This window comes from Rattus rattus, chromosome 18, assembly GCF_011064425.1.
Source record: "Rattus rattus isolate New Zealand chromosome 18, Rrattus_CSIRO_v1, whole genome shotgun sequence".
NCBI lineage: Eukaryota > Metazoa > Chordata > Mammalia > Rodentia > Muridae > Rattus > Rattus rattus.
Window position 1 is genome coordinate 28,383,063 of NC_046171.1, and position 282,736 is coordinate 28,665,798.

General features: G+C 44.1%; 6 protein-coding genes, 1 non-coding gene and 3 pseudogenes across 8 annotated transcripts; 3 read left to right on the plus strand and 7 right to left on the minus strand.

Moving 5' to 3' along the window:
- Positions 1-7,432: 7,432 nt before the first annotated feature.
- On the minus strand, positions 7,433-31,482 carry Kifbp (kinesin family binding protein). The gene is made up of 7 exons (XM_032888673.1): positions 31,013-31,482; positions 27,683-27,781; positions 22,500-22,579; positions 21,766-21,949; positions 15,956-16,040; positions 13,643-13,758; positions 7,433-8,846 (listed from the first exon to the last, which is right to left on the minus strand). The coding sequence occupies exons 1-7, from the start codon at positions 31,424-31,426 to the stop codon at positions 7,971-7,973; spliced, it is 1,854 nt and encodes a 617-aa protein (XP_032744564.1). The 5' UTR covers positions 31,427-31,482; the 3' UTR covers positions 7,433-7,970.
- A 1,583-nt stretch (positions 31,483-33,065) lies between these two features.
- Positions 33,066-52,099, minus strand: Ddx21 (DExD-box helicase 21). The gene is made up of 15 exons (XM_032888539.1): positions 51,926-52,099; positions 49,141-49,578; positions 47,938-48,013; positions 46,826-47,004; positions 45,872-45,989; positions 44,747-44,932; positions 43,551-43,696; positions 42,719-42,868; positions 41,736-41,897; positions 40,779-40,898; positions 39,992-40,065; positions 38,790-38,949; positions 37,513-37,647; positions 35,730-35,774; positions 33,066-35,326 (listed from the first exon to the last, which is right to left on the minus strand). Exons 1-15 carry the CDS (start codon positions 52,010-52,012, stop codon positions 35,048-35,050), a joined length of 2,355 nt encoding a protein of 784 aa, XP_032744430.1. The 5' UTR covers positions 52,013-52,099; the 3' UTR covers positions 33,066-35,047.
- Positions 52,100-59,298: 7,199 nt separating this feature from the next.
- Positions 59,299-90,129, minus strand: Ddx50 (DExD-box helicase 50). Of its 2 annotated transcripts, XM_032888341.1 has the most exons (15): positions 89,582-90,128; positions 85,499-85,786; positions 81,093-81,168; positions 80,574-80,752; positions 78,557-78,674; positions 78,256-78,441; positions 77,668-77,813; positions 73,544-73,693; positions 67,594-67,755; positions 66,262-66,381; positions 65,455-65,528; positions 65,073-65,232; positions 62,851-62,985; positions 60,995-61,039; positions 59,299-59,800 (listed from the first exon to the last, which is right to left on the minus strand). In XM_032888341.1, the coding sequence occupies exons 1-15, from the start codon at positions 89,666-89,668 to the stop codon at positions 59,522-59,524; spliced, it is 2,205 nt and encodes a 734-aa protein (XP_032744232.1). In that variant the 5' UTR covers positions 89,669-90,128; the 3' UTR covers positions 59,299-59,521. The 2 variants fall into 2 exon arrangements, with proteins under 2 accessions (XP_032744232.1, XP_032744233.1); XM_032888342.1 differs by lacking the exon at positions 73,544-73,693 and having other exon boundaries at positions 89,582-90,129.
- Positions 90,130-96,734: 6,605 nt separating this feature from the next.
- Stox1 (storkhead box 1) lies at positions 96,735-158,017 on the minus strand. Its single transcript, XM_032888830.1, is given in 5 exon segments — positions 96,735-97,179; positions 102,387-103,041; positions 103,044-104,744; positions 106,316-106,468; positions 157,717-158,017. Coding segments are annotated over 5 exon segments (2,955 nt in total). The 3' UTR covers positions 96,735-97,034.
- A 13,052-nt stretch (positions 158,018-171,069) lies between these two features.
- LOC116887160 lies at positions 171,070-171,789 on the minus strand (annotated as a pseudogene).
- Positions 171,790-175,492: 3,703 nt separating this feature from the next.
- On the minus strand, positions 175,493-216,761 carry Ccar1 (cell division cycle and apoptosis regulator 1). The gene is made up of 23 exons (XM_032889281.1): positions 216,609-216,761; positions 211,724-211,887; positions 210,674-210,718; positions 209,701-209,733; positions 207,088-207,281; positions 204,142-204,256; positions 203,832-204,024; positions 199,546-199,675; positions 198,724-198,885; positions 195,129-195,354; positions 194,203-194,316; positions 193,536-193,702; positions 192,602-192,812; positions 191,719-191,802; positions 188,762-188,947; positions 185,520-185,711; positions 183,275-183,514; positions 182,382-182,493; positions 181,496-181,578; positions 181,075-181,221; positions 178,093-178,402; positions 176,684-176,889; positions 175,493-176,358 (listed from the first exon to the last, which is right to left on the minus strand). The coding sequence occupies exons 1-23, from the start codon at positions 216,679-216,681 to the stop codon at positions 176,299-176,301; spliced, it is 3,447 nt and encodes a 1,148-aa protein (XP_032745172.1). The 5' UTR covers positions 216,682-216,761; the 3' UTR covers positions 175,493-176,298.
- Positions 193,829-193,893, minus strand: LOC116887745. Its single transcript, XR_004386251.1, has one exon. It is a non-coding gene; the product is annotated as a small nucleolar RNA SNORD98 (small nucleolar RNA).
- A 12,789-nt stretch (positions 216,762-229,550) lies between the features above and the next one.
- LOC116887666 lies at positions 229,551-263,001 on the plus strand (annotated as a pseudogene).
- A 1,215-nt stretch (positions 263,002-264,216) lies between these two features.
- On the plus strand, positions 264,217-280,269 carry Rsph4a (radial spoke head component 4A). Its single transcript, XM_032888541.1, has 6 exons — positions 264,217-265,038; positions 267,450-267,684; positions 272,532-273,269; positions 277,197-277,332; positions 278,036-278,153; positions 279,981-280,269. Exons 1-6 carry the CDS (start codon positions 264,356-264,358, stop codon positions 280,204-280,206), a joined length of 2,136 nt encoding a protein of 711 aa, XP_032744432.1. The 5' UTR covers positions 264,217-264,355; the 3' UTR covers positions 280,207-280,269.
- LOC116887563 lies at positions 274,816-276,794 on the plus strand (annotated as a pseudogene).
- Positions 280,270-282,736: the final 2,467 nt, after the last annotated feature.

Sequence of the window (282,736 nt, forward strand, 5' to 3'; positions counted from 1 at the left end):
CCCTGTGTTCCTCTCTTTAATGACACCCAGCTTAATCGTTTGAGGGAAATGGGCCTGGCTGTGCTGCCGCTCCACGACACAATGTTTGGGTTTTGTTTTGTTTTGTTTTGAGATATCAGGGGATTCCTCAGCATCTTGGACATTCCAGTCAAGTTACCGCTAAGTTACAGCCTCAGTCTCAGAATAACGTTGCTCCAACAGCTGGCACCAGAGCCTAGGCAGAACACTGCACGAGGTTCACCATCTTAGACATCAATTTTGGCTTTGGCCTTGGTTACAGCTTGTGCTTCATAATGGTTTGGAGGGCTCACCACATCCTAGGTGCTCAGGAGTACTTGACACAGTCTGCCCTGGGCGAGCTTTATCACTGTTGGGCAGCAGAATCTAATGGTGATTCTTTCTCTACAGCGTGGCAACTGTGTCAGTAGCAGCCACTGGTGGCTCCTTTCCTCCAGGCTGGACATGAGCCTGGCCCCTTGTTCACCGCGGCTCTCCATTCGCTCAGAAGACACGGTCGCCCTTGAGCTCCATCTTGAGGACATTGTCGGTACTGCACTTGCTAAAGGGCGCTGGAAAGACCAACTCCATCCTACTCTACGGGGAGTTCCTCCGGGTCAGAACTCACTAGAGTGTGGGAAATCCAAGAGGATCTGCTCCACTTCAAGCACGTCGAGTTCTTGTTGTTGTTGGTTTTTTTTTTTTCGGAGCTGGGGACCGAACCCAGGGCCTTGCACTTGCTAGGCAAGCGCTCTACCACTGAGCTAAATCCCCAACCCATCGAGTTCTTAACAGTCAGGTTTTACCTGCCGTCAATAGTTCGTGCCACCGCTAGGGCGACCATTGGCATTTTCCACTGGGGTCCTCAAGGCATGCTGCTTGTGTGCTGTGTTTCTAAATAACCCGTTTTCCCCGTTTTCCCTTTCCTTGCCTCCCTTGGGGCAGTCTAGAATATTCTTCAGGACTCTTTAGGGAGTGTCTACTTGTCACCTGGGAAACCTTCCCTTCCCAGACCCAGGGCTGTGGTGGAGTCACCAGAATCCCCTCAGGACAACTGTAGCTGCTAGGTGACAGAAGGCTGCTGGGGATATTTGATCTGTCCCTCTGTCCCCAGGGTAGGGTCCCTTTGGGAACCAAAAGTGCAGGAGTTTCTGGTTCCAGGTCCCTGTCTATGAATGTGCTAGCTTCCTTCTCGGCCCTTTACCTGCTCTCCCACTCTCCCTTTTTTATATTTTTTTTTATGTTATAAGTACACTGTAGCTGTCTTCAGACACACTAGAAGAGGGCATCAGATCCCATTACAGATGGTTGTAAGCCACCATGTGGTTGCTGGGAATTGAACTCAGGACTCTGGAAGAGCAGCCAGCTCTTTTTTTTTTTTTTTTTAAAGATTTATTTATTTTTATGTATTTATTTATTTATTATATATGAGTACACTGTTGCTGTCTTCAGACACACCAGAAGAGGCATCGGATCCCATTACAGATGGTTGTGAGCCACCATGTGGTTGCTGGGAATTGAACTCAGGACCTCTGGAAGAGCAGTCAGTGCTCTTAACCACTGAGCCATCTCTCCAGCCCCATGACCAGTGTTTTAATCATGTCTATCTCATGTTCTATGTTTCTTATGAGCACTTTTTATGTTGGGGAAATTTTCTTTCTTTTCTTTTTTTCCTGGCATTTGCTCCATAGACTAAGCCATCAAACTCAGAGATCCACCAGCCTCTGCCTCCCCAGTGGTAGAATTAAAGGCACATACCCCCACCGCCTGGTGGATATTTTCTTCTAATACTTTGTTAAAAATATTTTCTGCAGCCAGGCAGGATGATGCCATGCCTTTAATCCAAGCACTTGGGAGGTAGAGACGGGTGGCTCTCTTGAGTTCCAGGCTAGCATGGTGTGGGCTTGTTGAAGTAGGTGTGGCTTTGTTGGGGAAGTGTGTCACTGGGGGTGAGAGACAGAGGCAGAGACAGATCTCAGAGATCAGCTGGCCTCTGCCTCCCAAGTGCTGGAATCAAAGGTGTACACCACCATTGCCCCAGCCCATCTCAGGTCTCACATAGCCCAGGCTGGCCCTGACTTCTCTATGAAGCTGTGGCTGACCCTGACCTTCTGCATTTCCTGCCTTTACTTCCCAAGTGCTGGCATTACAGGTGTAAGCCATCGCAGCCTGGCATGGTGGTGTACCCTGCAGCTGAGCTATGGTCTCAGTTTCAAACGCCTTTCACACCTTATCAGAGGGTGCTCTGGAGGGTGCCTGCCTGTTTCTGGAAGCACCCGAGGAATTAAGAATGACCTTTAAAACAAGTAAGCAAATTTCAAGTCAGAACATTCAAGCATAGCCTTTAGATTTGTTGGGCATGTCTTGCTGAATTTACATGCCAAAAGTCTATTATTTTTATACATGATTGATTGTATGTGTATGGGAGAGATGTGTGTGAAGGTCAGACTGCAACTTGCAGGAGTCGGTCCCAGGACTGGACTCAAATCCACGTTCTACCCACTGAGCCATCTAGACAGTCTAAGACGTTGGATTTTCTTAACTAAGAAGAGTGGGGCTTTGGAATTATCCTTTTCTTTTTTTAAGATTTACTTAGTTTTGGGGTTGGGGATTTAGCTCAGTGGTAGAGCGCTTGCCTAGGAAGCGCAAGGCCCTGGGTTCGATCCCCAGCTCCGAAAAAAAAAAAAGAAAAAAAAAAAAAAAAGATTTACTTAGTTTTATTTTATGTCCATTAGTGTTTTGGCCTTAATGCACATCTATGCGAGAGTCAGATCTCCTGGAACTGGAACTAGAGACAATTCTGAGCTGCCATGCGGTTGCTGGGAATTGAACCCAGGACCTTTGGAAGAGCAGTCAGTGCTCTTAACTGTTGAGCCACCCCTCCAGCCCCTATTTGAGACTCTGAGATCTCTTCAAAGAGCACAATTCAGGCTACTTTCTGACAAGTCACTTCCACTTATGTGTAAGTGGGAAGAAGAAGTTAGATTTTATTTTTAAAGTTTTTTTTTTAACTTATTTTATTTATGTGACTACATTGTAGCTGTCTTCAGACACATCAGAAGAGGGCATCAGATCCCATTACAGATGGTTGTGAGCCACCATGTGGTTGCTGGGAATTGAACTCAGGGCCTCTAGAAGAGCAGTCAGTGCTCTTAACTGCTGAGCCATCTCTCCAGCCCAGAAGTTAGGTTTTTATGCACACCATATTAAGAAGGAAATGAGTGACTGCTGGAGTGGCGTTTGCACCTCTTGAGTTACCATAGAGAAGTATGGCAGGCCCTTAACATAGCCCCCTCCCCCAGCTCCGAGCACATGGAGGTGGAGGGCATTACTTGGGCTTTCACTGCTAAGACTGCCCACTGTTGGGTCACCTTCTGAGCCTCTGCAGAACAGCTGTTGGGTGACCAAATCAGCTCACTGATCATGGCAAGTCTGCCGATACCAGCAAAGATGAAGACACTCAGGGACCCCAAGTGACGTCGGCATTCAGAAGGAAGCCAGTCAGAGCTCTGCCCTGATACAGCTGGTGAGGCCGGCTGCAGGCCACAGCCCCCCAGCAGCTCACCACACCCAGCGGGCACCCCAGGTTTTCTTTTTTTTCTTTTTTTCGGAGCTGGGGACCGACACCTCAGGTTTTCTTAACCGTATTTTCGAGCCCCATTTTTACATAGAACATCATTATACAACCTTGTCATTTCCTGGAGATAAACATTTAATGTTGGGCTTTGACCTTTCTGAGAAGGGAAGACCAGACAGAAGAGCCTGGCTGGATTATAAAGTTAAGAGCAAGCTGTCCGTGCAGCCGAAGGTGACCTTGAGCTCCGGTTCCCCTTTCTCAACCTCTCAAGTGCTGGGATATAGGCATGTGCCCCAACACTAGGTCTGTGTAGTGCTGGGAATTGAATCTGGGACCTTGTGCACAGTAGGACCTCCACCCCCAGCCCAGTTTTGGGTTACTTTTTTGAAACTGTATTACCATCCTAGCTTTTTTTTCCCCCAAAATCTACTAATAGGGTCTGGAGGATCAGTACAATAGACATTGGGCTTAAGGCACGGCAGGTCCTAGTATGTCAAAATGATGATGAAAAATTATTTTAGCTGTGTGTGGTGGCACACACCTTTAATCCCGGCAGAGGCAGAGGCGCAGAGGCAGGCACATCTCTGTGAGTTCAAGGCCAGCCAGGGCTATAGAGAACCTGTCAAACAATCAAATCCAACCAAACAACCAAACAACAAAACACGGGGGCTGGAGAGACATCTCAGCCATTAAGGGCTAAAAACAAACAAAAAGAGAAAAACAAACGTGCCCCCATATGTACTGGGTGATCTAAAAATACTATTGTTGCTGCCTGTGCCCTGGGCAGCTCTCAGTCCAACCCTACCTGCCCTTGATGGTTGGGAAGGAGTTGGCGCAGAGCCAAGGACACAGCCCCCAGGAGCAGGTGGGAAATCCTGCAGCAGGCTCCTCTGAGCGCTGCCGCAGTCTCCTTTAATACCCTCCATCCATATCCCATTGGTCCCAGGAAAGCATCTCTTCCTAACAGCAGTTCCTGATTGGCTCGCATTGCTGGCATCAGCAATCCTTGGTCTCTCAGGCAGTCCTCAATTAGGTCCTCCTGCAGGAGATGCTTTTGCAGCTGCATGGCCCCCAGTGATCATTTAGAGGCAGCCCTGCTGTTCCTGCTCCAGACTGTCACCCAAAGACTTGAGGGTTCCGTTTTCTCAACTCATGGTTAGAAACTGTTCCCAAGAAACGAAAAAAGGACACTCTCTCAAAATGGCTATGGAAAGACTGCAACATGTAACGTCTACCTAGAAACGAAATGGTAACCGAAAAATCCTCTTCATGTGGTTATAATTGAATATGGTTTGGATAATGTGGAATTTCAGATCAATTTCCCCCTCCTCCTCATGTCAACCTGACTTAGTGGCTTGCGAAGAGTTTTTCTCAAGGTCCGTCCTCACGGAATTGGTAGGACCAATAGCTTAGTTTTGTAAGAGACCTGTGGCTCAAACAGGTCTGCCACTCACTGACTGCTCCATTTCGATAGCACCTGTTTCAAACCTCATGAACACAAGCTCTCTGCTGTCCTCTGTAACACCATGTGTGTGTCAAGGGGCTTCGAGGGCAGACCATGGGAGAAGGGCTCTCCAGGGAAGCAGCCAGCCTTCAGGAGGCGTGTGTCAGGAGAATACAGGATGAGATCTCTACTGCCAACCAGAGCCAAAGTGTCCCAGTGTGAAAAGTCACAGAGGGATGAGGATGCAGACCAGTGTTCAGGTCACTGCCTCAACTACTTGGCCTTTTACCCTTTGAAATCAAGGTAACACTGCTCCGAAAGAAGAGAGCATAGACAAAAGACACCGAGTCCCCCAAATGACCACATCAAGGAAGGCTTGGGGTGTGTGTGTGTGTGTGTGTGTGTGTACACACTCGTGTGCTGGGTGGAGACATGGCTCAGCAGTTAACAGCATTGGCTGCTCTTGCAAAGGACCCTTTGTTTCCTAGAACCCGCGAGGTGGCTCACAACCATTTCTAACTTCAGTTCCAGGGAGTCTGACACTCTCCTCTGAAATCCAAGGACACTGTACACAGGCGGTGCATATACACACATGAAAATCACCTGTACCCCTCAACATCGGTAAAAAGTGAGGCTTGGGACAGGGAGGTGCGTTTCGTTCTGTTCTCTTAGGAGTGGATTCCCTGTCACATTCTCTGTCCTCAAGGAGCTGCTGGGCCCTCTTCAGCTCCTTTGAGCTTCCTCCACTCCCTTTTAAGGAAGGTCTCATGTTATTTACGAGCTGGAGAGATGGCTCGGTGGTTAAGAGAATTAACTGCTCTTCCAGAGGTCCTGAGTTCAATTCCCAGCAACTACATGGTGACTCACAACCATCTGTGATGAGATCTGATGCCCTCTTCTGGTGTGTCTGTGGACGGTCACAGTGTACTCACATACATTAATACATTAAATAAATAAATCTAAAAAAAAAAAAAGGAAAAGAAAGCTATTTATTAATCAGTGGTTATTTCATCTCAGGCTTAAAGTCCTCAACTCAACATGTCCTAAGCAGAACTCTTGCTTCTAACCCACAGGCCCCTAAAACACACTCCACCCATGCACTTCCTCCTCCTTACTGTGGTTCTTGATTCTTCCCCTTCAACACCTTTAGCATGGCCCGTGGCTTCTGCTTCAGAACCAGAAGCTGACCTTCCCTACCCCATCACCCTAGTCCAAGCTGCCTTGACTCTGACTTGAATCGACTGTTATCAAGTCATCCCCCTGCAGCAGCTACTGTCCCTGCTCCTCAGTCTTCCAGACATGGCCTCATATGGCCCTCACGTTCAGTGGGTAGCTAAAATAGACCTCACATGTCAGTTCCCCCTGCTTCCTTAGTAGCAAGAGCACAGGGAAGGAGCGCCGTGCCTAGTTTCTGTGGTGCTAGGACTGAAGTCAGGCCTCTGGGCATGCTGGGCAAGCACCTATCAACTGGGCTATGTTCCCAGCCCACAGGAGCTGGTTTCCTAAAAACTCTAATCAGAGCCACCTGGTGGTGGCGTGTGCCTTCAATCCCAGCACTTGGGAGGGAGAAGCAGGCAGATCTCTGTGAATTCAACACCAGCTGGTCTATAGTTGTAAAGACAGCCAGGGCTCCACAGAGAAACACTGTCTCAAAAAACAATTAAACAAATCTAAACAGAGTGGCCAGTCGTCTTGCTAAAACTCTAGGAACCATGAGCCTAGAATAAACTGTGAACTGCCCCTAACCTGCAAAGCTTCCTCCACCTGAGGTCTGGGGTAGAGCAGGTTGGCCTTGAACTCAGAGATTCCATTCACCTGCCTCTGCCTCCCAAACACTGCAATTAAAGGGCTGTGCCACCGCTCCCAGCAAGGTTTGCTTTTCGCTATTTCCTCACTGTGCAGCCTTATTAGAGAAATATTCTCTGAGGATGGGGACTGAGAAACGGGAGGAGTACAGGAGAGGGTCACAGGATCAGTGCGATTCAAATGCCAAAGTGAAATCAACGATGACTACTTAACATATACTAATAAAAACATTAAAATATTGTTCTCTAGCTCAGAATAAGGCAATACCTTTAAAGTGTCAAAAATAAGACCAATTTTTATAAGAAAACAGGTTGGAGAGATGGCTCAATGGCTAAGAACCAGCTCCTCTTCCAGAGGACCAGGGCTTGGTCCCCAGTGCCCACATGGCAGTCACAGCTGCCTGTACCTCCAGTGCCAGGGACTCTGATGCCCTCTTCTGGCCCCAAAGTCACTGCAGGCACATGATCCACAGGCTAGCACTTGGTGAACACACACTCACACACACACACTCACGCACCACTCACACACTCACACACACACACACACACACTCACACACACACACACACACATCCTGTTTTACAAGAAAAAGGGGGGTAAAGCACTTGCTAGTTGAAACAAGTGAATTTATTATGTGCAAGCTCTTCAGTCCTGTAATCAAGATATGACATTTTGCGACATTATTAACTTAAATTTTTAGTATTTTCAAAAGGGAAAGATTTATTTTGGAGTTTAAGGAAGTAAGTACTTACAAAGAATGACAATAGGAAGTGACTTTCTCAAGCTCACCACAGTGACAGGTTCTTCTACCAGGTACACTACCCAGCGTCATTCCTCGTAGGGAACCTAACAAGGACTTAACATGTAGAAATCAAGGCAGGAGGTGTTTGTACTTAAACAGGAAAACAAGCGATTGAAAATGCAAAAAACACCTGTCACGTTAGCAAGGCGACTTACATAATTAGGTATAAATTATTAACTTATGGTGGTTAAGGTCCTAGCACAGACTCGGGTACCTGACTGCTTCTGGAGCTCAGAGTGCCTCCCTCTGGCCCTGGCACGAAGGTGACTGTGGGGCTGGCCTTGTTTGCTATGGGGGGACAGGAGTGGCTTCAGGCTGCATGTTTCCTTTCCTCTGGACCAAGGCTTAAGTCAGGGCCATCTTGGCTCTGAACCTCTCCATTTTTGTTGGGAGAAGACTGACCATCTCTTTACTAAGTTCTAGCTCAACTTCTATTTCCTGGGCAGCCTCGGGGTGAGTTTCACAGTAATCAACAATAAATTTGTAATGTTCCAAAGATGTTGCCAGATTCTCTAGCTCTTTCTTGGGATCTGCAGTGATGATTTTGCCATACAGACGAGCTACCCGGAATTTAGCTAGCATGGCAGGGCGGAGAACGTCCTCCCCGATGTGCTCAGGAAAGACTTTGTTTGGGTCTCTCAGGGAGTCTAGGAAGAGCTGGTAGTACTTGAGCGCGGACTGATTCAAGCTATTTATTTTTTTCACAGTGTGTGAGTCGGGCTCCCTGAGCTTGTCAGCAATAGCGACTTTCAAATCCATCATGTCATAGTAAGCGTGAGCAATTTCAAACTGAATCTGCCTGTTGACCAACAGGTAGTACTGTGGATTCAAGTCCACAATCAGGGGCTCTAGCATGGCTATTCTGCGCTTGTGCATCTTGCATCGCCTCTCCATGTCAGCCTCAAAGAAGGCGAGCACCTTGAACAGAGCGCTGTGGTCTTGGACAACTTCGATATGGTCAGTAACATACCCATCAATCTGGAAGAACTCCTTTGCCTCATACACATAGTGTTGACCCAGCAGGAAGAGTTCCCTGGCTTCTTCAAAATCTAAGGGTCTCAAGTATCTCACTTTCTCCTCCACCGCAGAGATGGCGTCGCGCAGCTCACCAGTTCCAAACTGTACAGCCCTTTTCCTGACACTCTCCTCTTCATCCAGCTCCTTCCTCCGTAAAGCCCTGAGCTCCGACTGCTTGTCAAGATCCAGCTCCCCTATGTTGTCCTAATGAAAAGGAGACACCACAGTGAAGCAGGACACTCACCTCAGGGACACACCTGTAATCCCCGCATGCAGGAGGCAGAGGCAGGAGGACTGCAGAATGGAGACCAGTCTGGGCTAACCAGAAACAGCATGTTTCAAAGCGGGCAGCAGACACACAGCAAGGCCCAGTCTCAAAGAACAAAGAGTTGGGGGCTGGAGAGAGAGACGGCTCTTTTGCAGAAGACCCAGGTTCAGTTCATAGCACTTAGGCTCACAACCATCTCTAAATCCCAGAGGATCCGATGCCCTCTTTTTAACTTGCTTGGGCACCAGGCACACAGATAATATATAGATATGAAAGGCTCCTCCAATACATAAAATAAAGTAAATCTTAAAATACAACAACAAAAGCTCAGGAGGCAGAGGCAGGCAGATCTCCCCAGGTGGCCGGCTCACATGTGTAATTCCAGTTCTCACAGCTAAGCCATCACAGGAGGGCGGCAAGGCTGAGGCGAGTGGGACTCAGTGAGTTCCAGGCCAGCATATACTATATGGTGGTACCTGCTACCAATCCTGACGACCTGAGATGGTTCCCCAGGACCCACATGGTAGAAGAAGTGAACAGTGTCCTTCAGGTTGTATACACTTACACACTAAAGAAATAAATCAACTAAAGTAAATATATATAAAAGTTAAAAAGTAATGAGAGTGCATCATGGCTGAAGACGGTTATGACCTTTGCACATCCTAGTGAGTGTTCGCTAAGGAACCACACCACAGGCCACGAGATCTGAAACCTCCCCCAAAGATTTATTTATTTTTACGTGTGTGTGTGTGTGTGTGTGTGTGTGTGTGTGTGTGTGTGTGTGTGTGTATGGGGCAATATGAATGCCACGTGTCCAGTGCCCAGGGAGCCCCAGGTTGGCTTTAACTCACAGCCTGAGTGCCAGGATTCTACCCGCGTGCCACTCAGCTGGCACCAGACACCTTCAGTCCTTTTCCCTCTTCTCCTCTCCTTACTGCACCCACACTCTCCTAAGTCTCTTGGGGCAAGGGCTCCTGTAGGCTAAGCTGGCCTTAACTTGACGCAAAGCCAAGGAAGGCCCTGAATTCCTGGTGCGTCTGCCTTTGAGAGCTGGGTTCACAGGCCTGCACCACCACACCTTATTTATGCAGTGCTGGGGATTGAACCCACGGCTCTGTCATGCTACGTAGGTACACAATCATCTGAGCCACTTCTCCAGCCCACAGAATGTCCTATCTTTATGTTCCTTTTCCAAAATGATCTTTTCTCAAATTTAGGCTTCTGGGTTTATTATTTTTACAGCTTTATAGTTCTATATTATTTATAATTATAAGTATTATAGTTTCATGTACATGGAGAAAAAAGAAAAGCGCAAAAATAGAAAACTTGGGGTTGGGGATTTAGCTCAGTGGTAGAGCGCTTGCCTAGCAAGCACAAGGCCCTGGGTTCGGTCCCCAGCTCCGAAAAAAAGAAAAGAAAAAAAAAAATAGAAAACTTTATTTTCTATTTTTAAATAGGTAATTTTTTTTAATATTCCTTCTTGGTGGCTAGAAATTAGGGTCCCATGTAGATTAGTAAGAATGATGAAGCTATAGTTAACATTTAATAAGGACTCAGTATATTTCATTTTAAAAATGAGATTTATTTATGTATGTGTATGTACATGCCTGGCACATGTGAGGACAACTTGTAGGAGCTGGCACTCTCCTTTTACTGTAATGCAGGTTGAGGATCAAACTCCGGTCCTCATGACCTGGTGGCGTGCTCCTTACCTGCTGAGCCAGCTCTCTAGTCCTGCTTAGACACCCAGGAGCTTCCTGAGGCCTCTGTATAGGTCAGCTTCCTAACAACAGGACTAGGCAGGCACTATCATCTGTGTTGCTTGTGAGAAAACTTTGGCAAAGAGATTTTTAAGAAAAGGACCAAAAACACAGAGCTACAAAATTACAGAACACCTACTGCTGCATTGCCCTGTCTGCACCTCACTGCTGCACTGGCCCTGTCTGCACCTCACTGCTGCACTGGCCCTGTCTGCACCTCACTGCTGCACTGGCCCTGTCTGCACCTCACTGCTGCACTGCCCTGTTTGTACCTCACTGCTGCACTGGCCGTGTCTGCACCTCACTGTTGCACTGGCTGTGTCTGCACCTCACTGTTGCACTGGCTGTGTCTGCACCTCACTGCTGCACTGCCTTGTCTGCACCTCACTGCTGCACTGCCCTGTCTGCACCTCACTGCTGCACTGCCCTGTCTGCACCTCACTGCTGCACTGCCCTGTCTGCACCTCACTGCTGCACTGCCCTGTCTGCACCTCACTGCTGCATTGGCCCTGTCTGCACCTCACTGCTGCACTGCCCTGTTTGTACGTCACTGCGCGCATGGCCGTGTCTGCACCTCACTGCTGCACTGGCCCCTGTCTGCACCTCACTGCTGCACCGCCCTGTCTGTTCACCTCACTGCTGCACTGCCCTGTCTGCACCTCACTGCTGCACTGCCCTGTCTGCACCTCACTGCTGCACTGCTGTGTCTGCATCTCACTGCTGCACTGGCCGTGTCTGCACCTCACTGCTGCACTGCCTTGTCTGCACCTCACTGCTGCACTGGCCGTGTCTGCACCTCACTGCTGCACTGCCCTGTCTGCACCTCACTGCTGCACTGCCGTGTCTGTACCTCACTGCTGCACTGCCCTGTCTGCACCTCACTGCTGCACTGGCCCTGTCTGCACCTCACTGCTGCACTGCTGTGTCTGCATCTCACTGCTGCACTGGCCGTGTCTGCACCTCACTGCTGCACTGCCCTGTCTGCACTGCCCTGTCTGCACCTCACTGCTGCACTGGCGGTGTCTGCACCTCACTGCTGCACTGGCCGTGTCTGCACCTCACTGCTGCACTGCCCTGTCTGCACCTCACTGCTGCACTGCCCTGTCTGCACCTCACTGCTGCACTGGGCCTGTCTGCACCTCACTGCTGCACTGGCCCTGTCTGCACCTCACTGCTGCACTGGCCGTGTCTGCACCTCACTGCTGCACTGGCCGTGTCTGCACCTCACTGCTGCACTGGCTGTCTGAACCTTTAAGATTTTGTCAGTCCAAAGACAATACTGCACGCAAAGACATAAAAATGAGTGAGAACTCCTTCCTGCCTCAAGGACCTGATGTCTAACACTAATTAGGGCCGTGTGTGCTGCACTGGCTGTCTGAACCTTTAAGATTTTGTCAGTCCAAAGACAATACTGCACGCAAAGACATAAAAATGAGTGAGAACTCCTTCCTGCCTCAAGGACCTGATGTCTAACACTAATTAGGGCCGTGTGTGGTGGTCCGTTCTGTGATCCTAGCACTAGAAGGACTGGGGTTGGAGGTGTGCTACAGATCTGAGCCAGGATGGACCACCATGGTAGCAGGGCTAGAGAGAGAGCCGGTCTCCAGGCAGGAGCACATCACAAGCTCGGGAATGACTAAAAGATGAGAGTACTAAGAAGAGGGGCTCATGTGCTCTCTTAGTTACTGAGGTCATTTTAAAGGGGTGTGCCAGCACACCAAATCCCATCTTTCTTTCTTCCTTTCTTTTTAAAATTATTTTATGTGCATAGATAGCTGTGTACCAGGTTGGTACCTGGTATCTGCAAAGGCCAGAAGACCATGTGGGATCCCATGGAACTGAGATCCATTTGGTTGTAAGCCACTGTGTGAATGTTGGGAACTGAACCCCAGTCCTCTGGAAGAGTAGCCAATGCTTGTAACCACTAGCAATCTCTTAAGCTGGTGAGTTTTTTTTGTTTGTTTGGCTTTTGTTTTGCTTTGTCTTTTAGAGACAGGGTTTCTCTGTGTAGCCCTGGCCATTCTGGAACTTGCTCTGTAGATCAGGCTGGCCTCGAACTCACAGAGATCATCTTGCTCTGCCCTCTGAGTATTGGCATGTGCTACCATGCCCAGCTTACAAAACATAATTTAAATGACTTAAGAGCATGAAGTTCAAGGAACAAGATAGTATCTGTGAAGAATTAAAAAACTGTTCATTCGGGGTTGGGGATTTAGCTCAGTGGTAGAGAGCTTGCCTAGCAAGCGCAAGGCCCTGGGTTCAGTCCCCAGCTCCAAAAAAAAGAAAAAAGAAAAAAAAACAAAAACAAAAACAAAAAACCCCTGTTCATTCACCAATTGGTTTTAAAAATAACCACTATTTCCTAGGACAATTATGTAACAATCAGGATATGATGCTGACCCCCTGCCCCACATCCTCACAGCCTAGCTGAAGAAGGTGTTCCAGAACGAGGTGGTATTTTGTATGGCCCTTACCTGGTGTAGTGCACACTCATTATCCCAGTATCCTGGAGACTGAGGGAGGAGGATGGACTGGCTTAGACTACAGATAGACTGTTACAATGAAAACATACCAGTAGGAGAGAGAGTTCCATCAGGAGAGTCCCAGTCACAAGCATGAGGACCCCACTCGGATGCCAGGACCTATAAAAAGTGCTGAGCACGGCACTAAGTACTTAAACCCAAGTGCTGGTGAGGCAGACACAAGTGCATCCTGTGCGCTTGCTAGGCTTGCCTGCCCAACCTAATCACCTAGCCCCAGGTCCAATGAGAGAGACTGTCCTGTGTTTCACAGGCAGATATACACACGCACCCAGACAGACAGACAGACAGACAGACACACACACACACACACACACACACACACACACACACACACACACACACACACACACGTAAAACTCAAAAACAAGACACACAGTGGGCCTGGTGAGCCAGCCCCACTGAAGCTGCAGGCCATTTCCACGTGCGTACCTGCATGGAGAGCTGCGCGTTCTGCATCAGAGTCAAGCAGTACTTGATCCAGCATCTTGCTATCTCCCCTTTCCTTTGATGGTAAAGCTCCGGCATGTCTCCTTCAACTTCAGGAGCTAAAACCACACAGGGACTGTAGGTCACGGTCAAGTCTGCACTGTGCACTCTCCCCTGCTCTCAGCTTTTCCTGTCTACACAGCAGCAGAACCTTGCTAAGCACTGACCTATCCAGGCCCTGGCCATGAGGCACTTGGTGCCGGGCGGCTGCAGATGTTCCCTGGTTTTCTTATATCTCATCTGCAGGTAAAAACTGTCACAATGTATAGTTCACTTTCAGAAGCTTTTCTTCATATATTATGAAGAAAATAAGATTCATATATATTCTTCATCAATGTCTAAGCTTTACTTTTAATACACTATTACACACAATCACATAGCTACTTCCTGTTTTAGTCATTCTTCCAGCAGAGGGGAGATGCTATTTCTAATTCTTCCTATAATGAACAATGTCTAGGCTACAGACCTCTGCATATACATCTGTCTAGAATCTGGACTGATCTCTAGAAATGGAACTTACTAGGTCAAACAGTTTATACAATTTAAACTAATTTAAATAAAAGCTGCCAGACTATTCTGACAGACACCTTATCCACAGTGCTCTGTGGAGAGCCATGGCCACTGTCATTTCTCCCTGTCTCCCACAGCTCCCGCCTCTGTGCACACACAAGGCCTCACTTCAATCCTTAGCATCTCATGCACGCCGAGAAGCAACTAAATCGTCTAAGAAAGACGGTGTGAGAAGACAGCCTTATGTAAACCCCAAGGGATAGGAAGCGTGTGCAATAACCAGCCCCTGTTCTTCAAAGCATTATGGGATGAAAGAGAGGAAGGCGGAGGGAGTGCCTCTGATGACAGAAGACTAAAGAGCGAGCTGAAGGCAGCACACAGCCTTGAGCTGTGTAATCGAGCACTAAAGAAACATCGCAACAAAGGACGCTTTTTTAGAGGACAACTGATGAGACCAAAACATGCAGGATGGCTTGCTGTTACACGTCCTGAACCTGCTAACTATCGTGTGTGTGTGTGTGTGTGTGTGTGTGTGTGTGTGTGTGTGTGTGTGTGTGTGTGTGAGAGAGAGAGAGAGAGAGAGAGAGAGAGAGAGAGAGAGAGAGAGAGAGAGAGAGAGAGAGAAGAACGAGAGAGAGAGAGAGAGCGACTGACTTAGTATATTGTTTAGGTTGACCTGAAACTTGAAACATAGTCCAGGCTAGCCTAAAATTGTGGCATTCCTCCTGCCTCAGCCTCTGGGGTGCTGAAATTCCAGACACGAACCATTATGCCTAGCTGAAGATATTCTCATTCTCAGGAAAACATGCATTGAAGTGTTACAGTTGTAAAAAGGCCTAATGTATAAAACCTCCTCTCAACTAGGTCAAAAAGAAAAATGGGTACAAATTCACAAACAGTGGAGCCAGGCAGTAGTGGCGCTAGCCTTTACTTCAGCACTCGGGAGGCAGAAGCAGGAGAGTTCAGGCTAGCCTGGTCTACAGAGTGAGTTCCAGGACAGCCAGGGCTACACAGAGAGACCCTGTCTTTTTTTAAAGATTTATCTATCTACTGTCTTCAGACACCAGAAGAGGGCATCGGACCCCATTACAGATGGTTGTGAGCCACCATGTGGTTGCTGGGATTTGAACTCGGAACCTCTGGAAGAGCAGTCAGTGCTCTTAACCGCTGAGCCATCTCTCCAGCCCAAGAGAAACTATCTTTAAAAAACCAAACCAAACCAAGACAAAACAACAAAAATCCCAAACAAACAAATGAAAAACAGCAGTGGATTTTGGGGAAGCTGTGTGGTAATTGTATTCTTACAGCTTTTCTAAAGCTTAAATCAGTTTAAGATTTGAGGGCTGGAGAGACAGCTTTGTGGTTAAGAGCTTTTGCTGCTTTTTCAGAGGTCCCTGCTTCTGTTTGCAGCATTCACACTGTAGCTCACAGCCATCTCTAACTTCAGTACCATAGAATGAGAACCCCCATCTGACCTCTGTAGGCACCACGCACATGTGTGGCACACATACATACAAGCAGACAGAACACTCACACACATAAAATAAAATAAACCAATGTAAAAAAAGTTAACAATTCTGTCTCAGAATTCCAGACAGGCTTTTAACTACATAGTACTCTGCGTATGGTGCATAGCTGTAACTGTGGTCGTTAGGAAGCTAAGACAGGAGGATCGTGAGTTCAAGGCCAACACAGGCAAATCATCTTAGTGAGAAACTCTCTAATGAAACATACATGCAAACTTACTGTCTTCTGAGGCTGTGATTTTTCCAGTTTGACCAAAAATAACATTAGCAGCTGACAGACAATGTCTGGCTTCCATAAAACAGAGCTGTTGGGAAAATAAGCAAGACCAAATGTAACTATAACAAAGCCTTATTTACAACTAGCAGTATCTGTCTATTAACATGGAGAAAGCTATGCTCTCAGAAAAGTTCCCCACTAAAGGGGGCCTGCCGAGTTGCGATGGAGAACAGACTCAGGGCCTCCTGCACTGCATCCTCGCACACCCCCAGCCTCCCCCTAAATAGCACAGTCCATTCAAGGCCATTTACATGTCAGAGAACTGTGGACTCAGTTGAGGATTAGAAATTTTTCTATTTCTACCACTCAGAGACAAAAACCAGGAAGAGAATCCTATCTTACTCACTAGACTGTCTTCTAAAACCTTTGGAGGAGACAAGAGAATGAGGCTTCCCATCTTGTTTTTAAGTCAACAGATTTCTACAGATAAACTTTCTAGAACTACTTTGCCAATACTTGTGAAGAACTTATGATTCAAATCTGAGTCCAGGATGTCTTAAACACTTCAAGAACATCTCTGTCAACCCCAAACACTTGTCATCTGTCATGACTATCAGGCTCTCCCCACAGATGGACGCTGCTCTCGTTAGAGAGAATGTCTGCTTTGCATTAGTGAGTTGAAAGACTAATATGTCTCCTCTACACTGAACTCAGAGTTATCACTGAGAACCATGGGTACCATGGGCATCAACAGGCCAGCAGCAGCCACACCGCCAAATGTTGGCATGAAATCCACCTGAAGTAACATTACTTGGCTCTATACAGGATCTTAGCCATCATTACCACTTTGACTCTGTCCAGACTGTCTCTCTATGATCAGCCACTGCTAAAGACAGAGTGCCTTGTGCCCTTGGGGAAGCTGGTTACTTGGCATTTGCCACGCAGCCAAACGGAAACAGATGGCGATAGTAACAATACGAACATCACTTTGGAACATGGCTCCAAGCTCTCCTTTTGTAACAGAACCTAGCTGATTATGATGTGGGAAAACCCAAAGGGTATGGGGGGTTCATGAAAATGACCACACGCTCCACAAAAGTAATGCTTAGCAACTTCAAAGTCACATGTTCAGGATACAGACATTTCCGTACTATGACTATCCATGGAGTTTTAGGCGTTAATTAAAATTGTACTGAACAAGGACATTTACAGTCGATAAATAAAACAAACAAGGAGGCCCCGACGGGTGGAGGGAGGGGCAGCCAAGGGGCTTCTTGAGGACGACCATGATAAAGTGGGGTACAGGAGCTTGGCGAGACTCAGTGATAAAGTGGGGGTACAGGAGCTTGGCGAGACTCAGTGATAAAGTGGGGTACAGGAGCTTGGCGAGACTCAGTGATAAAGTGGGGTACAGGAGCTTGGCGAGACTCAGTGATAAAGTGGGGGTACAGGAGCTTGGCGTGACTCAGTGATAAAGTGGGGTACAGGAGCTTGGCGAGACTCAGTGATAAAGTGGGGGTCCGGACGCTTGGCGTGACACAGTGAAAAAGTGGGGTACAGGATCTAGGCGTGACGCAGTGATAAAGTGGGGTACAGGAGCTTGATAAAGGGGGTACAGACTCAGTGATAAAGTGGGGTACAGGAGCTTGAGACTCAGTGATAAAGGGGGGTACAGGAGCTTGGCGAGACTCAGTGATAAAGTGGGGGTACAGGGCTTGGCGAGACTCAGTGATAAAGTGGGGGTACAGGAGCTTGGCGAGACTCAGTGATAAAGTGGGGGTACAGGAGCTTGGCGAGACTCAGTGATAAAGTGGGGGTACAGGAGCTTGGCGTGACTCAGTGATAAAGTGGGGGTACAGGAGCTTGGCGAGACTCAGTGATAAAGTGGGGTACAGGAGCTTGGCGAGACTCAGTGATAAAGTGGGGTACAGGAGCTTGGCGAGACTCAGTGATAAAGTGGGGTACAGGAGCTTGGCGAGACTCAGTGATAAAGTGGGGGTACAGGAGCTTGGCGATAAAAAGTGGGGGGTACAGGAGCTTGGCGTGACTCAGTGATAAAGTGGGGGTACAGGAGCTTGGCGAGACTCAGTGATAAAGTGGGGTACAGGAGCTTGGCGAGACTCAGTGATAAAGTGGGGGTACAGGAGCTTGGCGTGACTCAGTGATAAAGTGGGGTACAGGAGCTTGGCGTGACTCAGTGATAAAGTGGGGTACAGGAGCTTGGCGTGACTCAGTGATAAAGTGGGGGGTACAGGAGCTTGGCGTGACTCAGTGATAAAGTGGGGGTACAGGAGCTTGGCACAGGAGCTAAAGTGGGGGTACAGGCTTGTGACTCAGTGATAAAGTGGGGGTACAGGAGCTTGGCGAGACTCAGTGATAAAGTGGGGTACAGGAGCTTGGCGAGACTCAGTGATAAAGTGGGGTACAGGAGCTTGGCGTGGCTCAGTGATAAAGTGGGGTACAGGAGCTTGGCGTGACTCAGTGATAAAGTGGGGTACAGGAGCTTGGCGTGACTCAGTGATAAAGTGGGGTACAGGAGCTTGGCGTGACTCAGTGATAAAGTGGGGTACAGGAGCTTGGCGAGACTCAGTGATAAAGTGGGGGTACAGGAGCTTGGCGTGACTCAGTGATAAAGTGGGGTACAGGAGCTTGGCGTGACTCAGTGATAAAGTGGGGTACAGGAGCTTGGCGAGACTCAGTGATAAAGTGGGGTACAGGAGCTTGGCGTGACTCAGTGATAAAGTGGGGTACAGGAGCTTGGCGACTCAGTGATAAAAGTGGGGGGCACAGGAGCTTGGCGTGACTCAGTGATAAAGTGGGGGGCAGACAGGAGCTTGGGGGTACGGAGACTCAGTGATAAAGTGGGGTACAGGAGCTTGGCGAGGGTAAGTGATAAAGTGGGGTAAAGGGGCTTGGGGGGACTCAGTTATAAAGTGGGGGTACAGGAGCTTGGCGAGACTCAGTGATAAAGTGGGGTACAGGAGCTTGGCGTGACTCAGTGATAAAGTGGGGTACAGGAGCTTGGCGTGACTCAGTGATAAAGTGGGGTACAGGAGCTTGGCGTGACTCAGTGATAAAGTGGGGAGCTTGGCGTGGCTCAGATAAAGTGGGGTAGGAGCTTGGCGTGACTCAGTGATAAAGTGGGGTACAGGAGCTTGGCGTGACTCAGTGATAAAGTGGGGGTACAGGAGCTTGGCGTGACTCAGTGATAAAGTGGGGTACAGGAGCTTGGCGACTCAGTGATAAAGTGGGGTACAGGAGCTTGGCGTGACTCAGTGATAAAGTGGGGTACAGGAGCTTGGCGTGACTCAGTGATAAAGTGGGGGGCACAGGAGCTTGGCGTGACTCAGTGATAAAGTGGGGGTACAGGGCTTGGCGTGACTCAGTGATAAAGTGGGGTACAGGGCTTGGCGAGACTCAGTGATAAAGTGGGGTACAGGAGCTTGGCGTGACTCAGTGATAAAGTGGGGGGCTTGGCGTGACTCAGGATAAGCTTGGCGTGACTCAGTGATAAAGTGGGGCACAGGAGCTTGGCGTGACTCAGTGATAAAGTGGGGCTTGGGGCGTGACAGGAGCTTGGGAGCTTGTGACTCAGTGATAAAGTGGGGTACAGGAGCTTGGCGTGACTCAGTGATAAAGTGGGGTACAGGAGCTTGGCGTGACTCAGTGATAAAGTGGGGTACAGGAGCTTGGCGTGACTCAGTGATAAAGTGGGGTACAGGAGCTTGGCGGGACTCAGTGATAAAGTGGGGTACAGGAGCTTGGCATGACTCAGTGATAAAGTGGGGGTATAGGAGCTTGGCGAGACTCAGTGATAAAGACAGGAGCTTGGCGTGAAAATAAAAGTGGGGTACAGGAGCTTGGCGTGACTCAGTGATAAAGTGGGGTACAGGAGCTTGGCGTGACTCAGTGATAAAGTGGGGACTCAGTGATAAAGGGGGTAGGAGCTTGGCGTGACTCAGTGATAAAGTGGGGTACAGGAGCTTGGCGAGACTCAGTGATAAAGTGGGGTACAGGAGCTTGGCGTGACTCAGTGATAAAGTGGGGGTACAGGAGCTTGGCGAGACTCAGTGATAAAGGTGGGGTACAGGAGCTTGGCGAGACTCAGTGATAAAGTGGGGTACAGGAGCTTGGCGTGACTCAGTGATAAAGTGGGGTACAGGAGCTTGGCGTGGCTCAGTGATAAAGTGGGGTACAGGAGCTTGGCGTGACTCAGTGATAAAGTGGGGTACAGGAGCTTGGCGTGACTCAGTGATAAAGTGGGGTACAGGAGCTTGGCGAGACTCAATGATAAAGTGGGGTACAGGAGCTTGGCGAGACTCAGTGATAAAGTGGGGGGTACAGGAGCTTGGCAGACTCAGTGATAAAGTGGGGTACAGGAGCTCAATGGTGGGGTACAGACTCAGTGATAAAGTGGGTACAGGAGCTTGGGAGACTCAGTGATAAAGTGGGGTACAGGAGCTTGGCGTGACTCAGTGATAAAGTGGGGTACAGGAGCTTGGCATGACTCAGTGATAAAGTGGGGGTATAGGAGCTTGGCGAGACTCAGTGATAAAGTGGGGTACAGGAGCTTGGCGTGACTCAATGCAGAGAACCCAACTCCTGGGAGCAATGCCTCAGCCAGTGCTGCCCTCCCTCTCTCTAACAGTTTTTGTGAGTGATCTCTGGGGGACGACACTTTACACACAGGGCACACTTACAGACCCAACTAACAGAGGCTTAGTGCAGGCTACCCAGGGGTGAGAGAGGAATGCTCTGCTGAGGGATGAGAATTACCAAATGTCAGAGCTTTAGGAATCGGAGTTGCACTGCTGGGCATGGTGGCACATGCCTTTAGTCACAGTACTTGGGAGGCAGAGGCAGACAGACAGACCTCTTGGAGTTCAAGGCCACTCTGGTCTACAGATAACCAGTTTGGCTAGCCAGGGCTACACAGTGGCCCTGCCCCTCCACCACACACACACACACACACACACACACACACACACACACACCACACGCCTTTGCACCCTTTGCCTTTGCACACCACACGACACGCACACGCACACGCCTTTACACGCACACACACACACACGCACACACACAGAAAAACACAAAGGATTTTAGTATTAGAGATTAAAGTTCTGGAAAAGAAATGGATGTGCTCGAACTACAACACAATGCTAAGTGATTTGGATAAGCAGCTATGATGCTCTCTTTGTCCCTGTGGGACGGTTCAGAAGTCTGTCATAGAACCTGAACTCTACAACTCAGCACACACTGTAACATGAAAACTGATTATTAGAGAGCAAATTCTGTAAAGTAACCGAAACTCATCACATGCTTTTATCAAAGCCCACATTTAACTGTCAGCTTCCTCAGACAAACTCTCATAGTTGTAAGATTAGCATTACAGGAAGATAAAATTTTATCTACAGCAAGATAAAAATCTGCAATTGAAGGCCAGACATCCCAGAAGTGAAGTGGTCGTGTGCTGACACGGAACAGCTCTTAGGGAACCTGTCCTCTGAGGGGCTAGCAATGTGCAGGGCCACGACAGAAATCAGCACTTAAAAGATTCAAATGGAGGGGGAGAGGAAAGGTTATAACCAAAATACTGCATCACATTCTCGAATGATAAACAAAGCCATTATATCTTTTAAGGATTCCAAGCACTCATGCATCAAAGCATCCCAGCACTGTTTTGCTGAAGCAGCTGACTGCATTCTCCATTCAGCTTTAAGCAACGAAACACCAGCCATGTCCTGACAGCAGTGTTGGCCATGGCTTCACGCACCATTGAGGCTTCAGGAGAACTGCTGTGCAGAACTGACCTTATTGATGTAGAACTGTGACAGGGTAGCGGCGTTGATGGCCCACTCCATGGGATGGTAGGCATTGTGTTCAAGCTGGCGCTTTAGCGTGCTGTGGCAATAATGAGCAGCCTTCTCGAACATTTCCATGTGCTGATAGACTTGAGCCAGGTAATACAGGTTATGAGTATAAACCTTCTCAAATCTGTGAAGGGAAAACATTGGCATCTGCATAACGACTTACAGAACATTTCCTATGTATTTGAGTTGCACATGGCCCTTAGACCTGACAAACAAGGAAACTGAGGCTCAGAGTTGAACAAGTCATGTAACTTGTAAGCGACAAGTGGAGGTTTTATGCACATAAGAGTCCACATGTATCCTGGAGGAGCACTGGGAAGCAGCAGGTGCCATTTGTACATTCTTTTTTATTTACTTATTTTATTTTAATTTTTTGAATTTGCATCAAACCTGTTTATCTTTAAAGTTTTAAATAATTATTTAATGTATTGTGTGCTTATATGTGTGAATGCCACGTGTATATAGATGCCAGCAGAAGCCAGTGACAGCATGATCCCCTGGAGTCAGAGCTACAGACAGTTGTGAGCCACCGTGTGGGTGCTGGGATTGAACCTGGGTCGTCTGCAAGAGCAGCTGGTGCTCTTAACCTCTGAGCCATCTCCTCAGCCCCAAGTGTGTTTTCTTGAGCAAGCACTAGTGAGACTGAGGTGCTCCTGTGCTCTCTGAAGACTGACCTTTTCGATCTCTCTTGTTCAGTAAGTTTCTCTTCTTCAGGCAGAAAATGCTCAGTCGGGTCAAGAGGCGGGCTCCCGATCTGTGGTTAAAGAACATAGACAGCTCTTTATAACTTTAACGCAGACATCGAGCGCTCTCTTCTGGAGGGACTGGAGAAGTGTCCTTTGTCTTCGTCAGAGTCGGCGTCACTGTAGGACTCTGCAACTCAGGCTGGCCTCAAATTCATGGTCCTCTTTCCTGGAACTACAGGCAGGCAGTTGCTTGCCTTCTCTCTCTCTTTCTCTCTCTCTCTCTCTCTCTCTCTCTCTCTCTCTCTCTCTCTCTCTCTCTCTCTGAAAGGGTCTCAGGGCTGGAGAGATGACTACTTGGGTTCAGAGCACTGGCTGCCTTTCCAAGGAACCCAGGTCAATTCCCAGGACCCACAGGGTAGCTCCTCACAATTGTTCCTAACTCCAATTCCAGGGGACCTAGCATCCTTGCACAAATGCAGGCAAAACATCAATGCACATAAAAATAAATGAATAAACAAGTAAATAAATCAACATTTAAAAAGATAGGCTCTCACTCTACAGCTCAAGCTAGCCTAGAACTCCTCACTATGTAGTCTAGGGGAGCCTCAAATTCCCGTCAATACTACTGTCTCAGTATGAGACATCAGACCTGACTTTAGTTGAATAATTAAGTTTGTATACTGCTTTGTCTACTAAAAAGGCTCTATTAAAAACCTACATAAACCAGGCATTGGTGGTGCATGCTTTTAATTCCAGCACTTGGGAGGCAGATCTCTGTGAGTTCAAGACTAGCCTGGTCTACAGCTAAGATACACAAAAAAGCTCTATCTCAAAAAAACAAAAAACAAAAAAAACAAAAAAAAAAAAAAAAACCAAAAAACAAAACCTACATAATTTTGGAGGAAGAAATGATGTAATTTGAATCTCAAAATGAAACAAAAAACCATCTAAAATAGACTCACAAACAACACCTTATTGGTAAGCCTGACCACCTGAGTTTGATCCTTAGAGCCCACGTAGTAGAAAAAGAACCAGGCTGGAGAGATGGCTCAGTGGTTAAGAGCGCTGACAACTCTTCCAGAGGTCATGAGTTCAATTCCCAGCCACATGGTGGCTCACAACCATCTGTAATGAGATCTGATGCCCTCTTCTGGTGTGTCTAAAGGCAGCTACAGTGTACTCATATATAATAAATAAATAAATCTTAAAAAAAAAAAAGACCCAACCACACATGTTCAATGTAGTGCACACACAAGTAAATGAAATAAAACAGAAAATTTACAAAAGCATAAAATAGTGATTTGTATTTTCTTGGTAACACCAATGAAAGTCAATTCAGGGAAATAAGGAAAGTGTTTGTTTTGTTTTATTTTATTTTTCGAAATAGAGTTTCTCTGTGTAGCCTGTCTGTCCTGGAACTCACTCTGTAGATCAGGCTGGCCTCAAACTCAGAGAAGCATAAAGCCTAGTCTATTTCTTGAGCTTCACCTCAGGCGCCCATCCTTGCATTAATTGAATTCATCAAGTTCCCAAGAACAGTAACTTTCTACACAGAATGTGACCTTACACTCACTCTGACCTATCAGAATGTCAGGTGCTGTTTGGGTTCTATTATGGTTTGTTTTGTTGTTTGTTTGAGATTATAACTGCATCATTTCTCCCTTCTCTTTCTTCTCTCCAAAATTATGTAGGTTTGTTGTTTGTTTGTTTTGAGACAGGATTTTAAACATAAGATTTGAGCTTCGGCTGCCAACCTGACACAGCAGTCATCTGAGAGGCTGGATCAGCTCGGTCTGTGGGTGATTACTGATTACTAAGAGATAATAGATCCCTTGGCCGTGGTCCTGAACTACGTAAGAAGCTGACTGAACAAGCAGGCAAAGGGCATTTTTCTATGGCAGCCTGCTCCTGCTTGACGTCCTGCCGACTGCCTTGGTGATGGACTAAAAGACCTTTGCAGCCCTCAGTCTCTCTTGGTCAGAGAGTTTCATCGCAGCAACTTGACACAACACAACTGCAACCTGAGAGTAAAAACTCAAGTTGGGAAGCAGAGCCAAGGCTAACAGCACCCAGGTAGGTGCCCTTGACTCTGCCGCCATCCAGAAGGTGACTCAGTGGAAGGTGACTCAGTGGCCCTTCCAGCTAACAGGGATTAAGCAACGTACCGTTTCATATGTCAGTTATTCTGCTTTTATTTTTAAAAAGTCATTTCATGTGCATTGATGTCTGTGCCCCACCTTTGTGGATGGTGCCTGAGGAGACCAGAAGAGGGTGTCAGACTCCATAGAACTTAAGAGCAGTTGTGAGCCACCAAGTACATGCAGGGAATTGAACTCGGGTCCTCTGAAGAGTTGATCGTACTCTTCACCGCTGAGCCACCTCTGCAGCTCCCTGTTTTGTTTTGTTTTTGAGACAGGAACAGGTTCTCATGTGACCCAGGTAGGTCTAAACCCATCTACCTGGCTGAGAATGAGGATGACCTGACTTGCTGCCTCACGGTGTGCACTACTGTGCACACTTCACTGCTAAGAGATGCCACACCCACATCGCCCTGACTGGATGGGAGCCATAACTAAGCATAAGTTAGAGCTGCGTGTAATGCTGCCACAGACACAACAGTTCTGAGAAAGGAGGGCAGACAGGGACAGAGGCAGGATCTCTCCAAACTCAAGGCCAGCCTGGTCTACACCACATGGTTCCAGGCTAGCAAGAGCTACACAGCGAGCCTCTGACTCAATAAATAAAGTCTCTAACTTGGAGATACTTCCGAGAAAAGAGATTCTTAGGGGTGTAGGTGTGGTAAAGGCCTAGAAAACGTCCCACTCAGGGGTTCTGAAGTCTAGGCTGATGTGATTCTGTCTGTTCCAATCTATCCTCCAGGGAAGGAGCCTCGTGATCGTATTTTCAGCACACTCTGCATGCTGCACAGGGCCTGGTGCGCAGTGTGAACCACATCCACGAATGGCACTGGCCAAGCAGACAGCAGTGTACAGGACATGTGTCCCACTGACAACACATCACTGTTTCTTCAATGCCAGCATTTGGATACACCTCTACAGGAACGCAGTCTAAGCAGGCCTACTAACAAAGCAGTAGAGTACGTCACTTAAAATGTGGGTCTAGTAGGGGAAGGTGGCCGGGCTTACAAACGCAGCACTTGCAGCAGAGGCAGGAAGCTCAGAAGTTTGAGGTCATTCTCCTTCTTAGTCACAGTGAGTTCAAGACCAGCCTGGGTCAACATCAGAACCTGTCTCAAATCCACAACTACAATAACAGGGTATGGCATAGGCTGAGTCCCATATTCTACTCTTTACTCTGGGTAAGTCAATTAATTTCTGGTTCTCTATAAACTAGTTTACTACTTTATCAAGCTGTGGTTAAATGAGTTGTTACTGCTAAACCACTGGTCTAGTGTCTGTAGGTGCCCTACATACTGTCTGTGAGATAACGCACTGCCGACGTCTAAGACTTTCTCTCTCAGGCAGGAGAGGTGCCTCACTCACCATTCCCAAGGTGGAGACAGGAGGATCATGAGTTTGAGGCCAATTCTGGCTACACAGTGAGACCTGTCTCAAACAAAAACAGTTAGCATGTTACACTGGGTTTTAAGGCCAGTAACTGCAGCAGTGATAGTCCACAGAGAAATACTGCGCACGACTAGTTCCTTCCTGGAGAAGGGGACAGGTGGTAGCTGGGTGATCTGTTGTCCTGACGACTGTGACCCCTGAAGTGAGAATTACCATCTAAGTTCAGTAGAGCCTCTGAACTGGCCAGCCCTTCCTGAGCAGCACCTCATGGGGAGATCAGAAGCCACGGTGGGTTGTGTGCTTATGCTCAACTGCATAAGCTGCACTTCAGACATGGCTGAAGCCCAACAGGAAGAACATACCCTGAAGCGGGGCTCTCAGAACAGGGTCCTGATGCAGGGTTCTCTACACACGGCGCCCTGAAGCGGGGCTCTCAGAACAGGGTCCTGATGCAGGGTTCTCTACACACGGCGCCCTGAAGTGGGGTCTCAGAACACAGTAACCACAACAGCAGCATAAATGTTACCTTGCAAAAAGCAAGCTCTCAGGCCCAACCCAGAACTACCGCAGAAAAGCCAGAAGCAGGTCTGCTGCGGCCTTGGGCTCGGTTTAAGGCAGTCTAGCTGTGTCTGGCTGTGTCCGGCAGTGTCGTGAGCTCAAGCTCCTCCTCCCTCAAGTCTCCAAGTTGCTGGGATTACAGGAGCCGACATAGCCTACTGAGGCTTAACAAATCCTTTGGGTGACTGATATCCCAGTGCAGCCACAAAGATCTCAGGTGAGTTGCCCAGGTAGCTGCTTTCCCTCAAAGCACTGCTGTCGTTAGTGAAAACAAAATAAAATCCATAAATGTAAAATAAAATCTATAGCCACAATATGAAAAATAAAATCTGTAGCCAACATACCAAAGATGGCTGAGACAGCTCTGTGCTTAGCAGCACTGGACACTTCTGCAGAGGATCTGGCTGGGTTTGGATCCCAGCACCCAAAGAGTGGCTTTCAAACTGTCTGCAACCAGTTGCAAGGAATCTGATGCCCTCTTCTGCCCTCCAAGGGCACCAGGCAAGCACACAGTACACAGATATACAGGCAGCAAACACTCATACACACAAAAGGACTAACTGTAAAATAAATTCATACAAAAGTATCCAAAGGATATACTTGGATAACAGAATATTTCCTTTATGATTTTTATGATTATATTAAGACTATCTTTGCCATTATATTGTACAGGAGGGTTAGTTTTAAGGAGCTGTCTTCAATATGCAGTAATTTCAGACAGCTCTAAAGAGAAATTCCTGGGTATATTGAAAAGTCTGATCAATATCATGAATAAGATCCTGTGTGTGCAGGCATGTGTGCATGTGTGTGTGTTCCTCAGAAGCAACACCTTCTTTTGTTTTGTCTCTCATTGCCTCGGGACTTGCTGAGTTGACTAGGCTGGCCAGCTCCAGAGCTCCACTGTCCCCAGCACCGGCATTTCAAGTATGCACCACATCACCCAGCTCCTTGAAATGGCTCCTGGGGGTCAAATTCAGGTCTTCATGCTCGCACGGCAAGCATGCTATAAAGGAGTCCACCTCCACAGCCCATCAATTCTTGACTAGTTTCAATCCAAATTTACGTTTTTATCTGCACATAACATACCTCTTTCATGTACTGATTGTACAGTGCTTCTGATGACTCCAGGTAGGTCCGGGCAGTTTCGATCTCTTCCCTTTCAGACCATAAGATGCCCAGGTTATTCTGGAAATCAAAGAAAGGAAAAATGATAACTGGATGCATCCAATGAGAACAAGTCATAGCGTCAAAGTCAGGGTTTCCTGATGAAATGGCAGTGGGCTTTTGTTAACGTGGCCCTCTGTTTTCTCCACATTGCTTCCTGCCTGGGGGCTGTCGGCTCTGTCATGTTACTATAGACACAGTCCACGCGGCCAGGCCAATCTGGCTGCACTAAACCTGAAACAGACCATCGTCCCTTCAGTGCTTATGTATGTCAGGAACTTTGGTCCCAGCTACACACGCTGCCTGAGATGGACCTAGAAATGAACGCCAGGATGATGGCATCCTCATATCTCATCAGACTCAGGAGACTCTTTAAAATTCTATCATTCTTGATGCTGTTGGTATTAATGTTAAATTTCTAAAACTATTATAACTATATATGACTTATGTATAGAAATACTACTATATACTTTATGAAGTGTGTGTGTGTGTGTGCGTGTGCGTGTGTGTATGCATCTTTTAGGTTTGTTTTGAAGCAAGGCTTCACTACATAGCCCTGCCTGTTCTTGACTCTTGCTGTATAGACCAGGCTGGCCTGGAACTCACAGAGATCTGCCTCAGTTTCCTCGGTGCTGTGATTAAAGGAGTGTGCCTTAAGTATAACATTGATCTTATATTTACTTTTCTTGTTTGTTGAACTGACCTCTAAGGTATACAATTACTACATATGTAAATAATGCTATGTAATTATTTTTAAGTTTTAGTTATTATTTTATGTGCATGGGTATTTTGCCTACATGTGTGTCTGCACAACACATGTGTGCAGTACCTGTGGAGGCCAAAGACAGTGTGGGACTTGCTGGAGTTACAGATGGCTATGAGCCTTCATATGGGTGCTGGGAATCCAACCCTTAACCTCTGGAAGAGCATCCAGTGCTCTTAACCACTGAGCCATCTCTCCAGTCCCACCATGAGATACTCTTATTTTAGGTAAGATGTCAAACATGTATCTTTTTTTTTTTTTCTTTTCTTTTTTTTTTTTAGGAGCTGGGGACCGAACCCAAGGCCTTGGGCTTGCTAGGCAAGCGCTCTACCACTGAGCTAAATCCCCAGCCCCCTCAAACATGTATCTTAAAATGCAGATACCCTTTCAAAAATACATATCCATTTATCTTGTATGTACATATGTGTGTCTATACTGAGATGTGCATATGGAATATTATACATGGGAGTCCATTCTCTCAACACGTCGGTCCTGGAAGTGAAACTCAAGTTGTCAGGGCTAGTAAAAAGTGCCTTTACCCCAAGCCACTTCTCCAAGACCTCAAAAGGTTTTAAACTAAAAACAAAAGAAACAAACAAACAAAAAAAAACAACCCTGATTTTTCTGTTGCTATGCCAAAATACCCTGGCAAAAACAACTTTTAAAATAAGGATTTATGGTTGGGGATTTAGCTCAGTGGTAGAGCGCTTGCCTAGGAAGCACAAGGCCCTGGGTTCGGGTCCCCAGCTCCGAAAAAAAACCCAAAAAAAAAAAAAAAAAAAAAAAAAGGATTTATTTGAGCTCACAGTTTGGAGAGATAGTTTATCATGTTGTGGAAGGCACGGAACCAGGAGCATAATGTGGCTTGTGTCATTGAATCCACAGTCAGTAGAGGGAAATGCCGGCACTTGCTGGCATTATCCAAGGGATTCGCCCACCGGCATTCAGAGTTAATCTCTTCAGAAACACCTCCCCACCCCTTACATGGCAAAAGGGGCATCTCTTATTTGATTCCAAATCCAGACAACATGGGCTTAAAGCTTATGCTTATTTAGGAATCGATGAAATGGGTCACGTTGATTTTTTTTTCCATTTTGGTTTTGGAAACAAAGTTTTTCCCTGTGTAACCCTGGCTGTCTTGAAACTCATTTATAGATCAGACTGGCCTCAGACCCAGAGAGATCCTCCTGCCTCTGCATCCCAAGTTCTGGGATTAAAGGTGTGTGCCCCCATCAGGCTGAAGTGTTGCTTCAACTGCACCTCTCACTCACTTCTTTAGCTCACAAACAAACATAAAATATCACTGTCTGGGCCTCGCACTGGAGCTGTAAGCAGTGAGCAAAATGGACAGGCGGTGCTTGTTAGTATTTGGCTTTTAATTTTTTTGAGCCATAATAAAAGAACATGGCATACAGTTTTCTTCTAAGTTTTGAGACTTTCCTGAAAGGCCTACTGATCCAACAATCAATCTTAATAAATATTCCCTGGTTCGAATATATAGACTACAGGATGAGACCCTCTATAGGCCTAAGAGAGTAACCCGGCACAAAGGAGTCAGACGTTACTTGTATTTTTTTTCCCATAGGGTATAGATGAAATCCGGAGTGCCAGGTCAATGCTGTACCTCTGAGCTACACAGAAGGGCCTGGAAAAACTCTACCGTTTGAATTTTGAAATGTTATGTTCTCCAAAGCAGAAAGTCACACTTGCTTCTTATAAAAATGTGAAGGTCGGAAGGAGAGATCAGTTTGGACCAATGAGAGTCCCAGTGACCTATTCCTATAATCTCAGCAGGTAGGCTGAGATAGGAGGATCATGGGTTGAAGCCAGCCTGAGCTATAAGACTGTCTGAAAAGAAAAGGGGAAGGGGGTCCTAGCACTCAGGAAATGAAGACAAGAAGAAGTTAAGCATTAGAGACACGAAACCTTGTCTAAACACAAACAACAAAAAATAATAACGTTATTACAAGGTCTTAAGACACACTCTGAGGAAAAGGTAGGAATCCCTTGCTGAGCAAACCAGAGTGTAGTAAAGAATAAAGTTTTAAGAGTTTGGGCATTAAAAAAAAAAAAAACTTAAAATCGGATTATTCTTGCGATCCCTTGTCGTGTCCATTCCATTTGAATCACGTTGGATTATTTCTTCGCAGAATGAAACTAAGCTGGTCATGGCATTGGGAAGCGCAGATTCGGATGCTTATGTTCTGCCCAGGACTACGGAAAGTAGCAAGTGAGGCTGGAGTAGGCGGCGAGAATTCAGAGGGAGTTGGCAGGCAGATGGTGGGTAGGCGTTATGATAAATTAAAAGGGACTAAGCTTCACTCAGAAGCCCAGGCTAGCCAAGAACTCAAAGCAATCCTCCTGCTGCAGCCTCCGGAGTGCTGGGATTACAGGTCGGGTGTCGTGCGATGCTGGGGACTGAACCAACTGAGACACATGCGCAGCCAGGAGGAGTTTTTGGGCGCAGAGCTCCCGCCTCAGCATCTCACCTGCGCCTGGATGAAGAGAGACACACAGCCGAGCGACAGGCGGTAGGGGCGCAGCAGCGACAGGCACCTGACCAGATGCTCCTCTCCGGCAGACAGTTCCTCAGTGTCGATGTGGTTCACGCCAAGGTGGAACTCCACCACCGCGAGGCGCAGCGCTCGCTGCGCTCCCGGGCCCTCGGCGTCCCGTGGCTCGCCCGCGCCCAAGGCCTGGTCCACCGGCCCATCGTCCGCAGCCCGCTCGTCGTCGTCCTCCGGCGCCGGGCCCAGCAGCGCGCGCACCTCCTCCAACAGCGCGCGCGCACCGTACTTGGACTTGTACGGCTCCTTCTCCGGGTTTTTGTGCAGCTCCACCCGCGACAGAGCCAGCGCAGCCTGGAACTTCTCGCGGATCTCTGGCCCCGGAGCGCTCGCCATCGCGGCCTGACCTGACGGCCGCCTCCTAGCCTGTGGACCGTCGGCTACTGAAGGCCTCCGCGTTGCGACACTTCACTTACGACACGTCGTCGTGACTGTGGAGCAGCCAATGGGAGGGCGTGCTGGTCGCCACAACAGCCGTCGTCGGGGAAACGAAGCTGTCAGGGAGTACAGAGCCTTCCGCTACTACCCGGGTGCAGTATGGCTTCTCCCGCTCCATCCCAAAATGTAGTTTATATAAAATGTTCAGAATCAGAAAGATTCGTAGCGGCAAGGTACTTACCCATCGTAGACTCAGTCCCTACTTAAATGAAATCCAGGATATTGTTAATACTAACATCTCTCGTTAATTCCTCAGTTGAGATAGGCAGGAATCTTTCACCATTAACGTATTAGGCTATCAGAGTTAAAACTTCTATTTGTAGGAAACGTGTACCATGCAGTGCATGTACAAGTCAGAGGATAGGGTCTCAGGGATCAAACTCGGGGCCTCAGGAGGACAGAGGGTAGTCTCAGCGATCGAATTCAGGTCCTCAGGCTCAGCCTCCCAACTTTTTACCCGCTTGAGCCATTTCACACCACCATCCCCCACCACCAAACCCCTGAAAATTTTACAAAGGCTCTGAGATACGCATGGTACCAATTATCTGTAGGCTCACTCCCGGCCCATTGTTGATATGTATTGTAATGCTAAATTCTGTAGCCCGTGAGTGACTTCTCATGTTTATCAGCTTTTGTTGTGCAAACCTTTTTCCTTAATTTAAAACTATCGGCTAAATAAAAAGGGCTACAGACAATTCTGGAGGGATTAGATGTTGGTAGGTTTCCAGTTACTTGGTTGAGCATTGGAGAGGGGTAGAACAAGGAGAGAAAGAGCCAGGAGAGGTGTACCATGAGCACAAGGCCAGGAGAAACAGCAATTACTTGGGGAACACTGCTAAGGAGGTAGCCCCAGAGGTTATCCCCCCAGTAATTGTCAAAAGCCAAGTAAAATAATGATAGCCTGAATTTCATTTGTTTGTAAGCTATTTAGGGATAAGTTTTAAATTAGTTGTACCACAAGACTACACAGTTCCAAGACAGCCAGAGCTACATAGAAAAACCCATCTTGAAAACAAGCTTATTAAGTGTAAAATTATTTTAAGTTTTAAAATGTATTTATGTACATATAGAAAGGTAAACAGGGTGTTAGAGAGCAATTCACAAAAATGAATGGATAACTCAAATGAACTTGTGGGGGCTGTAGAGATGGCTCAGAGGTTAAGAGCACTGACTGCTCTTCCAGAGGTCCTGAGTTCAATTCCCAGCAACCACATGGTGGCTCATGACCATCTGTAATGGGATCTGATGTCCTCTTCTGGCGTCTGAAGACAGTAATAGTATATTCACATAAAATAAAAAATTGCCTACTGAAATGTTAACGTAGGATTGCTTTTATTTTCATAAGGATTTAGCCAAGGCTATCCTCCCTTCTAACCTGATCCTCCTGCTTCTACCTTGTACCCAATGCAATATACACAGGAGGCAGCCATACCAAGCTACAACCCGAGCCCCAATTTTTACTAGATTTGTATATTTACCAGTCAGTTATAAACAAGTAAAGTTTTTTTCCATAAAGTAAAAGCTACCAAAAACTAAATATAAAGCATTAGTATCTTTATTATGGCATAATGCAGTACTTTATACAGTAATTCATTTTAATGTAAAAACATTTTATGTACAATTTCAGAGAAACAACTATATAGACAGCTGGAACATAAAAACAGGTAATTCCAAAGTCCAGAGTTACTTGATAAACTGGAAAATATTTTCTCTGTAGAAAATAGTAAAAATGATAACATTTCCCACTAAGCCCATTTAAGCCAAATAAGAGCTGAATTATACATAAATATTGTTTAGATTGTGTGATGCAAAAGAAACTTCTCTTCCTTTATTTGAAAAGCCATATTTTATTTAAATTGTGTCAACTGAAATTCTTTCCTTCTTTCCCTTCACTGTTTGGTTTTCTGCAGATCATTTTTTCTATAGGGTAACCCATTAATTCAAAATTCAAAAGGTTTTAGTTTTAGCCTGTCCTCTTGGAAGTAGAGCCACCATGTCCTTTTACCATCTTGAAATGGCGAATTCTTATCCAATAGTGAAATGTTTCATTAAATCATGCCCATATTTATTACAAGCCAGAGAGATGTATTTATTACATCAACAAAGAAAAAAATCACAAAGAATCCCTAGCAGAGGATGAGCCATCTGGTCAGAGTTCAAGGGGAAAACTGAACTTAAATAGAGAAAAGGGCACTGCTTCAGTGACAGCAGCTGACTGGGTATCGGAGCCCTTTGATGCTGTTCTCTAAGGCCAGCGGGAGGTAAGGACTGTACTAAAATGAAGGCAACAACTGAGTTTATAAAACAAAAACCAGAGCACGTGGTTCTGACTTCCTTCCAGTCTACTCTAGGACTCCTGTACAGACTCTAGTAGGGCTAGAGGACCCCACCACTCCAGCTTCTGTGCGAGGTGGGGGTTTCCCAGATGAAGAACACTGAGCAGTAGGCAGGAGCCACGCTTCCGTTCCCTCAAAGCAACAACTTAAAACGACACAGCTTGTCACAGCCGGATTCTCTGAGCCAGAGAAGCAGCTCGTCAGGAACAGATCTTACAATAGATCAAACTAGTCACTGTGCCCTTTAAAAGATCGCACACTAGTAGGTGCTGTCCCTTCGGGAGCCCCGCCTCAGGAAGTGCTCGCCATTCAAAGCATGCTTTTCCACCTCCTTACTTGTCAAGATGAAAGACATCTTTGTGGCTTTTTTGAAGCCTTCCTCAGCAACACCAACTGAGCCCCACCCTCCCTGTATGACTCCTTGGTAAATCAATCTTCCAAATGTGGGGTAGAAGCAATTACACGCCGTTTATCCAGTCTCATTAACTAAGAAAAAGTCTAGACACTGGGCCTGAACTTTAGACATGGCTCCTATGAAAATGTACTCCAATATACACTGTCTGGAGAACTCACGGGAACACAAGTCACCCAGTGAGAAACAGTAGTGAGGACACTACAGAGTGAACCCATGCTGCCTGCGCTCTAGAGCGGCTACAAACTGTTCTATCAGCTAAGTCTGAGATGGCTTCTGCAAAGCACTGCTCAGGTCAAACCTTGCCAGACATAAACACAGCAACTGTTTGTGAGGGGAACAAGAGGCCAAGGAATGCAAAAATAATCCACCCTGGCTCGCACGGTCCCCCAGAGACTGAGGCACCCCTGGGAAACTTTCTTTGTAGGATGAGTAGGAAACATGTACAGGGGGCCAGAGATACAGTTGTAGGGAGGGCATGTGCGAGGGTCTGAGCTTAGGCCCCAGTGCGCACACACAGAACACAGAGATAGGCAGATCGGAGGCTGGTTTTACTTTGTAAATCTAGGAAGTATGTTGAAAAATGAAGCAATGCATTCCCATCCCTTTCCAAAATGCAGACAGTTTAGGATGGGTAGTTGGACAGCTCAGAAGCCTGTCTCTGTAAGAAATGGGCTGAGAATTGATCAAAAAGGAAGCACTGGGGGCTTTGACAGCAGGACGGGCCCTGAGGTCCACAGTGGGGTGGGAACAAGTTCCTCTGGCCTCTACTCACTGACCAAATGCTTTACTAAAACTCCGCTTCTGGCCTTTGTTTGGGGACCTGTTACTTTTGTTGCCACCTCCTGGTCGTTGTCCTCTGAAGTTTCTACTTCCTCCTCGCTGTCCCTGTCCCCGGAAGTTCCTGCTTCCACCCCTCTGTCCTCTGAAAGAGCCACGGCTGCCATCCCGCTGGCCCCTGCCGCCTCGGTATCCTTCTGGGGGTCCTTCCAGCTCCGGCTGCTCGGTGGCCACAGTGAGCTGCCAGCGTCTCGAATCGTGCCACTTCTCCTGTGGGTGCAAGGTTTGTTCCATGATTTTTTGTAAATGGAAATTTGGTAAAGCTATAAGAAAAACTAATTGTTATGTTGTTAACCAAGTGTTTAAAAAGCTGCTAGTCCCAAAGCCATGTGGCTAGTGTGGGGACAAGTCTCATGGAGATCAGTCCCCACTCTATATTCTGAGTTTGCTGCAGCTGTCTGAGGCACACGCTCAGGCCAGCCCCAGAAATCACAGGGGAGGGCCCTGCAAAGAGCAGCAGGGCAGATGCTGGGCCCAGCTCCTGGAAGGAGCAAGGCGGGCTGGGCAGCAGGGCCACAACAGCACAGGAGACTTCTCTGCGGCCCACACTGTCACTCTGCTTTCAGAATGAATACTGTACGGTCTACAATCAGTAAAACCAAAAAGAAAATACCTTTATTTCTGTGACTGCTTCAGTGCGGACATCAAAACAAACTCCCTAAAAACCAAAGGAGGAAGAGTTAATCCAACCCACACACTGATACCTCAAAATACAAAGAGGAGCTCCTGACAGCAGCAGCAGGAGGGGAGGATCTGCAGCTGCCTGAGCAGGTGTTCTTGGCTCGCGCACTGTGCTACCCCAGAGTCAAGATGACACAACGAAAAAGCAGATTAAATATCTTCCCCTGCGGATTCATAATTTTCATAATCATGAGTTTTTCTTAAGTCAGCTTTCTGTGAGAATACTAGGGAAGGGATACAGTTTACACTGTCAGATCTTTGATGATAAGAACTTTCCATAGCAATTGGAGAAGGCACCAACAGTACGGAGTTACTCCTGTACCGGAGGTTTGACCTGAACTTTCCCACCCATGATTTATGCAGCCACAGCCTAAGCGTCAGTCAGATGCTAAGGGACTCTGGCATTTGACACTTCTCCATGCATGGACAACTCTAGAACACTGGGGCATTCAGGTGTCTAGAGAAGTGTTGCCCGAGTAGGTCACAGGCTTGAGGACGTCCATTGTAAGCAATCACACCAGGGTGATGCCCCAAGAACTCCGCCATACAGGTTGAGGACTAGGAAGCTGCACTGAGAGTCTGAGCTCAGGCTTAAAGGACAGTGGAGTGGAAGACGCTGTAAGTAGCTGTGGTTGTTTGAATATGATTGCTCCATGGGAAGTGGCACTATTAGGAGGGATGGCCATGTTGGACAAAGTGTCTTTGAGGTCTCCTAATGCTCAAGCTCCTCCCAGTGCAGAAGAAGACTCTCCTCCTGGCTGCTACACAAGTTAACTTCCTCCTGGCTGCCTTTGGATCAAGATTTAGAACTCTCGGCTCCTCCAGCACCAAGTCTGCCCGCACACTGCACAGTTCCCACCATGAAGATAATGGACTGTAAGCAGCCCCAATTAAATGTTCATCTTTATATGAAAGTTGCATTGGTCATGGTGTCTTTTCACAGCAATGAAAGCCTATTGACAGTAACCAAGGTCAGCTTCCACTGGGAGTAAGGTACAGAGTGTTTGGATTCCTGCACTACAGGGTGCTACAGAGTGGCTGACACAAGTTTACCCTCAGCTTCTGGAAGATGGTTCATGGTTTCCCTGATCAGGCATTACCCACCCCACAAACACCTTTACCTAATACTAGGCTCTGGGTTTTCCATGTGCATCCATGTGTACACGTGTGTCTGTGTGATCATATCTCCAATAATACTTATCTGACTTTTTTATTCTCATTTTCCCATAAAGTTAGTGATACCTTAATATTTTAGGTGCTAAGTAACTTTAAGTTTCCAGGCTGGAGAGATGGCTCAGAGGTTAACAGCACTGCCTGCTCTTCCAGAGGTCCTGAGTTCAATTCCCAGCAACCACATGGTGGCTCATGACCATCTGTAATGGGATCTGATGTCCTCTTCTGGTGTGTCTGAAAACAGCTACAGTGTACTCATAGATAATAAATAAATAAATCTTTAAAAAAAAAAAAAAGTAGCCTTTAAGTTTCAAACATGAACTCAAAATCTCGAAGTGACGTAAGCTACTTTATGGTGATGGCAGGGAAGCAGCTGGGTGCTGGGGTCAGGCACTGTGTGCAGCTTAGGCTGGGGACAGCACTGAGGACGACTGTGAAGAGGGAGGGGATGCATCACCCCACCAAGCAGGGAGAGGACACACCCCGGTCACCCGGCTAGCCTCCTGTGCTAGCCTCCTGAGGTCCCGGAGGCTGGCACTCACCAGTTTTCCTTTGAGGAAGACCATCCCCTTCACTTTGGCATCGATGCTCTCGCCCAGCTGCTCCTTAAGTTCTTTCCAGGCATAACTAATGTTGGGCATCTCAACAGAACACCGCAGGATCATGGTCACAAAGCCCTTAGGGGAGAAAGGCGCAGAAACTTGGAAACCAATCGGCACCATAAGCTCTGCTCTGGGTGGGGAGGGAAGGCTTTCCAGAGAATCTCTCCCCGAGAGCTCACCTCCCAGCCACAGTGCTGGGGCAGTCCTAGAAGACTGTTGGGAGTACCAATGTCAGCACCCAGTCCTTAGCTTTCTAAAGGATCTGCACTGGAGGGGACTGGTTGAGCACAGGGAAGTGATCGCCATTGTACTTCTTATGCCACATGGGGCTACAATCAATAGGCACATGGAATTCAATGTGTCAAAGGAATTCACCACTGCAGCCTTCAAGTCAGTGCATTTTAACTCAGTTTTATCACTTGTTTTCTTTGTTTGTTTGAGACAGGCTTTCTCTGTGTAGCCCTGCCTGTTCCACTAGGCTGGCCTCGAACTCACAGAAATCCATAATCTCCAGCCTCCTGAGTGCTGGGATTATCGGCGGGCACGACCTCACTCAGCTATAATTTTAGCATACTTTAATTCTCTTATTTGTCTGTGTAGAGGCCAGGGATCAGGTTCAGAAATCTGTTCTCGGGCTGGACAGATGGCTTAGTGTTTAAGAGCACTGACTGCTCTTCCCGAGGTCCTGCGTTCAATTCCCAGCAGCCACATGGTGGCTCACAACCATCTGGAATAGGATCTGATGTCCTCTTCTGGTGTGTCTGAAGACAGCAACAGTGTACTTATATACATAAAATAAATCTTTAAGCAAAACAAAAACAAAAAAAACAAAAAAAACAAACAACAACAACAACAACAACAACAACAAAAAAGAAATCTGTTCTGTCCCCCACTGTGCGGTCCCTGGAGATCAGGTGTGGGTGGCTTTAAGGCTTGGCGGCAGGTTTTTTACCTGCTGAGTTTCACTGACCCTTCATTTAAAAATAAAAAAAAAAATTGAAGTAAACTATTACCCATAGTAGTCAGTGTTGTTTCTCCTTCCAATCTACCCCTGGGAAACACTCATCTATTCTGCCCCATTGACTTTGTTTTTAATTAGGAAAATGGCAAAACACAGCCAGTGCCTTCCTACCTAGAGAAGGGGGAAGTCAATCAGGAAGTTCAAATGAACTCTTCTAGTTTTGCTTAATCCGCTTTATAAAGTGCCCAAACCTTACCGCTTGTGAGTTGATTAGGGAGCGCTGGTCCACCGATGTGGCCCCTGAGATGTGGGCCAGAGCTGCGGCCAGGGCCTCTACCGCTCCCTTCTCCTCGATCAGCTTCTCAGCTGACTGCTTGAAATGGCCAATAGCAGTGGGAGGCACAGAATCCAAGAGCCTGTGTGTGAGAGGGAACTTGTTAGAGGCTAAGACGAAGAACACCTCAGTAACAAAAGAAATGAGCTTAGGAATGGGCATCAGCACACTAGGGTATGAAGAGGTCCCGGGTTCAATTCCTAGCACTTCGTAAGCTAGAGGCGATGCCACATTCCCAGCACTGAGGAGGTGGAGGCAGGAGGGCCTGAAGTTCAAGGCCTTCTACTAGCATGAGTTCCAGTACTCTCGGGATACCGGACACGATCGCTCCATAGTGCCTTCATTGTGCCCTGTGGGACAGGACTTTACCACATCTGCCTGGAACCTGCCACGCAGAGCAGGATGGCTATCCTCCTGCTGGGATTCCAGACACGTGTCACCATGCCCGGCCCACATTTGGCCTTTAAATGAGAGAATATAAAGTATTTAACTCAAAGAAAACAGTGATCACTAGTAAGACTGTGCTACTTCTAGAAGCAGACAAAAGCACAGCCAGTTTCGCTCTGCATTTTTCCAAAGTGCTCCACATCAGGTCTCAGAACACTGTACTTGCTGGAGGCTGGCCATGGTCTCAGCCGCAACAAATCAGCATGTCGCTATGCCAGGTCAGGTGAGCTGTACTGGCAACGGCTGACATCCCACATGATATCTCTTCCCACTACTGGAATGGCCTCTCCTTCCTGGTCACCAAGCCCATATTTCCTGAACTAGTTAATTAGTTCTTCACAGTACCCCATCTCAGGGCTCTTATGGAAAATGTGCTACGATAAAATCAACTTAAAAATGCGGTTTGGGAAGGCTCTCAAGCTCTCCTAGCACTTCCTTTGCCTGTGGACCCCCTTCGAACTATGTGCTTCAGTAGAAACCAACTTCCTACCAAATCCAGGGTCATCTCCATGTGGCTGCTGGGAATTGAACTCAGGACCTCTGGAAGAGCAGCCAGTGCCCTTAACCTGACCCATCTCCCCAGTCCCGTATTAACTCCTCATAAGCACTAAAACAAGACACATTGAAGGCTCAAGAAGCAGCACCAAAACAGACCATGGTGGTGGTAAAGACCGTACCTGATTGCGTCTTTGCTGGAGGCTTTTATTATTTCTGTTGCAGAAGGAACACCTATCCGTTTAAATTTAATTCCCTACAAGAAAATAAACCAGGATTTCATGTAAAAGATTATTGTTTCTACTGAGGTTAAGTAACTTATTTCTTAAATCTACCAAATAAACCACGTTACTCCGTGCCGTGTTTCCCAGATTAATAGTTCTAAGGAGTTTTGTCCTAGGCTGAGCCTCGGTGTGAGGCTTTTACCTCCTTAGACTGAGGCTATGGGATTGGGGACAGAATTAATTCTACAGGTGAACGCCCATCTCCCAGCTCTCATCAGGGACAGCGCTGTACCACTGCCGCTGTAGACAACGGCCTGTGCATATGTCTCTAACCCCCACTTTCTATTGTATGGGGCAGGCTTAGGTGAAGTCAAGGCCCTGCTCCTAGAGGAAGGACTATCTGCAGAATTATCACTTCTGTGAGGAAATTTAGTCTCTCCTCCCCCTTTACAGACAGTCTCAAAGACACAGTGATCCTCCTGCCTCAACCTCTCAAGTGTTGTAGCTACATGCACCACACACCAGGTCCCTTTATACTTCCAATGCTTTCTACCCTTCTCTCTCTAACCTCCTGTAGTATTTCTGGTCATATTCACAGAACTACCTGAGAACTCTTTCACATGTACAGAATGTAAGTTAGTCGGCGCCTGCTACCACGGACCAGCACAGAGCTGCCATGATTCCAAGGCTGACTTTGCCCTCAGAGCTTAGCACATGTTGAATATGAGTTCGGAGATCACTTTACCGCTTTCTGCTCCACTTGTGCTAACTGGTACTCTTCTTTGTGCTGATAAAAGCAGATGCAAACCCCTGTTCTTCCAGCTCTGCCTGTCCGCCCCGAACGATGAATGTAAGACTCCACATCCTGTGGAAACCAAGCACGTGAGTGACATGATGATTAGGCAGCCTGTGCAGAGCTCAGTGACACGACCTGTCAAAGAGTGGTCCCTGTCCCGTGTGCAAACATCCCAGGGTTATGTGCACTTCCAAGCTTCAGGTGGCTGCGGGTGCAACATTAACTCCATACACTCAGTGAGAATGTTCCTATTTACAACAGGACACGGAACCAGCCTGCATGTCCAAAAGAAGAATGGAGAAGGAAAATGGGCACAGTACAAACTGTGAGATGATGAAATCTGTGGGAACATAGAGAAGCCAATGCCCAAGACAAACACTGAATGCTCAGCCCAACTTGTAATGTCCCCCTCTTTCAATCCATCCACCCACCCATCTAAACTGTGGGTACAATTCAGAAAATCAGAAAGAGCGGGGAGGTCTGAGAGCACAGAACTGTGAAGGTGGAGAGGAAATATTAGGATAGAAGGCAGGAAACAGAAACAGAAAGCATGGAGAGGTGACAGACATCTAAACGCATACATCTGAGCCTCATCACTGCAAGACACAATCTAAAACAAGGCACCAACAGCTATCACATTCCTTTCTGCAAGCCTTCAAGAGCCACATAAAAAACCAGAAAATAAAATAAAAAGCCAGACAAGGTAGCAGATAGTTGGCCTGGAACTGTCTATGTATATTACTCAAACTGTCAAACTCAGTTCTGGAAGGAAAGGTATATGTCACCGTGACTGATAATCTACAAAAACTGCGTAAGTCAACGAAGTGACTTTTAGAAACCCAAAGAAACAAAAGCAGTACCTCGTTTTGTTATTAAAAGACAAAGAAAACACAACAGCAAACATACCTTTGGTGGACAGCTCTGAACAACCAGGTCAACCTCAGGGATGTCTAACCCACGGGCAGCAACATTGGTTGCCACCAAAACTCCAAAATTGCCATTTCGGAAACCTTTCAGGGTGATTTCCCTTTGCTTCTGTGGAATGTCGCCATGTAAGGACTGGGCATCCTGTCAAAGGAATAAATGGACCTCAGACTTCTAGATGTAACATGACACTCTCCAACAGTCCTCAAGGCTCAGTTTGGGAATACTGGAAACATCACAAACTGAAAAGCAGATGCCCCCTTTAAAAAAAGATTTATTTATTTTATGTATGTGAATCCACTGTATCTGTCCTCAGACACACCAGAAGAGGGCATCAGATCTTATTACAGATGGTTGTGAGCCACCATGTGGCTGCTGGGAATTGAACTCAGGACCTCTGGAAGAGCAGTCAGTGAGCCTAACCACTGAGCCATCTCTCCAGTCTAGCCTTTTTTTTTTTTTTAATTTATTTCTATTATACAGGAGTGCTGTCTGCATATATACCTGCAGGCCAGAAGAGGACATCAAATCTCACTATAGGTGGCTGTGTAAGAGCCACCACACGGTTGCAGGGAACCCAAGACCTCTGAAAAAGCAAACTACTGTTAACCACTGAGCTATCTTTCCAAACCTTTCTTTTTTTACAAAGATTTATTTTATGAAGAGCAGATGTCTTCTTATACATGTTTCTTCCAACTGTTTGCAACCCTCAGCTGTTACATCAAGCATTTCTAACTCCACTCTTCGAGGTTGAGAATATGATCCAAAGGAGACTACACCAGTACCCGTGAACCACAACCCGTGAGGCAGGACTGCTGCTGGATTACACAAACCCTGACCAGCAGAAACTCTTCTCCTATCTAACACACCCTGAAGTCACTGGGTAACTGCAAACCAGGATGAAAGCAGAGTGCAGAGTACAGCCTCACTGAAGACCAGGCTGCTCAGGCACAAGAAGGACCAACCTGCTTTATGCACGTGTTCTGCGACAGCTCCTGGGCATCCTTCTTGGTTTCGCAGAAGATGATTGTGCGCCCTTGGTGACCACTGTACACTCGGATCACATCCCCAATCACCGCTGCCCTCTCTGTCCAGTGACACTTAATCGCCAGGTGCTTAAGAGAAGAGACAACACTTAATAAAGCCCTGGTGGACATCACAGCTCCCCTCTCAACACTTCTGTCTATTGCTTGGTACTGAAGTAAATGCAGGCCTTACAGGGCTGTCTGCTGCCACCACTGCTTAGAGGGAAAAAGAAACTAAATAAAAGTCAGGAGCAACATGGTCTATCTCCAGGTCTCTTGCCTTTTTCCAAAAGCATCTGGCTCTTTGCATTGTAATGTAATCAGAAAACACTATTTCCTAGACTCCTACAGGGAACCAAATACCGGACAAGGTAGGCCTGCCTGTGTGTGCTACGCCCCTTCGTCCACTTAAAGTGCAATGACTGTGTCCAGGCCCGCTCTCGGGTGAAATGAATTCATCTAGGTACCGGAGCCTAAGATGAACCAGATTCAAGGTGATGCACCAGACTGCTCTGCTGCCTACCAGTGGCTAAAGTCTAATGCAATCAGTTTGTTCATTCAAACACAGGGTTCCAGGACTCTGAAATCAGCCTGCTAATGGTGAAACCCAGAAAGACAGACACCATGCATAGAAGAGATGTCACTTGGTTCTGCATAGGGACTTAGTATTTATCTGGAAAAAGAGCTTGTATTTGCTATTGTTGAAACTATCAGACAGGAAACAATGATTGACAATTCCATACTAATTCCGGCAACTAAATGAATCATTTACCTCCACAGTTATGGCTGCTTTCTGAGTCTTTTTACCAATCAGGTCCATCCGTTCATATGTAGGTTTTGTGTATTTCTTAGCAACATTAAATACCCAATGAGGGCAAGTTGCAGAGAAAAGCAATGTTTGGGGGTTGTCTTCAGAATCTTGGGGGAAAAAGAAGTCAGTGTGAATAATCCAAGCAAGCCGGCCCACACAGCACTCCACCTCACCCGGCGTCTCGCAACACAGCGCCGTGACCACTAACCGCTGCAGCCGTGCATCGAAGACACAAAAACAAAAAGACCCAACCCCCACTCCCCAAACTTCATCTGTCCTTGTGAAGGATTCCCCCATAACCCAAGTCTGTGCAGTCAGTTTTGTTTCAGCCTTTGCCCTCTCTTTCACAGGAAATCTATCCCACGAAGGAGGCCCACCAACTTTGGACAACCAGCCTCCAAAGTCCAGGAACCAACATGGATCGCTAACTCAACAGCCAGCAAGAAAACCCACGGCAGTTTGGTACTTAGTAACCCAGAACGAGGGCTAGGCGTACAATCTAGTGAGACTTGAGCTTGATCCTCAGCCCCTAACCCTAACCCTCAATGTATCTGCTCGTCTGGACTTAGGCGCACTACTGTTCTCAGAAGCCCCAAAGCGCATAAGCTGACAGAATCAGTTCGGTGCTCTTTGCAGCTGAATCCGTAGCTCTACTCATGAAGACCTGTGTTACAGAACCAATTCCAGGTATGCAGAATTCTAACTGAGCCAGAATCCACTATAAAGTAGAGGTGAGAAAATGATGTAGGTGGTAGAATAAATCACTTGACAAAGTTTTACTATCTAACAGTTGATTTTTACTTAACACATACAAACCAGGAATACACGGAAAGCTGTTAGAAACAGTGTATCAAGCTGGCAGAATGTGAAATTATTATTTTATTCTCCCAAGCCTTCACCAATTACATAACAATCTTTTAATTCTACATTTTAGCCAGGCACACGCCTTTAATCCTAGTACTCTCTGAGTTCAAGGTCAGCCTTGAACAGATTGAATTCCAGGACAACCAGGGCTACACAGAGAAACCCTGTCTCAAAACCCAAAAGTAAATAAATATTCCAAGTTTTTCTGAGCGTCCTTAATTATCTCCTAGTAGAAAATCTCACCATGAACCTTCCCTAGGTCCCCTCCATCAGTCCCTAAATTTCAGGCTTACCTTTCTTGTATGCCACACATAAAATTTCTTCCACTTGATCAGCAAAGCCCATATCCAACATCTGATCAACTTCATCCAGGACAACATGTTTAAGTTTGGTGAGATCTAGCTTGCCATTCTGCAAGTGGTCTTTAATACGACCTGGGGTCCCGACCAGGATGTCAATCCCACTCCGCATTCGCTCGACTGCAAAAATCACACAAGAGACGCCTCATTTAGGTTACCTTCACCAAGCTGGGAGAATCCAGTGGAGGCTCATGTGCTCCTGTGAGCATGTCTGGGCCAGCGTGCTAACACAGTAGGAGAATGATCTACTGGGAAATAGTGGTGCAAGAATGACTTCCTGTTTGGCTGGCAGAAAATGTCAAGACTTCACAGACCTTAAGTGATGCTCTTAAAGAACCAGAATCATTCTTTTGTTTTGAGACAGAACATCAGTATGTAGTCTGGAGTACTGCTCAACCCAGCCCTCTTCCCTGCTGTCACTCATACGTGACTGGATGTAAAAATGAGAAGGCATAGAAGGGTGACTACTCTAGGGAGCTCTAGAAGCAGTGGGACTGTGGTGCCCACCCACCGAGCCTGACATGAGGGCAATCTGGAGGCTTTGACTGCTGCCGCTGTAGTCTATGGTCTACACTAGGCACCCTAGTTATTTACTACAACCTTCACAAAGAGGAAAATGAAGCAACTTGGACATCTAATTAGTATGGGATCAGTCAAGATTCAAACATAGGCCTTCCAAAGTCAGTGAGGATGGAAACCAGACTCATTGTGTATGGATGTTTGATTCTCCTTTCCAAGAGAGCAGCATCCTGACTAGGGAGGACTAGGATAGGAAGAAGGGACTATAGCCCAAGCTGATGCTTGTGAAAAAAGGGCCACCTACAGCAAGAAACGCACATGTAGAAGGGTGAGACGGGCACCCTGGGTCTGTCCTCTTGGTCATCAGATAAATACTGAACACCCTAAGACTTACTAACCTAGAATCACCTAGGACCCTTCTCCTCGCCATCCTTCAACAACAGGCAAGAGACCCCAAAATATGACCCCAAAATATACCCAGGACACTTCAAGTTGAGAAGGCACCCACAACACCCTCCTCCAGCATTTGAATGTACTTACTTTGACCACCATAGGGAGTTCCACCATAAAAACAGGCTACTGAGAGCTTTTTGGTGATGTCACTGAAGTCTTTGCTCACTTGATTTGCTAATTCTCGTGTAGGTGCAAGGACTAGCACCTGAAAGAGAAGCACAGGATTTCTAAGTACTGCGTCGTAATTGTCTCTCAGCCACTCCAGAATTCACAATGCTCGACTCATCCAACCATCCTGCTAAATACGGAAAAAGCCACCATGTGCTGTGTGGTAAATCACACACTACATGCCAGGAGCGAATACCGTCTTCCCCCAGGCAGTGTTTTAAGACCTGTGAGCAAAGCAATCAGAAGTAGGTGTGTACATGCCGCTGCTCCAGAGACTAGTGCAGAACCTCCAAGAAAAGAACCCAGAGGAGCTACCCCCAACATTAGCTGTCATTTTTCCCTGATGCCTTAGGCGACTCGAAGTACTTTCTATTTTTCATTCAGAATTAATGCTCAACAACCTTTGAGGCAGACATTAAAGAGGAAATGCTGGAGTCCAAGGGCCCGATGGAGACCACGCTTGGACTCGAACCGCAGCAGGCAGGCTCTTTACTCACTGGGCACATCTGGGTAACAGCAGAAACAGTGACAGAACCAGGCGTGGGAGGGCAAACCTTTACACTGCAGCACGAGAGGCAGAGGCAAGCCTGTCTCTGTGAGCTAGGTACCAGCCAAGCCTAGAGACCATGACAAAACAAACAAATACCCAGGACCCCGTCTGCGAGCTCTGAGAACCTCCAACACCTTAAAGGAAATATGAACATTAGTAAGTATGGATGACTGCAGCCATGCGGCACATTACAGGACAAAGACAGAGTTGATGGCCAGCCGTCTGAAAGACTCACCCCAGTCTACTCAGATACACAGGGTGAGACAAGGACCTCAGAGGTTCTGGGAGCTGTCCCTGAGCCTGTGATGCACTGTGACAGTTACCTGAGGAGCTCGGCCTCTCTTCCTCTCTTGCAGCCCACCTTGAAGTTTCTCAATCAAAGGGATGGCAAAGGAGAAGGTCTTCCCGGTTCCTGTGCGTGCCTGGGCGATTAAGTCCTTCCCACTGTACACATGGTGGAATGTCTTGGCTTGTATAGGGAAGAGGAAGTTCACCCCACGAGCTGCGAACGAATGATTGTGTTACCTTTGTTTTATTTTCAGCGTTAGGGATCAAATCTTGAGGCTTTGTTAAAATAACAACCCCAACTGAAACACAATCATTCTTGCGGTCCTGCAGAATTAGGGGATTCTAACCTTATTTATTTATTTATTTATTTATTTATTTATTTATTTAGTGTATATGAGTACACTGTAGCTGTCTTCAGACACACCAGAAGAGGGCATCGGATCTCATTACAGATGGTTATGAGCCACCCTGTGGTTGATGGGAACTGAACTCAGGACCTGTGGAAAAGCAGTCAGTGCTCTTAACCGCTGAGCCATCTCTCCAGCCCGTTTCTACCTTTTCACAAACATCTACCTATGAAATCAGCGTCAATATATTCCTAGTAGAAGTCTTCCTAGAAGAATCCACTAGACTGGAAATTACTTCTAATAACTTTCTATTGTAACTTAAATAGTGTGATTGTTACTTTTGATCAAATCTCACCCACAAGCTCATCTCAACTTTAAAAACGGAGACTCGATGTTCAACACCGCGCTGGGGTTGCATCTGATGCTGGGGAGAGCATCTGAACTACTCAGTAGAACAGACAGAACAAAGGACCCAACACCCTGAGAGGCTAACCTCAGGTGCAAGAGGAGAATTAGGGCATTCTACCTTACTTATTTATTTATTCGGTGTGCAGAGGTCTCTCTCTCTCTCTCTGTCTCTCTCTGTCTCTCTCTCTCACACACACACACAGAAGGGGGGGAGGTGACAGAGAAAGGGGGGGGAAGGAGGGTGGGCGCCAGTCACCACACTTGTGAATGACCCCAGACAGCACAACCCCAGAGGTAAGGCACAGGTCTCCTCCACTGTAGCACAGGTGCCGGCAGGAAGAAGCAAGGTCTCCATGTACCGTTAGAGAGAGTCATGACGCTCCGGACCTCACCTTTGAGAAGTTTGACAGTCTCTTCTGATATGGGAAAATTAGAGAAGGCTCCTTCTTTCTGCTCCACGGGTATTTCCTATCAAAGCAAAAGACCACAGAAATCAGCAATTCACATACCAGTAAATGCAGAAAGCCCTCTGGAGAAAGAAAAAAGCCATTTTCAAACAGCTCTAACACTTGCTGTCTAAACCTGAAGAACTCAATTTGATCAGCAGAACCCACAGAGAACTGACTCTACAAGTTGTCCAACCTACACACACACGCACGCACGCACGCACGCACACGCACGCACGCACGCACGCACGCACGCACGCACACCACCCCATGGTACATGCATCAGCCTTCCACAAAAAACTGGCATTAAAAAAGATTTATTTAGGGGTTGGGATTTAGCTCAGCGGTGAGCGCTTGCCTAGGAAGTGCAAGGTCCTGGGTTCGGTCCCCAGCTCTGAAAAAAAAACCAAAAAAAAAAAAAAAAAAAAAAAAAAGGTTATTTAGGGGTTGGGGATTTAGCTCAGTGGTAGGCGCTTGCCTAGGAAGCATAAGGCCCTGGGTTTGGTCCCCAGCTCCGGGAAAAAAAAAAAAAGGGACCTGAGAGATCAATCTTGATTAAGATTATACTTACACAGCTAAGTGTGGTGGCACATGCATTTAATCGCAACACTCCCTGAGGGAGATGGCTCTCTGTGAGTTACAGGCCAACCTGGTCTACATAATGAATTCCAAAATAACCAGGGCTATGTATAGTGACCCTGTCTCAAAAACCAAACCAAAAGAGAGGACGGGATTCAATTCCATGCGCAACTCCAGAGGCTGCTGACTCACAGGCAACGGAAGTACACATATGTGATATACATGCAGAGGCAGGCCAACGATATACACAAGACGTAACATATAAAAATCAACGAGAGAGAGAGAGAGAGAGAGAGAGAGAGACTCTCTCAAATGTTTGGAGATGTGGCTCAGCAGTAAAGCACTTGTTCTTGCACAGGTCTAGGTTTGACCCCCAGAATGCACGTGGAGGTTCACAACCATCCATAACTCCCGTTTCAGCAGATCCAAAGGGCACCAGGTACAAACACATCCAAGTAAAACACCCAAACACACAAAAATAATAAAATAAACCTAGAAAAACTAACAAGCCCAGTGCTCGGCACTTAGGCCCCACAGTGAGGAAGGAACGCATGCCCTGCACACAGACACCTGGCCCACCTTTTTCTGTCTAGCTCTCCTCTCCGGGGCGTCGGGGGAGTTGGGAGTCTGGCTTGGGATGGGAGGCCCATTCTTCAGCCGGGACTCTTCTCTCCCATCTCCGTTTGCTTCCTTCCCTTTCTTTGTCTTTTTGGGCTTAGGAGCGTCTGCCTCTTCCTCAGAAGGCTCCTCGGCTTTCACTTCTTTGGTTTTCGCAGAGGGCGCTTTCTTCTCTAGGGGCTCCTTTTTCTTCTTGGAGGTTTTGCTTTTAGAAGCAGGGTCGTCTTGAGGCTCCTCCTCCTGCTTCTTGGCCTTCTTGGACTTAGGGGGACCCACATCATCCTCAGAAGGCCCTTTCTTTTTAACTGCTTTCGCTTTGGAGGAAGCGGCCTCTTCCACTCCTTCTGTTGCCTCGTCAGTCTTAGATTTTGGCTTCTCTTTTCTAGTTTTCTAAAAATTTATAAAAGACACAGCAAAAACCGCAATGATGTATAAAGCTGCTGTACTGTGTAAGGCCCATCAATTCTGGATTACCACAGGACTACTTACAGTTGTGAAAAACACAGCTTTAGGCATTTCAACGCTGTAGAAGTTAAAAACCAACCCTGAAGTTAGAGACGTACAGTGCATGTGTGCAATCCCTTTAAAAGGAGACCATGGATTTGAAATGGAACAAAGTGGAAATTACATGGAAGGGAGGGGTGATGATGTAATTAGAATCACATCATTAGAGAGACAAGGTGTGGCTCTGGCGATCCTGGGCCACTCTGCAGGCCAGGCTGCTGTTGAACTCATGGAGATCTGACTGCCTCTGCCTCCTAAGATTAAAGTCATATGCTACTGCGCCTGGCTTAATGTAATTTTAATTAAAAAAATAAAGGGGTTGGGGATTTAGCTCAGTGTAGAGCGCTTGCCTAACAAGCACAAGGCCCTGGGTTCGGTCCCCAGCTCCGAAAAAAAAAAATAAAAATAAAAAAGTCTCACAGTATGCTTTTAATACCACTTCTTAGATAAATGGAAATAAGTATATACCAATAGTCATTAGCATGGGGGAATAAAAGAGTTCTTCAAACTAAGTCAGGTTGTATTGGCCAACCATTATAAAACTAGTATTTTAGAGAGATTCCCCCAAGGCTCTAAACTACATACTCCAAAAAGTGGTTCAAGAGGCAAGATTCTTACTGTGCCATCATAAGGGCTTGACAGGAAGCTCTAGCACCCACAGGGAAAAAAATGGATGTGGTGGCACATGCTTGTCACCCCAGCTGGTGGGGCTGGAGTAAGGAGCTAGCCAGACTAGGTGAATCAAAGGGCTCCAGATTCGGAGAGAAACCTTGTCACTCCATGCTGGGGAAGGGGTGAGTCACACCTTTAATCCCAGCACTCAGGAGTTTGAGGCCTGCCTGGTCTACAGAGAGTTCCAGAGTAACCAGGGTTATGCAGAAGGTTAGGGTCTTAGTGAGGTGGGGTAGCTAACACTGCCCTCTAACTAGCCGTATGGGCAAGCACATCCATCCCCATACAGGAGCACACACTCTAACAGTTAACAAGCACTGTCCAAAGATTTGTGTGTCCTCATTTGACTGCAAAAGCAGTTTTCTTTTCCCTCCTAAATTTCTATATGGTTATTATTTTTTTTTCCGGAGCTGAGGACTGAACCCAGTTTGTATTTCACTGTGAATTCACATAGACACTATATGAAACAAACAAAAACTTCACCCAATCTACCATTCTCATATGTGAAACTTTATTTGGACTTTATTTAAACGTACAACTCTTCAGTCGTGGAAAACTTGTAGTGATTACTAGCCACCTACTAAACTCTAGTAGTGACCCAGGCAAAAAGCGTAAGACCAAATTGCAATGGACTAAGCTATCAAATCATGGTCCAAGGCAGTGTTTCTTTCTCAACTTTCCAAATAGCTCATGTTTTAGTGACCCCCCCCCCAGCCATAAAATTATCTCGTTGTTACTTCAAAGTTTGCTACCGTTATGAATCATAATGTAAATCTAATATGCAGAATATCTGACAGGGTGAGAACCGCTGGGCTAAGGGATAGAGCTGCCACTCAGTGGCACAGCACCTGCCAACACGTGAGCGGCCCAAGATTTGGTCCCCGGTACTATAAGACACATCTTAAAAATAATGGATCATGGACAATCTCTACGCCCTGTGAACATCTATCTGTTACATATGTGAAAAATAGAAAGTCGAGTTTGGAACATAAACTCGTGGTCAGGTTCCCTCTTGACTTCAGCATCCCCCTGCAGAACACGCGGACGCAAAAGGGGAACGCTGTGCTGCTCACTGTGGTTTCCACCTAATCCAAATAATACTGCTGTTTCTTGAAAAGGCTCCTACCTTAAAAGCCCCGGAGACAGAAAAAAAACCTCAACTAAGTCGTACTACATAGGAGTTCCGGGATAATTTTCGTCTCCTCTTAATTAGATCATTAGAGACTGTCACAAGTTAAGTCTTTTCATGAAAGGATTTAAGAAAAGACAAGGAGATTCAACAGTGCTCACGCAGATCATTTTACTGATAATGATCATCACTTAGCCCATCTCGTTTTCAGCTTTTTTTTTTTTAAAAGGGGGAATCGTGTCTGTGTGTCACAGCAGATGCGGACCATGTGCGCAAGTTTCAGACTTTGCTGTCTCCAGCTCCAGTCCCCACTGTGACGCGATCGGCAATCCCCTTCCGCACTCTCAAGCCTGGCCAGCCGGCACAGCGTGTCAGAGGGTCGGCCACGCGCACCCGGTCCAGCCCGACCCAGCTCAGGGCCCCCAGGCTCACCTTCTCGCTTGGCTTCTGCAGCGTTTCCATACTCTCCTCGGCCCCTTCTGACTCCGACTTGGACGCACTGCGGAGTTTTCCCGGCATTATTCAGCAGGAGCTGCTCAGGCCTACCGGCTTCCACAACCGCGTGCAAAGGAAAGAGAGCGACAGAGAAACCTGACCGCCTCCCAGCCCGGCCTCGCTCGTCACTTCCGGAGCGGAGTGCATCCGGCGGAAGTAGCGTACCCCGGTGTGGCTGCGATTCGCATGGCTTTGGATGGGATCCGTTTGTGCGGCGTGGAGGAGAGAACCGGCTAGATTTGGTTAACGACCTTGAATCTGACCCTGCTTCTCCACTTCCCAAGTCTGGAATTACCAGCCGGCAACATTTTTCCACGAAAAGTCGTGCGATATGTACGCCACCTGTGGGAAAACTGATGGGAGGTGACAGCTAAACCCAGGTGCCTGGTGAGCACTGGAATTCAGGGACCAGCGAGATACCTTGGTCCTGGTGACCTGAATTTGAAAACAGAATCTACTATGCAGCCTACTACTTGTTTTTAAGCGCACCCGTGCAATGACACTCAAGACATCCATATGCATGCCGCACAACAATCTGAGCAATTTAAAAGAACCAGAATTGGCAGGGCGTATAGGGTGCACACTGCTAATCTCAGCACTCAAGAGCAAGAGGTAGAAGTCTGGCCCTTTATTCATGTGTGCACTTGATAAACTTCCTGAGCATTCTCCTGAGCATAGTGACAGGATTCTAATAAGCCCTGTTTGTCCTCAAGCACTATAAACCAAAGTTTCTCAATCCCTGGGTCGCTACTCAGTTGGGGTTCAACGACCCTTTTACCCTTGGTCACATATCAAATATTTACATTAAGATTCAATAGCGAAATTACAGTTACGAAGTAGCAACAAACTTTTATGATTAATTAATAACAGGGCCTTGAGACTTGGAATGGGTTCTCAAAGATTCTTAAATTGGACAGTTTATTACTTCCATTAGATAAGGGAAAGTGGCCAATTGAATGTGACAATGTTAGTTTTGAGGTGCATCCCTGACTGCTCTTGAACTCAAAGAGATCTACCTATGCTGGGATTAGAAATTTGCACCACCACACTGGTAATAAGTTTTTGAGCTTCTTCTGAAGAGCCAGTGATTCAAGGAATGAGAGACAGTTAATCATAGTAGTTTAAAAAAATGAGAGTGGAACCGATTTTCTTTATGTGGGCTCTGACTATAGAACTCAGTTCTTCAAGCTTGCATCATGAAGTAGCATGCACCATCTCACAGACTCTAAGAAAATGTTCCTAAATAGATCTATTTTAATGTTATGCTAATTTGGGGGAGACAGCAGAGTATAGTAGAAGAAATTCATTCGGCATTCAAATCTTGAACACTGCTGCTTTGGACTTTGGGTCTGAGGTGAACTTCAGAAGGCTGGAAATGCAAAATGCTCAAGGAAAAAAAATGTGTGTGTGTGTGTGTGTGTGTGTGTGTGTGTGTGTGTGTGTATTGGCTTGGAACGCAGAGATCCACCTTCATCTACTTCCCCAAGTGCTGGGATTAAGGTTGTGTTTCAGACAGAAGCTATTATTTTGGTTAAAAGCCACTACTGATGGGAAAGGTAACCTTTAGCAGGTAGATCATTGAAATGCATCTTGCCAGGATTTACCTACATGCATATCAGTTTGCTCCACGAACCCTTTCAATAGCTGATCCAAACAAGGCCCAGAAAGCCCTCCAGTGACTCACCACTGTCTTCCTCAGGGAAGATCACAGCATTAAGAGCTACGTATAGTTCAGAACACTTAGACAATGTTAGTTTTAGCTGTGCTGTGCTTTTACCTGGTTTTACATGTATGTTTGAGTCTATGTGGTTGTGCACATGCCTTCTGCTATCCTTGGATACCAGAGAGGACATTTGCCTTGGGGCTGGGTCTTAAGCTGAGCCATCTCTCCAGTCTCTGCCTAGTGAAGCTCTACTATGTCTCTTGCTGTCTGAACTTGCTAGTCACTGCTGCCATGAGTTTGGACTTACATATCCTATTATTTCACTAGATTCTGAGTTCTGGAAAGGAGAAACCAGGCACTGCTCATTCACCAAAAATTGCTCAGAACACTGTGGACATAGCATAATGTGATGTGAACGTACTAGTAGTGTAATAGAGATTTGAATATGAAATTAGAGTTCACAATCACAAAGGGGCAGACCCATTAACCCTCAGTGGTGACAAGTCAGCAACCTCTTCCTCACAGGAATCCCAGAGGTTATGTAATGCTTTACCAAGTTGAACAGCAGCTGCTGAAAGGAGCTAAATTATGGGAAGAAAACCTACTGAATTTAAACTGTGTGCCACAAAGATGCTTTGACATCAGGGAGGGTGTTACAATAGGGCCAAGGAAAGCTGACAGGCAGTGGAACCAGCCCAAAGACAAGGCTGCTGCTGCTGAGTTCCAGCTATGTCAGTAACAAGGAGGAAAGGAGTTGGAGATCTGATGAGCACTTTGACATTGGACATGGAGACACTGCTTGGAGTTTGACCAGCTGGCTTCCCGTCTTGCTTTGGTCCAGGTATTTCCTCACTATGACATTTTTGAATAGTGGATACCCTGTGATGTTGGAGGTATGTGATCTGCTTTTTGATTTTGACTTTATTGATTACAGTTAAGTGATTGGATGAGTTTATGGGGACTTTTGAAGTTAGACTATGGCTAGGTAGGGCTCCCTCTCATGTTTGAACAAACCTATGGGGGTCAGGGAGTGGAATGTGGTGGTTTGAATATTCTTTTTTTTTTTTTTTTTTTTTTTCCCCACACCCTGGTTTGAATATTCTTGACCCGGAGGTGGCACTATGAGGTGGGGTCTTGTTGGAGGAAATGTGTTACTGTGGTGGTGGAGCTTTGAAATCCTCCTCTTAGCCACCTGGGAGACTGTCTCCTGGTGGTCTTCAGATCAAGATGCCTAACTCTCAACTCCTGCACCATATCTGCCTGAATTCTGCCATGCTTCCTGACATTATACTGAACTGAACCTCAGAACCGGCAAGCCAGTTGCTAATTAGACGTTGCCCTTTACAAGAGTTGTCTTGGTCCTGGTGTCTCTTCCAAGCTAAAAGAGCATGTATTCCTAGTCCTATCCCTATGGTGTTTAGTCAATCTTCTTGGTTAGCTACCTGGTCTTTCACTGTCCACAAACGTGGCAGTTACTTCCCAGTCCATCAACCTCAATTAAGCACGTTTATTCCCAAACAGTCCACATATCAGAGTTTTCTACGTGTTCCACTTAGTTTTATAGTGGTCTCACCATAAAACTTTGGCTGGCCTGGAATTTACTATGCCTAGCTTCAAACTCAGAGACCCATTACCTCTTCCTTATTCATCCATTAAAGGTATTCAGGAATATGCCTGGTCTATTCCCCTACTTATTTTTTAATTCATATTCTTTTAAAAACAATGTGTATATGAGTATGTGTACATATGCGTGCATGTGCGTGTGTGTGCGTGCGCGCGGCCAAGCGCATACACAGAAGATAAGAGGGGTATCAGATCACCTGAAACGAGAGTTAAGGCAGTTGTGGGCGGCTTGATATAGGTGCTGGGAATGGAACGGTAGTCCTCTGCAAGAACACTGTGCTCTTAACCACTGAGCCATCTCTCTAGCCGTACCCTTTTTAGATCTCAAATCTCTCTGGCTCTCACAGGCTTTCAGTTCTCTGCCCCGTTACAGTGTATTCATTCTCTCCTCAGTCTACATGACACAGACATTAATTGATCAGCATGTGTGATTTGTTAATCTTCTCATCTCTCAGAGAGGAACCCACCTGTGGTCAGTCATCAGCTTCCGTCTTCACTCCCACACAGAGTTAGAACTGTGGCTGAGGGAAACCATCACTTCATTCTTCACAAACACTGCAAATCTAACCTCGGCCTTTTTGTGATTTTTCAAGACAGGGCTTTTTTGTATGGCCCTGGCTGTCCTGGAACTCACTCTGCAGACAAAGCTGTCGTGGAACACAGAGATCCACCTGCCTATGGCTCCTGGGTGCTACCACCACCCGGCTAACCTCTACTTTTTACCTCAACAACCACCCTCGAATACATTATTTATTTTCCTGACAAGATACAGAAGGGCACTGCTCCCATCTACCTAAAGCTAAACGCCATAGTTCTGTACTTCTTACACTTGTGTTTTCATAGGGATCCTGTTCCATTCAGTTTCCACAGTGCTCTCCTTTCTGATTTTCTAGTACTTCAACACATACCCCCTCTGGATCATCCTCCTGCACAAAAGCCCTCATTTTCTATTCATAACTTTAGTTTCTTCTCCCCATCCAGTCAAATCTCTAGAAAGAGCTCATGGTGGCTACATGTCTAACTTGAGTCTTACGATGGGCTTTTTTTTTTGGAGCTGAGGACCGAAACCAGGACCTCGTGCTTGCTAGGCAAGTGCTCTACCAGAGCTAAATCCCCAACCCCACGATGGCCTTTTAAAACTCTAGAATTACACCCGCTGGAATTAAAAGTGTATGCCACCCTGCCCACTATTTCTACTCTGGCCTCCTTTTCCTGCTTAGTACTAAATGGCTTCTACTCTAAATACTCTCACCGGGGTTGGGGATTTAGCTCAGCGGTAGAGCACTTGCCTAGCAAGCGCAAGGCCCTGGGTTCGGTCCCCAGCTCCGAAAAAACAAAAAACAAAAACAAAAACTAAATACTCTCATGGTCGTTCTTTATGTCAGAAAACCTCCCTCTTGTCAAATCTAGTGACAAGCTCAGACTTGTTTCCTTATTCCCTATGAAAGGCTGCCATTCCTAGCTTTCTGCCCTCTTGTTCCTCAATGTTGCAGTCAATTGGGATTCCCTTCACTTTATGTATGAAATATATCCGTATACCTCTTGGTTCCTTCCTTAATCTTGACTCTTAAAATGCTCTCCTTGCATAACTGTATTTATGTTGACTACAACTCTATTATTCCCAAATCTGTATCTCTGTAGGAAATCTCAGGCTTCAGAGCTATGATCCCAACTGTCCACTGTTTATCTCCTGGACTCTCATGGGACTTATTCAGTGTTAAAGTATACCCAACACTCAGGTGTAATGGCACCCCTTTAATAGCAGCAGTGGGAGGCAGAGGCAGGCAGATCTCTAGAGTTCAAGGCCAATCTGGTCTGCATAGTGAGTTCTAGGACAGCCAGAACCATGTGAGATCTAATCTTTAAAAAGAGCACACTTGTCGTGCACAAACACACACACACACACACACACACACACACACACACACACACACACACACACACACACACACACACACACAGCCCTGAATTAATCATGTCTCTACTCCTTCCCAGAGATCTTTGCTTCCTTGCCTCAGTGTCTGTCTTGGTGTTGTTTTTCGAGATGGGGTTCTGGTGTATAACCCAGGCTGTCCTCAGAGACCACCTGCCTCTGCCTCATGAGTGTCAGTATCCTAAAGACAAAAATCTTGGTTTCCTGCTTCCTTTCATCTTCCTAACAATTCTATCTCCTAAACCCTTCTGTAATACACCATGCTCCTTGTTTCTTCCCCAGGCTGGGGACCAACCCAGGGCCTTGTGCTTGCTAGGCAAGTGCTCTACCACTGAGCTAAATCCCAACCGTGTTCCTTGTTTCTTGAGACAGAGTCTCATCACCTTTGACTAGCTTAGAACTCACTATACAGCTCTGGCTGACCAAATTCAGAGAAACTGACTTGGCTTTGCCTCCTGAGTGCCAGGATTAAAAGCATGGACCATGCTAGCTTACCCATATTTCTAATATCCACCAATGCAATTTTGTGTTGTAGTTAAGAAACTAGTCTTTTGTGGGCTTAAATCTCCATTCCACTACATATCAAGCTATGATTTTGGATCTCTCAAAGTGCACTGGTTCTCATCACATAAAATATTACTAATCAGCTTGGTTCACCAGCTTCTCTCTACATTGAATTATTTTTACAACTTGACTTTTTCTTTCAGTGTTAAGAATTAAGCCCTTTCCTTGATAAGCTAGGCAAACACTCCACCACTCAGCTACATGCCAAACCCCCACACGCTCTTCCAAAGTCTCTTGGCCTTCAGTCTGGCCCTCCTCCAACATAAGAAGCCAGCAATCTTTTTGAAATACAAACCTAATCATGCTACTCCTCAGGGCTGGAGAGAAGGCCCAGCAGTTAAGGCACTGGCTGCTCTTTAAGAAGACCTATACAGCAGCTGCACAAGCACCTGTAACTCTAGTTGCAGGGGATCCAACACCTTTAATAGTACCAGGCATACACATAGTACACAGACATACATACAGACCAAACACACATACATACATTAAAAAAGCCCTAATTGGGAGTTGGGGGTCCTCAAGAGATACCTCAGTGGTTAAAAGCTGCTCTTCCAGAGATCCTCAGTTCAATTCCCAGGCAACCACATGGTGGCTCAGAACAATGGGATCTGATGCCTCTTCTGGTGTATCTGAACAGAGTGACAATGTACTGACATACATTAAATCAATAAATATTTAAAAAAAGAAAAATTAAAAACCCCCATTGTATGATTTCTGACCTGTTAAAAACCGTTGTTAGAACCGATGTTCTTCCCATTGTCCTTAGTAAAAATGAAACTTCTTAACAATAAAGATAAAGTTTTTAAGACTGGACATTCAAGACTTGACTCAATCTTGCTCTTGCCCTTAACCTACACAGGCAAACCAGACTGAGTTTTCAGACACACTCTGAGTTCCTGTATATGTTGTTCTTTCTGCCTACAAGCCCTCATCCTTCCAAAATCATCAGGCCTATGGTAATTTGTGCAAGTCTGAGGTCAGTCTAGGCTACATAAAGTCTCAAAAACAAAACAACAAAACAAAACAAAACAAAACAAACAAACAAAAAACCCCTAAAAAACAAGCAAATCACAAAACTGAATTCCTCTCCCTACAATAGGCCCACCCCAGCCCTCTGCATTCCACACCAGCTGTGTCTCAGTCTTTATCCTCTCATGCCTATTACATCTGGGTGATTGCAGACAGTGAGTTGTATAAAATTACGGACTGTGCCCTGTTTATATAAACGTGTGCTCCAGTGATTACCAAAGAGTAGTTATACAACATTCAATAAATGATTGATAAGTAAAGGAGAGTACACTGCTTGCACACCAACCTACCTAAATCTGTCTATAAAGTTAAACTGGTAAACTTCACCAAACAAGTCACCAGTTACCAGCCCTTAATGTGGAAAGGGTTTTGTCCTCCATCACATGAAAGAATGGCCTAATAAGCTACACTTTGTGGATTCTAGGAAACCTTAAAGTTATCTTGACTGCCACACCTTAGACATTTTTAAAAATTACATTGAGAAAACTTAACACAGAATGGAAACAGACAATAAAAGGGCTTTTTTTTAATTCAAAGGTATAGCCAGATAAGTAGATTTGTTTAGAACCATTCTTGTGAAATACTTTTTAAAAAAATACGACCAACTTCTTTGCAAATTACAGACAAATACCTCAACTATGATGATCTAATTTTTGGTGAATAATATACATGATTAGACAGAAATAGGCAAGCTCACACTGGAAGATTAACTATCAAACACTCAGTCAAAATTCCGTTTATGGCCCCCACTTCTTGATCGATTTCTGTTCCCACTTCGTCTTCTACCGTCTTGCCGACTTCCTGAACGACTCCCCTGTCGACTCTGTCTACCTGATCGGCCACCAGATCGACCACCAGATCGGCCTGAACGGCCTGACCTGCCACCAGACCAGCCGCTCCTCTGTCTGGGATTAGAAGATGTGTTTCCATCATAATATTCTTCAATTTCAGGTAACTTGGCTGGCACTGAGAGTATCCAGTCTGAATCATGCCACTCTGCCTGTTAAAGCAATATACCAGATTAACAGAAACATACAATAACCCCACAAATGAGCTCAAAGTATCCGAACAATGAACTCCAGAAAACAGGCAAAACTGTAACATGTTCAAATTTTAACCTTAAAGAAACTTTCTGTGGATTCTCAGTCCTCGGGCTAAGATCAAGTGTAGAGACATCCTTAAAACCATTCCGAGATTCTCAGTGTCTACTCAGGTGTTTTCTAAAAGACAGCGTCCTCTTTCTCAAGACAAAACAATGTGTGAAACAGACCACTAATAAGCAGAAGTATTTTGAGCAACTACATCAACAGAACCAGAAGCAAAAAGACATGTGGCCGATGCAGAAACATTTGAGATCAAGGACTGTTTAGGCTGCTACAGAGTTACTTCAAGGCCAGTGTAGACAAGTTAGTGAGACCCTGTCACTAAATATAGAGGAAAAACAGGACCTGTGAATCTGCACAGCATTCATAAGGGCAAGAGCTCAATTCTCAATTTAAATAAAATAGGCTTGGGGCTGGAGAGATGGCTCAGTGGTTAAGAACTGATTGCTCTTCCAGGGGTCCTGAGTTCTATTCCCGGCAACCACATGGTGGCTCACAACCATCTGTAATGAGATCTGATACCCTCTTCTGGTGTATGTGAAGACACCTACATACAGTGTTATTTATATAGAATAAGTTAAAAAAAAAAAAGACTGAAGTGACAAAATGCCTGGAGTTTGTCTGTAAACCCAGGCAATGGACAATAAAGAGATGAAACAGAATTGTGCACACAATTATCAATTGGTGAGGCTGGTAATGCATGTGTGGCAACTTATACAATTTTTAAAAGAGTTTCTTTATACATGAGAGCGATTTGCCTACATGTATGTCTGTACCACATGGGTGCAGATTCAGAGGTGGTCAGAAGGCATCAGATCTCTGGTTTGTGAATCTTCATGTGTGGGCTAAGAATAGAACCTGGTACTCTATAAGTAGCAAGGTCTTAACCACTGAGCCATCTCTCCAGCCCCCAATTAACCTTTACATTTGAAATTACCTATAATACATTTTTAATAATGTGTCAGGCAATATTTCATGTTAAAGACTTCCTTAATTGATTTAGGGATGACAAATGACACTGTGTCTGTTTTTTCCAAAACTATTTTAAAGAAACATACTCAGCAACTTATTAGGTAAAAAATTTTAAATACCTGTAATCTTTCTGATTCACTTGTAGGAACATCAAAGCAAACACCCTAAAATGAAAATAAAGAGTTTTATTTAGAGATGAGTTAGATACTAATTAATATCTGTTGAATTCTGTTCTTAAAAAATATGTATTCCATAACTTTATAGGATCAAACAGGCAACAAGCATAGATAATTTATAGTACTTAATGTAGTTTCTAATCTGAGATAGAACTAAATATCACTAGTAAGACTCTTAAGTACCTTCACAATATTTTCTAGAAGAGTTTTTATAGACACTATAATTGTCTTGAGAGGCAGGCTGTGAGTTTTGAAACCTACCTGGTATACCCAGTGAGTTCCAGGGCAGCCAACTACATAGAAAAACCCTGCCTTAAATGTTCCCCCACTCCATCCTCACAAAAAGAAAGAAAATGGCTCTTTTAGTTGGGTGGTGGTGAAAAACACCTTTAACCCCAACAATCAGAGGCAGGTGTTTCAGGACAGCCCCGGGTGCAAAAAGAAACCCTGTCTCGGAAAGAGAACAAAAACAATCGAAATGAAAATGGTCTTGCTGATTTCTTTAAAATATTAGTGAGAATCTGGGAACAAAGGTCTGTGAAATGGTCCTTGCTTATGATTCGCAAGTCAAAGGGTATACTGCAAAAGACTACGATTCCAAAAGTTAAAATTGGGATAAGAAAGTTTTCCTCTCACAGAGCTGGGAGATAATAATTTCTAATAAACAATCTGGGTGACAGCTTTTAAGCTAGAACAAATCTATGTAGTAATTTCAAAGAAATGACCTTAGATTTTTCTCAAAACATTAAAGAAAATCTATTTTTTAAAGATTTGAGATTATATATAAGTACACTGTAGCTGTCCTCAGACACACCAAAGAGGGCATCAGATCCCATTACAGATGGTTGTTAGCCACCATGTGGTTGCTAGGAATTGAACTCAGGACCTCTGGAAGAGCAGTCTGTACTCTTAACCACAGAGCCATCTCTCCAGCAAAAGAACTCTTAATCACTAAGTTTTAAGATGGGTGTGGTAGCCCACACCTTTAATCCCAAAACTCAGAAAGCAAAAGGCAGGTGTATCTGTGTGGGCCAGCCTGATCTACACAGTGAGTTCGTTCCATGACAGTCATGGCTATGTAAAAAGAGCCCGTGCTAAAAAAGTAAAAGCAAAGAAACAAAAAAGCTTTAACAAGTTCATTTTCCAGTAAGTTACTCAGGAACATGTTTGTTACCTCAGAAGTAGAATGAAAATAAGCGAGAGCTCAAGGCTGGTCTGGACAATAATGAAATATTGTCTCACAGAAAAAGACTGTATCATTAATCTCATTAACAACCAATAGCAGAGAACAATAAATAATCTGTATTTCCAAGAGCTGTTCAAACGTTACACACATAAATTATTCTTAAAGAATAAACACATACAGTAAGTATACTATAGCAAGAACTTAGATTACTTAAGTCTTAGACAAGGGTCATCTACTTGCAATCGCAATATTCATAAAATGATTCAAGGCCAGCCTGGGTTACATAGGAATACCTTGCCTCAAAGTAATAGCAACAAAAACTTAAGTATTAGTCAAAACAGAATGATCTAAAGCTCTGAAGGAATATATAATTTATATAACCCCCAAATTTATAAGTAGAAACAATCCAACACTGAGATAAAAATAGTATTACTCTCCCATAAAGAAGGGGAGGGAACAGATCTTTGAAGTCTTATCATGGGGTTGGGGATTTAGCTCAGTGGGAGAGCACTTTCCTAACAAACGCAAAGCCCTGGGTTTAGACCCCAGATCCAAAAAAAAAAAAAAAAAAAAGAAAAAAAAATGAAGTCTTATCATAAACATGTAATCCTACCATATTTCCTTTCAGGAGGCACATTCTGGTTACTTGAGATACAGCATTACTACTGAGCTTTCTATTAAGTTCCTTCCAAGCACAGCTGACATCCTGTATTTCTTCTGGGCTTTCCAGAGTCATGGTCACAAACCCCTTTAGAAATAAAAGTCCTATTAGATTTGGGAGAAAATCAGCAGCGGGACAATGAAGTTCGACTCTATAGTCCCTTCTGAACCAACTACACAGTTCCCAGGCAATACTTGTGTGGTATTTGTGTGCCAACATGTAACATGGCCACTGAAAACTAACTTCTCTAAAACTGTGCTAGGAGACTGTTTACCTATCACTGAAATAACCATGTTCTGTACATGCTCTTACAGATCACAGAGACTATGTTCTACACATTAGACAGAATTAGATCAGAACATCACGAGAAGAGGTGGGAAGAATAGTGAAGAAATAAGGAAATGTTAAAAAGCCAGTTACTAAGCAATGAAAAAAAGACATCAAAATCTTAAACTTTTGGAGGACTATCACATAAAAAGTGACTGCCTCCTACAGTTTACCAAAAGCCATGCCTGGAAATAGAGATTCTATGACAAACAGACCTTTCTCTTCTGGATATAGTTCTCTTGTAGGAAGTTGGGGTGAGATAGTGAGAATTCATAAGACATAAAGTGGAGCATTAGGAAGAACAACACAGAAGAACTGGGGATATTAAAAAAAGTGGAGGGGACCAGAGTGATGAGGAAAGATTTCTCTGATATGGTGATATCTGCAGAGACAAAAATACAGGAGGAAGCCAAAGTTCAGAAGAAAGGGGCTGAGAAAATGGGTAAGCATGAAGGTCTTTTGGGTAAATGAAGGTGGGTCAAATAGATCCAGATAACTGGAGAAGTCAACAGTGATTAAGAAATGAAGTCACCACAAGGCCCTGGGTTCGGTCCCCAGCTCCGAAAAAAAGAAAAGAAATGAAGTCACACGAGTAGCAAACAGAACACGCTGCAGGACATGCATTATAGGTCCTTCATGGTAAAGATCAGGCAGAGCTAGAGAGACAGCTCAGTGGTTATAGAGCACTGGTTGCTTTTCCATATGACCCTGGTTCAATTCCCAGCCTGTATAAGGTAGCAGTCCCAGGGGATCTGCTGCCCTCCTTTGGCTTCTTAAGGCATTGCATGCATAAAGTCCACATATAAACTTTCAGACAAAAACTTAAGACATTAAAAAAAAAAATTGTAGTTTAATCAGTAAGAGAAATTTCAAGTCATTAGTACCATGTTCCCAAGATATTTAATTAGAAGTTAAATGACCTATCTACTAAAAGGTTCTTGGTCAGGCTGGCCTCCGACTTGTAGCAGTTTTTTTTTACCTTCCCACTTAACAACTTCGTACTAGCCATTCAATGCCTACCTCTGTATTTGACCTAACAGTCTTTCAACAATCCAGTAAAGAGAAAACAAAACAGAAAACAAACAAACAAAAAAAACCCAAACAAACTCCACAATCTCAGCAGACCAATAGCTTCTATGAATCTAAAAGCTAAGGCTGTCACCATGTATCATCAAAAATCTAAGAGATTTCCCCAACTGGCTGTAACCTGCCCACCTGATGTCCCTAAGAATGTATGTAGGCAAATTTTCTGATTTATGACTTTCTTCTATGACTGTGAAAGTAAATATAACCAGTTCTGTGGTGGCACATATCCTTCTTGTCAAACTAAATCCAAATTCATGGTAAACGACACAAAGCTCAAAAATAACTACTTCATATTCCCTTTGGAGGGAGAGCCATGCTTTGTATGAACAGAAGCAAATCCATAGATATGATTAATATGGAACCACCTTTTGTTAGCAGATTAGACTGTGATACAGTGATTAGTAGAATGTCATTATTTTTAGAAAATACAAGTTGAAATATTTATTTAAGAATAAATAATATCTTTGTTTCAACTTTCAAATAGTTGACAGAAGGATGAATATAAAATGTTACAGAATAATAACAGCTATTGAATTAGTGTGGATGGTGTTTATTTTACTAGTCTTTCTCCCTGTTGTTTAGACTGCAGGCATGTACATCAGATGAAAAGAGGAAGACTTTTTTTGACAGAAAAAGGAAAGTAAGAGCAACACCACTCCCCCAATATACTGAAGAAATTCGTTTCAGTGATGTACCATGTAACTGCTACAGCTAAGTTTTAACCGTATCTAGCCAAATATCACTTCTCCACACTTTTCTACCTTATCAGAGGTGATCAAAGATCGGGGTTCAAAGCTTGATGCACCAGAAATGTGAGCTAAGGCTGCAGCCAATGCATCCACTGCCCCCTTCTCTTCTATCAGTCTTTGAGCTGATGGTCGGAAAAAATCAACAGCAGCATAAGAAACAGAAGCCAGAGACCTATGGTTTAAAAAGAGTAAATTTCTTGGTCAGGACAGAGGGGAAAAGGTAAAGGCAAAATCAAGAACGGGAAAAGAAAGAGTAACAGTTTTATATAATAATGTAACTAAATGTCTTCTGGTAAAATCTGTGACTAAAACTTTCTCACATTTGGTCTAGGAGAGCTTACAGATGAAAGCCTACTATAGAAGAGAAATTACTCAGCAAGGTCAGAAAGCATACCTGATGGCATCCATGCTTTTAGATTTAACTAAATCCATTGTAGAAGGAACACCTACACGTTTAAAAGTAATTCCCTGAAAATGAAAGAATTATATTAAAGAAAAAGGAAGTCGTCATAGTTAATTTCTAAATTAATATAGTTTGTTGAATTTCCATTTGTTGGACTTAAAAGATTTCCAAGCCCTAGCAGATGAAAAAAAAAATGCTTTTTCTAACAAATCATCTATCATCAATTCCAAAAGACAAAACAAAAAACTTTTAAAAATTGTCCCTTAGTTAAATCACGGAACTTCACTTGCAAAGCAAAGCTGACTCAAAGAGAGAAAAAGACGTCACTTCAACCGGGCAACATTCTTTCTCACCACTTTCATTTCATAAAATATATTAGTATATAATAATCAAAAGGTAGTTGGTAAAATGTGAAAAACTACAAGAAAGTACAGACCATACAAATGTATTTTTTAATAAAACTGGCTATTGTATTATCAACCTATCTAAAACAGTAATGCTAACTAAATCGTGAGTTACCCACTTACAGTGCTTAGCTGATATGGAAACCACTAACGCACTTTCAACTTTAGCATCAAGGGAGAAATTCAAAGAAAAAAGGAGCAGTCAGGTCTTCTGGCTTCACAATAAAAGCTGTATGAAGCAAAGTCTTGCAACTAATATAAATAGGCTGTCCAGACGCTTGACAGTGAAATGCAGCTTAAGCTGAGAATGATAGGAAGTTTACTGTGAGAACAATAAACTCTCTTCTAAGGTACCACTTAGATAACAAGTCAGAAACAGTTTCACTTTACTTACTGCTTTCTGTTCCACATATCTCAGTTGACCTCTTTCCCTTGGTTGATAAAAACATACACAAATTCCTGTCCGGCCAGCTCTACCTGTGCGTCCAGAGCGATGGATATAGGATTCAACATCCTATGAAAACAAAAAGAAACTTTATTTCATAAACTTGACAAGCAAATCAAGCCATAATGGTGCACACCTGTAATCAGTACTGAGGAAGCTGAAGCAAGAGGATTAACACAGACTATGGTCATCTAAGGTGAGACCTTGTCAAAAACACCAAAAAAGCCAGGAGTGCTTTTAATCCCAGCACTCGGGAGGCAGAGGCAGGGAGATCTCTGAGTTCAACCAGGGCTACACAAAGAAACCCTATTTAAAAACAAAACAATCAATCAGAACACACCAAACAAACAAGCAAACAAACAAACCAAACCAAAGAGTTAGGCCTGGTAGTGCAGCTGTAGGATTCCTGTACTTAGAAGGCTGCTGAGGCACCAAGTTCAAGGACAACGTGGGTTAAAAAGACTTTCAGGCCTCCATTTCTCAAAAAAAGCAAAAATACATTCAATCTTTCTATACTTTACAATATCACAAGTAATTTATATGCTAAAATTCAAATAAATAAAATGCTATTATCTGAGACATAAACAAGGACAACAACAGACATGCTAAAAAGAGAAGGAAATCTCACAGGGCCTTAAACCCTAGACAAGAAACTACAGACAATGAAGGAATGGAATGTTAAGAGCAAGAGAAACAGTTTATCTCAGGGAAGAGCCCCCCAGTTGGTTCTCTAGTACCAAGAGGTCAGTCCTAATGTAAGGATTTGTATTTATGTATTCAGGAGAGAGAGAGAGAGAGAGAGAGAGAGAGAGAGAGAGAGAGAGAGAGAGAGAGAGAGAGACACACAAAAAAAAAAAAGAGGTTTTGAATTTGGGAAAGCAAGCAGAGGATTTAGGGAAGATTGGAAGAAGGGAAGAGGAGAAAATTACAAGACTATTTTAATTTAAAAAGCTATTTATTCATATACACTAGAGTCCAGTATATGAAACTTTGAACTTTCCTAATGAGATGGACATGTTGTGGCCATCGTTGATTGCCCTGGGATTCAGTATGCATCGCTGGCTAGCCTGGACTATGTCTTTCAGCCTTTGTCTCTTGAGTGCTGTAAACAATAAAGCTACTATTTACAAGGGAAGCACATCTGAGCCAATGTAATACCATCCTAACAAGACATGTTAAGAACAACAACAAATAAAAGACAAATGTTTGTTTGACATCTCAAGCAATACTTTGTAAATAAAACAGCCATTTATAAAAACCGATCTAAATCCTGTGTCTTACCTGTGGAGGAGAACTCTGAATCACAAGATCAACTTCAGGAATGTCCAAGCCACGAGCAGCCACATTGGTTGCCACCAAAACTTTAAAACTACCTTCTCTGAAGCCTTTCAAGGTAATTTCTCTTTGTGACTGTGCAATATCTCCATGCAAACACTGTGCATTCTGTTTGAAAAATGGAAAAAAATTAAATGTATGGATCATACCTGAAACTGAATATCCCAACATCATTCAGTCTGTACTCTTTCCTTGTGTTTTTTCCCCAACTTTAATAACAATGTATTTTAAAAATCTTTTTTAAAAAGACTTATTTGACTTTATTTTATGTGCATTGGTGTTGTGCCTGCATGTATGTTTACATCAGAGTGTCAGATCTAGGAGTCACGAACAGTTGTGAGCTGCCATGTGGTTGCTGGGATTTGAATCAAGCTCCTCTGAAGAGCAGTCAGTGCCCTAACTGTTGAGCCATCTCTCCAGCTCCAGTATGAGGTGTTTAAAGCAAGCAAGCAAATAAACAAACAAACAAACAGGGCTAGAGAAATGGTTAAGCAGAAAAGACACTTGCCACCAAGACTGCCAGCCTGCGCTAAATCCCTAGACCCACGTGGTAGAAGGGAGAGAACGGAATCCTGTAAACTGTCCTTTTTCCTCCACACTCACACGTGCATGTGTCCATGTGCTCGTACACTATACGTAAGTAAACTAAAACATTCAAAACACCCCAGAAAATATAATATACGCAATATGTAAATCTTACTTATTATCAGCCTCCTAAAAATAACTGCTGGTCATTGAAGGGTAAACAACTCCTACTGTACCCACAGTGCCAGCGCTGGAATCCTGTCATCCTACTCGAGTACTGCCAAGAAATTAACAAAAGGTTCCATCACTGAGCTACATGCTACACTGAAAATTGTCTTGTTCCTCTTTTTTATAGACAGTCTGTTGACTGATCTAGTCTCAAACTCATCATCCCGATGCTTTAGCGTCTTAAATGCAGAGATTATAAGAACCATCAAGCCCAGGTTTTCTGTTGGTTTGGGTTAATAAACATTTTAACAAGGCATGGCGGTGCATGCCTTTAGTTCTAGTACTTAGGAAGCAGAGTCAGGTGGATCTCTGTGAGTTTGAGGTCAACCTGGACTACAAAGTGAGTTCCAGAACAACCAGAGCTACACACGAACCCTCTCAAATCACACGAAAAGTAAGTTTTAATATTTTTAAAGATTTGTGTATATCAGTGTTTTTCCTGCATTAATGCCTGTATATCACGTTTTACACCCTCAAAAGTCAGAAGGGTATTAAAGTGGAGTTACAGATTGTCAGTCCCCATGTGAGGACTCGGACTCAAACTCAGGTCCTCTGGAAGAACAGCAGCCCATGTTCTGAACAGCTGTGCCCTCTCTCCAGCCCTAGGAGTTTTCTTTTTTTTTTAAACAGAATGAAGCCAGGCTGGTACTGAATTTGCTACATTCCTACATGTAGCTTCTCAACACTGGGATTATAGGTTTGCTCCCATAACTGGCTGGGACTTTTTTTTTCTTTTAAAAATAAATACAGGGGGCCAGGGTTCTGGTAAACACTTTTAATCCTAACACTCCAGGGCTGAGGCAGGCAGATCTCTATGGATGCCAAAAGCTCAGTAGTCGGCTAGTCTAGGTTCTTTTTGAAGCACAGAGGATCATGCCCGTGCACACACACAGGCAGAGAGATAGACAGGAGAGATGTCTCAGTAGTTAGGACACCTGCTCTTCTTGCAGAAGACCCAGGTCAGTGCCCAGGGCCTACACAGTGGCTCATAACTATAACTGTGATATCTATGCCCACTTCCGGCTTCTGTGGTTACTGCATGCATGTGGTACACATACATACATACCTACAGGTAAAAACACTCATACTCACAAAATGAACATGAATCTTTTACTTAAAACAAAATACAGGGGTTGGGGGATTTAGCTCAGCGGTAGAGCACTTGCCCAGCAAGCGCAAGGCCCTGGGTTCGGTTCCCAGCTCCGAAAAAAAAAAAACAAAAAAAAAAAAAAAAACCAAAAAAAAAAAAAAAAGCCAAAATACAGCCAGGTGGTGGTGATACACGCCTTTCCAGAACTGAGGAAGCAGAGGCAGCCTGTTCTCGGGAGTGAGTTTCACGACATCCAGGGCTACAGAGAAGCCATATTTCAGAAGAAAACAAAAACAAATACACACATACCCTCTGTCACACAATTCATTAAATAATACCTGCTACAAATTTGTGTCTATAAAAGTAGCATATGGGGACTGGAGAGATGGCTCAGTGGTTAAGAGCACTGACTGCTCTTCCAGAGGTCCTGAGTTCAATTCCCAGCAACAACATGGTGGCTCACAACCATCTGTAATGGGATCCGATGCCCTCTTCTGGTGTGTCTGAAGACAGCGACTATGTATTCATATAAATAAGTAACTCTTTAAAAAAAGTAGCATACTATACATGCTCTGCTTTGCAATCTAATTTATAAATTTAATACAATACAGTCATTTTTCATATTGGTAAGTGGAGCTCCATTGACTTTTTTAAACTGCCAAGTGTTTTCCTATGAATACAAAAACTTATTTTTAGCAGTATCTTACCGATGAACATCTATGTTGTACACACATTTTCACATAAACAATGTTATAAGAAACCTTTCACAGAACATCTTTGCTCATTTATGTGTATTTTAGTAGGATACTTACATAGAAATTGAATTTCTAGGTTAAATATAATGGAATAAATATTTGAAAGTGTTCCATACTTGGAATATGGTAAAGGCCTTAGATTCAATATCCAGAAAAAGAAAACTTTTGAAGTCTTATATTTATGTGTATGGATGTTTTGCCTGTATGTATACTTGTACACAACATGTGCATAGTGCCTATGGGGACTAGAAGGGGGGAATCTTTAAATCCCCTGAATTGGAGTTACAACAGTTCTTAGCTACCGTAAGTGAGGAGAACAGGGCCTGGTCCTCTTCAAGAGTAGTCTGTACTCTTTTTCCAGCCCCCTGCATTTAAGTGCTATTGCCAAACTATTATAAAAACTATTGTACTCACTTAACCTTTCAAAGTTCTGTATTTATTTCATCATACTCTAACCAACAATGCCAGTATGTTCTTGCTAATCAGTATTATACCCCAAACATTAATCTACTTTTCTATAATTTCTGACATTTGTTTTAATGTTCATGGTTGTTTTGCCCACATGTATGCATATGTACCACATGTGTAAATGGTATTCAAGAAGGCAACAGGTTCCCTGAACTCAGTTACAGACGGCTGTGAACTGCCACATGAGTAAGAATAGAAACCAGGCCCTCTGAAAGAGAAGTCAGTTGTTCTTAACTCCTACGATGTCTCTCCAACTCTCTGTTTCTGAGATTTTTATTATGCTAAACCCACTTATGCTATACTGATATCTGTGCTAGAAATTCTCTTCTAATTTTGAACAAACACACGGGGGGAGACACACACAGGCACACACAGGCACATACAGGCACACACAGACACACACACACACACACACACACACACACACACACACACAGAGGTATTTTGCCTGCAGGGATGGCTGTGTACCTCATGCGTGCCCAGTGGCCAGAAAAGGGTGTCAGAGTCCCTGGAACTGGAAATACAGACAGACAGCTGTTAAGAAAGCAACTGACATTAAGGAAACATGGCTAAGGAGTTTGGGTGAAAACTCTTTATGCATAAATGCTACCTAGGAAATAAACTAAAAAATATGTAGTTAAGAGATTTGAGACTGGAAGAAAACAAGTGAACATCATCCTGGAACAACGGACTGAGTGTAAGGAGAACAGTATCATGAACAAACTTCCATGGAGGAGGAGGAAGCCCCTGAAGTCAGTATGGTAGCTTTAATCCAGATACTTGGGAGCCTACGGCTGCCATGGTGTACACACCCTTACCTTGTTTGTTCAAGAGTTTCTCTGTGTAGCCTGGCTGTTCTGGAACTCAACTCTGTAGACCAGGCTGGCCTCAAACTCAGAGATCCACCTGCCTCTGCCTCCTAAGCATGTCACCATGCCTGGCCTACTTACTCACATATCTTTCTAAAAAGTGTTTTTATTTTATGTGTACATCTAAGTGCCTGCATGTGTGTGTACACCATGTGCATGCCTGATGCTTTTGGAAGCAGGGGATAGATTACCTGACACTGGTGTCACAGACAGTTGTGACCCACTATGAGTTCTGGGAACAAAGCTCATGTCCTCTGCAAAAATCAGCAAATGACCTTAACCACTAAACTGCCTCTCCAGTCCCACAAAACAAAATCTTTATCTGACAGTAAGAGAAAGCTGAAAAGATGATGTTGGCAAACCAAGCAGCTTTGTAGGTGCAAACAGCTGGTGCTAGAGAGCAGCGGAGAATCGGGATTTCTTATGAACTAGAATCAGAAAGACAAGACTTAGTCCTGGCAAAGAGGCAAAGGTGAAATAGTCTCAATTTGAAATTGCTTTTTACTAAAAAACAGAAACTGTCCATTCTTTTTCAGAAGATGAAGCTCAGTAGTTCCATATTTATAGACATATTGGGTCTTGATTTGTAAATTATTAATACAGAAAAAACTACATGCTAATGAAATCTGTTACATATGGGCAGGCTGGGATTTTTTTTTTTTTTTTGGTTCCATGAATAGCACTGGTTACATGAAACAACCACTTCCTGTAGTTGTTTCTTTTATCAGAGAAGAGTATGACATCATGTACATGTCCTCTAAAATGTTGGGGAAATTTTCCAGTCATTACTAAGTCAGAGTTACTTTTAGTTGGTATACAGAATGACTATTTGGAGGTTTAATTTGTGAGTGTATAAATAAAATACTTAGGCAATATTTCTGTTTGTTGGTTGATTGCTTGATTTTTTTTCTCAATCATTTTTTAATAGTTATTCAGTTATTTTGTGTATATGGGAGTGTACAGGCCATGGAGTGCAACCCTGTGGAGATCAGAATACAACTTGATGGCCTTTAATTCAGAGATTTTGACATGTTAACCACACCCACCCATAATTCATTCTTGTAACACATGTTTAAAATATTATTGATTCTTACCAACTAAAACTGATTCTGTCAACTTTTATATTTTCTACATCATATTCTAAATGTCTTGTAAAAGGGATGGCTCACTGGGTAAGAGCATAAGCCCAGGGATTAAGTTCAACGTCAAAGAGCAATGTGAAAGGCCAGGTGTGACTGACTGTGCTCAGACGTATAATACCAGTGTTGGGGGAGTATGGTGCGGACAGGTGACAGCGATCATTGAGGGATGATGCTAACTAGCTTAGCAATTAATAGACCTGTCTCAAGTGACTAAGGCGGAAAATGATGGAGCAGGATATCTGATTTCCTCCTCTGGCCTCTTTGGGCCTATGCATACATGCTTATATGTACATACACACAAAAATAGCATCTTAAATTTTTGCTAATGAAAACTGACAGAATTCCCTAATATTATTATATACATTTTATGGTGATTACTTTAAAGATTATTTTACTTTAATGCTATGTATGTGTGTCTGTGTCTAGGCATATAAAGATGAGTAGTACAGCTGCCCAAAGAGGACCCCCTGGAACTGGAGCTACAGGTTGTGAGCTTCTTTATGTGGGTGCTGGGAGTTGAACTTGGGTCCTCTGGAAGCAGTATGTACATTTAGCAGGGGAGGGATCTCTGCAGCACCTTACTATGACTTTCAGATTTCTTGGGGCTAGCTCAGTGCCTAACACACAGAGAGCCCTGGTTTGATTGTTAGCAGAAGGGAAAAACCTATTGTGACTTAGTATAGGAGAAAAAATTTTGCTACAATGTCAGTCTAAATTCCTCTATTTGGAAGATTGTCAGTGTTGGTCTACAAAGAGCAACGTGCATCTTTGCCCAGTGATACATCTCCATTATCTAGGAAAAGCCTACAAAAAGCTTACCTGCTTTATGTGTGGATTCATGGCCATCTCAGTAACATTCTTCTTAGTCTCACAGAAGATAATAGCTCTCCCTTCAGATCCACTGTAGACCTGAAGGACATCTCCAATAACTGCTGGTCTCTGGGACCAGTGGCACTGGATAGCCAAATGCTTCAAGAAAAGAAAAGGCAAAATATGTATTTTATCAAAAGTGATCTTTTAAAGAACCCGAGGATGCAAGCTCAGCTGGCAGTGTGTGTGGCTAGCATAGATTTAGTCCTGAGTCAGATCCCAGCTCTGCATAACCCAGGACTGGTGACACACATCTGGCCAATAATCTCAAGGCTAGCACAGTCTATGAGTGAAACTCAGTTCCAAACAGACAGAGGGGTTAGGGGTGTAACTGGATGGTAGACCACTTCATTAACATGCACAAGCTCTGGGGCCAATCCCTAGAGGCTGGAGAAAATGAAAATAATTATTGTTTATATTTACCCAAGGAACAAAGTATCATGTTGTGTGTATTTACAATTATATGAATATCCATAACAGTTCTAGTGACAAAGATTAGCTGTTGCCAGGTACAACTAGGAGAAAGCAGAATGGGGAATGATTCACTAAGTTCCAAGAGCTGCCTCTTGGGATAAGGAGACAGAATTGTGCTTATGGATCCTAAATATAATACTAAATGATACTGAATTATACATAAGACCGGGCCCTGAAGTCAATCTCAGCACCAAAAACTAAAGTAAAATAAACTCAAGATGGACATATATGTAATACAATAAATACAGCATTAAGCTAGGTGTAGCCCAGCCTTCGGCTGCTGTCTGGCCTTTAGGAGACTGAGACTGTTGAGCTCATCCCAGGGTACATAGCCAGATCCAACCTTAAAAGAAGATTGGGGGGCGGGACAGGGGAGGGGCTGCAATTCAAGTGGAAGCAGAAAGATCGGTTCAAGGCAATCTTTAACTACATCTAAGTTCCAAGTCCCGGTTTTAAACAAACAAACAAACAAACAAACAAACAAACAATGAAAATAAAGTATTAACAGGATCTACATGCTAGGTCCATACACATTTAAGTATACTCACTATAAAACTCAACCTGTCTGAATGCTTATCAACCTCACAAATAAAATGTAGAGAAGGTTAAACTGCACTCTCCTTTGTCACTCAGCTTATCCTCCATTTATGTAGTGTATATGTTTGCACATGAGCACAAGCCACAGCGTATATGGAGAGAACAAGACAGAAACTTGTGAAGTCAGTTCTCTCTCTACCATGCAGGTCCCAAGAATCAAATCCAGGTCATCATCAGGTTGGCTGCAAGCACCATTTTTACCCACTGGACCAGCTCACTGGTCCTCTTATATGGGTATATATAGTTTTATTTATTTGTAAGATTTATCTACTTTTATTTTATGCATGTGGATGTTTTGCCTGTCTATATGTCTGCACACCAAATGCACACAGTACAAAAGAACTCTAAGTGATCTCTCCAGTCCTCTCTCCCTGCTTTTGTTTTTGTTAGGGCTATTGTCTTACTAAGTAGCCCAGGATGTCCTGGAACTGGCTACTCAAATCTGTCTATCTATGCCTCCCCCAGCCCCCTGCCTCTCATCACCAATAATCGAATTAAAGGTATATACCACCAAGCCTGGCATTAAATATATATAAATGTGATATGGCAATTATAGACTACCTGCAAGCAAATTAAAAAGGATAAAGACTAAGATTTGTTTATAACACCTATAACAAAAATCTTGTTCTTCCTCTACTTCAAAAAAAAAAAAAAAAAAGAAAAGAAAGAAAGAAAAAGAAAAGAAAAAGAAAAAGAACAGAGAAAGACAATCTGAATCACACCAAACCCGCAATTTAACCAACATGTGAAGTAACATGGCAGGGACACACTTAAGACTTTAAGATAAATCACCATTTTTTTTTTAAAACAAAAAGTACAAAGCGGGGAGGGGAAGCACGCCAACAGTTCAAAATCAAGAAGTAAGGTAGGATGACAAGTCATGGACCAGCCTAGGCTACACATCAAGACACTGACCTAAAAACAAACAGCTGGGCCGGAAGTGGTGGCATACTCTTTTACTTGGTCTACAAACCAAGTTCCAGGACAGCCAGGACTACACAGAGAAATCCTATCTTGAAAAACCAAACCAACAACAAACAGCTGGGTGTGGTGGTACACACCTTCAAAACCAGCACTAGGGAGGCAGAGGTAGGCAACCTGATTCAAAGCCAGCCTGGTCTACAAAGGAGGTTCCAGACCAGACCAAGGCTAAGGTGAGATGCTTTCTCAAAAACAAAACAGGGCTGTGGAGATATCTCAGTAGTTAAAAAAGCATATTGTTCTACCAAAAGACCCTTGGTTTAGTTCCCATCTAGCTCCAAGTCTAGAAGATTTAATGCCTCAGAAGCAAGCAAAAATTTATACAAATAAAAGGTCAATCTCAGTGTTGTTGCAAGCATGCCTGTTATCTCATGATGTAGGAGGTGAACTCAGGGTTGGGTAAGAGGATGTGACTTAGTTGGGAGAGTGCTTATCTAGTGTGCATGAAGCCCTGGGTTCAATTCCCAGTGCTATAGACAACTAGTGTAGCAGCACTGGCCTATAATTCCAACACTTGGGAGATAAAGGCAGCAGGATCAGGAGTTAAAGGTCACCTTCTGTTAGCAAATGAGTTTGCAGCCAGCCTTAGCTGTGTGATAACGTAAAGATGGTTAGTAATACTTGAGATGCAGGAGTGAAAAATAGGAGGGGGATAAAACTGGTTAAAGCCTAGAAAATAGTTTATGTGTTATGCCATTCAATCTCTGAATATGTTTGCAAATGTCTTAAATTGTTCTTCACTGGTACATTTTACATTCTCATTGTAAAACCACTAACATTACAAGATACACAAACCTTCCGCTGACTATCTAGCACTGCACTGCCCCCATTTCAAGAAATAATCATGTTGGTATACATATGATTCTATATGCAGCATTCTCTAATTCGTCGTTTGCGGTGCTGGAACTGAACCCATCTGACTTGGTTTATCACTTAGATCAATTACTGTCCTGTACTCTGGGCTATCTACTGTTCTAGCCATCTGTTTGCCTATCGATGGACAAAGTGATGTAGCATATACCTTATCGTCACGAGAACTGCACACAGCACCTCTAATTCTTTCTTATACACATTCTCCATTTTCATCTCATGACATCACATTATCAAGCTTTCTCTCAGGGTTCTTCTGACATCTGTTTAGAAAAGCCTTCCCTGGCAACTGTCTCAGGGAAGCCCACACCCATCCTCCAGTATGTCCTACTTTCTTCTTGAGCACCTCCTTCCTTCTCCTGCTACACTGTAGCTAACTAACTCAATACCTCTCAAGGGTTTGTTTTAATTACACTGTGTGTGTGTATGTGTGTGTGTGTGTGTTTGCACACCACAGTGTACGTGTGGTGGTCAGGACAATTTGCAGAAGTCAGTTCTGTCTTTTCATTATATAGGTCTTGACTCAGGTCATCAGGCTTGGTCCTTTATCCACTCTTTACCCACTGAATCATCTCACGGATTCCAGTAATAAATACTCTTTTTCCATTAATAAGAACGGTCTTCTGTTGCATTATTTTCTTCCTTCTCTCCTTTTTTATGTGTTACGGTTTTTCAGACAACTCTTCAGACTTGTCACACTGTAATTCTGGCTAACTTGTACCTCACTACATAGCCTCTGCTGACTTCAACTTAATGGGATCCTCCTGGTTCAGCCTCCTGTGCATACACCATCATACCTGGCCTCTAGAGCAATAAACACTCCTGGAATGTTTCCACAGCGGCTTTTTCATCAGGCCTTCCTTGCTATACATTCACGACACTCCTATTCATTCTACCTGTTTCTCAGTTTCAAACTATACAGAACCTTTTTTTTCCCCTTTGAGAGTTGGGAATTGAACCTACAGCCTCATAAATGCTAAGCAAGTACAGACCATTAAGGCATGGTCTGCGGCAGTACAGTATCTCTTACTAAGGGCAGGAAAAGAGGTAAGGCTTGAAGAGGTACCTCAAACTTGAGTTTAGCTTTATCAAATTTCAAAAGTAAACACCAATTAAAAAGCTAAAATCTACATGCTGGCAAAGCTACTTACTTCCACAGTGGTTGCAGCTTTTTGAGTCATTTTTCCAACAAGGTCAACCTGTTCATATCTGGATTTCATGTATTTTTTTGCAACTTTGTATACCCACTGTGGGCAAGTTGCAGAAAAAAGTAAGGTCTGAGGATTGTCTTCTGAATCTTAAACAAACAAAAAGAATTCAAATGTTTTCTTATGTCCCATGATGCAGCCAGCTTTTAAAAATCACCCCAAGCTTCAAAACAAAACAAAAAAAAAAATGAAAAATTATAAACTTGGGGCAAGTTTTTAACATACAAACTTCAATGCAGCTATTAAACTTCCAACAAAAAGAAAACTGAACTAGGAAGAAAAGTAAGAACTTAAAGAACAGTAACCCAAGAAATGGCTAAGATGAGTTAGTAAATCTACATGGAAGATTACAGAATCATCAAAAGAAGATTCAGAATATGCTCTATACTTTCTTTTTTAAAGAAAGGAATCCAAGTAACTTTAATTTTGTTAGAATACCAGGAGACGAGGTGAAAATTTATGAAATGAATTCACAAGCTTTCAAAAAAAAAAAAAAGCAGCTGCTAATACGCCTTTTCAACTAGGACATACCAGTTTTATAGGATTCATGAATAATATCTTCAACTTGTTCAGCAAAACCTAAATCTAACATTTGATCTACTTCATCAAGTACAACATGGCGAAGCTTTGAAAGATCCAAACGGCCGCTTTGCAGATGGTCTTTGATACGTCCTGGGGTCCCAACAAGGATGTCAATACCATTCCGAATTTGATTAACTGTAAGGAAAGAAACACCAGGAATACGTTAAAAGCAAATGTATGCTTTTACATTATTTCTTTAGATTTTAAAATTAGTCAGTTCAACTTTGGACTATTGTATATATTTACTCACTCTGGCTTTGATATGATGTTCCACCATAAAAACACGCCACATTGAGTTTTCTAGTTATATCTTTGAAATCTTTGGCTACTTGATTTGCCAATTCCCTTGTTGGAGCCAAAACGAGTACCTGAGCAAGAAGTTTAAAAAGAAAGACACATCTTTTCTAAAGACTGACATAACCAACCTGAAGGGACATTTCTGTAGTGGCCGCATTTAGCACAAGAATCTCAACACTAACTTCATAAGCTCTTAAAGACAGAGCTGGGGGCACTGCTAATGACAAAACAATCATCTAGCATGCAGAAACTGTTTTATCCCTAGCCCTAGGGTTTGGGGGGCAGAGAAAACAAATAAAAACAACAAGAAAGGTTTATATTTACTACAACATTTTATCAGACTTCCAAAGACACTTTTCTGGGTTGGAGATAGTTCAGTTAGCATGCATGGTAATGTATTCTTACAATGGTGGAGGCAAAAGGATTGTCTTCAAATATATAGTGAAGTCAAGTCCTGCCTGGGCTAACATGAGACCTATCTCAAAAAACAAAATATGAAAGAGAGAGCATTTAATGAGGGTCCCAAGCCTCTTAAGATAATTTGTTTCCTTTGTTTCTCTCTATTCCTCCCCTTCTCTCTATATTACTCCCCTAAAATAGTGTGAGAGAGAGAGAGAGAGAGAGAGAGAGAGAGAGAGAGAGAGAGAGAGAGAGAATGTGCACATTATCTTCTGACTGTCTAGCTCCGCTACTCAAATGTAAGGTCCATGAATACATAAGTTTCTGACGGGCACGTCACCATATTCCCTGGTGCAGTGAGCAAGTACAGAACAAGCATGCAAAACACATCTGTCAGAGTAAAGACAGTTCATACACTGAGTGCTTGTGCACTTTATGAAGTAGTAAATTTGACCGGTGAATTAGTGAATTTTCTCTTGAAAAACAGATGAGGTGGCATTAGTATCCCAATTTCATCACAGACATGGAACTTGAGTCACAGTGACTCAAGTTGTAAGCCTTGCCTAAGAACCAGTAGCTAGAATTGGTGGAGCCATGATCTCAGAAACAGCTTCTAACAGACTAAGGCGGGTGCAGCTATTTCCCATCTGCATTACCTGCAATTGTGTAAAGACTATTGCATTACCTGCAAATTTCAACCAAGAAAAACGATTTATCCCGTGAGCCAATACAGCCAACCTGATGTGGAACAGTGGATCCTAAGCCAGTTTGATGTCACGCTACTCATACACATGTGAATCTGCTCTCATAGTGTAACATGAGGAATATTTAAAAGCACAAACATACCTGTTCAAGTCATTATGATGACTTTTCTTCTTCACTGTTATAAACCTTAAAGTGCACACAGGTTCTAAAAATGTCAAATTTTAGACTAGAATTTTACTAGTTCCCTCTTGATTTTTACTATTTATAAGTTAAGACATATTTCTAGTACCTAATAACAGGATATCACTGATGTAATATAGTCAACCTGTGAAATAATACTAAATATTTACTGAATCGCCAAGTGAATACCTCATTAGAAAACTCATTATTAAAAAGCAAAGGTCAAGGATGAGGAGAAAAGTTACCAAATATACTAAATATAAATACTTCTATAACGTAAAATGACTTCATAATACAAAGTTATGGAAGACATCTAAACATCCAGAGATACTAAATTTGTGCTTATTAACTAATCTTCTTTAGCTTTGCTTAAAATTTTCCTATCTGAAAAACAATCTTTTACTTTAGGAATCAAAATTTGACCTCATGAAAAAGGAGCAATGACTGTGTAAGGGAAAGGATATAGCTGACTTTGAGCCTAGTTTAATCCTTTCAGGGTCTGGCATACAGCTCAGTGGGAAAGCATGAGCTCAGCATGCAGAAGGTCCTGGGTTGGATCCCAGCACCAAAAAAAAAAAAAAAAAAAACCAAACCCAAAAAAATCAAAAACCAAACCCAAAAGATTACTATTGTTCCTGTCCCTCTTCATTGATTTTAGGAGCTTTTACTCCCTTAATAACCGTTACCTTTGGTGAGCGGCTTTTTTTAATTGTTTCTTGATTTCTTTGGAGCCTTTCAATCAAGGGTATGGCAAAAGAGAATGTCTTTCCTGTTCCTGTCCGGGCTTGAGCAATTAAGTCTTTTCCTTCATAGACAGGGCCAAAGGTTTTAACTTGAATAGGAAAGAGATATGTTACCCCTCGACCTGTAAAATGAGATTTCATTACAATTTGTGACTAGCATTAGGAGAAAATAAATTCATTTGAAAATGACAGTCCTTATTCCTCCATGACTGCCTATGGCCACCCTACTTAGTAACATTTACAGTTATTCCTACCCCAAACAGGAATTAGAATGAAACTGGTCTAATTTGACAAACACATATAATTCTTTTAGTTAAAACAAATCAGAACGAAGAAAAGAATGATGTAGAAATAACTGCAATTAAAAAGAGGGACTATTTATCTTTGTACTCTCCTTTTTGTCAGAAAAGGCACCAAAGTTGTATAAAATTAGAAGCACATTTTTCATGAAACTTACAGTACCTTTCAGAAGCTTTATGGTCTCCTCAGAAATGGAGAAATTAGAGAAGGCTCCCTCCTTTTGCTCACGTGTTAGAGTCTGTCAAAATGAAACCAAAATTCTAAATACTATAGTTCACATTACTTTTTAATCATTTTGAGGGGCAAAGAGAAGGCTTCTCAGTCTGTGTCTCGTATAGCCTGGGCTACTCTCAAACACGCTATGCAGCAAAGGATGGTCCTCAATTCTGATTGCCTACACCTCTGGACTACTGTGATCACAGCTGTACCTGACTAAGTATTTCTATAAGTAGCAAACTTAATTTTTTTTATGTACACACACACACACACACACACACACACACACACACACACACACACACACACACACACACACACACCCTCTCACTCACTCACTCACTCATGGCTGTTCTGGAATTTGCCAGGGTAGCCTCAAACTCTATAGCGATCACATGCCTCTGCTTCCCAAGTATCAGAATTAAAAACATATACCACCATGCCCAATCCCATAAAATAGCTTCAAAATAGATATTCATCCTTTAGTGTCTTTGAGGCCAGAAAGGGCATCAGGTCTCCTAGACTCACAGAACTTGAGTAGTAGGCAGTTGTGAACTGACCAGTGTGGGTGCTGAAAACTGAACATGGGTCCTCTAGTAGCAGCATGTACTCTTGACCACAAAGCCATTTTTCTACTCTCCCAAACTCACCCCAACCCCAAGGCAGGGTCTCACTCTGTAGACCATGAACTCACAGATCAACCTGCATCTACCTCCTGGGTACTGAAATCATGCCACCACACCTGGCTAGTCCCACCCCCCTTTTTTCCTTTTTGATTTTTTGATGGAATCTGCTAGATGTCTCTATGATCTTATTCAAATGATCTTGCAAAACCAGGAAAAGCTATTTCCACTATTGATGCATATCATATTACTGGTCATATGTGTGTGTGTGTGTGTACATAGACACATGTTTGTATAATTTTAATTCTGTTTTGTTTTTGTTCTTTGAGACAAGATCTCTCTACATAGCCCTGGCTGGTGTGGAACTCACTTGAGGACCAGGCTGGCTTCAAACTCAGAGATCCAGCTGCCTCTGCCTTTCCATTGCAGAGATTAAAGGCATATGCTACCAACCTCTGGCTATAATTTGAATTTTTGGAACCTTTAGTTATTCCCTATTTGTACAAGAGTAATGGACTAAATTTAAATACATAAGTTCCTAAAATAAAATTGTCCTCAAGTTTCAATTTGAAAATAACCACCAAAAAACCAAAAAAAAACAAGAAAAAAAAAACCAAAAAAACCCCACCACCACCACCACCACCACAAAAAAAAAAAAAAAAAAAAAAAAATCTACGTGATTGTGACTATAGAAACTAGTAAGTTATGTTCTAAGTAATAAAACTGGGATCTAGGGCCCTTTTAAGGCATTCATAGAGTACACATACAGGTAGGCCAGACACTCACACATATAAAAATTTTTAAAAAATTTGCTAGTGGCACATACCTTTAATCTTAGCACTTGGGAGGCAGAGGCAGGTGGATCTCTTTGAATTTGAGGCTAATCCCGGGTCTGCAAAATGAGTGCCAAGACTGTTCCACTAAGAAACCCTGTCCCTAAAAATAAAAATTTTAAAAAAGATCCTTTTAAAAATTGGAAAAATATTACATAAATTGTTTTATAATTTCACTTAGCAAAATACACTATCTTTCTAACATTCTTGTGTACTCTTGGAATAGCTGTGTTCTACTGCATAGACAGCATATTTAACTAAGAGCTCATTACTAGAATGTAGGGTATTTAGACTTTTTGCTATGATCATTATTATACTTAATTTATGTAGCTTTGTACAAGCATAATCATACCCTTAGCATAAATTACTAAAAGCAAAATTTCTGAAATCTAGTATGATCAGAGCAAAATAACCAAGGCTTGAAATACAGCTAAGCACTTAACAAATTCTGCTCTGGCAAAGGACCTCAGTTTAGTTTGAAGTTCCATGCTAGGTGGCTCACAATACCTTTAACTACAGGTATTGCTCTGAAGACCCTCTTCTGGCTTCCCTGGACACCAACACCCATGTGGCATGCATATGCATACACACACACACACACACACACACACACACACACACACACACACACACACACACACACAAATAACAGTTTAGTCTTTTTTTTTTTTTTTTTTTTCTTTTTTTTTTAGGGGCTGGGGATTAAACCCAGGACCTTGCGCCTCCTAGGCAAGGGCTCTACCACTGAGCCAAATCCCCAACCCCGAACAGTTTAGTCTTAATACACTGCCTTAGGCAAATTTCAAGAAACCCAGGAGCAAAATATTTTCTACTAGCAAAACAGATTTGTAGGCCCTTACTAAATTCAATTAACATTTGTGCTTCTTGGCAAATAAATTTACAAGTAGAAAAACACAGGACATCAATACAAAGAGTCTTTCTACAATCATCCATGGTTCTCACTGACCTGATTATCCCAGGGTTTGATCCCTAATGTGGACTTAAATTACTAGCTATTATCAGATCTGAAGATTATATGGTTTTATCAAAGAAAGAATCCAGGCACAATAGTGCCTGCCTTTAATACTCAGGAAAGCATAGGCTGAGTTCCCAGCATCCATGTGGCAGGTCAGAACTCTAGTTCCAGGAGTTCTTACACCCTTTTCTGGCCTCAATACGCATCAAAAATGCACATATCTACATTCAAACAAAACATTCATACACTTAAGAGGGAAAAAAAGTTGTTTTAAAAAGAAAGTATTCTGGGCTGGAGAGATGGCTCAATGGTTAAGAGCATTGACTGCTCTTCCAGAGGTCCTGAGTTCAATTCCCAGCAACCACATGGTGGCTCACAACCATCTGTAATGGGATCCAATGACCTCTTCTGGTGTGTCTGAAGACAGCTACAGTGTGCTCATATACATAAAATAAATAAATAAATCTTAAAAAAAAAGAGGAAAGTATTCTAAAAGATACAGCAGATATAAACCCAGCACAACTGGGCAAGGTGGCACTTGGTCTCAAGAAATAAAACCAAAAAAAAAAAAAAAAAAAAAAAAAAAAAAAAAAAAACAAAAAAAAAAAAACCTCCATGGTGATATGAACCTGTAACCTCAGCACTGGGAAGACAGTGATAAGAAGGTAAAGACTCGGGCTGGAGAGATGGCTCAGTGGTTAAGAGCACTGACTGGTCTTCCAGAGGTCCTGAGATTCAAGTCCCAGCAACCACATGGTGGCTCACAACCATCTGTAATGGGATCCAATGACCTCTTCTGGTGTGTCTGAAGACAGCTACAGTGTGCTCATATACATAAAATAAATAAATAAATCTTAAAAAAAAGAGGAAAGTATTCTAAAAGATACAGCAGATATAAACGCAGCACAACTGGGCAAGGTGGCAACTCAAGAAATAAAACCAAAGGGGTTGGGGATTTGGTTCAGGTAGAGCGCTGGCCTCACTTTCCCCAGTCTCAAAAAAAAAAAAAAAAGAAAAAAATTAAAAAAAAAAAAAAAAAAACAAAAAAAAACAAAAACAAAAAACCGGGGTTGGGGATTTAGCTCAGTGGTAGAGTGCTTGCCTAGGAAGCACAAGGCCCTGGGTTCGGTCCCCAGCTCTGAAAAAAAAGAACCAAAAAAAAAAAAAAAAACCTCTCCATGGTGATATGAACCTGTAACCTCAGCACTGGGAAGACAGTGATAAGAAGGTAAAGACTCGGGCTGGAGAGATGGCTCAGTGGTTAAGAGCACTGACTGGTCTTCCAGAGGTCCTGAGATTCAAGTCCCAGCAACCACATGGTGGCTCACAACCATCTGTAATGGAACTTGATGCCCTCTTCTGGTGTGTCTGAAGACAATGACAATGTACCATGTACTTACATAAAACAAATAAATAAATCTTAAAAAAAAAAGGGGGGGGGGCAAAGACTCAGCTGTCTGGGAAGTCTGAGACTAGCCTGGGCTACTATAATGAGACCCCATCTCAAACAAATGAATAAACACAACTACAGTAGGTCTTGGAGTAGAGTCTACTTATATCCCAAAATTTAATATCCAGAGAAATTCTATCTCAAAAAAGATAAGATAAAAGAGCTGGGGTAGTAGCAAGTTGGTTCAGTGAAAGGTAGCTGCTGCCAAGCTTACTGTGAGTTACTACATGGCAGAAGGGAAAACGACTCCTGCAAGTTATACTCTGACCTCTACACACAAAGAAAATGTTTATTAAGAAAAAGACAGCATAATGAGAGAAACAAGGGCCAAAGGGAAAGGCTCAGGTTTCAGCCATACGGGCCCTATGGTTCAAATAAGAACACTAGCCACTAAGCAGAGACTAGCACATAATCAAATCCAATGAACTCACAGATCAAAGACACCACATGCAACACAGTATGCCACGTACCTCATCTGCTTTATCACTTGACTTGTGAGAGTTTTCTGAGGATGACACTCGCTTAGACCTTTTCTCATACTCATCCACATCTCCATTTGGCAGGTCTTTTCTTCTTGACTTATGAGATGGGGAAAATTCATCTGAAAATCTAAGTCCTTCTTTGGTGTCTCCATTTAGCTTCTCTCTCGTTTTAGCTTTTTTGGGCTTGGGAGCATCCAGGTCATCTGTAACACCATTTTCTCTTGTTTCTGTTCTCTCCTCTGATTCAGAATGGTGCCTTGACTTCCTTCTATCACTCTGTAGACAAAAAGAAACAGTGACAAGCTCTCCTTCTAAGATCTCAAAGAAGCTCAAATATGACTCCCCAACCAGCTAAGCTCAACCTACAGTTACACCCAACACTCTACCTGCAAGAAATCCAGACTGGTTAGTAATGCCGAAGTCTGCATCTTACCTGCTTCTATTTTTCAAGATTCAGTCTCTAGAACATTTCTAAGCCCATCTGAATATTTTTAGGACAGTAAATAGTTCCTCCTCAGGAAAAAAACAAAGCCTCAAAATTATAAATAAAAATACAAATTAAAACTTCTAACATCTCCAAAAGGGTAAAAAATGTATTGAGTACCTACCCATTATTGTGTAATGTTTTCGTCTTATCTTGTTTTAATCTTCATAACAACCCTATCAGGGAAGTACAGGTCCATAATCCCTTATCCGAAATTCCGAAATCCATAAAGCTCTGAAAACCGAAAGTGTTTTTGTAACTTATATGGAGATAGAACCTTATCTGACCTGAATTCACTTGATGCAAATTTAACTACAACCAATGTGAAGCAACTTACTGTCTTTACTCATCCCGTTTAGTACGACCATCCATGTTACACTGAAGCTGCAGGTCCCCAACCCTTCTAGCACTTTCCAGCCTATGAGATTTAAATGCATCTAGCTCCAATGATTTTGGATAAGGGATGGTGAACCTGTATTATCTTTGCCATTTTAAGATGAAGAAACAGAATTGGTTCTAAAGGCTATTCTGCAGGTGGAAGTGGAAGGGATGGAATGCAGCCCTGTCTGACCTGAAAGTCTATGTTCTTTTCACAACATGTGTCTTCCTTGAATTATTTGTTCTGTTTCGAGACAAGGGCTCATGTAGCGCAGAGTGGCCTGAAACACCTGATCTGCCTGCCTCCACCTCCAAGTGCATGAATACTAGTTAGTAGACATAGCTCTCCTTGAAAACAACTGATAGCTTAAGGAAAATCAAAAGTCATTCATGCAAACCAATTGCTATACTTCCATGAAGGACTATTGCACTGAAAATAAGCTGTGTTTAACACAACAACAAAAAGTCAAACACCAATGCACTATTCTGTAACTTCAATTTTAAAATGCAAAAGTATTATAAAGATGGCCCAGCAGTTAAGAGCATTGGCTTCTCTTCCTAAGTACTCAGGTTCTAACCCAGCACCCACATGGTAGCTCTAGGGGATATGACAGCTTCTTGTGGTCTCAGAGGACATGGTACACACACTCACTCACACACACACACACTCTGTCTCTCTCTCTCTTACACACACACACACACACACACACACACACACACACACACACACACACATAGGCAAAATACCCATGCACATGAAAAGTTTTAGTTTTTAAAATACCAAACTGGAGACAAGTTGGTTTTTTATTTAGACCACAAAAAATGATTTGAAAACTTGGTCCTTTAGAATCACTTGGTCAAATAAATCACTTGCCTCAGGGCTATCTAGTAAATTAGACAGCAGTACTTCATTTCACTAAAAACTACAAGCACCAAAGTTCCAAGTTTCACAATGCTGGAACAATTTTTGAAGTTCTTTAGCATAAATTTTTCATTCATAAATAGTATGGAATATGTAAAAATGTCTTTTAAAATATACTACATCATTTGATCTTTACTTAACTGCACTAGCCCACAGCTCCCTAAAGTAGTATAAGTCCTAAAGAAAAACAAGATTATAGAGTCATTCATGCACTTTGGATTGCTTCAGGGCCCTGCACTTTAGGGAGAAGATAGAGCAAGTCAATGTCACACCTCTGTGTGCAAACACTGTATCATCCTAGAGTGCTAAGAACTAACATTACTCCCTACTAGAGCTCAAGTCTGACAGCCTCCTGTTTCCTGAGCTCTGTTCCGCCTATCTCTTAGCTCTCAACCTTATTGAGTATATTCTTCTCACCCTTATGTAGAAGCTCAAGACTGTGTCAACACACATTTCTGGACTCTCATTTTCATGCTTTCTCTAAGAACCTGAATTCCCTATCTCAACATATCCACTCTAGAATTATTTTCATCTCAATGCCAGTGTTAGCCTATTCTATTTCTGCTATTTGGTTTTCCATTCCATTTCCAAATGTCTATTTCTCTGTCATGAAGAGCAATTAACAAGTATAATATTTCTGGAGAATTTACAATGTGAAAGCTACCATCATGTAAGAACATAGTGAAATGTAGGGATACACACGAATCTTTGGAAACTATTTTAGGACATATAAAGAAAAGCTAACTTTACAAGGAGCACATAAAAATACCAATCACAAAGATAACAGTGGAACAAGCCCTCGAAGGCAAATGAGATTACTGCACACTGGTATGGTTAGAAAAAATCATTACTTAGACCTTGTCAGAAGCAGGATTTAAGTGTGAAAGGAAAAGTGAGTTTCTAAAGATGAACTAAAATTAAAGTAACTGCTAGGAGATTACAGTTATAATCTACCCTAGAAGCCTACAGTAGTAAAATTCGGGGCTTGAATTCAAAGGGGCAAAGAGCTTCAGCTTGGGAAGATGAAAAGGTTCTTAGAGATCATGGTGGCCATGACAGCACAATCCTATCACATTTAACGACACTTTAAGTTATACACTTAAAAATGGTATTAAAAAAAAAAACAAACGTTAGGCTATAGTGGAGTTTAAACCCCAGCACTGAAAATCAGAACTCTCAAAAAGTAAATTCCAAATTTAGTACATTCTACAAAACCAGACAAAGGAATTAGGAATAGAGTCCAACGCTGGGCATTTGTCAGGCATGCCAGTGGCCCCACTTCATGGGAAGGTGGCATAAAAGGGAAGGAAGGGATCATAGGTGGCTATAATTTAAAATTTACCTTGGTGGTAAGTCCTAGGGGTGTTCCCTCATCTCTAGAGCTCTACAGAGTAAACCTTTTATGAAATGTCATCTTTCCCACAGTCATTTTCATCCTCCTCAGCTCTTTTTTTCCTCCAGGTCAAATGTCTCCAGTAAAAGTTTTACCTGTGCATTTTTCTTAGCACCTTAAGATCCTCTATTTTTCTGGGCTTTTTGTTTTTTTCTTCCTTTTTTTATTTTTCAGACGGAGGTGGGGATAGAGCCTCTAAAAATTCCTCTACAGGCTCCTGGTGGGCAGGGACCATTTTGCATACTTAATTAGTTTAAGCTCCTTGGAACTCAGCAAAGAGTCTGGCACAATTAGCCTCAATAAATACCTGTGGATTGAAAATACTGACAGTAAGGGCTATTCATAATACAACCCCCAAGAACTCCATCACAGCCAAACCCTGGTAAGCCTGGCTGTGTGACACTATTCCTTAAGCCTCTATTACCCAATCATGGAGGATTGTAACCCTAGGATAGCCTTTCCCGAGACTGCTGCAGACACGACACCGCGACAGAGAAGCAACACATAGGCAAAGCCATCATCTTTCTGTCAACTCTTCGAAGGCCCTGGAAAACCAAATGAAGGGACTCGCCGCCGAAGAAAGGGAAAATGAGCAGATTCCACGGCGATGGGAGCTCAAGTCTGCCCATCTCTTGGGAGAGATCCAGGCGCAAAGGCCGACGTCCGGCTGAAGTGCCACGGAAGCCGGGCCGAAGCCTAGGTCTGTTCTCCTCCAGGTCCGGGAGTGTGGCGATGGGGATGGTCCCTGGGACCTCGGAGGGCCGAGCACGGCGAGGGGAAGCTGTCCCTCGGAAGCTCGCGCCCGGTCCTGACAGGTCGTCCCCTTCAGAGACCGCTCCCCTCCCCGCCCAGGCCAGCGCAGCCCGAGGGAGGCGCGGCCCAGCCGCAGCGCACCTTTTGCCGCTCCTTCCTCTGGCTCTCGGACTCTTCCAAGGGTGCCTCGAGCTCCATGATGTCTCCCCAGAGGAGTTTCCCGGGCATTACTGGCCGCCGCCACCTCCCGCCGGGTGCGGTGGCCACGACCACCTACGGCCACCGATAGCGTGAAAGGAAGCGGGGGCTGGGCGGCCGCCGGCCAGGACCGTGCGTCACTTCCGGGCCACGCACCTCACGGCGGGAGCAAAGCAGCCCGAACTCTCCGGGAGGAAACTCTCCTAGAAAGTCGCAGCCTCCCTCGGCCAATGAAAACGTGACTGGCCCCGATGGGCCCGCCCGTGCTCTGAAATGACAGGCTTCCCCAATGCACGGGCCAATCTCCAGGAAGGACGCTCGCGCCCCGGCGCTGCACGAAGAATTCCAAGTGCCCCCTCCCCCACTCGGAACACCTCCTTTCCCAGCATGCCCTGCAGCGCTCGAGCAGCCCCCTCACAGGCGGCGGGGAAAGAGGGGCTGACGCGCGACGCAGCGGCTCGTGGGCAAGCACGAGCTGAGGCCGGCGGGAGCGCCACGCGCCGTCCAGCCATTCGCCGCCGGAAACTGCAGCCCTTGGCCCCGCCCCCCGCAGTGGGTGGAGCGTTAGCTCGTAACGGCTTCCCACTGAGACCCGTGCCCTGGCTTTAACGTTGAGGCTTCCTGGGGTCCGCAGGCTTGAGTGGGTCTGAAGCAGAGGGTCCGCCTCAGGGACGTTAGCCTCTTAAGCAAGCGTCAAGTGATGGCTCCATTTTAGTTCTCACGCATCCCAGAAGAAACAAAGCCCACCCGAGAGGGGAATTTGTCTAAAGTCAGTAGCGCATGCAAAACTTGAAAATTGATCAGAATCCGCGATGGGCACACCAGCCTCAGAACTGTAATTTCCCAGAGTTGCAAGGCGATTGCTCGCTCCTGTGAAACAGAATAGGGAAAAACCAAAGGAGTTCAAGATAAGGAAAGCAAGTCCAATGTGTCCAGATTACCTGCTTGTAATAAGTACCGACTTAGACGAAAGATACCAGTGTCAGCAAATGGACTTCTTGGTCTTGGTGACCAAGATTCGATCCCCTGTACCTCACAGACCAGGCAAGCCTGCTACCAATTGAACAACAATCCCAGTCCTCAAACCTGTTTATCATGCTCTCTTCAGTCGGATCAGCTATCTCATTGCTGAGGGAAGATGACCCCAAACCCGAGAAATAGGTGCAGAGGCACTCTTGCAAACCACATATCTAGTACAGCAGTCTTGTAATCTGGGCCTCGAACACGAGCTTTAGCAAAATTACATAGGGCTACATGTCCTGAGTTCTAGGATTACACTTGAATTACCAGAATCACAATATTAAGTTTGTGGTAGCTTCTGGACTTCTGTGTAAATGGCTGGCTTAACATCGATGACTTTGTCTGAATGTAGTTTTATCATTCAGTTCTATAACACCGGATGTTATAGAATGATGGGAGACAAAGGGCTTTTTCCACAGGCTGGATGAATAGTTATGGGTCTCTACCACTAAATCTTTGCAAATCTAAATCTCAATAGCTTTTCTAAATCCTGCTTGCTCCTTGCTACACCCAGTTCTGCAGTGATACACTATGACCCACAACGGAATATGCTAAGCATAAAAAAACAGTTGATAGGGTGAAGAATGCCACAGACTTGGGGATAAAGGGAACATGTTATCTTATGGTTGAAGGTCACACAAATGAAGTAAAATTTTACCTCCTTAGGATCCTAATTTTTGGCATGTTTTTTCCTCATGCCAAACCTCACAGCAAACCTGAAAAGGACTAGATTCTGTACTCAAGTGACTGCTTCCCAAATGGTCATCTGTGACAGCAAATGTGGCCTTTCTAAGTCCTAACGGCCTGAACCAATTCTCTGATCTAGCCAGGCGGAGGAGAGTGGAGACGTAGGCAGGAGTAACTTGCCAAGGAGTGGAGGACTTAACTAGGAAGCGTGGGGACAGGGACTATAATTTTAATTTAAAACTCAAAAAAGATTTATGTCTGCTTGTGAGATTTAGAACCAAGAGGAATTAAAGGAACACTTATTTTTCTCATTGCTGGGAGAAAATAACCGGAGAAGGGACTTAAGCATTTTATTTTGGGTCATAGCTGGAGGCTACAGTCTATGAGGGCAGGCAAGTCGTGGCAACGGGCTTACCTACGAGGCAGCCGGTCACATATCATCTACTAGAAACAGATGAATGATGGTACTCACCCAGCCTTTCTTCATTTAGTCTGGCAGTTAGGGTGGGTCTTCCCACTTGAATTAACCAGATAAAGACGCTCCCTCACACGCTCCCTCACAGACTGCCCAGACATTTTCCTCTTAGGTGATTCTAGATCCTGTCCAGTTAACTATCAGTATAAACCACCATCATGAACACTGATTCTAAATTCAGTCACCAGTTCATGGGATCAAGTGATCTCCCTGCTCCTTCCTCCCTAGTACCTGCAACTATAGGCACGGACCGTGGCACCTAGTTTCAAATACAGCAATCAGAATGTCTTTATTTCCCAAATATGTTTTTCTTTTTTTAAATTTAGTTTAGCTAGAGCTTCACCATCTGGCCCTAGCTGACCTGGAACATGCTACGTAGAAGCAACCTGATTTCCAACTCCCAGAGCTGTGCTTGCTTCTGCCCCCCACTAGGGCTAAGACTGAAGAAAGACATGTGCCACAATACCCAGTTTTATGTTTGGTTTACATTATTTTGTGTGTGGAAGTTCTCTTCTCACAATGTGTGTCCTCGGGATCAAACTCACTGTCACGCTCAGTGGTAGAAGTCCTTACCAGTGGAGTCCTCTTGCTGACCCTATTTTCCAAATAAGTTAAAAAGAGTTCTTAATAATACCCTGAAACGTTAGATATTGTATTATTTTTCTGCTATTCTTATCAAAGTTTCTATTTTTAAAATTCCCTTGTCTTCAATATTAGATTATTAAATTCTGAGTTTTAAGATATAAAAATTAAGATGTAAAATCAAGGCACTATTTCTAAACTTGCCTTTCTGGTTATTTCCAAATAGTTCATTTCTTCAGATCATAGAAAGTGGAAGGCAAAGAGCTATCGAGAGCCATCTAGCACTTTTGAAGGCGAATGTGAAACTTTTACGGCAAAACATGAAGCATTTTGATATGGGGGAAAAAGGGGAAGGCATTTATAAATTGGTGGAGACGGTGGGGACAGAGATTGCATGTTGAGTATGCTGAGGAAAACAGAATGAGAGGGGAGAGGTCATATGACCGTAACCACTTTTCCTTTAAAAACCATTGTTAGCCAAGCCGGGACACTTAAGCAGGAAAACTGGATTAGCAAACACAACATCACTAAGTACAGCAACGAGGTCCAGCAGTACTCACACTGATTGGAAGATGAATGAGTGCTGCTGCTGCTTTTGGCTTTTCCAGACAGGTCTCAAGTTGCCCAGGCTGACCTTGAACTCACTATGAAGCTGAAGTTTACCCTAAAATCCCTACCTGTGCCTTTGCCTTCTCTGCTGGAATTAAACCTGTGTGCCACCATGCCTAGCTCCACTGTGTGTTTAGTAAATAGTTGAGTGTTTTTATATACGGGGGTATGGGAGGCACTGTGGCAGCAAGAAGAGGCCATCGGATCCCTTGGTAAATCACTGTAGTTCTCTGCAAGGGCAGTACACGTTTCTGATCATTGAGTGTGTTCGTGTGCTGGAGGTCTGTGTGCACCCGCTGTAGTGTGTCCATGAAGATAGGACAACTCTGTCGAGAACCCAATGACACAGTCTTAAAATCATTGAGAAGGCCCTAAGTTTACAATCACCAAACATATAAGTAACAAAATTACTAATATGTAATAAAACTCCATTGATTTTTTCTTTAAAAATTACCTTTATTATGTATACAGAGAGGTCAGAGGACAATGCTCAGTAAGTTCTTTCCTTCTATTCAAGTCATCAGGCTTAGGCCCTGCTTAACCCACTGACTATTCTATAAAAAAAATCTGTTACTATAAAAGAAAGAAGACAGTAAGAAATGAGACACTTGACAGTGTTTAGTGGTGTGTTTGTGCGACCAGAGACCAGTATTTGGGAGTTGGTTCTCTCCTACGTAGGTCCCAGGGATTGAGCTCAGGTCGCCAGGCTTGTCAGTCAGTGCCCAGTGCCTTTAGCCACTAAGCCATTTCACTGGTCCCTTATTTTTGATACTATAAACTACCTAATGTCAAAAAATCACAAAACCTTTTCAACATCTGGCCTCCACTTAGCCATCTTACTTCCCAAAAGCCAATGTCAACGAAGCAAACATCAACACTTAAAAAAAAAAGTCCTGGAATCAGGTGACTCGAATGGCCTCTGTCTTGTGAATCCCGCCTTGGCAACAGACGATGCATTTGACAATTTTTCAAATGAATTTTCTCAATGTACTATGCAATGACGGCTCAGTAGGTGTGAGTCTGGGGTGGTAATTACGTGATATTTTTCAAGTTTCTCTTACCTACCATCACAGGGCACCATTCAGGTACATTGGCAATGGAAAAAGGAAATTGTTTGAACATATTTATTACTTGGTACAGATCTATTTAGTGTGTCTTAATGGCATTAAAAGAGCCATTTCTTTTTACAGTGACATTGTCATGGGCACCAAGAAAAACAGTTGAGGTATAACTGGAGTACCAGTGCCAAAGCTTGGCAGTTTGATGAATTTCCTTCCCGTTGAGACAGGACCTCATGTAGCCCAGGCTGACCTCATGTAACCCAGGCTGGCCTCGACCTTGGCATAGCAAAGGATGACCTTGAACTTCTAGGCCTCCTGTCTCCCACTTCCGGAGGGGGAAGACCTCAAGGCAGGTGTTGCCCACCCATTCATGCAGTGCCGGGAACTGAACCCAGGACCTCACGTATGCTAGGCAAGCACTCATCCATTTGAGCTACGTCCCACCTCCCCCGAATTTCTTTCCATTTTTCAGTTTCGTCAATTCACTTGGCTGTAGTCCAGCAAGACAAACTGATTAAAAATATCATCTTTCCCCCACCCCACCCCCTGGGACCTTATATCTGCTACACTCTCTGCCATAGATCAACAGACTTGATATCAGTAAAGGATTTTGTTGCTATTAAATATGCTGCTATCCTTTTACAACAGAATCCGAGTTTGACTTTTTTTTTTTTTTTAAATGTTTTCTGAGGAAATAGCCATTTAAAAAAACATTCATTTTCCACGGTGTTTTCCCTCCGGCATAATCCCTAACACACACCCAATTTGGCAGCACATATTTTTCTTGTACAATGGCTTTAAAAACTAGAATCGTTGAAAATGTGACAAGTTCTCTACAAATTAAACAGAATGTCTTACTACTACAGAGCAAAAAAAAAAAAAAAACACTCAGACATCTGCCAACTTTTCACTTGAGGGAGTTTTTTCCTTTCTGGATGTGAGATTATTAGTAAATATGGCTGAAGAAATGGGCAGAGTAGGAGACTCAGCATGGCAGAGGCCAGCCGCTTGCCTAGGGGGCCACGACAGGGATATATGTGACTGCACGGCCATCAGGGACGACTTGCTTCTCAGTTACCACATCTTCAAATTCATCTGAGATGTGGTGGCTGAGGGACTGGGGCCACAGGCTCAGGCCCCTGCTCCTCCTCCTCCAACTTGATTTGACCGAATGGGATGAGCTGGCCATTGTATTCTCTGGCTTCCCAAAGGCCACATACATACCTGCCTAGACCTTAATTCGGGGGACAGCATCAAATCAGAAGCATGAATAGTCACCAGAAAATTGTAGTGAGATTTATTTATTTATTTATTTATTTGTGCCTGGTCCTTGTTGCGAGTCAGCTGGCCCTTTAAGAATGCTTAACTGTTAGAAGTGCTTGACCCTATGGCCTTTGGCATTGGGTTGCCTCTTGGATTTCTGGGAACCAGATAGGTTATTGAAAGGCCAGCAGAGGCTGAAAAAGTGAATTGGGTTAGCAGAGAGAAGGGAGTTGGTGCAGAAGTTGAGCTGGGAGAAGCTGAGCTGAGCAGACAGGCTAGAACAATACTTACGGCTTAGAGCTTCTGGTGTTGGGAAACTGGGAGACAGAACTATTTAATAAGCAGACAGTTGGGGAACTAAGAGAGGAAGGGTTGGGAGGAAATGTTTGAAGGGGCTGACCTGGAGTTGAGAACCGGTTACTGAAAATAGCTAGCCATTTTTCAGAAAATTGTCTCAAATACTTCTAAAAGCGACACATACAAGCAACGGGCTCCATACATTTCCAAGATGGCAGCTGTCAGTAGTCACTGAGCACAAGGTCCCGTGCTGTAGAGAGCTTGGATGCAAGGAGGAACCTCAGGTGTACCGACACGGGAGTTTCATATATCCTTAGTCAATCCCATGTGGAGCTATTTGTTTATGCCCGGGGCTGGTTGCAAAGGATGCTGGACTCCAACACCCAGGGGATGGGTTCTACCAGAAAGTAGGCAACACAGCCTAGCAATTCTTTCTGATAATACTTTAATTTTCAAGTATCTATCCTGCCCTTGAAACACATGCTTGTTGTCTGAGTTTTGTGTGGAATCCTTAACCGGAGAACTCTGTTCCTGTGGTTAATGGGAACAGCTAGTGGGTAGTAAATCAGCATTATATGTATTAGAGAAACTGATCAAGGGGAATTGAAATTACTGACAGTGAGAAAAGGAGCAACAATTTTGTGTGTGTGTGTTTTAAGATTTATGTATATGAGTATTCTGTCTGCCCAGAAGAGGGCATCAGATCCATTATTGATGGTTGTAAGTCACCTTGTGGTTACTGGGAATTTGAACTCAGAACCTCTGGAAAAGCAGGCAGTGCTCTTAACTACTGAACCATCTCTCCAGCCTTCATGTTTTGTTTTGTTTTTTTTTCTCCTTTTTTCTTTTTTTCAAGGCTGGGGACCAAACCCAGGGCCTAGCAAGCGCTCTACCACTGAGCTAAATACTCAACCCCTTGTTTTTTTTTTTTTTTAAAGATTTATTTATTATATGTGAGTACACTATAGCTGTCTTCAGACACACCAGAAGAGGGCATCGGATCCCATTACAGATGGTTGTGAGCCACCATGTGGTTGCTGGGATTTGAACTCAGGACCTTTAGGATAGCAGTCAGTGATCTTAACTACTGAACCATCTCTCCAGCCCTCATGTTTTGTATTGGAAACTAAGTTTCTAGTAAAAGGCACTAGGACTTGCTTTTAAAATGGTAAAAAGGGGAAGGAGTAATTAGAATACAATATGGTGAGGTTAATAACAGCATATACGCATGGCTTCCAAGGACTCTCACATATCCAAGTTTTAGGAATCAGTTAAAATTTTAATCCTGACACGGTGGCTTATGTCTATAATCCTAGCATACCAGAAACAGGGGATTGCTGTGGAGCTCCAGGCCAGCCTGAACTACAGTGTAAAATAAAACCACATCTCAAAACGTTTTACGTTAGACATTTATAGCTGGGGTTAGTCGCAACAAGGAATTCGATGCAAGTTTTTGGCTCTTCTGAACGCTTTCCCCAGTCTGAAGAAAATTCTGTCTTTTAAATCCATCCAACATGGCTGAATTAGTAGACACCAGGCTCTGCGTCCTAAAGACAAGGAAAAGGATGGAATTACTGCCTTCAGAAGGGTCTGGAATGCCACTGAGGACGCTGTTCTCATTTGCTATACTAGCACTAAGGCCTTAACAAACCTAAAGCAACCTTTCAGAGACTTAGTCTGTGTTTACGGGAGCTCGCGCTAGCCAGAATCAACTACCTCCCTAACAGAATGTTATCCACATCTTTTTTTTTATTATTGATTTATTTTATGAGTCCACTGTCACTGTCTTCAGACACCAGAAGAGGGCATCAGATCTCATTACAGATGGTTGTCAGCCACCAGGTAGTTGTTGGGAATTGAACTCAGGACCTCTGGAAGAGCAGTCAGTGCTCTTAACCACTGAGCCATCTCTCCAGCCCCCCGTATTTATATCTTCTATAACTTGTGTTTTGAAGTCACTGGAAAGGAAAATCAATTCCTTTTATATTGATAATATCCTTGTCCTGGGAACTCTGAGCTACGTCCTCACCTAAGCACATCTGTCTTGCTAGCATGTACCCCACCAGTAAGCTCCACCCTCACCTGCACCAGTAATTTGATGTTGGGTTTTGGGTCTGGTGTTTGTTTTTGTGATACTAGGGATTGAACTCTGTCTCATGCATTCCAGGCAAGTCCACTGCCCTCGAGAACCTTACCCACCTCCCTAGCTCACCCCTCACTCTGAACGCACACCTTTGACAGCCGTGAAGAATGCAGAATCGAGCGTTCTTCCGGTCAGCCCGTCTGCATTCATTTTGTCTGAAGTTTTCTCTGAATGAGGTACCAACTATGTTCTGCTCATCTGGTCCTGATACGAACCATCAGAACCACAAGATAGAGTTGATGTTCAAATGCTATTTCCCTTCTCTTAAATATCTGCCTCGAGAGAGAACCATATTACACTTTAAAAAAAAACAACTTGGGACTGAAGAAATAGCTCTCTTCTCTTTCAAGGGGACCCATGTCAGGCAGCTCACAGATACCTGTAACTTCCTCTCGAAGTGGATCTGAGGCCTCTGGTCTCTGATAGCCCCTGCTCTCATGTGTGCACGCGCGCGCGCACACACACACACACACACACACACACACACACACACAATATACATAATTAAAAGTGTTTAAAAATATATCCATCTTAAGCAAGAAGTTAGGCCAACTAGAGAGCTAAGCGTTTACAAGCACGTCCTATGCACTAAGACCTGAGTTTGATATCCAGAACCCACATAAAAAAGCCTAAGCAAGAGACTGTACATGGCAGATGCCTAGGGTAAGATGGGAGGTAGCGACAGAATTGGTCAGAAGCTTGGGACTGAGAGAAGGGGCAGAAACAGGGGGACCATACCTCACGGTTGAAGGAAAGAATGTGACTCCCCAAAAGTAGTTTTCTTATTTCCACATGAACACGGGACACGCATATATGGACGCACATGCACACGGGGCAAAGTAATTGAAAGAAATAACTTCTATATGGCATCGGATAGAGCAGTAGTCCTCAACTCTCCTAATGCTGTGACCCTCTGATACAGTTCCTCGCGATGTGTTGAGCCCCCAGCCATAAAATATTTTTTGCTGCTACTTCATAACTGTAACTTTGCTACTGTTATGAATTATAATGTAAATGTGTGTTTTTCCGGCGGTCTTAGACAACCCCTGTGAAAGGCATTTGACAGTCCTGTCCCCAAGGGGGGGGTCTCGACCCACAGGTTGAGAACCAATGAGATAGACGGATCAGCTTGTTAAGAGCACTGGCCCCAGCTGGGTGATGCTGCTGGAGGCAGATCTCCAAGTTTGAAGGCAGTGTGGTCTCCAGTGAGTTCCAGGGCTGCCCAGAAAAACCTTGTCTTGAAAAAAACAAAAACCAAAAAAAGCACTGGCTCCCCTTGCAGAGGACCTGATTTTGGTTCTAGCACCCACAGGACAGCTCACAACCATTTATTATTTAAGGGGATCTGATGGTCTCTTGTGGCTTCTTCGGGCACCAGGCACACATTGTGGCACACAGACATATATACAATGAAGCATCCACGTGTATAATTTTCCCCTTAATTAAAAAAAAGAGGAAACCAGAACAAGAAAAACTCTTTAAAAATTAAAAATAGTCAGGTGTGGTGGCTCACACCTTAATCCCAGCACACTGGAGGCAAAGTTTGAGGCCAGCTTGGTCTACAGAGTGAATCCCAGGACAGACTGAGCTGCAGAGTTGATTCCCAATCAATCAATCAATCAATCAGCAAGCAAGCAAATAAAAATGAAAAGTTTCGAGATAGCCAGGTGCTGCTCTGGCTCAAGCTAGAAATCTCAGCACTGAGGTAGTTACTGAGCGGGGCACGGTCGTTACTGAGGGAGCGTGGTCATTACTGGGGGGCGTGGTCGTTACTGAGGGCGTGGTCGTTACTGAGGGGCGTGGTCGTTACTGGGGGCGTGGTCGTTACTGAGGGGCGTGGTCGTTACTGAGGGGTGTGGTGCTCGTGTGGCAGAACAAAAAAAACAAAAATCTGGTGAAAACAACTTAGGGGAGAAAGTACTGTGTCAGAGGTCAAGGGCACAGACCTTCAAGTGGAGGTCATCCCCTGGTGACAGTCGAGAAGATCATGCTCAGCTTACTCTTTTTTTATGGTGCTGCCCACACAGTTGGGATGGGCTTTCCTATCTCAATTCACCTCATCTGGCTAATGTCTCCTAGGTGATAATGTCTCCTAGGTGATAACCATCACACTCTGAGCTACACAGAAGAATCTGGAGTTCAAGGCAGCTTGGATACAAAGAAGTCTCTCAAATATTGAAACAGCGCCTCACCCCACCTCGCCCCTCCCCCCTAAAAAAGATCTTGGAAGAGTAAAGCAAGAAAGTCACAAGTTGGAAACTAGCCTGGTCTACATAGTAAGACCTTGTCTCAAAATCGAAAGGCAGGGAGGGTCCGGAGAGCTGCCTCAGCAGCTCAGAGCTCATGTTGCTCCAGTATGGGTGCGGGTTCCGTCCCAAGCAATCTCACTGGGTGGCTCTATCGCCTGCAACATCAGCTCCAGGGGATCTGCACATGGATGTACCCATGTTGTGCACACAGACAAAAAAAAAAAATAATAATCTGACAAAACAAAGAACCAAACTCCAACATTGTTGTGATAATAGCTGCAGGATAAGCCGTGATAAATTGGGCAGAAAAGGACACAGGGCTGCGAATGACTCCTTAGAACATTTATGTCCCTGGGTGGGCGTTTTGTATGCACACTTTTTGCACTCCAAAGGAGGGCATGAGATCCTGTGGCGATGCAGTTATAGACAATTGTAAGCTGTAATTATAATATATAATACATAATTAGAATATAGTAATTGTAATTATAGATAATTGTAGGTGGTGGGAATTGAACCTGGGGCCTCTGAAGAGCAGCCAGTACTCTTACCTACTAAGCCATCTCTCTAGCCCAGTATTCTTGTTAAAAACCTTGTGTTTATGCTGAGGGGTGGTGCCACATGCCTCTCAGTAAAAAGGAGGCAGAGGCAGTCAGATCTCTGAGTTCAAGAGCAAGTTCTACAGAGCAAGTTCCAAGACAGCCAGGGCTACACAGAGAAGCCCTGTCTCAAAAATAAATAATAAAAATACATCTTAAGAAAACAAAAGACAATAGTAGAATCATTAGTTTTAAAAATCCTTTGTGGGGATAGGAAGATTGCTCAGTGGGTAGGCACTTGTTACCAAGCTTGATAACCTGAGGTTCTAAGCCCAGGAACTACAAAGTGGAAGGAGAGAAGCAACTCCTTCAAGTTGACCTGTAACCCCCACATTTTGTTGTAGCACACACAGTTATTTACAATGTTTTAATATTTAGTTTTTGTGCAGTTGGGGGGGGGAGTGTTGAACCCAGGCTGGCTTTGAACATGCTATGTAGCCAAGGGCAATCTTGAACTCCTATTTCCCCTTCTCAAGTGCAGGAATTAGATTGATGCTACCAGGTCCCATCTATGTGGGAATCAAGCCCAGGGGCCTTGCAAATGCTAGGCAAGTGCTCTACCAGCTGGGCTACAACCCCGAATACTAAATAGCTTAAGTCCATATTACATTTATCATATGAGCAATGTTATTTAAGCAAGCTGAGTGAGGGAGAAGCGGTCACGTTCTTTTCTTAACATATAATGATCCAGTGACTGATGAGAAACCCTACATTTCTTAAGTTCTGAAAGTGCCTTGTTCTTAGTATCTCTTTTCTAGTTTTAAAAATAACTCCTGAGCTGGAGAGATGGCTCAGTGGTTAAGAGCACTGACTGCTCTTCCAGAGGTCCTGAGTTCAAATCCCAGCAACCACATGGTGGCTCACAACCATCTGTAATGGGATCTGATGCCCTCTTCTGGTGTGTCTGAAGACAGCTGCAGTATACTCATATAAATAAAAATAAATCTTTAAAAAAGTAATTCCCAGGAAAAATTTGGTTTCAATTAAAAAGGAACTCTATAGAGTTAGTTTTCTTTATGATGATGTAACCCCTGTGGGTCAACCAGCCTCCTGGTCCGGCTCCACTCTAGGCTAGCTGGGCAACACTAAGTTGATAGGAAGAGGAGGAGGAATAGAGGAAGAGGAGGAAGAGGCAGAGGAGGACACTGGGAGACAGAGACAGGCAGTTCTTTAAGAGTTCAAGGCCAGCCTGGTCTACAAAGTGAGTTCCAGGACAGCCAGGGCTACATAGAGAGACCCTGTCCCAAAAAAGAAAAGAAAAGAAAACAAAACAAAACAAAAAGTTGGGTAGTTTGAGAACAAGAGGAATTGTGGGAAGGAGGGTGGGCATAATCAAAACACACTATGTGGGGCTGGAGAGATGCTTCAAGAGCACTGGGTGCTCCTGCAGGGAACCTGAGTTCGGCTCTCAGCCCCTCCAGGGTGGCTTACAACCAAAACTTCATTTCTACAGGGTCTGATGCACTTGTTCAGTCCTCAGTGGGCCACAAGCGCGCATGCAACACAAGCACAAATATACACCCAGGCACAACATCATACACACACAAATAAACCTTAAGATATATATTGTCTGAAATTCTCAAAGAAAATTATTTTTTTAAAAGTGACCTCCGTCCTACCACACGCTACCCCATTGTAATTTGATAAGATTTGCTCTCCCAACGCCGTTGGAATTGTTACACTTTTATTTCTGGATTCCCTCACTGGGGTGGCTCCACACCAACTCCTGATGAGTCGCCGACACATCACCCCCTCCGCACCCTTACCTGGGGGAATCAATCCCACTGTCTCTCGCCATGCTGTAATTCTCCGTGCCTTCCAGGTGCGTGTGTTCTCGTTGTGGTTCCTGAGCCAACGCTGGCACGTGTGAGATCTTGACAGGTTGTAACCTGTCTGTGAAATGCTCTTTCATGTCCTGACTTGGAAGGCTCTGTCTCCAGACAGCTGGATTCTTTCCCCTATCACCAGGAGAATCTTGCAGGATCTCAACCGGGAGACTGGCTTCCCTTACAATAGAACGCTCAAGTAAACTTTGGCCAGCAGCTGCTGGGGTCTGGACATGGGCAACAACGGGCTCTCCTTCGTAGTTGAAACCCGGAGGAATCTCTGAATCTAGGCCAGGGTTGTCAGCGAGATCAGGGTTTGGGCTTTCCCTGGCATTTGAAAACAACCCTGTGGCCTTGTACCAGTGATTCCTTTCAATCCCTAGGGGCTCAAGCCTATGGGTTTTGCTATTACAGTCAGTCAGAGATCTTCCAGTCATGGTTGGTCTTCCCAAATGATTCCACGCGTCTCCAGCGGCAAAGGAGTACTGGGTGTATCCAGGCAGTGTGTGACAGAAATCATCTGTCTCAGAGAAGTCATCATCCTCTAAACACAGAGAACTGCAGCCCCCATCATCCCCAGCCCCGGGGTCACTTGACTCAAGGCCACCTCGTCCTGCTCACTGTCAGAAAGCCCCTCGTCTTCCATATTCACAATCTCCGCCTCTGGGATTTGAAACGCCTTCCTACTTAGTTTTTCTGAGTCGCCATCTTGTCTTTCATGAGTCCTCAAACAGTTTGCACCAACCGGGCAATCTAAGAGGCCGAGGTTTTGGAACTGGTGTACTGTCTTATCCACTGTCTTATCCTCTGCATACACAGAGGAGTCTGGGTCTAAAGAGCTACGTTGTGCAGGCAGGACCTGCTTTTCCTTGGTCCCTAAGAACATGTCACAGTCAGACCAACTTTTCCTCACGACTTCAGGGAGGACCTTGTTTTCCTCGTGATACACAGCAGCTCGCAGCGTACTTTCCCTGAAGGAACAGCACCGAGAGTGGCTTGGCAAAACTCTATGTGGAGGATAATTTCCTGGGCCACCTCTGAAATCGTCGCTGACTGGATGGATAGGAGCCTTCGCCACATGCGTGGTTTCTGCTTCCAGTTTATCACGGCAATGTTCCAGACATGGAGGTTGGGCTTCACCATCAAAGACTCTGGAAGGACCGGAAAAGCCTGCCCTCCAGAAAGGCTTTTCCTCTGGCCCGATGCAACTAGGTTTGTGGGTCTTCTGAACGATGTACCCCTTGGATGCGGGGTGCCCTCGGAGATGCATGCCCTGAAACGGATTGTTGATCTGCTTTTTATAAATCAAGTGGGAACCTAGCACAGCTGGATTCCTACCATGCAAGTGACGAACTCGTTCACCGGGGCTCTTTGTGCCCGCAGCAGGCTGGGCTGCAGGGACCTTGGGGTTCTTTTCCTTTTCCTGTTCAGGGCTTCCAGGCTCAAGCTCACGTGTCCGGCTCCATGCTTTCTGTCTACCCTTATGAGAACAGCTCCGCTTGTGGGGCTTGGCTGCCTGGCCCTGCCTTCTCCGGGTTGCCTCTTTCGAGGAATACTTAGGCCTGCTTGGCAGTACATCCGTTGACGTGCCCTGGCTGTTATATTTTTTCTGTTCTTCATATTTTTGCATTAGGGCGGTGTGCCTGGTTAAGTTGTCAACAGTCAGTACAGGGTTAATCCTTTTGATTATTGCATGTTCCACGTCTCGGGGAATGTTGTTGGAGCTGTCCTTGTCTCGGACAGGCCACTCTTCGGGTGGGAACTGTGCAGAGAAACTGTGATACCCCGCCTTGGGCTTCTCTTTTCTAGATAAGCTGCGCCACAAGAAACCAAAACCAAATCTTTTGCCTTTGTCCTTGGTGTACGATGATGGTTTGGGGCTCACACAGATGTGGGTGCCTTCAGATGCGGAAACTACCTGATTCTTAGTCAAGACTGTGGGCTCCTCAAGACCGTTCTGTCTTTTTCTAGAGACTTCTGCAGTAGTCATTAGGTCCTTAGAGCCATGCTTGCTTGTATCAGGGTAACACTGGCATGATGGGCAGTGGGAAACAGCCTCGTTCTCCTGGGTAGGCTCTGCATAGCAATCCACGCTTACCAGATAGGTCCCGGATGTGGACCCTGAGCACCCTTCATCTGACAGGAGGGCTCTCTTATTTCCTTGCATGGGCGTATTTGTGATGAAGTACGTGCTTGGGGTGACTATGAAGTAGCCTTCTCCAGTGTGGTAAATCTTCCTCTGTTGAATTAGAGTCCCCAGTGTGCTGTAGAGAATGTCTGGGGAGGGAACAGCAATACCTAAAAATAAATAAATAAATAAATAAATAAATAAATAAATAAATAAATAAATAAATAAATAAATAAATATAAAAGTGAAATCAGAAATTCAGAATGAGTGCTATTTGATTAATAAACTTGGGGCTGATTGGATACAATACACACAATTAAAATGCTGGTCAGATGGCCCATCAGGTGCAGACAGGCCATGTATACAGGCCTGACAGCCTGAGTCCGAAGCTCAATCTTACAAAGTGTCAGGATTCCCAAGAGTGGTCCTCTGACCTCTGCATGTGAGCTGTGACACATACATGCCTGAACACACACACACACACACACACACACACACACACACACACACATTTTTAGAAAGAGTTGAGTATGGTGACATATCTGTAATCCCAGTGCTGGGGAGGAGGACACAGGAGAATCGTTGAAATTTCAAGGCCACCCTGCACTAATCTTGAGAATTGGGCCAGCCTGAGCTACAGTGAGACCCTATAAGCAAAACCAAACAACCCCAGGAGAAATGTGTAATTAAACTACAGAATACTATGTATGAGTTGGTTCCCATAAAGACACACCCTAGGTGAATGGCTAAGCAGAGAAAACAGGAGCTTGACTATCACTGGATAGAAATCAACTTAAAAAGTGAAGACACAGCAGGAAAGCGACGCCCAGTAGGTGTGAAGCCCTGGGTTCCACCACTGGAACCAAAAAACAAAACAAAAACAGCAAAAACCTACACATGGAGGAAGCATTCTTGATGAACAAACATGGAGATAGAAGCCTACAAGAGTCATACAACACGCGGAAGGAACCCTTACGTCATAAAGGGTGAAGTAAACTCCACTCACAGATGAGGTTTGTGAGAGCAGGACTAAGAGCTTCAAACACCAGTGGTCCCATTACTGGGACACCATCACGGAGAAGTGGGAGGTGGGAGAGGGAGACAAACTTCCCTCTTCCATCATCCCTCACTCTGGAATCTGATTACAGCATAGGATTTACATATGAAAAGAGCCATCCGGAAAGCAGAAGACCTTTAGGAAATGTTGGTGCTGAGCCTGCGGAGACGAGACGACTGGTCAGATCCTGCTGAGCCCGAGGACCCGAGTTCAAAAGATCCACACGGAGAGAGCCTGACTCTTCCAGTGAATTGTCCTCTGACCTCACAGGTGCACTGCCATGGCATACATGAGTCAGCACACACACACACACACACACACACACACACACACACACACACACACACACACACACATGTAGCTTTTAAAGTGTTGATGTCGAGCTTTTTAATTTTTTTTTCCTGTACGGCCAGGGTTTTGTACATGCTAGGCAGACCTTCAGTCACAACTATGTCCCCAACCCCATTTTTACTTTTTGAGGCAGGGACAAGCTGCCAAAGCTGGCCTTGTAGCTTAAGACTGCAAGCCTGTGCCACCGAGCCGGGTAACTCACGGTAACTATGACAAAAGACTCTACAGAGAGAGAAAAAAGGACACCATACTCTTTATATGTTTAAGATTGTTTATACATAGAAACCGACCACATTCGAATGAACGCAAATAAAAATGGTGGAAACTGGTTACCTGGATAATGTTTCATCAAGTGCTCCAAGAGAGCCTCCTGTGTCACGGCCACCTGACCTGCGTTCATATCGGCTATAACACAGCAGAGAACTTCAGCCAAGGGCACAAACCGACGCTGGGCTATGAGACTCATTTGCACTGGGAAGACATCACCTGCATTGGAGGTCAAAAGGAGAGTAGGCGATAAATTATAGCAGGAACCATTCAGGATTAGTGAACTGAGAGCAGCTTAAAGACTGACAGGGCTGGAGAGATGGCTCAGCGGTTAGGAGCGCTGACTGCTCTTCCTGAGTTCAATTCCCAGCTACCACATGGTGGCTCACAACCATCTGTAATGGGATCTGATGCCCTCTTCTGGTGTGTCTGAGGACAGCTACAGTGTACATTATATGTATAATAAATCTAAAAAAAGACTGACAGGACCTGCTCAGACTCTGTTAACCTAGCATGCTAGGTAGAAACTAGCAGAAGACAAAGGTTGACGTCTGTCCTAGTCTTCTCATGTGTCGTCGGAGCTCAGACATTGTTATCCCGCAGTTCGCGTTTAAAAGCAGACTTCCATATCAGCTGGGAAGCCCTGGTTCAGAGTACAGCATCATTTGCAGCACGGGTGCAGATCAACCAGGCTTGCCCCAGGAAACGAGTTATTGATTGATACGGAGTTTAGTGCACCGAAGAGACCCAATAGATGATAAAACTTGGGTGGGGGCAGAACTCAGTGTGTAAAGGGCTTGCCTAGCAACAACAGGACCCCAGCAAGGCATAAGGAGCATGGTGGCACGCACGCACCTGTAATCCTAGCACTTGAGACAGACAGTGGAGAATCAGGAGTTCAAGGTCACCCTTGACTACATAGTGAGGCCGAGGCCAGCCAGGGCGACTTGAGACTCAGTCTCAAAACTGAGAAGTAGACGATACAGTTCAGTGGGAGGGCACTGGCCTAGCATGTTCATCTCCTTGCGTGAGGCCTCAGGTTCAACTCAGGGTACCTCGAACACACACTAATAAACTAATCTACTACTGCCCTACAATCTCAGAAGTCAGGAACGGAGGCAGAAGGATCCTAAGTTCTTGGTCATCTTCTGCTACATAGTAAGCTTGAGACCAGTGTTGGCTACATCAAGGAACCTTTTCTAAAGTAAACGAAAACAGCAAAGAAATCTACCACTAGAAGTAACGTCCTCGTTAAAATCTATATGTGATTTTACATGGCTTTCCGTGAGAGATGCTCCGGAGAACATTTGGAATTGCTTTACTTCCCTCTAAGGAGCCCCTTTCCACTGTGTGTGTCTAACCCTTTGACACTACAAGACAAAGTTGTCATCTCCAAGTTTCTCATGCTGAGGATCCCCCAACAAGTGAGTTATGACACTCACTAAACCTCGTCGTGTTTCCAATGATGTGGGGGTGGGTTCTGCCCCAGGCTGCTGGCAGCCCACTGGACCAAGCACATTCCCTCACAGCCGTTGCTGCAGGTGCATAAATCAAGTTTTGTGTTCAGGAAAGCGAGGTGAACTCTAGCCCTGGGATCTTTGTGATGAGTGCCGGGAGGGCTTATGTCCGTCCTGCCGTGCTCTTGGCTTCTGGGATATAAAATGAACTTCCTGTGTAGAAGGTCCCATGTGCTGATCCAATCAGATGTCACAATCCCAGAAAAACTCCTACTGTGCCGGAAGTAAACAGTACCTTTAAGGACCGGCTTGTTCCACACTTTTAATCCCAGACCTTGTCAAAGCATTGGGTTAAAGAGAAACCACAGGAGGTTTGTGTGGATGGTGGAAACAGTGTCTGAAGAGGTAGTGGATTCACAGGGACACACTGTGAGACCTTGATACCTCTTTGTTGGTCAAAGCCTTGTCACAATGATACAACATGTGATGGCACTGCTGACAGCCATGCTTGTCACTGCTAGGTGTCCTGTGTGAGACGGATCTGTACGGACAGACATACTGCTGGCCTACCTTCCTCCTTCAACTTCCTTGGAGCCTCAGCCTATGATGTTTGTGTCTGTCAGCCTGGATTCACAGGCAGGAGCCTAGCATGACTGTCTTCTGAGAGGCTCCACTCAGCGGCTGACCGGAAGTCTTGTGGAAGAGTTGGGGGGAAGGGAGGATTGAGGAACCAAAAGGGATAGGACTCCTATCCATCAGAGTCAACTAACCTGGACCCTGGCAGGCTCCAGAGTCTGAACTACCAACCGCAGAGCGTACACGGGCTGTACCTGGGCTCCCCACACACGTAGCAGATGTGCAGCTTGGTCTTTATGTGGGACCCCCAACAACTGGAGCAGGGGCTGTCCCTGACTCTGTTGCCTGTCTTGTTTCCTAATTGGGCCGCCTTGTCTGGTCTGTGGGAGAGGATGTGCCCAGTCCTGCAGCGAGTGACGTGAGGTGCCAGGATAGGGTGATTCCTAGGGAGGGACCTCCTGCTTCTCAGAACTGAAGGGGTGGGGGAGTGGCCTAAGAGGGGGTACTGGGATGAGAGGGGGGACTTCGATCTGGATCTAAAATGAATAAATAAATGGGAAAAGATTAAGAAAAATGGTTAGATTAAGAAAAACCATCAAGATAGAACAGAATAGACAGCAGGATCCATGTCTGATATATTTTCTACAACCACTCAGTCAAGAGATAGACAGACAGACAAACTAGAAAGGATTTTTAAAGACAGGGCCAGGGGTTGGGGATTTGGCTCAGTGGTAGAGCGCTTGCCTAGGAAGCGCAAGGTCCTGGGTTCAGTCCCCAGCCCCGGGGAAAAAAAAAAAAAAAAGAAGACAGGGCCTCAGCTATGTTTCACTGGCTAGCCTGGAACTCACTATGTGCACCAGGTTGGCCTAGACTTCAGAGAATCACCTGCCTCACCTCTGAAGTGCTAGGATTAATGGTGTACGTCACCACTACCAAACCACTGGTTGATTTATTTACTCTTTTGATTTTTAAGTCAGAATGAAAAGAAAAGAACATGTTTCAAAAGAAACTTGAAAGTCCGTTTTGAGGGGAAACGAAGAGAGACCATCGTAGGCAAAGTAGATGTACCCCACACCCCACACCCCACACGTACATAGATGGATGTCAACCAGCAAGCGGCAGGAGCCCGCTCTTCACTCGCCAAGGCTGACAGCATCCAGAAAGGCAGATCCTTGGAGCTGGCAACCTTCAAATGCTGACTGGACAGCAGGCAGTGGTGGGACACGCCCTTAATCCCAGCACTCAGGAAGCAAAGGAAAGTTCAAGGGCAGCCTGGTCTACAGAGTGAGTTCCAGGACAGCTAGGGCTACACAGAGAAACCCTGCCTCAAAAAACAAACGACAAAAAATGTTGACTAGCTCTTATCACTTGCGGCAGGCGTGGGGTGGTAGGGTGTCGAACAACCGTTCCACGGGTTGAATATCAGATATTTACATTACGATTCATACCAGTAGCAAAATTACAGTTATGACTTATTAATGGAAATAATTTTACGGTTGGGGGGGGTCACCACAGCATGAGGCACTGTATTGAAGAGTTTCAGCATTAGGAAGGTTGAGAATCACTGCTTTACACGAAGGCAATCAGTCCTTGCCTCCTCAGACTGGGCGAGGGCAGAGGCTGAGAAAGTGTGACTTGCTCTTGGAGTTAGCAACAAGGGCTTAACAATCCAACTCAAGGGGCTGGGGTAGCAGCAAGTGTTACTCTTGTGAAAGACCAGGTTTGGTTCCCAGCAATCATATGGCAGCTCACAAGCACCTGTGTCAACCCCAGTTCCAGGGGATCCAAGGCCTTCTGACTCCATGGGCACCAGGCACGCACGTGGTGCACATACACATACATGCAGACAAAACACTCATACGCTTGAAGTCTCCAAAAACTAAAAACAATGTAACGCAGGGTAAGAACTCATCATGGAGGAAAAACTGAGGTTTCTTATATGAGGAATGTAAAGTCCTGCCCCCATCTACCTCGGGGCAAGCCATCAAGAAAAATCGTCACAGGAGAATCAATGAAGTCCTCGTCAAAAATAATGGTTAAAATCCTAGAATTAGATGACTCAGTGCTCAAGAGTACCGGCTGGATGTACATTGAGAGGTCCCGACTCCCGGAGCTGTGGAGAGCCTTGCAAACGTATAGCTCAGCTCCAGGGAGGAGGCTCCCTCTTCTAGCCTTTGTAGGGGGAGGGGGTCACGTATGAGGTGCAGGCACAACACTTCATGTACATAAAACTAAAATTAAAAATCCCAAATTCATATGAAAGCATGAAACTGGCAAGTAGCCAAAGCGGCCCTAAGCAACAAGCAACCAGGTTTGGAAACGCCTGGGCTCCTTGTAATCTACCTGGGAGGCTGAGGCAGGAGGATCACAAATTTGAGTCTAGCCCAGGCCCCAAAACAATGACTTCCACGTCAGTCTTGGTACCATACACACCACACACACACACACACACACACACACACACACACACACACACACACACCACACACATTTTTAAAGATTTGTTTATGAGTACACTGTAGCTGTCTTCAGACACACCAGAAGAGGGCATCAGATCCCATTACAGATGGTTGTGAGCCACCATGTGGTTGCTGGGAATTGAACTCAGGACCTCTGGAAGAGCAGTCAGTGCTCTTAACCACTGAGCCATCTCTTCAACCCTTGGTGCTATATCTTAAAAACAAAACAAAACATCCCTGGTGAAAGTAGATAGGAAAGAAAAAGTGTGGGGGTAGGAGGAGGAGGGGGAGGTGTTTGAGGTGGGAGGAGGGTAGGTAGGGATGAGGAGAGAGATGGGGATGAGGAGAGACATGGGATGTCAACCAAAACTGAAAATTCCACAAAGAAATCTAATACATGAGCTAATTTACTAGCGCTCTACCACTGAGCTAAATCCCCAACCCCACAGGAGCTAATTTAAACAGAACTTTGGCATGCTGAAGAGCTGGGTCTTCAGTTAATACTTGCTTCTCTCCCAGAGGACCCAGGTTCAGTTCCCAGCACCCACGAGGCGGCTCCCAACTTTCTATAACTCTAGCTCCAAGTCATCCAACAGCCCCTTTTAGCCTGGACATCTGTACATAATCCACACACAAAACACACAACTACGCAACTGAAACTGAAAAACATAACTCAAGGGCCTAGAAAGATGGCTTAGCAGTTTAGAGCACTGGCTACTCCCCCAGAGGACCCAGGTTCAATCCCCAGCAGCCACGTGGGGCTCACAAGCACCGGTTATTCCAGCCTCCAAAGGTTCTGACAGTCTTCTGCCATGTATGTGGTGTGCATTACATGCAAGCAAGCAAAAATTCATACATATGAAATAAGCAAACCTTTAAAAAATGCTCTAATTAACTCAAAATGAACCAAAGACCTTAAAAGAAACCACCCCCCCAAAAAAAACAAAACAAAACAAAAAAAAAAACCTGCTAATGGAGTTGGGGATTTAGCTTAGTGGTAGAGTGCTTGCCTAGCAAGCACAAGGCCCTGGGTTCAGTCCCCAGCTCCGAAAAAAAGAAAAGGGAAAAAAAAAATGCTCTAACTCAAAATGAACCAAAGACCTTAAAAGAAACCCCCCCCAAAAAAACAAAACAAAACAAAACAAAACAAACCTGCTAATGGAGTTGGGGATTTAGCTCAGTGGTAGAGCGCTTGCCAAGCAAGAACAAGGCCCTGGGTTCAGTCCCCAGCTCCGAAAAAAAGAAAAGAAAAAAAAAAAAAAAAAGAAAACCCAAACTACTCTTCTTGCCTCTGGAGTGCTGGGACTACACAAATGAACCACCAAGGCCCAACCTGTCGTGGTTTAATCTGGGGCATTTCAACTTGATTTTTAAGGCTCACAAGAGACTGTTAGCAAAAAATTCAAAACAGAAATAGTTCTCGAGAATTTTGAGAGCATTCATACATACGTACAAACTTTTCTGTGTCATACATGTAAGAACTTGTCATGCCATCAAACTCTATGGAACACTAATTCTAACATTTCATGTTTAAAACGCAAACCTTGGGGCTGGAGAGATGGCTCAGTGGTTAAGAGCACTGACTGCTCTTCCAGAGGTCCTGAGTTCAATTCCCAGCAACCACATGGTGGCTTACAACCATCTGTAATGAGATCTGATGCCCTCTTCTGGTGTGTCTGAAGACAGCGACAGTGTACTCATATAAATAAATTCTAAAAAATCTTTAAAACACAAGCCTCCCTCACGAGCGCTTGGACCCGTACGCAGGTGTGCTTGTGGATGACACAGTGCCAGGCAAGCCGCCAAGAATCCATGCATTATTGACCTTCAGGTGGTTTTAGCGGAGCCACTGGACCTTGGCTAATTATGGGATTCAGGAAATCTGAGACCATCTCTCTGAGGCCTGGTACCGAATCCCACGGTGGGAAAGGCATCTTCCAAGTGCAGACAAAAGAGCCTACAGAAGCACTTGGACTTTAATAAAAGAGGATGCTAGCCCAGAGTAACCCAAGAAGAGCCCCTGATTTCAAGCTGCCCTTTTATCTGCCAACTTTTTTTTTTTTTTTATCTTAAAATTAATCCTGGCCTGGTTTTAAAAGGAAAGAAAGCCAAACGGCCTTTTTGTGAGAACATGCTCCTCGCTGGTCGGAGATAACGGATTATGCACAAAGCCCAGTGGCTCTAAATGATTAGGTCTGCTGTGTTACAGCTTCAAATAGGTTGGGGGGAGGAGGGGAAATCAATCAGAATGGATTGATCAAGAAATATTTCAGAACCACAGAGCCAAGTCCCCTCTCTGTCTCCCTTTCAGCTGAGTGAGAAAGAAGAGAGAGAACACACTTTACATCTACATCTACAGACCAAATAACACCGGGATTCAGAGCTGGCTACAGATCTAAGGCAGCTGGGCATCTGCCATGAAAGAGAAATTACTTTTTTTTTTCTTTTTTTCGGAGCTAGGGACCGAACCCAGGGCCTTGTGCTTGCTAGGCAAGCGCTCTACCACTGAGCTAAATCCCCAACCCCGAAAGAGAAATTTCTTAAGCACAGTAGATACGGGATATGGCAGTGCTCTGCCCTAGTGGTTTTAGAACAACTGGAGGTTGGGGGTGTACCTTGCCTGGCATGCAGGAAGTCCTCAGTTGGGGTCCCAGCACTACCAAGAACAGGCTAAGATGATCCATATCTATAATGTCAGCATCAGGGGTTCAAGATCATCCTCTGCTACACTGCAAATTCGAGGAAAGCTTGGCATACAAGAAATCAAGTCTCAAAACGAGAGGACCTGAGGCCAGAATGTGAACCATTAGGCAAGCGCTCTAACTGGAAAGAAAGTGGGTCAGCATTGAATCAGGGAGGGTCAAGTTCATGATGACAGACAACAGAATTTGTGGTGCTTTCCAGCCATGGCAGTGACTGTGTGACTGCAGCCTTTCTGGAGCCTTCAGAGTTGACAGCACGCACCCATGTTCTTTTGCTATAACCTTCCATGTCCCATGTCCCAGTGGCAGTAGAAGATACTTTAAGATGTATGGGCTGAATCGTCTGCAATAGATCACAGAGCGAATTAGCTTCTGGTATTCACGAGGGCTTGTCTGCGAAGCTCAAGTTTGACTAGAGAATCCATTTAACTTCTGTTTTGAACAACCGGTTTTCAGAATCCGACTGGTTCAGTTCACTGAGCCTTCTTCACCAGCACCTCTATCTGGGAGCACTCAGGAGGACTGAGCTCAACGGATCTGCTCCATGACGGACCTGCCGTGGACACCTCCTTGACTGTTTCTAGCCCACACTTAGTCCATCTCATAAAGTAAAATATGTCAATGGTCCTGTATGAATTGGCTCACCATCAAACTAAGAGTCAAATCTGCTCCTGCAGGATCGATTTCCTTCATAGCCAGCTCTGACATGGTGCCTTGGAATTGCAGGCAAATCACTTATGTAGTGTACCCACGAAAGAAAGGATAGCCAGGCAGTGGTGGCGCATGCCTTTAATCCCAGTACTGGGAAGTTTGAGGCCAGCCCTGAGGGGAGGGGGCAGACGGGGGTTTCATACATCCCAGGCTGGTTTCAGTCTTGATATGTGGCCGAGGATGACCCTGAATTTCTGATCCTTCTGCCTCTGTCTCCCAAATGCTAGGATCACAGGTGAGCACCACCACGCCCAAGAGTTCATACATGAACATACATGCTAAGTAATCGTTCTCCCAACTGAACAGCATCCTCAGCCTCACTCATCCGCTTCCCCTTAAGCATAGATTTGACCAGAGTGACTCCAACATGGCAGTCCTGCTCATGCTGCTGGAGGATTTCTGCACCGGTTGACTGTAGGCAGACGTTGATACTTTGAGGTGGTTCTTTTCCCCACCCCTAGTCTCATCCCCTATCCCTAGATAGGAGAGAGGGGAGGGAGGGGAGAGACAGAGATCCTTGAACTTGTGACTACTAACTGCAACCAGCACCCCTAAAACAACCCGTCTGGCAGAGCCCTAGCATGTATACACCCTCTGGGAAATTCCCAGAATTCCAAGCATCACACACATACAGAAACTATCTGCAGCTGGCAGAATTTCCCATGCCTCTCTCTACTGAAGCCCGAGGCAAATCATAGTCAACTCCTGCAACGCTGCCCCCACAGCCCCAACACTCAGGATTAAAATAAAAACATACTCTTGTAATTTTTCAGTGTTTTCTAAAGAAACCAGAATTCCAGAATTATCAAAAACTGTCGATACAGTCTGGGCAGCAGCTGCCCACGGGTCCATGCCCAATCCTTGGCCCCATGATGTACCAGTGTAGCAGCTGACTAGGGGATAAGCTACAGCAGGACTCACCAGCCTGGGGTGCGCCAAACAGAGTGTGGGACGTGGGTCACCAGTGTCCAGTTGAGTGACAGATGGCAGATGCCTTAGGCCAATGACAGATACTCCACAGTTTGGTTGTCACAGAGGTAGATACAGAGGAAAGCCAGGCAGCCTTACACAGGACTGTCTCCTGAGCTCCTAGCTTCATCCCCTGTGACCACCCTCTTATTTTTCACAGGTCTCTCCTCCCCACTTTCCCCATGCCATTCTCATTTCCGACAGACACACAGAGAGGTCTCTGCTGGCAGGGAAAGAGCTAGTGGCTCAAACAAGCTGGCTCTCAGAAGTAGCCATGCTCACCGCCTTACCATCAAGGCTGGTGCCAGCTGGTCCTTAACAAGCCTGGTATAAGAGCTGAAGCAACCAAGGAAGTAGAGGTCAAGGTCAGACTGAATTACACAGTCAGGCCTGTATCTAAAAACAAAACAAAACAAACCCCTCAAGGGTTCAGGCAATAATTTAGAGGCAGAGTATTTCCAGAACATTCACAAGACCCTGGGTTGTATCCCAAAGACCTTGAGCGCATGCCAGAGAGCCCACAAATAGGGGTTTTAAGAATAAATTTAACACCAGGCAGTGGAGGCACACACCTTTAATCCCAGCACTAGGGAAGCAGAAGCAGGTGGATCTCTGTGAGTTCGAGACCAGCCTGGTCTACCAAGTGAGTTCCAGGACAACCAAAGCAACACAGAGGAAGAACCCTGTCCAGGGGTCGGGAGCGTATCATCACACGTTCTAGAGAATTCTGAGTCTCTGAATCTCAAAGCCATACTCAAAGGGTTGGTTAGCCTAGATTCTTGTTTTGAACTTGAGAAAAGGTCTTACATAGGCCGTACTGCCCTCAAACTTGCTACATAGCCAAGGCTGGCCTAGAACTCTGATCTTGCTGTCTCTCCATCTCTCAAGTCCTAGGATTCTAAGTATGTGCTGCCATGCACAGCTCCCAGCCTGGTCTCTTACCTACACAGGTGCTGGGTACATTTAGGCTTGGGGCAGATTCCCTTGGATTATAAAGCTGATGACTAAGGTCCCTTATATCACCAAGTGGGGTCCAAACTGAGCTGTTCCCGCAAGTTCAAAGGCCCCTGCAGGTCTCTTCCTCACGGTGGATCCTCCTCAAGCTTCTACTCACTGATTTGATTTCAGTTTGCTTTTGCTACTATAGTCAGACACATTTCTCTTGTTTCTGAGAAGTTTTATAGACCATGCTTGTGTCTGCAACACAGAGAACCCTCCCGAGCGGAGAGTCCATGGGTCCGTGGCATTTGTAAAGTCCTCTGCCATGTAAGGGTTTGGTATTGATAGGTTCCAGGGAATTATTGGATGTAGGTGTGGTGGGTCACTCTCCCCAGCACCTCTGGTACAGACAACTAATAGCTAAGGGGAGAGAGAGAGAAGCTATGCATTTGGGCTGTAGAGAAGGCTCGGCAGTGTTTGCTGCTCTTCCAGAGGACCCAGGTTCAATTTCCAGCACCCACAGCAGCTCATTGTTGTCTGTCACTCGACTTCCAGAAGATCTGATGCCCTCTTCTGGCTTCTGGGGTCAGCAGGCATGCAAGCGATACACAGACATACATATAGGCAAAACATACATACACATCTACAATTTTAAAACAAGTTCAAGAATAAAGCTCTTTAAATTATAAATTGGCCTGGTTCCCACATTTCCTCCACATCCCCAACCCCGGCACAAAAGTGCGTGCAACCTTCTTGGCTTTCTAGGCGAACCTGGGACAGATGTGAGGTGACACTTTTCCCCCCAAGAGATCTTGGAGGCCACACAGGGTCAGCTCTCATTGTTATGCGTCATAACAATCAATATAAACTATTCCTGGGGCTGGTAAGATGGCTCAGCAGGTAAAGGTGCCTGCCACCAAGCCTGAAAACCTGAGTTTGATCCCTCAGAGCCACGTAGTAGAAAGAACCGACTTGTCGTCTGACCTTTCACACACGTGTGGCTCATTCACACTCATGCACACTCGCAGTAAAGGCACCTTTAAAAACCCAATGCTGTCTCAAAACCTACCACTGTATATCACTGTGAGAGACAATCTAGTGCCAAATTGGTATCTGAATAATGACATTTCCATATATCTTTTTATTAAATGCTGTTTTTTTCTATCTTCCCAGCTCTCACATCTAAAATGAGCCCCACTGGCGAACAGAGTGTCACACATTCCCACCAGGGTCTCAGGGTTCTCATGGGGGTCTGCTGTGTGGCCCCAAGTCACCACCACAGCTTCTCTCTGGTCTGTTCCCTTCCCCTGTCTGTATGTGAGGCTTGGATAGATAAGCACTTTTCAAACTCTGTAGAACATTCACTACAGGACTGTAAGAAAAAGGTCCTTGGGGCTGGAGAGAGTTAGCGCAACAGTTAAGAGCTTTGGTTGTTCTCCCAGAAGACCTGGAAGACCTGGGTTTTTTTGATCCTTGGCAAAGAAGTACAGAGAACTAGTTTGGTTCCCAGCATACACATGGTAGCTCACAACCATTTGCAACTAAAGTTTCAAGGGATCTGCTGCCTTCTTCTGGCAACTGAATGCACTGCATGTATGCGGTGCAGAGATACCCAACAGGCAAAAGGCCCATCTGCATAAAATAAACACGAAGGTCAAGGGGCTGGAGAGATGGCTCAGTGGTTAAGAGCACTGGCTGCTCGTCCAGAGGACTGGGGTTCACTTCCTAGCACCTCCATGCCTGCTCACAACTGTAACTCCAGTTCCAGGGGATCTGACATCCTTACACCAATACACATAAAATAAATACAAATTTTAAAAAGGTTAATTTCTTTTTTTGAGACAAGGTCTCTATGTAGCCTTGGATGTCTTGGAACTCACTATGTAGACTAAGCTGGCTCAGAGTTCCTTTTGGGATTAAAAGTGTGTACTACCAAGCCCACCAGGCTAAACAACACTAACAACAAAAAAGAAAACCACCAAAAACAAAAACAAAAAAGTAAGAAAAAAAAAAGGTTTTAAAGAAAAAGGGCTCTGGTTCAGAAAGATGGCTCACTGAATAAAGGCATTTGATGCTCAAATATATCCAATGAGTTGAGATCAAGCCCCGGAAGTTCTGCATAAAGCTGGAAGCGGAGAAGAGGCTCCACAGAGTTGTCCTCTGACCTCCACGCATACAGCAGGGCACGCACCCCTCCCTCCCAATAGTATTAAGAAAAGGAAAATAGTGCCCCATGGCCAAATGTCTGAAAAGGTGCTTCTCTCGGAGTCTCAATGACAAGGTTAAAGGGCATCTGTAAAGAATAGTTTTAGCACAACAGCTCCCAGCCATAATTAGGAGCTGTGGTACTGTGTCAGTGGGAGGGTTCGATGTGCCTTCCTTTTGTAAAGAAATGACCAGCTGCAAGCCCCTCCATTACACTGCATTCTGTTTATGATCCTCTGCCAAAGCCTGGACCTTTCTCCTCTATTCTTTCCTACAAAGGACAGTCTTCGAGCGCTGTCCTTTAAGTCTAGCTAAATGCTGTTCACTAGTTTGAATACTCCTGGAAACCAGGAGCTGGGAACACTTTCTTCTTGTACATATTTGTAATACAGGGAGGAGCCGCTGCAGTGCCACGCCCGGGCGCCCAGACCGCTCTTTACCCAGCAGATATTTATTGAGTCTCTTATTATATGCCAGTTGTCTGGGAACTACAGCAAATGGGACACAGTACTTGCCCTCGAGGGGAGGAGCAGTGGGTGGAAGCAATTCTAACCCAATGTGAAGACTACAGCACTCCACTGAATGCTCTTCTTGGGACATTTGGAGATGCTCGAGCAGGACTATCATGAATGGGAAAAAAAAGGAAAGGACCAGACGCATCTCTGTGGGGTCTTGGGTCCCAAGGGCAGCATGGGGAAGCAGGCACAGTCCTGGAATGGTTGAGCAGCCATGGGCTTACATCCTTCATTTCATTTATGGGGTGTCTAGTGATTAGTGGCTGCCTCAACTGTTCAAAGAAGGGGCAGAGTGTGCTTGAAGGCACGCCCCAGGGCCAGCACTTGGAATAAGACTTCCTAGAATCTTTATCTTTTCCTCCCAGACCAAAGCCATCATGCCTGATGAGCCCAGGTCTCCCCACATCACCAGCACCTTGAGTTTTTTTTTTCCTATAGCACGTTCCTTCGGTACATAAATGAGGTTTCTTGATCAGTCCTGACTTTTTCCCGGTTCCCATAGCCTTTTGACTAGACACCAATCCTGACAGGTGGTCCTCTCACTTGAAAGGACTGACCTCAGGGCTGGGCAAACTCTTCTTTTGAGAGATAAGTTTCTGAAGTCCAGTCTATTATTCGGTTGGTCCATTGGAGACCTACTGTGGCCCTACTATGTGGAGGCAGGAAACATTGATACTCCTTTCTTTAGCTTCTCGTAAGACTGGCAGACGGGCTACATGACTTCCACCAAGACTTACATCCTTCTTTCTTCCTGCTTGGATTTTTGTTTTGTTTTCAGACAGGGTCTCATGTTGTAGCCTAGGGTGGTCTGAACCCCTGATCTTTCTGCCTCTGCCTCCTGAGTGCTGTGATTACAGGTGTGTGCTACCACACCTCCCTGCTTGGATCTTAGATAGATGCAGCCATTGTATGACCAGGAGAAAATAAATTGGAGGTCGAACAACACCCGGGTATTCAAGAAGGTAAAGCAGAGAGAGCGGACGAGAACACCCAGGTTTGGGCCAGCCATGCTGAGCCATGCCTGGGTCAGCCGTCTCTAAGCCTCTTGTTACAGGAGGCAAATGTATCCTTTCTTTGTACAAGTCTTTTGGTTTTTTTTTTTAAGTCTCTTCTAAAATACCATCAACACTTCTTTAACCCAAATCTCCCCACATGAGTTGCCTCTTCATGGTTTCTGCTGTAAGCTCTGTGTCCCAAGGACTTGACTCCAACCTCTGGGCTTGACATCACAAGATACTCCATTAACCCCTTCACTGCTGCCACACAAGAATGCCACACAGCTGGCCATCTTCAGAAGAGGTCCTATGCTATTTATGTACAAGTTGAGCTACAAATGTTAAGAGAAGCAGAAAAAGCTACACCTTCAACTCGCACTGAAAGTTGTTAAGTATTGGTGAATAGTCTATCTTAAAACTTACAGGAGACACACTTCTGGAAGGAAATCTCCTTACTGAATGTGGAAATCATGGGAAATGGGCCTCTAGAATTACAGACCTGAGAGACAATGTATTACCCCGGGAAACATGCAAAGAGATCTAACTCCACCTGTATGTTAGGAGAGAGGTGATCCCTGATGTTTATCAAAGGAAGTTGCCTTGGTCCTGAATGAGCTGGATTCTCACTCCTTAAGTCTCCGTGATGAGTTTGCCCAGAAGTAGACGAAGTGACCAGGAAGGAGGCAATCTGCTGCAAGGAGGCCTGGGCTCTGTGGTGATGGAAGCTGGGGAGGCTGCACTTTGACTCGTGAGATAAGCACAACGCTGCCTCTCCCACCACACTGTACACACACAAGGTCCACCAAAGCCTTGCACAGAGCACCGTGCCTGCTCTAAGTGGTTACCCAGGACAATAAAGAATGGGGGAGGGGGGTGTCCCTGCTCACAGGTGCCATGTCCCTTCTCCCTTCTGTGGGGCAGCTCCATCTGCTGGCCACCTCCTTTTTGCTCTCACACCATGGTGGCTGAATCTGGAAAGCACCACTGGGTTTTGTAGCAATGGTCACACACCCACTGTCCAGACTGTCCGCCCGACTCCAGCTGCTTTCAAGCTGGTTACAGACCCTTCTGGCCTCAGGGTTTTAAAAGATCGAAGCCAAGCCAGGCATGGTGGTACAGCATTTGGGTGGCAGAGGCAGGCAGATCTCTAAGTTCGAGGCCAGCCTGGGCAACACAGAACAGCCAGGGCTGTACAGAGAAACCCTGCCTTGAAAAAAAAACTCAGTAAGTAAATAAGGCCGCTCTGGGGGAACAATTCCCATGAATGTAATCTCACTGAGAAGTATTTCTAGATTGTTAAAACTTCAAAGAACGGAGGCTGGAAGTAGCTCAGTGGCTAAAGGCACCGGCTGCTCCCGCAGAGGACCCAGGTTTGGCTCCTAGCACATGTCTGCTCACAACTACCTGTCAGTTCCAAGGGATCTGATACTCATTTTTTGCCCTCAGCTAGCACTATGCACATGTGGTACACAGACATACATGCAGGCAAAACAGCCATACACATACAATAATACTTTTTGATTTACTATTTTTTTATTAAATTATATGAGTCAGTATGCCTTCAGCACAGCAGGCAGAGTTTAAGGGCGACCGACTTCTGGGGATGTCATGTCTAAAACAGCCTGGAGGTTCTGGCCGGGCAGATGACTATCTCCGTGAGTCCATCAGAATTTTGTCCTGACGTTCCTTTCTTCTACAGCTACTATGTCTCCCTATGCCCTTGTCAGAGAGTGACTCCTGATTAGACCTGTAATCTTTAAAAGTGCTATCCATCCATCTTCCTCTTCCTCAAAATTAGTTACTTTAAGCTTGGCAAATGGCCCTCTACAAGACTGAGCGGGTAAGGGAGGGGAAGTCTGATCCGTGATGCCCCGCGTGCTGGGAGGTAGTAGCCTTAACCTCCAACCCCAGGCAGCATGGCTGTTTTCAATAATCCATCCGTGCTGAAGGGTCTGCATGACTGCAGGATCACCTCAGCGTACACGGCAAGTAGACCAAGCTGACCGATGGTCCCACGGCACACCTAACCCTCTACCGCCAGGAGTAGGGCTGGAATCTGGGTGTCCAGGCTGTGGAAAGCCAGCCGCTGTGCTGTGTGGTGGACCCCCTCCATGAAGACGGGGAGGGGGGCGAGGGAGAGTCGGCAGAGCTGAGGTTGCACTTAGCACGCTGAACCTCCGAGCGAACTGCTGAGAGTTTTGCTAAGGGCTGCCAGGGTGACTCTGGGGTGCCATCTTGGTTAGGACTTTTGTGTCCACCTAAAAAGCGAGCAGTTTTTCAAGACCGCAGGTTCCCTGGGACTCGGGCTAAGAGTGTTCTGTGTTCCACTTTCATGAAAGCAGACTCGCCGGGAACACCCACCTGCCTGGAGCCTGTCGCCCTGGGAGGAAAGTTACACTATACTCGTTCACTCAGCCACCTCAGCACACTTCAGCCTGTTCCCTCGAGATCATCGCTTCAAAAGCATCAAGTTGGATGAGCAACGTTGGTAAGGAACATGGCCAGTGGCTCTGACGGCGGCTCCTAAGAGCTGGCCTACTAAGTAAGCCCCCTAAACGACTACACCTCCACAGCTTCCTCAGCGTGTGTGTCTATGTCCCGGCAGAACCGCTAAGGTCCATCAGCAGCCTTCACGACCTTTCTTGGCCTTGCACAGACATGGTTCCCTAACCAGAATAAATTCTCTTTCTGCCTTTCTTGCTGAGTCCTGGTCCAGAGGAGGGGTTGGACATCTTTAAAAGTCCCCTTACCACACCAGTTCTCTGCGTCCCCTCTCGTCCCGTCGTGGCACCCACATGTACTTACTAAACTCTTCCCCAGGACTCCGCACACAGACAGATCCTCTCTTTACACACGTCCGGGGCCCTCCACGTCCTCCTCAGGCCTCAGCCTGCCACCCCAGCTCAGGCACACGGTGCTGTCTGAGGGGCCCCGCGCCAGAGCTCTGAGTCAAGCTAGACGCGGTCATGACTCTTGCTTTGGTCCTGCTTTCCACGCGGCCCGGATGGCACACTTGATCTTTGAAGAGTTGCCCTTTTCCAGAATGTTCCAGAAAGCGTAGGATGCTCTCAGCTTTTTACAACATCTAGTGAGAATTTCTGGTGAGGTTTCACATGTCAAGGAAAAGTGGGTCTCAGGACTTTTAGGGTCACCGAAGCACATGCGGCTCCTGGAGAGATACGTTTATATTCCAAAAGGTTAGAGAGGAGAAGGCAGGGCTTTCCATCCTGTCTCCAAAAAGCAAAGGTTTTCTCTCCTCTACCCCTTTCCCTCCTGTTAGAACTCAAAGCAGTGGCCTCTTTCTCCTACATACGATCAGAGAAAATCCACTTTTCTCCATCCCTCGATGTAGGCCTGACTCCCCAAACTGGAGAGTTTTCTATCTGGGTTTTATCCAGTTGCCCTATGAGTAGTAAGCCCTAGGGCAAGAGGGCCTACTCAAGCATGATTACTTACATACTATTTTATCTCAGGACATAAACCATAAGAAACCTGCCTCTGACCCTGAATACCTCGCATGCATTCAGATCCAAATGAATAAAGGTGGGGTAAGCCTGTGCAATGGGGGGTGGGGGTGGGGGTGGGGGAGAGGGAGTAGGGGAAGGAGAGGAAGAGGAGGAGGAAGAAGAGGAGGAGGAGGAGGGAGAGGAGGAAGAGGAGGTTTTGTTTTGCCCAGTGGTTTATGGGAAAGGAGACAAAGCCCTATGGTAGCTTAGGGAGACCTGGGCAATACCCATCAAACTGGTTCGGTCCTGTGGAAGGTCCGGAAATGCTGCTGACCAGGCCTCTGTACCTCTTAACACGGCTCTCTCCTTCCAGAGGGAGGCAAAGGGGTGCAGAGGCCCTTCAAGGCCAGCTCCAGGTGGGACGAGAGTGCTCAGACGAGAGTATTGCCCTCCCTCACAGTCCAGAGAGAACTCAGGTTAACCAGTAGCCCCAGCTAGCGTCGGGACAAGATGGATGCCCAGCACCTCAGACAAGGTCTCTGGCTTACTCGCTGCCTTGAGCAGCTCCTTGCTCCTCTCGGCTCCTTCATTTTCTTTCTGTGTTGTCTGATTGTCATCCCCCAACTAGCTCCCGTGTCGAGAGAACCTTCTAGTCGTTCTCAAAGGGAAAACAGGTGTGTGGAGGCTCTGTTGATGCACAGAGGGGACAAGAAGTCACAGGGCAAACGAAGAAGCTGAGGGTTATGTAGAGAAGCCTCCATGAGCACCAGAATGGGGTGGGGTGGGTTTTGAAGAGCCGCTGAGATGGCTGGGCATGAGGGCCATGTCTGCATTTCTTAGCAGGGAGGAAAGTCCCCCCTCAGCTGTGATTGATCCCTCTAAATGCTGAACTTAACTGCTGGGGGGGGGGTTGTGCAAAACTTCACAATGGCAAAGTGAAGTTCACTCCCCCACCCGCGCCCCGCCCCCGGGACAATGTCTCAACCATGCTAGCCTAGAACCCACACTCTTGGCTTGGGGGCGCTGCAATTAGAGGGGCGCACCACTACACCCCTCTGGAAGAACAGTTCTTTACAAGTGTTTTGTATTCTTCTCGATGTCCCCGTTTCTCCGTTGTGACAATGCATGGTGTCTTGCTAGTTCTTGTCATAACTGCCAGAGGGCAACTTCTGATGCAGAAAAGGCAAGAGGACAATTTCAGAGGCTGCAAGACTTTATGAGGCACCCTTGCTTTTGCTGATCTGGGATGGCATGGGCGCTTCTTAAGGCTGGGGCTTAAAACTGCTGGTTTCTTACCCGTAGATGGGGCCTGGGATCTCTAGATTCCAGAACATATTTGGTTTAGAGTTTATTTCTGGCTCAGGAAATGCAATATGGAAGAGAGTATGAAAACGAGGGGGTGGGGGACCTCCCAGATCTGGGAGGGAATACTACTGACTTTTCTGAAAAGCCATCTTTAGGTTTGCTAATGAGCTCAGCTCAAGTGTCCATGCTAGGGGAGACTCAATTATTCTGTGACTGACAGGTGAATGGAGCGCCTAGAGGCCCCATTTTCAAAGCTTTGCCTGAGACAGGGCTATCCCCTCTGTTGCAAGGAGAAATCTTGGGGAGGGGGCTCGGAACTGTGTGTGTGTGTGTGTGTGTGTGTGTGTGTGTGTGGGTGTGTGTGTGTGTGTTAGGTTTACAAGGTTTCACTCAACTGCTGGTCCGAGCATATGGGTGCCTGTGTGGGTTTTAGCTCTGCAAAGTTAAAATAGGCAAAGGTTTCCATTCAGTGAGTGGGACTTAGACTTAGTTGGGAGAAAGGTGAGGGGCTTGGGGCCGTGCGAGCTGCGGGCGGTGGGAGCTGCGGGCGGTGGGAGCTAGTTACACTGGGAACCTGTCCGGGTGGCACACAGCTGCCCACTGAAAAAGCGGTCCTCACATAAGGCCTGAGGATGGGGCCTGCTGGGGATTTTAGTGGAAGCTGCCAGGCAAGGAAGGCAGAATGGGCAAGAGTGTGGCTTTTCTATCATTTGGGTAGATTAAGATGGGACTAGGGTCTCCTCTGGGAGAGATACCATGGCTCTTGACTCTCTGGGTTTGGACTCTAACTTGTGCGGTTTGGTAGTTTATGCCTTTTCTGGTTCTGGCATAGGTCACGACAGTCAGGTGCCATTATGACTCTGAGCACTTGCCTTCTCCCTCAGTAGGTGCCCCCCAGGAAGGTATTTATTGTCATCAGTGTCCCTATCACTGGATCATGGATGGGGATTGATGACTGTGGGTGGCCAGAGGGAACAAAACACTTCAAAGAGTAGTTTGAAACTCAGAATTCTGCCTTGATGTTTCAGAGTGTGAAGTAGTGTTCTCTTTCGGAGAAAATGTTACCTGTGAGAACTCTTTGATCCACAAAATCATGCAAATGAAGAGGCTCAAATCCTTGTGTTCTTTTATTAGCACTAAGGAAACAGCCTATATTAGTGGGGCTATGCATGTCCGAGTATCTGAGAGCTGCTACTTTACAGAGCAACGGGGTCATTTGGACACAACAGGGATAGGGTTGGTAGATGTTTCCAAAGGCATCTGTATCACCGGGCCATGTCAGTGGCCCGAAAAAGTGACATTCTGCTGCACATTTTAAAAACACAGAGACTGGGACAGGAGAGATAGGTCTGCTGTTAAGGGCACTGGCTGCTCTTCTAGCGGACCTGGGTTGAAGTCCCAGCACCCATGTAGTTCTCAACTGTGTTTAAATCCAGGGGCTCCAACCCTCTTTTGTGGCCTCTGTGGACACCAGGAATGCAAGTGTTGTGTGTAAACATACATGAAGGCAAAAATACTCATACATATAGAAAAAAATTTTAACTGAAAATACGAAGTATGGGCTAAAGAGCTCACTGACTGCACTGGGGGAGCGGTGGCCCACGCTAGGGAGACTGAGGCAGGTGATCTCAGTGAGTTCGAGACCAGCCTGGTCTACAGAGTGAGTTCCAGGACAGCCAGGACTACACAGAGACATCCTGTCTTGAAAAACAAATGAAAGAAAAGAGAGAGAGAGAAGGAGGGAGGGAGAGAAGGAGGGGGGAGGGAGGGGAGGGAGGGGAGGGAGGGAGGGAGGGAGGAGGAAGGAAGGAAGGAAGGAAGATAAAAGCACTGGCTGTCCTTCTAGGGGACCTGGGTTCAATTCCCAGAATCCACATAGTGGCTCCCTGGAGTTTATAACTCCAATCCCAGAGGACTCCGCACCCTCACACAACATACATGCAGGCAAAACATCAATGCACATAAAATTTAAAAATAAAAACCACAAGAGTAATGCTGATCTCAAGGCTTTGAAAACCTTGAACCCCAGCACTTGGGAGGCAGAGGCAAGCAGATCTCAGTGAGTTCGAGGCCAGCCAGGTCTACATAGTGAGTTCCAGAATAGTCAAGCCTATAGTAACCCTGTCTCAAAAAAAACAAAATAAAAAACTACTAAAAAGAAAAAAAAACACCAAACAAACAAAAAATAAAAACAAACAAACAAAAAACAACCCCCACCACCACCATAAAGCTTTGAAGGTAGGTTCTCCGGCAAGGGCCCATCTTTCCCTAGGCAGAAGCGAAGACAAAGGAAAAGTAAGGGATTGTGGGAAAGGAAAGCCCTTCAGCTTGGGTCCTTTTGCTGATAGTAGAGAGTATGTCGAAATATATTGGGATGAGCAATATATATCTCATAACTCCCGCCATGCCGAAAAGATGATCTCCACAGGAAAGCCAGAAGAGGGTTCACAGGGCAAGAGGGCAACCCAGAAGAGATGGGGATGCAAAAACTTCAGGTATGGGGATAAGCTGCTCATAAAATGAATGCAAATAAAAAAATCAAAATGTTGTGAAGATGTTCCGAAAACCAGCAGCTCACAAGCAACCCTTCTAGGGTCCGGAGAGCGCCATGGGAAACGACAAGCTGTAATGATGTCACACGCTGACCTGGAGCCAGGGTAAAGAGCCAGGCCTGACAGAAGGGAAACTGTGGGTTTCTCTCGGTGGGGAGGGGGTCACTGGGCTGTCTTCAGAGTCTGCTCCTAGAGCCCCTTCCCAGCGGAGCACACGGGACCAGGCCTCTGTAGCACACTGCCCTTCTTCCCTACACAGAAGCAAAGACAAAGGAAAATCAAGGGGCTGTGGGAAAGGAAAGCCCTTCAGCTTGGATCTTTTGTCTGCTCCAGTAGAGAGTCAAATAGCTCCCACATGGCTACGACCCATAGAGATCGTTTCCAAAGAGATGACTCAGCAGGGCCCACGACTGCGTGGAGCTAGAACCCATGTGACCCCTTGAGTTGAACTGGTATCAGCGGTCTAGCCCTCTCTCATTCCTAAACCACCTGGCAGCATCACTTCCAAAAGGAAATTCCTTAGAGAAAGAAATAGCTAGACAATAGTGTAATGTTGGTCCTTGGGAGGCTGAGGCAGGGGAACTGCCATGAGTCGTACTTTGGGATGACTTTCAACTACAGTAGAGATTGGTGGCTTAGCATTTCTTAGGTTTGTTGTGGCTTGAGATAGGGTCTCATGTAGCTAGCCCAGGCTGCCCTTGAATTCAGTATGTAGTCAAGGATGACCCTGAACTCCCCCACCCTCCTGCCTTTACCTCCCTTGTGCTGGGATTACAGATGGGCGCCACCTCACCTGGTTTATGAACTCAGAGCTTCATTCATGCTAAGCAAGTGTTCTTCCGAACAAGCCACACCTGGGACAACTCATAGGCATTTTTTAAAACTTTGCTTAATCCGATTCTAAATTACATCGTTTGAATAAGGCATCGTCAAAGGCCTCAAATCCTGTATTTAGCTCCAACCATACACTTGAATCTCACTTCTATCTCTGCTTCATAAACCCAACTTTGCTTCATAGTCACTAATCCTAAAATCCTTTTTGAGGCAAAGTCAAGTTGAGGCAGCAGGATTACTGGGAGTAAGGGATGCTCCTCCAAGTGGCTGACCTGCCTCTGTGTGCAGACATTCTGGCCCCTGCCCCTAGTCCTGCTACAGACGCCCTCACTATTGAAACGTCCTGGTTAGATCACATGCTCTGACCCAGGGGAACTAAAAGACGTCCGGGAAACCTCAACGGTAATCAGAAACACTGAAGCGTTTGTGAAAACTCCAAAACTTTAGCAGCTTGGGGGCTTGGGGTGTGCTCTGTGGGCAGCTTCATGCGGTGAAGAACATTCTGCTTAGAACGGTTAAAAACAAACTGTTCCTCATTGCTGCCATTCACGACTGCTGAGCCTAGAAGGCATTGAGGTTGGCCTCAACTCACGAGCCGATTATGTGGAAGAATTTGCTGCATATTTTTCCTTTGTGAAGCCCCAGCAGAATCCGTTGACGTTATTAACACACCATCCCACTATGAAGAGTATGTCTTGAACTAGGTTAACCCAGTAGCTGGGGGAGCCACAGGCTTTTGTCTTGAGGCAGGCTCTAAGTAGCCTTAGCTGCACTGGGGCTCACTGTGTAGCCCAGGCTACCCTGGACTGCACAGAGATCCCCCTGCCTCTGCCTCTTGTGTGCCGAGATTAAAGGCAGGCAGCAACACATTGTTTGCATAGTAACTAATAGGGTTCCTATTGCTGCAACAAAGCACTGTGATCAAAAAGCAGGCTGGGGAGGAAAGGGTTGATTTGGCTTGTACTTCTGCGTTGCACTTTGTCACTGAAGAGCTAGAGCAGGGACAAGACGGGATCCTGGAGGCAGGAGCTGAAGCGCAGACCATGGAGGGTGCTGCTTGCTGGCGTGCTCCCCATGGCTTGCTCAGCCTCTCATAGTACTCAGGACCACCAGCCCAGGGATGGCACCACCACCAAGAGCTGCCCATCCCCCAATCAATCACTAATTAAGAAAATGCCTTAATTTTCAAAGTATAATCACTGGATCCTATGTTCCTCTTTAGCATGTCAGGTTGACATAGAAATGTCCGAAACAGTTCTTTTTTCTTTTAAGATTTATTTGTATTTTATTTTATATGAGTACACTGTCGCTGTCTTCAGACACACCAGAAGAGGGCATCGGATCCCATTACAGATGGTTGTGAGCCACCTTGCGGTGACCGGGAATTGAACTCAGGACCTCTGGAAGAACAGTCAGTGCTCTTAACCACTAAGCCATCTCCAGCCCTTTAAAGGTAGATCTGTATAGCAAATGAGATTTGCTCAAATGACCAGAATTGGAAGTCTTGGAGAGTGAAGCTGATATCATAACAGTAGAATTAAAATTAACATCATCCTGCCTCTGGAGTTTCGCAGGCACTAGCTGGGTGGGTGCCATTTAAGACAAACCCACAATGGACTAGGTCCTAATATCTGCTGATCAGATTGGAACAAAGCAGCCCATGTGGGAGAGACAGACCTCTGTAAATTCAAAGCTAGTCTAGTCAATAATAGGGAATTCAGGGCTACATCGTGAGACCCTGGTTTAAAAAAGAAAAGTCCACAGAGTGACATATTGTGGGGACCTAAACAGCAGTCAACCGTGGAGAGCCCAAGGGACACAATTGTGTGCTACAGACAAAAACAGTTTTGTGTTTCTGCAAGGTTAGACCACTCTGAATACATCATGTCAGAAACCCGAGTTCCTAGAGCCTTGGAAAACTCAGCCGTGTAGAGGGAGAACGCCATTTGACTCTGAACCGTAAAGGCGTCCATTTACGCTGCCAGGAAACAGGAGGCTCAGACCCATTTCTAAGTCAAAAAGCTGACTGACCTCTGGAGAAGTGTGTTTACATCCCAAAACAGGTAGAGAAGCAATCCAGCGCCTTCTCCTCTAGTCCCCCGCCCGGCCCTGTTGGGAAGAAAAGAAGCAGTTGCCAGTGTCCCTCGTGTAAGCTAAGAACACTTTAGTGGAGTTGCCTCCAGCGTCCACCATCATCCGTTCCTCACAGCGTCACCCTGGGGCATGTGTACAATAACTAACGTGGTTCTCCTTTCAGAGAGTCAGTACGAGAATGCTAGCACAGAAAATCTGGTGGAAACCCCATAACACACACACAACCGTTAAGTACATCGGTGTAAGCTGGGACGTTGGGAGGTTCTGCAGGTGACGTAGCAGGAGCAGGTGCTGGCCACCAAGCCTGCTGACCTGAGTGAACGCCCAGAACCCACATGGTGGAAATGAAAGATCCTCAGATAGAGGAGACTCTCGCTCCAGTCCTGAGGACACCCACCACCCCACGAACACACGGGTCTCAGTCTTGATGTAAACACAAGAGGTTTACTTGGGATACCAGTGCACTGGGGCTCCACACGGTCCTCACGCAGGAGGGATGTGAGGAGCCCGGAACAGCAGGAACACACAGTCTATATAACCCCAACAAGGTCACACAGCTTCATTAGCTCAGCTATCAGTGCCAAGGATATCTGACTGGCAGATGTTTCTCGTCCTGGAGTTCCTGGGACAAGGCCGCAACCACATCAGCGCAGCCATTCCAGTACCAAGGACGTCTGACTTGACAAATGTTTTCCCGTCCTGGGGTTCCCAGGACAAGGCCACAGCCATATCATCTATTCTTGTGCCCGGATAGCTTCTTGAGTGAGCGGGTGGGACTGTGCTTGCTGTACTTTCTGGTCTAACGTCTAGGGGCTAAGCAGAGGCCAAGTTTTCATTTTTAAGAAATGGCTGCACTGACGTCAAGCGGGGATCTTTCAGAAAGAACCGACTACCGCAAATTGTCTGCTGACTTCACATGTTCAAACGCCTTGCCGGCACACTCTCCTCGCTCCTAAGTAAATAAACAGAGTACGATCTGGAAATTGTTCCGTAGGTACAGGCCAAAACGAAAGCCTACCGGAGGAAGCTTGCGAGCCCGGCGGCGGTAGAGCACCTTTAATCCCAGCTCGCGGGAGGCAGAGGCAGAGGCAGAGGCAGAGCAGCCTGGGCTACAGATTGAGCTCCAGGTCAGTCGAGGCTACAGAGAAACTCTTGTCTCTGTCTTGAAAAAACAAAACAAAACCTAAAACCTGGTAAGAAGCGTATGTTGCACACACTCTGCCCCAGCTCTGCCTGACGAGGCTTCCTCTGGCCAACCCTACTGTACGGATTTGTCTCTTGGCTGTAACTGAAACCAAAAACTAAACACAAAGGGAGGGGTTCATTCCAGGTCAGAGTTTCTCAGCCATTGGCTGGGGACACAGCTGCTGGAAATCCAAATTTGCATACACCCAGAGGATTCTGCACCTCCTCCACCAAACTCCTCCACACTCAGACTTCCCGCACTCTCTCTCCTCCAGGGTGTAGCCTAGCCTGTACCCCTGACATCTTCAAGCCTTTGTCACAACCTACCAGCTTTAGCCTGGGCACTTCAGTGAGTTCTCCAGCGCAGCCTGGCCTCCTCCCTACCTATCCACCATAGTACAGAACACCTACAACATCATATCCAAACTTCCCCTCATACAGACCCGTCTTGCTCTGTCCACTACAAACTAAAAACGAATAAAAGAAGTCCACGGGCCAGATAGATCTCTTTGTAGGAGCACCAACAATATGAAAGATCAAGCCAGTATATCTCTCCCGAAGCTACCAGTCCTGTAGAAATGTTTGCCGATCAGAATTACCTAGATGAACTCCGGAATACAGAAATTAGAAAAACAAGCATGAACCTCTTCAAAGAATCCAAGAAATGTAAAGAAGATGGGAGAAGCCGCTCAATGAATTCAAGGGGGAAAGCCCTTACAAAGTGAGGAGTGACACCCAAGACTGGTGTCACTGGGTGGGAGCAACAAGGATAAGCTAGAACCTGAAAATGTCACTCAGGACAGAGACAGACTCTGAAGAGGACTTGAGCTGAAATGAAGATGGAATTGAAAAACCCAATAGAAGACACAGAAGAAAGCCTTACAAGTAGCGGATCAAGCAGAAGGCAGAATATGGAGTCTCAAAGATAAAGTAGATGATCTAGACGAAAAAAGCAAGTGACATGAAAAACAAAAACAAAAACAAAAACAAAAAAAACAAACCCTAAAACTAAAAAGCAAAGGGGAAAGGAATACCCCAGAAATGTAAGGCAATGAGAAAAGCAAACTTTCAGATTATAGTGATAGATGAGGGAGAAGAATGTAAGGCAATGGCAGAGACCAGATCGTCAACAAGATCAGAGAAGAGGGCTGGCCACATCCCTAAGAAAAAGACACATCCATATAGATGCAAGAAGCACACGAAAGCTGAGGGTGGTGTGCACACCTTTGATGCCAGCAGTCATGAGGCAGAGACCTGGATCTCTGTGAATCTGAGGCTAGCCTAGTCTACATAGTGAGTTTCAGGACAGCTGGTGTTAATGTAAAAAGACCCTGTCTCATAAAACAAAACAAAACAAAAAGTACATAGTACATCAAGCAGACAGGACCAGAAAAGAAAATTCCCTTGGCATATCACAGTAAAACAAGAGTACATTAAAGAGAGAGGGGGGAGAAGGATGTAAAGAGGGAGGGAAGGAGGGAGGGAGGGAGGGAGGGAGAGAGAGAGAGAGGAAACCCATCAGAGTAACAGTGGATTTCTCAATGGAAACTTTGAAAGCCAGAAGACCATGGAGCAATGCATTCCACTACCTAAAAGACTACAACAACCAACATATAATATACCCAGCAAAACTATCTGCCATGACTGAAGGAGAAAAGAAACATATCCACAACATAGCCTTTAAAAACATATATACATGAATAGAATCAAAGAACACGTCAATAATCCACCATGATCATCCCAGAGATGCAGGGATGGTTCAATATTAAAAACAAAAAAATCTGTCAATGTAATCCATCTCCATCATATAAACAAACTGAAAGGGAAAAAAAACCCCACATGATCATCTCATTAGATGCTGAAAAGGCCTTTGACAAAATCCCGACATGATAAAGTCTTGGAGCAATCTGGGATTCAAGGGACACACCTAAACATAATAAAGACAATTTACAGCAAGCCGATAGCCAACATCAAAATAAATGGCAAGAAACTCAAAGCAATGCCGCTAAAAACCAGGGACAAGGCTGCCCATGCTCTCCAGAACTATTCAATGTAGTGCTTGATGTTCTATCTAAAGTAATAAGGAAACTAAAGGAGATACAAATTGGAAAGGAAGAAGTCAGAATTATTGCCCTTTGTGGATGATATAGTATCATAGCACGATGTATAAAGCTGTACCAGGGACGTCCCACGGCTGCTGAACACCTTCAGCCAGAGGCTGGATACAAAACTGACCCAGTCAGTGGTCCTCCTTTACACAAACAAAATGGGCAGAGAAAGAACTCAGGGACACAACAGCCTTCATGATAACCCCAAATAACATAAAATATCTGGAGTTAACTCTAAGCAAGCGAAGGACATATGACAAGAGAGACCTGTGTGGTAAAAGGCCTTGGAAGAAGGAAATTGAAGAAGGTATCAGAAGATGGAAAGCTCTCCCGGGCTCGTGAATCGGCAGGGTTAACATAGTAAAAATGGCCATCTTACCAAAAGCAGTCTACAGATTCAGTGCAATCCCCATCAAAATTCCAACTCAATTATTCACAGAGAAAGAGCAATTCTCAACTTTAAATAGCAAAAAAAAAAAAAAAAAAAAGAAGAAAAAAGCCAGGATAGCTAAAACAATCCTGTACAGTAAAAGAACTTCCAAAGATGTCATCCTCCCTGTTCTCAAGCTGTACTACAGAGCAATAGCAATTAAAAAAAAAAAAAAACCACATAAAAGCAGACATGTTGGTTAACTGAATTGAATGGGAGACCCAGAAGTAAAGCCACACAACCATGGACTCCTGACTTTATTTTGGACCTGAATGCAGTAGTTTGGTCTGAAAAAACAAATGCAAAAAGCCAATGATTATTAAAATACCGAACACTACTGACAACACAATAACGGCAAAACTCAGGGGCACGGGGACCATGACATACACATTTCAATAGTAACTTTACATATCAACCACCTCAGGCCTCGAATGGAAAGACTCAAGTGCCTGGGTCAAGAAACAGAATCCATCTGCCAGGCGCCTACGAGAAACACAGGGTAGTTTTAAAGATAGGCACTAGTTTAGAGAGAGGGACAGACTAAAGGCCTCCAGTCAGATGGGGCCAGGAGGTATCGGACCAAATGGACCTCAGCTGAAACTAATCAGAGGTGATAAAGAGAGACAATTCGGTCTAAGCGAGGGAACCGTACATCTAGAAGACATCGCTGACATAAACATATATGCACCAAACTCTGGGGCGCCCAATTTCATATAAAAAATTTCTACTGGAATTAAAGACACAGAATAACATCAATCCATTAATAGTAGGTGATTTCAATACCCCAATAGACAGTTCATCTGAGCAAAACAATAGGCGGAAAAACATCCGAATTAATTGACCGCATACATCAAATGGACCTAGCGGATAACTGATATCTATGGAATATTCTATGCATTCAGCAGAAGCTTTCCTAAGAGAGACCACTTATGAAGCACCTAACAAATCCTTACAGACTCAAAGAGACTGAAAACACCCCTTGTATCCTGAGTACCGTGCAATAAAACTTAAAATTGACAGAAAAACAAAACCTCTACCAAATATGAAGACGCACACAGATGAAATGATTCATGGTAAATAATGAATGGCTCAGAGAAAAATTGGGGCAGAAAGACACTTCCTAGCACCAAATAAAAGAAAAACAACCCAGCACGTGAGGGACGCACTTGGCGCAGTCCTGAGGGGCACATACAGCTCTGAGTGCCTTCCCTAGAAAACCAGAAAAGACGGGTATGGCGGTGCTCGCCTTTAAACTCTTGGGTGGCACAGGCAGATCTCTGTGAATGCGCGGCCAGCCTGCTCTACAGAGCGAGTTCCAGGACAGCCAAAACTGTTACACAGAGAAAAAACAAAAGAAACAAAAAGAAAAGCAAACAGAAAAATCAGAAAGCACAAATCAATGCCTTAATAAAGATGCAAATAAAAAAGTTGAAAAAAAAATACAAGAACAAACCAAATCCAAACCCAGTTGAAGGCAAAGAATCAATGACTTTATGAGCTGATTCTTTGAGAAGATCAGACTGACAGACCCTTGGCTCAAGTGACCAAAAGAAAGAGAAGACACAGACGGAGAGACATGAACAGAGACGCAGCAAGGCAGGCACCACAGAAATTCAGAATACTGTGCAGGAACATTAAAAACCCGTACTCCATAAAGCCAGGAAATGAAAAAGAAATGGCTTTTCTAGGTTCAGCCAAACTGCCAAAACCACACCAAGAAGTCAACAAAGCTTAACAGAACCATGCAAACGAGGAGACTGAAAGAGTAATAAAGCCTTCCGGCTTCAAAAAACGTCCAGGATCTGATGGATTCATAGCAGAATTCTACCAGACTTACAAAGAAGGTCGACAGCCAGTCCTTAAAGTAGTCAGGGGAGGAGCACTCCCCAGGGGAGGAGCACTCCCCAGGGAAGGAGCACTCTGAACCTCTATGAAGCCAGTATCACTCTAATATCCAAACTGTGTAAAGACCGACTAAAGGAAACTACAGACCTACAGCCCCAATGAGGATGCTCAAAATTGCTCAATAAAATACTTGCAAAGAGAGTACACACATCAAGATCACACCGTAGGATCAATCTGACTTTATCCCTGAAATACAGGGATGGTTCATCATATCCAAGGCAAAAAATAAAGTAATAAACCATGTTAAAGGACTTACCAATAAAATCATGTGATCATCTCATTGGATGCAGAAAAAGTCTTAGACAAAAACTAGCATGCCTTCTGATAAAAAATGTTAGCAGAATGTAGGGCTATAGGGAACATAACCCAGCATATATACATGAGAAACCACAGCCAACAGCATCAGCCTGCAAGGGGAATGTCCACGCTCCCCACTCCTTTGCAATATTGTGCCGAAAGCACTAGTTGGAACAAGGCAAGAGAAGGAAATAAGTCGACCTATCCTTATTTGCATGATGATATACAGAAGAGAGCCCAAAAGTTCTACCAGAAAACCCAGAAATGTGGCAGACACAGAATCAACCTGTGCAAGTCAATAGCCTTTCTCTCCCATACACCAACCAGAAACATCCAGCTCCTGGAACACTCCCTCCCATTCAGTATAACCTCAGAACATAACTAAGAAGGAGTCTACAGTGGAGGGGAAGGACCTGGTCTCTGAAAACTTAGTCTCCTCATAAGAGATAAAGACACCAGAAAACAACAGACACCCATGCTCCTGGATTAGCAGACGTGATATGAAGATGACCATAAAACTATGCTAAAACTTCATATGAACTACAATAGACCTCGTGGTTAGCCAAGCCAATCCTAAGCAAAGACAGACAAAAGGTTTACAATTCCAGATCAAGATATATTAGAGAGCCATAAAAACAACGTGGTTTGGGCACAAAAATAGACGTGTGGACCAATAGAACAAAACTGAAGACCTAGACAGAAGCACATACAACTTAGCTGACGAATATTTGACAAAGATGCCAAAACCATGTTCTGGCAAAAAGAAAGCATCTTCAACAAACGGTGCGGGAAAACCGGATGTCCACATGCAGAAGGGTGGAATGAGACTCACATCCATGGCCTTGTGCAGAAACGACGTCCAAACGGATCGAAGACCTAAGCAGGAAACTCCAAAGCTGTCAGAAGAAAACATCGGTGGTAGCCTGCAGGATGCGGCTGTAGGAGAGGACTTCCTGCGTAAGGCTCCGCCTACCCAATCACGGGCCAACACCGGACAAGCAGAACGCACGAAACTAAACAGCTTCTGCACGGCCACAAAAGCAGCCAACTGCGTGAAGAGGAAGCTGAGAGAGTGGAGGAGTTTGCCAGCTGTACTTCTGACAGAGGGTTAGTATCCAGAATACATAAAGAACTCTAAAAGAGAAAAAAAAATATGGCCCATTACAAAGATGAGCCTGGGACCCAAATAGAGTTCTCAAAAGAGAAGGAGACAACAACAAAGAAGGATCTTAAAAAACATTTCATCATCCCTAGCAATTAGGGAGCTAGAAACGAAAGCAACTTTGAAGTTCCATTTTACCCGTCAGAAAAACAAAGATCAATGGAACCCCCGATGAGAGCGCTAGAGGGGATGTGGGGAAAAAAGAACGCTCGTTCACCGTTAATGCATTCCATGCAGCCACTACGTACATCAACATAGAGAATCCTCAAAGAGCTAAGAATAAATCTATGATATGACCCAGCTAGACCGCTCCCTGGCACATGCCCAAAGGACCCTACACGCCCATGGCTGTGTGAACACGGTCAGTGATGCTCTAGTCACAGCAGCCAGGGAATGGAACAACCGAAGTGTCCTAGGACTGAAGAGTGGGTCAGGGAAATGTGGCGCATATGCACACTGGAGAACACTGTTCAGCGGTAAAGAAAAAGTCAACCATGAACTCTGCAGGTAAATGGGTGGGACTAGAAAAGATCATATTGGGGCTGGAGAGATGGCTCCATTGTTAAGAGCACTGGCTGCTCTTCCGGAGGACCCGGGTTCAATTCCCAGTACTCACAAGACAGTTCACAACTGTAAGTCTAGTTTCAGGGAATCGGACATGCTCACACATACATACACACGGGCAAGACAATAGTGCACATAAAACAAAAGTAAAGTATTAAAAAATTACAATCTCAAAAAATTACAAAAGAAAAAAAAATATGATGACAGGAATGTAGACCCCAGGCTTGAGAAGTTTTGTAGCCTCCTCCTCTATCCTGTTGAAATACTATGACCGTATCTTAACAGAGCAATTACAGGCTTTGGAGGCCCTGAAAATCTGTCGTCTTCTTCAAAAAACAAAATGGCAGTTTTGACACTGTGTACCTCATTTTCCTCAAACACAGATTTGGATGATCCTGTCTCCCACCAATTTCTCTTCCCGGGTTTTTCTATACAGTGGCAGGTAGGAAATTCTCCCCGTCTGGCTATAACCCTGGAAATGCTGGCCAGGAAAGAGCTCCTGGGCCCCAAATGACGTAGGTGCTCTCAGCTGCCACCAGGGGGTCATGATCATGGAGAGAGCTACTCAAGAAAGAGTCCATCTCATAGACGAGATGGGCACAGCCAGCAGCTGCCAGCCCACACCCTGACGTGTCCTCTGCCTTGCTCATGACTTCAGCCATGAGGCACATCTCACCGCTGGCAGGAGAGCTCATAACCTTTGCTGTTGGTGAGTGTTCCTTTTGTCTGGGGTATATCCATCTTTAGCTTTGCTTGGCGTTTGTCTCTAGGTTTTAGGTTTTGGGGTTGTGTTTTATTTTTTCTAAGATGGGTTTCTCTGTGTAGCCCTGGCTGTCCTGGAACTCATTTTGTAGACCAGGTTGCCCTTGAACTCACAGATCTGACGGCCTTTGCCTCTGTGCTGGGATTAAAGGATTGCGCCCACTATGGCCCAGCTGGGTTTTGGTTGGTTTGAGAGCTGACGGCCTCCTAAAGCCTGGGAAAGAAGTACCCATCTCTCTGTTTGGACGTCAGCAGCCCTTGGGACTGCCCTTGAGCTGCTGTGCGGCTCCAGCTGGTGCAGGGTGGCTCAGGTCCTCTGTCTGGAAGCCGGGATAGCTGTCCGGGTTGGTATAGCTTTACTGTGGAATAAAGATTCAAGAGGGCTGAAGAAACCAAGAAAGAAGCTTACTTGTCTGAAGAATATTTGCTGGCCTGGCTTAACTGTTATCAGTCTCTTAGGATTTTTTTCTGCGTGGTTCAGTGTTGATATCAACCCAGAGTGTTGTGGACCACATTCTAGCTAACTGGGTACACACAAAGCTAAGCTCCAGGCTAAGAAAGAGGTGTTAGATCACTAGTGACTATCGGAGGGGGATTAAAACTAGCATACAGCACCTCCCAACACAGCTTCTGCACGTTAGATCTTGCTGACCACCACAGTCCTTTTTATTGTTTCATAATGGGTTTTTATTTTTTATATGTATGAGTGTTTTACCTGCAAGAATGTCTAGGTACCAGTGTGTGTCTGGTACCCAGGGAAATCAGAACAGGGCGTCTGATCCTCTTAGAACTGGAGTTACAGGAGGTGGTGATGTGGGTGTTGGGAATTGACAGTGCTCTTAACCATTAAGCCATCTCTGTAGCCCAAAAAGTATAGCTAAGAAGTGAGCTTTTCACGAACTACCTACAGATTGGACATAATCCCAATAGGAATGTGAGAGGATATTTTCAGAAATGGCTGATTTGATTCTAAAGTTAAAATGACAATGTAAGAAACTCGTGAAGGAAGAAAAACAAAGACCTAGAGGTGGGGGGTGGGGACTCAGGAGTTTCGAGCACTGGCTACTCTTCCAGAGGACCCGAGTTCAGTTCCCAGCACAGGGCTCCCAGCCATCTGTAATGGGATGTGCTGCCCTCTGCTGGCAGGCAGGCGTACATGCAGGTGGAGCTCTCACATCCATAGCGATGAAGCTAGTACAGCATGGGTGAGAAGGAAAAGAACGGGGCCAGAGCTTTAGTTCTGGTCAACCAGTACAAAGCAAAGCGAAGGTCGTTGTTCAAGGGGAACAGTGTATGCGCATGTGCACGTGTGTGCTGGGAATTGAACCCAGGGCCTCTCACCAATGTTAAGCAAATGATCTACCACTGAGCTATACAGCCAAAACCAAGAAATAATATTTTTCATTTTTAATGTTTATATGTATAAATGTTTTTGCTTGAGTGAATGTCTGTGCACCAAATGCACGCTTTGTGCCCGCAGGGAACATATGGCTGTGAGTCGCCGTTTGGATTGTTGGACCTGAGTCCTCTAGAAGTTGGTACAGTTACCTGCCAAGTCATCTCTCCAACCTTAGGAAATGATTCTTGGGCTGCAGAGATGGCTCAGTGGTTAAGAGCACCGACTGCTCTTCCAGAGGTCCTGAGTTCAGTTCCCAGCAACCACATGGTGGCTCACAACCATCTGTAAAGAGATCTGATGCCCTCTTCTGGTGTGTCTGAAGACAGCTACAGTGTACTTATATATAATAAATAAATAAATCTTTAAAAAAAAAAAAGGAAACAATTCTTGAACAAGTGGACATATTGAGAGGAGAAAAAGAACTCCATGACCTGGAATCATACAAAACTGGACATAAAACACTGGATTAGAGATCTAAACAGTAAAGTCCCAGGTGAGGTGGCTTCTATAGTCCCAGCACACAGGAGGCTGAGAGAGAATCTCAAGTCTGTGTCCAGACTAAGCTCCAGAGCAAGGCGCGTCTTCCTGTCCTCCCACTTCCCACCCTCCGAGACGGCGTCTCGTTATGTAGCCCTGGCTGTCCTAGAACTCGTTATGGAGACCAGGCTGGTCTCGAACTCATGTAGAATGTAGATGAGTCTGTCTCAGTTGAAGCCAGCGTCTCTCTCCTCTACCTTATGCTCTCCGAGTTCCAGCTGTCTCTCTTATGAAGACCTGGCTGCTCTTGCACTCTGATGTATTTGAGGAGGGCCTTGAACTTCTAATCCTCTGGTGTCCACCATGTCGGGGATTACAGGCGTGTGCCAGCCACCACAGCTGGTTTATGCGGTGCTGGGATGGAGCCTAAGGCTGGGAAGCGCTCTACCAACCTCGCTACATGCCTGGCTTCTTGTTCTTGCTTTTCTGTTTTTTCTTTACGGGTAGCCCAGGCTGCCCTTTAACATTCTGTGTAGCCAAGGATGGTCTTGAACTCTTTTTTAAGAATATGTATTTTATGTATATGAGTACACTGTAGCTGTCTTCAGACACACCAGAAGAGGACATCGGATCTCATTACAGATGGTTGTGAGCCACCATGTGGTTGCTGGGAATTGAACTCAGGACCTCTGGAAGAGCGGTCAGTGTTCTTAACCACTGAGCCACCTCTCCAGCCTGGTCTTGACCTCGTGATCCTCCTGCCTCTACTTCTATCATGCTAGGATTACAGGGGTGCATTGCCCACGCCTAGCTGCTTATTATCCTGTCCCTGTTCCCCAGGGGCAGGGACAGCCATACTGAAGGTGGATCTTTCCTCTCTGGGACTATCCTCAGACATGCCCAGAAGTGACACCAGAGACTAACCACGACATAAATACCAGTAAACACGGCGACAAGGCTCAGAAACACCATCCTAAGCAAGGGAAGTCAACACAAAGGCTGTAGAGTGGACTCGCTAGTGACATTCTGAAAAAGGCAGAACTTTAAGGACGGGGCTGGGGTGGTGATGGCTGGTTGTGAAGGGTGACGAGAAAATATGGTTTGACAGACGGGTTCTGCACTTTAATTATAGCGGTAGTTACTCATCTTGTTTATTCAAAACTCAGAACCGGGGTCTGGCAGGGTGGCTCAGCGGTCACAGCACTAATTCTTGCTGAGGATCAGAGTAGGCACTCAGCTCCCACAATGGACGGCTTTACAACTCTTAGTAATTCTAGTCCCACTGCTGATATCCTCTCAGGCACCAGGCACACACACTGCACACATGCCTACACGAAGGCAAAAACACTCAAAAAATATCCTAAAAGGAAAACAACAGTGTAGCTCAGAACTGGGCTGATACAGTGTAGCTCAGTGGGTAGCTATGGTGCTAGCCATCAAGGCTTACTTCCCTCTCCAGGAAACCACTGGTGGACAGAGAGAGCCAACTCCCCCAAGATGGCCACCGACCTCCACACACGTGCTCGGCACATTCCTGCTCTCAGGCACACAAAATAAATGTAATTTTAAAAATTGAAAAGAAAACTGAGAACTGTAAATCCAAACGTGCAAGTAAATTATACTTCGCTAAATTTCTAAAAGAGAAGCCCAAATATTTCACATTAAAAACATGATTTATGGGGCTGGAGAGGTGGCTCAGTGGTTAAGAGCACTGACTGCTCTTCCAGAGGTCCTGAGTTCAATTCCCAGCAACCACATGGTGGCTCACAACCATCTGTAATGAGATCTGGTGCCCTCTTCTGGCCTGCAGGCATACATGCAGGCAGGATGCTACATACATAATAAAAAAAACCATAATTTATGAGATCAACAATAAAGTTTATTTGAATTCCAATGAAGTTTTTGCCTTTTGGTTTTTTTTTTTTTTTTCATTTTATTTTGGTTTCTCAAGACAGGGTTTCTCTGTGTAGCCCTGGCTGTCCTGGAACTCACTCTGTAGACCAGGCTGGCCTTGAAATTTACCTGCCCTTCCCCACCGAATGCTGGGATTAAAGGCATGGCTCCACCACTGCCCCAGTATATTTTGCTTTTTCTTTTTTTAAATACAGTCTATAAACCTGTGTAATGAGCTTGGTAAAAATGCCTTTTAGACATTAAATACAGCTCAGTCAAGAACCTCACTCCACCCCAGGCTGCACCTGATAACCAGAACCAGTGACGTCACTCAGGATAACCACAGTTCTAGAGGCCCAGGACGCCCACCGCACAGTACACAGAGAAAGAGCAAGGCTCTAACCTGCACATCTGGAGAGACACCATCTTGATCTGCCTGTGGCAGGAGAGTCTCCCCTAGGATCCTGACACTTGAATCAGAGACCTCTGTTAGAGGCCGGACCCGACCTTGAGCTAGGATACATCACCCGGTCAGCAGCCTTGAGATCGCTTAGGACCTTAGTTAGGAGCTTAGGGCGTGGACATCGTGTGATGACCCTCGGCAGAATAAGACAACTCCTTACACCCACCATGTGCATCGACCTTCTTGCAGTCTTTGGCATAGTCAGCAGGATCTCAGATGATCCTTAGAAAGGTGGAACCAGGCTGCAGAGATGGCTCAGAGGTGAAGAGCACCGACTGCTCTCCCAGAGGTCCTGAGTTCAAATCCCAGCAGCCACATGGTGGCTCACAACCATCTGTAATGGGATCCGATGCCCTCTTCTGGTGTGTCTGAAGACAGATACAGTGTACTCCTATATAATCTTTTTTTAAAAAAGGTGAAACTTGGCTGGAGGGATAGCAGTTTAGAGCACTGGCTGCTCTTCCAGAGGTACTGAACTTAATACCCACAACCACATGGCGGCTCATAACCATCTATGATGAGCTCTTGTGCCTCTTCTGGTGTGTCTGAAGACAGTGACAGTGTACTTACAATAAATCTTTATAAAATTTAAAACAAAAACTGGGTAATGGGAGCAGAGTTCACAGTTACACCAGGACTGCGTACCAAGAGAATGGTAAGAAGGGCAAACCTTAAATCCAAAAGCTGATAAACGCCTACTTTACCACCTACCTAAACTGGTAGGTACCTCAGAAAAAGAAATCAGATTCCTCTCTCATTTGGCAAACAAATTGACAAAATGCAGAAACTTAGGGATAGAGAAAATGTACGTAGAAGACAAGAACCATCCCGAGGGTAGAAGGGACGGAACATGTCACTTGGTTCAACAAAAGTTCCATAGGCTCAAGAAGGAACCTAAGGTTGATATTCTATTGTCCACCCCAGTGGTCACTGAGTCATTGCTAGAGAGGGCAGACCCCTCAGAGATCCCTGGGTGGTCATGCTAAACAATACAAGACATTTGCTCTGACAGAATGAGAATTAAACAGCTAGCTGGCCACTTGACAAAGATGGACAAACAACCCATTCAGACGGGACTTGGAGGTAGCTGATTAGGGTCCAGTCAGATGTCTCGATGACACAAGATCTACCAGTAACTGCCAATAAGGTTAAGGCTACTCATTACTTTAAGCAATCGTGATCACGTGACCACACAAGTAGAATCCAGACCATTTACAAGGACAGAGACGCAGCAAATAAGACAAGATTTTGCACAGAGAGGAGGTGAGGACACATCCTATGTAGTCTGCTTAGGGGAGGGGCGCTGACACAGCAAGGGGGCGGGGCTGACACAGCAGTGCTAACCTTAGAAAAAATGAAGAGTCAGAGGGATCCTAGAAAACCCCATGTATTTGAAGGTCTGGAACAAATTTTCAATAAGTTTCGCCAGCGGAGAAACTTAATTGGATTGGGTAACAGCTTCTTGCAGGCAGGCTTTCCCCACACTTGATCAATTCGAGGTAGAAGGACGGTTGAAAAACATGAGGGAAGGGGTTGGGGATTTAGCTCAGTGGTAGAGCACTTGCCTAGTAAGCGCAAGGCCCTGGGTTCAGTCCCCAGCTCCGAAAAAAAAAAAAAAAAAAAAAAAAAAAAAAGAACAAAACGTGAGGGAAGCAATTGAACCAGCTAGGGAGGTGGGTATAACTTAATTTACCATAACACCCCAACAGCACAGGCATGGTCCCTGCTCCCAGCACGAGGAAAATTCTACTTAAGGGCACCCCTCCACATTTGAGAATGACAATGTCCTCAACTCTAGCCAACTGCCAAACTGTTGGGGAAGCTATCAACTTCTTCAGGCAGAGAAGACAGTATCCCTTCAGTTCAATGTAGGGAATCAAACCAACATCACGGAAAATTCACCTAAAAGGTGGCCTTCTTCAGGCAAAGGTGGGACAAGACCGCTAAGACCCAACCCTCCATTCAGAAAATCAGAGATAGACAACCATTTGAAAGGTGAGTTCAGATGTCAGTAAGACAGCCCCAAGGAGGAGAATTCAGAAGCAGATTTCTAGGTAGAACAAAGAATGTATGGAATTGAAAACCCAGCATCAAGGAAGGACCCCGGTCCCTTCATACAGAACCCAGCCAAGATCAGGGGAGGAGGCTGATAGGGTCAGGGAGTGAGGTGACAATTTGCAACCTCTCCCCACTGCAACCAACCCCCCAAAAGTGTGTAATCATTAATCTAGAGAGCAGGAAAACCACTTAAAGCAGGCAGAAAGTATATCATTATTAGTCTGTAAGTTGTCTCTAAATATTCCCATATTTACACCTGCACCTAACTATGTGCTGCGGATGGATGCCATGCCCTAATTACTCCCTCAGTGACAGTACAGTAAAAAACTTACATATCATCCAAGTGCAAATCCTCCCATAGAACTCCCCAAAACTAAGGGATCACTTACTAAGCAATACCCTATCGAGGGCTGTGATAAAACCATGACAATGCAAATTATCGAAGGAAGATATTACTGAACCCACACAATCCTTCAATAGTCTTGTATGACAGTAAAGAGTCCATGGAGATCCACAGTAGCCTATAGGAACATTAATCAGCTTTCTCCACAAATGTCATGAGATGAAGAAGATATATTCCTAGGATTAAGAATTATAACCCCCAGGGTTGGGGATTTAGCTCAGTGGTGGAGCGCTTGCCTAGGAAGCGCAAGGCCCTGGGTTCGGTCCCCAGCTCCAAAAAAAGAACCAAAAAAAAAAAAAAAAAAGAAAAATTATAACCCCAAATTCTTTGGCACTGTAGACTATCAGACATCGTCTTTAGCACACCATGGACAATCGGTCTGGCAGAAGACTCAGATGTGACATATGAAGGACCCAAGGTCCTATATGGCATCCTGCACAAGATTTTAAATGTCCCCCACCCCAGGGACAAAGTCAGATGCAACGCCTAATTGGTATGCTTGCATGCCGGAGGAATCACGTGCCGTATTTACAGATTATGAAACCCCTCTATAAGGTTCCCGGGATGGGGCTGATTTCCAATAGTGACAAGAACAAAGAGAAGCTTTTGAGACAGCCTGTGAGGTCACCTCTGAGCATGTGACCCTGACCAGTATTGAACCAGATGATACCTTAATTAGGGATATCATATTTATTGGTGGATATGGCAGCTGGGGACTCTTCATACAGCAAAAGGACCACAAACATTTGTGGAGAATAAATATTGTCATTTTGAGGAACAAATCTGGACATTTTATGAGACATGCAGAACACTACCTCAGGGCCAACCACCCTGTGGTTCTAAGGACACTACTTCCAGCGATGAATTGGATCCGCTCGAAGGCGGAGCCCCTCACAGGCTTAGCCGCAGAAGGAAAGGTATTACTGTGGAAATAGTACCTACCTGAATTCCTTCCCAAACTGAGGAAATAGTTCAGTTGCCTATAATCCCTACCCCTAAATCCCTCCCCCTCCCCCAGCAGAGGCATCTAGTGGACTGTGGGGACCAAGCGGATGGTACATTTGGCTAATTAATGCACAGTTTACTGATGACCCATTAGTCACTGATGGAACCAAAACTAGATGGAAAGTTCCAGCCTATAGTCCGGGGGATGGAATGGCTGTCACCGAGGAAGGAACCACCAAATAAGCATGACAGCTAAGGAGGAAAAAGATATTGACTACTCACAGGGGTCTATGTGTCTGCACCCTTATAGATGCTTGGATTAGCTAGCAAAAGCCAGAGACCAGAATGGCTGGCCACAATATACACGCTCTGACACTGGAGAGCCAGGTGGGGCTACCCAATAATTACTGAGTCAAATGAAGTATTATAGTTTACAGGATCTAAAGTCCAGAGGTGGTCCCAGGCTAGAACCCAACTGTAGCTGGTATGGTGGTTTGAATATGCTTAGCCCACAGGGAGTGGTAGTATTAAGTGTGGCCTTGTCAGAGGAAGTGTGTCACTGTGAGGGTGGGCTTTAAAGGTCTCCTCCTATGCTCAGGCTCCACCCATTGTGGAAGAGAGGTACCTCCTAGCTGCCTGAGGATTCTATGCTCTCCTGGTTGCCTTTGAATCAAGATGTAGAAGTCTCAGCTCTGGGGTTGGGGATTTAGCTCAGTGGTAGAGCACTTGCCTAGCAAGCGCAAGGCCCTGGGTTTGGTCCCCAGCTCCGAAAAAGAAAAAAAAAAAAGTCTCAGCTCCTTCTCCAGCACCATGTCTGCCTGGATGCTGCCACGCTTCCTGCTATGATGATAGTGGACTAAATCTCTGAGACTGTAAGCCAGCCCCAATTAAATGTTTGCCTTTATAAGAGTTGCCTTGGCTATGGTGTCTGCTCACAGCAGTAAAACTCTAAGACACTGGTAAACTGGAAGATGGAATGCATTGTTTAAAATTAAGCTCTTACAACTCAAAGATAAGCCTCTCGAAAAGGGTTATTGAAATCGCATGCTATGAGTTTAACACCAGGCCAATAACTGAATAGAGCTTCTCCCTTAGAAGAAGCTATTAAGTCAGACTTAGAGCTAGATCAACCACGAGACATTTCCAGACCCTGCAGAAGAAGTTCCTCTAAATGTGTTTACAGGAACAATAATACTCAGGACTTAAGGGAGAAAGAAGTCACGGCACCCGGAATACAATCTGGACCACAGACAAGAAGGAAAATCTAAACCTTAGGAAAATCAGATGATTTACAGGAAGCATAATGTGTCTAGGACCTAGCCCCATATATTGGATTTCCACTTTCATAAATTTAGCAATAATAGTCCTAGGATTAATTTACTCAGTACTGGTGCTAACCAGGCAAGCAGAGAGGAAAATAGCCCATGACAAGGCAGAACCTTAACAATTACACCCTATGCCTCATAGAAATTTCAACAAGCCAATAAAAAGGACTACAAGATGGAACCATACCACGGTATCCATCTGCTGGGCCAAGGTCCCCAGAGCATTGTTCCTGGGACTCCTCCTGTTGAATTCTCTAAGCTTAACATGGCCCAGCGAGTCAAGCTCGAGCTCTTTGATAGCACCATTGTTTGATTCACCATCACCAACACCACCGAGCTTGTCACAATCAGAGACACCACCTTCATCAACAACTGTATCCATAGCAGCAGAGCATCATCACCTTCATCATAACTGTATCCATAGCAACAGAGCATCACTACCTTCATCATAACTGTATCCATAGCAACAGAGCATCACCACCTTCATCATAACTGTATCCACAACAGCAAAGCATCACCACCTTCATCATAACTGTATCCATAGCAACAGAGTATCACCACCTTCATCATAACTGTATCCATAGCAACAGAGCATCACCACCTTCATCATAACTGTATCCATAGCAACAGTACCAACAAATGAAACAACCACTGCACCAATAGCTACAACAACAAATAAACCAAGGATAAAGTATGATATTGGCGACTTACCCTACAACACCTTGAATGGATTCCTACCAGAATCCTGGGACCACGAACACTTCATCCTAAGCCTCACATGTGCTAGGAACACAGTCTATGTTCAGCAAGCTCTCTGTGAAGTTATTGGGAATATTGTTTGGTGCAGCTGTTGGGACAATGGAGAGAGGTTGATGCCTATTTTGCACCAATTTTGAGAGCTTTGGTCACCAATGACCAAGCAGAAACTGAAAACACCAATTTTAAGGAAAGAAACCCTCAGAAATGCCATTTAACACAGATTTGGAGAAATATAGCAGCGTCTGCCATCAACTTCCACTGGAGAGAAGTATCACCTAAATTATTCTTCCGCCTTACAACGAAGATGTGAGATGCTAGCCCTGGAAGACTCTATGGCTGAGTGTGAGAGAGCAGCAAACACAGGCTGTTCTCGGCATTCTGTGCCCCATTCATGTAGCAGACGAACCATCTGCCATATCAGATTATGTGTGGCTACCTGTGCAATGAAGCTCCTGGGATCGCAGATGACAATGTATCCGATTACCCGGGTCCGGACCAGGATGAGGAGCCAGGTTACCTGACTTTGGCGACATCGACCACAACCACAACCACAACCACCCCATGTGAAGCCATGATCCAGACACTGATGGGAGAACAACACCATGCAAGCATTTTCTCTCTTGGAATAAGAGAAATATCACCACCATACGGAATCAAACACCTAAATTCATCTTTTTGGACTATACCCACAACTGAACAGGCCAAATGTAACCGTTGTGTAGAGCCGAATTTCCCAAGCTACCCTACTAGGGTAACACGGACATATGAAATAACCACCTGATATGGAAAGCAGAATATGACTCATTTCCACTTACCAGTGACTGGCTGGACTCTGCAGCCCTGGGGACACAACGTTACAGATTTTCGTTGATCTTGACTGACCGGCTGCCACACACCTTCACATCTTAGGATACAGAAGCCCCCCACCTGAGGAGAGCCCATGCAGACACACGTGGCATTCCACAGATCTCAGATTATACCAAAGCACGGGCAGCCATATTTTATACAAACACGACCATATATATAGATATATATAGATGTAGATATAGATGTAGATGTAGATAGATATAGATATAGTTATAGATATAGATATAGATATAGATAGAGATATAGTTATAGATATAGTTATGGATATGGATAGAGATAAAGATAGATATAGATATAGATATAGATGATATAGATAGATAGAGAGATAGAGAGATAGAGATAGAGATAGATAGATATAGTTATAGATATAGATATAGTTATGGATATGGATATGGATATAGATATAGTTATGGATATGGATATGAATATAGATATAGATATAGTTATGGATATGGATATGGATAGAGATAGAGATAGATATAGATATGGATATGGATAGAGATAGAGATAGATATAGTTATGGATATGGATAGAGATAGAGATAGATATAGTTATGGATATGGATATGGATAGAGATAGAGATAGAGATAGTTATGGATATGGATATAGTTATAGATATAGTTATAGATATAGATATAGATATAGATATGACCATTGCAATTCTTGTTGCACGAGGCCTCAACCGCCATAACACAATCAACACAATCACCAATCCACACGGGACTCACAAGAGCAAAGCAATTCACATTGCCTGGCATCCATGTCCATCAATGGCTCCAATTTCACCACGATGCAATTTCACCCCATGTACTTCACCAGCACGTGAGGTTTAACATCACCAACAAGCCAAGTCCAAATGGTGGAAGAGACAAGGGCCACCCTAACTGACCTACCAGCCTCTGTCATACCCCACTCTCAGAAGATTTACAACTTGACAACTACATTGTCTTTAAGGAAAATTATGAAACCAAATGGACAATGGACTCTACTCTAATTATCTTATTTAATTATATTTATTATGTATATAGTGTTCTGTACTGCATGTATGCCTGCAGGCCAGAAGAGGGCACCAGATTTCACTAGAGGTGGTTGTGAGTCACCATGTGGTTGCTGGGAATTGAACTCTAGAGCTCTGGAAGAGTAGCCAGTGCTCTTAACCTCTGAGCCATCTCTCCTCCTGGAGCCCATCGTCATCAAAACAACAACAACAACAGCAGCAGCAGCAGCAAGAACAACGGCATCTGCTTGCCTAATGAGGGGGAATCTTTGGAGCTGTGATAACATGCATACATCCACAACAGTGAAAAGACAGACTTCCCAATTCCTCTGAATAGAGACGCCAGGAACATCACACATTTGTTTCTTCCCAGAACATGGGACATTGTTTCCTATCTCTTGACATTCCAGCCTGGACTTACACCAGCTACCAAACTGATTCCATCAGCCCCAGAATGGGCATGATACCATTTGCAACCAGAGGCAGTCCTAGATCCTATGACTCCTTCGTGCCACGGTACCACAGAAACAAAGCCGACCACAGAAACCTCTATTGCTGGGAAGCTGCATGTGTGGATCTCTCCACTACAACAGCTCATGGGATGGGTCATTGGAGACTACTCCATCCATCCCATGCGGGAACCCTGCACGAGGGACTCCAGTTGGATGGGGCATATGTCTGCCCCATATCGTGGAAATCCTGTGGCATCACAGGAGGCAGCCTGCCACCATGCATCACTGACAGAAGAGGATAGGACAAGGGACATCAAATTCTTCACAGTCCACTACAAAGCAGCATTTGTCAACCCCTCTACCTCTCTGCCACTGGTTACCACAGCATCCATGATGGTGCCTGACCTTACTACCTGCAAGCCTTACAATTACGCTGAGGATCCGACAGCCTAACTCACCTTCAACCTCCGATCACGGCTCCCACCTCAAGAGCTCTGCCTGAGCCTGAATTTAGGAGAACAGCAGTCTTCTCTAATGTCTCAGGAAATAGATTTGCTGCAAGAAAACCTTTGTAACTGATGGTTGCGGGAGCTATGCTGGGCTGCTTACTTGGAGCTGGCATAGCCTCTTCTGTTCCTCGGGACATCAGTGCAGATCTAGCAGACATCAGAAATCTTCCTGAACAACAAACTGGTTATTAGACACCTTGTCTGATGGACTAGCTACTACCCACAAACTGATTACAGGCCTTCGTTTGGGACTAAAGTTATTAGGGCAATCACTGGGAGACACTAACACGCAGCTGAGAATTTGAAGAGACTAGTCATAGCCAGCCAGACCTCAGAATTATCTGCTACAACTTAGTTAGAGAAAAAGACAAAGAGGAGAATGTGTCCAACCAAGACTCGCTGTTCAAAGAAGAGCGACGAGCCTGCCTCGGCTCTTTCTACCAGATTTGGAACGGAAACAGCGGTCTACAGGCCTCTACTGGACCCAAGGCAAACCTCTTGGTGTGCGTGGATTCTGCAAAATACATTTATTCTTAGTTTATACAGACAATGCAGTACACACACACACACACATCCCTGTTGCCACCTAAGGTGCATTGGTTACACTCCCTGATTCTTTCCTGTGGACTAGTTGGTCTACTACCCAAAGGAACACGCCACCTCACATGTGGTCAACACCCTTATGGCACCCACCCTCTGAGGTCCAAAGAGCAGAACTGACCCCGTGAGCCTTTGTATATCAAACCCACAGACCCTGGCAATGGAGTCTTTCCTGAATGCTGCTCCATGAAGGATTTCGACCCACAGTTGAATCTATGACATCACCACGGTCTCTGCTTTTTGTTCTCCACTTTTTATTCTGCAGACCCTGGCTGTGTGGCTATACACAATGCGACCAGAGTGACAGCTCATTTCTCAGGATGGGTAAACATGTCCGAGATCTCCACATTGAACAGAGACGCAGTTTTGACGCAGGTATATTAATTAGATCCATCATTTGGTTTTTCATAACATTAGCATATGCAAAACTGAGAAACAACATTGGAAGCTAACAGCGAAGGTTACTGGACTCTTGGTCACTCTTTTCATTAATAAAAGAAGAAGCTCCTCACCAGATGATGCTCTACTGGGACTGGCTTGGCTCTGAAGCCTACAGCTGTGACCTGGCTATGCCCTCTCTACTCTTACAGTTTTGCTCAAGAGGGATTGCGTTACCTTTTAATGTGTCTTTTAATTTGGTGCACACCAAACCTGGTGAAAATAAAAACTTGGGAAAATATTTATATACCATAGCAATCATGTGATCTGTAATCTACATGGTTTTGACCACTTTGCTTAATAATTGTATATCTAAAAAAATAATAATTGGGCTGGAGAGATGGCTCAGTGGTTAAGAGCACTGACTGCTCTTCCTAGAGGTCCTGAGTTCAAATCCCACAACCACATGGTGGCTCACAACCATCTGTAATGGGAGCTGTGTTCGGAGCTCCTGGGACACCTTCATTCACTCACACTTGCCTTCATGTGTGGGAACAGGCTGACTTGGACTCTTCTGAAGCACGTAAGTTAAAACACCAGAACCCAGGAGTCCTCTACTCCTACAATCACAGCTGATCAGGAGGCTGAGGCAGGAGGATTACAAACTCAAGGCCTGCCTAGGCAGCTGAGCCGACCACTGAGACGGCTCCTTGGTGAATGTGCTGGCAGCTCGGCCTGAAGACCTGACTTCAGTCCCCAGGACCTACAGGATGAGGAGACGGAATAGACTCCTTCCAGTTATCCTCCGGCCTCCACGTGCTCACCAGAGCACGCACGCACCACCCACACCCACACTCACATCCTTTACAGCTGGGGAATTTATTCCGAAGTATGTGTGCTGTATACAGACATGCAGGTGTATACAGACGTGCGTGTATGTGTATGGGAGTGTCAGGGTCAGTAGTCAACACTGGGTGACTTCCTCAATCTCCATTCAGTCAGTCTTTGTTGTTGTTGTTTTGGGGTTTTTTTTTGTGGGTTTTTGTTTGTTTGTTTGTTTGTTTGTTTTTTGGAGACAGGGTTTCTCTGTGTAGCCTGGCTGTTCTGGAACTCACTCTGTAGACCAGGCTGGCCTTGAACTCAGAGATCCACCTGCCGCTGCCTCCTGTCTGCTGGGATTTAAGGTGTGCACCACCCCACCTGGCCCAGGTTATTTATTTATTGACACAGGGTCTCTCGCTTCTGGCTGACCAACAAACTCGAGGGACCTGCCTCCCTCCGCCTACCCTCAGCGTTGGGATCACAGGCCCACCCCAACACACCTGGCTTCTCAATGGGGATGACAGGGATCCACACTCGGGTCCCTGTGTTTGTGCAACAAGTACTTTACTCACTGAGCCATGTCCCCAGCTTCAGGACGGTTGTATTTAAAAATAGCCATGGGGTGCTGTCACATGCCTTTGGTCCCAGAATTTAGGAGGCAAAGCAGGAGGATCTATGTCAGCCCGCCGGGTCTACTTAGCAAGTTCCTGGACAGCCAGGACTACATAGAGATCCTGTCTCAAAAAATACATATATGCATGCATGCATGCATACATACATACATGCATGCATATATATACACACATACACACATACATGCATGGGTTGGAGTTGGATTCTCAGCATAGTTTACAATCATCCTAACTCAGTTCAGGGGACCTGTTGCTGTCTTTTGACATCCATGGACACCATCAATACACATGGTACACATAGATACATATGGGGCGAGGAACCCATGAATTAATAGGAAAAAAAAAAAAAAAAAGAATAGCCATTCAGGACATCTTCACTCAATGTGAGAAGATGCTGGGGGCCGAGATGGTTCTGTCAAATGCTTGTGAGGGCGGATTCCTGGAACCTGGCAGCACTGGGTGTGGGGAGAGGATCCTGGGGTTCACTGGTAGCCAGGTTAGCAGTTGGTAAGCTCCGGGTTCAATGAGAGGTCACAGAGAGGGGAGGGAGGAGAGAGTGCAAAGCTCCCAAGCCCTGCTTAGGGTGAGAGCAAATCCAGATGAGCGCCACCCCACCATTTGCCAGCCTTTCCTACCTGTCGCCTTTTGTTTGGAGCTGCGGGAACAAAAGGCCATGCCCCTGCCCCCCACCGCATACACACGTGGAGGCTCAGCTAGGAAAGCAGACCAGCTGTCTCCAGTTGCTACTAAAAACAAACAACCTCGGCCCCCAACAAAGCACTTGAGGCCCCGGGCACTGAAGGAGCGGCCACCTGCTGTCCTCTGGCTGAAGTTTCAGCGCCCCTTTCTCAGGAAAATACTCTGCCGCCTCCCCCTGACCTTCCCTCCAGTGAGAAAAATGATCTCCAAGCAAAGAGGGGAAGAAACAGCACAGGCCTCTGAAGAAACACAGCCTCTGCACCCCCTCCCCCCAATTCAGCAGTGTCCCGGGACCCAAGGCTCACAGTGCTGTCTTCTCGTTTGTCTTGTTTGCCCATTTAATTATCACTGTGTTGGGGTGCCGAAGGGCATGTGCGGAGGTCAGAGGCACACTCCCCAATCCTGTTCTCCTCCTCCACCTTTACATGGGTTTCAGGGATTAAACTCAAGTCCCCAGGTTTACCTAGCAAATGTCATGTCCCGCAGAGCAATCTCAGTGGCACTTGGTTTTTGAGACAAAGTCCTACACAGCCCAGGCTGGCTATGAATTGTCACTAGGTAGCTGAGGACAACTGTCACCATACCAGTTCTTTCCCTCAGGGCTTGAGAGACCCTGAAAGCTCCAGTAGCCTAAAAGGGGCCCTGGGAGCACAGCCGGGTTGATGAAGATGGCCTTCCACACTTCGTGTGTGCACATGACTTTTATGTAAGAATTACAAGCCTTCCCAAAGAACCAAGTCAACAGCAGAGACCAAACCGGCCTCCGCATTCCTTTTTACTCTAAGAAGAGAGCCGAGACCTGTGCCCCACGGCAGCTCTTCCTTTGGGTCCCCAGGAGCCTGTTTTGGCCTCTGGAAGCCCATTGCTGCCAGAGGCGGAAGAACAGACTGAGACCAGCTCTTTTGACAGAAAGCGCCTTCTCCCACCAGCACTGCCTTCTGAGGTCTAAGGCAGCGCAGGGGCTGACGACTGTGGACTATTCTGTTCCTGTGACTCTGACATCATCAAGCTAGATGGTAATTACCATCCTAATCAAAACAAAAGCACCCCTAACCACCCATGGGCATCTGCCCCTAGCTCACACAGCTCTTCCCCAGGCTGACTGTGGCTGACTGGCATGAAGCTCCATAAAGAAGGCATAAGAGGCAGATGAAGGAAGACCTGTTCAAGGCAGCCTGGGCTACACAGCCGACCCGAGGCCAGCCTGCGCTGCATCAGACCCATCTCAAATAAATAAATAAATAAGTAAGTAAGTAAATAAATAAATATCTCGATGATTGAGGGCACCAGCTACTCTTAGGAGGCTTTAGTCCTCGTACCAATATGGTGGCTCACTACCAGCTCCAGTTCCGGGGCATCTGACCCCTCTTCTGGCCTCCGTGAGTATCTGCATGCACAAGGACGCATATGCATACCCTCAGGGTCACACGCGCACACACAAAGTAATACACCTTTAAAATAAAAACAAAACCCACTAAGGAAACATCTCCATTCCAGAGGAATCCTGCCTAAGCGCAGAAGGAAGATGTCGCACAGAGACAAAATGAAGAACGCGATCAGATAGGGCTGGCCTATCCAGTTCTTCCTGGCCATCCGTCCTTCATCAAAGATAGGAACAGGGGTGGGGATTTGGCTCAGCGGTAGAGCGTTTGCCTAGCAAGCGCAAGGCCCTGGGTTCAGTCCCCAGCTCCGGGAAAAAAAAAAAAAAAGATAGGAACAGAAGCAGGCCACTCCTCCGGAGTCTTTGGGTCATTTCCGAAGGTGCCCACATCACGGTAAAGAGAGCCAGTGAGACAGCTCAGTGGATACAGGTGCCACCCCCAAGCTTGGCAACCCGTTCAGTCCCCCGGACCCACCCGGAGAAAGGAGACACGGGACCCCCTCCAAGCTGTCCCCTGGATTCTCATACACATGTCGTAGGACATGTGTGCCCCTCCCCCACCAAGTAAACATAGATTTCTTTTCTTTAAATAAAACCTTTAGGTTATGTTTCAAAATTTAAAATAAACCCGTTACACTTTTCTCTTGTTAATAAAACCCAAGTTCAATCCCTGAGCTCTGCATGGTGGCAGAAGGGAACTAATTCCCAAAAGTTGTCAGTTAACCTCCACATATGTACCAAGCATACAAACATAAATAAAGGGAAAACTTGGGGCCAGCCTTTTTGTGTCAGCGGGCGCTGCTCAGGTGTAGCGTAATTAAATGGACTGAAAGCCAGTTAACCTTTCTACAGCCAGCATTCCCCACAGCCTCCCGGGTCCCAGCCGCCTGCCTCAGACGCTGCATGAAGCCTCTCTAATTTCATCCCCGCCCCCATCTAGACCCCTCCCAACACACATACTGCACCCAATCCCCTCTCTGCGGCACTCGGTGCACTCACCCTTTGGAAGGAGGCAGGGGACAGAAGAAAGTAACCACTAATCCAAACCAGAGAAGCCCGGGACACACCGAAAGCCTTTCCCAAAAACCCAGCCTGTCTGCAGAAGACACTGACTTTCTGTGCTTGGCACCCTGTTCCAGAACCAGAAAACATTCTCTTGCCATTCCTACATGGAAAAGGAGAGGAGGTCCTGTCTGTGTAGTTTTGCAGCCTTCTCTCTTCTTAAGCAAAGAAATGTGGGGCTGGGCTAGGGGTCGGATGGCATGAAGGTTAGAAGCGCTCCCAGGTTCTGGCCAGAGGAGGTCACCATTCCTGGACAACACCACGCACAGCATCAGGTGTCTCCAGTCGCCCTGTCCCCTTACCCCGGGATGGAAGGAGGAGGGGGAGGAAAGGGGGAGGAAGAGGAGGAGGAGGAAGAGAAGGAGGGCCACTAGTGACTAAGATGGAGAGGTTTCTTGGTAGGAGTCACAACTCAGGGCTTGAAAACAACTGGCTACTTGTCACCACCATACCATCAAATGGCCCCACAGCCCCCACAGACAGAATGAGGGCAGACCGGGCTGTCACTGGGAGTTGACACAGTTGCCAGAGGTTAGTGGGCTGTGTCAGTGACCACCCACCGGGGCAGCGATTCGGTTTCTCAACCGAGAAACAAATGGGTTGGTCGGAAAACACTGGGGAGGTGGAAGTTTATTTGGCGAATGATGTAGCCTGTCCACAGCACCATCCGTTTCTTTTCCCCACAGTTAAGGATGACCCCCAAACTTCTGAAAGTTGAGTGGCTTAAGACCACGACACCATCATCGCCACCCAAGACAAGCAGGACGTGAACACCAGGTACAGGAAAGGGAAGGGGAGAGGGAAGAGGGGAGAGGGGAAGGGGAAAGAAGAGAGGAGAGAGGTTGAAGGAAAGAAAAAAGAAAGGGGAAGGAAAAAGGAGAGGAAAGGAAAGGAAAAGAAGAAAAAGTGAAAGGAAGCTAAGAAGGAAGGAAAAAGGAGAGGAAAGGGAAGGGAAAGAAAGGAGAAAGGAAAGGAAAGAAGGGAAAGAGAAAGGAAGGAAGGAAGGAAGGAAGGAAGGAAGGAAGGAAGGAAGGAAGGAAGGAAGGAGCAATAGGATCCCTTCTCCGCCGAGCCTCACTTTTCCTAAAGTGTCCCCTCCCTAATACCAGGAACCCGCGCTCCCGGGACCTGTCGCTGTGACCCGCGCCACTTGCGGCATCCACCCCGCACTCACCCACCGCGGTGATGCGGAAACCTCGGGGCGGCCTCAGGGCTCGGCGACGCCACGCATCCCGCAGCACCTGCACGCAGGGCTGGGGCGCGCGCACCAGCAGCACCCCGCGCCGCAGCCAGCCCAGAAAGGCCAGCCGCGAGGCGGCGCGCGCCAGCCGTGCGTTCCAGAAGCAGCGCGCGTTGGCGCGGCGGAAGGCGCGGAAGAGCGCACGGCCGCCGGGCTCCCCCGCCGCCTGCCCGGCCTCCCGCGGGCTCAGCACCAGCGCCAGCGAGCCGGGCGCCAGCTGCACCGGCCCTGCCATACCGCCCGCCCGCGGGACTCGCGCTCAGTGTGCCCAACTCTGCTGTCCCGGGAGCCCGCTGCAGGGGGCGGGGCCAGGGCGGGGCTTCCCAGGGCGTCGCTGTCACTCCGGGTTACCCCAACAACCAGAAAGGCCGGTGGCATCGCCCAAGGTCAAGACCCGGAGGACCGAGATCGCTCGTGGGAGGTGACCCAGGTTTGAACCTCTGCTCGGTTCCTGACATATCAGGCCAGTTCTCTGGCGACCTGGCCAGACTCCTCTTCTTGCAGCAGAGGACTCGGAGGACCTTCTCAGCCTTGGTTTTCTGAAGTTCTAGGGTCCCTCCCCTAGTGTATCCCATTCTTTTGAGAATTTTGAGGAAAGCAGGGTTAGCGAGCGAGAGGCGGTAGCTAAATCTTGGGACCCCACCCTGATAAGGATCTGGGTTCTGACTCTGCACTGGATCACGCCCCAGGAGCCCCAAAGGAAAGACTGAGATCTGCCCCTGCAGACTGTGGCCGGCGGCGGCGGTGTCTCAGAGCGATAAGAACAAACACGCTGGGCCTAAACAAACTTAAACAGGAATTAAGTCCCTGGGTCTCTGAGGATAAAGATCTATTGAAATAGGCAACATTGGAAAAGGACAGGATAGGCGTTGGATTTTCTATGAACTCGGTACTATGAAGAGGAACTTTGGCTAGAATGAGGCTCATTTCAGACTTCCCATTTCCTCATCAAGCATCCACAATATCCATATAATAATCGGGGGTGGGCACAGAGAGAGACAGAGGCTCCCTATGTCCCCAAGGCTGGCCTCAAACTCATGATCCACTTGTTTATTTTTAACTACACTGACGTTATAATTACCATGCGATAACCCATACCTCTGTCCATAATGAGCACACCATCAAGCACAGCTGCTATTAATAATAGCCCAATCTCACAACTCTGTTAACTACTGCAGACTGATACCTCTAGTTCTAAAACGCCAGATGTTCTAAGACCTGATCTTTTTTCTTTTTAAAAAGAACTAACGGGGGCTGGAGAGATGGCTCAGCGGTTAAGAGCACTGACTGCTCTTCCAGAGGTCCTGAGTTCAATTCCTAGCAACCACATGGTGGCTCACAACCATCTGTAATGAGATCTGATGCCCTCTTCTGGTGTATCTGAAGACAGCGACAGTGTATTCATATAAATAATAAATAAATAAATCTTTAAAAAAAAAAAAGAACTAACATGGTTTCACATTGGAAAACTGCCGCACCTGACTTCAGGCTGTGCATAAGAGGAATGTCTGTGAGTCAAGGGGATTGTGTGGGACCCACCTCCAACATGGTTCCAAGTATGCCAGCATAAAAAAAAAGCGGAAATCTTGCCCCAAGCATCTTAATACAATTGTATCTATAACATGCACGTGTACCTGCCTGCCTGTGAGTGCTCTCGCTTGAGTGCAGAGGAGTGTGTGTGTGTGTGTGTGTGTGTGTGTGTGTGTGTGTGTCATGGTACGGATCTAGGAGCTTCCAGGGAGTCTCCTGTCTCCACCTCCTGTCTCACCATAGGACCATTGGGATTACAGACTATTACAGATTATATACATACTATATACATGGTATACATAGTATGTATATACCATGTATATACATTGGCTTTCCGAGATTTAAACTCAGGCTCTCTTGCTTTTACCAGCTGAGCCACCTCCCCAGCCCGGCCCTCCTCCTGTATTTACAACTTTATTTTTTTTTCCCAAATGACAAAAACTACAGTCAGTTAGATTAAGAAGTATTCCCACCTTCACTCAGGCAAATGGAAGTTTTAGCTCCAGACCAATGGTCAGGCAATGAGCTACTTTGTCTGGTGCTGCTGCCCCTGACATCCTCTAGGCCACAGCCCTGGACCTTGCCACCTTCTCTTTCGTGTTGGGAGAAGATTCATAAGGCACATTCCCAAGTTCTGGCTTCTCTATTGCCAAGGTCACTGCCATTTCTTACATGCTGTGGAGGGAGTGAAAAAGGCATTTGATTTGTAGAAGAGGAGGAGGAAGGGGGGAGGAGGAGGAAGGGAGGAGGAGGAGAGGGGGAGGATGAGGAGAGGGAGAAGGAGAATCAGGAGGGAGACTTTCTTAGTCACATGGGGGTACGACATGGAATTAAACAACTACGGAGTCAGGCTTCTGACTTAAGATAAATGACTTAATCTTCAGTTCAAATGCACACGTGAACTTGATATAAGTGTTTCCCATCTGAATTCTGGGGTGGGTGGGTAGATCCTGCAGAGAGGAGAGAAGCTAGCTCAGCCTGAGCTGTCGAACACAGAGAGAACAATTTCTCCTTTGACCGGATCAAGGCATTCATCTGCTGGGCCAAAGACCTGTTCCTGCATCTCTGGCTTCCACCCTGTCCCGAGTGCTGAGCTTAAAGGGCATCATGAACAGCCCTAGAATCCTCTGGGTTTGAAACCTCCACACTCCGGCATCGCCTGTGGTATCCTCCTTCCCTGTAATCAGGATGATGACCAATTCTATTCCAGTTTGTTTGTGCTTAGAACCATGTTATTTTTCTTATTCTGTGACGTCATTTTATCTGTGAAATGAGCCCTCTGATAGGAGTATTCAGCCATCTCTCTCACAGATAAACGAAGCCTCGGATTAGGCAGATTGTCCATGAGGACAGAGATCATAGACGGTGGTGGAGTTCCCAGCATCTGACATACACCCGAGCTCATGCAGCCTACACACAGACAAGCATGCATACACATAATTAAAATAATAAAAACAAACCTAAAAGAGATAAGTGGTGGGTGATCCAGCGCAAATGGTAGGGTGCCTGCCTCCTGTTCACAAACCCGGAGTCCAACCTCCAGCACCGTATTAACAGGTATAGGTGGGCACACCTGGAATCTTAGCGTGCAGGGGGTAGAAGCAGGAAGGTCAGGGGGTCAGAAGTCAATGTCCATCCTCAGTTGCATTGTAAGTTTGAAGGCAGCGTGAGAAACATGAGAAGTTGTCTCAAAAAAGCAACCAAAGCAAAGCAAAACAAAACTATTCAACTGGTTAACCGACGACGAAGAACCTGAAAGATTTATACATTCTATGGGGAAACTAAGACTCAGGGTTGGAACTTCTCTAGGGCCCTTCCACAAACAGCAGTATTCTAGAGAAAGGAGCCTCTTTGCGTCTCTTCCGCCTGCCAGACACGTGACTTTGTTTGCTTGCCAGTCTCGTGAGACCACGTGACTCTGTGTCGCTCTGGCTGCCCTGGAACTCACTCTGTAAACCAGGCCTCAAACTCTGAGATCTGCCTGCCTCTGCCTCCCAGGAGCTGGGATTAAAGACGTGCACCGCGGCCACAGTAGCCTCAGCCAGGTGAGACACCGTCATTTTTCCTCCAACAAGGGTCACTGAAGACTTGAGTTTGGCAGAGATGGGAGGATCGCCCCTGGCATCGGTACCACACGGCAGCAGGTGCCCAGGAAAAAGTCCCCACTTCCTAGGCACTGTGTAACCCCCAATCCGTACCCAAAGAGTCCTGACCAACAGAGAGTGACCCTATCCCTGAACTAAACAAGACTCCATTTCTAAAGCATGACAGGTCAAGTTCAGGGCTGGATTGTGCCTGACTCAGAAAACTCAACGGAAGAGAAATATTTATATGTGCTGCGCAATGATTACTGCGAATGGACTTGGTTTTGAATGCTCACGTCTGCCTTGGTTGAAGGAGGACACTCGGTGTTCTTCACACTGCGACCCCATCATCCTTCCCCTCCTAAAAGCCATCAGAGACACTGGGCTCTGGCCACTCATCTCCCAGTTCCGAGGACAAATAACTCCCATCTGCTTAGGTTCTTCTACCTAGAAAACCTCCCCACTTCTGGTTATTTTTTTTTAAATGTGTATTATGTGTGCCTGCATCCAGGCATGTATGTGCACCATGTGCATTCCGGTGCCCGAGGAGCCCCAAAGAGGATACTGGATCCCCGACACCGGAGTTACAACTGTTGGGAACTGTGTACGTTGGAAACTGAACCTGGATCCTCTGTGAGAGCAGCAAGCGCTAACCATTGTGCCATCCTCCCACTCTCTTTCCACTCTGCTGCCAGCATCAGGGAAGGTTTCATCTGCTCTCAAGCACATTGTTAACCCTTTCATAACACTCATGTGCTGAAGGATATAAGCTACAGCTACCGGTGATCAGCAGCTCCCAGTTCAGCCCCGCATCTGGCACCCTGCCTGTTGTTCTTAATCATTCAACCTGAGTCAAACCTAGTCATTACTTTTGTGTAGGCGTATACTGTTTTGCTTGCCTTCTCATGGCCTGCTTGTCACCACACATAAGAGCGCTTTGTGGGTTGGGGATTTAGCTCAGTGGTAGAGCGCTTGCCTAGGAAGTGCAAGGCCCTGGGTTTGGTCCCCAGCTGGGGGGGGGCGCGGGGGGGGCAGGGGGGGCAAAGAGCGCTTTGGTTTGGGGGATATCATTGCTTGGCTACCCAATAGTCAGCGGCCAAGGCGAACTTCAAAGGACAGCCCCTCCACTCACTTGGTCACCTGAGTGACCTGTTTACAGCACTCACGGCAGAGTGAGCATGACATTCGTACTGATGACTGTAAGTGTTTTTAAAGGTCTTATTTTAATTATGAGTGTGTGCATGTGTGTGTGTGAGAGCACGTGTATGTGTGAGCATGTGTGTGCGAGCATGTGTGCATGTGTGTGCACATGTATATGTGTGTGAGCACATGTGTGTGCATGTGTGCATGTCTGAGCATCTGCATGCATGCATGTATGTGCATGCGTGTGTGCACGTGTGTGTGCACTTGTGTGTCTGTGTATGTATGTGTGTAGGTATGTGCATGCTTGAGTGCATGTGCCTGCAGCAGCCAGGGGGTCTTACATGTGGACTGAGAGCTACCCTGTGTTAGTGTTAGGAGGCCCACCTGCTGAGGACAGGCATGGCCATGCAATGCTTAGAGCTGATTTAGAAACCGTCTTCTTTTCTCAATATTTATTTTACATGTTTTGGTTTTGGTGACAGTGTCTTCCTACATGGCTGTGGCTGTCCTGGAACTCCACCATGCCTGGCCTATAGTGTTTTGGTTTTGAGACAGGATCTCAGGTTGCAGCCCAGACTGACTAGGAAACTCTTCCAGTACTGAGCATGACCTTGAGCTTCTGACCCTCCTTCTAGCTCTCAAGGACAGGGATACTCCGTCATGACTGGATTTATTCAGGGCTGGGGTCTGAGCCCAGGCCTTGTGCACGCCAGGCACTCTACCAAGTGAGTAGACCTTTCCTTGTTGTTTTGAGATTAGGTTTCTCTATGCCCTAGCTGTCCTGGAACTAGCTCTGTAGACCTCATGTAGACGTCTGTAAAACTAGTAGAGATCAGCCTGCCTTTGCTGGAGTTGAAGGCGGGCGTCCCCACTACCTGGCCTTTTTTTTTTCTTTAATATTTTGTGTGGGTCTGTATGTATGAATGTATCTGTGTGTAAGTGTGTATGTGTTTTATGTGTGTGTCTGTATGTATGTGTGGATCTGTGTGTGTGAGTGTGTATCTGTATGTGTATGTATCTGTGTGTGACCATGTGTTGTGAGTGTGTGTCTGTATGTGTGCATCTGTGTGTGACTGTGTGTGTTGTGAGTGTGTCTGTATGTGTGTATATAAGTGTGTGTGTGTCTGTATGTGTGTATGTGTGTGTATATAAGTGTGTGTGTGTCTGTTTGTGTGTATATAAGTGTGTGAGTGTGTGTATCTGTGTGTGTCTGTATGTGTATGTATCTGTGTGTGACCATGTGTTGTGAGTGTCTGTATGTGTGTGCATCTGTGTGTGACTGTGTGTGTTGTGTGTCTGTATGTGTGTATATAAGTGTGTGTGTGTCTGTATGTGTGTATGTGTGTGTATATAAGTGTGTGTGTGTCTGTATGTGTGTATATAAGTGTGTGAGTGTGTGTATCTGTGTGTGTCTGTATGTGTATGTGTGTGCATCTGTGTGTGACTGTGTGTGTTGTGAGTGTGTCTGTATGTGTGTATATAAGTGTGTGTGTGTGGGGTTGGTGATTTAGCTCAGTGGTAGAGCACTTGCCTAGCAAGTGCAAGGCCCTGGGTTCGGTCCCAGCTCTGTATATGAGGGTGTGTGTGTTTGTGTGTGTGTCTGTATGTGTCTGTATGTGTGTGTATGTATGTGCATCTGTGTGTGACTGTGTGTGTGTGTGTGTGTCTGTATGTGTGTATATAAGTGTGTGAGTGTGTGTATCTGTGTGTGAGTGTGTGTATCTGTGTGTGTCTGTATGTGTGTGTATGTGTGTGTTGTGAGTGTGTCTGTATGTGTGTATATAAGTGTGTGAGTGTGTGTATCTGTGTGTGTGTCTGTGTGTATAAACGTGTTTGTGTGTGTGTTCATGTGTGCTCCCCCCTACACTCTTCATTATGTTGTTTTACAGCAAGTTTGCCCTCATCACAAAACGAAGCTGAGAAGTCTCACTTCTGTCCCTCAAAGGGAGACTTGAGGCTTTGCCAAGCACCTGTGTTGAGGAAAGGGTGGAGGCAGAGGCAGGTGGGAGCAGAGGCTGAAGGGACTGGGACACAGTGGGGGGTGCTTCGGGACCATCAGACTGCTGCAGCCTGCAGGGGCAGACCAGGATGGCCTCTGGCTCTCCACAGAACACAGCTGACCTTCCAGCCTGAGGAGCTATGAAAGCCATAAACTCTCTAACTGCAGCGAGTGGAGACCACTCGTCCACCACAGCACTAAAATTAGGGTCAGAGGGCAAGTTTCAGAGCCTGAAGAAAAACTGTTTGGGGACTCAGAGGCTGAGAAGTCATCAAAACTCTTTCCTGAGAGACAGAAAAATCACATGCACACGTGCACGCGCGCGTGCGTGCACACACACACACACACACACACACACACACACACACACCAAAAGTCAGATTAACCCTTCACACACACACATACATGGGGGCTGGGTGGGACGGGGTTGGGGAGGATGGAGAGAGAGAGAGCACTTTAGAACGCGAGAGAGCACGCTTTATTTCAGAATTCTACAGCAGAGGGTGGGAAGCTGGGCCTCACATCCCAATGTTGATCTGCAAACGTCTGCAGAAAGAGCCCAGATCTCAAAGAAACGGCTTCCAGTGATTTCCGGGGAAGCCTCTGGCCCTGAGGGAGTGTCTTCTCTTTTCTGCTTCTCACTGAGGTACAGGATAACAGATACTTAAGCGGCTCCTGCCTGGACCCTTAAGCTACTTGACTGGCAAGCGCATGTGCGTTCCTAAGCTCCCTTCTCACTAAATTCTTGTCTCCTCTGAAACCCAGGTTGGCCTCAGGCTGCTTCGCCCTCCTGAGAGCTGGGGTTGCAAGTGTGCACCACCAGCTCCAGCCTCGTTAAACTTCAGAATAGGAGCCTGTGACCCTTAATTCGGCTCCTCATCCTCTAGAATTCCCCCAACAGTACCATCCCATATAAAATGGTTCCTTGACTAAAAGAGTAAAGGGCACAAGTATGAAGCTGAATGACTGGATTAAATCAGTTCCAAACACCGGTCTGGCACTAAACAGGACTATTTCATTAACACTTTACAGAAGAGTTCCGTCTGGCGGCGCCGTGGGGATACCAGTCGCTCTGGACGGGGACCACAGAGGCAGGACGAATGGAAGTTTGGACGCATGCGTGTGAATGTTTGCCTGTGCATATATATGCACACGTACATGCCTGGGTTAGTGAGACCTCACCCCAACAACTGGAACCAGGAGCCGCTGCCCAGAGCTCCATGGCCTCTCAGAAGTTAAACTGAAAGAAGAGGTTTCAGACTCTGGCTGGCCTGAAAGCTAAGACCGATTGTGTGTTTTACTTAATTTGTCATTATGATTCTATGCACGTGAATGTTTGCTTGCCCACACATATGTAAGTGCATGTATACATGTGTGCCTGGTGGTGAGTCCAGAAGAGGAGAGCTTGATGGGACTGGAGTTATAGGCAACTGTGACTCATCCATCGTGAAAGCTGAGAACCGAACCCAGTCTCTCTGGGTGAGCAGCAACCACTAAACTGTCGAGCCCTTCAGTATCCTGTCCTTTTTTGTTTTTTTTTTCTTACATTTTCGAAAGACAAAGAACAGAGGCTCTTGACATGAGGAATTGTATTATGTTCAGAGTTTCGGTCTGTACATACAATTTTATTGGCAAATTTAATTTATCTTCGTGCTCCACAGGGTTGCTTTTGTAAGCTGAAGTGAACAGACTGCAAGGTCTCAGATATTTCCTCTCTACAGTTAAGGTTTGCAGGACCCTGGTCTAAGGCCCTGTCAATGCTCGAGCTCCTGCTCAATACATTGGACACTGCGGGAAGAGAGACCTGGTGGCTACCAAGCGTCTCCCAGCCGGCGGGTTAGCTCTGATTGCCTGTTCAACCCTGTGCTGGCAGCAGGAAGACACATTAGTGCCATTTTCAACATGAAGGGCGTTTCCTTACTGTAGGCTAAGACTAAGACAAGCATCTCACCTCACACCAATTTGAGGTCACAAGGGTTACCTGGGTTAGATTCAAATCAGAATTTAAACGTTTTCTTTAATGCACACCGGTGTTTGGACTGCACGTACGTCTGTGTGAGGGTATCAGATCCCCTGGAACAAGAGTTACAGCAACAAGTATCAGAGAGCCTCCCTCTCAGATTAGTGAACAGGGATAAACATCCAGTTACACTAGAAAATGTAATATCCTTCTGAGGTTTACTCTGAGTCCCCACATTTGCTTACAGGATGACGGAACCATCAGCCTCCCTGGGACTCAAAAGCGCCAGTTACTGAGAATTTTCTACACGCACCTTAGCCAGGGCTCGACTTCTAAGGGACAGTGAATCCTCAAACAATGATTCTCATAAAGTTTTCTCTTGCTAGAGGCAGGAGATGGCATTTGTAAGCACCCTAATTTCATGTTAGAGTAACTTAAAATGTACGGAAAGTAATTTTACACACAAATTAGACAGGAACAGAGAACTTGAATAAAACAAATCTTTTTTTTTAAGATTTACTTATTTTATGTATTTGAGTACACTGTCACTGTCTTCAGACACACCAGAAGAGGGCATCAGATCTCATTACAAATGGTTGTGAGCCACCATGTGGTTGCTGGGAATTGAACTCAGGACCTCTGGAAGAACAGTCAGTATTCTTAACTGTTTGAGCCATCTCTCAAGCCCCAAATAAATCTTTTTAAAAAAATTTGAAGGATGTGGTGGTTTGAATACGAAGAGACCCCATAGGCTCATGTCCTTGAACGCTCAGTCACCAGGGAGTGAAACTGCTGAAAAGGATTAGAAGGATTGGGGGTGTGGCCTTGTGGGAGTGGGTGTGGCTTGTTAGAGGAAGTGTGTCACTGGGGGTGGGTTTTGAGGTTTCAGGCCCAACCTCTCTGTAGTTTTCTGCTTGAAGATCAGGAGTAGCTCTTAGCTATTTTTTCCTGCCTGCTGCTAGGCTCCCTGCTGCCATGTTCCCGCCCTGGTGATAATGGACTAAACCTCTGAAACTATAAGCCAGCCCCAATTAAATGCTTTCTTTCATTAGAGTTGCTTTGGTTGTGGTGTCTCTTCACAGCCACAGAACAGTGACTAAGATGGGGCCGGAGAAATGGCTCAGCAGTTGCGAACTGGGTTTGTTGTTTGCGTATATGAGTGTTGGCCACATGTCTGTGTTGCCCTCTGAGGCTAGAAAAGGACATTGGAGTCCAGGTTCTGAGCCGACTGATTGGGTTCTGGATCCAAACTCCGGTCCTTTGGAAGAGTGTAGCCACCACTCTTAACTGCAGGTCTCAGTTGAGAGTTCCACAGCCATAATCACACAGACATTCTTGTGGGTCACAAAATGAAAACACATAAACGCGGGGAAGGGTAGAGAGGTTGGTAGGAAGATAGGGTGTGGATGAGAGGCCCTGCCCCGCCCTGCCCCATCCCGCCCCGCCCCGTGCCATATCTCCAGCCCTGTCATGCATTTCTTTTTTTTTTTTCTGGAGCTGAGGACAGAACCCAGGGCCTTGCGCTCACTAGGCAAGCACTCTACCACTGAGCTAAATCCCCAACCCCACCATCATGCATTTCTTAACGTCCTTCTTAATGTCCTCTATCATTATCATAAAATGTGATTTTAAATCTAAATCTTGCTTTTCCGGTGTTTTTGGATATCCAATATTTTCTTTGGTGGGAGAAGTGGGCTCTGATGTTGTCACGTAGTCTTGGTTTCTGTTTGCTTAGGTTCCTGCGCTTGTCTCTCACCATCAGGTTGTCTCTGGTGTTAGCTTGTCTTGCTGTTTCTGGCAGTGGCTTGGCCGTCCTGTGGGTATGTGTCAGCACTCCTGTAAAACTGTTTTCCTGTTTTCTTTCAGCCATTTCTGGGTACAGGTGCCCTGCTCTCAGGTGTGTAGGCGCTCCTGGTGACTGTCTTTCAGCTCTTGGCACAGGCAGGATTCAGAAGTGTGATGCCCCTGACTGCTCTTAAGTCCTTGCACCCAGCGGGTACAGCTGGCGCTAGGCCATTCCCTCTCGGGTTGGGAATGTGGGCAGAAGGTAGTCTTGTCTGATTTCTCAGGAGTGTCTGCACTTCTTAGGGTCCAGCTCTCTTCCCCCACGGGATTTTGGGTGCAGGGTGCTGTTTGACCAGTTCATTTGGTTTGGGTATAGACCAGAACCACAGGTACCTGCAGCTGATTGTTTCCATATTCCTGTGTCAGAGGCATTATGCAGTTTCCTCTCGGATCAGGGATGCAGGTAAAGGTGGGCAGAAGTGGCAGTCTGTCCTGCAGTCTGTCAGGATGGTCTGCACTTCTGGATGTTCAGCTCTCTTCCCCATGGGATTTGGGGGCGGGGGGCTATGATTTCAACCTGGGGCCTTTGCAAGAGCAACATGAGCTCAAAGCTTAACCAGGGAACCAATCCTACAAGCCTCGATCCCTTTTCAAATCCTACCAGTAAGGGTGTTCTGTATGCCTTTGCACGACAAGCATGCTTGGTGCTCAGTATGGGCAAACAAGGGAGATGTGTGTGGCCATGTAAGTACTGAAAATGAAACCTGGTTCTCTGGAACCAAAGCCCACTGCACCTCTCCAGCCCTTCAGAGCTACACACTATGTTCTAATCTCAGCATTCAAGAATTAGTGGCAAGGGGTCAAGCTTGAGGTCAACTTGGGCTCCAGAGACTCTGTCCACAGATACTTGTTAATAAGCAGGCTGATGATACGCCACTGAAGCAACACTGAATGTGAACTATCTGAGGACACTTGGGGTTCCAGGCAATTGAGACTAAAACTGACCAAGCCTCGGAACAGAGGTTCAGGGTTGAGGGAGGAAGCTCATTGTATCACAAACTTAAGCTCTTGAAGTGATGACTGGCTTGCTGGTTTTGTTCAGAAATAGCCACTCCCAAGATTAATACACTCATCTCCTGGCAGCAGTTGATGTCAGGCAAGTGAATGAATACATCTCACTCAGTTTTTTGTAACTGGTCCAAAGCCTCAGGGTAAAGTAACAGATGGTTTCAATAAATGGCGCGCACGGGTGAGGCTTGGTCTAGTGTTTTTTGTCTCCCGTGAAGGATGGTTCAAAGTAGGTTTTCCTCTAATTAAATATTTATGTTAAGCCAGAAACAGCAAGTGGCGTTTTTTTAATTTTTATTTTGTGTGTATATGTAGCCCAGCTTATAGTTGTTTTTTGCATCTAAGAAACAAAATGAATGGCCATTAAATATTAACCTCACATGTTAGAAGTAGATTGTTCTTTTCCTGACTGAAAAAACAAAGGCCAACAACTAAAGTGTTCCCAGATCTAATAACAGGAGTGGGAAGCCAGGCTCAACAAAGGACTGCCCTTACAGTATACAAACATTAGGTGATGTGAGTGCCATTTATCTGGTGTCTGTTAAGGAATATATTTGAGGGTTAATTTTAAAAGTCTAGAAAAATACAGGGAAAGAGCACAGAAAAAGCTGAATTCAGCTCTATCGCACCTTCATGTGCTCTCTTTAATCAGAGACCTAAACAATTATAATTCCTTGAAAGCATTCCCCAACCTCCGAATTAGCAGAAGTCGAAAGAAACATCAAAGGACCTTAAACCAAATCGACTAGCTTAAGTTACACTGGAATACAAAGGGAATTTAAAATTATAAACATTGCTCAGCACAAATAGAATAAAAAAATAAGCATGATACAAAGAATTTTTACATGCTTCATCATGTTTTTTTGATGGTTATGGGAGCATGGTTTCAAGACGGGGATTCTCTGTTTAGCCCTTGCTATCCCAGAAACGTCACTCTGTAGACCAGAGATCTACACTCAGAGATCCACCTGCCTTTGTCTCCTGAGTGGTGGAGTTAAAGGTTTCCATTTTTAAGATAAACCAATAATGTATTATCCTTGAATAGTATTTCATGACAAGTTCTCATTTGCGAAGTCGTATATTCAAACGGCCAGTTCTAGAAACATACATATGAGTAACATACTACAGATGTCGCAGGCTGCGTGTATTTATTTAGGAATGCATATGTAGAATAGTTAATGAAGAGACCCTGTGTCTTGATAATCGGCTTTGGCTGGGACTGAATTCACATTGTACAAGCAAACCTCCAGCAAACATAACTGAGTTCTGCCTTCCTCTGCTTCTCACCTGCTGGCATTTACAGGTGTACATCGTGCCCAGCTAAAACACCACTTTCTTTTTTTTTTTTTTCTTTTTTTTTAGGAGCTGGGGACTGAACCCAGGGCCTTGCGCTTGCTAGGCAAGCGCTCTACCACTGAGCTAAATCCCCAACCCCACTTTCTTTTTAATATTGATCTTAATTTTATGTGTAGTAGTGATTTGACTGTAGTCTTTTTTTTTTTTTTTTTGGTTCTTTTTTTCGGAGCTGGGGACCGAACCCAGGGCCTTGTGCTTCCTAGGCAAGCGCTCTACCGCTGGGCTAAATCCCCAACCCCTTGACTGTAGTCTTGAGCTACCTGTGGGTGCTGGGAACTGACCCCTGGTCCTGAAGAACAGTGAGTGATTTTTTTTTTTTTTTTTGACTTTGCAGTCCAGGTCCTTTATTTCCTTTGTATACATTAGGCCATGAATCCGTATGGAATGGGCTCCAGCAGCTCAGGCTCCTTTCCGTTAGTCCTCACAAAGTGGGCTTCTCTGGGTGGCGCAGGGTGGCGCTTCAGCTGAACCCAGGCGCCCTTCTCTTTGGTTTCCTCTTTCTTCTGATCGTTCTCCTTCACCCGCTTCAGGAAGCTGTCTCTGCTCTTTGAGTGCTTGATGTGCTCAATCCGCACATTGATCCTCTTGACCAGAATCTTGCCTTTAACTTGCTTGTTTACAATGATGCCCACGGCATACTGGGTGACACTGTAGACTCTTCCAGTTTTGCCATGGTAACACTTATGGGGCATTCCTTTTTGAACAATGCCCATTCCCTTGATGTCTACAATGTCACCCTTCTTATAGATTCGCATGTACAAGGAACGACTCCATGTTTCCTAAAAGGTCTAGAGAACATATTCCGAGTGCCTCTTCTCTTTCCTTTTGTGTTCGTCATTTTGGCGAGTTACTGGAAGGTGGCTGCCCCGGTGGAAAGACAGTGAGTGATCTTAACCACTGAACCATCTTTCCAGCCCCAAGTTAACCTGTTTCTAAAATGTATGGATCCTCTGGAAGAGGTTCAATTCTAAGCACCTATAGGGCAGTTTACAACTGCTTAATCTCAGTTCCAGAGGATCCAACATCTCTTCTGGTCTCCATGGGCACCAGGTACACATGTTGTACCCAGATATACAAGCAGGCAGAACATCCGTACACATACATGAATACATAAAAATTCAAAAGACCATCTTCACAGATTCAGGTACTAGGCTTAGAAATTAAATATTATCAATAACAAAAAAGGGTGGAGCTGAACATAGTGAGACACACTTCAATTCAAGCCCTGATCCAAAGCTATTAAATATAGTTATCAGGCCAGTCAGGGTTACTACATCTCAGCAGTTTCTTTGTATGAAGGAGGTCCTATTCTGTCAGTTGTTAATTTCATTCACAGAGCCACACTCTCTTCTATGAGACTGCAGCTCTTGGCTACTTAAGGGATGATGGATGTGACACGTTCTTGCTTTGGATGCTGGGGATTTAACCTAGGGCTTCACTCATGTGCCCCCAGTCATTCTCATCCTCAGAGTGCCTCAAATTTAAGAGTTATACACATTTGACAACAATTCTAGTTTTTGGATAAACATTCATAAATTAGTTGTTTTGAAGAAATATAGTGTGTGTGTGTGCTGGTGTTCACGTGGACACCTCAGTATGCATGTGGAAGTCAGACGAACTGTAGGAAAAGGTTCTTTTTTCACCATACAGCAGGGTGAAAACTTGGTCAGGCTTGGTGACATCTGACCCACCTTGCAACAGTCTTTTTTTTGAAATAGGGCTTTGGGTAGCCCAGATTGGCCTTGAATTCCTATTCTTCTGGTCACAATTTCCTATATGCTGGGATTACAGACACATGCCACTATGCCTGGTACTGCTTGTCATTTTCGTTGTCTGTTTTTGTTTTTCCACACAGGATTTCTTTTGTGTAGCTCTGGCCGTCCTGGAACTCCCTATGTAGACCAAGTTGGCCCTGAACTCAGAGATCTACCTACCTGTTTCCCCCACTCCCTCCAATGCTGGGATTAGAGACACGCAGCCAGGCCACTACCGCCACCACCTAGCTCAGTCGTCTCTATGCCAAGTAGATCTAGAACAGGTGCTGAGTAGCGCCCAGGTTCCTATCAAAAAGCATGCTGGATATTGCTGAACATTTCCAGAGAAATAAAAAAATAGGTGCATGTACATGTCTAAATGCACTCCGTGTGACTTTTTTCCCTTGGGTTGGGGTGACAGGGAAGGACACTCTTTCTCTCTCTCTAGTCCAGGCTGCCAGGAACTCTCGATCCTCCCTGCCTCAGCCTCCTGAGTGCTGGGAGCACAGGCTGTGCAAGCACATCCGATCAACAGCTCTTAACTATATTCAGGGATGTTTGCTTGTGTGCACTCAGCCCTGAGGTAATCTCCAACACCAGCCTTCCAATAAACAAGACCAAGAGTTACTGCATCAGAGCAGAAGTTCACACATGCATGCTAACGAGCAGGCTGGCCTTGAGCTTCGTGACCGTCCACCTTAGCTTTCAGAATGGTGGCATTACAGTTGTGAGCTACTATACTTTATGCCTACCTACCGAGAAGCCCGCTCCCATACCTCGCCTCACATCCAACCATGGGCTTTCTATAAAATGATGGAAATAACTTTTACAGTAATTTAAATGAGATGCCCCCATACATTTCAAGCATTTGAAAACTTGGGACACCAGCTGGTGTGGCTTTACTGAAGGAAGCATGTGACTGAAAAGTAAGCTTTGAGGTTTCAAAAAGCCATCCCGAGGGCACTGTTTCCTGCTTGCAGTTCCGGATGTGAGCTCTCTGCGGCTCCTGCTGCCGTGCCTACCATGCACCGCCACATCTCCGACGCTGATAACTCTTATCCCTCTAGAACTGTAAATTAAATCAACCCTTCTTTCTGAGGTGCTTTGGTCATAGTGTTTTACCACAACAGAAGAGGCCATCAGATCTCCTAGAACTGGAGTTACAGATGACTGTAAGCCATTATGTGGGTGCTGGGAACTGAGCCCAGGTTCTTTGCAACACCAAATGCTCTTAGCTGCTGAGCCATCTCTCAAGTACCCCCTGCCTGTCTCTTTTAAAGATTTCCCTCTATTTATTTTTCTATGAGTGTTTTACTTACATGAATGTCTTTTGCACTGTATGTATACAGTGCCTGAGGAGCCCAGAAGAGTCCACTGGAATTACATATGGCTGTTGGGTATCATCTAATACTGGTATCTAATGCTGGAAATTAAACCTAGGTCCTTTCGAAGACTAGCCAGTGCTCTTAACCACCCAGTCATGTCCCAACCCTTCAGTGCCCCTTTCCCCCAGACACATCTCTAGAGGTCTATGTGAGGTCAGGCTGTCCGCGTGGCAACAGGCATATCTATGCCTCCTTGAGTCATTTCAAAGTCTATCCTGCAGTATTTTAAGGAAATTAATGTCCTTTTGTTTTTGAAAGAGGGTCTTATTTGCCCAGAGTTGCCCTGAATTTCTAATTTCTGGCTTCCACCTCCTGAGAAATGAGATTACAGGTATATACTACTACACTTGTTATAGGAGACTCTGTCTCAAAACAAAACCCAACAGTATCACATAAGATACATACCTTACTATAGAATTATAGTTTGTTACATAAAAATACAGTTTCGAGAACCAGGTGTGCACTGGGGAGGCAGAGGCAAGCAGCTTTTGTAAATTCAATGTCAGGTTGGTCTGCAGAGTGTTTTAGGACAGCCAAGAATACACAGAGAAATGGGGGTGGGGCATATGTTTATTAGGGGACATGTCGGACTGGAGGGATGGGACACTAATAGAGGACTAGAGAAATGGCTTAGCACTGGCTGCTCTTCTAGAGGAGTGGAGCTCAATTCCCAGCACCCACACAGCAGCTCATAACCACCTGTATCTCCAGGTCCAGGGGACCCAACACCCACTTTTGGCCTTTGTCGGCACCATATGTTAATGCGTTGCAGAGACAAACATCTACATGTGTAAAATATAACAAATAACACCCCCACCCCCCAGAAAACAAGAAGAAGCATCATTTTGAAATAAAAAGTGGCATGAAAACATGAGGTCCTTTAAGGATCCCCCTTCTGGGAGCCGCACTATCTACTTAGCTTAGATAAATGGTTAATGTGGTACTTTACATAATCATATTCATCTACAGAGAATATTCACCATTATTCTAGCAAAATAAATCCAAACAAAATACAAATATCTTTTTATGACAGTGAAGCATTCTTTTAGCTTTTTAGATAGAAAACTGTAATTACCTTGAACAAAAAAAAAAAAAAATTTTTTTTTTTTTTGGGTTCTTTTTTTCGGAGTTGGGGACCGAACCCAGGGCCTTGCGCTTCCTAGGCAAGCGCTCTACCACTGAGCTAAATCCCCAGCCCCAAAAAATTTTTTTAAAGGCAGCGTCTCTACCTAGACCAGGCTGTTCTAGTAGTCACTATGTAGACTAGGTTGGTCTTGAACTCACAAGAGAGCCAACTGCCTCTGGCTCCCAAGTACTGGGATCAAAGACTGTGTTAGCACAGTGGCAGTCTGGTGTAGAGTGTAATTGATAACACAATCCACCTACCCTCTCTTCCTCTGTGGTGTTCCTACAGCTGTGCACGATCGCCACATGGGCCTACCTACAAAATTTAGAGGATGCTAAGCCACATGCGTAGCCTCTGCCAGCTGGAGTGAGCAGCATCCAATAGAGAATACTTTACTTTTCATTATCAAATGTGCTCTGAAATTTACCCAAGTAAAAACCTGATTTACAGTAAATTATATGTCCTATCTTTTTAAGTCTCGAAACATCCACCAAAATTCTGAAGGAACTACACAGATTAATTAAAAAAATATTTTTAATGACTTAACTTAAGGCATCAATCAAACTGACAATCTACTGGCTTGTTACTAAACTGTACATTTGATGTCCACTGCCTTTTTTTTAACTTCTGAAAATTAAAATAGAAGTATCCAGGGCAAGTAAAACAATTAACTGAGTACAGTAACAGTACTGTCAAGACTATTACTTTGTGTAAACTCTAAGCACAATGCTAGCTAGCTCTATCGCTTTCTCAGTTGCAGGCTTTTAGACACAGCGTCTTCTGGATTAATTGCATTGTCCCTGAGACAAAGTCTCACTGGGGTTAACGGGATGTGCCACCATGAGCAGACTGCTTAACAACTACATTTAAACACTGAAAATAGTAGTCCAAAAAGGTTGCCAATATTAAGGAGCATGCTATTTTATGATATATACTCAAACTAAAAAAATGAACTATAAAACTATAAAACAATAGTTCTATAAATAAAAGCAAATTTTCTAGATATTTCAATAAAAGACATTTAGTAATTACAAGTTATTGTCAATTAAACTGATGAACTTTATTGGGGTTAAAACTATAACAAAGTTCATCCTAAAAGATTTTGCAATGCAAAATTCTTCACTCAGTGAGTATTTAATTTGAATGCTAGAAATTACAGGCAATTTTCAAAAGCAAACTCACATTCATAAAACTTTATACATCATTTGAACTAACATATGTTTATACTACTAAAATCAAACATGCATTGCCCTCAAACATTCCTGTGTCATGATTTTTTATATAGTACATTATTTAACACCACTCCTCATCACCAAATGTATTTTATCATACACTTGAACCATTCTCCTTGGATTTCTGATCTCTGTCTTCATTCTTTACGTTATCCTGTAAAATAGAAACAAAGTACACTTTAATTAGTTTCTTGTTACTCTGAAGTTAGCTTAAAATAGTCCTCACTGAGTGGTAAATATTAACAAATTAATTTTAATATGCTGCTGCCCAATTTTTCTTCAATTTTAGTGGTTTGGGACACTAAACCTAGGGCTTGGCCATTAAGCAATAAATCTAGCCAAATATTTGGTCTAATAAATATTAGACATAAATACATAAATCAAATTTGCATATTGTATGTAATTTCTAGGAAAAACTATAAAGATCACAATACTACATTACATTGAACCATGAAGACAGAAAAGACAAATCACCTCACCTTTTTTAGGACAGTGTGGATATCATCCATGACTGTGGATAAGTTTCTCAGTGTTTTATTCAATTGGTTTTCAAATTGCAAATTCATGTTTTCTGAAACCTTCAAGTTTTCTTGTAATTGACCAAGGTCTTTTTTGACCTCTCTAAGTTCACCAGAGAGGCTTTTGTTAGAATTCTCCAAGTTTAATATAGTTTTTCCATCTTCATCTGTTAAAAAACAAAACAAAAGAAAACCAAATTGAGCCCACGTGGGAGAAAGAAAACTCGCCGTCGTAAGTGTCCTCTGACCTCCCAGGTGTGCCATGGTATATTCCCCTCTCCCCCCTTAATAAAAAAATAAAAACTGAAGTATAAGAAGCAAAAGAAGCTGGCAGGATCCCTGTAACTCCAGCTACTCAGGAGGACAAGCTTCCTTTAGCCGTGTCTCAAAGTTGAAATACCAATAGACTTAGGGATACAGCCCAATGGCAGTCATGGACCTAAGGCACACGAGGCCCTGCCTCAGTCTTCAATACTGCAACAGACAGACAACTACACGACTTCCCACGACATCAAACTTCTGTGAAATGTTTATGAAAGTTAAATTCTTTTAACTAGTTATAAAGTACAACATGATCCAGTGTGCTGGCATCAAGTCTTTCTGAGGCTGAGAATAAAGAAGCTGTGAGTCTGAGACCAACCTGGGCTACAGAGTGAGTTCCGTGACAGCTAGGCTATGAAGTAAGACCTTGTCTTGAGAGAGAAAAGAAGCAAACTACCAAGGGTTTTAGATAGGGTTACTTTTAGCTATAGGTTCCTCTTGTTTTGTTTTGTGACATAATAATCACTGTGTAGCTGGCTGGCTCGTCTGGAACTTGTTATGTAGACTAAGTTTCTCAAAATCACAGAAAGCCACCTTCTTCTCTCTCCTGAGTGCCAGGTTCAACTTTCCATTTTTGTGACTATTTAGAGCAAAGAGAAAGTGGTACTAGAGGGGGTTGGGGATTTAGCTCAGTGGTAGAGCACTTGCCTAGCAAACGCAAGGCCCTGGGTTCAGTCCCCAGCTCGGGGGGGGAGTGGTACTGGAAGAGGTTAGAAAATATCAAAAGTCACGTCTCAAGCCTACAATTCTAGCACTGGGGCACACAGTCCCTGTCCCAACATCTGACACATAAGCTATGGTTCTTATAAAGCTAAGCAGTTTTATAACTAGCAGCAGAGAAAACAAAACGTAAAGTCGGGAGTTTCTGAGATGGCTCAGCAGTAAGAGCACACCCTGTTCTTGCCAAGGATGAGAGTGGCTAGCACCCACTCTCCAGCGCCTGTAACTAACTCCAGCTCCTAGGGATCTCAACCACTCTCCCTCTCCCTCTCCCTCAGGCCCGATGCCACGACTCCTTAGAGGTCCTAGCATACTGCCAGCAGCCTCACCTGTTTTCTCCTCTAGTAACTGGAGCTTCTGTTCTACCTCAGCTCTTACTTTTTCACTCTTTTCCAGCTTTTGTAAGAGACTCCCAACATCCACCATTGCACCGTTGTACACAATAAGCCCTACGTTTTCTTCTCCATCCTTCGATTCCTGCTTCACTGTTGGTGTCGGAAGTAGTAACCTGTTTCCCAGCGTCGTGTCTCCCTGCAGCGACTCTGGCTCGTCATGGCTCTCGCCGTCTTTTGAGGTGTCTGTTAATTTCCGATAGAAGCACGATTCTCGGAGCACTACTTTATTGAGCAGTTTCTTTACCTATTATGCAAGCAAATAAAGAGTAAGATGAAAATACAAGTATTTTACCTATTATACGAGCAAGTAAACAAATGGCTAAGAGGCAAATACTCTTCCTCACTGCAGAACTGAACGGGAGCCTTATTCAGAGTGGGCAATGGCTGTCGCTGAGTTAGATCTGCCTACCTCTGCCTCTAGAGTGCTGGGATTAAAGGTGTGTGCCATAATGCACATTGGCTGTAGCAAATTTTTCTTTTTAAAATCTTTTAGAAGAGAATTTTTGGCATGCTTCATCTCCATGTATTTGTACTCGCATGTGCTCTGGGTACCCTCAGGGGTCAGGTCAGGGGAACCCCTGGACCTGGAGTTACAACAGTTGTGTAGCACCTCCTGAGGTGGCTGCTGGGAAAAGGACCCCAGCCCTAAGTAGTCTTAAGAGCCTCCTCCAACTCATGATCCTCCTCCAACTGTGTTGTAAACTTCAAAAACACTAAGCATCCATCGTGATCCTTTTCTCAGTGTCTACTACTAATCAGTTGGCAGTATTTAGAATTTTAAGTATTTTCTCTATAAATTGAATATTTAAATTATTTGAAAAACACGTTGGGAATATTTATTTTCTATTGTGTATGTGGGTGCCCATGTGCTGTGAAACTCATGTAGAAGTCAGAGGGCATCTTGTAGGAATCAGTTCTCTGCTTCTGCTATAGGGTTCCCAGGATCCAACTCACATCGACAGCCTTGGGGACAGGGATCTTCCTTAACCCAATGAGCTATTCCACAAGCCTAGTGCTCTGTTTTTGTTTTGGGGTTTTTGTTTTTTGTTTGTTCTGTTTGTTTGTTTTTGAGCAGGGTTTCTCAGTGTAGCCTTGGCTGTCCTGGAACTGTAGACCATGCTAGCTGAAAACTCAGATCCCCCTGCCTCTGCCTCTCAGGAGCTGGAATTAAAGGCATGCACCACCACTGCCTGGCCAGGGTTTTGTTCTCCAAGATACAGTCTTGCTATGCATTTATAACACCTCAGGATGGCCTTGAACTCACAATACTGTAGCCTCTGCCTCTCAAGTGCTGTAAGATTACAGGTGTGATAGAAACACTAACTCGAACTTTTTAAGTAAATGTTTAGTTCCAAATAATAAAAACCAGAAAGTGGGCATGGTGGTGCATGCCTATAATCCTAGCACTTGGGAGGCAGAAGAAGGTAAATTTCTTTGCGTTTGAGGCTGGCCTGGTCTAAATAGTAAAGTCCATGACAGCCAGGGCAGTATAGAAAAACCCGGTCTCAACCACTCCCAACTCACAAACAACCACCCCACCCCCACCCCAGCAATAGGACGACTGCTAAGTTAGGAAACATCCATAGAGTAGAATGTGACGCAGATATACAAAGAATGATGCAGGTCTATGTTCTCCGCTTGTATTTTAAATCTAGTCAACTTGGGAGTGACCCTCTTGCCTCAGATACGCAAGTACAAGGTTTTAGATGGGAGTCACTCCACTTTTATGAAAAGAAACTAGTCAGTCAAAAAGGGGCTCCATCATATACACCAAACAGTTTCACCTTCTGGAACAATCATGTCGTATGATTTAAAAAGCTCTAGAAATAGGTATAGATGATACTGGTCCTGAGGAAGAGGACTAGAGGAGAGGGTAAACACACTTCCTTTTTCTCTCTCTGGAGAGAGGAGCCTGCTGTATCACGAGAGGAGGAGGAGCGAGGAAGGGAGGGAGTCAGCCCCTAAGTAAACGCTTTTTAAAGCAGAGGGCGGTTCTGGGACGGGGTGGTGTACGCCCTTAATCCCAGCATTAGGAGGACAGAGGCAGTTCAATCTCTTCAAATTCAAGAATAGCCAGATCTGCAAAGAGATCCAGGCCAGCCAGGAAAACTGCCTCAAAACAAAACAAAACAGCCAAAACCCACTAACCAGCGTTTTATGTGTGTTAGTGCACACACACGTACGGAGGGAAACTGAAGAGGACACAAAGCGGGTACTGGAGCTAGAGGTCCAGGCGACGGTCAGCCACCTGATCTGGGTGCTAGAAACTGTGAGTTCTCTGCAAGAGCAGTGCAGTCCTGACCACTGAGCCACCTTTCCAGCCCCGAGATAACTTTAAAAAGAGAAGTGGTTGTCTGAGCAACAGACCAAATGTAACCTTTTGTAAGCTGGGTTTCTTCTGGGCTCCAGGATCAAACTGGTACTATCAGGTTTAGTAACAAGTACACTACCCGCATTCTGGCCCTAAAGACGGCTTCTTTAATAGCAGAGACGACAGAGCTAGTTCTGGGACAGTCAGGGCTACAGTGAGATACCCTATCTTGAAAAACAAAAACAAACAAACAAAAAAGATAATTTCTTTTAAAAAGTTAACAGTTGAGAAGGTTTAAAGAGAGGGGTAAAAGGGCAATTCGATGGCTTATATCTGTAAACACAATATTTAAGAGGCTACGGCAAGACTGTCACAAGGGAAGCCTGAAACCCACAGAAAAGGTTAAGTAGCAACTTCTGACACTGGATAAGTGAATTTATTCTGTCTCACCTGTAGGAAGGGTAACCTGACAGAAAGCTTCAAGCAGTGAAGCAGTGAAGGAGAACTGTCCAGCCACGACTAAGGCCCCAGTTTCCCACCATAAAGGAAAAAATGATAATGATAAAAATTCCCTTTATCTTAAATTCACAACATCGATTGATTACCTGAGCCCGAGAAAGATGCAGTCCAAGAGTATAAAGTATTTCTTCCAAATCCTTTTCAAGAAGGTAACCACAATGACTTTGATCAAAATAAACAAAGGCCATTAGCAGATCCCTGTTAACTGTGACCATTTGAGGCTTCTCTTTTTCCTAAAACACACAGATGATATGGTAAATAGTTTTACCACCACAAAAAGAAAAAAAAAATGAGGCTCTGTTTATATGAAAGCAATAATCTTAGAAAGATCTTTATCTCACTTTGGCTAAAATGAGTGGATTTTGTACATGAATATGAAAACCAAAACAAAATTAAAAACAGTGTGACAGACACAAATCCTCTCAAAGCAGTAAGTGTAAGGTAAGGAAGTGTTACGGTATGGAATTCAAGAATGCCATTATCCCAAGCAGACAGAAGAAAGCCCACCTTGTCCTTTGAGGGTCTGTCCTTGCAGTATCGGCTGACATCCCTTTTGTCATCTCGTTTGTTCACTTCCTCCTCCTCCCTGTCTGTAAAGCAAAGGGGAGACAGGTCCGCTGCGCGCCCCCATGATTACAGCAACGTTAATCACCACTTCAGACACTAACTGAAAACAAATTTTTATTTGCTAAAGCTATCATTTCGGGGTAGAGATGGCTCAGTGGCTAAGAGCACTGACTGCTCTTCCAGAGGTCCTGAGTTCAATTCCCAGCAACCATGTAGTGGCTCAAAACCATCTGTAATGGGATCCGATGCCCCCTTAGGGTGTGTCTGAAGACAGCTACAGTATGCTCGTATACATATAATAGATAATTCTTAAAAAAAAAAAAAAAAAAAAAAAAAAAAGCTATCATTTCCTGGGACTGAAGAAATGGGCCAACATTTTTTGAAAGCACTTGTTGCTGTTGCAGAGGACCCTGGTTCAATTCCCAGCACCCACATGGTGGTTCAAAACCATCTATAACTCCAGTTTCAGGAGATCCAATGCCCTCTTCTGATTGCCAGGGGCACCGGGCATGCATGTGGTTGACTCCTTTCACATGAGCCACAGTAAATGCCCCCGAAGAAACTACAGTGCCACGAACACTGATGGACACAGGAGGCAAGCACTAGCTTCAATTATTCCTTAGAGTACAACAGCTGGGGGCGGTGGTCTGAGCGAGTAACCACAGTGCTCACTAGGAGACTGAGGCAGAACAGTGCTAGCTAAAGCCAACCTGGGCTATAAGCCAGTGTCGGGAACAAAGCAAGACAAGAAAAAATGTCAAAAACTCGAAAAAAAGAAAGTATATGGTCCACTCTATAGCACTGAGGGTGTCTGATGCACACATACCGTCATCCTCCTCCTCTGCTTCCTCTGCCTCCATGGGGTCATACTCATCCTGATTGTTATCTTCTTCAGTTTCATCATCATCCTTAGAATCATCTTTTCTTTTTTCTTCTTTCTGTAATTCAAGATGACTTAAAATTAAGCAATATTTCATGAAAAAGACAAGTAAATGTCAAGCCCAGTAAATGGATGTATTATTTCTAACAATTCCAATTAGATTTCTCATAACAATAATAATCTATTCAAATGTGGCATGATGGGGCACAGCAGTAATCTTAGCACTTGCGAGGTGAAGGCAGGAGAACGTGCAGGTCACGGCCAGCTGACAGAAAGAAAGGGGAGGGAGAAGAGAAAACAATAGAAACAAAAAAAAAAAAAGGGAAGCTGGCTAGGGAGATGGCTCAGACATAAAGAGCTCCCAGCATCCACAGGACAGCTCCACAACCGTATGTAACTTAACTTCAGTCCTGGGATCCACCCGCTCTTCTGGCGTCAGAGGTCAGCAACCACACACACAGAGCATAGATACACATATATGCAAAACAAATACATTAAAATAAGGAAGGAAGGTAGGAAGGGTAGAAAGAAATAAAAGCACGGGAAAAGAAAAGAAAAGGAGGATCAGGGAGGAGAGTAACATCAGAAACTGGCTCTATATATTAAGCTTTGTTACAGGGCTCAGGCTGGACCTGAACTCCTCATCCTCCTCTTTCCACCTCTGAGGTCCAGGATTATAGGGTACGTGGGCCTATACCCAGCTCTAATTTTCTGAGACAGCCTCATATGGTCTGTGTCCATCACGACATTCAACACTTTGGAGCTTGGCCTTTGTTACCATCTACAGGTGGTAACCAGAACTTTCTTAAGTTCCCTTGACTATCCTGGAAATTACAGACCTTCCTCTCATCTCTGTCTTCTTTTTTGTCTTTATCATCGCCTGATTTTCTCCGTTTTGGTTTTGGTTCATCAATATCATCTTCTCTTTCTTCTTTTTTATCTTTTCTCTCTTCTTTTTTGCTTTTCTTTTCCTTATCTTTTTTGTCCTCTTTCTCAGGAAGAGAGAGTAATGATTTGTATATTCTGACCCCAAAATCTCTTTGAAGCATTTCATTGAAAAGTTCTGCAAACAATGAAACCTATAAAAAGACAACAACATTAATACAAACAAATTCAATAGAAATACTGAATAAATCCAGCTATAAGTCATTTAACAAGCACTGTCTTACCATACTTATCTTATTATCTATACCTAAAACTGAGCCATGATATTTTATGAGGGAGATTGTGTGCCACCATGTCTAGCACAAAAATTTTTTCAAAGACAAAATTTTTTTATGGTAGTCAGGCTGGCTTTGAACTCATGGTCTGACTGCTGGATTATAAACTCATGTCATCATACCCTGTATAAAAGATGTTTTAAAGACAAATATACTGCTAGCCATGCTAGTACATTCCTGTAATCTCAACATTTGAGAGAGAAGGCAGGAAGAACAGTTCACCATCATCCTTGGGCATTTGAGACCTGTCTCAAAAATTGAGCATGGGATACAGTGCAGCATACCTGTAATCCCAAATATCAACAGTCGGAAGAGGAGAATCAGGAATTCAGGTCCAGTGGAAACCATACAGCAAGCATGAGACTAGACTGGGTTACATGAGATACTGTCTCACAATACATAGAACCATATAAAGAGAATAAACATAAAAAACAGAATATAGAGTTATGCTTACTGATGCAGTATGTAATTGCAGCCCCTAAGGATACTGAAGCAGAATAATCATGAGTTGAAGGCTTCACTGAACTACAAATTGAGTTTAAGGCCAGCCTAGAAACTCTGTAAGATTATTAAGAAGTAAAAAGAAGATAGGAGATGTAGTTCAGTGGTAGAGGCCTTGCATAGCACACATAAGGTCCTGAGTTTAATCACCTCACTGACAAGAGAGGAGCTGAGGAAGGTGGTGCAAGCTTGGGAATCAGAGGAAAGTGGATCTTTGTGTATTCATGGTCAGACAGACATATGTACTAAAGACCTCGTTAAGAGATTTAGAGAGAGAGATATAGACAGACAAGACAGAACACAAAATTTAGGTTAAAAGATAACCACTCATTTTCTTTTATAATCTAACCAGTCACAAATTTTTCAATTCCATTAAATGGTACTTTAATTCTAAAGAAACAATAAAGCATTACAGCATCACCAAGAAAGGTGGTTTAAAGAGAGGGGTAAAAGGCTAATTCGATGGCTTATATCTGTAAACACAACACTTATTAAGGAGGCTGAAGCAAGACTGTCACAAGGGAAGTCAGCTTGAAACCCACAGAAAAGATGGGTAGCAATTTGACACTGAATAATAGAATTGACTGTCTCACCTTTTGGAAGGGTAACCTGATAAAAAGTTCTGAGCTATGAGAGTAACTCAGTGAAAGAGCAACTGTCCAGCCATGACTAAGGCCCTAGCTTCTACCCAACTAGTGGTGTAAGTAGAGATGCCCGGTGGTTAAGGACAATGGCTACTCTTTCAAGAGCAGCTTGCTTGGTTCTTTGCACCCACATGGTGATTTACAAACAGCCGCAACTCAAGATCCAGGAGACTGGACCCCCGCTCTTCTGCCTTCCACAGGAACCAGGCACACATGTCAAGCAGACACAATCAGAGACAAAATAACCACACAGACATGAAATAAAAAACAACAACTAGATATCTCTCTTCTGATGAAAGAACACATTCCATCTCTCAAAATGCCTTAGAACAGGCATAGGAACACAGGGCTGTAACTGCAGCACAAAGAGGAGAGCGGTAAAGAACCAGGAATTCAAGAGTCTCACTACAAAGCAACTTCAAGGTCAGCAAAAGCTACTAGAGACAGCCTTGAAAACACGAAACAGGAGGAAAAGCAAGAGTAGCTGAGATCTAACTTGTTAATGTACAGGAAGTGAAGATGACAAATGCACACCACAGAGAGAATGAGCACAGTCAGTGTAGTGCGTCTCTAAGAGACCCTAGAGAGGAAAGCTGCCTTTTCCCAGTACACAGTGATAAGTAAACGCATGCTGCCTACAGCACCGGGAGGACTTAGGACAGCATTCCACGTCACAACTGTGGAGAGTATCTGGATCCTCACCCAAACTTTAACATTACCTCAAACGAATGTTCTTTATTATCTTCCAATCTGTAATCTAAAAGGACACTCAAAGACATGATGCTGCAATCAAACTTCCCACTTTTTGCAGCCCAGTTTGGATGGACAATTATGGCAGGTTCATCAGGCAAAATGTATCTTCTTTCTTGGCGTTGGCGTTCCACTTCTTCTTGACGTTTTCTTTCTTCTTCCTAGACATTTGAAAATTTAAGTTATGGCAAAACTTTCTGTAAAAAGTGCGTGTGTATCAAAATATACTCTAAGTCTAATATGCGCGCACACACACACACACGCGCGCACACACACATACACATACACACACACACACACACACACACACACACACACACACACACACGCGGATGGGTGCACTGGTTCATGACTACAATCCCCACACTTGGTGGCACAGACGGAAAGAAGGATGACCCCGAGTTCCAGGTGACCCACCATATATGAAATGAGCATCAGGCTAGCTTCTGCTACAGGGTGAGACCTTGTTCCAAACCAAAACTCGAAGTCTGACTTCTTACAGACTACTTAGCCATAAATTAGAAACAGAGACAGTGCCTTTATGGCTCCTAGTTCTTCCTTACATTCCCTTTACTTCATTTGTTTATTTAAGGGGACAGCAGCACACAACTGGGGGTCAGAGGGCAGGCAATTGTCTTCTGCCACCATGGGTCCTAGAGACTGGACTGCTTTTGTCAAGTGTTAATGAACACATCTGGCTTCTAAAAACATAACTTCACTGGAGGATGTCCAATCATCCTGGGCAAACACAGTCTGTCCCTGAGCTAGGGGAGGGACAGTACACACCCTATTCTGCTATAAAGTAGTGAGATAAGCTGAAACAGACTCAGGCCCTTGCCAGCTCGGTAACAGTATCATCATCCAAAAATGTAACACAGGGAAGAGAACAAGAAACCAACACTCATGGACTGCCTAGTAACACAGGAAGTGCCCTGCTGTTCCCAAGGGAAAGCTTCATCCCAAGAAATGTCCTCAGAAGTTCCGGGGTCAGCATGCCCAGTTTATGGTTGGTCTGCCAAAGTGGAGTCCTCTTCCCTTCAAAACTACTCTTTCCCTTGGTGCTACTGAGAAGAAACTAACAAGTTCCCTAGCTTTCCTTTCCTTCTAACTGAGTTTCTAAAATAACAAAGCAGCCAAGCAGCACCAAGGAGGCAAAGGCAGACACATCTCTGACTCCGAGACCACCCTGGTCTATGTTCAGAGTGAGTTCTAAGGACAGTAAGAGCTACAGACAGATCTGTTTACAAAGAAACAAAACAACAACAACAACAAACCCCAGTAAGCAACCATGTTAATACATGCTTGTGATTTCAGCACAACAACGGTCGGATTGTGAGATGGTCTGGTTTTATGGAGAGACTTCCAGGCCAGTCAGAGTCACATCAGTTAGACCGTCTATCAAAAAGGAAATTAAAAGTGGAGCAGGGCAGAGACAGCCTAAGTGAGTAAGGAACCTTGCCGCCAAACATGATGACCTAAGTTTGATTCCCCCAAAGAAAATCATCTCCAGTAATTATCCTCTGACCTCTGGGTAAGTCCAATGGCATTTTCAATCCCACACAGAATAAATAAATACAAATGAGTTTTTATAATAAAAAGAAAAATCACTAATTTTGGAGGGCACTTAAACACGGTACAGGGAGTGAACATTAATTTCAGCAGGTATCACCTCTGTGGTCTAACATCTAACGATTGTCTGTAACTCTTTAAAAAGACTTCAAAAGCCAGTAAAAACCCATGGGGAAAAGCACTTGCCATAGAAGCCAAGTTAATGACCCCTGCCCATGGCTTACCACTTAAAAGAACCAAATTGTGACACTTCCTCACACACACACACAGGCACACACACTCGCACGCACGCACGCACGCACGCACGCACGCACACACACCCCTTTGGCTGGAGACCGCTCAGCAGTTAAACACTTGTTGCTTGTGAAGAGGACCCAGATTTGTTTCCCCTTCCCACCCCTACACGATGGCTCACAACTAACTGTAATTTCAGTTCCAGGAGATCATTGTTCTTTTCTGACCTCTGGGGTACCAAACATACATAGATGCAACGAAACCACTCATCTGAGTACAAATGTATCTTGCAGAGGGCCGCGGGTGCAGAGTTTCAAGGCCACCGACTCTTGTCTAGTTTTATACTATGACAGCATCTACATTCCTTTCGCATTTCATTAACTACATGGACTTTTTTTTTTTAAACACAGGCTACTTTTTTTTTTCTTCTAATTTTATGTGCACCAGTGTTTGGCCTGTATGTACAACAGTTAACTACATGTCCAGTGCCCTCTATGGTCGAGAGGACAGTAGATCCTATAATGAGTAAAGGAAGCCCTAGATGAGTATATATTTTTGACATGAGCAAGGCCTGTCAAGGACTCAGACCAATTGGCCCATGGTAAATAAGACAAACTGTTACTCATATGGGCCCTGCTCAAGACGGGTGCAAAGCTTTCTTTCCTCGGGAATTCTTGGTGTTTAGAGATGACTGACCAGTATGTGCAGACTAGCAACTGTGGTTTCCTCCTTCTGGGTGCCTGAGACTCTAACTACGGATCTTCTACCAGATTAGCCAGATTCTCTTCCTATGCTGCAATTAACAAGGTTCCGGGTTTCGGTGATACTAGTTAGAAAACCCCAGGTGATTACAGTTTCTTTTGGATAAGTATCTGTCCTTTATTCACTCGCCACTGATAACCAGGGTTCCAGACTGAAGCCAAAGAATGGGCAGCAGGATCCCCTGGAAGTGGAGTTAGGGATAATTGTGCTGGGAATTGAGCCCAGGTTCTATGCTAACACAGAAAATCATCTTAATCACTGAGCTATCCCTCCAGCCCCGCCCCCCTCTGCCAACTTTTTGATAAGGAAAGGTTATATAGTAGCCCAGGTTGGTCTCGGCTTTAAGATCCTGACTCAGTTCAGACTAGCCTGAGCTTATAAAACAAGCCATAGTCTTAAACTATAATTCAAGGGGCTAGAAATAGAAAGATGGCTCAGTGGTTAGGAGCACTGGCTGCTCTTCCAGAGGTCCTGAGTTCAATTCCTAGCAACCACATGGTGGCTCACAACCATCTGTAGTGGGATCTGATGCCCTCTTCTGGTGCACTCATGTATACCTAAATACATAAATCCTGTTCGAGTCACATGTTCCAAGAACTCCCTCTAAACCATCACTGATGTGCCAGTATGCGAATGGACTACATACCTCTTTATCATCCTCAGACTTCTTATCATCCTCATCTTCCTCTTCCTTTTCAGACTTCTCTAATTCCTTCTGCTCTTCTTTCTGTTCTTCTATTTTAAGCTGCTTTGTCAGGCGAGCTATTAACTGCGATTTTAGTCCTTTGGAACTAAGAGCTCGACTTTCTAATTCTTTTCGGAGATCGTTTACCTAAATATATGGAGCATAAAAACACAGAAGAAAAAAGTAGGATATTAAAAAAAATATTGTTTGTCTGTTTCTCAAAGGTTGCAAATTCAGGGCTGGAGAGATGGCTCAGTAGTTAAGAGCACTGACTGCTCTTCCAGAGGTCCTGAGTTCAATTCCCAGCAACCACATGGTGGCTCACAACCATTTGTAAGGGGATGCGATGCCCTCTTCTGGTGTGTCTGAAGGCAGCCAAAGTGTACTCAGAAATAAATAATAAATCTTTTAAAAGAAGTTGCAGATTCAAGTGTGGCCTACATAGGGAGTTTCAGGCAATCCAGGGCTACATGCAGCGAGATTCTATTTTAAAAAGTCAAATTCAGTGGAATAGACACTATCCAGGGCTTTTGAGAATGCAAAATGATAAATGTTTTTAGAAGATAATGTAAAACCTGTTCTTGAGTGTGTGTACAAATGTACATTTGCCATGGCACTGGAAATGGTGAGCTAGTTCCTGCCTTCAGCATGCTGTGGCAGGTCCGTTGTTTCTGGAGGCAGCCTCTACACGTGAGGCTTGAACAGCAGCAGCTTTACCCACTGAGCCATCCCCCTGACCCTTATTTTTACTAAGACAGCCTGTGGCCTTAACTGGATAAACTTGCTTATGTAGCAGGGCCAGATCTTGAACTCCAGATCTTCCTGTTTCCACCTCCCAAGTATTTCGATTATAAACCAAATCAGCAAATCTGGCTGTGAAACATATTTTACTTTATTCTTATTTCTGAATATATGTATATGCCTGTACACATTTGCCCATTAAGCACAGAGGTATCGTGTCTACCTGGAACTAAAGTTACAAGTAGTTGTGAGCTTCCCAATGTGAATGCTGGGAACTCTAAAAAGGCAGTATCTACTCTTAAGGACCTCGCCATCTCTCAAAGTCAAGGTCCCTAAACAAGTTTCAAAATGCTTAAGATCATTTTAAGCCAGGTAAGATAGTAAGGATCCCAGTTTGAGGCCAACCCACTCAATATTGTGAGACTTTGTCTTAAAGGGAATATATGTATTTTATATACATATTTTGAAAGGTGCTACTACCACCCACCAAAAAAGTAAAATAACTTAATGTTAATAAAGAATAAATATTTTAACAAAACACAGAATCTATACTAACTAGAATGTGATGTCTAAAAATAATTAGACTGGGCTGGATGTGGTGGCATATGCCTCTAATCCTAGTAGTGGGAAGGCAGAGGCAGGTAGATCTCTGATTTCAAAACCAGACTAGATTGGTCTACAAAGAGAAACAAGTTGTCCTTGGACACCCAAATGCTTTTTGTTTTGTTTTTAAAAAAAAAAAAGCATCAAAATTTAAAACCAAGCAATGAGATCTGATGTCCTGGGATGCACATTTAATGGAAACACTCGGAAGACAAAGGCAGGTAGATTTCTTTAAGACTAATCTGGTCTACATAGCTAGACCAGCCAGAGTTACTTGGGGAGACCCTTTCTCAAAACCATAGCCTTCATATAAATAAGCAAGTACTAGTCCAAATCTTCTGCACAGACACATTCCCCTAGCTACCTGAATCAAAGATTTACATTTTTCTTTCTTTCCCAGTTTAGTAGAACGCTTACATAACATTTTACTTTCAAATTATAAAAATCAGATTCACCACTGGGTGTAGTGAGCGGCCCACAACTTTAATCCCAGCAATGGGGAGGCAAAGGCAGATGGATCTCTGTGAATTTGAGGCTGGCCTGGTCTACAAAGCAAGTACCAGAACAGCAAGGACCACTACAGAAAAACCTTGTCCTAAAAAAACAAAAAATATAGGGGCTGGGGTTTAGCTCAGCGGTGAGCGCTTACCTAGGAAGCGCAAGGCCTGGGTTAGGTCCCCAGCTCGAAAAAAAAAAAAAAAAAAAAAAAAAAAACAAACCAAAAAAACCCAAAAATATAAAAAATACATGAGATTTACCTTCTGTCTGCTTGTTTGTTTGAAGACAGGATTTCTTCTGAGTAGTGCTGGCTGTCCTGGAGCTAGCTTTGTTCACCAGGCTGGCCTAGAATTCAGAGATCTGCCTGCCTCTGCATCCTAAGTGCTGGGGTGAAAGGTGTGCACCACTAATGCCTACCTTTTTCCTGGGATTCTTCTAGTCTCCTTAAGTTTAGGTCATTTCCCAAACAAGAAAACAGCGCTATCAACATAGTTCTACTGGAGGCACTGAGACATTATACACCTGAACTACACAGCCTCTTTAATTTACCTACGTACAAACATAAGACGTCAGAGTTAAAGACAACCCAAAAACTTGACTTTGAATGCCTGAAGCCTTTTTTTATTGTGTTTTATATTTATTCACTCTTTTGTTTGATTTTTTGAGACAAGGGTTTTTTTTTTTTTTTTTTTTTTTGGTTTGTTTGTTTTCCCCTGAATAGCTCCCCCATCTGTCTTAAAACTAGCTCTGTAGACCTGAAACTCAAGAGATAATCTGTTTCTGTTTCATGTCATGCTACCATGCCCTGCACTGCAACCCTTTTAAAGACAGGGTCTCACTCTACATGCTAGGACAGCCTAGAACTCACTCTCCTGAAATGCACGGTGATTCTCCTGCTGTTGCCCCTTAAATCCTGACATGATGGTTATAAGCCACCATACCTAGGCTGAACGTTCCCCACTTCAAACAATTATTCTTAATCTCACCAAGTTTACTCATTTCGCTTCGGAAGTTTAGAATGTGTAGTTACAGTTACTGTTTGTGCACACGCTATGTATGTCTACATTTCCAGTTACCTTCATTGCCTTTGGATCAAGTTTAGACCAATGGGTAGGAGTAGCAATTTCTTTAACTTCACCATCATCCTTCTCTTCTTCATCCTAACATACAAAGTTGAGAACAACATTACTATTCTGAAACCTAAAAATATATAAGTAATTTATTTTAAAGTCTGTTGCTGATCTGTGCAAGGTCACAATGTCTCAGATTGTCTTCTCCTAAAGTTATTATTTAGGCAAGTCCACATACATACATTCTACCACTTTTAACTGATCACAAAGACATCAGCCAATCAAAGCCAGATCTGTGAAACACAAAAGGGTGATAAATTACAACACAAAGGATGTCGGGATACACAGACACTGCCGGTCTCCACTAACCACACAGTGTGTGATCTTGCCCCAATTTTCAAACCACCCAAAGACTGATTTAGTCAGACCTTTGAAATGTACCCAAGACGTTGCCACATAGCCTGAAATTTCAAAGCTCTCAGACTTGTGGTTGTCCAATTTCAAATATCCATGACTAGAATTGATGACCGTGAAAGAGAAAATTTTAAAAATTTGAGAAAATGGCAAAATGCTTAAAATGGCTTAATACTGAATCTTGCTCAACAACTGGTCCCAGGTTCCAGCAAATAGACCTATGATAAAAACAAAATTCTGTGCAATATAAGCACAACTTTTTGAGGTCTCAGCACTCTTAAATTTATGTTACCATAATAGACAGATTTTTATGAGAAAAGGAAATGAACTATACTGCTGAAAGCTGGATTACCAGTCGCTGCCAGCAGTTATGTTCCTCCATGTGTGTCTGTTATGTAGTGTGTGGTGTGCATTTGTGCCTGTGTTCCTGTGCCTGTGAGAAGCGGAAATGGAAAAAGGGATTAGCGTTCAGTGCCTGTTCTCCATCAGCCTTCTTGCGTTCACCCTGAAGCTTCTCGACCAGCTGCTGCTTGTATCCTCGGGAGAGGGTTTCCCACTCTGAGCGGGTGGGAAGGCAATGCCAAACATCCGGGAAAAATAAAACCACTGTCTCCACATGAGCTGGAACTGTACGCCCCTTGTGGGTCTCCTCAGGGCGATGGTAGCGAATCTCTGCAAAACGGTACCTGTTGCAAGGGAAGAAGCATGTTGGAAAAAAAATTCTACAATACATTTTAAAGACCCTAGTTCACTTGTAGCACATCAAGTAAAGAAATTTTGCTGCAAGAACTTGAGGTTGGTCTAAAGAAAAAAAAATTATAGAAGCCATAGTTCCTCTTTTGGTACATTTGGATAATAGTTTATTGGTTAAAAGAATACATTTCCAACAGGAATTTTCTGATTTGATTACAGAGCTACCCATATTTTATAGAATACCTGAAGAAGCTGGAAAGCTGTTCAGATTTCATGTGCTAAAAAAAGAATATTCTCAATTAAATTGTAAGAAATACACTAAAATACAAAGGACAAGTAAGCCTCAAGAGAAAATATGGCTGAACAAAAATAATCAGCAACTACATCACTTATAGCAGAGGGATTATAATGAAATGAAGTTCTCTCTGGACGGTCTTCTCCAGCTATACATGAAACGAAAAGTATTTTCAACACACATCCAATTTCCAAAGTACAGCATAACGAAACATTTAAAATTTCAGTGTATTTTGATTAGTTCTTAAAGTCCCTTCCCCCAAACATTTTGGCACCAAACAAACTTTTGCTACCAATGGGGATTTTCCTTTGAGATTACCTGCATGACAGGGTGATAAGGAAAGGGGAGAGGCTGATTGGCAAGAACAGCTACATGAACTATTAGAAGAACATTCCTAATCAAGAAATGGACCGGTACTTACCATTGTGTGCACACACTTAGATCAATGCCTGTCAGGGCCTTACAACAACGAATGGCAGTCTTAATCAACACAGAGGGGTCTTTTTCTGGGTTTGGTCCATCCAGCGAAGGAGACCAGTGGCCTCCAATGGCCATGGCTTCATCCTTGCCTTTCATTCCCACTAGAAACTAATTCAAAACAAAGAATCATTTACATCTATAACACAGCCCATCAAATTACAATAGATACTTAGGAAATCGGAAAGGTACAAACCTTCCCAATACCACTTTTACTACCTCTGGTCAGTCAAGGAAGAGTTCAGTTCATCATGTTCCACACTGCATTTCAGCAATGGAATAGGATTTACACATCATAACTCATCCTCTAAAATACTTCATCAGAGTTCTTTTAAGGAAACAAGCTATGTGTAAATACAAACTTCAAAAGTATCCAAGAGATTTTACTAGGCTGTAAGTATACACACGATCAAATTCATAGCTGAACTAGAAACACAAAAATTACAGCCATATTCTGTAACAGGAAAAGTATCTCTAATTAAATAAAAGTAGACTTAATATTATGCAACTAACAAGATTTCAAATGTCCTTGTTTTTATTATTTTGTAAATACATTGAAAACTATGATAAGTAAATATACAACTAAAATCAAAATAAACATTTCATTTTACCTTAACAAGTCTAGCAGGATGCTGAAAACCATCACGAAGATCTTGTGGGTCTTCAGCAAGAGCACATGACTTATGATACAAATCTTCCATACTAGGGCTAGCCATCAGCATTACCTATTATAGTCAAATAATTCAATCCTGTCAAAAGTCTAAAGTAATGTGAAAAAAATGAGAAGTACTACTAATTAACATTACATAAGATATTTTTTCCAAAAAATGGAATATAAAATGCTACAGAAAAAAAATAGTATTTGATGCCTCATCAGCCAATTACAAGAAGCAATTTTCAGATCAATCTTTTTTTAAAAATTTATTTATTATATATAAGTACACTGTAGTTGTCTTCAGACACACCAGAAGAGGGCATCAGATCTCATTACAGATGGTTGTGAGTCACCATGTGGTTGCTGGGATTTGAACTCAGGACCCCTGAAAGAGCAGTCACTGCTCTTAACCGCTGAGCCATCTCTCCAGCCCAGATCAATCTTTTAAAACAGAAGCAAACTCATTAAGCAGTATACCGAAAGATACCCTGAGGACTAGTGTCTAGCACACTGACCGGCATCAAGTTTTACCCAGTTCTATAGGAAGTCACATGACTCACAACATTAACTTGTTAATATTTTTTAAGTTTAAATGGCAAAAAATAGCCCTTGTTTTTGTTTTTGTTTTTTTTTTCTTTTTCGGAGCTGGGGACCGAACCCAGGGCCTTGCGCTTGCTAGGCAAGCGCTCTACCATTGAGCCAAATCCCCAACCCCAATAGCCCTTGTTTTATAGCTTAAGAATTAAGACAGGTGTTAAAATAAAACTGTTACATAGCTAAGACAAAAATCAGGCAATTTGAGTCTTTTAACTAACAACCATTTCCAAAGGATAGCTCTAAATGCTATGATATTCAAAACGTGGATCACAATGGAATACAAACCTTTGCACTGTACAGGTGGTCAGCATCAGGTGGGTCAAGAACAGCCACATTTTTTTCTAAGGACTCCACTTCTCGGTGCATCACATAAAAATTGCAGTAATTTCCCAGTTGAAATGGTCTTGACAATGGGAAAGCATCCACCCATGTAAACTGAGCATCAAAAAAGTCACTAGGAATATATAAGTTCTGATAACGGCGTCTTAGTTCCATCATGTCACAACTAGGACTGAAAAGCAGACACAGACAGTGAATAAAAAGCCTTCAGGCCAAAGGTTATACACTTGTATTCATGCACTTCCAAAGCTACATACAAGTTGACAGAGTAAAAATGAACAGATTCAAGATGAACAGCTCATAATCACATTAGTGTAAGGAAGTTTTGAGTTCTACAATTACAGATGAAGAGCTTTAAAACCTATTTGTAATTGGTTCATTTGATGTTCTGTAAATTTATATAAATTTTAACAACAGAGAGAATAAAGAAGGCTTCTCCATATAGTATATTTTGAAGGCTGGGAAAGTTCCCTTCAGGTTTCTCTGAAATATTCGAACTATATACTTAAATGTAGGAGTAAACAAAGTCTGTACTGCTGAATAAATGATATTTAAATGTCATGCTTACTTCTCTATTTTTTGTGTATAGGTTCTCATTCCTTAGAGAAGACCCTTTGAAATTTAACTCCAAACATAATCCCAGAGAACACCTGAACAAGTGTTCTTTTCTCCCTTAGCTGCAAGCATGGATACTTGAAAACCCTGTATACAAAGTGATGACAGGAACTAAATATCTGATTACTTTCCCACATTTATGCTACACAGAAAAAGACAATTTTATTATATGGTAAGAGCCTAGATTAAACATACTTAAATTTAAAAATTCCCATGAGTCAGGCGTGACGGCACATGACTCCAAGCAGTCCAGAGACAGAGGCAAGCAGAAGTCTTTGAGTGCAAGGCAAATTCACAGGAAAGCAAAATCCAAAGCAGCTCTAGGTGATCTGTAACTTCAACACTTCAGTGTGGAGACTTAGATCTATGCCACATTACACTGCAAACAGGGACAAGTTACTTGCTGTTCACATCTAACAATAACTTTTCAAAAAATGTGCATGTATGTATGTCTATATGTGTTGTGCTCCAGGATGAACTTGCAGTTCCCATGGGGGAGATCAAAAGAGGGTATCAATTCCCTGAAGCGGAGTAGTTGCAGTGGTTCGAATGAGAATCGTTCCTATTGGCACACAGATTTGAATGCCCAGAGTGCAGCCAGTGGGACTGTCTGGACAGTATTAGAAGGTGTGGACTTGTTGGAGGAGCTGTGTCACTGGGGTTGGGCTTTGAGGCTCCAAAGGCACATGTCACTTCCAGTTAAGTCTATCTCTGTCTTATTCTTGTAGAGAAGGTCTACAGAGCCATGCCTGCTTGCCGGCTGCCATCATCATGGATCTACTTAATATCCTCTGGAATTATAAGCCCCAAATTAAATGCATTCTTTATAAATTACCTAGGTTGTGATGTGTCGTCACAGCAGTAGAAAAATAACTAAGACCCGGTGGGAGTAGCACACACTTTTAACCCCAGCACCCAGGAGGCTGAGGCAGGCAGATCTGAGTTTGAGGCCAGCCTGGTCTACAGAGCGAGTTCCAGGACAGCCAGGGCTACACAGAGAGACCCTGTCTTGAAATACCAAAGAGAAAGAAATACCACCATCACTTCTCTAACAAATAAGAACAGAGGGTATGTACAAGTCAGCCGTTTATTGCTGCTGATCTAATACCACTGCCATATGAGTCCACTGTGAGAAGAGAAATGTAGAAACTATATCACAAAGTTTCTTTGTTTTTGAGATTTAATTTTCTGTACATATCTGTAAGTCTTATCTATCTGTGAACCATGTGCATCCAGGACAGGAAAGGGTACAGGACTCCTGAAATAGGATATGAGAAACATGGGTGCTGGGAACTGAATCCACTCTCTCTGGAAGCAATGCCCTTACCCAGAGCCATCTCTTCAACCCCCTTCACCTTTATTTTTAAGTAAGAAAGTTAAGTACAAAAATTTTCCAACACTAGATATATCTTGCACCAAAGCAGTAACATCTAAAATTAAACAGTGGCTAAGTACAAATAATTTTCCTTCACTCTAGCTCATAATTACATTAGTGTAAGGAAGTCTTGAGTTCTACAATTACAGATGAAGAGCTTTAAAACCTATTTGTAATCGGTTCATTTGATGTTCTGTAAATTTATATAAATTTTAACAACAGAGAGAATAAAGAAGGCTTCTTCATTAAGTATATTTTGACGGCTGGGAAAGTGTTTTTGGTTCCCTTCAGGTTTCTCTGAAATATTCGAACTATATACTTAAATGTAGGAGTAAACAAAGATAAAATACACTAATAATACATTTTATATGGCTTAGAAAATGTGGCCTGTGTGAGTTTACTATTTTTAGTTTATAATGTGTCCATATATAGGCAGCTATACAGAAATAATTTTTTGTTTCAATTTTTGAAATATATTTTTTAACCTAGTGTTAATAAATAAAACCCCAGTTACGGGTCCCCCCGCCCAGTTTAACATAGCTATCCAGTTATCCTGTTCATATTAAAAAAAACAAAAACAAAAAACCCCACTAATGTAGCCTAGGAAGACTTGCTAACTGATCAAAACTATAAAAAACGTATCATCACAAGATAAAGCTTTCTGTTAAGTAGCATACTAGTTTTTTAATGAGACCTTAATATAGAGAAAATACAGCCATCTGGTCTGACTCACAGACATACCTGTCTGTGCCTCCCCAGTCTCTTTATTGAAGGTGTGCACCAGCACATCTGTCTCCATTTCTCTTTTTCCTCCCTGTTAGTCTATGATCAGTGTGCCACACTGCTCACTGCCACCATGAACTACAGAGGATCTTAGTTCTCATACAGTAGGTTAATGCTGTAGACATTTAATTCAACTTCACAGTGACTCCGTAAGTTTATGTGAGCTTTGTATGAGGCTAAGAGATGGACTAATCTCCTTCTGACTCCAGACTCTAAGAGTTAACTCACCAAGGACACAGACAGGTAAGTCACCTAAGTATAACAAGTATGTGAGAAGAAGAGGTCAGTGTTTCCGTATCACACCACTCTGCCACAGCTAATCTTGAAACAAGAGTATTGCTGCCTTAATCCACAATTAGCAAATTTAAAGTTACCAGTAAATCTTGATTCTAAGACTCTAACTTTAAAACTGTATTACAAAGGAAGATTCTCTGGAAGTTTGCTTCTTTGCTTCTTGGTCAGTTGTTTTTGATACTGGGATTGAACCTACAGCTTCCATATTAGGCAAGCGCTCTTGTCCAGGGCTATATCCTAAACCAAAAGGTGCTTAAGAAGCTGCTATCCTAAATGTGTACTCAAAAATCACTGTTCTTATTTAAGGAACAAAATTCCAAATTCAAATTGCATTTCTGCCCTCAGATAAATAACACAAAGTGTTACTAAGTAACTTTACAAGAAAAAGACATATTCTGTACCAAACTATATAAAACTCTAACACTAATAATGAAATTTAAAAGAAGCAAACAAACCACAGACGGAAAAACTTACCAATCTAAAGAAAACTTTGAAAACTGCACTGTGTACCGTGGAACAACACGGCGGACTCTCCGAGGGGATCGTTCTCTTTCTCTCCTGGGCGACCTCTCCCGGGAACGTTTCCTCTGAGGTGATCTTTCTCTGGATCTGCGTCTTTCTCTGTCCCTTTCACGACTTAAAGCAAGGATTTCTAAAATTACTCTGGGGCCACCAGGATGGCTCAACAGGCACAGGCGCTGCGACCAAGGGTGAGAACCTGAGTTTCATTCCCAGAACCCACAGAGTAGGAGAGAACAGACTCCTCCAAGTTTGCCTCTGGTCTTCACATACACACCATGGCATGGATACAGACACAGATTAAATAAACGAGTAAAACCTTGCTAATATTTATTGGTATTATCAAATGGTTCTTGCCAGGCACAGTGGTGTACACCATGAATCACAGCACTCGGAAGGCAGAGGCAAGTACATCTAGTACAGATTCAAGGCCATCCATGTCTATGGAGTTAGGCACAAGGAAGTAAATAGTTTTTAATTTTTTCATTCTTTGTTTGACAGTCTTTGTTATATACACATATATACATACATACAGCAGGCTGGCTCAGAACAACTTCTAATTTACTTTTTATTTTATGTATCTGAGTGTTTTGTCTGTGCAGCTCACACATGCCTAAGCAAGGCCAAAGAGAGCACTGGAAGTCCCAGAACTGGTGTTACAGAGGGTCCTCTGCTACCTTATGGGTGCTGGGAAGCAAACGTGGGTCCCCAGAGGACCAGACAGTGCTCTTACCTCTAAGCTGTTTTTCCAGCCCACCATGTTACCTTCAAACATACCTTCGGTCATCTTTTCTATTAGGTACTTGATCCCCTCTGTCATTTCTTCCTGAAAATCTAGATGGCGGATCTAATCTCCGTGCGGGTTGTGGCTGTGATACTATTCGGACAGGAGGCTGCAATAAGCCAGCTTCAAAAAAGGTAAAAGAAAAGAGAAGAAAATTTGTTAAATTAAGCTCAAAAAACTTTACACAACAATGATAAATATGAACAATCAAGTAGGAGTCTCCAAAGTTGTCTTTTTCCAAGTTAACAAAATACAGTTAAAAAAAAAAAAGTATTGTTTGGTTTCTTCCTAGTAACGAAAACTAAAATTTTCATTTTAAAATAGTATATCTATTTTTCCACAGGACAGTAAAAGTACACCTCTTTGGTACAATGGAAGCAGTGAAGAGATAAATCTGTGTTAAAAAGTACAGTGTATATCAAAGTTCTTTGCCAGTTTGATGGCTCATGCCTTTAATCGCAGAAAGACAGAAGTAGGTAGATCTCTGTAAATTCAAATCCATAATAGTAAGTTACAGGATAGTTAGCCAGGGCTCCAAGTAAGATTCCATCTCAAAAAAAAAACAAAAAAACAAAAAAACGAACCCAAAAAATAACAAAGAAACAGTAGAATTCTAATGGAATCTCTTAATAACAAAACTGCCTTTGGCTGCTAAGTCTAGAATCAACAATAATGTTCTTTTTAAATGCCTTCTGGTCTTATGTCATTACAACGTGTGTGTGTGTGTGTGTGTGTGTGTGTGTGTGTGTGTGTGTGTGTACACATACACAGGTACCCACGGAAGCCAGAGAGGGTACATTGTATCCCTTTGGAACCAGCATATAAATGCTAGGAACCAAGCCCAGGTCCTCTGCAAGAACAACTGCTTTTAACTGCTGAATCATCTCTCTAGCCCTGTATTTTTGTTTCTTTTTAGATGAGGTCTTACTATGCACCCCTGGCTAATGTGAGGTCACTATGCACACCACGCTAGCCTCAATGTCATGAAGATCTATCTGCCAGCCTGTTTCCTGAGTGTTGGGATTAAATATGCATACCACCACCCAGCTCCTACTTTCTTTCTAGAAACAGTGGCACCCCAGGAACATATAGCCAAGTTTTAACTTCATCACTCTATGGGGTAGCTTGTGTAAGGAAGAAGCACACAAAGGGCTGAGCATACAGTTCCGTGGTACAGTGCTTGTCTAGTACTCATACCCAGCACTACCCTTCTCTACCCTATCCCCTACCTTTGCAAACATCAATTGAGTATAAAACAATCAATCCCTTAAAACCCAAGAGGCCACCATGGTAAGAAAAAAGGACAGGAAGGAAAACGAATCTTATTGCCAAACTGGAGAAGACTACCATAGAAACTCCTTATTCTGGAATAAGTAACAAAAATCCATACTCTAAAAAACAGCAATAGGAATTTGTTGAAAGAGAAAATGTACGTAACTTTTTTTTTTTTTCTTTTCTTTTCTTTTTTTTTCGGAGCTGGGGACCGAACCCAGGGCCTTGTGCTTGCTAGGCAAGCGCTCTACCACTGAGCTAAATCCCCAACCCCTGTACGTAACTTTTTAATAGAATAGAATCACCTAAAAGAAGTTGGCAAGCATGTTTGCAAATGACCCAAGTCACAGACACTCAAAGTGTGTGGTGTGTGTGTGTGTGTGTGTGTGTGTGTGTGTGTGTGTGTGTGTGTGTGTGAGAGAGAGAGAGAGAGAGAGAGAGAGAGAGAAAGAGAGAGAGAAAGGGGGGGTAAAGAGAAAGAGAGAGCGACCTTTTAAAATGTAAACTATTTTTAGCTTAAGCAAACTACAGGCTCAAATTCAAGGCCTACAGTTTGCCAGTACCTGATGTATACACACGAAATCAATGAGTACTATGGAATAAGATAGGTAGAGAATGTTAAAATACCATTGGGGTATTATTCATTTACAAAAGAAAAAGAATTCAGTTAGTCCAGAAAAATCTATGGCTACTGATAGCTACAAATATTCAAATCCAGCATCAGTAACACTGGGAGAACTGAAAGCTTATAAAATAATGCAGTATAAATTACAAAGCATTGGTTATAACCAATTCTTGCCAAATCATATAGACTTACCCCCCGATTTCTAAGACAAAGGAACAAAGTAAAAAACAAAACAATAAAACACAAGGAATCAAAACAAATCCAAAAAAGGAACATTACAAAAGAATACATAAGAGGTAATGAAGAAATCCAAAATAAATAAGTATCAATTTAGAAAAACAGGTGTGGCAGCACATGCCCATAATCCTAGGCATTTGAGATATACAGGCAGAAGACCTGGAATTCAGAATTATGCATGGCTACAGAGTGAATTCAAGGTCAGTCTGGGCCATTTGAAACTCTATCTTATATAACAAAAAGTAAACGACAATAAAAACCAAAGGACATCATAGGGCAAGTGAGATGACTCAGCGAGTGGGTGGCCCACTAACCACACAAGCCTCAGTTCTATAGAAAAATAAAAACTCTTCTGCAAAGTTACTCTCTGATCTCTACATGTGTGCTATTGGCACACAAGTCTACACTCAGTACAAACAGTACACTCAGTACACACAAACATACTAATTAAAAACAGCCAGCAGGAGCTGGAGAGATGGCTCATGGCTAAGAGAACTAGCTGCTCTTCCAGAGGTCCTGAATTCAATTCCCAGCAACCATATAGTTGCTCACGACCATCTATACAGGGATCTGATGCCCTCTTCTGGCATGCAGGTATACATACATACAAAGTACTCATGTGTTTTTTAAAAACTTAACTAAAATAAATAATAACCAGGGAGCTGGGGAGTTTAGCAATAAGAGCACCATGGACTTCCAGGACTCCATTTCAGTTCCCAGCACTCATGTGGCAGCTCACACCTGTAACTCCAGTTCTAGGACATCCAATGCCTTCCTCTGGTCTCCAAGGTAAGCACATGGTGCAGACAGTAAATAAATCTAATAAACTTCCATATGACCCACTCATACCACTCTATGTACACCTATGTTTATAGTTATGCTACTCACAAGACATAAGAAATAGCACTCACCAACAAAGGTAGCATGTGCATGTGTGTATGTGTGTGCGTGTGTGTGTGTGTGTGCGTGTGCGAAATGCACTTTTATGCAACCATAAGGGAAAAATGAAATCGTGGTATGTGCAATAAAACTGATTCAATCAAAAATCATAATGCTACATGTAAAGATTCAGAACAACACATACTGTATGATTTTTCTCATATGCAGAAGCTCAATTTAAATGTGTGTGCTTATTTATATTGTAAATAACAAAAGTATAAGAGAGATTGAGAGAAAAAGGGCATGCTAGTGAAGATCAGACGGTACAAAACATGCGGTAGGACATCAGCAAAGGGGACTGAAAGAAAAAAGATCATCTATAGACTGGGGGAGATCCCAGAGAGAGCAGCTGGAAGAACATGGGAACAATGTATGACACTCAGTGTGTGCTGAGGCAGGGATGATGCCCATGCTATGTGTATTTACTGCAAACATTAGAAAGCAAAAACAAAAACATTCCATTTCACACTCGTCAGCTTTATTGTCAACTTGAAACAAACTAAAATCATCTTGAAAGAGGGAACTGGGGCTGGAGAGATGGCTCAGTGGTTAAGAGCACCCGACTACTCTTACAGAGGTCCTGAGTTCAATTCCCAGCAACCACATGGTGGCTCACAACCATCTGTAATGAGATCCGATGCCCTCTTCTGGTGTATCTGAAGACAGCTACAGTGTACTTATATATAATAAATGAATAAATAAATCTTTAAAAAAAAAAAAAAAAAAAAAAAAAAAAAAAAAAGAGGGAACCAGCTAAGAAAACCATCCCCATCAGACCAAACCAACCAACCAACTAAAGATACATCACATTTTCTTGACTAATGACTGATGTGGGGAGGGAGCAGCCTACTGTGGGTGAAGCCACCACTGGGTTGATGGTGCTGGGCAGTGTGGGAAAACAGTGGGCAAGTGTGGAGAGCAAGTCAGAAAGCAGCATTCCTCCACAGTCTCTGCTTCAGATCCTGTCCTGACAGTCCTCAATGATGGAATATAAACTGTAAGCCAAGTAACCCTTTCCTCAAGTTGGTTTTAGACCGTATTTTATCACAGCTAAAAGGGAAAATTCAAGAGTAGAAAATGTTCTGTTCATGTTTTCCTGAAGTCCATGATACCTTTGTAATTAGAAGCATGTTCTTATTATGTTAGCAGTTTAAACATCTACGCATTCAGTGGAAACAAGAAGTGAAGATACATCACATTTAATACCTTTCTGCTGTGGCTGCTGTAGTAAGGGCTGTGGCTGCGTCTGCAATAGGGGTGTAATAGAAGCAGCTGAGATCTGGGCTTGCAATAATGACTGGGGTTGGGGCTGTGCCTGAACACCAAATGTTGTCTGTGGCACAATCGGCTGGATAACAGCAGTAGGAGTCTTCAGTAAAGGTTGGGTTTGGGACTGATTCTAAAAACAAAACAAACCAAACAAACAAATAAATAAAGTTCTTTAAAAAGATATTACAGTGCAAAACAGAAATGTCAAGTACCAAGTGTCCACAGTAGCAACTCAGTAACTACGTACCTGATTTGGTAGTGTCTGAATTCTTTGTGCATTCCATTTAAAAGGCATATTAGGATTATAAGTTGCTTCAACCAAGACTCTATCACCCACTTGGGGGGTTTTCCCTTTAACAGCACTGGAAAAAAGTAAACACAGGCATAAGAGAAATTCTTTCAAATTGATTTATATATAACTAGAGGGCTCTTCCCACACAAAGATTTATACACTTATTTCTTTGTTTTGCTTCTTTTCTTTTGGAAACAGGGTCTGTTTATGGAGCCTTGGCAGGCCCAGAAATCACTATGTATATCAGGCTGGCCTCACAGAGATCTGACAGACTCTGCCTCAAAAACTACAGTGATTTTTTAAAGCATAAAGACAACTAAAATGGAGTCTGGATGGCATGTTCATGTTTGCTTATTTATCTTTTAAAGGTGTTTTTGTTACTTGTTTGTGTATAAATATTCACCTGCATATAAATATATAGACCACATTTGTGCCAGGACCATGGAGATCAGAAGATGGGCTCTGATCCCTGGCACTATAATAACAGATGAATGGGAACCACAGTACAGGTGACGGGAGCTAGCCACGGGTCTTCTGCAGGAATAACGAGTGCTTTAAACGGCTGAGCCATCTTGCAGTCATGAAGATTTACTCCTAATGATCTGAGGGGTCTGTTATGGACATGCTCACGTGAACTGGTGCCCTAGAAATCAGAGGAATCAAATGCCTTGGGGCTAGAGTTACAGGTAGCTGTCTGTGATCCACCTCACATGCATGCTGGGAACTGAACAACAGTCTTTTGCAGGAGCTTGAAGCACCCTTAACTGAAAAGCCAGCTCTCCAAGACTCATTTTTAAGTTGAATACATTTTCCCTTCTCATTTACATAAACAAGAAGGATTCAAGTACAGGAACAATTTGCCTTGTATTTTCTCAATGCTCCTCTATGTACAAAACCATCTTGCTGTAATACCATAAGAATAAGATTTTAGAGAGAAAATGGAAAAAAGGTGGCCCAACAACAGGAAAATATTGATCAGTAAGTAGTTTTCTCTAGTACAGTACTTTTTTAGTTCAATAAAATCACCTGAGGTTAGATGGTTAAGTGGGCACAGCCTTATGCTGGGCAAGCATGTGGACCTGAGTCATCATGTCAGAATACATGTAAGAAGCTGAGCATGATTCCTCATGCCTACACGCAGTGCTCTAAGAGGAGAGCTAGAGGGGTCACTGGGTTTTGGTGGCCTAGCCTAGCTCCAGATTCAGTGATAAAGCCTGTTTCAAAAGCAGGGCGGAATGGAAGTGGCAGCACATGTCTTTAATCTCAGAACTCAGAAAACAGCGGCAGGCAGATCTCTTGTATGAATTCACTCTGATCTCTTCCATGAATTCAAGTCCAGTCTGATGTCTGGTCACATACAGAGTTCCAGAACACCAAGGCTACAAGTGAAACCCTGCCCCCCCAAAAGGGGGGGGGGACTGAGCAGGACACCCCAATGTCTTCCTTTGTCCTCTGTTCATGCACTTTTCTAACAACTCCCTCATGTACACACAAAAAAATAATCTTAAAAGAAAAAAAATCCTATTTCCTGCAACTGCTATCACAAAAATGAGGAAGATAATAGAGACATTAGAAGAAAAACAGAACACTAAATTTTGTTTCAATTGAAAACCTATTTGTCAGACAGAGTGGTCCACACCTTTAATCCTAGCATCTAGAAGGCAAAGACAGAGTATCTGTGAGTTCAAGGCCAGCCTGGGCCTGGTCTACATAGCAAGTAGTCAGCCAAGACTGCATAGTAAAACCCTTTCAAAAAAAAAAGGGGGTTGGGGGGGAGGGAGGCAACTAAACAAAATAACAAAACCTTAATGTCCTTTGACCAGGCAAGGTAGCAAACACCTAAATCTCAGCACTCAGGAGGCAAAGGCAGATGGATTTCTGTGCGTTCACTGTGAGCCTGTACACAGTCTATACAGTAAATTCTAAGCCAGCTAGGGCTGCACAATGAGCTCCTATCTCAAAACAACCACCACCACCACCAACTTATTTTTTAGAAGCAGGAGAGGATTCATTGTCAAGTCTAGCAAGTAGAAAGTGAAATACTTGCTATACAAGCATGAGGAGCCAAGACTGAATCCAAAAACCAACATAAAACCTGGGCATGGTGACATAAACCTGTAACCATGGGATTAGGAGGGCAGTGACAGACCCAAGGGACCTGAAGGACAGCCAGTCTCTCAGAGATGCTGAATTCCAAGTTAAGTGGGAGATCTTGTCATAAAATAAATGTATGATGGAGAAAAATAAAGAACAAAACCAACCTCTGGCCTGCATATACAGAAACATATACAGAAACGCGCACACACACACACACACACACACACACACACACACACACACTTAGAAAAAAATTATTAGTCAGAATTAAATATGTAAAAACCAATTTCAATTTTTTAAATTCAACCTATATCTTATTCCATTTGTTTGTTTTGAGGCAAAGGTCTTTCTATAAAGCCCAACTGTTCTGGAACTATGCAGCTCAGGCTAGACTAGAAATCAGAGGTCCACCTGCCTCTGCCATCCAAGTGCTGGGATTAAAGGTGTAAAACACCTTAATTTACCTTAATCTCTAATTTAATTCTAAGCTTGGACTTGAGTGTTATTAGAGCTGTTGCCTAACTGACATTTATAAAGAATCAGAAAGAAATTAGCACTTATTCCCAAGCGTGGGGACTGAGCCTGATCCCTGAAATCCACATGACAGGAGAGAACCAACTCCCACCTTCAACCTCCCAAAGTATGTAAACCCCACATTCCCAAACACATTGCAATTTTATCAAAAAGGGCATAAGTATAAACATACTGATTTAAAAATAAAATTATAAACTATAATTTTTGCCATGATTAAGAAAATGTTACTACTCCATATATATATCAATCGACATCTAATGAAGTTTTTACCCAAGCTGAAAGAATACATCTTCATCCACAAATCCAAACGTATCATGTAGTTTTGTAACCACTCCTGTGAAAACACGCTGCTTCTGAGATTGAGTCTGCTGTTGACTGGACCTTGGTGTTGGATAGGACACAGTAATCTGTGCTGCAGGCTGAGGAGTAGACAGGCTAAGGCTTGTGGGCAATGCAACAGCTGGCTATCAAACAAAGCAACATCACATTAAGTCTTGCAAATAACCGCACGCTCAGGCATTGCACTAGTCAATGGCCCAAACCAACAGGAAATTCCCGAAACAGGGAAACAAACAAACAACTAGGCAAGTTATGAATTATTTATAGTGCTGGAGAGGTAGAAGCTTGATGACCAGTCCAGCCTGCACTGATATCCTATCTCAAAGTAAAACAGTAGATGGTCCCCAAGGAATACTTAAAGTTGTCTCTTGCCCTCTCAAACACGTATATGTGTTTGCACACAAACTTATGCACAAATCTCAGATCCCGAGTATGGAGGCTAATTCCCACAATCCCAGCATACAGGAAGCTGAGCCATGAGGCTCAAGTGACACAGGCTTGAGCAAGGGAAAATAATGTGATATGCTAACTCAAAAAAGACCAGCCAACTAAACAATCTTTCTAGTAAAGGCTTATTAAAGCCCTAAACACTGTTTAACAACTGAGCATATTTTTTAAATTTGACCAAAGTTACTGTCTCAGGACACTTTAATTTCCTACAGTGCCAATGCTCTCAGTCATAGTCTGGGAGAAACTGGTTCTCAGGAAAGACACTACTATAGCTTTCACACTTGGAAAATTTTGTTAGGAATTGAAAATGAGTCAGAGCTCAGCCTGATGACCTGAGTTCACGCCCTAGAACTGACATAGGAGAAAACTGACCTGCAAATTATCCTCTGATCTTGACATGCATCCAAATATACACTACCACATACTTAAGAGTAACTTTAATTTTTAAATAGAAAATAATTAAACATTTGTCAACTTATGTTCTTGTTCTGTGGTGTATGTTCAAATGTGTGTCAGTCCTGATAATCAAACCTGGGGCCTCAAACACACTAAGTGAGCACCCAGAGTAATTTAGTTTTTGTTTGTTTGCTTTATAAAGAAAGAACTTCCTATGTAACCCAAACTGCCATCTAATCTGGGGTCCCTTGCCCGCTGCTGGGACTACAGGCTACAGGCGTGTATCACTAAGCTTGGCCCAATTATAATGCTGTAGTTAAGGAAGACGACTTCTCAATACAAGTGTTCTTGGTGGTCGGCTTGTTTGTTTATTGTTTGTTTTAGACAGGGTCTCACTTTGTAGCTTGGGCTGCCTGAAATTGTTTGGCCTTAAACTTACAGAGTTTGACCATGTCGCTGCCTCTCTAATGCTAGGATTGAAGGCATCAGCATCCTAGTATATTATGAGATCTTTAGATTTTTTTTTTTTTTTGGTTCTTTTTTTCGGAGCTGGGGATCGAACCCAGGGCCTTGCGCTTCCTAGGCAAGCGCTCTACCACTGAGCTAAATCCCCAACCCCGATCTTTAGATTTTTATTAATGTATATGGGTGTGTATCTGTATGTGTATGTGTATGTGTATGTGTGTCCAATGTAGTCAAAAAGGGCAATAGGTAGTTCCTGGAGCTAGAGCCAGTTACAGGCAGCTGTAAGACGGAAACTGACATGGGTCAGTCCCCTGAACAGTAGCAAGCTCCTCTTAATTGCATGCTCAGGCATCTCTCTAGTCCCGTATTTAAAAAAAAAAAGAAAAAGTAACAGGGTCTGGGGGAATAACTTAGCTGCTAGAGTGCTTGCTAAACGAGTGCTAGGAGAAAATGGTATGCTATGTATATATCACATGCACTCGGATGTGACGGAAGCCAGAATAAGACATGAAATGCCTTTCTATATGTCCTCTAGCTAACTGACACAGATTTCCAGCACTTTATAAACCAAACACTGTAGAACATGGCACCAGGGAATCGGAAGCAGGAGGACAAGAAATGCAAGGTCATCTCTGGCAATACAGCCAATTGAGGCCAGCCTGGGATATAAGAGACCCATCACAGAGAAACAAAAATGAAGTAACAGATTCCTAACTTAAACTGTACAAAGAATTAGAAGGTAAAAAGCTTCTATTTTATCTGAGAAGTTTCATATACCCAGTTTTGTACTGAAAAAACTACCTCCTATTGATTGTTAAAGTTCTGTCTGTCCATCCGTCCATGCATCCCTGCATCCATTCATCCATCGCTCATTCCTTCCTTTAAAATAAATGGAAGCAACCTGGAGGTGGTTGCACATGTCTTTGATCCCAGCACTGAGGAGATAGAGACAGGCAGATCTCTGTGAGTTCAAGGCTAGCCTGGTTTACAGAGCAAGTTCCAGGACAGCCAGGGCAACACAGAGAAACCCTGTCTCGAAAAACCCTAAGTAAGCAAATAAATAAATAAATAGGAAGCCTGTAACACACAGTTCATATCCATAACACAGAATATTTATCCAACAATAAATATTACATGTGGTTATACAACTCAAACAAATTATCTTTTAATCCTTATTGAAAAACTACAATGGAAATAACTCAGATGCTCGAAAGAAATTCACATCAAACTAACCTGTGTTAAAATGGTCTGCTGGGGTTGCTGTAACTGAAAGTAAAAAAAGAAACAAGGTCAATCGGTATGTGTATTTCAGAGATTTGTAGAGGTGTTCTTGCTTTGTCAATTTTATCTTTAATCTTATGTGCATGGGTGTTTTGCCTGGGATGTATAACAGCATCAAGTGCATGCCTTGTGGTGGCAGAGGACAAAAGAGCATATCAAGATCCCTGGGAATTGGGAATCACAGATGTTTGTGAACCACCAGACACGCGTATTGCGAATCCAACTCTGGACTAAAGTTACAGTTGTGAGCCACCATATGGGTGCTAAGAACTGAACCAGCCCCTCTTGAGGACCAGCAAGTGCTCGTAAACACTAAGCCATGTCTGCAGAGCCCTGGTCTTGGTCTTACACATTAGCCTATTTATTTAAAAACTGTGAAAAGCAACCCATAACTAGCAGGACTCACCGACAACTACTTCAAAACATGTACCTGACATTTCTTTTTTTTTTTAATTTTCTCTTTCTCTTTTCTTTTTTTCCGGAGCTGGGGACCAAACCCAGGGCCTTGGGCTAAATCCCCACTGAGCTAAATCCCCAACCCCGTACCTAACATTTCTAACTCAGTAACTAAGTACTAAGCTACATTAATAGAAATAAAGAAGTTGGAGCCCGTTGTAATGGTGCATATCTGTAATCCCAGCATCTGCCTGGTCTGCAGAAGAGTCTCAGGCCATGGCTATACAGTGACTGTCTCAAAATAACTATATTAATTTAAATTTAAAAAGCTGATTTGTCTGGGGGTGAAGGGAAAAAGTGTATTGTGGAATTAGCTGTTTCCTATCCCACCCAAAGGATTTGAAACTTTTAAGATTTGAGTATTTTAAGGTGGATAGAAAGAAGGAATTTAAACAGTGTGTCACTTAAATGTGGGGGAAGTAGGAAATTGTTGTTTTTAAATCATTTTTTACCAAAAAAGTATACAAACCTGCTGTTGCACACTATACAAGGCCTGCTGAGGTTGTGAATATTGCTGAAAAAGATAATTAAAGGAGGCAAGGTTAAGATTATTCATTCTCAAAATAATGTAGATATAGATAAAAAGTACACTGAAATTTTCTAAACCAGCTACATTTCAAGTAAAAATTAAGGGGTTGGGGATTTAGCTCAGCGGAAGAGCGCTTGCCTAGCGAGCACAAAGCCCTGGGTTTGGTCCCCAGCTCCGAAAAAAAAAAAAAAAAAAAAAAAAAAATTAAGTAAGTGAGCTATTGCAGTTGAGATTTTCATAAAATGGTTAAGGTATATATGTCCAATTTAAGAAGATTCTGCCAGAAAGTGGTGACACATGCCTTTAATCCCAGTGCTCAAGAGGCAGGAGCAGGTATATTTCTGTGAGTTTGAGGCCAGCCTGGTCTAGAGATCAAATTCCAGGACACTGTCTCAAAAAACAAACAAACAAACAAACAAACAAACACCCAAAACCAACCGAACAAAATCCAAACAAACAAACAAAAGAATTTAAAATTTCTGATGATAAAACTATACTTTGTAAAAAACATAGAAACTTTCTGTTTTTAATTCATTTTGTCTTCAGATAGCTTCCTGCTATGTATTCCAGGAATGGCTCAAATTCAATATTCTCCTCCTTGCCTGTCCCACGTGCTGAGATTACAGGTATGTACCACCAGGTAAAATTGCTCTGGCTGATTTGGAACTCAATTTGTAGGCCAGGTTGGCCACGACCTTAGGGAAATCGGCCTCCCTCTGCCTGCAGAGAGCTTGCAGAGATTGACGGCGTGTCCTGTGACAACAGCTTTTTTAGTCTACAATTGTTCACTGTTGAAATACAGAGGTAGCAGACAATCATACTAGTAAACCCTTGGGATGCTAAGTAGGAGCATCATGTGTTCAAGATAAACATAAACAACACAGACAACCTGTCTCAAAAACAAAAGAATGAACAAATAAGAGAACAAAACAGACAGCAACTCTAGGTAGACTATCACTGTATCACCTCAGACATCACTTTAAGACTCACCTGCTGTAAGACAGCTGCAGCTTGCTGCTGCAGTGCCGCAGTTTGTGTTAACTGATAGTTTGCTGGTGTCTGCGTGGTAAGGCCTGCGGCCGCCAATGCAGTCTGCTGCGTATAGATGGTAGGGGACGCTCCCAGAAGTGATGGCTGCTGAACACCTAGTGCAGCTACAATGAGATTAAAAGAGAGAAGAGTGACCAAGATTACGTGTTTCCGGACCAAGTAATCTCCCGTGACTTCCATAACAAATATAAGGAAAATTGGCTCTACTCACCTACACTTCAGGAACATAACCAACTTCACCTAGACTCAGAGTCTAATCAGAAGTGTCTGTCAGAGTTGGAAGTGGTGGCACACACCTTTAATCCTAGGACTAGAATGCAGTCAGACTCTCTAAGTCTGAATCCACCTGGGTCTATATATCAAGTTCCAGGACGGCTAAGGATACATAGAAAGATCTAGTCTCAAAAAATAAAAATTATTTTCAATCAAGCATGGTGTGGTAGTTTGAATATGCTTAGCCCATGGGAAGTGGCACTATAAGGAAGTGTGAGCTTGTTGGAGAAGTATTTCACTGTGAAACTGTAAGCCAGCCCCATTAAATGTTTGCCTTTATAAGAGTTACTTTGTTATGGCGTCTCTTCACAGCAATGAAACCCTAACTAATACACGTGGCAACAAACGGCTGTAACCCCTGCATTAGGAGGTTGTAGACAGGACAACCAAGAGTTTGCCGAAGGTAACAAGATCCAGGTCAGAGAAGGCCATATCAGACTTTCTCAAAAGAAAACAAAAGATAGACAAGACCTTTAAAAAATTACCATTTTGGGGTTGGGGATTTGGCTCAGTGGTAGAGCACTTGCCTAGGAAACGCAAGGTCCTGGGTTCGGTCCCCAGCCTCGGGGGTGGGGGGGTGGGGAATTACCATTTTACTAACCTACAATTTACTCTTGAGCAGAAAACTAGCTCAATGACAGAACAATTGCTTGGTAAGTAGAAGCCTGATCTTCAACATTGTAAAAGAAAAGAGTGACTGTTTTACCTACAAGCAGATGAGAAAGTAAGAGGAGGTGCTGGGAGGACCTGACTTTGACAGATTTCCAGTGGAAAATATTTCCAGGGTACCTCTTCTGACCTCCAAAAGACACCAGGCATACAAGTCCCACATATACATAGATGCAGGCAGCATTCATACATTTGCTGTTCTTCCAGAAAGGCAAGTGTTGGGTTCACAACACTCGTACTGGGTGGCTCACAACTGTCTGTAACTACTCCAGCTCTAAGGGAGCTGACACCCTCTTCTGGCCTACACAGGCATTCACACATGTGGGTGGCATTCACTAACACTGATATATACACACAAATAAAAAATAATCTCAAGGAAAAAACAAACAAACAAACAAACAAACAAACCCAAAAAACCAGGGTGCAGTAGTACATACCTAGAATCCCAGCTCTTAAGAAATGGAGGCAGTAGTTAAAGGCTAGAAAAGTAGTACCAGGATAACCTAGACTATAAGAAAGATACACATGCGCAAAGGCAAAAGCCTCTAATCTTACACTTGGGCAGTACTTGGGAGTCAGAGGAAGGTGGATCTCTGTGTCCAAGCTCCAGTCTACTCTACATAGTAAATCGCAAGCCAAGACTATATAGTATGGCACTAAATTGAAGGTCCTTGCTCCTGTGCTGTTTTGTATTAAGAATCTATAGTTCTGGTCAGTGGGGCTGAAGGATAGATTGTGATTAATAAGACATCAGAACCAGTAAGTGAAACCTTTGTTTTGCTTTGCCTCTCAATACTTGTCATCTGGGGCTGAAGACTGTACTGTAGTTAGAAAACTATAAACCAGGCAGGGTAGCACACACCCAAAGGCAGAGGCAAATGGATCTCTAATCTGAGGCTAGTCTGGTTTACAAAGTTCCAAGACAGTCACAGATACATGCATGTAGACAAAACATTCTCTCATACATACATACATACATACATACATACATACATACATACATACATACATAGGCCACACAGAGAAACCATCTTGGAAAAAGTTTCAAGTGTGTTTTATAGTGAGCTATTGCTATCAATAAGATATCACGGAGATAAACAAGAAGAAAAAGTTATAACTGATTTATAATATATCTGCTGGCTAGTTTTATTACAATTTGACAAGAGTTAAGTTCTCTGGAGTGGAAGCCTCAATTTAGAAAATGCCACCATAAGACTGGACTGTAGGCAAGCCTGTAGGGCATCTTCTTAATTAGTGGATGAGGGGAAAGGGCTTGGCCAACTGTGGGTAGAGCCACCCCTGGGCTGATAGTCCTGGGTTCTTTAAGAAAGCAAACTGAGCAAGTCATGTGGAATAAAGCAGTAAGCTACACTCCTCTGGGGTCTCTGCATCAACTTCTGCCTCCAAGTTCCTGCCCAGTTTGAGTTCTGAGTTCTGTTCTGACTTCCTTCAAGGATGAGCACTGCTATTGAAGTGTAAGTCAATAAACCCTTCCCTCCCAAGTTGCTCTTGGTCAGTGTTTCATCACAGCAATGGTAACCATAATTAGAACAATGTGTTTGTGCTTCCAGTTGACAAGAGGCTAATTATCCTGGCATTTTCTCACTGTCAACCTGACTAGAATTATCTAAGAGGGAGCTACAATTGAGAAAAATCCTCCATGACAGGCCTATAGTCAAACCTGTGGAACATTAGGTTCCTAACTTGACTTCCTGCCTTGACTTCTCTGAGGGATGGAGTGACCTGATAGTTAAAATAAACTCCACAGCCAAGTTGTTTTTTGGTTACAGTCTTTATCAAAGCAGTAGGAATTGTACGAGGACAACCACAGGTAGACAGGTACGGTTGGACCTGCAATCTACAGGGTGCATGTGTAGAACTGCTGCAAACTGTGTTTGGCCCTGCACATGTAAAAAAAGCCCTGGGGGGGAAAAAAACAAAAACGAAAACCCCACCATAAGTAACAAATTACTTTTTACTTATTTATTTTTTAATTTATACCTCTGGAAAACTGAAGTAATTTTTTTGACTTTATTTTGAAACTAAGTGTTCCTTTGATGCTTACATTTATTTTTTTTCCCTTAAACTATTAGTAATTGGGTTTTTGTTTGTTCGTTTGTTTGTTTTTGGTTGAGACAGGATCTCATTATTTAGCCCTGAAACTTGCTATGTAGACCATGCTGGCCTGAACTGACACTGATAGAAATCCACCTCCTAAATGCCTCTAAACGTTCTGGCGTTAAAAGACTGAACACCAGCTACCAACTCATCTCACCCACCCCCTACCCCCAGGCCACGCACACGATTGAGAGACACACACACACACACACACGCACACACACACACACACACACATACACACAGAGAGAGAGAGAGAGAGAGACAGACAGACAGACAGACAGAGACAGAACACTTTCAGTCAAGGGTAGCCTGAAACTCAATAAAGTATGACTTGAACTTCTGATCCTCCTGCCTCTACCACAGGAGTGAGTGCTTGATTTCAGATCTGTGGCACCACACCTGCTTTGAGGTGCTAGAAATCAAATCCAAGGCTTTGTGGGTTCTGTGTAAGCACTTTACTACCAAAACATGTCTTATAAGGTCCTCCCTGGTATTAAATTCTCATAGTCAGTATTTCTACATAAATGTAAACAATTGAAACTATAAATGTAGCAGCAATATTACTCAATGGGGTAAATCACTTGCCATACAAGTCTGACAACCTGGGTTCAATTCTCAGAGCCCATCGTGGAAGGAAAGAACCTACTCCCAAAAGTTGGCCACTAACCTCCACACACACTTACCTGCACTCATATACATTATACATACACAACAAGGCGGCGAGAAGGATCACTGGGTAAATGTGCTTGTCATCAAGACTGGCAACCTAAATTCAATTCACTTATCTATGATTTCCTGTGTGTGTGTGTACCCAGCTCTCCCATCCTCTAGATAAGGTCTCTCTGTGTAGACCTGGCTGTCCCGGAACTCAGAGATACACCGCCTGTGCCTCCCAAATGTCAGAATGAAAGGCATGTACGACTATGACCAGGAAAAAAATAAAGAAAAGAAAGAAAAATTAGATATACTTACTTTATAATATTTTGGCTTTTTTCTTTTTGCTGCTGTTTTAAGTTTTGCTTTTTTGATTTTTGTTGTTTTGAGATGTGTGCCACCATACCTGGCCTAAAATGTATCTTCTTAAAACTGAAAACATGCTAAACAAAATGCATTCTATTTGAAGCTCACTACGATCAAATCCCCAGCACCACAGAGAAGGAAGGACAGAAGCAAGGAAGGAGGGCCAGCTAGTTGGCTCATTCTCTCTAATAAATTCATGATCTATAAAACACAGTTAAATCAACTTTAATTATGTTCCAGCATTTGGGAGGCAGAGGCAGGCGGATCTCTGAGTCCGAGGCCAGCCTGGTCCTCAGAGTGAGTTCCAGGACAGCCAAGTCTACTGGTTACACAGACAAACCTGTCTAAAAACCAAAAACCCGAAAGAAAAAAAGATAAACTTCAGGCATTTGAAAACTATAAGCTGGGTGTGGTGGCTCATACCAAAGGACTGTTGCTAATGAAGACTGTGTATCAAAGGCCAACGAAAATGATAAAGTACAGTGGAAGACAAATGGCAAAGTCCCTCCGTAAATTAAAAACGTTAAGACACAAATAACAAAAAAGGAAATTAAGACTATAAAAGCGCTCAAACTGCTGGATAAACGGTTTTGTTTTTGCTCCTGTGTTAATTTTCAAAAGTTTCTTTAAAAATAAAGGGTAAATCATTTCCAATCATTTTACTGTCCTCTGCATTAGACTAAATCACAACTGAGACAGCCCTCACAGACTCATTTCCAGGACAAGTGTTCAGTTGCCTGACCTGGTTGTGACACCGCTGTGGCTGTAAACTGAGTAGCCCATGGTGGATTCTTCTGTCCTCCAAACTGAGCCATGATGCAAGGGGGGGAAACCTTCACTTGTTTCTCTTCTATAGCAGATATCTATAAAGGAAGGAAACAACAAAAGGCTAGTTTAGAGAAACTGATATATTAAAGACATGTTCCAAATGAGAACCAGAAGTAGAATGAGTGCCAACTGAACATTTGAAAGAAAACGCACTATCAACCCATCAACAGATCGCTATGAATACTCTATTTAAAAGATAAATCCTTAGCGGTAGACTTAAAGGAACTTCCTTCAGTAACTACACTGACATTTCCTAAAAAGGCGTGGGGTGGCTTGGTGGCGTGGCTTGGTGGCGCTGCCTTTAAACCGAGCACTCCGGAGGCAGAGGCAGGCGGATCTCTGTAAACTCCAGGCCAGCGTGGTTTATATGACGTTACAGACCAGCTAGGGCTATATGCCGAGACTCTACATGGACAAACGAAATCAGCAACTTTATAGATACAGAAAGCCTTAGTGTTTCTTTGGGCGATGAACGGAGGTCCTGAACTGGGGTTAAATCAGTAACGGAAACTGCGTCGAGACCCCCCTCCCCCATAAAGGCGAGGCACTGACCAATACCATCCCAATAACGAACATTACTTTAAGGACTGGGAAGTTACTATGGCCTTTGTCACCCTAGTCTCCACTCCGGGGGTGGAGAGGCAGTTGGGAGAACGCGCATCTCAAAAAGAACCACTGCGAAGACCCTTCCCGGAAGGATCTAAGAGAAAAGGAAAAGATGGGCCTGGCATCCCGGGCTGGGGACACCCATCTTCCTTCCGCGCCAGCCTCCGTAGAGCACGGGCAGCGGAAGATGGAACCCACGCCTCAGGCCACCGCCACAGCTCCCTCAGGGGCCTGCGGGTCGTCGCAGTCCCTGAGGCCCTCAGGCCGGTCTGAGAGAGCTTCCAAGTCCTGAAAACACTCCCCGCCGCCCTGGGCTGGGCCGGGGCTCAGCACCGCGGCAGCGCGGGCCCGAGAACGCACGGCCTCCGGCCGGTTCACACCAAGGGGCGCAGGCCGCACCTGAGGGGCCTGGAGCCGCCGCGCTGGGGGAAGGGCGCGGCGCGCGGGGCCTGCTCCGACCCGCACAAAAGGGACCGCGTCCCTCGCTCGCCGGCCTCGCCGCGGCCGCCATCACCCACCCGCCCGCGGCCGCCACATCACGCGCTCCCTACTCCTCCGCCGACCCGCCGCGAACAAGCGGAGTCAGCCCGCCTCGGCCTCCCACCGCTCCAGAGCAAAACACTGACCAGACCTTCACCTGAGTCGGGCCGGGGTTAACAGAGAAGCCATTTCAAAACCCGTCAAGCTCAGGCGCATGCGCACACTGCTCCCCTCCTCCACGCCGCACCTCCTCCCGTCTCGAGGAGGAACGGGCGCGTGCGGCCGGACGTTCGGCGTGCGCGCTCCCCGCGTGCGCGTTCACTAGGCAGCCAGAGCTAGAGCGCGCCCTCAGCCGGGTTACCTTGGCTTCGCTTAACAATGAGCGGGCTGTCTTTGCGCCGGCTCCGAGGTAAACGCGGTTCTTCCCTGGAAGAGAGGGAACACGAGCGGCAGTCACGTGGTCCGGCCGGCGTCGCCGCCATCTTGTGGTTGTTCTTATTCTAGTGCTCTTTGCTTGGAAGAATGAGGGTATAAGATCTCAATTGTTTTTGAAATGGAGATATAATTAACATAAAAATCGATATTTGCACATGCCTCCATGTTGTCTGTGTGTTTGACACAGGCGGCCCTGACAGGATTAGAACTTGAGTTCAAAGAAATCCTCCTGCCTCAGCCTTGACATCCCTCAACTGAAGAATGGATAAGGAAAATGTGGTACATCTATGCAATGAATACCTAATATTCAGGTATTAAAAACCAAAGACATCATCAGTTCTGCAGACAAATGAGTGGAGCTTGAGAATATCATTCTGCATAAGTTAACTCAGAGCTGGAAAGACAGGTAAGGTATGTACGTACTTACAAGTGGTCATTAGCCACGAAGTTCAGGGTAACCATGCTACAAACCACAAACTATTAATATGTTTTAAATGCCTATATTCATAACTTTGTTGTCTTACAGTAGATTAAACACCTTTATGATACACATAGTGCCTAGGAACAATGACATTGTCTTCAACAAATCTATTTTACTAGGTCATGGTCATTAATATTGACTCCAGAATTTTTTTTTTTAAATATAAAGTAGCCTCCAGAGATCATGAGTTTGAACACTGGATTCTAACCTAACAATGCTGCTTTGCATTTATGCAAACTTTATTTTTTTAAAAAAGCTTTATTTATTTATCCCATGTATGTGAGTACACTGTCACTGTCTTTGGACAGACCAGAAGATGGCATCGGATCCCCATTACAGATGGTTGTGAGCCACCATGTGGTTGCTGGGAATGGAACTCAGGTCCTTTGGAAGAGCAGTCAGTGCTCTTTATCACTGAGCCATCTCTCCAGCCCTTGTGCAAACTTTAGAAAATGAAGCTTCCTCTGAAAATTGGATTGTTAGGGAGAACTCAACGTTTAGAAGTGTTGGAAATTCCTATTTGCAATGCAATTCCTGATGTCTATGCCAAACGTTGAGCTGTACTCACAACACTGTTCCCAGTTCTTTCCCACCATAATGGAGTATTTCCCTTCTAAGTGTAAGCTAGTATATATGTTTCGTTTCTCACCGCACCTTGTAAATGTTCACCCAACTCAGTGCCAGCTATCAGCTTATACCCAACTGTTTAGTTTTATGGTTCCGATGAAACTGTAGTTATAAACAGATGTGAGCTCTTCTGTGGGTGCTAAGAATGGAACCTAGGTTTACAAATGCTGCTATTAACCACGGATTTCTCTCTCCAGCCCCTTGAAATAATTCTTGGGAGGCAGGCAGCACTGTGTCTTTTCAAAGAAGGCCTCCTGTGCCCCTGGTTTGGGCAGGCTGCCTGGGAGTAGGCTGTGAATGGAAGAGTACTCTCTCTGAGGCAAAGAGGCCTCTGAGTTGGGGAAGAACTCTGTAATGGGGGACCTGGAGGAGGAGCAACATTTGGGATGTAAATAAATAAAACAATTAATAAAATAAAATAAAGACATCCTAATATAAAATATTTAAACTGGCAAATGTTTTCATATGTTCTCACTAATTGGGTTATTTATTTGCTTTGTTAATTTCATCCATTTAGAAATGTTGGAATGTATACACCTATGCTATGGCATGTATGTGGTAGTGAGAGAACAACTTATTGCTGTCTATTATCTATTTTCTCTATGTGAGCTCTAGACATAAAACCCAGGGAGTCATCTGGTTCCAGTGACCTCATTGGTCCTTACTTGGGTTTAAAAATCGTTTATGTATGTGCTGGTGTGTATTGTGTACATGCCACAGCCCAAGTGTAAAAAGAAGAGAAAAACTTGTAGGAATAAGATGGGCATTTCAGGGATTGAACTCAGATTATCAGGTTTAGCAACAACCAACTTTACCTAAGGAGATAATTCTCCGGCATTCATTTGTAGTTCTGAGAAAGTGTTATGAGCAAATGTTTACTCAGAATAAACTAACAAATTTAAAAAAAAAAACAGTAGTGTTGGTATTCTGTCTAAGCTCCACCCCACAGTTGCCTGGCAACAGCCAGTTGTGCCTGACTATAAAGGGGGCTGCTTGCCCTCTCCTCTCCCTCTTGCTCATTGCTTTTCTCTTCTCTGATCTCATGCCCTCTTCCCCTTCGTCCCTTCTCTCCCCATCCCACCTTCCCTCCACGTGCCCATGGCTGGCCTTTACCCCTCCCCTCTTCTACTCTTCTCTCATTAAACCTCTACACATGGAACCATGTTGGCTTGGTGTGTTCTGTCTGGATGTGAGCCGAGATTTAAATCCCAACAAGTAGTATATCATTTTTGTTTACAAATAGGATTTCCTATTCAGATCATCTTGTGTCCCCTCATCCTTAGATGATAATATGTTTACAATCTGAAAAGACAATATTTTACTAGTTTAATGTTTCTACTAATCTTATTTGAAGACCAGTAAGACGGCACAATGGGAAATGCCTGCAAGTGTGCAATGCTGGCCACCCACCTTGATCATATGATGAAGATACCCACCTTGATCACGTGATGAAGATACCTACCTTGATCACATGATGAAGATACCCACCTTGATCACATGATGAAGATACCCACCTTGATCACGTGATGAAGATACCCACCTTGATCACGTGATGAAGATACCCACCTTGATCACGTGATGAAGATACCCACCTTGATCATATGATGAAGATACCCACCTTGATCACATGATGAAGATACCCACCTTGATCATATGATGAAGATGGTCACAGTTGACCCCACAAAGGTGTCTTCCGGTCTATACATATATATCATGGCCTAAAACCCAATGATTATATTACACACCTGTCTAGGGTTTTATTGCTGTGAACAGACAACTGTGACCAATGTAAGTTTTATAAAGGACAACATTTAATTGGGGCTGGCTTATAGTTCAGAGGTTTAGTCCATTATCAAGGTGGGAGCATGGCAGCATGCCAGGCATGGTGCAGGAGGAGCTGAGAGTTCTACATTTTCATCCGAAGGAAGCCAGGAACAGACTGAGCACCCTGGCAGCTAGGAGGAGGGTTTCCAAGCCCACCCCCACAGTGACACACTTCCTCCAACAAGGCCGCACCTTCTAATAGTGCCACTCCCTGGGCCAAGCATATGCAAACCATCACAACACCCATACAATAGAAATTTTTTAAAAATAAATCTCATTGTTGTTACCTTTTTTAGTATCTCTAGATAATTCCCTTAGAAGTCACACTTCAAGATAAATTTGCAAATGGTAACCAATGGGAGCATGAAGTAGCATGGAACATCAAAAATACATATATTCATATCCCAACCAGTCAAACTGTATTTCGAGATACACGGTTGCTGCTTATCCTACTTGATTACATCTCTACCAGATAGATGAAAATGCAGCATAGGATATACTCACACGGTATTTAATGTTTCTTCTATTAACATTAACATTGTGAAGAAACAAAACAGGACACATTGTGGGGGTGTCGGGGTCCAGCCTCGACACAGGATCGGAGTTCTCAACTGGAAGCTGGGATATCTAGAAGGCGTATAATAAATATACACAGACTACTCTTTGGGTACAAACTGACAGGCAATTTCAAGGCTTAAAGTCTCTCTCTCTCTCTCTCTCTCTCTCTCTCTCTCTCTCTCTCCTCCCTCTCTCTCGCAGCCTGAGGCTGCACCCACTCTGTATTTTCTTGTGCACTTTTTTTTATTGTGGTTTTCTTTTCTCAAACTCCCACACTCATGTACACCTCTGTTCATTACCCTTTCATTCTGACACACACTCTTCATACACACCTCACACATATCTTGTCCCGCGCTATCTCGCCAGCAAGAACACGCAGGGACACATGAATCCTTCTGCAGCAAAAACGTTTATTGTATCTTAAAGAGAGGGCCCGGGGAGCCGGCATGGCGTGGCTTATATACACCCTAGCGAGGCACATCCACACCTGATTGGTCGCTTACCCATGATCTCATTAGGCACGTTCCGGAGTGGGCAAAGACCTGGCACGAAGGCACTCTTGCACATGCGCATACAGTTAACTTCCTGAAAGGAAGTCGGCTGGCGCGGCGGAGGCCAGCGCCATCTTGTAATGGCGAAAGCTATCCTGGCTTTCCACGTGGGGCTCAGTGGAAGCCAGCGCCATCTTGTGGTGGCGAATGTTATTGCGGCTCTCCACATCTCCCCCTTACTGTTTTATTAATATGATCCCCCTTATTGTTTTATTAATATGAGGCTGGTCTAGGTCCCTGCAGTTATGTCCATCTGCTGTGGCTCCTGTCTTAGGTCGTTCCTCTATGTCACAGCCTTATCCGTTGAAGGGTAACCCTATCGCCACCGGGCCCCGTGTCTTAGATTGGTCTGTGCATGAGGAAAGTTGCCTGTCTCTGGATACCGCAGTGCTGTGTGACAGTAACTGTTAAATGACCTAGGGCGAACTCTATAAAAGAGGCCAGCCAGAAAATGAGTTAGTGGGGAAATCATGATCACCCTATCGCGTGCAATGAGGAAACCTCAGCGATGTAGAAGGGCTGATCAAAGAATCATTGAGTCTCTCTCATCCCAGTGCAATGGATCCACAGATCCATGGGGTGCAAGAGCAGAGAACTCAGATACCGACTAATTCCTGAACATAGATAACCAAATTCCAGGGGAGACCCCTTGTTCAATGGCCACAAGTGCTTGAGTGATAACGACCTTGTCACGTTTCTGTTGAGATCTGAGTTTGCAAACCAACCATAGCATGAACACTAATCCACAGCATAGGGCTGCACCAAACAGAGCCACTCCCGATAAGTAGTGGGCACCTCATCTGGTTCTCCTCAGCTGCTACCACCAAGGGCCGTAGTCAAGCCGCTCCTATAATAAAATTTAGAATTCCCAATTGTTAGCAACTACTCCAGAAAGTTTACCCACTGTGCTTGCCTAACAATAGATTGGGGGAGGGTAACTCCAGACACTGTAGACACAATGGCTGCAGCAGTAATGGCTGCTACAATAGCAGCGAAAATAACAAGGTCTTTCCCAGGACAGTTCAGGATCTCTGGAACAACCAGCAGGCAATGGAACCATGTCTGAGATCTGCACAACCAGGGCAGAGTTCCCCAGTCCACAGCAGCTTCACGCAGGTGGCATTCCTGTGAAGCTATAGACTGTAAAATGACAACACCAGTCAAGGCAGCAAGAGTCACCAGGGGAATGAGGGGGGCAGGGATAACAGCTGGAGTCCAATCTTCTTCAGCAAGCAGCAGTGCACAGAGGGTTGGAGCGCAGGCCATGGTGGGACGGGACAACACAGTGGTAACACTGACTGTAGCAACGCCAAAATCTCTGTGATGACAAATGATGAGGGGGAATCTTCCATCTTCCTCTCAGGGCAGAGGAATGACTCTAGGGACCCGAACCACGAGAGCTGAATCTTCATGCTCCCAGGATCAGCAAGTCTCAGCAACCACCTCTGGCAGCTGGCATACTCTTGTAGCATCCTGTAGAAAAAACACAAACATTCCCTCTTCCCCATATAAAATATCTGAACAGGATCATGCCAATATGTGCATCTTTCTATTTCACCTAGGCAGAAGTATGCCTAGTTGTAGGGTGCCATAAACACTCAAGGGTTCCTTGGCATCCAAATTTTAAAATTGAAATAAAAGGAGCATTATTTAGCATACAGGGATAACTCCCCCTTTTTATTTATTAAGATATAGTAAAGATATTATTTATTAAGGTAAGTCCTCGAGGATTAAATTGAGGACACTGAGCACTTGTATTTATAAATTGACTTGTATACCAAATTATTGTCTCTAGCATTATTGTTTTGGATATATAAAGAATGAGATTTTTTGACTAATTGTTCCTATGTAAGGCCTATAATCTGTCTGGTATCATTGTCCTCCCTTGTTAAGGAGTCTAGGCAATCTAGTTTGAGTTCTTAATGTCCTATAAAGTAACAGTATTTAGTGCTCTTAACCACTAAGCCATCTCTCTAGCACCTCACAAACTTTATTTACCTAAACATAAGCATTAATTAGAAATGTCAAAACCTGTAAATATTGTCCAATTTCAGTCTTACTAGAAATCCCTGAGCTGGCAGGGTGAGGCTGGGAATTGAAAGTAAGCAAATGGAGTCTTCCTCTTTTCATATTAACTCCATTACCATTTTTAAAGTTAGGTATGAGTCTAAGGTTTAATTTAGTTGTGTGAGCAAGAGCACTGAAAGGACAGTGAGTTGTCAGACATTCACACTGAAATCACTCATTGATTTTATATAGAAAACCTGCCTCTAGTAAAGCATTAAGTAATTGAAATCAATTGTAAACCACAAGCCACACATTGGCTATCAGTATGTGAATTGAAAGCTTGATTTAAAAACAGTGGCTAAACCACAGAATTTAATAATCTGTGTTGAAGCAACAGAAACTCAAGAGAATAAACAAGTGATCCAATCATACATGTAGCCTTTTCATTAGATGAACCACCTATAAATACACTAAGCGCATTTTCTATGGGTTGTATGTACAAATTTACAGTAAATACAAAAGCATGTAAAGAGTAAAATTATTAATTTTGTCTGAAAAATTTGTATATGTAATAGGCCAAATATCAGTATTTTGTAATAACCAATTTAACTGTTGTTTAGAATAAGATATGTTTTACCAGGTTTCTTTTTAAAATACTTCCATGACTCTAGCCTACAATTCTGTATTAACACAACTGAAGCTTTATCTCCAATGAGGATAACAAACAAAGACCTAAGTCCTCTGGTAAGGTGAGGTACTTAGCCAATTAACATATCCTTAGAAGCTTAAAATTAGCTTCAAATATTCTTTTCTGGACAGCTACTCCCCAAATATTAAAGCTCATTTTGAGAGCAAAGGTTTGTAGTAAAAATTTCCATATATACTGAAGGATTTAAAGTTCTAACTTTTTACATTGAAGAAGCAACAAAATTACATAATATAAGGCTGTTAGCCATTCTTAATGATGTCACTTTATGGGCTCTCTAAAATTATGAGCAAGCTCACGAAATGAAAACTCAAAATCAATCCTCTAACTCTATCTTGAAATGGCAGTTGGAGTAAACAAACTGGCTGTAGTGCTCTCACAAGTTCCAAAACCTCATCAATCCTTTGTAAATCCTGTAACAATCTCTACCTGTTTGATTTTTCTTAATTACAAATAAGTTTGAGTTAGTCAATCACAATCTTTCAGTTCTCCTTGTAACACCAGAGCACAGCCACAAGGTCACCTGAGTTCTGAGTATGTGACTAGGCAGCTGTTCTTGGGGCAGTGGAATTAGCATCAAAATACAGATAGCTTCAGGGCAAACCACAACTTTGGAAAGCAAAACTCAACCTCCAACAATCTAGTCTCCAAAATCCAGTCTCTAAAATGCCAAGTCTGTCCTTCATGCTACTAAGTTTGACTGCCAATTCCTACATATGAACGCACGATGGTGCGGTCTTCGATACCTCAACAAAGAGACATTGTCCTAAATTCTTTTAGAAGCCTGGTTTCTAGGATAAGAGTTTCATAAAAATATTATCTCAATTTAGACCTGTTTCCCTAGATTGGCTCATGCCACATGTTGTCTAGAATGACTTCATCCAAATTACAGTTTTAAGCCAACTTTCTGTTACCAATATTATACTTTTTTAACCATATCCAATAACCTAAAAGCCAATAGTCCATGACCAAGGCATATAGAGTATATTTATACATTTAAAACCAATGAGAAACAAAATTGGAGTGGCTACACATATCTTTAATATTTAGACCAAGCACCATTTTTACTTTTCTAGCTATGATTTTAAGAGAAGCACCTTGTCACCTGTTGAGTCTAATAATTACAGTCAAAGATTTTCTAAGGGAAACAGCCATCAGTTTTATTACGATAGAAGCTGAGGAGCTGCTGGCACCTTTAAGATCAGCTCATGTAGATGCTCAGCCCCCCGGGCAGCTTCTCCAGCTGACCTAGACTCCTGGCTACAGGTACAGGGCTCTAAAGGCCTGATTGAAACTGCTTTTTATTCATTTGTTCCTTTTTGAAACGAGTTAAAACCAAATCAAGGTGTGAACGACCAGCAGATAAAGGTTTTACCATTTTCTCTTTTGAACATGAAACATAAAACATTTAAGCAACAAGAAACAAAAACCACAGACATAAACTGACATACATGGACAGCTTGGTGCACCAAGGACAGACAATAGACAAAGAGGGAAAAAACCAGATGGTGTTCCACGAAAGGGAACCCAGATTCCAATAGGAGTCAGCAGAGAGGTGGGATTTCCCCTTTCCCACCACTTCCACGGTGACCATCCACTCGAGTGGAGTTGATATGGACGATGGATTGTTTCAATTCCTGGACTAGTCCATCAACGTGTTGAAACCAAATTCCTGTAAGATACTGAGACATATTACGGGATATCTGAGCAGCATGACTGACATTCACAAATGGTATGGAAGTGAAACACAGTCCTGAATATTTCCACTCACAACCCAATTACATTAACTCCATCAAGCTGTGCATGGGCATTGAGATGTCCTTTTGTTTGATTCTCCTGAATAAATTTTCAGGCGGCCTACCTCTATCAAATCTGATCAGTATGACTCTGTGAAGCTTAAACAAAATAACTTTCGGTTTCTTCACAGTGGCTCTCCACCTAGGCCCATATCTTTCTTCCTCATAGCGAGCTGCCTCATCTTCTAAATCCTCTTCCTCAGAGGAGCTAAGCTCGTCTGTCTCTGAGCTATCAAGTTCTGAAGCCTCTAACTCCTTTACCGGATAAAGACTTCTCCTTTTCAAGACTTTTTTCTCCTTTCTCTGTTTCTCTCCCGGGGCGTTCTTTCCCCAACCTCTCGCTTCCTCAGATCTGGAGTCTTTGGAAGGGTCTTTTTGCTTATATTTATCTTTTCTCTTTGAGCTCTTTAATTTTTTACCCCGCTCTGTTTTTGACATGCTGCCTTGTAACTTCCCTAGCACTCTCCGTCCCGCCACCACAGTTGGGCGGCATTTCCCATCTTCTAGGCGAGACCTCTGACGTTGTCTAGCAGCAGCCGCAAAATCAAAAACCAAAAGAGAAAGCATGAAGGCTGCTAAAATGATAACAAAAACTTCCGCCGCATCTTCTAGCGGGAGAGAGAAGTGAAACAGATCAAGACCAAACATATCTTTCAGAGCTTACCTTAAAACACTGCAGTTCTGGATTCTCTCCGCGGACGGAGGACCCCTTCTCGGTGCCTGGCGATGGTGTGGCGTTTTTTCCCGGGTTTCAGCACCAGATGTCCCGCGCTATCTCGCCAGCAAGAACACGCGGGGACACACGAATATCTCACACACACCACATGTACTTTCCTTTCACTCACACACACAATCTTCATACACACCTCACATTCTCTCTTCACTCACTCTTCACATGCTCTTCTCATGCTCTCTCACATTCCCTCTCACATTCACTCTTTCATTTGTTCTCACATTTGCTCCCACATTCACTTTTCACATGCTTTCTCTCTTTCACTCTTTACATGTTCTCTCTCATTTACTCTTCACATACTCTCTCTCATGTTCTCTAGCCTTTCTCTTGCCCCGGTTTTTTATTGATAATCCAAAAACAGGTAGAAAAAAAGACATTGTATAATCATTGCCAAATCAAATTCAAAAGAATGACCACATCCCATAAAGAACTAAGAATTACAATTGTTCCCCAAAGTTTTGTTCTCCCCATTCCCAGGCCTGTGGCCAAAATAATAATAATTGTAAACTTATCATTATTTAAACTTTAATTTTTAACTTGTTATACTTTATTGCTCAAAGCTCCGAGGTCAGCTACTTACATTTTCCTGGGAAGCTCTAATTATAAATGACATAGGCAAAGCTGCCAGGCAGTGGCCAGAAAGAATCAAGTTAACCCTTAACTCAGTGGTTCCTCTAGCTTTCTGTTCCTTGTACACAATGACTCTCATAAGAGTCCCAACATTTTGACTTAGTTTTACTAGTATATAATTTTATGTATTCTATACTTCCTTATCCAGGAACCACTCTCAAATGTTTTGTAAAACACATTTCCTAACTTCAATAACTTTTTCCTTTAAGATCCCAATGTTGGCTCTAATTCATTTTCTAATAATTTCTTTAAAGTTTCTCTACAAGTCAAACATTAATCTGGAACTACTATTGTGTAGTTATTACATTGTTTCCAAGATGAGAACATACAACATGTACCTGGGCCATTTAGGGCTGTGTTGTGCTGTGCCCCTATGCCTCAATTTCCAATTGTTTAAGAATCATAACATCAAAGAACATCTAGTTTCACAGAATTCACCAGAACAAAAGGAGAAAGAAGTAGGAAAGTCAGATATAATAGAATAATTAGGCACACCAAGGCCAACTGAAAAGCAGTCACGCACAAATGAAATCTATACAGCCGTTGTCCAGGGTTAAGGTTAGGAGAAATGGGAACAACCAGTTTTTACAAAGAGCTGCTGCGGGCTACTGAGATGTCACCGTTCCAGCCTACTGCAGGCAGCCTCTTATTTCAGATGGCGGTCCCCTAGAGGGATGTGTCTCCTACTTCTCAGGGTCCCAGAAGCCACCCTACTTTACAAGGAACTGCTGCGGTCTTCTGAGATGTCTCCATCCTGGCCCACTGCTGGTAGTCCCTGTCATCGTATGCTGTCCCCTGACTAATTACTGATGTCCAAGCCAGGCTGTTATCAAAGAACATTTGAAAGGAATTTGTGAAAATATAAAAAACAAAAACAGGAACAACCACTTACATCTCTTTCATAAGCAACTTTACTAGAAATGTATGATCACACACTTCCTGGTATTTAAATCAACTGTGGAGAGCTTTTGGGGGCTGCTTCTAAAACTTGGCAGGAATTTGACATCCGATCAGGACAAAGAAGTACGCTCAGGGCAGGAATCTGACTTTGGGCTAGGACTCAGGAAATGGGCTCAGATTAAGGACATTTACATTGAGTTAAAGCAAAGCTCAGAGCGGGCTCCAGGGAGGCATGTATGGCATTCCTTTTGTCTTGGTCATCCTGATTAGCCCCTAGAAAGGTTAATGGGGTTAATGGGATTTCGTTTATTGCCTGGCTTGTTCCTTGACCCAAAACTGATATTATTTTGCATGTACTTAAAGTGATATAAAAGCAGACTGAAAAAAAAAAATAAACTGACTTCAGCCTTAGAATTGGCTGGGGTCATGCTAGAGTGTTGTCTAATTGTCAGTTTACTTTTTAATCCTTGCTCCTGTCCTGGAGAACCTGTCGACTGACTGAGCTGGCTTGGTCAATAAACAATGGACAACTTAGATGATGAGCCTGCCATTCGACACACTGCAACAGACGAATATTTATCACCAGATGAAATCTTAACAGAAGATGAACAGAAGCCATGGAAGGAGTCTAAGAATGGTCTGATAAACTTCTGTAAATGAACCTGCCACACATAAAGCAAACTTTATTACTTACTCTAAATGTTTCAAAATTCAGAAACACAAGTGGTGATCTCTGACATGACATTTGAGTGAACATGGTAAATAATTTATTTCCTTCAAGGCTATGATGAAAAAGAGATGAAACGAGACTTTTTTTCTTGAAACTGAAGACAACTATTGTTGGTATTCTGTCTAAGTTCTACCCCCCAACAGCTACGGGGCAACCGCCGGGTATGCTCCGCCCCACAGTTGCCTGGCAACAACCAGGCATACCTGACTATAAAAGGGGCTGCTTAGCCCCTCCTCTTTCTCTTACTCTTCTCTTGCTCTTATTTTCTTCTCTCTTGCCCTCTTCTCTTTGTCCCTAATCTCCCCATACCCCCTTCCCTCCACGTGCTCATGGCTGGCCTTTACTTATCCCCCTTTATACTCTTCTTCTCTCATTAAACCTTTCCATGTGGAACCATGTTGACTTGGTGTGCTTTGACTGGGCGTGAGCTGACATTTCTACTCCAACATTGGTGACTCGAACTCAGTTTTTGATCTCCCTGTGACTACTGGTCTCTCAACATGAGCCACTTGTGCTCGCATGGTGCCATGGTGGAGAGATGGAGCCACACGCACCCGCCGCTCCCGCTGCAGCGCCTGCTGGTCCCCAACCTGCAATCACTTGGCTTGGGCGGCTCGCTCATGTGGGCTCTGGTGAGAAGGGTTACTTGATCGCCACTGCACTTCCTTCAGTTGCATCCTGCTGTTGCGTCCCGCTGTGTCCGCTGTGCCATTGGACACTGCCACCTGCTGGCTGCTGTGGGACTCAGGACTTCCACCATGTAAGTTGCTGCTGCTGCTACCACTCCCTCCGTAGTTCACTATGTGGTGCCACCTCTTGCCACGTGGTCAGGCCCTCATCAACCACACGGTCTCTCTCCTCCTGCGACCAAAAATTCCTCACTTTTTATGGGATCTTCATAATTACAGCCAGTAGTCTGGTAAATGGAAGGAGGTTCTTTATGTCCAAGTATTGGTATACCTTCCCTTCACTCTAGCCACTCTCTGTGTTTCACTTCCTGTGGCATCCCGCTGAGGTATGTGTCCCACGTACTGGCTGGTCAGCCCAGCAGCTTCCTGCCAAGGAGAGCACCTTCTTCAAGCACAGGCCAGTGAGCAGTGACCAACTCAACCTCTGTGCACTTTCTTTACCTCAGAGCTTGACTTTCCATGGTGTACACATGGTCTCAGGGGAGTGTTCTTGAGCTTGGAGCTATTCCTGTGCTGACCCTGGGAATGGATCCTTTCACTGACCCTCGACCCTTGTGCTAGGACCTTTTCCCTTGAGTGAGACTTTTCCTCCTTTTTTTTTTTTTTAAATTTTTTTTGAGACAGTTTAAAATGCCAGGCTGGGTCTGGATAAACTGCTCTCTGACTCAGGCACATGAGCTCCGAGTGTAGCCCCAGCACTGGTAGGGACAATTAATAATCCCTATCCTCGCCTACGGGTCTTATCGGTCTTTGCTGCCTGTCCCTATTTCCTGGGATGTTTTGGTCTAATTTACACTAAGCAGAAAACAGTATCTTTGTCTGGCCCCATCCCCAGGTCTTCCCCTCCTCCCTTCTTTGTTGCTGCAGCCCCTGGTTCGCAGTAGCAGGAAAAGCAGGTCTGGTCTTATCCCTTGCGCTTGCCAGGGACTCTGTCTGTGAGACCTGCTTTCCCATGCAGCAATGATAGGAAGTTATCAAAATCCTGACCTTGATCCTGACAATGAACTTGTCATTAATGCACAACCATGTATATATTATCTTGATAGCAGAAAGGAAAAAAAAAAGTGTACAAGAGGAAAACGCTAGTCATGGAAACTTGTTGATAAAGACTTTAGACATCATAGTTGTTGGGGTTTAAATCTCGGCCCACATCTGGACAAAGAACACCGAGCCAGCATGATTCCATGTGGAAAGGTTTAATGAGAGAAGAAGAGTAGAAAGGGGGATAAGAAAAAGCCGGCTATGGGGAAAGAAGGGACAAAGAGAAGAGGGCAAGAGAGTAGAGAAGAGCAAGAGAAGAGTAAGAGAAAGAGGAGGGGGGCAAGCAGCCCCCTTTATAGTCAGGTATACCTGGCTGTTGCCAGGCAACTGTGGGGCAGAGCATACCTGGCCGTTGCCAGGTAGCTGTGGGGGTGGAGCTTAGACAGAATACCAACATTCCCCCATTTTGGTTTAATTAAAAAAGAAAAATTAGAGGTGATGGTGGAGCAGGAATAGGGGCATCGTGATCTCTGACTATTTCTTACTTGCTTCAGGCGACGTGTCTCTAGGGAACCTAGAAAAATGGGTACAGGGTGTTTGTCCAGTCTTAGAGTTGGCTGTTTTCCTTGTTGTCTAGGGTCTGAGGATAGGTCAGAAGGGACAGGTCCAATAGAAGCGTCTGTGTCTGTGAGCGGAGATTGGAACATCTGGAGGTGGCTTCTCTGGAGCTGTCCTGGGTGTAGTAAGCGCCTGGACTTGACAAGATGCTGGAACACACATATATTTACTATAGGTGGAGAATAAGATTAAGTGCATTTGAGAGAAAAGAAATTTTTTTTCCTAGATGTACATTTGAAACCCAAAGGAATCCCATCCTTTGTTATTGGTAGTCAGTGGGAACTTTAGGCAGACGTACTTATCTGGGTGGAGTCTATTTGGTTCATGAGAGGTGGGTCTGAGTGGGTTTCCTGTAGCTTATATGTTTATAAAAGAGATAACATGAGTTAACAGCATGAACATTCTTTAAGATAAGCTTTTTGTGGAGCAGAAGGAAGAATTTGTCCTACAGAATGTGTCCTAGATCTCTTAAAACAGTTTGCCACGACAAAGAGTCAGAAAAAGCAGTTTCCAGATCCTATTTGGAAAGACTTTTTAGCAACAGAGGTGTTCTGGACCTCCCAGACTTGGGGGATCTACCTGAGAAGCTGATAAAGGAAGCAATGTGTCAGCAAGGCAAGCTAACACCAAAGACAACTTGATATCGAGAATCAAGTGCAGGAACCTAAGCAACAGAAACCAAACTACTTGGTATCATCAAAGCCCAGTTCTCCCACCAAAGCAAATACTGGATATCCCAACACACTGGAAAAGCAAGATTTGGATTTAAAATTCCTCCTGTCACATAATAGTCAAAACACCAAACACACAAAACAAATAAAAATATTAAAAGCAGTAAAGGAAAAGGGTCAAGTAACATATAAAGGCAGACCTATCAGAATCACACCAGACTTCTCAGCTGAGACTATGAAAGCCAGGAGATCCTGGACAGATGTCATACAAACCCTAAGAGAACACAAATGCCAGCCCAGGTTACTGTATCCAGCAAAACTCTCAATTAACACAGATGGAGAAACCAAGATATTCCATGCCAAAACCAAATTTACACAATATCTTTCCACAAATCCATCCCTACAAAGGATAATAGATGGAAAATTCCAGCACAAGGAGGGAAACTACACTGAAGAAAAAGCAAGAAACTAATCACCTTGCAATGAAACCAAGAGAGCCACACAAAATATTATTTGCAGATGATATGATAGTGTATTTAAGTGGCCCCAAAAGTTCCACCAGAGAACTACTAAGCCTGATAAACAACTTGAGCCAAGTGGCTGGGTATAAAATTAACTCAAACAAATCAGTAGCCTTCCTCTACTCAAATGACAAACAGGCTGAGAAAGAAATTAGGGAAACGACACTCTTCACAATAGTCACAAATAACATAAAATACCTCGTGTGATTCCAACCAAGCAAGTGAAAAATCTGTATGACAAGAACTTCAAGTCTCTGAAGAAAGAAATTGAAGAAGATCTCAGAAGATGGAAAGACCTCCCATGCTCATAGATTGGCAGGATTAATATAGTAATTAATAAGTAAAAATGGCCATTTTGCCAAAAGCAATCTACAAATTCAATGCAATCCCCATCAAAATTCCAACTCAATTTTTCATATAAAGAGCAATTTGCAAATTCATCTAGAATAACAAAAAACTCAGGATAGCTAAAACTAACCTCAACAGTAAAAGGACTTCTGGGAGAATCACCATCCCTGACCTCAAGCTCTATTACACAGCAGTAGTGGTAAAACTGTATGATATCGGTACAGAGACAGACAGATAGATCAGTGGAATAGGACTGAAGACCCAGAAATGAACCCGCACACCTATGGTCACTTGATTTTTGACAAAGGAGCTAAAACCATCCAGTGGAAAGAAGATAGCATTTTCAACAAATGGTGCTGGTTCAACCTGAGGTCAGTATGTAGAAGAATGCAAATTGACCTATTCTTATTGCCCTGTACAAACTTTAATCCAAGTGGATCAAGAACCTCCACATAAAACCAGTTACACTCAAACTAATAGAAAAAGTGGGGAAGAGCCTCCTCGATCACATGGGCACTGGGGAAAATTTCCTGAACAAAACATCAATGGCTTATGCTCTAAGATCAAGAATTGACAAATGGGATCTCATAAAACTGCAAAGCTTCTTTTAGGCAAAGGACACTGTCAATAGGACAAAATAGTAACCAATAGATTGGGAAAAGAGCTTTACCAATCGTACATCCAATAGATTGCTAATATCTAAAATATACAAAGAACTCAAGAGAATCAAATAATCTTAATTTAAAAATGGGGTACAGAGCTAAACAAAGAATTCTCACCTGAGAAATATGGAATGGCTGAGAAGCACCAAGAAATGTTCAACATCCTTAGTTGTGGAGACATAGAAATGCAGCTCCCAGACAGGATCAAGTAAAGACTGATGACAGGTGCGAGTAGGGGCTGGAATGCCACCCTTGAGAAGAAAATGTTTTTCTCGCTTGGCCTTAAACTATGTTCTGCTATGTCCTCTTTTTTGTGGAAGCAGCTCTCATGCTCTGTGGGTTATGACAAGTATATTTTGATAATAAGAAGAGGGGTGATTTGTTATATAAATATTTTAAGAAGTCTTTGTTTAGTCTTATCTCTTTGTTTAGTCTTGCCTCAGTTATTCCTGGTATTGTGAGAATAATGATCTTATGGTTTCTTTCCAATAGGAAATTGAGGTAATGCACATTCATGTCTATATAAGGATTAATAAAGCTTGCAACCCCATGCAGTTGCTTCTGCCTTTGCTCTGCATCCCCTGTGTCCTGGTTATTTGCGACCATACCCAGGGCCCGAAATGCACTAGATGTTGACACTTAGTCATCAGGGAAATGCAATTCAAAACAACCCTGAGATTCCACCTCACACCAGTCAGAATGGCTAACATCAAAAACTCAGGTGACAGCAGATGCTGGTGAGGATGTGGAGAAAGAGGAACACTCCTCCATTGTTGGTGGGATTGCAAACTGTTACAACCACTCTGGAAATCAGTCTGGGGGTTCCTCAGAAAATTGAACACTGCACTACCTGAGGACCCAGGTATATATATATACCTCTCCTGAGCATATACCCAAAAGATGCTCCAACATATAACAAGGACACATGCTCCACTATGTTTATAGCAGCCTTATTTATAATAGCTAGAAGCTGGGAAGAACCCAGATGCCTTTAAACAGAGGAATGGATACAGAAAACATGGTACATCTACACAATGGAATATTACTCAGCTATCAAAAACAATGACTTCATGAAATTCATAGGCAAATGGATGGAACTAGTAAATATCGTCTTGAGTGAGGTAATCAAATCTTTCTCTCTTTCTCTCTCTTCTCTCTCTCTTTCTCTCTCTTTCTCTCTCTCTCCTCTCTCTCTCTTCTCTCTCTCTCTCTCTCTCTCTCTCACACACACACACACACACACAAAACCATGGTATGCACTCACTGATAAGTGGATATTAGCCCAAAAGCTCGAATTATCCAAGATATAATCCACAGACCACATGAAGCTTAAGAAGATGGACAACCAATGTGTAGATGCTTCAGTCTTTCTTAAAAGGAGGAACAAAAGGGGTTGGGGATTTAGTTCAGTGGTAGAGCGCTTGCCAAGGAAGGCAAGGCCCTGGGTTCGGTCCCCAGCTCCGAAAAAAAGAACCAAAAAAAAAAAAAAAAGGAGGAACAAAAAATATTCATAGGAGGGGATATGGAGACAAAGTTTGGAGCAGAGACTGAAGGAATGGCCATTCAGAGCCTGCCCCTCCTGGGGATACAGCCCATTTATATACAGCTACCAAAACTAGATAATATTGATGAAGCCAAGAAGTGCATGCTGACAGGAGCCTGATATGGCTGTCTCCTGAGAGGCTCAGCCTCAACATCACAAATACAGAGGCGAATGCTAACAGCCTGTAAAGCCAGGGCCACATGGACAATGCTGATGAGTTCTGCTTCTTGCTGTGGCTGGAACACAGTCCCTTCTACATTATCACCAGTTTTCTGTTCTCTAACTTCTTTACTGCCTAAGCTTGGCTGACCTGGAACTTGCTCTATAGATTGATCTTGGACTCAGAGATCTGCATGGCTCTATATCCACAGGGCTGGACCTAAGGTTTTATTTACCTGAAACTTGTTCTGTACCAGGATGGACTAGAATTCAGAGATCTGCTTGATGCTTATCTCCTAGGGTTTAAGGGCAAGAACTACCATGCCTAGACCTATGCTTTCCATTGTAGAACTTAAATTTTAAACCAAGAATAGCACTCACAACCCGTTCCTTGACAACTTGACATATAATTGTATCTCCTGGTGTCAATATGAAAACAATAACCAGGTAATAATAATAATGCCTAACATGATATCACTCTGTCCAGTTTCTCTCCAATATGTTTCTTCTCTGTGTTCTGAGATGACCATGGTATAGAAAATGTTTCCACATTTATTATATTCACAGGGTATCTTTGCAACATGTGCTTTTTTATGCACTCAGAGAAGACCATGATTATTGATTACTCTTAGGGTTTCTCTCTTGTATTTGGTCTATTATATAGTTACACGTGACTGTGATTTGCAAAGACTTTAGCACATAGGTTACATTCATAAGTTTTTTATATCTCTGTAGATGACTGTGACCTGCAAAGGGTTTACCACATAACATTCATAAGGTTTATCTCCTCTATGTCTTCTTTTATGTCATTGTAGATGACCGTGACTCACAAATGCTTTACCACATTGATTGCACTCATAAGGATTCTCTACAGTTCTTTTATAATATCGGAGACTATTGTGATGTGCAAAGGCTTTACCACAGTAATTACATTGATAAGATTTCTCTCCAGTATGTGTTCTTTTATGTTTTTGGAGACTAATGTGACGTGCAAAATCTTTACCACATTGATTGCACTCGTAAGGTTTCTCTCCAGGATGTGTTCGTTTATGGTACCGGAGACCACTGTTTTGAAAAGGCTTTGCCACATTGACTACATCCATCATGTGTTCCTTTATGTCTTTGGAGATGACTGACATGCAAAGGCTTTACCACATTGATTTTTTTCTAATATGACTTCATTCATGCCTGCAACTATAATTGGCACATGTAAAAGCTTTACCACATTCAAACTTTTTTTAAAAAAGATTTATTCATTTATTATATATAAGTACACTGTAGCTGTCTTCAGACACACCAGAAGAGGGCATCGGATCCCATTACAGATGGTTGTGAACCACCACGTGGTTGCTGGGATTTGAACTCGGAACCTCTGGAAGAGCAGTCAGTGCTCTTAACCACTGAGCCCTCTCTCCATCCCACATTCAGACTTTTTATCAATGGGAATGAATTTTACAATTTGGTCTAATGGTAAAGAAGAATCAGAACGTAAGGTTTTATCACTGTTTATATTCATGTTGTTCCCCTTCATTATGGGTTGTTTTACATCTTTGAAGATATCCATCATGGTATGAAATTTACTACACGGCTCACATTTATAACATCCTTTTTTCTTTTCTTTTTTTCGGAGCTGGGGACTGAACCCAGGGCCTTGCACTTGCTAGGCAAGCGCTCTACCACTGAGCTAAATCCCCAACCCCTATAATATCCTTTTTTAAATTTTTTTTATTTTTTTATTTTTTTTATCGTGTCAAGCCAGGAGAGGAAGAGAGAGAGAGAGAGAGAGAGAGAGAGAGAGAGAGAGAGAGAGAGAGAGAGAGAGAGAGAGAGAGAGAGGGAGAGCAGAAGGGAGAGTCACATCCTTTTTTTAATGTGAGACTTTTATATGAAGTATTTCACGTATCTGCAGAACAGTAGGACACCTCAAAGGTTAACAACACTGACTGTATTCCTAATTTGTCATATACTATGAGTCAATGCACATTTGCAAGGTGAACCAAGACAAAGAGAAGAATTTACAAATTCCTAGTACTTAGATATTTTCTGCAGTGTGACCTTGGGCATATTGGCAGTAAGCTCAAAAACGAATTAATTGAAAACGTGTATCATATTCAGAAAGTCTACCAAAGGGGGAAATACTACACATATTCTCATTGCTCTGGGACAGAACAATTTCAATTTCTCTATGTTCATGTGGCTTTTATCCATTGTGACATACGATATATTCATTAAAAGAATAACAAGTAACAAATGAAAGATTCCCACATTGCTTTCACACAATTTGACTTTTTGTTCCTCATAGACATGTGGCTTATGGATTAAGGTTTCTCCATGACAACATTTTGACTCATAAACTACCCTCTCAATAAACTTAGCAATGTCACTGCAAGTATATGAGTATCACCAACTTTATCATGGACTATTTGCTTATTAAAGGTTTTGGATGGGAGCTGGAGAGATGCCTTGGTTTTTAAGAGCACTGACTGCTCTTCCAGATGTCCTGAGTTTGACTCCCAGCACCTACATGGTTGCTCACAATGATCCGTTGTGGCATCTGATGCCCTCTTTTGGTGTGTCTGAAGACAGCTATAGTGTACTCCTATATATGAAATAAATAAATAGTTCATTTAAAAAAGAGGATATGAGAAGTGAGGTATGGGACGCGCTTCTTTAAAAAAAGAAAGGCTTTGGACATATAACCATTTCAATGTGTATACGTTTTACAATCTCTAAGTGCCATGAGACTCAACAAATTGGCAGTTCTACAGCGTAGCTCTAAGGCAGCTACAAATCTAATAAAGATGTTGGTTAAGGTGTGTTTCCTTGTCTTTTTTCTTAAACAAATGCCTTGGTTCACAAATCAGATAACTGACATTGAGGTGCATGGTTCTGTGACAATATTATAATCATAGCTACACTCTGAAGCTTTCCACCCAGCAGCTGACTGAAACAGATGCAGAAATCCTCAGCCAAACATTAAATGAACCCTGAGGACTCTTATGAAAGTGTACAGAGAATGGGATAGGAGTGCTGCAGGAAGACCAAAGATTCAACTAACTGAACCCTTCGGGACTCTCAGAGACTGAGCCACCAACCAAAGAGCATACACAGGCTGGACTAAGGCTCCTGGCACATATGTAGCAGAAGTGCAGCTCAGACTTCACGTGGCTCTCACAACTGAAGTAGAGGCTGTTGCTAAAGCTCTTAACTGTCTTTGGAATCTGTTTCCTTAACTGGGCTGCCATGTCTGGGAGAGGATGCACTTAACCCAACAGAGACTTAATGCACCATGGTTGGGGGACGCCCAAGAGGGCCCATAGTCATTCAAAGGAGAAATAGAGGAGATTGGGGACAGGGAGATTGGGAAGCGGGTAATCTGGAGTGGGAAAAGTGATCAGGATGATAATGAATACATAAATTATTGGAGAAACAAAGAAAGGAAGGAAGGAAAGAAGGAAGGAAGAAAGACAGACAGACAGACAGACAGAAAGACAGAAAGAAAGGAAGAAAGAAAGAAAAAGAAAGAAAGAAAGAAAGAAAGGAAGAAAGAAAGAAAGAAAGATGATGAGTCTATAGATACACAAATCCTATCCCCTAATAAAAAAATCTGGAAATGCAAAGACTTACCATATTGATTACATTCATAAGGTTTCTCTCCAGTATGATTTCTTTTATGATATTGGAGACTAGTATGTTGTGATCATGCTTTAACACACTCATTGCATTCATAGGGTTTCTCTTCAACATCACCTCATTAATTCCAGCAATGATAATTGGCACATATGAAAGCTTTACCACATTCATTACCCTGATCAATCATTTTATTAGTGTGAATTAATTTTACAATTTGGTTTAAAGGTAAAGAGGAGTAAGATGTGAACATTTTATCATGTTGCTTATGTCCGTGGGGTTCCCCCTCACCATGGGTTGTTTATCTCCTTTGAAGATACCTGTGATGGTAAGAACATTCATTGCATGACTCACAGTTATAACATCCTTTTTCTTTCTTTCTTTTTTTTTTTTTTTTGGTCTGGAGCTGAGGACCGAACCCAGGGCCTTGCGCTTGCTAGTCAAATGCTCTACCACTGAGTTAAATCCCCAATCCCTAACATCCTTTTTCTTGATCACATTTCTATATGACATATTTCACATATCTGAAGAAAAATGAAATGACTCAGTGCTTTATAACACTGATCGCATTCACAATTTTTTCTATAGTGTGATTCACACCACATTTGCAAAGTGAACCAAGACAAATAGAAGAATTTTCAAACTCCTAGTACCCATGGGAATTTTCTGCAGTGTGACTTTGTGGATGTTCCTAGTAAAGTCATCAAACCAATTATTTGTAAACTTATATTGTAGTGTGTAGTTTTATGCTGTACACACATTTAGCTGCAGAAAGTAACTGTGCTACCAGAACCCTCCTGGCTTCCCTGAAATCCCCAGAAAAATGTCACACAACAGAGTTTCTTTCTTTTCAACATGCCTTAGGGCACAATTGCTGGGTGCTACTATCTCCCACCTGGAAAAGTGTTCCCTTTATAATAATTTTACCTCTGCTCCTCCCACCTACACTTAACATCCCAGTGGCCAGTCACGCCTAGCCCCTGCCAAACATCACTGACACTGGTCTTTAGTAGTGGTCAAATGCCCCAGTTCTTCCCAATACCTCACATGGCTGTTGACTTCTACTCCCTCCAAAGTGTTTGAAAGAACACTCCTTCATTGATCCATGGTTTCCTTTAATGACAGATCAAGAACCAATTGGGGAACAGGACCTTTACATCAGAACTGCTCCCTACATTGTATCATATTCTGAAAGTCTACCAAAGGCAGAATACCTTCTAATTGTCTGAGGTAGAAAGATGTATATTGCTTCTCTCAATATCCCTGCGTTCACATGGCTTTTATCCATTGTGTCAGATAAGATACCAATTTAAAAAGATTAACAAGTAAAAGGTTTCCACATTGCATTCACCCCATTTGACTTTTTGTTCCTCATAAACATGTCATATAGGAGTCAAGGTTTCTTCATGACAACATTATTGGCTCTCATAAATTGTCATAAACAATAGACTTAGCAATGTCACTACAAGAATATGAGTATCACCAACTTTACCTTGGACCATTTGCTTATTAGAAGGTTTAGGATATTTATTTATCATTATTCAATGTGTATTCATTTGCAATATATAATTAACATGAGACTAAACAGATGGCAGTTCCACAGCATAGCTCTAACAGATCAAATAAAGATATCTATTAAAGATATCTATATTTTTTTCTTATAGAAATGTCTTGATACACAATCAGATAACCAACATTGAGGTACATGGTTTTCGAAAATGTAATAATCGTAGCTACACTTAGAGAACTGATATTTTACACTCCTGCTTTTCTTTAGAGCTTCCAGGACATATTAAAATTTCTTTGGAGGCAAATTTATATCAGCTTTCACATGACAGTTAACTTCCATGACTTCTAGAACTTTGACAATGTTCTTCAGTACGATAGTCTTCCCAATTATACTGTAGCATAAAACACAGTACCAAAAAATGAATGATATTCTATTTGAAATTAGGTAAAATTCAAGTTACTATAAATTCTCACAGTACTGTGATAGTTACTGTGAGAATTCAGTGAACCCGACTGATTCGGCTCATTCTTCCTCATTCTCAATTGAAATTACAGAAGATCATCAATAACAAATGTTGTGGGTTGCCATGGTGTTGTTTGAATTCTGACGTAATTCTGCTTCCTCAAGTGGGGCTCTCCTGATGCATAGTGGACCCCAAGGAGCGGATCCTCTACTTAGGTGATTTCATGTGAAACTTCTCCCCATTTTAACTGGTTAGATAAAGGCTAGAGCCTGTGGCTGGGCAGTGGAAGGGAAAGGTGGGGGTGGAGGTTTTAGAGAGTGGGGAAAGAGGAGAGGAAGGAGGAGGAAGAGGTGGAAGAAAGATAATCACAGAGCCTGGAAAAGCTGTAAGTATCAAGGGATTTCAAAGCTGGGGAACTGATTAGTGTGGTGGTGGTGCAGAGAGGAGTCCAGCATAATTGTCCTCTGAGAGTATTCACCTAGGACCTGACTGAAACAGATGAACAGACCACAGCCTAACATTGGACAGTGTTCAATGGAAGAGGTTGGGAAAGGATTGAGGGCCCTGAAGGGATAAGAAGCACACAAGAAGACCAACAGCGTCAACTAACTGGAACCTAGAAAAGTCTCAGGGACTGAGTCATCAATCAAAGAGCATGCACAGGCGGGATCAAGGCCCACACCACATAAGTAGTGGATGGGCAACTCATTCCTCATGTGGGTCTCCCAAGAATTGAAGCGCAGGATGTCCCTTAAGCTGTTGCCTGTTTGTGGAAACTGTTCCCCTAAGTGGGCTGCCTTGTCTGACCTCAGTGGGAGAGCATATGCCCAACTCAGCAGAGACTTGACATGCCAGGGTGGACCCCATTTCTCAGGGGAGGGAAAAAAAAGGGACAGGGAGGAGGGACTGGGTAAGGGGGGATGGGGAGAGTGTAGGGATAGGAACCAAAATTGAATAAATAAATAAATAAATAAATAAATAAATGGAAAAGTAAACAAATGTATATAAATAGAATGAAAATATATAAATCAGCCCATTATTTTTAGATTTTGCCCTACTAATTATCGCAGAGCATAAGCAGAGTTAAGAGAGATTTGGGGACAAAATATCACATGAATGACCTCCAGGTAAATATTTCACAGAATCTATATTCCACAGAAATGCTATGACCTTGACTCTCTCTGTCTGCATTGCTCTCAGCACTCCAATCTTCCAGGTCCTACGGGAGAAGCAGATTGCCCCACAGACCTGGTAAAGGCTGACCCCCAAGGACCAGTCTGCTGGTCCAAGGAAGAGATGCTAACTTTGTTGGAATGGACGAAAGCTCCACGTACACCTTTCTGTAATTTTTGCCATCTCAATTTCTGATATTTTCCACGTTCCTCCAAAAGAGAACATCCTAAGTTCAGTCCAGTAGCAAGATCACTTTTTAAAATTTTTTTTTGCAAAATCACTTTTTTGAATAAAAAGTTTTTGGTTCTAACTTGCCATTCTGCTGCTGATTGAATCTTCTGAGCAAAAAAAAAAAAAAAAAAAATCCCCTCAGGTAATAAATGGTGATTTTTCCATGATTCTGTCAGATGACAGTTAATTACTTTGGAAACTTGGGATAGAAACTGAAGCTAGAAAATGAAGGCAAAAATCGTGAGCAAAAATTATTTTCTGTTTTGCTCTCTTCTTTGGTCGCTGTCCCATGCTCAGCAAGCTCTCTCATCCAGCCCAGGCCCACTAGCTTAGGAATATTGCCACCCTCAGTGTTAGAGCCTTCCCACATCAGTCATCAGTACAATCTCTCACAGACATAGAAACCAGCCACTGTGATGAGGGCACACCCTCAATTGAGGCTCCTTCAGATGACTGTACCTCTCAAATGTTGAGGGCTGAAGGCAATTCGGACACAGAAGCAATAATAAATAAGGAAGTTATAAAAACCCAAGACAAACTTGTTAACCAAATCAATCACAAGAGGCCCTGTCACCACCAGAGGAAGTTGGAGTTGTCAGGATAAAGTGGGGAGGGCACCTGGTTCAAAATAAGGAAAGATACACTGGAATGGGGAACTCAGAGGCTGTGCTGCCCCGGGGTGAAGTGTCTTTAAACCCAGGTCCCCTGCCAGTGCGACCAAAGAAGTGGCTGAAACAGCTGAAAGGTGAACAGAGAAGCTGATTGTGCCATAGACCTTGAAGTGGCCACCCCCAAAGGACAGGACCTCTGGTCCAACTTTGCTGGAATAAAGAACAACCTTTCATCTTATGACAGCTCCAAGTTCAAAACTACCGAATTGCATATGGGCTGCGAAGAGGATGGATCGGGAGGGGGAAAATGAGGTCTTTTGATTTCCACCCTGTAAAACAGGGTAGGGAGGGCCTGATTTTGCCCTGGATGCTGCTTCAAAGAGTTTTTTGTCCGGCCTAGGTCCTGTTGGTTAGAAGGATTTAACCCAAGGTAGGGAGCTAGTAACTAAGTTGGGGTGGAAACATTCTGTCTCATTTCCTCTCTAGGTCACACCCAAATAGATGGCCACAGGAGGGCAGTAAAGGCTAGCCAGCAGATTACCTCACGCAGACAGAGGGGAAAATGAAGACAGGATGGCAGATACAAACCCTGGAGCAGGGATCAGGTCTGCTCTAACCTTCCCGGAAATTAGACCAGGGGCACACCGTCTTCTCTACCAGGCTCTGGAACATCTTCCAAGCCCCTGTCATTACAACTCTGCAGCGTGTCCACTGCAGCAGGATTCCAAGTTAGTGTTCGGCATCATCTCCCTCTATGAATACTCAAGAGAAATTTGACAACCAAAGCGCAGAATCACAATCTGAAAGACAAGGCAACAAAACAAAGAACACCAACGACACATCTCCTTACCAGCCACCTTTCACCCCTTAAGTTGGGAGTCCTTGGGATCTTGAGGTTCCCACCCAACATACACAGATGTGATACATAAGTAACAGGGACCCCAAAAGACCACCAAGGAGACTACTGCAATACAAACACACACAATTCTTTATTAAGACTCCCCTAGCAAGGACTTTCACCAGTCACCCTCACATTGGGTTCAAACTGAGAGCCCAGGTTCAATTTAAGAGCCCAAGTCTAGGGCTGCTGGGTATTTATTGTAGTTATAGCAAGATTGGGGAATTTCGATATGGGTCAGCAACTTAATATATTTTTTTAATTAACTTGAGCATTTATTTACATTTCGAATGTTATTCCCTTTCCTGGTTTCCGGGCAAACATCCCCCTAATCCCTCCCCCTCCCCTTCTTTATGGGCGTTCCCCTCCCCATCCTCCCCCATTGCCGCCCCTCCCCCCAACAATCACGTTCACTGGGGGTTCAGTTTTAGCAGGACCAAGGGCTTCCCCTTCCACTGGTGATATTACTAGGATATTCATTGCTACCTATGAGGTCAGAGTCCAGGGTCAGTCCATGTATAGTCTTTTGGTAGTGGCTTAGTCCCTGGAAGCTCTAGTTGCTTGGCATTGTTGTACATATGGGGTCTCGAGCCCCTTCAAGCTCTTCCAGTTCTTTCTCTGATTCCTTCAACGGGGGTCCTATTCTCAGTTCAGTGGTTTGCTGCTGGCATTCACCTCTGTATTTGCTGTATTCTGGCTGTGTCTCACAAGAGCGATCTACATCCGACTCCTGTCGGCCTGCACTACTTTGCTTCATCCATCTTGTCTAATTGGGTGGCTGTATATGCATGGGCCACATGTGGGGCAGGCTCTGAATGGATGTTCCTTCTGCCTCTGTTTTAATCTTTGCTTCTCTATTCCCTGCCAAGGGTATTCTTGTTCCCCTTTTAAAGAAGGAGTGAAGCATTCACATTTTGATCATCTGTCTTGAGTTTCATGTGTTCTAGGCATCTAGGGTAATTCAAGCATTTGGGCTAATTGCCACTTATCAATGAGTGCATACCATGTGTGTTTTTCTGTGGGTTACCTCACTCAGGATGATATTTTCCAGTTCCAACCATTTGCCTATGAATTTCATAAAGGCATTGTTTTTGATAGCTGAGTACTATTCCATTGTGTAGATGTACCACATTTTCTGTATCCATTCCTCTGTTGAAGGGCATCTGGGTTCTTTCCAGCTTCTGGCTATTATAAATAAGGCTGCTATGAACATAGTGGAGCACGTGTCTTTTTTATATGTTGGGGCACCTTGTGGGTATATGCCCAAGAGAGGTATAGCTGGGTCCTCAGGTAATATTATGTCTAATTTTTTGAGGAACCTCCAGACTGATTTCCAGAGTGGTTGTACCAGTCTGCAATCCCACCAAAAATGGAGGAGTGTTCGTCTTTCTCCACATCCTCGCCAGCATTTGTTGTCACCTGAGTTTTTGATCTTAGCCATTCTCACTGGTGTGAGGTGAAATCTCAGGGTTGTTTTGATTTGCATTTCCCTTATGACTAAAGATGTTGAACATTTCTTTAGGTGTTTCTCAGCCATTTGGCATTCCTCAGCTGTAAATTCTTTGTTTAGTTCTGAACCCCATTTTTTAATAGGATTATTTGACTCCCTGTGGTCTAACTTCTTGAGTTCTTTGTATATTTTGGATATAAGCCCTCTATCTGTTGTAGGATTGGTAAAGATCTTTTCCCAATCTGTTGGTTGCCGTTTTGTCCTAACCACAGTGTCCTTTGCTTTACAGAAGCTTTGCAGTTTTATGAGATCCCATTTGTCGATTCTTGATCTTAGAGCATAAGCCATTGGTGTTTTGTTTAGGAAATTTTTTCCAGTGCCCATGTGTTCGAGATGCTGCCCTAGTTTTTCTTCTGTTAGTTTGAGTGTATCTGGTTTGATGTGGAGGTCCTTGATCCACTTGGACTTAAGCTTTGTACAGGGTGATAAACATGGATCGATTTGCATTCTTCTACATGTTGACCTCCAGTTGAACCAGCACCATTTGCTGAAAATGCTATCTTTTTTCCATTGGATGGTTTTGGCTCCTTTGTCAAAAATCAAGTGACCATAGGTGTGTGGGTTCATTTCTGGGTCTTCAATTCTATTCCATTGGTCTATCTGTCTGTCTCTGTACCAATACCATGCAGTTTTTATCACTATTGCTCTGTAATACTGCTTGAGTTCAGTGATAGTGATTCCCCCTGAAGTCCTTTTATTGTTGAGAATAGTTTTAGCTATCCTGGGTTTTTGTTATTCCAGATGAATTTGCAAATTGTTCTGTCTAACTCTTTGAAGAATTGGATTGGTATTTTGATGGGGATTGCATTGAATCTGTAGATCGCTTTTGGTAAAATGGCCATTTTTTACTATATTAATCCTGCCAATCCATGAGCATGAGATCTTTCCATCTTCTGAGGTCTTCTTCAATTTCTTTCTTCAGTGTCTTGAAGTTCTTATTGTACAGATCTTTTACTTGCTTGGTTAAAGTCACACCGAGGTACTTTATATTGTTTGGGTCTTTTATGAAGGGTGTCGTTTCCCTAATTTCTTTCTCGGCTTGTTTCTCTTTTGTGTAGAGGACGGCTAATGATTTATTTGAGTTAATTTTATACCCAGCCACTTTGCTGAAGTTGTTTATCAGCTTTAGTAGTTCTCTGGTGGAACTTTTGGGATCACTTAAATATACTATCATATCATCTGCAAATAGTGATATTTTGACTTCTTCTTTTCCAATCTGGATCTCCTTATGTTGTCTGATTGCTCTGGCTAGAACTTCAAGAACTATATTGAATAAGTAGGGAGAGAGGGCAGCCTTGTCTAGTCCCTGATTTTAGTGGGATTGCTTCAAGTTTCTCTCCATTTAGTTTAATGTTAGCCACTGGTTTGCTGTATATGGCTTTTACTATGTTTAGGTATGGGCCTTGAATTCCTATTCTTTCCAGGACTTTTATCATGAAGGGGTGTTGAATTTTGTCAAATGCTTTCTCAGCATCTAATGAAATGATCATGTGGTTTTGTTCTTTCAGTTTGTTTATATAATGGATCACGTTGATGGTTTTTCCGTATATTAAACCATCCCTGCATGCCTGGGATGAAGCCTACTTGATCATGGTGGATGATTGTTTTGATGTGCTCTTGGATTCGGTTTGCCAGAATTTTATTGAGTATTTTTGCGTCGATATTCATAAGGGAAATTGGTCTGAAGTTTTCTTTCTTTGTTGGGTCTCTGTGTGGTTTAGGTATAAGAGTAATTGTGGCTTCATAGAAGGAATTTGGTAGTGCTCCATCTGTTTCAATTTTGTGGAATAGTTTGGATAATATTGGTACGAGGTCTTCTATGAAGGTCTGATAGAATTCTGCACTAAACCCGTCTGGACCTGGGCTCTTATTGGTTGGGAGACCTTAATGACTGCTTCTATTTCCTTAGGAGTTATGGGGTTGTTTAATTGGTTTATCTGTTCCTGATTTAACTTCGGTACCTGGTATCTGTCTAGGAAATTGTCCATTTCCTGCAGATTTTCAAGTTTTATTGAATATAGGCTTTTATAGTAAGATCTGATGATTTTTGAATTTCCTCTGAATCTGTAGTTATGTCTCCCTTTTCATTTCTGATTTTGTTAATTTGGACACACTCTCTGTGTCCTCTCGTTAGTCTGGCTAAGGGTTTATCTATCTTGTTGATTTTCTCAAAGAACCAACTTTTGGTTCTGTTGATTCTTTCTATGGTCCTTTTGTTTCTACTTGGTTGATTTCAGCTCTGAGTTTGATTATTTCCTGCCTTCTACTCCTCCTGGGTGTATTTGCTTCTTTTTGTTCTAGAGCTTTTAGGTGTGTTGTCAAGCTGGTGACATATGCTCTTTCCTGTTTCTTTCTGCAGGCACTCAGAGCTATGAGTTTTCCTCTTAGCACAGCTTTCATTGTGTCCCATAAGTTTGGGTATGTTGTACTTTCATTTTCATTAAATTCTAAAAAGTCTTTAATTTCTTTCTTTATTTCTTACTTGACCAGGTTATCATTGAGTAGAGCATTGTTCAATTTCCACGTATATGTGGGCATTCTTCCCTTATTATTATTGAAGACCAGCTTTAGGCCATGGTGGTCTGATAGCACGCATGGGATTATTTCTATCTTTCTGTATCTGTTGAGGCCTGTTTTTTGACCAATTATATGGTCAATTTTGGAGAAAGTACCATGAGGAGCTGAGAAGAATGTATATCCTTTTGCTTTAGGATAGAAATTTCTATAAATATCTGTTAAGTCCATTTGGTTCATGACTTCTCTTAGTCTGTCTACGTCTCTGTTTAATTTCTGATTCCATGATCTGTCCATTGATGAGAGTGGGGTGTTGAAATCTCCTACTATTATTGTGTGAGGTGCAATGTGTGTTTTGAGCTTTAGTAAGGTTTCTTTTACGTATGTAGGTGCCCTTGTATTTGGGGCATAGGTATTTAGGATTGAGTTCATCTTGGTGGATTTTTCCTTTGATGAATATGAAGTGTCCTTCCTTATCTTTTTTGATGACTTTTAGTTGAAAATTGATTTTATTTGATATTAGAATGGCTACTCCAGCTTGCTTCTTCCGACCATTTGCTTGGAAAGTTGTTTTCCAGCTTTTCACTCTGAGGTAGTGTCTGACTTTGTCTCTGAGGTGTGTTTCCTGTAGGCAGCAGAATGCAGGGTCCTCATTGCATATCCAGTTTCTTAATCTATGTCTTTTTATTGGGGAGTTGAGGCCATTGATGTTGAGAGATATTAAGGAATAGTGATTATTGCTTCCTGTTATATTCATATTTGGATATGAGGTTATGTTTGTGTGCTTTTCTTCTCTTTGTTTTGTTGCCAAGACGATTAGTTTCTTGCTTTTTCTAGGGTATAGTTGTTGTAAATAAATAAAAAAATAAAAGTAAAAAAGTAAAAGTAAAAAAGAAACGGTAACTGTTTTCCTCTTGGTGTTTTACCCTGGTAGGGTTCCACACCTCAGTGCCCCAGATATCTGCTGGATATCTTGGTAGAAACACAGCCCAGCCACACACTTTCTTACACTGAGACTCTTACATAAAAGAACACACCACACAATAATCTTAGATCCAATTGGTAAGATATAATTGCCCACTTAAACATACAAAGCCCGGTACCATCTATCCCTTGCACCTTTTATTTGCCAGGTCTCCAGCTTCTCCTTCTCCCACAACGACTCCTTGCTTCTCCTCTCTCTCTCTCTTTTCTTTACTCACTCTCCCAAATATATCAACTCTTTTATGCTTTAGTTTCTCTTTCTCTTACAACGACTCCTAGCTTCTCCCCTCTCTCCATCTCCTGTCTCTTCTAACTCTTCTCAGTTCCCCATCCTGTCTCTAAACCGTTCCCTCTTCCTCCTGGCTTCCTTCTCTTCTGCTCACTCTTTCAACTGTTCCATCCTCCCCCCCTCCTGCTCAGGTTCCACTGGCTCAACTGTCACCAACTGTCCTCTCTCAACCTAACCTCTGAATCTAATCCCCCTCTCACTCCTAACTCCTCCCTCTGCCCAAATCTAGCGCTCTTGCCTTTATTCCACAAATTCAGAGAGAACTCCAAGGCAAACCACAACATGGTATAGCTTGCCTCCTTATGTTGGGCTTTACCATTTATTATTCTTTGTAGTGCTGGATTTGTAGAAAGATATTGTGTAAATTTGGTTTTGTCATGGAATATCTTGGTTTCTCCATCTATGTTAATTGAGAGTTTTGCTGGATACAGTAACCTGGGCTGGCATTTGTGTTCTCTTAGGGTCTGTATGACATCAGTCCAGGATCTTCTGGCTTTCATAGTCTCTGGTGAAAAGTCTGGTGTGATTCTGATAGGTCTGCCTTTATATGTTACTTGACCTTTTTCCCTTACTGCTTTTTAATATTCTTTCTTTATTTTGTGCATTTGGTGTTTTGACTATTATGTGACGGGAGGTGTTTCTTTTCTGGTCCAATCTATTTGGAGTTCTGTAGGCTTCTTGTATGCCTATGGGCATCTTTTTTTTAGGTTAGGAAGTTTTCTTCTATGATTTTGTTGAAGATATTTACTGGTCCTTTGAGCTGGGAGTCTTCACTCTCTTCTATACCTATTATCCTTAGGTTTGATATTCTCATTGAGTCCTGGATTTCCTGTATGTTTTGGACCAGTAGTTTTTTCTGCTTTACATTATCTTTGACAGTTGAGTCAATGATTTGTATGGAATCTTCTGCTCCTGAGATTCTCTCTTCTATCTCTTGTATTCTGTTGGTGAAGCTCTTATCTACAGCTCCTTGTCTCTTCTTTTGGTTTTCTATATCCAGGGTTGTTTCCATGTGTTCTTTCTTGATTGCTTCTATTTCCATTTTTAATTCCTTCAACTGTTTGATTGTATTTTCCTGGAATTCTTTCAGGGATTTTTGTGACTCCTCTCTATGGGCTTCTACTTGTTTATTTATGTTTTCCTGGAATTCTTTTAGGGATTTTTGTGATTCCTCTCTATAGGCTTCTACTTGTTCTGTAAGGGAGTTCTTCACGTCTTTCTTGAAGTCCTCCAGCATCATGATCAAATATGATTTTGAAACTAGATCTTGCTTTTCTGGTGTGTTTGGATATTCCGTGTTTGCTTTGGTGGGAGAATTGGGCTCCGATGATGCCATGTAGTCTTGGTTTCTGTTGCTTGGGTTCCTGCGCTTGCCTCTGGCCATCAGATTATCTCTAGTGTTACTTTGTTCTGCTATTTCTGACAGTGGCTAGACTGTCCTATAAGCCTGTGTTTCAGGAGTGCTGTAGACCTGTTTTCCTGTTTTCTTTCAGCCAGTTATGGGGACAGAGTGCTCTGCTTTCGGGCATGTAGTTTTTCCTCTCTACAGGTCTTCAGCTGTTCCTGTGGGCCTGTGTCTTGAGTTCACCAGGCAGGTCACTTGGAGGAGGACGGTTTGTCTTACCAGTGGTTCCGAGGCTCAAGTTTGCTCATGGAGTGTTGCTTATGAGCTCTCTGCGGGGGCAGCAACCAGGAAGATCTGGGCCGCCCTTTCTGGGAGCTTCCGTGCACCAGGGTTCCAGATGGCGTTTGGTGCTTTCCTCTGGAGTCAGAGATGTGGGCAGAGTGTAGTCTTTTCTGGTTTCCCAGGCGTGTCTGCCCCTCTGAAGGTTTATCTCTCCCTCCCACGGTATTTGGGTGCAGAGAACTGTTTATCCGGTGGTCCCTTCAGGTTCCGGCGGTGTCCCAGATGCAGCGGATTTGCTGGTCCTGTGCCCTTATCCAAGGGAACCCAGAGGCCGTATACAGTTTCCTCTTGGGCCAGGCATGTGGGCAGAGGTGGGCAGTGTTGGTGGTCTCTTCTGCTCTGCAGTCTCAGGAGTGTCCACCTGTCTCGGTGGTGAGCTCTTTCTCCCACGGGGTTTGGGAGCAGTGAGCTGGAGGCAGGGAGTGCGAGATTGGGACACCTGCTAAAAACCTAAAGATGAATTTTTAGTTAACTTCAAAGGCTAAAATTTTGAGAAAACTTTAGTTAAAATGGAGATAGTAAAAATATGGAAGATTATGAAATTTGAGATGATAATATCTTTATAGTCACATATTCTAAGTGTTGTGTCATATTAGGACATATTATGTTTGTCTTTTTTTTTGGTTTGATAAATGCATAAATATTCTCCACATAGTGATGTCAATTAAACCGTATCATTTCTTTTCTTATTGTAAAAATGAAAAAAACCACATCATGTCAAAGAAGTCATGATGGCAGAAGCTTGTCATCTTACATCTGCAGTCAGGAAGCCCAAGTGGGTGAACCTAGTGCTTGAACAGCAGAGTAGAGCTGGCCCTGCTGCTATGGGTGCAGATGGGCCAGCTCCAGGGGCCTGAGAGTGGAAGAGCTCGCTCTGACCCTCGCCATCTGTGGCAATGGGTGAGCCAGCCAGGATACCTTGGCGGTGTGACTCTAGGAGGGCTGGCAGGCTCTCAACTCTACTACACACAGGCCCAGATCTAAGATTTTGAGTTGACCACCTCAATATTTACCGATATGCGAACTGCTGGAGCATGTGAAGGGTCTAGTGATGCAGACCAAAAGCTATGGCCTCTCCATGACACACACAAGGAACAACAGGATAATCAAGAGGAGTCCAAATGGAGATCCACTATGGATGGTGTAGCAGAAGGCAGAAGCCTGAAACCAGACCAGTGACTCATTGCAATGAACGCTTGCAAGTAAAGAAGAGTGGACAAAAGGGTGTATTGTGGGACTCACTGTGACACACTAAAGCTTCCACAATGAGGTTTATCTCTTTCCTTTCCTTTCCTTTCCTTTCCTTTCCTTTCCTTTCCTTTCCTTTCCTTCCCTTCCCTTCCCTTCCCTTCCCTTCCTTTCCCTTCCCTTCCCTTTCCTTCCCTTCCCTTCCCTTTCCTTTCCTTTCTTTGTTTTTTTGAAGGAGGGGGCTAGAATGTTGCAAGGGCAGAGGGAAAGGATGAAAGGATATTGAGATGAGTGGGATTGGGTGGGGGCATGATGTGAAACTCACAATCAAACAATAAAAAGTTAAAATAAAAAAGACCACCAGGACTTCAACATGAATCATTCACATATCCGTATGTGTATGGTACATGAACAAGGACAGAAATCATATGGTTGCCTCACTAGACTTAGATTCTTTCTTTCAGTGAAAGGAAGGAAGGAAGGACAGAAGGAAGGACGGAAGGAAGGAAGGAAGGAAGGAAGAAAACCTAACAGGAGAACGTACCAAATGACCTGACTATACTAAGTCTTGTTTTTTGATTTTTTAACCCAAAGACTCCAAGCCAATTCGCCATGAGGATCTGAACACAAAGTTGCTATTGTACAGCTGTCGCAGCAGCTGTCCTGGGACCAACCTAGGTTTCAAACAACAAAGGCATGAAAACAAAGGGTTTTTTTTTTCAGTTATAAAAAATAAAGTCATGCAACTAGTTGGAAAAATTGGTGAGATAGTAAACTAATAAATCAGTGTCAGAGAGATCAATATTAAGAGTTTTCATTTGTGGCTCCAGACACCGTAGATGCATGTAAGTATTGCTGACATAAAGGTAGGGATGAAACCGTGTACAGAGCAAAGGTGACTACAAGGGCCAAGGAAAAGGGCAGAGGGGCATGGATAGAATATACTTCAAGTATACTTGTGGACAAATGGCCTTTTGTGATCATGTATAATAAGATATAGGCATAGAAAGAAACATCATTTAGGATTCAAATAAGAGGGCGGAGTAAGTGTTCTTCCCTAGGTGGAACCTATAACAAAACAGAGCAACCCACACAGGCGGCGTGTGATTGTGAGCACAAAAATGGCACAAGAAAGACTGTTTAAATGCCAGAAACAATTTGCGCAATACATTTGGTGACTTGAACTTTTATTTGAGCAGCACTTTGACAACTCTTGTTGAATGTTCGGAGACAGATTGCCAAACTGTCGGACAGCTGTCAACCCATACTTCATGGCACACTAAGGCAGGTACCAAACTCAGAGACACAGGCAGAAGATTCCAGTAAAACTCATTCTTAGAGGAAAACCTTCCCGACCGTAGAGCCTTGTCCTTGGTTCTGAAATGAATCTCAGCATCGTATTACTTTTGAAGAAACTCTCCTGTTCCCAGAGCCGCCGGCCATAATGTCAATTTTCTCTCAAAGTTTTCTTTCACCATTTTATCCGTTGACGCTAAACCAAAGATACTCCAAAGGAAACTGATATTCTTATTTAAGAAGCTAAGGACCGAATATGAATTCTTGACCAAAGTGAAGCATGTGAATATTTAAAGAGATAAAATCAGGAGGAAACCTTTAAAAGCAAAATGAAGAAGGTTCCATAAAAGTATCTTAAAACAATGATATTTGGCTCAAAATACTAATCACAACGGTGTTTTCAGACCGACAGACAGTTGCTAAGCTGCTGTCCTCACTGCAGTATTTTTGCGTAAGTTTATTATCTTATTTACTTTTTCCACTGCAAGAAAAAAAATATTCCAACGGAGAAAGGGTTTTCAGATTACCATCCATCATAGTGTGGAGCTACAGTCTTAAGAGGCTGAATGCATGTTTATGGTCTTTCTACTTTTTGTACAGTCCAAGATCTTAGAGAAGTACTGGTTACCCTCCCCCAACACACACACACACACACACACACACAACACACACACACACACACACACACAGAGAGAGAGAGAGAGAGAGAGAGAGAGAGAGAGAGAGAGAGAGAGAGAGTCTTCTTACTTCTAAAAGAGAGACATAAAGGTCAATTGTGGTAACATTTCTGATAGCTTTTAGAGAATCTTTTAAGTAGATTTTCTGAATATGGCAGCTAGAAGCAGATGTTCATTCCAGAGGCAATGAAGACAAAACAGGATGATTCAGTACCTTGGGGTTAAAAACAAAGAAAAACAGAAGAAAACATCCCCATGCTTCAGATCTCCTTCACATTGTACATTTTTTCCCCCATCTTTATTAACTTGAGTATTTCTTATTTACATTTCGATTTTATTCCCCTTCCCGGTTTCCGGGCCAACATCCCCCTAACACCTCCCCGTCCCCATTTCTATGGGTGTTCCCCTCCCCATTACCCCCATTATGGCCCTCGCCCCAACAATCACGATCACTGGGGTTCAGTCTTGGCAGAACCAAGGGCTCCCCTTCCACTGGTGCTCTTACTAGGTTATTCATTGCTACCTATGAGGTTGGAGCCCAGGGTCAGTCCATGTATAGTCTTTGGGTAGTGGCTTAGTCCCTGGAAGCTCTGGTTCATTGGCATTGTTGTTCATATGGGGTCTTGAGCCCCTTCAAGCTCTTCCAGTCCTTTCTCTGAATCCTTCAACGGGGATCCCGTTCTCAGTTCAGTGGTTTGCTGCTGGCATTCGCCTATGTATTTGCTGTATCACATTGTACATTTTTAAAGTCAGTAACCATCTTCAACTTTGGGGGATTCAAGACGCCTTCAGGTTCAGAAAGATATATTTTCCCTTTTAGAAAAATTTATTTTATTTTCAGTGTGTGTGTGTGTGTGTGTGTGTGTGTGTGTGTGTGTGTGTGTGTGTTATGTGCTCGTAAGTCCAGATACTCTTAGGAGGATAAAAAGAGGTGTTGGATGCCCTGGAACTGTAGTTTCAGGTCTGTAAGTTGATGGCTGCTGGAAAATGAATCCAGATCATCTATAAGGGGAGTTCAAGCTCTAAATTATTGACCAATCTCTCCAGCCTCTGGTTTGTGCGTGTGCCTCTAATCCTAGCACTTGGGAGGAAGAGACAGGTAGATTTCTTAGTTGTAAGTCAGTCTGGTCTGTACAGTATTCTTGGACAGTCATGGCTATGTAGAGAGAATCTGGAGAGGGATGAGGGGAAGGAGGAGGAGGAGGAGGAAAAAGGAAAAGAAAAAAAAAAGAAATACACCTATTGTACTTTGCAACTGGGATACTTTTTGTTGTTGTTGTTATTTTATTTATTTACATTTCAAATGCTGTCCCACTTCCTGGGGTCTCCCCGCCCATTTCATACCCCCTCTGCTTTGTCTTTATAATGCTGCTCCTCCTTCCACTCAACCACTCCCACCTCACTGCTCCAGGCGCGGGCATCAAGCCTCCACAGGAACAAGGGTCTCCCTTTTTGTTGATGCCAACCAAGGCAGTCCTCTGCTCTATCTGTAGCTGGAGCCATGGATACCTCTATGTATCTTTGCTTGGTGGCTTAGTCCCAGGAAGCTCAGGGGCTCCAGTTAATTGATATTGTTGTTCTTCCTATGGGGTTCCAATTCTCTTCAGCTTCTTCAGTCCTTCTCCTAACTCTCCCATTGGGGTTCCCAGGCTCAGTCCAATGGATGTGTGCGAGGATCTGCATCTGTGTAAGTTAGGTGCTGGCAAAGCCTCTCAGGGAACAACTATACCAGACTCAGTGCTTCTTGGCCTCAGCAATAGTGTCCAGGTTTGGTGGCTGCAGATGGCATGGATTCCAAGGTGGGGCGGTCTCTAGATGGCCTTTCATTCAGTCTCTGCTTCATTTTGTTTTGTTTCCTCAGACAGGAACAATTCTGGGTTAAAATTTTTGAGATGGGTGGGTGGCCCCATCCCTCAACTCGAGGTTGTGCCTATCCACTGGAGGTGGTCTCTGCAGTCTATCTTCCTGCAATGTTGGGTATTTCAGCTAATGTCATCCCCACTGAGTCCTGGGAACTTCTCAATTCCATGGTATTTGGGACTTTCTAGTGGCTGCCCTTAGTTTCCCATCTCCCACTGCTACATATTTCACTTCACTTTTCTGACCCTCTGTACTTCTCTCATGTATCTTCCCATACCTGATCTTGCCTCCTCTTTTTTTCCCATCCCCCTTCTCTCTCCTTCCCAGTCCCTCCCTTCCCCTACCTCCTGTGATTGTTTTGTTCCCCCTTCTAAGTAGAACTGAAGCACTCACACTTTGATCTTCCTTATTCTTAGGCTTCACATGGTCTGTGAGGTGTATCATGGGTATTCTGAGGTTTTGGGCTAATAACCACTAATCAGTGAGTGCATACCATGTGTGTTCTTTTGTGTCTGGGTTAGCTCACTCTGGATGATATGTTCTTGTTCCATCCATTTGCCCGCAAATTTCATAAAGTCATTGTTTTTTTTGTTTTTTTTTTTTTTTTGGTTCTTTTTTTCGGAACTGGGGACCGAACCCAGGGCCTTGCGCTTCCTAGGTAAGCGCTCTACCACTGAGCTAAATCCCCAACCCCAAAGTCATTGTTTTTAATAACTGAGTAGTACTCCATTGTGTAAATGTACCCCATTTTCTGTATCCATTCTTCCATTGAGGGACATCTGGGTTCTTTCCAGCTTCTGGTTATTATGAATAAGGGTGCTATGAACATAGTGGAGCATGTGTCCTTGTTATATTTTGGAGCATCTTTTTGGTGTATGCCCAGTGGTGGTATAGCTGGGTCTTCAGTTAGAATATTTCCAATTGTAGGAGGAGGTGCTAATATTAAAGTCTGGTTCTCTTTTTTTTTTTTTCTTTTTTTTTTTTGGAGCTGGGGACTGAACCCCAGGGCCTTGCGCTTACAAGGCAAGCGCTCTACCACTGAGCTAAATCCCCAACCCTAAAGTCTGGTTCTCTAATTGGTTCTTTGTTTAGTCAACAAAGGAGGCCATGAGCCATGAGTTGGGCAGAAGGAACAGGTAGGACTTCCGGGTCCAAGGAGGAAAAGGAGAAGCAGGAAAAGAGAAGGAGCTTTTCAGCCAGGCTTTGAAAGAAACAGTACGAACCAATCATGTAAGATCTCATGGAAGCTAGAACCAGCGGCCTCTTCCACTGGTGGATAACCAAGGAGATACAAGCTGATAGGAGCCATTAAGCTTAGGGCAGGAGGAGAGATGAGGATAATAAATTAAAAGGGCACGCATTTCCAGGTGTGAGGTATTTGAGCTCAGCAAGTGCGCTAGTAGGCAAATTCTAAAGTAATAAACTGTCTGAGTGTTTTCCATCCGTGAAGCAAAGGTGAGTAGAGAGAGAAGAAGGGTGAGACCTGGAAGCCTGGCAAAGCTAAGCTGGGAGAAACAAAAGGGAACCAGGAGGGGCCAGAGCCCAGGTACCAGCTCCAGGGTCACAGCTCCCAGCAAAGGTGGTAGCATGTTTTTAAAACTACGCTCAATATCCAGTTTTCTGGAGAACCGCCAGATTGTGTTCCAAATGTCTTTACCGTCTTGTAATCTGACCAGCAATAGAGGAGTGAGTGTTCCTCTTTCTCCACATCCTCATAAGCATCTACTATCCCGAGTTATTGATCTTATCTATTTTGATTGATGGGAGGGGGAATCTCAGAGTCATTTTGATTTGCATTTCCCGGATGACTAAGGATGCTGAACATTTCTCTTTTTTTTTTTTTTTCTTTTTTTCTTTTTCTTTTTTTCGGAGCTGGGGACCGAACCCAGGGCCTTGCGTTTGCTAGGCAAGCGCTCTACCACTGAGCTAAATCCCCAACCCCTGAACATTTCTTTTTTTGTTTTTTTTAAGATTTATTCATTTATTATATATAAGTACTCTGTAGCTGTCTTCAGATACACCAGAAGTGGATTTCTTTACAGATGGTTGTGAGCCACCATTTGCTAACTAGGACCTTTGGAAGAGTAGTCCTGCTGAGCCATCTCCAGCCCCCCTGAACATTTCTTTTAGGTGCTTTTTGGCCATTCTATATTCCTCATTTGAGAATCCTTCGTTTAGCTCTGTACCACATTTTTAATAAGGGTATTTGATTCTTTGGAGTCTAACTTCTTATGTTCTTTGTATATTTTAGATACAGCCCTCTATCAGATGTAGAGTTGGTAAGGATCTTTTCACAATCTGTAGGTTGCCATTTTGTCCTATTGATAGTGTCCTTTCCCTTACAGAAGCTTTTCGATTTTATGAGGTCCCATTTGTTAATTGAGTCTGAGCCATTGGTGTTCTGTTCAGAAAAATTTTCACCGTGTCGATATGTTCAAGGCTCTTTCCTACTTTCTCTTCTATTAGATTTAATGTATCTGGTTTTATGTGGAAGTCCTTGATCCACATGGATTTGAGCTTTGTACAAGGAAATAAAAAAAAAAAAGGATCAATCTACATTCTTCTACATGCTGACTTCCAGTTGAACCAGCAGCATTTGTTGAAAATGCTGTCTGGATGGTTTTGGCTTCTTTGTCAAGGATCAAGTGACCATAGGTGTGTGGGTTTCTGGGTCTTCAGTTCTAATCTGTCTCTGTACCGATATCATGTGGTTTTTATCACTACTGCTCTGTAGTACAGCTTGAGGTCATGGATGGTGATTTTCCCAGTTCTTTTATTGTTGAGTATAGCGTTTTGCTATCCTGGGTTTTTTGTTATTCCAGTTGTATTTGAGAATTGCTCTTTTTATCTCTGTGAAAAATTGAGTTGGAATTTTGATGGGGATTGCATTGAATCTATAATTGCTTTCGGCAAGATGACCATTTTTACTATATTGGTCCTGCCAATCCATGAGCTTGTCAGATCTTTCTATCTTTTGAGATTTCCTTCTATTTCTTTCTTCAGAGACTTGAAGTTCTTGTCATACAGATCTTTTACTTGCTTGGTTAGAGTCACACCGAGGTATTTTATGTTATTTGTATCTATTGTGGAAGGTGTCATTTCCCTAATTTCTTTCTCAGCCTCTTTATCCTTTGTGTAGAGGAAGGTTCCTGATTTGTTTGAGTTAATTTTATATCCAGCCACTTTGCTCAAGTTGCTTTTGGAATTCTCTGGTCAAATTTTTGGGGTTGCTTATGTATATTATCATCCACAAATAATGATACCCTTTTTATTGGATAATTTTTATTTACATTTCACATGTTATTCCTTTTCCCAGTTGCCCATCCAAAAGCCCCCTATCCCATTCCCCTTTCCTTCTTCTAAAAGGATGTTCCCCCTCCCCAAACACCCCCCTTCCTGCTTCCCCACCCTATTCCCCTACACTGGGGGCTCCAGCCTTGGCAGGACCAAGGGCTTCTCCTCCCACTGGTGCCCCACAAGGCCATCCTCTGCTACATATGCAGCTGGAACCATGGGTCTGTCCATGTGTACTCTTTGGGTAGTGGTTTAGTCCCTAGGAGCTCTGGTTGGTTGGTATTGTTGTTCTTATAGGGTTGCAAACCCCTTTAGCTCCTTCAATCCTTTCTCTTACTCCTCCAATGGGGACCCCATTCTCAGTTCAATGGTTTGCTGTTAGCATTTGCCTTTGTAGTTGTCATGCTTTGGCAGTGTCTTTAAGGAGACAGCTATATCAGGCTCCTGTCAGCATGCACTTATTGACTTCTTCAATATTGTCTAGTTTTGGTGGCTGTATCCCCAGGTGGGGCAGGCTATGAATGGCCGGTCCTTCAGTCTCTACTTTAAACTTTGTCTCTATATCCCCTCCTATGAATATTTTTGTTCCCCCTTAAAAGAAGGACTGAAGTATCCACATTTTGGTCATCCTTTTTGAGCTTTATGTGGTCTGTGGATCATATCTTGGGTCATTCGAGCTTTTGGGCTAATATTCACTTATCAATGAGTGCATACCATGTGTGTTTTTTAAACAATGATATCTTGACTTCTTTTTTTCCAATTTGTATCCCTTTGACTTCCTTTTGTTATCTAAATTATCTGGCTAGAACTTCGAATACTATATTGAATAAATAGGGAGTGGGCAGCCTTGTCTTGTCTCTAATTTTTGTGAGATTGCTTCAAGTATCTCTCCATTTAATTTGATATTGGCTACTGGTTTGCTGTACATTGCTTTTATTTTCCTTAGTTATGTGTCTTGAATTCTGATCTCTCCCAGACTTTTAACATGAAGTGTTGCTGTATTTTTTCAAAGTTTGTTTTCAGCATCTAATGAGATGATCATGAATTTTTTTCCTTTGAGTTTGTTTATATAGTGGATTACGTTGAGCAATTTCCTTATATTAAACTACCAATGCATCCCTGGGATGAAGCCTACTTGATCATGGTGAGTGACAGTTTTGATGTGTCTTGGATTAGATTTGCAAGAATCTTATTGAGTATTTTTGCATTGATATTCATAAGGAAAATTGGTTTGAATTTCTTTCTTGTTGGGTCTTTGTATGGTTTAGGTATAAGCATAACTGTGGCTTCTTAGAATGAACTAAGTAGTGTTCTTCTATTTTGTGGAATAGTTTGAGAAGTATTGGCACGAGGTCTTCGTTGAAGGTCTGATAGAAGTCTGCACTTAACCCATATGATCCTGGGCATATTTTAGTTGGGAGTCTTTTAATGGCTGCTTCTATTTCCTTAAAAGTTATGGGACTATTTAGATGGTTTATCTAATCCTGATTTAACTTTGGTACCTGGTATCTGTCTAGAAAATCCTCTATTTCATCTAGATTTTCCAGTTTTGTTGAGTATAGGCTTTTGTAGTAGGATCTGATGATTTTTTGAATTTCCTCCATTTCTGTTATTATGTCTCCGTTTTCACTTCTGATTTTGTTAACTTGGATACTGTCTCTGTGCCCTCTAGTTAGTCTGGCTAAGGGTTTATCTATCTTGTTGATTTTCTCAAAGAATCAGCTTCTTATTTTGTTGTTTCTTTGCATAGTTCTCTTTTGTTTCTATTTGGTTAATTTCAATCCTAATTTTGATTATTCCTTGCTGTCTTACCCCTCTTGAATGTATTTGCTTCTTTTTGCTCTAGAGCTTTCAAATGTGCTGTCTAGCTGCTGGTATATGATCTCTCCAATTTCTTTTTGGAGACACTCAGAGCTATGACTTTTCCTTTTAGCACTGCTTTCATTGTGTCCTATAAGTTTGGGTATGCTTCCTTTTCATTAAATTCTAAAAAGTCTTTAATTTCCTTCCTTATTTCTTCCCTAAGTTATTATAGAGAGATGTAAGTTCTAGATACACACGAAGTTGCTATCTCCATGCTCCCTCTAGACCTCCCCAATCCCAGTGGCCACTAGAGGGCATGGCTCGAAGCCAGGGAGCAATGGCGAGCAGCAGAGGTGGGCCTGGCTGGCTCACGCCTTGCACCAAAGCTTAGGGTGAACCAAAGGCCTCCTGGCAATCAAAGAACTCGGGATAGATTTTGATGCTGCAACTCTTATTATTACACGTAGACTGATGTGGATAGACCTGAAAAATAATGAGTGCTCCCTGGCACTGGAATTGTGAAGAGTGACAAAATTGTGCTTCCTGTGTACCTGGCTCCAGCTAGCAACGAGTTTGGTCCATTCCAGAGCAATAAAAATTCATACAGCAAACTCTCCTTGAAAGAACATAGCTAGATTTTGTTTTACAGGCATTTATTAGAGGAAACAATGCAGGGAAGATGGAAGAATGCACCAGCTTCCCAGCTAGGAAACACTAGACCTGTAGGAATTGTAGGTATTGAAAGGAAACTCAAAGAGAGAGAGAGAGGGAGGGAGAGAGAGAGAGGGAGGGAGGGAGGGAGGGCAGGTGGGGAGGAGGAGGAGGAGAAGAAGGAAAAGAAGAAGAAAAAAGAAGAAGAAGAAGAAGAAGAAGAAGAAGAAGAAGAAGAAGAAGAGAAGGAGAAGAAGCTGACAAAAACATTTTGAGGCCTTTGAAGACCTTTATAAGTTAATAATCAAGACTAAGGAGATGGTGGTATTATCAAAATCAATCATTAATGAGATTAAAGAGAAGCATCAGAAGATGAAAGCATCAGGTTTAAGCCCTAGTTGCTAGTTGTGGGATAACCAACTCAGTTGCCAGGGAAACTAAGGCTTAGGTATGTAGTACCACATGCTAGTCCAACAGCTGACTGGAATATTGCTGGCATCTCTAGAGAAACAAGGAGTGGGGTGGGGATGATGTCCCTCACAGAGATGTATATTATTCAGGAAACTTCAAGGAATAGAATTGCTCTCACCGGAAGATTTCGTGAATGTGTGCAAGATGCTGGAAACACTAAAATTACCTGTCTGGCTCCGGGTTTTTGCTCGGTAACTGAGATTCAAATCTACAAGGAAGATGAAACCATGGCCTGTCTCACTCTGAAGACAGTTTCAGAAAGGGGATTCTTGACTTCAGAAGAGGTTGAGAATGTTGGTCCCCCTGGCTAATGAAAGCATGTTTCTCAAAGAGAAGATAGTAATTCCGTGGAAGACTTGACAGTTTCCTCAAATATATTTATGACACAGACACTAAGAATTTTGTACCTGAATACTTTTTATCTATACACTTGCCTCAAGTGTAGGTCATATGACATTGAGCTGAAGAGATAAACCCCAGTAAACAATTTGTTAGAGATTCACCATATAATATAAGACTTGTAATCTTTCCCTAAAATTATGGTCTTCAGAAACTTATGGAGGGTACCTATAGGGAAATACAGAAGAACAAATGTGCAAATGCATTTAGTGTCATGCTGTAGTTACAAAGAACTCCTAGAACTTAACTTGGAACATGGTGGATTTTAATTTAGGTCCTTGGGGGAAGAAAAGCGAAGCTGTATTTTGATAGACGAGGTAGTCATTTTGTTGTGACTAAATGTCACTGAGTTATGCTTTTCTCTACAGCTAATGTGCCCATCTTTGTGGCATCATGAAGGAGGTAATAGCTATACTCCAGTTTAAGAACTGACAGCACTGAAATAAAGACACCAAACTACAGAATACTGGGCCAGGCTCTTCCTTGGGTCTTTGGAAGCAGACATATGTGTATTTCCAAAAGATCAAGTAAAACACCTTTGAAAAAAGTAGAGGACTATGGCATCATGTCCTAGTAGGGAACATCCCTAGAATGCAAAGGTCTTGGGTTTCACACTTACCACCCAAATAGTAGGGAAAAGAGAATGTAGAAGTACTATTTGGCTTTATGCATTATTCCCCAATTCTTTTTATTTAAAAATTTAAATTTATTTTTATGTATATGAGTACTCTATCTGCATGTACACCTGCATGCCAGAAGAGGACATCAGATCCCATTATAGATGGTTGTGAGCCACCAGGTGGTTGCTGGGAATTGAACTCAGGACCTCTTCAGTGCTCTTAACCCCTGAGCCACACTTCATATACATACTTCATATCCATAACCTGGATCGAGCTGTCATACCCTTAAAGACGTCCAACACCGGATCACAGTTCCACCTTGCAAGTCTTGGGTTCCCAAAACGAAACAAAGTAAAACAAAACAAAACAAAAAAACCCGAAAGGGTCGGGTTCGGATTGGCTGAGCTAGGAAGAGGGACAGAGACTTCACCAAATCACAAAACTAGTCTCCTCCCTAAAATCCTAGCAACAGGTCTGTTTGATTTTACTTAGAGACTGCCAGCCTGGGGTTGCTATGGAAACAGGACGCTTGCAACCTGTGGAGACAGGTTGATCCAGAAATTGATAACTTAGATCTCAACAAAGCGCGGTGTTGCTTTCTTCCATATCCGCACGCTCGCTTCAGAGGAAAATTTTTTTTACACTTATGGAAAATTCTACCCCTCTGAAACAAGAAAAGGAAAATCAAGAGCCAGAGGGAGCAGAGAGATCATGGCAAGGAGAATCCGAAGTTTCTCCCCAGGATCCTGCTCTCGCATCACCTGAGTACCGGAAAGAGGAGCAAAGGTCAGACAATGAACCCTCACCCAGAATGAGCCCCTCTTGGGGCAGCCAGCCTAGAGCCAGTCTGTCTCTGGGACACCTCCCCGCTGGACTAAGAGTGTCATCCTCCCCTCCCCCACCTCCTCTGGAGTTTCATTCCACGCCTCTCAAAACTACAACTACTCAGGATCCTGTGACTGCATCCCACGCTGAGAGGGCCCCTAGTGGGATTACTGACACCGGGACGCCTTATTCTGATCCTTGGGACCCATCTTCTGCTGCAAGAAAATCAGTTTCTCACTACACAAGCCACACAGAGGAAAGTGCCTTCCCGCTGTCTCAGCCACCCCGCCCTGACCTGTGTGGGCTAACGGATGCCGCCTGGAACAAGCCCAAGCACAAAGGGCTGAGATTTGACCTTTTTCAAGAGGAAGACTCAAACAGTAACTGGGATCCAGACCAGCCCGAGGTTGGCGCCAGTGAAGCAGCCCCTAGTATGCTTGAGGTGGCCGTCCAGAATGCAAAAGCCTACCTGCTGAGTACCAGCAGCAAGTCTGGCTTAAACCTGTAAGTGGGGTGGGGTGACGACGCGGAGCCGGAGCAGAGTGAGGTGACTATTTCTGTGAAAATATGTTGGGAGCGAAAGAAAATAGAATTCGAAAGGATTTCATTTGAAAAAGAAAGTTACTGGGTGTGGTGGTGGTGGCGGGTGGGGTGGGGGGGGGGAGGCTTTAATTCCAGGCCACAGTAGGGAGGTGGAGGCCAGCAAGCTATAGACCAGCCAGGTATGCACAGCAAGTTCCGGGTCACCCCTGGAAACACAGTGGAACCCCATATAAATGTAAGTAGTCGATAGACAGACAGATAAAAAGGAGGAAAAATAAAATACAAAGGAAGTAAATTAGGGAGATAACTGCATTTAGCACTTAAAACCGAGCCCCTGGTGATGATTCTCTTAGGTCTTTGCAGACCCTAGTCACACAGTTTTGTTGTTTGTTTGGTTTTTGTTTGGAGGGGCGGGGTTGTTCTTCTGTTGTTTGTTTTGCTTATTCTTGACTTGGGAGGAATTGTAAAGTCCTGAGATCTAACGGTGCTCCCAGCAGGTTGGTACATTGTATAGTGGACTGTAGGGATAGCATGTGTCCTTGTAACCATCTGGGGACTTGTGTGGCTTGAGTGCTGTGGTGCCCTCCCATCCTCGCCTACGATTTGGGCACTGCAAGTTCTACATCCTGTGCTCTACAGGAAACAGAAAACCTGGCTACGTTTAAAACATGCTAGGTCTTTGTCTTAACATTCGATAACAAACCATCCAGGTATGTTCTTGACGTCCGTTGCAGCTTTAACATGAGAACTCGTGATAGTGTAACTTTCTAGAAATTCTCGCTCCAAACAACTGAACTGTGTGACTGGGGTCTTCACAGACCTATAACCTGGTGCTTGAGAAAGACTGTCTCTTATGAACCGTGCAATTGATTGGTGGGAGGGTAAATGAAGTTCTACTAATTTAGTTGTGAAATAAAACAGAGCAAAATGCTACAATCACCGCTCCAGAGGAAGGCCACACATCTAAGAATATTTGCACAGCACCAATTGGCCTTGGTGGAGGCAAAAATAAAGGGGCACAAATTGGGCGGTAGAGGAGGGGCATGATGGATCTGGGAAGAGCTGGGACAGGGAAGGTGAATATGATCAAACACATGTAAAATCCTCAAAGAACTAACAAAAATAGTTTAAAAGCAGAGGGGTGAGATAAATAATTCGGTGACTTGTCTTTTAGTGTATGTGGGTAGATGGCAAGTGAAATGTGTTCTTTGGGGGCCTAAAAACATTGAAGCAAGTCGTTATTTTCAAAATATGATGTAGGAGCTGGAGAGAGGGCTCAGTGGTTAGGAACACTAGCTGCTCTTGCAGATCAGGATTCGGTAGGCGGCACCCACATGCTCTGTCAACTCCAGTTCCAGGGGGTACAGGGGTACAATAACTTCTGGCCTCAGGAACCAGCATGCAAATGTTACACACACACACACACACACACACACACACACACACACACACAAGGAAATGCAAAGGAAAACACTCATATAGATTAAATAGATTAATTTTTTTTTAAATGTAGGAGCTGGAGAGATGGCCCTGCAGTCCTGAGTGTGTACTGCTCTTTCACAGGACTGGAGTTTGGTTCCAGAACCTGTATCAGGCAGCTCACAAGCAATTATGTCACAGATTCCAGGAGATCTAGAATGTTCTAGTCTCCGTGGGAACTTGCTTTTACTGCACATATCCACATGCATGGACGTAACTGGAAAGAAAGATTTTAAAATACATAAGAGGGTTGGGACATGGCTCTTAAAAAGTTAGCAGGATTTGGAGATCTAGTTATATTTGGTGTGGGCAAGGATGGGGAACAAAAAAGAATTTAAGGTAAGAGTAAAAACTGTTCACCGGGGGCTGGAGAGATGGCTCAGCGGTTAAGAGCACTGACTACCCTTCCAGAGGTCCTGAGTTCAAATCCTAGCAACCATATGGTGGCTCACAACCATCTGTAATGAGATCTGGTGCCCTCTTCTGGCCTGCAGTCACATATGCAGGCAGAATGCTGTACATAAAATAAATAAATAAATCTTTAAAAAACCAAAACAAACAAACAAACAAACAAACAAAAAAACCTGTTCACCACTGACGGGATATAGCTTAGAGCTAAGAGACTCCATTTTCAGAGCTGACATGCGGAAGTAATGATGTGGACTGTGTATCGTGTTGCTGTGTTTTCCTCTACTAGCCTAAATACCCACATCATAGAGGAGGATTTACTTACGCAAATTATAGGTTCTATCTGGAGCGACAGACAATACCTTCACTTCAGTTCTCTTAAGAGTTCAAAAGTTTTAGCTGCCCTAAAACCCAACTGGATTTGCATGAAATCCTTGTTAAGTGCTCGCGATGTATATGTTATCTGGAATTTTCTGTTTGCATAGATACGATCATCTTTCTAAAGTGCTGACCAAGATACTAGATGAGCGTCCTGCAGATGCTGTTGACATCATTGAGAATATAAGCCAGGATGTGAAAATGTCACATTTTGATAAAAAATTAGACACCCTCCACAATGAAAATGAGATGCTTCCAGCGTATGAGCTAGCAGAGACACAGAAGGCCCTTTTCCTCCAGGGACATTTGGAAGGAGCTGATTCAGAACTGGAGGAGGAAATTGTAAGTGGTTACCAACTATCCCAGTGCTATTAACGGGAATCTCAGAGATGGGTGGGGTTTGCTTCATGAACACGCCATGTCTAAAGCTCTGTGGACGGTAGTAAGTGATGACCAACAAGACGCTACGAATGAACACTGGCAGCTCAAGGGTAGATGGAATTTTCTTCCTAAGCTTTCCGACTGTTTTAAAGCTCTGTAAATGGTGTCTGAGTCAGATTTCTCTGACATCCCTTCCAGCCTTTTATAATCAATACACTTCGCAATAATCATATAGCAACTTCTCTGTCAATAAGTGGCACTTTTTTGTAATTTTGTGGGACCTTGGCCATATATGTCTGTGATTTTCTAAAAAGTCACTAATAGGTGCATAATTCAATATGACACCCACTCTGCCTGAGTCACTGCTCTATGGCTGTGAAGGGACACCGTGAACAAGACAACTCTTATAAAGGCAAACATTTAATAGGGGCTGGCTTACAGTTTCAGAAGTTTAATCCATTATCATCATAGCAGGAAGCATGGCAGCGTGCAGGTAGACATGGTGACAGAGGAGCCAAGAGTTTTTATATCTTGATCTGAAGGCAGCCATAATAGGGGACTTGCATATAGAGTTTAGGTCTGTTATCATCATGATGGGAAGTGTGGTAGCAGCAGGTAAGAACTCCATCCTGAGCCACAGGCAAGGGGAGCCTGGGCCTGGCATGGACTTTTCAAACTTCAAAGCCCACCGCCAGTGACACATTTCCTCAAACTAGGCCACATGGCCCAATCCTTCTGATCCTTTCAAAGAGTTTCATGCCCTGGTGACTAAGCATTCGAATATAGACATCCATAGGGACCATTCTTAATTCAAACCACCACACACGTCTTATTCAGTGAGTACTTTATAAACCCACGTCTGCTCCCCGACATTTCAACAGTAAGAAATGTAAATAAATTATTTTCATTGATATCAAGAAACTGGCCTCCCAAAACATAACAAAATGTGTGTGCGCGAGTGTGTGCGCACATGTGTGCGTGTGTGCATGCGTGTGTGTGCGTGCGTGCGTGCATGTGTGTGTGCGTGCGTGTGCGTGTGTGTGCGCGCGATGTGTGTGTGGGTGTGCATGTGTGTGTGCATGTGCGTGTGGGTGTGCATGTGTGTGTGCGTGTGCGTGTGGGTGTGCATGTGTGTGTGCGTGTGCGTGTATTTGGGGGTGGGGATGAGAACCTACTATAGAAGGAAGTGCTATGCAATGAGGTGGAAAACCTTGTGTGTTGGATCGATGGGGGAGCAGCCTCTTAGAGGCAAAGTGGAGGGGGAGGGGAAGGGAGACCTGGAAGGGGGAAAACATTTTAAATGTAAATAAATAAGATAATTAATTTTTAAAAAGTGGATTTAAAACAAACAGCAAGAAACCCTTGTGTGTTTAGGGTGATGGCTCCATAAACAACAAACCTGCTGTAGAGAAAAGTCTTACTTAAAAGTAGACACAGTGAGCACGTGACAGAGCATGCTTTAGTTCCAGCATGGGCCAGAGGCAGAGGCAGGAGCCTGAGGAGACCGGAGGCAGAGGGGGGAGGAGGAGGAGAGGGGCAGAGGCAGAGGCAGAGGCAGGGGCGGCGGAGGAGGCGGGGGGAGGAGAGGAGGCGGGGGCAGCAGAAGAAGAGGGGGAAGCAGAGGTAGAGGCAGAGGGAGAAGAAGAGGCAGAAGCAGAGGGAGGGGAGGAGGGAGAGGAGGGAGGAGGGAGGAGAGGAGAGGGAGAGGGAGGAGAGGAGGGGAGGGGAGGAGGAGGAGAGGGGAGAGGAGGAGGAGGGGGGCGAGAGGGGAAAGGGGAGGGGAGAATAAGGGGGAGGGAGGGAGGGGAGGGGAGGGGGAGGGGAGGGGAGGGGAGGAGAGGGGAGGAGAGGGGAGGGAGGGAGGAGAGGGGGAGGAGAGGAGGGAGGGAGGGGAGGGAGAGGGAGGCAGAGGAGGAGAGGAGGGGAGAGGAGGGAGGGAGGCAGAGGAGGGGAGGAGGGGAGGAGGAGGAGGAGAGGGGAGGAGGGAGGGAGGAGGGAGGGAGGTGAGGGGGGGGAGAGGGAGGAGAGGGGAGGGGAGGGAGGAGAGGGGGGCAGAGGAGGAGGAGGGGAGGGGAGGAGGGAGGAGGGGGAGGAGGAGGGAGGAGAGGGAGGAGAGGGGCAGAGGAGGAGAGGGGGAAGGGAGGAGAGGGAGGGGGAGGGAGGGAGAGGGAGGAGAGGGGGGAGAGGAGGGGAGGAGGGGGGAGGAGGGAGAGGGAGGGAGGAGAGGAGGCAGGGGAGAGGAGGGAGGGGAGGGGAGAGGGGAGGGAGGGGAGGGAGGGGGGAGGGAGGCAGAGGAGGAGAGGGGAGGGAGGGAGGAGGAGGAGAGGGAGGAGAGGGAGGAGAGGGAGGGGAGGAGGGAGGAGGAGAGGAGGAGAGGGGAGAGGGGGGGAGAGGAGGGAGAGGAGGAGGGAGGGGAGAGGGAGGGGAGAGGGAGGAGAGAGGTGGGAGGGAGGAGAGGGGGAGAGGGGAGGGGGAGGAGGAGGAGGGAGAGGAGGGAGAGAGGAGGAGAGGGGGAGGAGGAGGAGAGGTGAGGAGGGGAGGGAGGAGAGGGGGGAGGGAGGAGAGGAGGAGAGGAGGGAGGAGAGGAGGGAGAGGAGGTGAGGAGAGAGGGGAGGAGAGGAGGTGAGGGAGGAGGTGAGGGGGGGGCAGAGGAGGAGGGAGGAGGGAGGAGAGGAGGAGAGGAGGAGAGGAGGAGAGGGGGGTAGAGGAGGAGAGGAGGAGGGGAGGGAGGAGGAGAGGGGGCAGGAGGAGAGGAGGAGGGAGGAGAGGAGGGAGGAGGAGGAGGGGAGGAGGAGGAGAGGAGGAGAGGAGGAGAGGAGGAGAGGAGGTGAGGAGGTGAGGAGGAGAGGAGGTGAGGAGGAGAGGAGGCAGAGGAGGCAGAGGTGGGGAAGTCTGTATGCGTCCCAGGCCAGCCTGGCTTACATAGTGAGCATCCTGCTAGCGATGGATTCACAGTGAGATTCTTTCCTGAAAGTGGAGGTAGAAAGCTGACGAGAAGGCTCAGTGGTTGTGAGCACTGGCTACACTTTCAGAGGACATGGGCCTGATGCCAAGCTCCCTCCTGGAGGCTCTCGATCAGAACTCCATGTCCGGGCAATCTAACACAATGCACACGGTACACAGACATACAGGCCGTCTACATACCCATACCATAAAACTAAGATTAGTGTTAAAACAATTTAAAGTAGACATAGTTATGGATACTCTGGGTTTTTGGGAGGCTATGTCATCTGGGTTTGAAAAGATTTGCTTTATGATACTTGGAAGACCAACTCGCTGAATGAAATTTCTTCAAATGTGTTAGTGCAAAGTGACACATGGCTGCAGTTCAAAATTTTAGATTAAGTTGCACGTTTTCTTTTAAGTTAAGTACAAAACTTAAACATTCTTTTTCTGTGGTAACCTCCATTCGTCTTGATATTTAAATATAGGAAAAGGGCTCCCGGCTATCTAAGGCAGCTTCACTAGAACAGGGTCTGCATCCCAATCTAAGGAGCTGACTGAGACGTAAGCCATTTTGGATCTGGAGCCCTTGACCATATTTCTAGAATCTTCCAAATAAAGGGTCAGGTCAGCAACCATGGGACATAAGGGCTGAGCTATGAGATGAAGAGTACAGCTTCCCCTCAGGGGCCAGCAAGAGGGTAAAGGCTCCTGCGGCCATGCCTAAGGGCCTCGCCCGGTTCAGTCTCTGAATCTGCATGCTAAGGGCAGAACCAACTCCAGAAAGCTGTCCTTTGACCTCCAGAGCTGTGCTTTGGACCCTATGGTGCTGTAGATAAGTACACAGGGCCAAGAGCAGGTGATATCCTACATGCCAAGGAAAGAATTATACAACCCTCTGTCACAGGGGAGGACTTTAGAGGGTGTGGTATTAGCCACGCCAGGTGGGTTTCAGTCCCAGCACTCTGGAGGCAAATGCAGGCAGAGCTTTAGGAATTCGAGGTCACCCTGGTCTACATAGTTGAGTTCTAGGCCAGTGAGAGCTACATTCTAAGTAAGACTTTGTCTTAGAAAGAAAAAGTATTCTCAACTGCTCTAGCCTGTGAGTTACGACTGGGAAGGACCTCGCTTCAGTGGCCTTTGCTCTTGTAAATGCTACTCCGTTGTCCGTTAGGCACTATGCATTCCTTTTCCTGTATTTCTTTTATGGAATTCTGTTTGTCCTGAGTATTTCAATTGTTATTTACTACAATGTCAATTCTATGTGTTTTATACCAAACACTCCCCAAAATATTTTCCTTTTTTACCTTCACATCAGCTTCCGGGTTGCTATATAGATTGTTATTTACCTGACATATATGTAATGCCATGAATTTTATACTTAGCTTTAATAGTATAACATAAATGTATATACACACATCTATATGTGATTCTATATTTTATTTCAGCATCAGTCACTTACTTTAGATGAAAAAATATTGATTTTTTTTAATCCGTACAGACTCACTATAAGGCTGGCCTGGAACCTGTTATTTAGGCCAGGTTGGTCTCAGACTCACAAAGATCTCTCTGCTCTGCCTCCTGAGGTCTGGGCTCAGATTGTGAACGGCCATGCCTGGTTTGAATTCTTTTCTTTAGTAATTGTTAAGTTCTTTCTAAGAGTCCCATAAAAACTGTCATATCAATGAGTACAGTACACAATTGGTGTAAGAAGTTATTTATATTCTTGAGGGAAGAGCTGAAGTTTGGGGATTAACACAATTCAGGGCATATCATGGAAGAAACTAGGGCTAGAATCAAGACAGGAAACAGGCGAACATTCCTCTTACGAGTAAAACTTTAACTGTGGGTATTTGTTTTCCTAGGCAGAAAGCTCTCTGCCCAATGTGATGGAATCGGCTTATTATTTCGAGCAAGCTGGAGTCGGTTTGGGAACAGATGAGACTTATCGAATATTTCTTGCCCTCAAGCAACTTACTGACACACACCCAATCCAAAGATGCCGCTTCTGGGGCAAGATCTTGGGGCTGGAAATGAACTACATTGTTGCCGAGGTGGAATTTCGTGACGGCGAAGACGAAGAGGAGGTGGAAGAGGAAGGGATAGCTGAAGAGAGGGACAATGGAGGAAGTGAAGCCGGTGACAGCGAGGAAGATGAATTACCGAAGTCCTTGTACAAGGCCCCACAGGCTATACCTAAGGAAGAGAGTAGAACCGGTGCCAACAAGTATGTCTATTTCGTTTGCAGCGAGCCTGGGAGGCCGTGGGTAAGGTTGCCATCAGTTACACCAGCGCAAATTGTCACTGCAAGAAAAATCAAGAAGTTTTTCACGGGGCGACTAGACGCAGCCATCATAAGCTACCCACCCTTCCCAGGGAATGAGAGCAATTACTTAAGAGCACAAATTGCCCGCATTTCGGCAGGGACGCACGTCAGCCCTCTGGGATTCTATCAGTTTGGTGAAGAGGAAGGAGAGGAAGAGGAGGTGGAAGGTGGTCGGGACAGCTATGAGGAAAACTCTGACTTTGAAGGCATCCAAGTGATTGACCTGGTGGAGTCTCTCTCCAACTGGGTTCATCACGCGCAGTACATTCTTCCTCAGGTAATGGCGCCTTCAGGAAGTACACAGACACACTTCAGGGGGGTCTAAAATGCTTATGTTTTAAATATTGGTGTGTATTAACTTTGTCAAGAGTTTTTTTTTTTTTAAAGATTTATTCATTTATTATATATAAGCACACTGTAGCTGTCTTCAGACACACCAGAAGAGGGCATCAGATCTCATTACAGATGGTTGTGAGCCACCATGTGGTTGCTGGGAATTGAACTCAGGACCTCTGGAAGAGCAGTCGGTGCTCTTAACCACTGAGCCCTCTCTCCAGCCCAATAGTTTTTATTCTACTCTATGAAACATTTATGTAAGAAACACTAAAACATTATGGCAGAACCAAAAACCAGTTTCACACAGTGGTTATACAGACCTTCCTGTGCTAAGTACACTATGTGTAATCAGTCACGTGACACACGGATTCATTCCTCACCACAACCCAATGAGGGCAGCAGCACCCCCTCTATTTTTACGCTGAGGGGGCTGAGGCAGACTTGTTGGGAGAAATGATAACTCGATCTTAGTTCATTCATGATAGCGTGAGATGTGAGACAAAGGACTCGGAGGCCATTACCCTGAAACATCTGCTCCCCTCCTCCATCACAGGGAGAAAATCGTCATCCTAAATCCATATAGATAAAAGCTGCTTCTGAACGCTCCAAGCAAGAGTTATTACCAGAGAAGTTAGAACCCCAATCTGATCCCGTTTAAAATTTTGTTACTGATAATTAGCATGGGAAGGGGGTGCAAGAGAAGGTAATGGACTAATATTATCAAAATACATTATATAACTGTATGAAAACATCACAATGAAACATTACTTTGTTCAGTTGTTATATGCTAATAAAAACAAATACTAAAGAAAGTACCATGAAGGCCAGATATGTACCATTATTAACCATTTAACTGGAGCTATCATGGCAATGACTTAAAACCATTCATATTTTAGGAATATTCTATAAATAAGTATAGGAACTGGACATCGGTGTTCATCTGATAGGAGTACATTCTGCTCTTCTAGAAGACCCAAGTTTGGTTCCTGATATCCCTGTCAGACACCACATTGCTTTTGGCTTGTAACTCCAGCTTCAGAATATTTGATATCTTCTTTTGACTTCCATGAACACCTGCACACATGTCACACACACACACACACACACACACACACACACACACACACACACACACAGAGAGAGAGAGAGAGAGAGAGAGAGAGAGAGAGAGAGAGAAACTCAAGACGCAAAAACCTTTAAAAAAGAGGAAATTACAATTTTTTTTTGAAACGTGGTCTGATTACGTATCTGTGACTAGACTGGTACTTGCTATGTAGCTCAAACTAACCTTGAACTAAGAGATCTGCCTGCCTCTGCCTCCGGAATACTGGAATTAAATGTGAGTACCACAATGCCTGACCATAACGATGGGATTTTCAAATGTTAAATGGTCTGAAAACCTTTCTGACGATTTCTAATCCAAAGTAACATATCAATAGAATCAATGAGAACATTTCAAAAGAAATGAAAAAACGTGAGTGGGAAAGATGGTCATACTGCAGAAGAGTGAAGTCAAAGTGGATGGTGGGTCGAAACTAAGCAAGAATGAACTGAAGAGGCATCTGAAAGCTGAGAAGAGACTGGCAGAGAAAGAGGCCAAGCAGAAAGGGCTCAGTGAGAAACAGCTAAGCCAGACTGCTGCTGCCACCACCAAGCACACTGCTGACAATGGTCTGGAAGCTGAGGAGGAGACTCTGGACCCAAGTCAATACTACAAGACCTGAAGTCAAGCAGTCCAGCAGTTGAAAGTCACTGGGGAGGACCTGCACCCACACACGCTCCATGTGGACATCTCACCCACTCAGTTCATTCAAGAATACAGTTACCTCAGCCTGGGGTCCACCTGACTGACTGACATCATCTTAAAAGTGGCAGGTCGCATCCACGCCAAGAGAGCGTCTAGGGGAATGCTCATCTTCTATGACCTTCGAGGAGAGGGGGTCAAGTTACAAGTTGTGGCCAACTCCAGGAATTATAAATCAGAAGCTAAAAAACTGCACTGGGGAGAGGTAACTGGAGTTGAGGAGAATCCTGGAAGAGCCTTCTCTCTTTCCCATCATCCCCCAGGAGATCACACTCCTGTCCCCCTGCTTGCATTTGCTGCCTCATCTTCACTTTGGCCTCAAAGACAAGGAAACAAGGTATCGTCCAAGATACTTGGACTTGATACTGAAAGGCTCTGTGAGGCAGAAATTTATCATCCACTCCGAGACCGTCACATACATAAAAGTTTCTTGGATGTGCTGGGATTCCTAGAGATCAAAACTCCCTTGATGCACATCATCCCCAGGGAAGCTGTGGCCACAATGAGCTGGACATGAACTTACATACGAGAATTGCTCCAGAGCTCTACCATAAGATGCTGGTGGGTGGTGACATTGACTGGGTTTATGAAATCGGGTACCAATTCTGGAACAAAGGGCTCGGTTTGACTCACATTCCTGAGTCTACCACCTGTGAGTTCTACATGGCCTTTGCCAACTCTCATGACCTCATGGGAAGATGTTGTCAGGGGTGGTGAAAAGCACTACAGGCAGTTATGAGATGACCTACCACTCAGATGGGCCAGAAGGCCAAGCCTGAAGTGGACTTCACAAACCCTTCCGAAGAAACAGCATGGTAGAAGAGCTTGAGAAAGCCCGAGGTGAAGCTGCCAGAAACCAGTCTGGAGAAACTTGGTTCTTCTTTTCTTTTTTTTTTTTTTTTTTTTTTTTTTTTTTTTTGGAGCTGGGGACCGAACCAGGGCCTTTATGCTTGCTAGGCAAGCGCTCTACCACTGAGCTAAATCCCCAACCCCTGAAAATTCTTGATGGTTTTTGTGTTGCCAAAGCTGCTGAGTGCCCCCCCCCGCCTCGAACCACAGCCAGGCTCCTTGATAAGCTTGTTGAAGAGTTCCTCAGAGTGACATGCATCAGTCCTCCAATTCATCTGTGACCGCCCGCAAATCATGAGTCATTTGGCCGAGCGGCACCACTCCAAAGAGGGTCTAAGTGGGTGCTTTGAGCTGTTTGTCCTGAAGAGGAAGTGTGCGATGCCTGCACTGAACTCAATGTGGCAATGGCAGTTGTTTGAAGAACAGGCCAAGGCCAAGGCTACTGTGATGATGAGGCCATGTTCATAGATGAGGACTTCTGTACTACCCTGGACTATGGGCTGCCCCCAACAGCTGGCTGGGGCCTGGGCGAGTACTGATAGAACCACCATGTTTCTCACAGATTCCAGCAGTATCAAGGAAGTACTTCTCTTTCCTGCCATGAAGCCTGAAGACGAGAAGGAAACTGCAACAGCCACTGAGACCCCAGGAAGGAGACCCACGCAGCTATGGTGTCTGCACTTCAGCAGATCTGGTCTGAGGGAGGGATTCCTGTGTGGCACCGTCCATCTGGCCACTGCAGTCCAACCACCACAAGAGAGAATTAAAGAATTTCATTTTATTCCTTGTTACCAAAGGAATCATTTCTCTTAAAAAAAAAGAAAGATGTATTTTTGAAAATCATTTATTTCATTCATATAAAGAATTACAAACTATTAAAATGTATCACTAACATTTCCACTAATTTTGTCCTCATTTTAAAGCATTCATAGACCTTCAAGTTGTGTAACTCCAAGAAATAGAAAACTTTTTTTTTAAATAACTAGTATATGTTTGTTGTTTTTCCTGTAGTAACCTAGATAGAATCAATACTTGGCAAAAGCACAGAGAAGGAATAAGCTGTGCGTGATAGTAAAGCAGGGAGAATATATAAAGTGACCCCGTGTCAGAATAGTTGACCCATTTCTCCCACAGAAAAATCTCATTTTGATAGCTGTGAACGAATATGAACATTACGAGAATTAATACATCAAAACTTGCAACATTTATCTCCAGGGTCGCTGTAATTGGTTCAACCCTACACAAAAAGATGAAGAGGAAGAGGAAGAAGATGAAGAAAAAGGGGAAGAGCCTGACTACGTAGAGCAGGAAGTGGGGCCTCCTCTTTTGACACCAATCTCTGAAGACCTAGGTAAATTCACATGACTGTTAATGAGGGACTCGTAAACTATATGTCACACACATTGTGTAGTAAATTAAATATACCGCCATTGGAGACTCAAAAGAAGTGGGCAGAGAGGTAGGTCTCATCCCTTCTCTCCTTCATGGGTTCTAGAAGGTTGAGAGTGAAGAATGCTTTGGCCACACTAACATGCCTTGCAGGGGGCTGAGGGAATCATGCACAGGCAAACATATATGGGCTGTAACTAACTAGAAAGGCTGGCACCATTCTTGTCCTGTATTCTGTATACACACATAGCATAGCTACAGTAAAAGAATACAAGAGGTCTGTACTTGTTTCTGTATTTCTTCCTATATTGTTTGCTTACAACTCATTAGTCTCTTTCACAGTAATGAATTGCCTTTCCTTGGTTATCATACTCTTCCCCCTGACTACACAAACCTTTTCTTCAGTAAAACCTTTGTTGCAAAAATTTTATGCATATTTGTTCACACTTATATATAACACATATGCACATATATGTGTACTACATGTGCATGCTTAAATTATATTGATCCAGAATATTCATAAAGTACTCTTGATTTTATAGCAAGCTGTTTTTAATTTTTTATAGCAAATGTTGATTGCTTCATATTTATAAAAATCATCTCAGTTATCAGTAGATTCTTGTCTGTTTAAGAGTTAAGTTTGTAAATTTTTCACTGGGTTCCAGAGATTCAGAATATACCCTCTTGGACGACACGGCTGTCCTCAAATCTCGTTCCACAGTACGCCATCGCTGTCCTTCGATCCAATCTTTGGCTGGGAGCATATGCCTTTTCCAACGGCAAGTAAGTATCTGGCCTCTTACAAAGTCATTGGTAACCAAAATCAACAGCTTTCATTTTGGTTGAGACCAAAACCAGTGCAGGCTTCACCACGATGTAAAAGTGGAAAAGGGTTTATTTACCCACAGCAGGTAAGCAGGTCAAAGGACAGAAGAAGGATAGCTTTGTTCAGGGAGCTCATTTCTTCATCCAGGGCAGGCACACTCCCGAGTGTACTGGGTGGTAAGCAGTACATTCACAACCATGTTCACCTTGCAGACATAATCAAAGGAGCAGAGGAAACACAGGTCGAGGCAAGTTTAACTGAAGGTCACACATCATATGACTTACGATTTAAATCCTAGACAGAAATGACTCGGCCTGGTCAACTTGCATCATAAACTTGAGATTGACACAAAGGACACTTTGAAAGTACAGTAATACATGCATTTGGCTTTGAAGTGCTTACCTAGCTTAGTGTCTGGCAATTTTTGTAATTATTTAGGCTCTGAAATTGTTATCACAGGACTGGTAAGCCAAGTTTACCTCATCTTTGGCATGTTAGATATATATCGTATGATTTATTTAAATGGCTTCGGTCCTACAGGAAAGCATGGAAACCAGAGCCAGAGTGATTCAAGGTTGCACCCTTTCATCTGAATTATCCCGTTTGCCTACAATAGGCATGATTTTACATTGACTTACTTCATTAGTGCTCTGAGAGTTTAGGGCACAGTTGAATTAGATATTTTGGTTGAGCATTTTGGTAAGAGTTACTTAAAATATGCTTTATTTATGCTGTCACTTTCAAGAGAATTAGGCTCAACAGAGGACTAAATATTCCTTTATCCCTTACTGAGAAAGAACATCGTTCTGTTCGTTTGGTTTCTGTTTCTTTCTTAGTGTCAGAAAGCTTAACTGAGTTGGTGGGAGCTGAGCCTCCGTGATTAGTTAGACTGGCTATTAAAGCAAGCCTCATGCTCAGGACTTGGTTGGTCAATGTGTAAGGGTGGGGGTGTAGAAAACTGGGTTGGGCGGATGGGGGGTGGTGGAAGGAATTGTAAGGAGAGAAACAATATGATGGAATCTATGAAAGCTCACACAAAGTCAGAGGTGAAAGCCAAGCTTTTAGTTATTTACCATGACAGCACGGGGAAGGGAAAAGTTTGACTTTTGTCCTCATCGCTCTCTTCTCAGGATCAGATTCGAAGAGCTGTGTGTGTCATCATGAGGTCACCTCTTTGAGAGGGAATCCCATGAGAAAGGCTCAGGAAGTTCTATGAGGGTGTGGGGGATGGGACTGTGGGGAGGACGGGGCTTTAGCCTGAGATAGACACTAAGGATGAAGGCTCTTGTTAGGAATGCACGTGTTAAGAAGAGCATGACCCACCTTGCATACAGACAGAATCCTTGACTGAAACTCCCCTTAGAGAAGAGTGTGGGAGGGGGTGAGGCCTACAGGGGGAAGCCTCTGCAGTTTCCTCTGATCAGGCCTGAAACAGTAACACACCCATTTTCAGCCACACCTCTTATTCTTCACCCAGCTAAGGGATAAGAACTTTTGGATTTTTGTGGAAAATCTCTCTAAAAGATTAAATAATTGAATAATTGGAGGCCCTTTCTCGAGGGTGGTCTATATGTAGGGTGTACATCTAGAAAGAACGTGGCCCTTTTGTTTTTCATAACCAACTTAGCAATTTAGATCAAATAATTTCAGGTAATTGGGGGCTATTTCACTCTAGCATTTTAAATGCCGTTTTAAAAAAGTCATGGTTCCAATATATAATAACAACACATTATTACTATAATGTGGTCAACTTGTTGTAAGAAGACATTTTTTTTCACTTACAGGAAATTTGAAAACTTGTACATAGGCTGGGGTCATAAGTACAGTGTGGAGAATTACACACCTCCAGGCCCACCACCAGTTTATCAAGAATATCCCAGTGGACCAGAAATTGCAGAAATGGATGATCCCAGTGTGGAGGAGGAACAGGCTTTCAGAATTACACAAGAGGCAGCTGCACTTTCAGCCGAGGAGAATGAAGAAACTGAAGACGAGGACAATGACGACTGATACAAAACTAGCCCAACCTTTTATGGTACCAACACACGCAAATGTTTTATGGGGGACTGTTCTTATGTATACATATATTAGACACATGCACATATGTACACACATTTTTAAGTTGTTATGTGATTGTGTTAATTTTATTGATATAATTAAAGTTTAATTCATATAATCAAAGCTTCACACTCTTGGATTTCTCTTAATTATGATAGTGAAATATTTATAAACAGAAACCGTAAAAAGGTTTAAATATGGTGCAATGCAGAAGGAATACTAGGTGTGAGGCCTCTGCTATCTTGGTTATCTTCTCTCAATGGCTTCTCTACAAAATGAGGAATTTCTTGTCCATGTATACAATTCTTTAAGCTCCCTGGGGTGGATCATGAGCCACTGTAGTGTGTGTGTGTGTGTGTGTGTGTGTGTGTGTGTGTGTGTGAGAGAGAGAGAGAGAGAGAGAGAGAGAGAGAGAGAGAGAGAGAGAGAGAGAGAGAGAAACAGATATCTCAGTGTTTTAAAAATCTTTTGCTCTTTCTGAAGACAGGAATTTAGTTGCTAGGACCTATGTCAGGGGGCTCACTCCCAGCTGCAACTCCAAGAGTAGGAAATCTAATGCCCTCTTCTGTCCTCCACAGGCACTGCACATGTGCATGTGTGCTAACACAAGTAAATCTGCAAAAAAGTTTAAAAGCTAGATGTGGTGAAACAAACCTTTAATCCCAACACTTGGGAGGCAGAGGAAGATTTCTATATAAATCATATTGGAGACTTCATATTTAGAAGTGCTAGTATTTACAGAAAGTTGCCAGTGGATTTTCCAGAAGCTCATGATAAATCACGTCACCATTTTAATGACTACAGCTTATGTAATTAGCACTTACATAATTCTGCTTTGAAAAGACCTCAATTCCTTTTTCCTTTTCTCCTTGACAGGGTCCAACTATATAGTGCTGGCTGTCCTAGAACTTACTATGCAGACCAGGTTGGCCACAAAATCACAGAGATCAAACTGCCCCTGCCTCTCAAGCGCTAGAATTGAAGGTGTGAATGCTCAAAGTGAATTTCCAACACGGCAAGTATTGATTGCTATAATTCATAGTGCTTCTCGGAAACTTCCAGTTTTGAGTGTCAAGAGATATAGAATAGGGGCTGGGGATTTAGCTCAGCGGTAGAGCGCTTACCTAGGAAGCACAAGGCCCTGGGTTGGTCCCCAGCTCTGAAAAAAAACCAAAAAAAAAAAAAAAAAAAAAAAAAAAGAGATAGAATAGAAAACATGGACTAGAAAGATGGCTCAGTGGTTACCAGTACTTGTTACTCTTGTAGAAAGGGTTCAATTCTCAGCATGACATGATAGCTTGAAAACATCAGGTCTAGGGGATCCAACATCACTTTCTGACATCCATGTGTAACACACACACACACACACACACACACACACACACACACACACACACACAGTATATATGCATATGAATAGGCAAAATATTCATCCACAGAAAATAGAAAAAACGAGCCTCTGATAACATAAAGCATTTATTTTAGCCTGTCAGAACAAGATGGAGATGTATTGAATCTGTAGTTGCTTTGCTGAAGCCAATGATACTGTGTATAAATGTTGTATGTGTGCACTCATGAAGCCAATGATACCGTGTGTAAACATTGTACAAGTGCACTCATTCTCTTCCACAATTCCAGAAGTGGAAGGGCATTCCACTGCAAGGGCACTAAAATGTTTAGAGTTTTTTTTTTTTTTTCCTTTTTTTTTTCGGAGCTGGGGACCGAACCCAGGGCCTTGCACTGCTAGGCAAGTGCTCTACCACTGAGCTAAATCCCCAACCCCTAGAGTTTTTGTTTACCCCAACTTGTCCATCACATTCCTCATTCATCCTAAATTAATTGGTGGAAATGAATTACACAGAGATGCGAAGTAGTGGTATTCACTTTAATCTATCTCTCTAAAGAAAATTTCATTCACTAAAAAGGCATTTAAAAGTGATTTTATCTCTTTATGTGTATGAGTGTTTTGCCTGCTTCCATGTACGTGTACCCTGTGTATGCCTGAAGCGTACTGAGGTCAGAAGAACATGTTGGGTTCTCTGGAACTAGAGTTACAGATGGTTGTGAGCCATCAAGTGGGTGCTGGGAATTGAATCCAGGTCTTTTTATAAGAGCAGGAAATATTCTTACTCATTGAGCCAATTCTTCATCCCTGACATTTAAAAATCGATATGTACTAGACACCATGAGATTGTGAATAAAACCTGGGCACAGCTCCTGAGTACTGCTTTTATTGCAGAGGAAACTTAAAATTAAAGAAACTACAATTTGATGAGCAGTGTGATACTCAAATTCGGGGTCCCACAGATCACTTCTCAAACTCTGTGCTAAAGGGCCAATTAAAAACAATTCAATGGGGTAGAGACCTGACACAGTAAGAGCACTGAGCACTCTTGCAGAGGACAAGAGTTCAGATCCCAGAACTCCCATCAGGCAGATTCAACTACCTGTAACTCCGGCTCCGGCAGATTTCCTAACTCCA

Excerpts from the sequence above, each read along its gene's own strand:
- Kifbp (XM_032888673.1), bottom strand. The coding sequence starts at position 31,426 with ATGGCGAGCGCTCCGGGGCCAGAGATCCGCGAGAAGTTCCAGGCTGCG. Across the intron at positions 27,782-31,012 it reads CTCTCTTCATCCAGGCGCAG|AATAACCTGGGCATCTTATG; the intron begins GTGAGATGCTGA and ends TTTGATTTCCAG. Across the intron at positions 21,950-22,499 it reads GAACAAGAGAGATCGAAAAG|ATTTGAGAAGGTTTATACTC; the intron begins GTCAGTCTTCAG and ends TTCCCTTCACAG.
- Ddx21 (XM_032888539.1), bottom strand. The coding sequence starts at position 52,012 with ATGCCGGGAAAACTCCGCAGTGCGTCCAAGTCGGAGTCAGAAGGGGCC. Across the intron at positions 47,005-47,937 it reads GACTGTCAAACTTCTCAAAG|CTCGTGGGGTGAACTTCCTC; the intron begins GTGAGGTCCGGA and ends ATTCGTTCGCAG. Across the intron at positions 44,933-45,871 it reads AACTCCCTATGGTGGTCAAA|TCGAGCGAATGCGGAGTGGG; the intron begins GTAAGTACATTC and ends TGATTTTTGCAG.
- Ddx50 (XM_032888341.1), bottom strand. The coding sequence starts at position 89,668 with ATGCCCGGGAAACTCCTCTGGGGAGACATCATGGAGCTCGAGGCACCC. Across the intron at positions 85,787-89,581 it reads AGAGGAAGGAGCGGCAAAAG|AGTGATAGAAGGAAGTCAAG; the intron begins GTGCGCTGCGGC and ends TTTTGTCTACAG. Across the intron at positions 81,169-85,498 it reads CAAGTGATAAAGCAGATGAG|ACTCTAACACGTGAGCAAAA; the intron begins GTACGTGGCATA and ends TCATTTTGACAG.
- Ccar1 (XM_032889281.1), bottom strand. The coding sequence starts at position 216,681 with ATGGCTCAGTTTGGAGGACAGAAGAATCCACCATGGGCTACTCAGTTT. Across the intron at positions 209,734-210,673 it reads TGTATAGTGTGCAACAGCAG|TTACAGCAACCCCAGCAGAC; the intron begins GTTTGTATACTT and ends TTTTACTTTCAG. Across the intron at positions 191,803-192,601 it reads AGAAGGCTGATGGAGAACAG|GATGAAGAAGAGAAGGATGA; the intron begins GCACTGAACGCT and ends TTTGTATGTTAG.
- Rsph4a (XM_032888541.1), top strand. The coding sequence starts at position 264,356 with ATGGAAAATTCTACCCCTCTGAAACAAGAAAAGGAAAATCAAGAGCCA. Across the intron at positions 265,039-267,449 it reads AGCAAGTCTGGCTTAAACCT|ATACGATCATCTTTCTAAAG; the intron begins GTAAGTGGGGTG and ends CTGTTTGCATAG. Across the intron at positions 277,333-278,035 it reads ACCAATCTCTGAAGACCTAG|AGATTCAGAATATACCCTCT; the intron begins GTAAATTCACAT and ends ACTGGGTTCCAG.